The 264,371-nt window shown below is 42.7% G+C and overlaps 22 protein-coding genes, 5 long non-coding RNA genes, 13 other non-coding genes and 8 pseudogenes across 90 annotated transcripts in view, besides 96 other annotated features; 26 read left to right on the plus strand and 22 right to left on the minus strand.

Moving 5' to 3' along the window:
• Window positions 9,243-9,994: an enhancer, noted in NCBI's record as "NANOG-H3K27ac-H3K4me1 hESC enhancer chr6:26156285-26157036 (GRCh37/hg19 assembly coordinates)". NCBI's record gives its function as "activates a minimal SCP1, AML or CMV promoter by ChIP-STARR-seq in primed H9 embryonic stem cells {active_cell/tissue: H9 hESC(primed)}" and the evidence as "EXISTENCE:reporter gene assay evidence [ECO:0000049][PMID:30033119]".
• Window positions 9,243-10,018: a biological region, named in NCBI's record as "NANOG-H3K27ac-H3K4me1 hESC enhancer GRCh37_chr6:26156285-26157036".
• On the plus strand, window positions 9,515-10,301 carry H1-4 (H1.4 linker histone, cluster member). The gene has a single exon (NM_005321.3). It carries the CDS (start codon window positions 9,577-9,579, stop codon window positions 10,234-10,236), a length of 660 nt encoding a protein of 219 aa, NP_005312.1. The 5' UTR covers window positions 9,515-9,576; the 3' UTR covers window positions 10,237-10,301.
• Window positions 9,519-9,678: an enhancer, noted in NCBI's record as "active region_24193". NCBI's record gives its function as "activates an Ori minimal core promoter by ATAC-STARR-seq in GM12878 lymphoblastoid cells {active_cell/tissue: GM12878}" and the evidence as "EXISTENCE:reporter gene assay evidence [ECO:0000049][PMID:35858748]".
• Window positions 9,939-10,018: an enhancer, noted in NCBI's record as "active region_24194". NCBI's record gives its function as "activates an Ori minimal core promoter by ATAC-STARR-seq in GM12878 lymphoblastoid cells {active_cell/tissue: GM12878}" and the evidence as "EXISTENCE:reporter gene assay evidence [ECO:0000049][PMID:35858748]".
• Window positions 10,309-10,358: a silencer, noted in NCBI's record as "silent region_17001". NCBI's record gives its function as "represses an Ori minimal core promoter by ATAC-STARR-seq in GM12878 lymphoblastoid cells {active_cell/tissue: GM12878}" and the evidence as "EXISTENCE:reporter gene assay evidence [ECO:0000049][PMID:35858748]".
• Window positions 10,748-11,499: an enhancer, noted in NCBI's record as "NANOG-H3K27ac-H3K4me1 hESC enhancer chr6:26157790-26158541 (GRCh37/hg19 assembly coordinates)". NCBI's record gives its function as "activates a minimal SCP1, AML or CMV promoter by ChIP-STARR-seq in primed H9 embryonic stem cells {active_cell/tissue: H9 hESC(primed)}" and the evidence as "EXISTENCE:reporter gene assay evidence [ECO:0000049][PMID:30033119]".
• Window positions 11,307-24,535, plus strand: H2BC5 (H2B clustered histone 5). 3 transcript variants are annotated; one of them, NM_138720.2, is made up of 2 exons: window positions 11,307-11,745; window positions 24,161-24,535. In NM_138720.2, exon 1 carries the CDS (start codon window positions 11,356-11,358, stop codon window positions 11,734-11,736), a length of 381 nt encoding a protein of 126 aa, NP_619790.1. In that variant the 5' UTR covers window positions 11,307-11,355; the 3' UTR covers window positions 11,737-11,745; window positions 24,161-24,535. The 3 variants fall into 3 exon arrangements, with proteins under 3 accessions (NP_619790.1, XP_005249096.2, NP_066407.1); XM_005249039.5 differs by lacking the exon at window positions 24,161-24,535 and adding an exon at window positions 12,044-12,253; NM_021063.4 differs by lacking the exon at window positions 24,161-24,535 and having other exon boundaries at window positions 11,308-11,793.
• Window positions 11,639-11,688: an enhancer, noted in NCBI's record as "active region_24195". NCBI's record gives its function as "activates an Ori minimal core promoter by ATAC-STARR-seq in GM12878 lymphoblastoid cells {active_cell/tissue: GM12878}" and the evidence as "EXISTENCE:reporter gene assay evidence [ECO:0000049][PMID:35858748]".
• Window positions 12,687-12,981: a silencer, noted in NCBI's record as "tiled region #13869; K562 Repressive non-DNase unmatched - State 2:TssF". NCBI's record gives its function as "represses a minimal TATA promoter and a strong SV40 promoter by Sharpr-MPRA in K562 cells {active_cell/tissue: K562}" and the evidence as "EXISTENCE:reporter gene assay evidence [ECO:0000049][PMID:27701403]".
• On the minus strand, window positions 13,460-25,959 carry H2BC6-AS1 (H2BC6 antisense RNA 1). The gene is made up of 3 exons (NR_186648.1): window positions 25,221-25,959; window positions 16,494-16,862; window positions 13,460-14,391 (listed from the first exon to the last, which is right to left on the minus strand). It is a non-coding gene; the product is annotated as a H2BC6 antisense RNA 1 (long non-coding RNA).
• Window positions 13,757-14,508: an enhancer, noted in NCBI's record as "H3K27ac hESC enhancer chr6:26160799-26161550 (GRCh37/hg19 assembly coordinates)". NCBI's record gives its function as "activates a minimal SCP1, AML or CMV promoter by ChIP-STARR-seq in naive H9 embryonic stem cells {active_cell/tissue: H9 hESC(naive)}" and the evidence as "EXISTENCE:reporter gene assay evidence [ECO:0000049][PMID:30033119]".
• On the plus strand, window positions 17,219-21,362 carry LARP1P1 (LARP1 pseudogene 1; annotated as a pseudogene).
• Window positions 25,033-25,925: an enhancer, noted in NCBI's record as "H3K27ac hESC enhancer chr6:26172075-26172967 (GRCh37/hg19 assembly coordinates)". NCBI's record gives its function as "activates a minimal SCP1, AML or CMV promoter by ChIP-STARR-seq in primed H9 embryonic stem cells {active_cell/tissue: H9 hESC(primed)}" and the evidence as "EXISTENCE:reporter gene assay evidence [ECO:0000049][PMID:30033119]".
• Window positions 28,906-28,955: an enhancer, noted in NCBI's record as "active region_24196". NCBI's record gives its function as "activates an Ori minimal core promoter by ATAC-STARR-seq in GM12878 lymphoblastoid cells {active_cell/tissue: GM12878}" and the evidence as "EXISTENCE:reporter gene assay evidence [ECO:0000049][PMID:35858748]".
• Window positions 35,981-36,710: an enhancer, noted in NCBI's record as "OCT4-NANOG-H3K27ac-H3K4me1 hESC enhancer chr6:26183023-26183752 (GRCh37/hg19 assembly coordinates)". NCBI's record gives its function as "activates a minimal SCP1, AML or CMV promoter by ChIP-STARR-seq in naive and primed H9 embryonic stem cells {active_cell/tissue: H9 hESC(naive and primed)}" and the evidence as "EXISTENCE:reporter gene assay evidence [ECO:0000049][PMID:30033119]".
• Window positions 35,981-36,759: a biological region, named in NCBI's record as "OCT4-NANOG-H3K27ac-H3K4me1 hESC enhancer GRCh37_chr6:26183023-26183752".
• Window positions 36,570-36,759: an enhancer, noted in NCBI's record as "active region_24197". NCBI's record gives its function as "activates an Ori minimal core promoter by ATAC-STARR-seq in GM12878 lymphoblastoid cells {active_cell/tissue: GM12878}" and the evidence as "EXISTENCE:reporter gene assay evidence [ECO:0000049][PMID:35858748]".
• H2BC6 (H2B clustered histone 6) lies at window positions 36,947-37,416 on the plus strand. The gene has a single exon (NM_003523.3). The coding sequence runs from the start codon at window positions 36,982-36,984 to the stop codon at window positions 37,360-37,362; it is 381 nt and encodes a 126-aa protein (NP_003514.2). The 5' UTR covers window positions 36,947-36,981; the 3' UTR covers window positions 37,363-37,416.
• Window positions 37,210-37,269: an enhancer, noted in NCBI's record as "active region_24198". NCBI's record gives its function as "activates an Ori minimal core promoter by ATAC-STARR-seq in GM12878 lymphoblastoid cells {active_cell/tissue: GM12878}" and the evidence as "EXISTENCE:reporter gene assay evidence [ECO:0000049][PMID:35858748]".
• Window positions 40,899-41,524: an enhancer, noted in NCBI's record as "NANOG-H3K27ac-H3K4me1 hESC enhancer chr6:26187941-26188566 (GRCh37/hg19 assembly coordinates)". NCBI's record gives its function as "activates a minimal SCP1, AML or CMV promoter by ChIP-STARR-seq in naive H9 embryonic stem cells {active_cell/tissue: H9 hESC(naive)}" and the evidence as "EXISTENCE:reporter gene assay evidence [ECO:0000049][PMID:30033119]".
• Window positions 41,896-42,298, minus strand: H4C4 (H4 clustered histone 4). The gene has a single exon (NM_003539.4). The coding sequence runs from the start codon at window positions 42,260-42,262 to the stop codon at window positions 41,951-41,953; it is 312 nt and encodes a 103-aa protein (NP_003530.1). The 5' UTR covers window positions 42,263-42,298; the 3' UTR covers window positions 41,896-41,950.
• Window positions 42,307-42,486: an enhancer, noted in NCBI's record as "active region_24199". NCBI's record gives its function as "activates an Ori minimal core promoter by ATAC-STARR-seq in GM12878 lymphoblastoid cells {active_cell/tissue: GM12878}" and the evidence as "EXISTENCE:reporter gene assay evidence [ECO:0000049][PMID:35858748]".
• H1-12P (H1.12 linker histone, cluster member, pseudogene) lies at window positions 48,752-48,957 on the plus strand (annotated as a pseudogene).
• Window positions 48,803-48,852: an enhancer, noted in NCBI's record as "active region_24200". NCBI's record gives its function as "activates an Ori minimal core promoter by ATAC-STARR-seq in GM12878 lymphoblastoid cells {active_cell/tissue: GM12878}" and the evidence as "EXISTENCE:reporter gene assay evidence [ECO:0000049][PMID:35858748]".
• Window positions 49,599-50,200: an enhancer, noted in NCBI's record as "H3K27ac hESC enhancer chr6:26196641-26197242 (GRCh37/hg19 assembly coordinates)". NCBI's record gives its function as "activates a minimal SCP1, AML or CMV promoter by ChIP-STARR-seq in naive H9 embryonic stem cells {active_cell/tissue: H9 hESC(naive)}" and the evidence as "EXISTENCE:reporter gene assay evidence [ECO:0000049][PMID:30033119]".
• Window positions 49,713-49,822: an enhancer, noted in NCBI's record as "active region_24201". NCBI's record gives its function as "activates an Ori minimal core promoter by ATAC-STARR-seq in GM12878 lymphoblastoid cells {active_cell/tissue: GM12878}" and the evidence as "EXISTENCE:reporter gene assay evidence [ECO:0000049][PMID:35858748]".
• On the minus strand, window positions 49,970-52,479 carry H3C4 (H3 clustered histone 4). 2 transcript variants are annotated; one of them, NM_003530.4, is made up of 2 exons: window positions 52,045-52,479; window positions 49,970-50,455 (listed from the first exon to the last, which is right to left on the minus strand). In NM_003530.4, the coding sequence occupies exon 2, from the start codon at window positions 50,434-50,436 to the stop codon at window positions 50,026-50,028; it is 411 nt and encodes a 136-aa protein (NP_003521.2). In that variant the 5' UTR covers window positions 50,437-50,455; window positions 52,045-52,479; the 3' UTR covers window positions 49,970-50,025. The 2 variants fall into 2 exon arrangements, with proteins under 2 accessions (NP_003521.2, NP_001363866.1); NM_001376937.1 differs by lacking the exon at window positions 52,045-52,479 and having other exon boundaries at window positions 49,970-50,472.
• Window positions 50,201-50,801: an enhancer, noted in NCBI's record as "H3K27ac hESC enhancer chr6:26197243-26197843 (GRCh37/hg19 assembly coordinates)". NCBI's record gives its function as "activates a minimal SCP1, AML or CMV promoter by ChIP-STARR-seq in primed H9 embryonic stem cells {active_cell/tissue: H9 hESC(primed)}" and the evidence as "EXISTENCE:reporter gene assay evidence [ECO:0000049][PMID:30033119]".
• Window positions 51,544-51,603: an enhancer, noted in NCBI's record as "active region_24202". NCBI's record gives its function as "activates an Ori minimal core promoter by ATAC-STARR-seq in GM12878 lymphoblastoid cells {active_cell/tissue: GM12878}" and the evidence as "EXISTENCE:reporter gene assay evidence [ECO:0000049][PMID:35858748]".
• Window positions 51,634-51,693: an enhancer, noted in NCBI's record as "active region_24203". NCBI's record gives its function as "activates an Ori minimal core promoter by ATAC-STARR-seq in GM12878 lymphoblastoid cells {active_cell/tissue: GM12878}" and the evidence as "EXISTENCE:reporter gene assay evidence [ECO:0000049][PMID:35858748]".
• Window positions 51,825-52,442: an enhancer, noted in NCBI's record as "NANOG-H3K27ac-H3K4me1 hESC enhancer chr6:26198867-26199484 (GRCh37/hg19 assembly coordinates)". NCBI's record gives its function as "activates a minimal SCP1, AML or CMV promoter by ChIP-STARR-seq in naive H9 embryonic stem cells {active_cell/tissue: H9 hESC(naive)}" and the evidence as "EXISTENCE:reporter gene assay evidence [ECO:0000049][PMID:30033119]".
• Window positions 51,825-53,170: a biological region, named in NCBI's record as "BRD4-independent group 4 enhancer GRCh37_chr6:26199013-26200212".
• Window positions 51,854-51,923: an enhancer, noted in NCBI's record as "active region_24204". NCBI's record gives its function as "activates an Ori minimal core promoter by ATAC-STARR-seq in GM12878 lymphoblastoid cells {active_cell/tissue: GM12878}" and the evidence as "EXISTENCE:reporter gene assay evidence [ECO:0000049][PMID:35858748]".
• On the minus strand, window positions 51,970-52,479 carry H2AC7 (H2A clustered histone 7). Its single transcript, NM_021065.3, has one exon. The coding sequence runs from the start codon at window positions 52,427-52,429 to the stop codon at window positions 52,037-52,039; it is 393 nt and encodes a 130-aa protein (NP_066409.1). The 5' UTR covers window positions 52,430-52,479; the 3' UTR covers window positions 51,970-52,036.
• Window positions 51,971-53,170: an enhancer, noted in NCBI's record as "BRD4-independent group 4 enhancer chr6:26199013-26200212 (GRCh37/hg19 assembly coordinates)". NCBI's record gives its function as "activates an origin of replication core promoter dependent on BRD2, P300/CBP, MED14 and CDK7 cofactors, and independent of BRD4, by STARR-seq in HCT116 cells {active_cell/tissue: HCT116}" and the evidence as "EXISTENCE:reporter gene assay evidence [ECO:0000049][PMID:35650434]".
• Window positions 52,104-52,283: an enhancer, noted in NCBI's record as "active region_24205". NCBI's record gives its function as "activates an Ori minimal core promoter by ATAC-STARR-seq in GM12878 lymphoblastoid cells {active_cell/tissue: GM12878}" and the evidence as "EXISTENCE:reporter gene assay evidence [ECO:0000049][PMID:35858748]".
• Window positions 52,443-53,062: an enhancer, noted in NCBI's record as "NANOG-H3K27ac-H3K4me1 hESC enhancer chr6:26199485-26200104 (GRCh37/hg19 assembly coordinates)". NCBI's record gives its function as "activates a minimal SCP1, AML or CMV promoter by ChIP-STARR-seq in naive H9 embryonic stem cells {active_cell/tissue: H9 hESC(naive)}" and the evidence as "EXISTENCE:reporter gene assay evidence [ECO:0000049][PMID:30033119]".
• Window positions 52,702-53,174, plus strand: H2BC7 (H2B clustered histone 7). Its single transcript, NM_003522.4, has one exon. It carries the CDS (start codon window positions 52,745-52,747, stop codon window positions 53,123-53,125), a length of 381 nt encoding a protein of 126 aa, NP_003513.1. The 5' UTR covers window positions 52,702-52,744; the 3' UTR covers window positions 53,126-53,174.
• Window positions 53,054-53,143: an enhancer, noted in NCBI's record as "active region_24206". NCBI's record gives its function as "activates an Ori minimal core promoter by ATAC-STARR-seq in GM12878 lymphoblastoid cells {active_cell/tissue: GM12878}" and the evidence as "EXISTENCE:reporter gene assay evidence [ECO:0000049][PMID:35858748]".
• On the plus strand, window positions 55,309-55,891 carry RPS10P1 (ribosomal protein S10 pseudogene 1; annotated as a pseudogene).
• Window positions 57,584-57,833: an enhancer, noted in NCBI's record as "active region_24207". NCBI's record gives its function as "activates an Ori minimal core promoter by ATAC-STARR-seq in GM12878 lymphoblastoid cells {active_cell/tissue: GM12878}" and the evidence as "EXISTENCE:reporter gene assay evidence [ECO:0000049][PMID:35858748]".
• H4C5 (H4 clustered histone 5) lies at window positions 57,796-58,207 on the plus strand. Its single transcript, NM_003545.4, has one exon. It carries the CDS (start codon window positions 57,831-57,833, stop codon window positions 58,140-58,142), a length of 312 nt encoding a protein of 103 aa, NP_003536.1. The 5' UTR covers window positions 57,796-57,830; the 3' UTR covers window positions 58,143-58,207.
• Window positions 57,844-57,983: an enhancer, noted in NCBI's record as "active region_24208". NCBI's record gives its function as "activates an Ori minimal core promoter by ATAC-STARR-seq in GM12878 lymphoblastoid cells {active_cell/tissue: GM12878}" and the evidence as "EXISTENCE:reporter gene assay evidence [ECO:0000049][PMID:35858748]".
• Window positions 59,304-59,383: an enhancer, noted in NCBI's record as "active region_24209". NCBI's record gives its function as "activates an Ori minimal core promoter by ATAC-STARR-seq in GM12878 lymphoblastoid cells {active_cell/tissue: GM12878}" and the evidence as "EXISTENCE:reporter gene assay evidence [ECO:0000049][PMID:35858748]".
• Window positions 59,434-59,533: an enhancer, noted in NCBI's record as "active region_24210". NCBI's record gives its function as "activates an Ori minimal core promoter by ATAC-STARR-seq in GM12878 lymphoblastoid cells {active_cell/tissue: GM12878}" and the evidence as "EXISTENCE:reporter gene assay evidence [ECO:0000049][PMID:35858748]".
• Window positions 68,988-69,117: an enhancer, noted in NCBI's record as "active region_24211". NCBI's record gives its function as "activates an Ori minimal core promoter by ATAC-STARR-seq in GM12878 lymphoblastoid cells {active_cell/tissue: GM12878}" and the evidence as "EXISTENCE:reporter gene assay evidence [ECO:0000049][PMID:35858748]".
• Window positions 69,168-69,257: an enhancer, noted in NCBI's record as "active region_24212". NCBI's record gives its function as "activates an Ori minimal core promoter by ATAC-STARR-seq in GM12878 lymphoblastoid cells {active_cell/tissue: GM12878}" and the evidence as "EXISTENCE:reporter gene assay evidence [ECO:0000049][PMID:35858748]".
• Window positions 69,338-69,687: an enhancer, noted in NCBI's record as "active region_24213". NCBI's record gives its function as "activates an Ori minimal core promoter by ATAC-STARR-seq in GM12878 lymphoblastoid cells {active_cell/tissue: GM12878}" and the evidence as "EXISTENCE:reporter gene assay evidence [ECO:0000049][PMID:35858748]".
• Window positions 69,338-70,927: a biological region, named in NCBI's record as "NANOG-H3K27ac-H3K4me1 hESC enhancers GRCh37_chr6:26216641-26217292 and GRCh37_chr6:26217293-26217944".
• H2BC8 (H2B clustered histone 8) lies at window positions 69,386-69,874 on the minus strand. The gene has a single exon (NM_003518.4). It carries the CDS (start codon window positions 69,827-69,829, stop codon window positions 69,449-69,451), a length of 381 nt encoding a protein of 126 aa, NP_003509.1. The 5' UTR covers window positions 69,830-69,874; the 3' UTR covers window positions 69,386-69,448.
• Window positions 69,599-70,250: an enhancer, noted in NCBI's record as "NANOG-H3K27ac-H3K4me1 hESC enhancer chr6:26216641-26217292 (GRCh37/hg19 assembly coordinates)". NCBI's record gives its function as "activates a minimal SCP1, AML or CMV promoter by ChIP-STARR-seq in naive and primed H9 embryonic stem cells {active_cell/tissue: H9 hESC(naive and primed)}" and the evidence as "EXISTENCE:reporter gene assay evidence [ECO:0000049][PMID:30033119]".
• Window positions 70,107-70,623, plus strand: H2AC8 (H2A clustered histone 8). The gene has a single exon (NM_021052.4). It carries the CDS (start codon window positions 70,161-70,163, stop codon window positions 70,551-70,553), a length of 393 nt encoding a protein of 130 aa, NP_066390.1. The 5' UTR covers window positions 70,107-70,160; the 3' UTR covers window positions 70,554-70,623.
• Window positions 70,118-70,537: an enhancer, noted in NCBI's record as "active region_24214". NCBI's record gives its function as "activates an Ori minimal core promoter by ATAC-STARR-seq in GM12878 lymphoblastoid cells {active_cell/tissue: GM12878}" and the evidence as "EXISTENCE:reporter gene assay evidence [ECO:0000049][PMID:35858748]".
• Window positions 70,251-70,902: an enhancer, noted in NCBI's record as "NANOG-H3K27ac-H3K4me1 hESC enhancer chr6:26217293-26217944 (GRCh37/hg19 assembly coordinates)". NCBI's record gives its function as "activates a minimal SCP1, AML or CMV promoter by ChIP-STARR-seq in primed H9 embryonic stem cells {active_cell/tissue: H9 hESC(primed)}" and the evidence as "EXISTENCE:reporter gene assay evidence [ECO:0000049][PMID:30033119]".
• Window positions 70,818-70,927: an enhancer, noted in NCBI's record as "active region_24215". NCBI's record gives its function as "activates an Ori minimal core promoter by ATAC-STARR-seq in GM12878 lymphoblastoid cells {active_cell/tissue: GM12878}" and the evidence as "EXISTENCE:reporter gene assay evidence [ECO:0000049][PMID:35858748]".
• On the plus strand, window positions 72,231-72,426 carry H3C5P (H3 clustered histone 5, pseudogene; annotated as a pseudogene).
• Window positions 77,364-80,659, plus strand: H3C6 (H3 clustered histone 6). 2 transcript variants are annotated; one of them, NM_001381999.1, is made up of 2 exons: window positions 77,364-77,491; window positions 78,088-80,659. In NM_001381999.1, exon 2 carries the CDS (start codon window positions 78,341-78,343, stop codon window positions 78,749-78,751), a length of 411 nt encoding a protein of 136 aa, NP_001368928.1. In that variant the 5' UTR covers window positions 77,364-77,491; window positions 78,088-78,340; the 3' UTR covers window positions 78,752-80,659. The 2 variants fall into 2 exon arrangements, with proteins under 2 accessions (NP_001368928.1, NP_003523.1); NM_003532.3 differs by lacking the exon at window positions 77,364-77,491 and having other exon boundaries at window positions 78,321-78,802.
• Window positions 78,331-78,947: an enhancer, noted in NCBI's record as "OCT4-NANOG-H3K27ac hESC enhancer chr6:26225373-26225989 (GRCh37/hg19 assembly coordinates)". NCBI's record gives its function as "activates a minimal SCP1, AML or CMV promoter by ChIP-STARR-seq in primed H9 embryonic stem cells {active_cell/tissue: H9 hESC(primed)}" and the evidence as "EXISTENCE:reporter gene assay evidence [ECO:0000049][PMID:30033119]".
• Window positions 78,948-79,563: an enhancer, noted in NCBI's record as "NANOG-H3K27ac hESC enhancer chr6:26225990-26226605 (GRCh37/hg19 assembly coordinates)". NCBI's record gives its function as "activates a minimal SCP1, AML or CMV promoter by ChIP-STARR-seq in primed H9 embryonic stem cells {active_cell/tissue: H9 hESC(primed)}" and the evidence as "EXISTENCE:reporter gene assay evidence [ECO:0000049][PMID:30033119]".
• H2AC9P (H2A clustered histone 9, pseudogene) lies at window positions 86,308-86,441 on the plus strand (annotated as a pseudogene).
• Window positions 86,496-86,545: an enhancer, noted in NCBI's record as "active region_24216". NCBI's record gives its function as "activates an Ori minimal core promoter by ATAC-STARR-seq in GM12878 lymphoblastoid cells {active_cell/tissue: GM12878}" and the evidence as "EXISTENCE:reporter gene assay evidence [ECO:0000049][PMID:35858748]".
• Window positions 87,376-87,785: an enhancer, noted in NCBI's record as "active region_24217". NCBI's record gives its function as "activates an Ori minimal core promoter by ATAC-STARR-seq in GM12878 lymphoblastoid cells {active_cell/tissue: GM12878}" and the evidence as "EXISTENCE:reporter gene assay evidence [ECO:0000049][PMID:35858748]".
• Window positions 87,376-88,686: a biological region, named in NCBI's record as "H3K27ac hESC enhancer GRCh37_chr6:26234741-26235728".
• Window positions 87,398-88,173, minus strand: H1-3 (H1.3 linker histone, cluster member). Its single transcript, NM_005320.3, has one exon. The coding sequence runs from the start codon at window positions 88,117-88,119 to the stop codon at window positions 87,454-87,456; it is 666 nt and encodes a 221-aa protein (NP_005311.1). The 5' UTR covers window positions 88,120-88,173; the 3' UTR covers window positions 87,398-87,453.
• Window positions 87,699-88,686: an enhancer, noted in NCBI's record as "H3K27ac hESC enhancer chr6:26234741-26235728 (GRCh37/hg19 assembly coordinates)". NCBI's record gives its function as "activates a minimal SCP1, AML or CMV promoter by ChIP-STARR-seq in naive H9 embryonic stem cells {active_cell/tissue: H9 hESC(naive)}" and the evidence as "EXISTENCE:reporter gene assay evidence [ECO:0000049][PMID:30033119]".
• Window positions 93,206-93,305: an enhancer, noted in NCBI's record as "active region_24218". NCBI's record gives its function as "activates an Ori minimal core promoter by ATAC-STARR-seq in GM12878 lymphoblastoid cells {active_cell/tissue: GM12878}" and the evidence as "EXISTENCE:reporter gene assay evidence [ECO:0000049][PMID:35858748]".
• Window positions 93,579-93,979, plus strand: H4C6 (H4 clustered histone 6). The gene has a single exon (NM_003540.4). It carries the CDS (start codon window positions 93,612-93,614, stop codon window positions 93,921-93,923), a length of 312 nt encoding a protein of 103 aa, NP_003531.1. The 5' UTR covers window positions 93,579-93,611; the 3' UTR covers window positions 93,924-93,979.
• Window positions 93,766-93,815: an enhancer, noted in NCBI's record as "active region_24219". NCBI's record gives its function as "activates an Ori minimal core promoter by ATAC-STARR-seq in GM12878 lymphoblastoid cells {active_cell/tissue: GM12878}" and the evidence as "EXISTENCE:reporter gene assay evidence [ECO:0000049][PMID:35858748]".
• Window positions 93,980-99,796: 5,817 nt separating the features above from the next.
• Window positions 99,797-100,182, minus strand: H4C7 (H4 clustered histone 7). Its single transcript, NM_003547.3, has one exon. It carries the CDS (start codon window positions 100,161-100,163, stop codon window positions 99,867-99,869), a length of 297 nt encoding a protein of 98 aa, NP_003538.1. The 5' UTR covers window positions 100,164-100,182; the 3' UTR covers window positions 99,797-99,866.
• Window positions 102,654-102,733: an enhancer, noted in NCBI's record as "active region_24220". NCBI's record gives its function as "activates an Ori minimal core promoter by ATAC-STARR-seq in GM12878 lymphoblastoid cells {active_cell/tissue: GM12878}" and the evidence as "EXISTENCE:reporter gene assay evidence [ECO:0000049][PMID:35858748]".
• Window positions 102,874-103,243: an enhancer, noted in NCBI's record as "active region_24221". NCBI's record gives its function as "activates an Ori minimal core promoter by ATAC-STARR-seq in GM12878 lymphoblastoid cells {active_cell/tissue: GM12878}" and the evidence as "EXISTENCE:reporter gene assay evidence [ECO:0000049][PMID:35858748]".
• On the minus strand, window positions 103,328-103,821 carry H3C7 (H3 clustered histone 7). Its single transcript, NM_021018.3, has one exon. It carries the CDS (start codon window positions 103,789-103,791, stop codon window positions 103,381-103,383), a length of 411 nt encoding a protein of 136 aa, NP_066298.1. The 5' UTR covers window positions 103,792-103,821; the 3' UTR covers window positions 103,328-103,380.
• Window positions 103,544-103,703: an enhancer, noted in NCBI's record as "active region_24222". NCBI's record gives its function as "activates an Ori minimal core promoter by ATAC-STARR-seq in GM12878 lymphoblastoid cells {active_cell/tissue: GM12878}" and the evidence as "EXISTENCE:reporter gene assay evidence [ECO:0000049][PMID:35858748]".
• Window positions 104,550-105,280: an enhancer, noted in NCBI's record as "NANOG-H3K27ac hESC enhancer chr6:26251592-26252322 (GRCh37/hg19 assembly coordinates)". NCBI's record gives its function as "activates a minimal SCP1, AML or CMV promoter by ChIP-STARR-seq in naive and primed H9 embryonic stem cells {active_cell/tissue: H9 hESC(naive and primed)}" and the evidence as "EXISTENCE:reporter gene assay evidence [ECO:0000049][PMID:30033119]".
• On the plus strand, window positions 104,800-105,261 carry H2BC9 (H2B clustered histone 9). The gene has a single exon (NM_003524.3). It carries the CDS (start codon window positions 104,837-104,839, stop codon window positions 105,215-105,217), a length of 381 nt encoding a protein of 126 aa, NP_003515.1. The 5' UTR covers window positions 104,800-104,836; the 3' UTR covers window positions 105,218-105,261.
• Window positions 104,856-105,015: an enhancer, noted in NCBI's record as "active region_24223". NCBI's record gives its function as "activates an Ori minimal core promoter by ATAC-STARR-seq in GM12878 lymphoblastoid cells {active_cell/tissue: GM12878}" and the evidence as "EXISTENCE:reporter gene assay evidence [ECO:0000049][PMID:35858748]".
• Window positions 105,366-105,465: an enhancer, noted in NCBI's record as "active region_24224". NCBI's record gives its function as "activates an Ori minimal core promoter by ATAC-STARR-seq in GM12878 lymphoblastoid cells {active_cell/tissue: GM12878}" and the evidence as "EXISTENCE:reporter gene assay evidence [ECO:0000049][PMID:35858748]".
• Window positions 106,466-106,555: an enhancer, noted in NCBI's record as "active region_24225". NCBI's record gives its function as "activates an Ori minimal core promoter by ATAC-STARR-seq in GM12878 lymphoblastoid cells {active_cell/tissue: GM12878}" and the evidence as "EXISTENCE:reporter gene assay evidence [ECO:0000049][PMID:35858748]".
• Window positions 106,789-107,290: an enhancer, noted in NCBI's record as "H3K4me1 hESC enhancer chr6:26253831-26254332 (GRCh37/hg19 assembly coordinates)". NCBI's record gives its function as "activates a minimal SCP1, AML or CMV promoter by ChIP-STARR-seq in primed H9 embryonic stem cells {active_cell/tissue: H9 hESC(primed)}" and the evidence as "EXISTENCE:reporter gene assay evidence [ECO:0000049][PMID:30033119]".
• Window positions 107,291-107,790: an enhancer, noted in NCBI's record as "H3K4me1 hESC enhancer chr6:26254333-26254832 (GRCh37/hg19 assembly coordinates)". NCBI's record gives its function as "activates a minimal SCP1, AML or CMV promoter by ChIP-STARR-seq in primed H9 embryonic stem cells {active_cell/tissue: H9 hESC(primed)}" and the evidence as "EXISTENCE:reporter gene assay evidence [ECO:0000049][PMID:30033119]".
• Window positions 107,853-107,902: an enhancer, noted in NCBI's record as "active region_24226". NCBI's record gives its function as "activates an Ori minimal core promoter by ATAC-STARR-seq in GM12878 lymphoblastoid cells {active_cell/tissue: GM12878}" and the evidence as "EXISTENCE:reporter gene assay evidence [ECO:0000049][PMID:35858748]".
• LOC105374986 (uncharacterized) lies at window positions 110,686-115,114 on the plus strand. Of its 3 annotated transcripts, none has more exons than XR_001744055.2 (3): window positions 110,686-112,769; window positions 113,481-113,593; window positions 114,558-115,114. It is a non-coding gene; the product is annotated as an uncharacterized LOC105374986 (long non-coding RNA). The 3 variants fall into 3 exon arrangements; XR_926613.3 differs by having other exon boundaries at window positions 110,686-110,872; window positions 112,505-113,593; XR_001744053.2 differs by having other exon boundaries at window positions 110,686-113,593.
• Window positions 111,647-111,736: a silencer, noted in NCBI's record as "silent region_17002". NCBI's record gives its function as "represses an Ori minimal core promoter by ATAC-STARR-seq in GM12878 lymphoblastoid cells {active_cell/tissue: GM12878}" and the evidence as "EXISTENCE:reporter gene assay evidence [ECO:0000049][PMID:35858748]".
• Window positions 122,131-122,727: an enhancer, noted in NCBI's record as "OCT4-NANOG-H3K27ac hESC enhancer chr6:26269173-26269769 (GRCh37/hg19 assembly coordinates)". NCBI's record gives its function as "activates a minimal SCP1, AML or CMV promoter by ChIP-STARR-seq in naive H9 embryonic stem cells {active_cell/tissue: H9 hESC(naive)}" and the evidence as "EXISTENCE:reporter gene assay evidence [ECO:0000049][PMID:30033119]".
• Window positions 123,501-123,640: an enhancer, noted in NCBI's record as "active region_24227". NCBI's record gives its function as "activates an Ori minimal core promoter by ATAC-STARR-seq in GM12878 lymphoblastoid cells {active_cell/tissue: GM12878}" and the evidence as "EXISTENCE:reporter gene assay evidence [ECO:0000049][PMID:35858748]".
• Window positions 124,104-124,599, minus strand: H3C8 (H3 clustered histone 8). The gene has a single exon (NM_003534.3). It carries the CDS (start codon window positions 124,568-124,570, stop codon window positions 124,160-124,162), a length of 411 nt encoding a protein of 136 aa, NP_003525.1. The 5' UTR covers window positions 124,571-124,599; the 3' UTR covers window positions 124,104-124,159.
• Window positions 125,368-125,707: an enhancer, noted in NCBI's record as "active region_24228". NCBI's record gives its function as "activates an Ori minimal core promoter by ATAC-STARR-seq in GM12878 lymphoblastoid cells {active_cell/tissue: GM12878}" and the evidence as "EXISTENCE:reporter gene assay evidence [ECO:0000049][PMID:35858748]".
• H2AC10P (H2A clustered histone 10, pseudogene) lies at window positions 125,379-125,726 on the minus strand (annotated as a pseudogene).
• Window positions 126,038-126,377: an enhancer, noted in NCBI's record as "active region_24229". NCBI's record gives its function as "activates an Ori minimal core promoter by ATAC-STARR-seq in GM12878 lymphoblastoid cells {active_cell/tissue: GM12878}" and the evidence as "EXISTENCE:reporter gene assay evidence [ECO:0000049][PMID:35858748]".
• H2BC10 (H2B clustered histone 10) lies at window positions 126,117-126,598 on the plus strand. The gene has a single exon (NM_003525.3). It carries the CDS (start codon window positions 126,162-126,164, stop codon window positions 126,540-126,542), a length of 381 nt encoding a protein of 126 aa, NP_003516.1. The 5' UTR covers window positions 126,117-126,161; the 3' UTR covers window positions 126,543-126,598.
• Window positions 126,448-126,577: an enhancer, noted in NCBI's record as "active region_24230". NCBI's record gives its function as "activates an Ori minimal core promoter by ATAC-STARR-seq in GM12878 lymphoblastoid cells {active_cell/tissue: GM12878}" and the evidence as "EXISTENCE:reporter gene assay evidence [ECO:0000049][PMID:35858748]".
• Window positions 126,588-126,637: an enhancer, noted in NCBI's record as "active region_24231". NCBI's record gives its function as "activates an Ori minimal core promoter by ATAC-STARR-seq in GM12878 lymphoblastoid cells {active_cell/tissue: GM12878}" and the evidence as "EXISTENCE:reporter gene assay evidence [ECO:0000049][PMID:35858748]".
• Window positions 127,048-127,207: an enhancer, noted in NCBI's record as "active region_24232". NCBI's record gives its function as "activates an Ori minimal core promoter by ATAC-STARR-seq in GM12878 lymphoblastoid cells {active_cell/tissue: GM12878}" and the evidence as "EXISTENCE:reporter gene assay evidence [ECO:0000049][PMID:35858748]".
• Window positions 137,561-138,296: an enhancer, noted in NCBI's record as "NANOG-H3K27ac-H3K4me1 hESC enhancer chr6:26284603-26285338 (GRCh37/hg19 assembly coordinates)". NCBI's record gives its function as "activates a minimal SCP1, AML or CMV promoter by ChIP-STARR-seq in naive H9 embryonic stem cells {active_cell/tissue: H9 hESC(naive)}" and the evidence as "EXISTENCE:reporter gene assay evidence [ECO:0000049][PMID:30033119]".
• Window positions 137,561-139,204: a biological region, named in NCBI's record as "BRD4-independent group 4 enhancer GRCh37_chr6:26285047-26286246".
• Window positions 138,005-139,204: an enhancer, noted in NCBI's record as "BRD4-independent group 4 enhancer chr6:26285047-26286246 (GRCh37/hg19 assembly coordinates)". NCBI's record gives its function as "activates an origin of replication core promoter dependent on BRD2, P300/CBP, MED14 and CDK7 cofactors, and independent of BRD4, by STARR-seq in HCT116 cells {active_cell/tissue: HCT116}" and the evidence as "EXISTENCE:reporter gene assay evidence [ECO:0000049][PMID:35650434]".
• Window positions 138,297-139,032: an enhancer, noted in NCBI's record as "NANOG-H3K27ac-H3K4me1 hESC enhancer chr6:26285339-26286074 (GRCh37/hg19 assembly coordinates)". NCBI's record gives its function as "activates a minimal SCP1, AML or CMV promoter by ChIP-STARR-seq in naive H9 embryonic stem cells {active_cell/tissue: H9 hESC(naive)}" and the evidence as "EXISTENCE:reporter gene assay evidence [ECO:0000049][PMID:30033119]".
• H4C8 (H4 clustered histone 8) lies at window positions 138,312-138,720 on the minus strand. The gene has a single exon (NM_003543.4). It carries the CDS (start codon window positions 138,683-138,685, stop codon window positions 138,374-138,376), a length of 312 nt encoding a protein of 103 aa, NP_003534.1. The 5' UTR covers window positions 138,686-138,720; the 3' UTR covers window positions 138,312-138,373.
• Window positions 138,411-138,570: an enhancer, noted in NCBI's record as "active region_24233". NCBI's record gives its function as "activates an Ori minimal core promoter by ATAC-STARR-seq in GM12878 lymphoblastoid cells {active_cell/tissue: GM12878}" and the evidence as "EXISTENCE:reporter gene assay evidence [ECO:0000049][PMID:35858748]".
• Window positions 138,721-139,110: an enhancer, noted in NCBI's record as "active region_24234". NCBI's record gives its function as "activates an Ori minimal core promoter by ATAC-STARR-seq in GM12878 lymphoblastoid cells {active_cell/tissue: GM12878}" and the evidence as "EXISTENCE:reporter gene assay evidence [ECO:0000049][PMID:35858748]".
• On the plus strand, window positions 138,866-152,150 carry LOC124901287 (uncharacterized). Its single transcript, XR_007059520.1, has 2 exons — window positions 138,866-139,239; window positions 149,257-152,150. It is a non-coding gene; the product is annotated as an uncharacterized LOC124901287 (long non-coding RNA).
• Window positions 139,451-139,500: a silencer, noted in NCBI's record as "silent region_17003". NCBI's record gives its function as "represses an Ori minimal core promoter by ATAC-STARR-seq in GM12878 lymphoblastoid cells {active_cell/tissue: GM12878}" and the evidence as "EXISTENCE:reporter gene assay evidence [ECO:0000049][PMID:35858748]".
• TRX-CAT1-2 (tRNA-iMet (anticodon CAT) 1-2) lies at window positions 139,712-139,783 on the plus strand. Its single transcript has one exon. It is a non-coding gene; the product is annotated as a tRNA-Met (tRNA).
• Window positions 148,942-149,601: a transcriptional cis regulatory region, noted in NCBI's record as "candidate enhancer chr6.1129 targeted for multiplex CRISPR interference". NCBI's record gives its function as "positively regulates H4C8 gene expression with high confidence in K562 cells {active_cell/tissue: K562}" and the evidence as "EXISTENCE:mutant phenotype evidence [ECO:0000015][PMID:30612741]".
• Window positions 148,982-149,031: an enhancer, noted in NCBI's record as "active region_24235". NCBI's record gives its function as "activates an Ori minimal core promoter by ATAC-STARR-seq in GM12878 lymphoblastoid cells {active_cell/tissue: GM12878}" and the evidence as "EXISTENCE:reporter gene assay evidence [ECO:0000049][PMID:35858748]".
• Window positions 149,127-149,421: an enhancer, noted in NCBI's record as "tiled region #6564; K562 Activating DNase unmatched - State 5:Enh". NCBI's record gives its function as "activates a minimal TATA promoter and a strong SV40 promoter by Sharpr-MPRA in K562 cells {active_cell/tissue: K562}" and the evidence as "EXISTENCE:reporter gene assay evidence [ECO:0000049][PMID:27701403]".
• Window positions 150,106-150,633: a transcriptional cis regulatory region, noted in NCBI's record as "candidate enhancer chr6.1130 targeted for multiplex CRISPR interference". NCBI's record gives its function as "positively regulates expression of the H4C8 gene with high confidence and the H1-2 gene with lower confidence in K562 cells {active_cell/tissue: K562}" and the evidence as "EXISTENCE:mutant phenotype evidence [ECO:0000015][PMID:30612741]".
• Window positions 152,151-152,862: 712 nt separating the features above from the next.
• TRR-TCG4-1 (tRNA-Arg (anticodon TCG) 4-1) lies at window positions 152,863-152,935 on the plus strand. Its single transcript has one exon. It is a non-coding gene; the product is annotated as a tRNA-Arg (tRNA).
• Window positions 158,182-158,501: an enhancer, noted in NCBI's record as "active region_24236". NCBI's record gives its function as "activates an Ori minimal core promoter by ATAC-STARR-seq in GM12878 lymphoblastoid cells {active_cell/tissue: GM12878}" and the evidence as "EXISTENCE:reporter gene assay evidence [ECO:0000049][PMID:35858748]".
• Window positions 158,582-158,771: a silencer, noted in NCBI's record as "silent region_17004". NCBI's record gives its function as "represses an Ori minimal core promoter by ATAC-STARR-seq in GM12878 lymphoblastoid cells {active_cell/tissue: GM12878}" and the evidence as "EXISTENCE:reporter gene assay evidence [ECO:0000049][PMID:35858748]".
• TRS-GCT6-1 (tRNA-Ser (anticodon GCT) 6-1) lies at window positions 158,676-158,759 on the minus strand. The gene has a single exon. It is a non-coding gene; the product is annotated as a tRNA-Ser (tRNA).
• Window positions 163,042-163,156: a transcriptional cis regulatory region, noted in NCBI's record as "candidate enhancer chr6.1133 targeted for multiplex CRISPR interference". NCBI's record gives its function as "positively regulates H1-4 gene expression with high confidence in K562 cells {active_cell/tissue: K562}" and the evidence as "EXISTENCE:mutant phenotype evidence [ECO:0000015][PMID:30612741]".
• Window positions 164,245-164,464: a transcriptional cis regulatory region, noted in NCBI's record as "candidate enhancer chr6.1134 targeted for multiplex CRISPR interference". NCBI's record gives its function as "positively regulates TRIM38 gene expression with high confidence in K562 cells {active_cell/tissue: K562}" and the evidence as "EXISTENCE:mutant phenotype evidence [ECO:0000015][PMID:30612741]".
• TRQ-TTG3-1 (tRNA-Gln (anticodon TTG) 3-1) lies at window positions 164,382-164,453 on the minus strand. The gene has a single exon. It is a non-coding gene; the product is annotated as a tRNA-Gln (tRNA).
• Window positions 164,451-164,500: a silencer, noted in NCBI's record as "silent region_17005". NCBI's record gives its function as "represses an Ori minimal core promoter by ATAC-STARR-seq in GM12878 lymphoblastoid cells {active_cell/tissue: GM12878}" and the evidence as "EXISTENCE:reporter gene assay evidence [ECO:0000049][PMID:35858748]".
• Window positions 164,931-164,980: a silencer, noted in NCBI's record as "silent region_17006". NCBI's record gives its function as "represses an Ori minimal core promoter by ATAC-STARR-seq in GM12878 lymphoblastoid cells {active_cell/tissue: GM12878}" and the evidence as "EXISTENCE:reporter gene assay evidence [ECO:0000049][PMID:35858748]".
• TRQ-TTG3-2 (tRNA-Gln (anticodon TTG) 3-2) lies at window positions 164,933-165,004 on the minus strand. Its single transcript has one exon. It is a non-coding gene; the product is annotated as a tRNA-Gln (tRNA).
• Window positions 165,682-165,921: a silencer, noted in NCBI's record as "silent region_17007". NCBI's record gives its function as "represses an Ori minimal core promoter by ATAC-STARR-seq in GM12878 lymphoblastoid cells {active_cell/tissue: GM12878}" and the evidence as "EXISTENCE:reporter gene assay evidence [ECO:0000049][PMID:35858748]".
• TRS-TGA3-1 (tRNA-Ser (anticodon TGA) 3-1) lies at window positions 165,782-165,863 on the minus strand. The gene has a single exon. It is a non-coding gene; the product is annotated as a tRNA-Ser (tRNA).
• Window positions 166,310-166,381, minus strand: TRX-CAT1-3 (tRNA-iMet (anticodon CAT) 1-3). Its single transcript has one exon. It is a non-coding gene; the product is annotated as a tRNA-Met (tRNA).
• A 5,906-nt stretch (window positions 166,382-172,287) lies between these two features.
• On the minus strand, window positions 172,288-172,359 carry TRW-CCA3-1 (tRNA-Trp (anticodon CCA) 3-1). The gene has a single exon. It is a non-coding gene; the product is annotated as a tRNA-Trp (tRNA).
• H3C9P (H3 clustered histone 9, pseudogene) lies at window positions 175,062-175,478 on the minus strand (annotated as a pseudogene).
• Window positions 175,434-175,623: an enhancer, noted in NCBI's record as "active region_24237". NCBI's record gives its function as "activates an Ori minimal core promoter by ATAC-STARR-seq in GM12878 lymphoblastoid cells {active_cell/tissue: GM12878}" and the evidence as "EXISTENCE:reporter gene assay evidence [ECO:0000049][PMID:35858748]".
• TRR-TCG2-1 (tRNA-Arg (anticodon TCG) 2-1) lies at window positions 176,004-176,076 on the plus strand. The gene has a single exon. It is a non-coding gene; the product is annotated as a tRNA-Arg (tRNA).
• Window positions 176,077-178,058: 1,982 nt separating this feature from the next.
• Window positions 178,059-185,144, minus strand: LOC101928743 (uncharacterized). Its single transcript, XR_241992.5, has 3 exons — window positions 184,913-185,144; window positions 182,196-182,273; window positions 178,059-178,349 (listed from the first exon to the last, which is right to left on the minus strand). It is a non-coding gene; the product is annotated as an uncharacterized LOC101928743 (long non-coding RNA).
• TRS-AGA2-1 (tRNA-Ser (anticodon AGA) 2-1) lies at window positions 180,775-180,856 on the plus strand. The gene has a single exon. It is a non-coding gene; the product is annotated as a tRNA-Ser (tRNA).
• TRR-ACG1-1 (tRNA-Arg (anticodon ACG) 1-1) lies at window positions 181,326-181,398 on the plus strand. Its single transcript has one exon. It is a non-coding gene; the product is annotated as a tRNA-Arg (tRNA).
• On the minus strand, window positions 183,487-183,558 carry TRX-CAT1-4 (tRNA-iMet (anticodon CAT) 1-4). The gene has a single exon. It is a non-coding gene; the product is annotated as a tRNA-Met (tRNA).
• TRW-CCA3-2 (tRNA-Trp (anticodon CCA) 3-2) lies at window positions 184,630-184,701 on the minus strand. The gene has a single exon. It is a non-coding gene; the product is annotated as a tRNA-Trp (tRNA).
• On the plus strand, window positions 185,004-193,471 carry LOC124901288 (uncharacterized). 2 transcript variants are annotated; one of them, XR_007059521.1, is made up of 3 exons: window positions 185,030-185,093; window positions 187,260-187,322; window positions 192,880-193,471. It is a non-coding gene; the product is annotated as an uncharacterized LOC124901288 (long non-coding RNA). The 2 variants fall into 2 exon arrangements; XR_007059522.1 differs by lacking the exon at window positions 187,260-187,322 and having other exon boundaries at window positions 185,004-185,093.
• Window positions 185,058-185,239: a silencer, noted in NCBI's record as "fragment chr6:26332100-26332281 (GRCh37/hg19 assembly coordinates)". NCBI's record gives its function as "represses an EF-1alpha promoter that drives an FKBP-Casp9 reporter gene in an ReSE screen in HepG2 liver carcinoma cells {active_cell/tissue: HepG2}" and the evidence as "EXISTENCE:reporter gene assay evidence [ECO:0000049][PMID:32094911]".
• Window positions 189,464-190,142: a transcriptional cis regulatory region, noted in NCBI's record as "candidate enhancer chr6.1147 targeted for multiplex CRISPR interference". NCBI's record gives its function as "positively regulates H1-2 and H2BC12 gene expression in K562 cells {active_cell/tissue: K562}" and the evidence as "EXISTENCE:mutant phenotype evidence [ECO:0000015][PMID:30612741]".
• Window positions 189,464-190,342: a biological region, named in NCBI's record as "CRISPRi-validated cis-regulatory element chr6.1147". NCBI's record gives its function as "regulatory_interactions: H1-2 | H2BC12".
• Window positions 195,696-195,835: an enhancer, noted in NCBI's record as "active region_24238". NCBI's record gives its function as "activates an Ori minimal core promoter by ATAC-STARR-seq in GM12878 lymphoblastoid cells {active_cell/tissue: GM12878}" and the evidence as "EXISTENCE:reporter gene assay evidence [ECO:0000049][PMID:35858748]".
• Window positions 206,133-206,218, minus strand: LOC124901520 (uncharacterized; annotated as a pseudogene).
• Window positions 214,212-214,261: an enhancer, noted in NCBI's record as "active region_24239". NCBI's record gives its function as "activates an Ori minimal core promoter by ATAC-STARR-seq in GM12878 lymphoblastoid cells {active_cell/tissue: GM12878}" and the evidence as "EXISTENCE:reporter gene assay evidence [ECO:0000049][PMID:35858748]".
• Window positions 218,342-218,391: an enhancer, noted in NCBI's record as "active region_24240". NCBI's record gives its function as "activates an Ori minimal core promoter by ATAC-STARR-seq in GM12878 lymphoblastoid cells {active_cell/tissue: GM12878}" and the evidence as "EXISTENCE:reporter gene assay evidence [ECO:0000049][PMID:35858748]".
• BTN3A2 (butyrophilin subfamily 3 member A2) lies at window positions 218,355-231,506 on the plus strand. Of its 17 annotated transcripts, none has more exons than XM_047418113.1 (11): window positions 218,355-218,403; window positions 221,176-221,236; window positions 221,364-221,453; window positions 221,751-222,098; window positions 223,508-223,789; window positions 226,068-226,283; window positions 226,462-226,482; window positions 226,573-226,599; window positions 227,513-227,559; window positions 227,957-227,984; window positions 228,701-229,043. In XM_047418113.1, exons 3-9 carry the CDS (start codon window positions 221,369-221,371, stop codon window positions 227,551-227,553), a joined length of 1,020 nt encoding a protein of 339 aa, XP_047274069.1. In that variant the 5' UTR covers window positions 218,355-218,403; window positions 221,176-221,236; window positions 221,364-221,368; the 3' UTR covers window positions 227,554-227,559; window positions 227,957-227,984; window positions 228,701-229,043. The 17 variants fall into 17 exon arrangements, with proteins under 17 accessions (XP_047274069.1, XP_047274070.1, XP_047274075.1 ...); XM_047418114.1 differs by having other exon boundaries at window positions 226,083-226,283; NM_001197247.3 differs by having other exon boundaries at window positions 218,384-218,538; window positions 221,161-221,236; window positions 221,369-221,453; window positions 226,083-226,283; window positions 228,701-231,498.
• Window positions 236,143-236,232: a silencer, noted in NCBI's record as "silent region_17008". NCBI's record gives its function as "represses an Ori minimal core promoter by ATAC-STARR-seq in GM12878 lymphoblastoid cells {active_cell/tissue: GM12878}" and the evidence as "EXISTENCE:reporter gene assay evidence [ECO:0000049][PMID:35858748]".
• On the plus strand, window positions 236,294-248,060 carry BTN2A2 (butyrophilin subfamily 2 member A2). 13 transcript variants are annotated; one of them, NM_001197237.2, is made up of 8 exons: window positions 236,294-236,499; window positions 236,978-237,101; window positions 238,201-238,548; window positions 241,199-241,480; window positions 243,191-243,397; window positions 243,873-243,893; window positions 243,989-244,015; window positions 245,561-248,060. In NM_001197237.2, the coding sequence occupies exons 2-8, from the start codon at window positions 237,008-237,010 to the stop codon at window positions 246,151-246,153; spliced, it is 1,572 nt and encodes a 523-aa protein (NP_001184166.1). In that variant the 5' UTR covers window positions 236,294-236,499; window positions 236,978-237,007; the 3' UTR covers window positions 246,154-248,060. The 13 variants fall into 13 exon arrangements, with proteins under 13 accessions (NP_001184166.1, XP_006715018.1, XP_005248854.1 ...); XM_006714955.4 differs by having other exon boundaries at window positions 236,294-236,485; window positions 245,332-248,060; XM_005248797.4 differs by having other exon boundaries at window positions 236,294-236,485.
• Window positions 251,480-251,569: a silencer, noted in NCBI's record as "silent region_17009". NCBI's record gives its function as "represses an Ori minimal core promoter by ATAC-STARR-seq in GM12878 lymphoblastoid cells {active_cell/tissue: GM12878}" and the evidence as "EXISTENCE:reporter gene assay evidence [ECO:0000049][PMID:35858748]".
• Window positions 255,369-255,428: an enhancer, noted in NCBI's record as "active region_24241". NCBI's record gives its function as "activates an Ori minimal core promoter by ATAC-STARR-seq in GM12878 lymphoblastoid cells {active_cell/tissue: GM12878}" and the evidence as "EXISTENCE:reporter gene assay evidence [ECO:0000049][PMID:35858748]".
• BTN3A1 (butyrophilin subfamily 3 member A1) overlaps window positions 255,461-264,371 on the plus strand; it is a 12,934-nt gene continuing 4,023 nt past the window's right edge. For 3 of the 16 annotated variants that reach the window (NM_001145009.2, XM_005248834.5, NM_007048.6), the window contains exons 1-8: window positions 255,461-255,598; window positions 258,558-258,834; window positions 259,095-259,442; window positions 260,857-261,138; window positions 262,719-262,919; window positions 263,080-263,100; window positions 263,192-263,218; window positions 264,295-264,321. In NM_001145009.2, the coding sequence (NP_001138481.1) occupies window positions 258,750-258,834; window positions 259,095-259,442; window positions 260,857-261,138; window positions 262,719-262,919; window positions 263,080-263,100; window positions 263,192-263,218; window positions 264,295-264,321 (991 nt within the window). In that variant the 5' untranslated portion in view covers window positions 255,461-255,598; window positions 258,558-258,749. The other 13 variants (XM_047418126.1, XM_047418128.1, NM_001145008.2 and 10 more) reach the window with 8 other exon arrangements.

Raw genomic sequence — 264,371 nt, forward strand, 5'->3', positions numbered from 1 at the left:
GTTTCTTAAAGTCACCTAGTAAACAATACAGGATTGAGATTGAAATGGAGTGGTCTGTCTCCATAACTCTGATACCCAGACTCCAAGATGGCTCAGTAAATTCTCACCTTCTAGTATTCACAGACTTGTATATCTTGTGTATCTCACTCCCAAATTGGATAGCTCTGACCTATGAAACTAATAAATATTGTGACTCCCAAGAGGTTAAGTCATAAATGATATCATGACTTCTGTTTTGCTGTCTCTTGAATCACTCTGGAGGAAGCCAGCTGCCATATATTGAACCCTTGTGTAGCCCTACAAAAGATGTCATGTGCCAAGGAACGGAAGTCTTCTGCTAATAGCCAACATCAGCTTTCTAGCCAGGTAAGCCATCTGGGAATTTTCCAGTCCCATTCTTCAGCTTAAGTCTGCAGATGACTAAAGTCCCAGCAAATAGCTTGCCTCCAATCTCATGACAGATCCCGTGTTGAAACTACAGTTCACTCACCCTCAAATTCCTGAATCATGGAAACCATGTGACATAATGAATTTTTCCTATTATTTTAAGCCACTAAATTTTGGGACAACTTGTTATGTAGCAATAGAGTCTATACCAGAGTCAATCTGTTTAAACACTATGCCAAGCTGCCACTCCATATAAATTAGTGATCATGTGTAAACAGATAATCCTTACATTTACAAACCAGCAAATTCATTTAATATAAGGGGGATGGAAAGGAAAAAGTAAAGAGATATTGAGGAAACAATAACAGGAAGTATCATAGATAAAGAGAGAAACTGAAAAACTGAAGATACACAAGAAGGCCAAATGCAATGTGTTCATTAAACCACCTCTTCCAAAGACAGAGGCCAGAACTTTGAATAAATAGATGCTGAAGAGATTCTTTGAAAAAATGATTATAGGTTCAATGTTAAAGTGAATGGAAAGGTTGCCAATATCTCCAAAACCAATGTTTTTCACCCTGCCGCCTATAACATAGTATTTCTTCAGTATTCTGATTGCTATTCATGAAGACAATTTAGTTGGTTGTGATCAGCTTTACTGAAATTAGAGAGGGGAAGGGAGAAGAGGGGAAAGGTGAGGAAGGGAGGAGAGGAATGCCCAAACATGGTCTCCACGTGCATCTTGGCTTTCACAGACCACAGTGGCCTCAGAATCATCAAATTTCTTATGAGATAGTTTAGAGACACAAGCCTGAAGAGTCAACAAAATTAAATAGGCCAGGTTATACAACCATGAGAATGTCCATGAGGAGTAGACTAGATAAGTAAATACATGGAGCCAAATTTATAATATAGAACAGCAATGCAAATCAACAAAATTGAGCTTTCTGCATCAATATAATAAAGAGGAATGGATCCTAGTGAAGGAAAAAAAGAGCAAGGCACACAATAATACACTATGATTTCACATATATGAATTTCAGAAACAGGACAAACTGAATCATACTGTTCATGGATACATATGTACATATACCTATAAAGAAAAAAAACTAGAAAATGATTTTAATAAAAGTTCAGATAATGGAGAGAAGGAGAGTACAAAGGGAATAGTATCTGGATGTCCAGGACACTAAGCAGACATTTTTTAAAAAATAAACTTTATCATATTTTTAAGAAAAACACATTGTTTGTTTTTGTTTTTTGTTTCTTTCTTTGAGACAGAGTCTCACATTGCCACCCAGGCTGGAGTGCAGTGGCAGGATCTTGGCTCACTGCAGCCTCCACCTCCCAGGTTCAAGAGATTCTCCCACCTCAGTCTCCTGAGTAGCTGTAATCCCCACCACCATGCCCAGCTAATTTTTTTGTATTATTAGTAGAGACAGAGTTTCACCATGTTGGCCAGGCTGATCTTGAACTCCTGACCTCAAGTGATCCGCCCACCTCAGCCTCCCAAAGTGCTGGGATTACAGGCGTGAGCCACCGTGCGCAGCTCTAGAAAGATGTTGTTTGTTAAAAAAGAAATCCATGCTGACAGTAGAAATTTTGAAAACACATAAAGGTTTAGATACAATAATAAAAATAATTTGTATTTCCACCACTATGGAGACTCTCTATATCACAGTTTGGTGTTTTGCATTGTTTCTTTTTACCACCTATGAAAAGTATTCTTTTTTTTTTTTTTTTTTTTTTGAGACGGAGTCTTGCTCTGTCACCCAGGCTGCAGTGCAGTGGCGTGATCTCCGCTCACTGCAAGCTCCGACTCCTGGGTTCACGCCATTCTCCTGCCTCAGCCTCCCGAGTAGCTGGGACTACAGGTGCCCGCCACCACGCCCGGCTAATTTTTTGTATTTTTAGTAGAGACGGGGTTTCACCGTGTTAGCCAGGATGGTCTTGATCTCCTGTCCTCGTGATCCGCCCGCCTCGGCCTCCCAAAGTGCTGGGATTACAGGCGTGAGCCACCACGCCCGTCGGAAAGTATTCTAACATGGCAAAATCCTAAGAGAATTATTTTTGCAAAAAATTGTGAAAAAAAGTTGCAAATAGAGTATACAATGTTTCTTATTTTCAGCAACTGTTTTCCTGTAATGTTAATGTTTTACATAACCATATACAATGATCAGAAATAGGAAGTAGACATTGGTAAAATATTAACTAAACTTCTGACCCATTCAAATATCACACATCTTCCCCCTAATGTTCTTTTTCTGTGTCAGAATCCTATTCTGGATCCCCCACTGAATTTAGTCACTGCTTGTTTCTTAGACTCTTTAAGTCTGTATTAGTTCTGCTGTCTGTTCTTATATTTATGATGTTCACACTTCTGAAGAGTGCTGATGAGTTATTTTGAAGAATATCCCTTGATGATTGTCCTTTTTTTTCCACTGGAGTGAGTTTCTGGGTTTTTGACAGGAAATACTACCAAAATGATAAAATGTCCTTCTCAATGCAATGAGTTTATGAAACACATATGCCTTGTTGCTTTGTGATGTTTACTTTACTTAGTTAAGGTGGTGATTGCTAGGATTCTTCAATGTAAACTTACTATCTTTTCCTTTGTAGTTGATAAGGTAACTTGGAGAAACAAATCATGCGTCTTAAAATTTGCCCACTAATTTTAGCATCCATTGATGGATTTTATGTGAAACAAGATCACTATATTCTTTGCCGGCCGGGCGCGGTGGCTCAAGCCTGTAATCCCAGCACTTTGGGAGGCCGAGGCGGGCGGATCACGAGGTCAGGATATCGAGACCATCCTGGCTAACACGGTGAAACCCCGTCTCTACTAAAAATACAAAAAATTAGCCGGGCATGGTGGTGGGCACCTGTAGTCCCAGCTACTCGGGAGGCTGAGGCAGGACAATGGCGTGAAACCGGGAGGCGGAGCTTGCAGTGAGCCAAGATCACATCACTGCACTCCAGCCTGGGCGACAGAGCGAGACTGCGTCTCAAAAAACAAAGAAACAAATATTGTTTGCCTAATGATCATTTTCTGTTTCCCTCCTGCCTACTACATTTACTAATTGGAATTATATTGTAAGGAAGAATTATCCCTTCTTTTTATTTATAAACATAAGTTAAAATCCAATATTTTTAATTTTTTTTTTAAGACAAGGTCTTGCTCTGTTGCCCAGGCTGGAGTGAGCGGTGCAATCACAGCTTACTGAAGCCTCGAAATCCTGGGTTCAAGGGATCCTTCTACCTCAGCCTTCCACGTAGCTAGTACTACAAGTGCAAACTACCACACCTGGCTAATTTTTTTTTTTTTTTTTACAAGGTTCATTTTAGCTAAATATTCTTTTTCCACCAGTGAGAACACTGACTGTCATTATATACAAATAGATAATTTTACTTATTTGCTTAATAGTAATGTGCACATAAAGTAGTTTCAGAATTGATAAACTATATTAATAACAAACACTTTTGCTAAATTATAGTATATACTATACTAATCCATATATATTAGATTACAGTGTGTATGTATATGTATATATGATTGATTTTTTTGTCTTTAGCCTTAAAGTATCCAAGTAAATTTTTTTTTTTTTTTTTTTTTTGAGATGGAGTCTTGCTCTATCACTCAGGCTGGAGTGCAGTGACGTGATCTCGGCTCACTGCAACCTCTGCCTCACGGGTTCAAGTGATTCTCTTGCCTCAGCCTCCCAAGTAGCTGGGATTACAGGTGCATGCCAAAACAGCTGGCTGATTTTTTTATTTTTAGTAGAGACTGAGTTTCACCATGTTGGCCAGGCTGGTCTTGAACTCCTGAACTCAGGTGATCTGCCTGCCTTGGCCTTCCAAAGTGTTGGGATTACAGGTGTAAGCCACCGTGCCTGCCCAGGGAGTATGCAATTAGTATTGTATTCCAATGTTACTTAGGTTAACTTTTATCTTCTTCCCTCCCTTAAATGTTACTATGTTATTAAGTTAATACAGCTTGGTTTATTTGTTTCATTCCTTGTATTCCATTTTGTATCCCCCATTTCTATCAGTTTTAATCGTTTGTTTAATAGTTTATTTTGCTGGCATATGAAACATTACTATAGTTGTAAGGGTCACTTATATGAAAAGGTATAGTCAAAAAAGTGTCATTCCCTTCTTATCCTTACTGTTTTTTCCCATTCCCCCTTCTTTCCACCTGTTTCTTTCTCATCCACCTCCCATAGGTAGTCAATGATTTTTAGTTTTTGGTTTAGTTTTCTATATTTCTTTTGCACAAATGAATAGAAAATTGTCTGTTTTCTTATACTCCCTTCTTTCTCAGCAAAGGTCATTATATTAAGTATATTCTTTTGGACTTTGCCTTATCACTTAAATGTATATCCTGGAATTGATACTAGTTCATAGAGATCTTAGTCATTTTTGTAGCTGCATATTACTGCACTGTGTAAATGCATCCTACTTTATCCAACCACTCTCTTATGTGGGGCATTAAAGTTTTTTGAAATATTTTATAATTCCAAACATTGCTGTGATGAATAACCATGGGTGTGCAAACCACAGTGTTAATTATTGACTTAAGTAAAAAGGAAACAATGTTGAAGATACTATATAGTCCATCTGTCTAGCATAAAGCACCTCTTTTCCAAACTCTATCTTTAATGAAACAATCATGGTAACATCATATTAAAATACAGAAATTCAGAATTAAGCTCTTTGACTGCAGAACTGTGAGGTAAAAGCAACCAAGCACAATCTTCTCTTTTATTTCAACTTTTCTGCAAATCACATTGTTCCCCTTAGTTCATAGTCATATTTGTAGCTGCATATTACTGCTATCATGTCCAAAATAAAAACAATTAGAGTGTCCCCCATTTTCCACCACTCAGGGTACCTTAGAGACTTTAAAAATGTCAATGATATCAAATTACTTTCTTAGCTCATTAAAGAATAACATACTTGATAATATTTTATGACTATAAAAGCTCAAGAAATTGCACAAGGAAGACATACTGTGGACATGTGAACAGGCACAGTAGAAATGTCTTTTACTAAGGGGCCTAACACACCAAGATTTGTGTATATAACTAAAACTACATGCAACGAAAACTGGTATTTTATATTCTATTCTATTTCACTAAAAAGAGAAATATTTTGTCCTTGACAACTAAACTGATTTCACAACTTTTCATGCTTGTTCAGACCTGTAGTTTGAGAAAACACTGTTTAATAAGCATACATGCTTTGAAGTAAAACCAACGTGTGCTGGAATCTGCAATGTACCTCTTACCAACAGTTTTCTCAAGAGAACTTGTTAACCTCTGCATGTCCATTTCCTACTTTGTAAAGTAGAAATACTATCCATAACAGAGGATTGTTACACTGACTAAGTAAGAATGCAGGTAACTCAGGCTGCAGCCCAGTTGTGGGGGAAAAAAAATTTCAGATAGCATGTAGTACAGTAGCCAACAAATGGGAAGGATGACTATCATTAAAAATGATAAAATGGATAAGGAATGTAGATGCTGTACTAGAGGATTCAAGTAGTCCATAAGCAGCCAAGGTTCAGTCTACCTTCTGTGGTTGGAAAATAATGACTCATTGGATGCTTAACTTTAGTTACTCTCCTTTCTCCTTCTTCAGCCCACTATAGTGGCCAGCCAGGTGTGAATCAAAGGAAGTCAAGATTGGACTAATGCTGTCCCCGTCTTTCCAATATATGGTCATATTCAGCATGGATATCTTTTCTAAGATCTCACAGACACGCCCAGAAATCCCTGGGAGAACTCACGTGACAGGAAGCACATTTGCCCTATTGGTCATCTCTAGTGAGTTCAGCAGAGTTGCCAAACTTGGCTCGGCATAAGAGTGGCATGAGAAAACTGATAAATATTCAGATTCTGAGGACCTACTGAAGAGTTATTATGTCAGAATAATCTTGAGCAAGGCCTCAGAATCTATGTTTAAAACACATGCATGACTGGGTGGTTCATACCTGTAATCCCAGCAGTTTGGGAGGCCGAGGCGGGTGGATCACCTGATATCAGGAGTTGGAGACCAGCCTGACCAACATGGTGAAACCCTGTCTCTACTAAAAATACAAAAATTAGCTGGGTGTGGTGGCGGGCACCTGTAATCCCAGCTACTTGGGCGGCTGAGACAGGAGAATCGCTTGAACCCGGGAAGTGGACTTTGCAGTGAGCAGAAATCGCTCCATTGATTGCACTCTAGCCTCGGTGACAAGAGCGAAACTCCATCTCAAAAAAATAATAACAAAATAAAAAATAGAACACATGCATGAACATGTGTGTGTGCACACACGCCTAGTTCTGAGATAGCCAGCCCGCTGACCAATAAGAAAGTAAGGCCTTTTGTTATTGTTCCTATTTCATCACCGACAAGTGTCAAATAGATGCTTGATTTCATAGTGGTCAATCCTCAATCTCTGTCACCAAGGCTCGAGAGCACGTTCACTGCAACCTCCGCCTTCCTGGTTCAAGGGCTTTTCCTGCCTCAGCCTCCCGAGTAGCTGGGATTACACCACCACACCTAACTATTATTATTATTATTATTATTATTATTATTATTATTTTATTTTAGCAGAGATGGGGTTTCACCTTGTTGGTCAGGCTGGCCTCGGACTCCTGATCTCAAGTCATCCATTCGCCTCAGCATCTCAAAGTGCTAGGATTACCGGCGTGAGCCACCTCTCCCAGCCCATGCATTTGGAGGCAGAGGCAGTGGTTGCAGTGAACCAAGATCGCGCCATTGCACTCCAGCCTGGGTGACACAGTGAGACTCTGTCTCAAAAAAAGAAAAGAAAAGTAAAGTAAAGAAAACACACCACACCTTAAGGAGGCAAGCAGTGGAAGTTGAAAGACCACAGAATTTGGAGAGTTTAACTCCTTCCTAGCCATGAGGAATACACTGGATAAAGTGAGGCATGTGAAAGCAAACTTCCATGTGTTGTGTAAGTTTCAGTCATTTACAGGAGTGGTTTTTGTTGTCATTAAATAGGTATAATATTACCATTCTGGAATCAAATGCCCATATAATCAGTTTCCCTAGTCTGTTTTGGAGATTTATCCATCTCCCTTTTTATTTCAATAAATACCAAAGGGCATATTTATTTTTGCACTGATGTGCAATAATTAGATTGAAAATACACATCAAGATATTAAAAACATTGATAATTTACATCACTTTTATAACAAATTCAACATTAAACAGTACTGTTTTGATACATTTCACTCGTGTTATATCAAAATTCTATATTCTCCTTATTTCAGTAGCAGAATTTGTGTCTGGAGATTTTGGGCAATGAAATTAAAATTTAAAATGATATCCAACGCCATATTACAATCAACCACGTCCACAGAACAGTATCATATCACCTTATAGCACTGGGCAAAATTTTATTTTGTTTCCATGATAAGTGGCTTGTAGTTCCACCCATACTGTTCCAGCCATATCGTTTTTCAGAAAAAATTCTTTTTTTTTTTTTTTTTGAGACGGAGTCTTGCTCTTTCGCCTAGGCCTGACTGCAGTGGCACTATCTAGGCTCACTGCAAGCTCCGCCTCCCGGGTTCACGCCATTCTCCTGCCTCAGTCTCCCGAGTAGCTGGGACTGCAGGCGCCCGCCACCGCACCCGGCTAATTTTTTGTACTTTTAGTAGATACAGGGTTTCACCGTGTTAGCCAGGATGGTCTTGATCTCCTGACCTCGTGATCCGCCCGTCTCGGCCTCCCAAAGTGCTGGGATTACAGGCGTGAGCCACCGCGCCCGGACCAGAAATAATTCTTTTGGTTGGGCTTTCATTGCCAGCTTACATACACTCTTCTTGATTGGGCAACTACCTAAAGAAATTCACTCAGACATTGTTCAAAGGATGTTTTCAGAGGGCAATGATTTATAATAGCTTAGATAGACTCTCAAAGCTCTACTTCTGAGATCGAAATTTGAACTTGTCGTTTAATCACTACATGTCACTTATTTTTCTTTCTATTGAGCTCTGGGAAGCATTGGAATACAATCTTCAGGGGGATTGAAACCATACGTGGTGAGTGGACTAGTCATTCCTCAACTATTCAGTAATAATAGGGGCTGGGTTTCACTAATAATGGGAGTAGATGTTTCAATCTACGTTTCTTATTTATTTTGCCTTATCATCAATGCTTGAATTTCAGCTCTAAGCTACTTTATTGCAATTTGGTTCTGAAGCATATGCCAAAAGCACTCAGCAAGGCTGCAGACAAATGCTTTAAAGTAAAGTGCACCTCCACTTCCAGTGACTTTATGAACATCACATTTGAAAATTAATCCTTTTTCATCTCTGTACCCTGAGTACATTTTGGACTTCCCTTCGTTCCCAAATACCCTGAATTCAAGGTATCTCAATCCATGGAGCAATTGTCCAGAGGAAGAGAGAAGCAACAGCCCCGCCCCCAACCCTTGGGAGCAGAAAGGGAAAGAATTATCCAAAGAATTGTTTAAAAACTCAGATGTAGCGGACAGATGTAAAACCATGGCTGTATAGATTGATGTCCCAGGGGTCCAAAACTTAATCTCAAATGGGCAATAATTTGTTTGGCATTAAACTAAACCAGTTTGATGAACTCAAATGCCCTCGGCTCAATAGGCAGGACTCTCCGAGGAGCCTGTGTTACTTCCCTCACTTAAGTGCAGATTTGTAATAAAAATCTTAATGCCAGTGGCATGCTTTTTGGATATATAAGAAGCTAACCACTTGGAGTATCATATTTGAGAGGTCAGAAAAGTCCACAGTTAAAGATCGGTTTATAATTTACGAAGAAAATAGAAAGTTTTGTTTCTCTGAGTTGAAATTTGCCAAGCACGGCGGGAAATATTGCAAGTTTTTGGCACAAGGCTTTGTGCTTCCCTTATAATTTGAGATCTGCGTGAAGCCTGAGGGTTCGGGGATCATTATCTGAGAAAAACCGGGCAGTTCGGTGTAGACAATTTTTATATTTTTGGCTTTTTTTGAGGTGTAACAAACACAACTCGGGATCCGAGAGGACACTCTGCGGCTGCCAGCGAGGCGGGCTGGACAGCGCACCAATCACGGCGCAGCTCCGCCCTATATAAACGGGCGGGCGCAGCGCCGCGGCTCGAGTCCCGGCCAGTGCCTCTGCTTCCGGCTCGAATTGCTCTCGCTCACGCTTGCCTTCAACATGTCCGAGACTGCGCCTGCCGCGCCCGCTGCTCCGGCCCCTGCCGAGAAGACTCCCGTGAAGAAGAAGGCCCGCAAGTCTGCAGGTGCGGCCAAGCGCAAAGCGTCTGGGCCCCCGGTGTCCGAGCTCATTACTAAAGCTGTTGCCGCCTCCAAGGAGCGCAGCGGCGTATCTTTGGCCGCTCTCAAGAAAGCGCTGGCAGCCGCTGGCTATGACGTGGAGAAGAACAACAGCCGCATCAAGCTGGGTCTCAAGAGCCTGGTGAGCAAGGGCACCCTGGTGCAGACCAAGGGCACCGGCGCGTCGGGTTCCTTCAAACTCAACAAGAAGGCGGCCTCTGGGGAAGCCAAGCCTAAGGCTAAAAAGGCAGGCGCGGCCAAGGCCAAGAAGCCAGCAGGAGCGGCGAAGAAGCCCAAGAAGGCGACGGGGGCGGCCACCCCCAAGAAGAGCGCCAAGAAGACCCCAAAGAAGGCGAAGAAGCCGGCTGCAGCTGCTGGAGCCAAAAAAGCGAAAAGCCCGAAAAAGGCGAAAGCAGCCAAGCCAAAAAAGGCGCCCAAGAGCCCAGCGAAGGCCAAAGCAGTTAAACCCAAGGCGGCTAAACCAAAGACCGCCAAGCCCAAGGCAGCCAAGCCAAAGAAGGCGGCAGCCAAGAAAAAGTAGAAAGTTCCTTTGGCCAACTGCTTAGAAGCCCAACACAACCCAAAGGCTCTTTTCAGAGCCACCCACCGCTCTCAGTAAAAGAGCTGTTGCACTATTAGGGGGCGTGGCTCGGGAAAACGCTGCTAAGCAGGGGCGGGTCTCCCGGGAACAAAGTCGGGGAGAGGAGTGGGATTTTGTGTGTCTCCGGAGCTATTTTTGACTAAGGCGTCGCGTCGCCCAAGCCGGAGTGCAGTGGCGTCATCTCGATTTTGCGTTCTCGAGTGTCGGAGTTGAACCCATTTGGGCCTCCCTTGTGCTTTGCACTTTTAGCAGGCCCTGGCCTCCAGATAGCATGGGAAAAAAAATGTTGGGATTTTCCCGGGTTTCTAAGCTGGGTTTTTCCGAGTTCCAAACACGGCACAGTGTATCAGTTTCTGTGCTGGTTACAAGCCTACTGGTTATCCCTATCGAGTATGGCAGGCAGTGAGGGACTTCAGAGGAGTACGTCTTAGGACAAGTGGCATAGTACTGACATTATTTCCGAAGGGCTACATTTCAAGTGCTTGGGGAGACTACTGCCACATAACTGAAAATTAGAAACCGACACTGCAGAAAAATACTTGGTCCTTAAATGTGGCATTTGGATGGATTAAGGACTTGCCGAAACGTAAAACTGACAGACTTGGGGGGGGGGGATGTCCCAATTAGCACGGCTTCTGTATGCAACGAGTCCCATACTTTGTTAAAGGAAGAAAGGAATGTGAGTTCTCCTAATCTGTTAAGTATCTTTCGGTGTAAGTTCTGACACCACAATGTTAAAAAAGTCGGATCTCAAAAACCAACTGCTCCAAGCGAAGTGCACAGCTGTCTTGCCTAAAGAGGCCTATTTATAGTAGCCTCGGGTAGTCTGGTCTGGGCTTTCTCATTGGGTACAAGTAAAGGAACGAAATAGCCAATGAAAAGGTAGACTTTTAAGTGTCGTTTACATTGGCATTTGTGACGACACTCTAAAATTAATCCAATCATAAACGAAATCTGATTAACCTCATTTGAATACCGCATCTATAAATGAACAGGGCCTCGGCGGGAGTGATTATTTTCTCAGGTGTTTGCAACAGTGTTCTAACTATTAACGCTACGATGCCTGAACCTACCAAGTCTGCTCCTGCCCCAAAGAAGGGCTCCAAGAAGGCGGTGACTAAGGCTCAGAAGAAGGACGGGAAGAAGCGCAAGCGCAGCCGCAAGGAGAGCTATTCAGTGTATGTGTACAAGGTGCTGAAGCAGGTCCATCCCGACACCGGCATCTCTTCCAAGGCAATGGGGATCATGAATTCCTTCGTCAACGACATCTTCGAGCGCATCGCAGGCGAGGCTTCCCGCCTGGCGCATTACAACAAGCGCTCGACCATCACCTCCAGGGAGATCCAGACGGCCGTGCGCCTGCTGCTTCCGGGGGAGCTGGCCAAGCACGCCGTGTCGGAGGGCACCAAGGCCGTCACCAAGTACACCAGTTCCAAGTAACTTTGCCAAGTAAGCATCTTTACACCTAATCCCAAAGGCTCTTTTAAGAGCCACGCATGTTTTCAATAAATGAGTTGTAATCATTTCATTCAAAAGGGGGGTTATTGGACTTAGCACCACAGTACCAATCTTTAATGTTACGTTAGTACTGCAGAGGAAATAACTTGGAAGTTACAGGGAATAACAATAGGTACTAGAAATTGAGTGCTATGGGTACGTATTAGATCGTTAGCTCATTTAGTATCACATAACACTAGCATAAACTGAAAGTATTGTAAATGTACAGCTCTTTGGTTTCCGTGTGCAGATTTCCAAGTTGATCGTGATGTTGATCCGGGACTCGGTGTGGTGACGGCCCGCCCTGAGCACGAAAGTGCACGCTCTTGACAACTTCCTTATGTTTGGAGCTTTCTCCACCACCACCCCCGCCCATTTTCTTGTAAAATTTTTACCATGCAGATATGTAATAACTGCAAGTAAAGGCTGAAGACAATGTGAGCTGAACACGGAACTATTACAAAGGTTTCTGATTTGTTTTGTAATTGGGCCAGTTTCTGTCTGAAGCTCTTAAGCGAGTGGGGCAGGGAAAGGCGGATCCTAGGCGCTGAGGTGCAGGAAAAAGAAGCAGCTTCTGAGACACCTTAAAATTCTTTTGCTAAACCGTCTTTTTCTGAAAGTCATTTAATTTATAGGTTTTTTTTTTTTTTTTTTTTTTTTTTTTTGGCAGCTTTCAGGTTAAAAGTCCTCCGGGTAACGGCAGAAACCAAATAGTCAATCATTAAGGTGCCTGACTGCACGTAGGCAATAGTTATCGCAGGACTGAAGCCCCCTTTGCAGTACAATTTATCCTTTCCTAGATGCCCCTGAGTACGGAGGACTGGAGGAGGTAGAAAGGGAAAGAAAACCTCCTTCTGGCAGGATGTAGCTTCTGCTGCACAAGGTAGGATGATGACAAAAGGTTTTCACTGCTGGGGAATGGATGATTGCGGGAGAAAAAGAATCTCGGAAAAGAGTCGGGAGGGAACTAGGAGGGAGTGGCCAGAAGGAAAGGAACAAATACTTGAGACGTGAAAAATGTGAGATGGATGAGGCTAGGTTTGGAGTCAAATGTTGGCTGAGAGGGAGAATTTAAGTGATGGATGGATGATCATTGTCTAAAAGAGGAATGAATTTAGAAGTTTGTCCTCATGCCCTCATAAACAAACACGAAATGATGGATTATGGGATACATTTTCCATAACATGGCAAGCGTGGTACTTGGACGGATAAATAAAAGCCTGAGTAATATTTTCTAAATTCTTAAAAGTAAGAAAGAGGGTCTAAGAAAGTAAACTCAGAGCCAGGGACTTGGCCCATGTTAAACCCCAAGCACTACAGCTGGCTTTTACTCAACCCGTGGAAACTGACCAGGGTATAGAGCCTGATATATCTTCTTAGGTGAAGGTGAGACACCAGACCTAAATCTGTCATCTCAAGAGTAGAAGGATGAACCACACATACAAACCCATCACAGATGAATGCAAATAAAAAAGTCAGCTCCGAAGTTGGGTTCTGAGCAGTGTAGATTCTACTGCTAAGGCTTGGACTACAAGCCATCGATGCTTACTTGTTCCTGGCATTCATACCATAGGGATTCAAACACCCAAGCTGAGAATTTAATTTAGGCATATCCCAGGCTGGTTTTGTGCCCCTGAGCACCCGGTAGAAACAAATACAAGTCATCTCTGGAAAAGAAGCTTCATTTTACACCTCAACAAATTGCCACAGCTAAAATATCCCCCCAAAAATGCACAAGGAGCTTCACAATCTAAATTAAACATCATGAAACTAGAAGTATGACTAATGAAAACAAAAGCAACAGACAATGGGAGCTGGGCGTGGTGGCTAATGCCTGTAATCCCAGCACTTCGGGAGGCTGAGGCTGGAGGATTGCTTGAGGCCAAAAGTTTGAGATCCTGTCTCTGAAAAAAAAAAAAAAAAAAAAAAGCAACAGACAATGGAAATGAAAAGGGAGAATTAACAAGATACAGACTTGAGGCCAGGCACGGTGGTTCATGCCTGTAATCCCAGCACTTTGGGAAGTTGAGGCAGGCGGATCACAAGGTCAGGAGTTCGAGACCAGTCTGGCCAACATAGTGAAACCCCGTCTCTACTAAAAGTACACAAAAAATTAGCCAGTGTGGTGGTGTGCGCCTTTAATCCCAGCTACTCAGGAGGATGAGGCAGGAGAATCGCGTGAACCCGGGAGGTGGAGTTTGCAGTGAGCCAAGATCGTGCCACTGCACTCCACCCTGGGCCACAGAATGAGACTCTGTCTCAAAAAAAAAAAAAAACAGACTCGAATTGACTAGTGTCTTTTTGAAAAAAGAAAAAGAGGCCAGGCACAGTGGCTCACGCCTGTAATCCCAGCACTTTGGGAGGCTGAGGCAGGCGGATCACCTGAGCTCAGGAGTTCGAGACCAGCCTGGCCAATATGGTGAAACCCCATCTCTACTAAAAATACAAAAATCATCCAGGCATGGTGGCATGCACCTGTAATCTCAACTACTCAGGAGGCTGAGGCAGGAGAATCGCTTCAACCCAGGAGGCAGAGGTTGCATTGAGCCAAGATCACGCAATTGTCCTCCAGTCTGGGCAACAAGAGTGAAACTCCATCTGAAGGAAAAAAAAAGAAACAAAAAGTCTTATAAATATATTGAGGGACTAAGGAAATACCAAAAGTGACCACATAGATTTGAAAAAAGAACCTAATAGAAATTCTAGAAAATAAACATGTAATTATAAGACAAATTGAAATGAAAAGCTTACTGCATGTGTTTAACAGCAGCCAATTGGACCTACCGGTAGAAATTTAATAAACTATGTAATCAGATCTTAAGGAATTATCTGAAATGCAGAGATAAAAATGCAAAAGTGAGTTTAAGAAACCTGGAATTAGGGCTGGGCAAGGTGACTCATGCTTGTAATCCCAGCACTTTCAGAGGCCAAGGCAGGAGGATTGCTTGAGCCCAGGAGTTGGAGACCAGCCTGAATAATATGGCAAACCCCCGACTCTACTGAAAATACAAAAAATTAGCCAGGCATGGTGGTGCGTGCTTGTGGTCCCAGCTACTCAGGAGGCTGAGGTGAGAGAATCACTTGAGCTAGGGAAATCAAGGCTGCAGAGAGCCATGATCACACCACTGCACTCCAGCCTGGGCAATGAGAGTGAGACCTTGTCTCAAATAATAAATAAATAAATGAAAAGAGACCTAGAATTAGTAGTAAAATATGATCTGACGTTGACCTAATCACAGTACCAGAAGAAACAATCAGGGAGAATGATGCAAATGTGAGATTTAAAAGATCATGGCCAATAATTTTCTAGAATGGATGGATTACTAATAATTAAAAATAATATAAGAAAATAAAAATTGAAACCTAATGTATTGCTCATCAAAGCAAGCCTAGGTTAACAAAGTAAATATTTAAACAGAAAAATGATACAAAAAAAGGGAGTCACTATGTGTGCTGTGAATTAATTAAGCTCTCCAAATTTTTACAGATGTAATACTGATTTTCAAAAGATTGTGACTTCTGTTACATATTGACATATGACCTCACACTAAAGCACTGTTTGAAATTCTGCATGTAGGAGGATAATTGGATAATTGGTTATTTACATGAATTTTGTGTCTAGCTAACCTTATCAAATTCTATTAATCCTAATCAATAGTCGACTGACTTGATTTTAATTGCATATAGTACTATTAGCAAATAAAAATGTTCGATATTCTCTCCCATAACTATTTATTGTTTGCTTTAATCATCTTACTGTGCTAGCTACCATCACAAACAATATGTCACATTAGACATGCTACCAGGTATTGTCTTTTTCCTCCTGTTCATAGAAATGACTTCGGTGGTTGATGATTTATAATTGCTTTTGTGTGTATGTGCATGGATGTGTATATGTAGTCTTCATTGTGTTAATGTAGTTTTTGGTTTTTGTTTGTTGTTGTTGTTGTTTTGAGACAGAGTTTTATCTGTTGCCCAGGCTGGAGCGCAGTGGCCGGATCTCTGCTCACTGCAGCCTCCACTTCCCAGCCTCCCGCATTCATCTCAGCCACCTGAATACCTGAGATTACAGGCGCACACCACCGCACTCGGCTAATTTTTTTGTATTTTTAGTAGAGACAAGGTTTTGTTATGCTGGCCAGGTTAGTCTCAAACTCCTGACCTCAAGTGATCTGCCCACCATGGGGTCCCAAAGTGCTGGGATTACAGGTGTGAGCCACCGTGCCGAGCCCGGTAGTTTCCTTCTAATCTTCTTTTAAGATTTTTTATTAGGTATGATTTATGAATTTTATTCGATCACTTTGACTTCTGAAGAAATCATATGCTTTTTCTTTTTTAACCTGTTGCCATGAAGTATAGATAGATTTCTTTGTGTTGATTCATGCTTTTATTCCTAGTCCAAATCTTATTTGGTCATGGTATACTATTATTTTAAATAATACCTGGGTAAATTTTGTTAATATTTTTCATGATTTTTTTCCATTTCTATTTGCATAAAATCATTCTATGATTTTTTTTTTCTTTTAGATTTAGTCTCGCTCTGTCACCCAGGCTGGAGTGCAGTGGCACAATCTCGGCTCACTGAAACCTCCACCTCCTGGGTTCAAACGATTCTCCTACCTCAGCCTCCTGTGTAGCTGGGATTACAGGCATGAGGCACCGCACCTGGCCCATTCTATTATGTTCTATTTTGGGCTTACCTTTATCAAGTTTCATTATAAAAATTATGGTAGCTCTATAAGCTTAACTGTGGGGCTCCCCATGTCTATTATGTTATCTATTGCCGTGTAACAAATTATCCCAAAACTAATTTCTGTGAGTCGGGAATCCAGAAGTGATTTAGCTAGGTGGTTATGGCTCCGGGTCTTCCTTGAGGTTGAAGTCAAGCTGTAAACATAGGCTGCAATCATCCGAATCCTTGACTGTAGCTGGAGGATTCCCTTCCAAGGTGGCACACTCGCATATCTGGCAAGTTCAAGCCGACTTTTGGGTGGAGGCCTCAGTTCCTTGCCCGTTAGACCTCTCTAGAGGGGTAACTGATTATCTTCAAAACCAAACAACTGTTTTCTCTTAGCAGGAGAAAAAAGAAAGAGAAAGGGGAAGGAATAAGCCGCAATGCCTTTTGTGAACAAGATTCGAAACTTACACACTTCTGCCACACTTTTTAAACGTTATTTATTTATTTCTTAGAGACAGAGTCTTGCTCCGTCACCCAGGCTGGAATGCAGGGACCTGATCTTAGCTTACTGCACCTTGGAACTCCTGAGCTCAAGCAATCCTGCCTCAGACTCCCAAGTAGCTGAGACTACAGGTGTGAGCCATTTCCTCCGGCACATGTTATTCAATATAAACAAGTCACTGAAATCTGGCACATACCCAGAAGTAGAATTAAGCTACACCCTTTCAGATAAGAATAGTAAAAGAACTTATTGAAATATTCCAAAGCCAAAAATGTGGACATTGACCCCAACTGCAAAAATACCTCAGCAAATTCCAAAGTCTTGAAGACTTCTGAGTAGATCCCCCCGTGGGTGAGGAGGCCAACCACAAGCAACACTCAGTGGTAGCAGGAGGTGGCAGGGGTGAGGGCAGGAAGCAGTGCCCCTCTCAGTCTCCCAGCAGACCTGCCACCATGATCAGCCAGCCCTCTATACCACCCACTGGCCAGCCCATCCTGGAAGATGCCAAGTGGACAAGCCAGCACTCAGACACACAGATTTGGGAAAGTGAAAAACCATTTAGCCCTGGGGCTTGAGGCAGGGAAAGGGATGGGATGGGCAAGAAGTGCATGGCCATGCCCAGTCCCAGGACAGGGAACAAAAAAGGACAAGCCTGGAGTTATTAGGATGGGCCTTTGTACTGAGTAGCAATGTGTACACCATTTGGGCTATCAGAGTTCCCCTGGACAGGAGCCTCAACATCCCCTTCCCTCTCCTCTATGATTCTTTACATCCTAACTTCTTCTGAGAGGGGAGAGCAAGGGAGATTTTATATATATATATATATAATTTTAAATTATTGATAGTTCATCTGGATTACCAAAATCTGCAGCCCTACCATAGCTAGTAGGCTGCAACCCTGGTCCCCACACCTAACATCTTCCTGCTCCCCTTCCAGCCAACTATGCAGCCCACAAGAAGGCTCTGCAGGCCCCATTGCCCAGCACCATCCCATGGAAGGCTCTGGTGGTACCCCTGAGCCCCAGGAGAACCGGCACCTTGATCTTGTAGGGTTTATCATCACCATGTTCTCTCTCTGCTGTCCCTACCATGCCCTTCTGCCATCTTCTGGGAGAAGGAAACCAAAGGATCTAAAACTGGGGCTTGGGGGAAGATTCTAGCCTCTCCTCACTCCCCTCTCCCCACACTCTTTACTCCCCAGCCCAGAGAGATGCTGCTCATATCAGGAAAGACTATATTGAAAGATGATTTATGTTTCTCTGACCTTTCCATCCCTGGGAAAATGGGAAAAAAAATCAACAATTAAAAAACAAGAAATCAGAAATCCCCCAATGAATCCACAGAAAATGATGTCTATCCTCTCCCCTTGGATTTTTGTTTTTGGAAATATTTTTAAGTTGCCTTATTGTGGAGTGGGAATCCGAAATACCCAAATGTCTGTTTTCCACGATGGAGAGCCAACCCAAAGAGCTCCCACCTTCTCTGGATGTGCCTGGTCTTGGACTCCCTAGAATCTTTCTCTGGGCTGCTGCATGTACACAGCCTCTGTCCTGGAGGCAAGAGTTTGTGGTGGCTTGGATCAGAACCATGCCCAAGATATCCTTGCTATTGCATCGTTTGAAGCTGACATCCTGTGTCTGTACACAGCTGCTACCGTTGTGTCCCTGCTCTGCTTGCTATTGCCTCATGTCAGGCCCCGTCCTGCCGTGACGTCCTGCATCCTACCCATGAAACCCCAAGGCCAAGTTTGTTTCAAACTTTTGGAGAACAAACTTGGCCTGCATCTGGAACATACTTGTTCTCAGCTGGAACATGTCCCCTACCCCAGAGAGAAAAGGTGAACACCCACAGCTGAGGCTTGGAAATGTTTCCTGTGTTGACCTGAAAGATCTCTGAGACGTCAAGGAGGCTCTGTCTCTCTTAAAAAGTGGAGAAAGTTGCCATTCTCCTCCTAGGGCCTGGTCTCATCCCCCCTCTGTAAGCCATCTATCTCTGCCCACCCTCCAATTGACCCCACCTGGGAATGAGGGATGAAAAGGAGGTGGGGGCCAGGAGGGAACCCTGCCAGCTGGTGAAGCCCTGTGGCAGGAAAATAGATGTGGACATAGAGTATACCTGACTTCTCTTCTTCAGCCACTGACTGGGTTGGGCTGTGAATGACAATGGAATGGCTGAAGTCTGCTGTCATCAGAAGCTAGGGAGGGTGATGAAGGACTGACCCACACAGACTGGGATGTGTCTTGGATACAGGGATAACTCCTTGTTCACTCTCAGTGGGATCTGGGCAACACAGAGGAGTTTGGTGGTCCTGTTGCTCACTTACTCAGTGTCTTTGACCCTCCTTTTCAACTGGTTCCTCTGTTGAGCCCAAAGGCTGGAAGTAGGAGACAGTACCACAGGCTGACAAAGTCTTGCCTGTTACCTTGGCATCTCATTGCTTTTAGCCTGGGCCCTTCCTTGCCTTTGACCTCCCAGTGGTTAGTATGTGGGAAGCCCATTTCAGTTCCTATGACCCATGTCTCAAACCATGGTCTCTGCTATGACAGTGGAATCTGAGGCCTTTCCCTGCTCAGTCTGGTGCCTGCTCTGCATCATACCAGATACTGGCCTCCTGGACCCCCTCCTCCTTCCCTTTATTCCTTCTTTCCTTCAGGTCACGCAGCCATGTACTGTATCCAGCACCACAGAAACTTCATTGTTTTTCCTATGCTGCTTCTGGGGGCACAAAGAAGCCTTGGGATGTGGGGGAAGGCTGTTCTTATCTGGGGTTTACTCCCAGGCCAGGGGGGCTGCCATCTTCTTCACACACATTCCTCAAAGAGGAAGCCCCTTTGGGGCAGGGAGGTAAGGACTTCATCTCAACATAGATTGGTGGTCGGCACGAGCAGAGGGGGATACTTTTGGCTTTTTTTTTTTTTTTTTTTTTTTTTGACACGGAGTCTTGTTCTGTCACCCAGGCTAAAGTGCAATGGTTTGATCTTGGCTCACTGCAACCTCCGCCTCCTGGGTTCAAGCCATTCTTCTGTCTTAGCCTCCCTGAGTAGCTGGGACTACAGGCATGCACCACCATGTCCAACTAATTTTTATACTTTTAGTAGAGATGGGGTTTCACCATGTTGACGAGGCTGGTCTCGAACTCCTGACCTCAGGTGATCTGCCCGCCTAGCCCTCCCAAAGTGCTGGGATTACAGGCATGAGCCACCGTGCCCGGCCTCTTTTTTTCTTTTCTTCACATTCTTTTCTTTCTTTTTTTTGTTTTCTCTTTTTTTTTTTTTTTTTTTTTTGTAAAATGATAGGAGTTAATGTTGCAAAGAGTAGTTTACATATTCAATTTCTGAAGACACTTGAATTTAGGACCGATGTATCTGTGACAAGCATGCTAGAAGTGGCAGGGGCCATCAGGGCTAGCTACTTCATACCCACTATCCTCCCCTGGGGATCCAAGACCTGAGACACAAAGCAACAGCCTGCCGAGATCTCTCTTTTCATCATATCTCTTTCAAGGTTTGTCCATGCCAACACAACCTTTGGGCATCAAACATCAGAAGGTCTGTGTGTCTCAGCCCTGTTAAGGGGCAGGTTTCTCTTTCACCTGCTCTTGCACCTGGGAACAAATGCACTACCAGTAGAGAAGGGCCATCAGCCCTCCCCCAGCCTAGACCGCTGGGGCTCAGATAGAGGTGCTAAGCCCCTAGGTCAAAGTTGTTAAATATTTTTGTGTTGTTCTATCAGTCCCTTTCCTGGTGATTGATTTTACAAAAGTAAGTAAGCTGCTTAGAAGGCCCTGGAAGTGAGGAGAAGAGCCAAGGAAGATGACTACGGAGGGTGAGGGTTGTTTTTTTCAAAAAAGGCTAGGTAGAGTGATCTGAATTATCTGGTACCCTCCTGAATGGAATCCTCCCATGTTGAAGGGTCCTTGGATTTTCCCCAGCCCCCACCCTCTCCCACTTCAGGCACGTTGATAGTAGAAAAGATAAGAACTCAGAGCTATTTCTCATTGGAGACAAAAACTTGTCATCTGGCTTTGTAGAGAAGGTTGCACCTTACGCTCATAATAGATTATCTTTACTATGGGCTAGGGTATCATATTTATTTATTTATTTATTTTTATTTTTTTATTATTATACTTTAAGTTTTAGGGTACATGTGCACAACGTGCAGGTTTGTTACATATGTGTACAGGGTATCATATTTAAAAGGACAAAAAAAAAGCAACGTCAAATACTTGAATGAGCTTGTATTATAACATTAATATTATTGAAGGTATCTGCTTTCCAGGCCAAATTGATTCATTTATTATTATAGTCCTGCTTTAGTCCTTTGTACTTTGTGGTAATTATGCTTTCCTTTTCAATACCAAAAAAAAAAGTGTATAAAAATAAAAACTTGGGCCAGGCCCAGTGGCTCAAGCCTGTAATACCAGCACTTTGGGAGGCCAAGGCGGGCAGATCACCTGAGGTCGGGAGTTCAAGACCAGCCTGGCCAACATGGAGAAACCCCGTCTCTACTAAAAATACAAAATTAGCCAGGCATGGTGGCACATGCTCGTAATCCTAGCTAGTTGGGAGGCTGAAGTAGGAGAATCGCTTGAACCCGGGAGGCAGAGGTTGTGGTGAGCTGAGATCACGCCATTGCATTCCAGCCTGGGCAACAAGACCAAAACTCCATTTTTTAAAAAAAAAAAATAAATAAATTAGTAAAAATAAAAATTTGATAAGGCAAAAAAATGTAAAAAATTTATGAACATAATTTAAAACCACTTTACCTTTTTTATATTTGAAATGCTTGGATGTAAAAAGCATTTGTGCTTTAAAGACTACATAGAAATCAAATGTACAATCACCTGGCTCTGATACCTTTATAAATGGTAGAACCTTTAAGAATTTCAACAATTCAGACTAAAATTGACCACTACCCACAGAGACAAAGCCCATTAAAATCCCCTCATAATATCCTGATGGACTTTTCCCAGATATTGTAAAGGACAAAGTGGTGCCACTACAGTTTATATAAAACATTATCCCAGCACATAGCAGCTACTTTTTAAAAAATATGCATTGAATGTATTAATTCATTTGAGAAATCTTAAACTGCAGTCTGTAAAGCAATTCTCTAGTGCATGATTGTTGTTAGAATGTCCGAGAAACAGATTGGGCCTTTTTAAAGAAAACAAACTGAAGCAGAAAAATTAATACAATAAAAATTTTAAATCTTAGAAAATATTGCAGAGTATGAAAAAATTTTTAAAAATGGAAAAAACAAATTAATGAAATTTAAATTGGACAAGAAGTTAAAGCTAAGTTAATAATTTAATATATAAAACTTAAGATTAATGATTAGGTAATAGTAAAAAAATGTTCCAAGTGTAAGATTAACAGATTAACACTCAGCAGAGAGAGGTATAAAGAAAAGAAATCAAATAGAAGAAATTAGTCATGAAGGATTTGTAAGGAAATTCATGAAGTACGCAAAACTCCCTAGGCACTGGCTTGGGCGCTGCATATACACAGAGAGATATGGTGGTCCTTGACCTCCTGGAGCCCTCAGTTAAGAAGACTTACAGCTAATGGTTTTCATTTACCTTTGTCTTTCACTAAAGCCTAAAAAAGTGTTTCTCATACTCTGGAAATCTTCAGCAAAGTCAAATGAACGTGGGCTCATACAGGAACTACCAAATTAATTGCATCAAGGCAAACATATGTATTCTAATTTTTGAGTAATAAAATATTGTTTTAAAATTTCAAAATATTCTTTATAAATACAAAACAATATTTTATAAATATTATAGCCAAGTTACAATTACTTTCTAGGAAATTGGGGAGAGCATGAGAAAAAAGGTGAGAGAAATTGAGAAGTACTCAGAAAAGGAATGGAAGAAGCAAACTCCTACTAAAAAAGGGAGGGGCCAGGTGCAGTGGCTCACAGCAATTTGGAAGGCTGAGGCAGGCAGATCATGAGGTCAGGAGTTCCAGACCAGCCTGGCCAATATGGTGAAACCCCGTCTCTACTAAAAATACAAAAATTAGCCAGGCATGGTGGCATGCACCTGTAGTCCTTGAGCCAAGAGGGCGTCACTGCACTCCAGCCTGGGTGGCAGGGCGAGACTCCATCTCAAAAAAAAGAAAAAAAAGAAAAAGAAAAAGGGGGGTGAGGGAAAGAGCTTGGAGAACTAAAAGAAACCCACAGCAGAATGTGGTAGAAAGATAGAGAAAAAACAAAAAGGGGACATGAGTAGATAGACCTTGTCATATACTTGGTGTCTCAGTTGTGTGTAATACCTGTCAAATAATAACTGAGATATTTCTCACATTTCTTGGGTTTTGGATTAAGTGGATTGATGAAAATGTCACCACATCTGAGAGGTTTTCTCTGACCATCAAATGTAAAATGGCACCCTTCTATCCTCATTCTTAACTTGCTGTATGCATTCCTCATTATTCTTAGCACTATCTTACATTTGTTTATTGTTTGCCTCCCCTTCCAATCCTGAAAACTGTAAGGTCCATAAAAACAGGGAGTTCACCTGTTTTGCTGCTTGTTTCCTAATGCCTAAGGCTGTTCCAGGCACATGGCAGACTCTCAAAACGTATTTGCAGCATGACATAATTTCTGACATAATTAAAGTGCACAAATATCTATAACTACAGGAATAGAGGCCACTACTGAGTTGTCACAGTGGTTCAACTGAATGAGTGACTCGGATTTTCTGGGTTTCACTTTCCTCATCTATACAAGGAGGATAATAATAGTAGATTACTTCTTAAAGTTATTTTAAGATAGTTCATGTAAAGCTCTTAAAACAGTGATGGACTTTTAGTAAGCACTTAGCAATATTTAACAGTTATTATATTTTCCTTTTCACTGAGTTAAAATAAAAATCAGAGTGTTCAAATCTTTTCAGGTCAAAAATGAAAGGGAGAGAATATGAGCTTTTGAACTATTTGAATCCCACCCAAGAAGGGTAATTGGAGAATTTGAAACAAAGATCACATTATTCAGTGATATTTCTTGACTAAGCATGACTTATTATGTGTTAATGCTACTAAAGTGTAGCTAGAACTGAAGTAGAGATTCCTAATAGTTCATTATAGAAGCACATGTAGAAAGAATCCTCTTTGTATAGAAAATATTAATGGTGATGGCAAAATGGCACCTAATAACTAAACCCTTCTTATTTCTTCAATCAGGGGAGAGACATGAAGACAGAGGAGAAATGAATGCATAAAATAACTGATAATATGAATCTATACATAGAACTTAGGAAGTCTCATCTGCCTGAAAATGACTGTGTGGATCCCACCCAAATCCAACTCATCCTGGTTTGCTGCACACTGGTTCATCAAAAGAAGGTTACCGAGGGGAAGGAACTAAAGGTGTTTGCACTTCATGTTACTTTTTGAGTTTATAAACATAAAAACAGAATTTACTTCTGTTACAGACCTAGTTACTGGGAATTCATTACTTGCCATGGACTACCTTTGCTAAGAAAAGTCTGAATGAGAAGATGGCAGGACGTCTGAAAAAAAAAGTTATAATTAATAAAATCTGCGGAGAATTGTAAATTCTGCCTTCATTGTTGATCCAAACCTTTCTTCTAAGACCTCCCCTTTCTAGACATCTATCTACCTATTTTCACTTTACTTTCCAGCATCAAGGAGGTCTGAGTGGATAAGGCCTAAGCACTGATGTGGCTTTGGTAATGAACCTGAAGTTAAAAACTGGTTAGCTTATGCTAAGCTGCCATTTGAAAGGTCTCCTCCAGCATCTGAATTAAGGGAAACAATGTTTTGAAGCAGTCACAAAACTTTTCTGATGCATTAGATCTGAGGTAGGACCTGATAATTTGTACTTCTAAATTATGCAGGTGATGCTGATGCTGCTGGTCCGGAGACCACTTTGGAGAGTTTTACTTTAAAGGAAATGAAACTGCCCTAAAATGCTAATACTAAATAGCCACACAAAGCCGGAAAAAAGCAAAGAATTTCAAACCGAAGATGAGAGGTCCTGAAAAATAACAGCGGTCATCCTACTCCCGGTGCGGCTATGCGGCCATGAAAAGGAGTCTTGGGGCCGGTCGTGCCCCTCCACGCAGGCTCCCTCATAGGGTCATCCCATCAACCCTCGCCAAAAACGCCGGCCCCCTCATAGGGCCGTCCGGCCACGCCCCTCCGTGCCCTAACCACAGAGCCACACGTTACGCCGCCGCCCCGTTACGCCCATCCGGCTCCCGCATAGGGCGTCACGTACGTTTAACGTCGGCCCGGCGCGCGCGTCCGGGAGGTTGCCCGTAGGCCGCTAACTGGTGGTTCCCAGTCCCCGCCGACTCGGCCTCTTTCTTCTGCGGCCACCAGATCGCGGGATATCGGAGACTTCGAACAATCCGCTGGAGTCCTTTACAGTTTAAAAACAGAGGACCGGCCGGGCGCGGTGGCTCACGCCTGTAATCCCAGCACTTTGGGAGGCCGAGGCGGGCGGATCACGAGTTCAGGAGATAGAGACCATCCTGGCTAACACCGTGAGACCCCGTCCCTATCAAAAGTACAAAAAAATTAGCCGGGTGTGGTGGCACGCGCCTGTAGTCCCAGCTACTCAGGAGGCTGAGGCAGAAGAATCGCTAGAACCAGGGAGGCGGAGGTTGCAGTGACCGAGATCGCGCCGCTGCACTCCAGCCTAGGCGACAGAGCGAGACTGCGTCTCAAAACAAAAAAAACGGAGGATCGAAAATTTTGAAGACTGAGAGCAAGGCAACAATCTTCCCTTGACCTTTTTGCTCCTCTCACAAGGGTTTTTCAGACGGCTGAAACCAACGAAAAGAGTGAGGAAGCAGGCAGAAAATTTCAGCTTTAGTCTCTCAGCATCCTCCTGCTTTCTTCTCGGGGAGCTGGCACTTCCCCCTTCTCTAGTAGCTGTAAATACGCCTCCCAACTCCAAGGAGACCTTTCTTGCATCTCCCTTACTGTTCTCACGCCTGTAGGGCTCTTCGTGTGAGGATTCAGTGTATGTATGTATGTATATGAATGTGTGCGAATAATTATTTCCTAATTGAGTTTTTTTTTAAAAAAATCATCTTCCGGTACACGCAGTGCCGTACTCCATTAAACAGCAGGCACGGTGTCTAGGGTCCGCAGTTCTTTTGGAGGCTCATGAAAATATTTTAATTTCTTCTAAAGTCAGAAGGAAAAAAATGAACATTTAAGTCGAAGAAGATGTTACATATTAATCTTCATATGACTTTAATTTTTTTTTTTTTTTTTTTGAAACGGAGTCTCGCTCTGTCCCCCAGGCTGGAGTACAGTGGCGCAGTCTCGGCTCACTGCAAGCTCTGCCTCCCGGGTTCACGCCATTCTCCTGCCTCAGCTTCCCGAGTAGCTGGGACTACAGTCACCACGCCCGACTAAGTTTTTTTGTATTTTTTAGTAGAGACGGGGTTTCACCGTGTTAGCCAGGATGGTCTCGATCTCCTGACCTCGTGATCCGCCCGCCTCGGCCTCCCAAAGTGCTGGGATTACAGGCGTGAGCCACAACGCCTGGCCTATGCCCACTAATTCCAATTCTTATTTGATCTAATTGTTTATAGATTCTTGTGAACTTTTACCTTGACAATTATGTTATTTTCAAAGATAATCATCTTTTCCTATTGAATCCTTGCTCTTCTGACTGCCTGTTCCTATCTCATGGTATTGGCCAAACCCTGTGATGCCGTGTTGAATAGGAGTACTTTCTCACCACACTTGTCTTCCTTCCGCCTCTATGGGAATCCTTCCAAAACGGCACCATTAAGTGTTATACTCGCTGTAGCTCCTCCTTATGAAGTTCTCTTCTCATTGTAGTCTGTTAAGTGTTTATGATTAAAGAGTGTTATATTTTGTTAAATGCTTTCGCAGTATCTTTGGAGATGATCATGTTTTTTCTTTATTAATCTCTTTTTTATTTTATTTATTTTATTTTATTTTATTTTATTTTTTATTATTTTAGTTTTTATTTTGAGATGGAATCTCACTCTGTCTCCCAGGCTGGAGTGCAGTGCCCTGATCTAAGCTCATTACAACCTCTACCTCCCAGGTTCAAGCGATTCTTCTGCCTCACTTTCCCAAGTAACAGGGACTACAGGTGCGTGCCACCACATCTGGCTAAGTTTTGTATTATCAGAAGAAGATAGGCCGCCATTGGCCAGGCTGGCCTTGAACTCCTGACATTAAGTGATCCACCTGCCTCAGCCTCCTAAAGTGCTAGGAATACAGGCGTGAGCCACTGCTCTGGGCCTTCCTTTATTAATTTCTTAAACTGGCAGATTTAGAATACTAAACTTCCTTCTATTCTTAGAATAAACCCTATATAATCAGCTATTTATTTAAATAACATGGTCTCTGCAATTTCTCCTGGTTTCCATTTTTTCTCATAATAGGCATTTTTTTCTAAAAAACAAAAATGAATGTTCATTAGTGAGACAAAACTATAATTTTGTTTTTTTCTTCTTTCTCTCTTCCTTCCTTTTTAAAATTTGTATTCTCCAGTTTTGCTAATAATGTTATACAATTTTACAAGAAAAAAGTGAGTAGGAGAGCTGTTTTTCTATAGTAACAGATTCTGTGAAATAGGTATCATGCCAAGTGAGGTGGCACGTCCCTGTAGTCCCAGCTACTCAGGAGGTGAAGCAGAAGGACCACTTGAGCCCAGGAATTGGAGACTGTAGTGTGCTGCCATCATGCCTGTGTATAGCTTCTGCGCTACAGCCTAGGCAACGTAGCGAGAACCATCTCAGAAAAAAAAAAAAAAAAAAAGAGATAATCTATTCCTCATAAATTCACTAAAACTTGGAATATCTGACCGGACTTGGCAGCATTTGGGTGGAAGGACGTAGAAAATATTTTTTAACTGCCTACCTTATTTTCATAATCATAATTTGTTTAGTCAGCTTGTCTATTTTCTTCTTTTTCTTGAAAATTATTTTCCACTGAGTTTAATTTTTTGTAAAAGTTACACAGCATTCTCTTGTCATTCTTTATATCTCCCTTTTTGTAGTTATGTTCCTTAATTTCTGTAACTTTCTGAAACCAGGGTTAATTTGTTTTGAAATTGTCCAACGTGTGCTTTGAAAAAAAGAAGGGATGTTTTCTGTGTCAAATGAAGGTAATCATAGATCAAATTTGCTTATTGTCTTGTTCAAATCCTAGAAAACCATTAGCATTTTTCTTTGCTTGTAATATGAGAATCTAACACTCATACAGAATATTGAAAGGTTACCCTACAATTGTAAATTTGAAATTCTCCTTCTAATTCTGTCAGTTATTTATTGACATAGTAGTGGTTCTGTAGTCAAGTGCATATAAGGTTTTGAATGTTACATCTTATTTTTGGATTTTTATTTTATCATTATGGAGTATAGCAAAGTTCTATTTTGTTCTTTTTCAAATGTACTTGGTTTTGATTATCCCTTGGTCCTTGATTGTTTTATTATTCTATTTTTTATTTCATTAAACTTTCAGTAAATAGTGATTTTTATAGTCTGTATCTAATCATTTCAATATCTGAAATCCTTTGTTTGCCTAGGGATCTAGGAGGAAATAGAAGGCTCTTTGCTTATAAGCCAAACTCTCCATAGTGTCTGTTTTTCTTCGATTTTGTGACATTTGTTATGAACTTATATTTAAACATCCTAAGTTCCTGACAGAGTGTCTGGCATATAATAGGTGTTCAGTAAATGATTGCTCCATAAATAGATAATGTGTGTAGATGTAGAGAACTTGGGTTCAAGATACTTTCTTCCTGTAGGGATTTGTTTTGTCTTCATCAGGCACAAGGGGGCACTATAAGCCCGAGTCAGTTTAATTTCAGGCCTTCTTCACTGGAACTCAAGACTTCATTTATACTTAGGGTTAAATCTTTGGGGCCAATTTTCTCCATCCACCTCCTCAGAGTCAGAGTCCTGTAGAGACAAACAAGGTTTTATCCCAGAGATGTTTACGAGTTTTTTTCTTCTTTTTTCCTTTTTTTTCTCCAGTCTACCCCTTTTTCAAACCATTCTGGCTTTATGCTATGTCTTCACTTTTGTTTAAGAGCCTAGAATTCTATTCCCCAGGGGGCAGACTTTTAATTCCCAGAGCTCATAATCCTGATTAATGGTATTTGCCCCCAGAGAACCAAAGATGTCCTATTTGTCACCCTAGTTTCAGCTTCTAAATTTTATTGTTCTGGATGGTTTCTGGGAATTTCCCTTGTGGGTTTTTTTTTTTTGCTTTTTTTTTCTTTGGGATGTGTGTGTGTTTGAGACAAGAGTCTTGAGCTGTCGCCCAAGCTGGACTGCAGTGGCATGATCTCGGCTCACTGCAACCTCCACTTCCCAGGTTCAAGCGATTCTCCTGCCTCAGCCTCCTGAGTAGCTTGGATTACAGGCGCGCACCACCATGCTCAGCTAATTTTTGTATTTTTAGTAGAGATGGGGTTTCACCATGTTGGCCAAGCTGGTCTCCAACTCCTGACCTTGAGTGATTCACCCGCCTTGACTTCCCAAAGTTCTGGGATTACAGGCATGAGCCACCGAGCCTGGCCCCTTGTGTTTTTTTGTTAATTGAGTAACTAAGTACTAGTTTGTTGGTTGTAGTTTCTCTAGTTCATAGGTGTATTGCTTCAATAGAGTTTTCCAGAATATCTTCTTTTCCACATTGCAGATAAGAGTCCTTACAGTGTCCCTCTCTATCCCTATGAACACCTTTGCTTTAATATTTTCTCTGATATTAATATTGCTAAACTAGCGCTGTCTTGGTAAACATTTATTTTCCAGGGATATTTGTCCCTCATCTTCTTTATTATTATTATTATTATTATTATTATCTTTTTAAATCCACGCATGATTTGTTTTCAGGCCCAAATAACAGGAGTACTCTCTAAGGCACATTATTACATATATTTTTGCTTCAATTAAAAAAAATCATAAAAAGATAAAATACTGTTCATGTTCAAAAACTGACATTTACTTTTTTTTTTGAAAGGCAAAATAAAACTTATAAAATTCCGTGAAATTGCAACCATATAGCAAAATACCTTGGATATATTCCATTTAATTTAATATCTTGCATCATTTTTGAGTTTTGTTGTAGGTAAACATGAAAAAAAATCACTGTTCTTGGAGCTGGAGAGAACTTTTATGGGAAAAATTTCTATCAGAGAAATCTACTTATTTGTAAGCATAGTAGCCAATTTTGTTTTTAAAGTAATGATCCTGTGGTCCAGGTAACACCCTTCAGCTCATCATCAAGTGATTACTACCTCAGAAGAGTTAAGAGCAATTGGGATTCAGGAAATATGACTAGACAGGCAATTTTCATTATATCCAACATATATTGCTTTAAATAATATATGTCAGTAATTTCTGATTACATTAAAATAAAACCAAATGTATTTAATCTTTTACATTTTTATTTTTTTAAACATCGGACCCAGTGAGATTTAAATGATATGTCATTGATTGCAACTGATAATATTGATATTATTTTTCATTTTAATTTTGCCTATTTTTTAGGCAGTGTTCAATGGCCTATTGACCTTTATCTGAGCTCTGTGATAAAAAAAACAGCAATGGTTAGCAAAATCCTCCCCACCTTCTTTTGTTCCAAAAATGGCTTATTGCAAAAACCACCCTTCATCATATGTGATTTAAATAAGACTCATGGGTCAGGCATGGTGGCTCAGGCCTGTAATCCCAGCACTTTGGGAGGCTGAGGCGGGCAGATCACAAGGTCATGAGATCCAGACCATCCTGGCCAATATGATGAAACCCCATCTCTACTAAAACGACTAAAATTAGCCAAGCGTGGTTCAAGCGATTCTCCTGCCTCAGCCTCCCAAGTAGCTGGGACTACAGGCACGCGCCACCATGCCCAGCTAATTTTTGTCTCGATCTCTTGACCTCATGATTTGCCTGCTTCAGTCTCCCAAAGTGCTGGGATTACAGGCATGAGCCACTGCACCCAGCCAGGGAGGACATCTTCTATAGGGAGGTTTTATCTCCTAGGAAGAAAAATGGGAGATCAGAGTGAAGGAAGAGAAAGACCCTCTCATATTATTTTATATTGTTTTATACTCAGTACCTGTTTTAAGAAAAAACAACAAGGAAGTAAAACCAAAGACAGGCAGCCCGGCGCCAGGCCTGAAACCAGGCCTGGGCCTGCCTGGCCTAAACCCAGTAGTTAAAAATCAACTCATAACTTAGAAACCGATGTTATTCATAGATTCCAGACATTGTATAGAAGAACATTGTGAAACTCCCTGCCCTGTTCTGTTTCTCTCTGACCACCAGTACATGCAGCCCCTGTCACGTAACCCCTGCTTGCTCAAATCAATTACGACCCTTTCATGTATAATCTTTAGTGTTGTGAGTCCTTAAAAGGGACAGAAATTGTGCACTCAGAGAGCTCGGATTTTAAGGCAGTAGTTTGCCGATGCTCCCAGCTGAATAAAGCCCTTCCTTTTACAACTCGGTGTCTGAGAGGTTTTGTCTCCGGCTTGTCCTGCTGCAAGAGCATCCTTCTTGCATCTGCTGTTTTTAAGTCCCTTTAGCTCAAAATAATCCTTATGCCACAATGGCATATTGTAATCTGGAATATTCTGCCACCTTTCACATGTTTATGTGAATGTACTATGTGGCAGGCACTATTCTAAGTGCTAGATATACATCAATGGACAAAACAAGCAAAAATTCCAGCCCTCTTCGATCTTAACATTTCTGTAGGGTTGTCATTCATTTTGTTTCTTTAACTTAAACAACCAAATCCTACCTGAATTAACACTGAAAATTTTCATTACTGATGCTTTATCTGTGTGTTGGTTGAATTATTTAAAAAAGAAATTCATGCAATTTATCTTATCAATGAAGGCAACTAATCTAATAAGATTAAAATTCACTAATCCATCTCTACATAATTTCCAGGAAAAAATGAACAGATTTAATTCATAGGATTTTGTTTTTAAAGTTCTTATCATCAATAGCAATCAAAATATCTTTAAAAGATTAATCAGGCCCGACGAAGAGTGGTGGCTCACACCTGTAATCCCAGCACTTTGGGAGGCCAAGGTGGGCGGATCACCTGCGGTGAGCAATTCGAGAGCAGCCTGGCTAGCATGGTGAAACCTCATCTCTACTAAAATATAAAAATTAGCCAGGCATGGTGGCATGTGCATGCAACTCCAGTTACTGAGGAGGCCGAGGCAGAAGAATTGCTTGAATACAGGAGGCAGAGGTTGCAGTGAGCTGAGATCAAGCTACTGCAGGCGTGTGCCACCCACAAACGGAAGGGAAGGGGAAGGGATGGGAGGGCAGGGCAGGGCAGGGCAGGGAAGGGAACTCGGAAGCTGAAAAAAAAATATTACCTAGTGAGAAATAGGAAATGGAAAATGGTTCTCTCCATCCAGATATTTTTATGGTCGGTATTTATGATGGTAAGGGACAATTATTCAAACCTTACAAAGACATTAAGGGTTGAGGGATGGCAGGGTGGCCTGCCATTTTTCTATGCCAGGCTTCAGCCTTGAGCTCTAGATCTGTAGATGTATCTTCACCCTGAGCAGCTCTATGTGAATGTTTCAACCAGCCTCTCACCTTGTTATATATATACTAGAGAAATGTGTGCACATCTACACCAGGAAACATGTGCAAGAAAGTTCACAGAAGTAATGACCTCGATAATCCCAGACAGACACAATATGAAGGTCTGTTATAATAAATTGAGTAAACCAGTGTTACTATATATTTAGCTATTTAAAATAATGAAATGATGGTACTGGAGTAACATATATGAACATGAATGAATCTCAAAAATATTGGTTTGGATAAAAAACATCATAAAATTATATACAGCTTGTGATTCCATTTATGTGAAGATAAAAATAGGCAAAATGAAATGACTTACAATTTATGGATCCATTCTTAGATATTTAAACTAAGAAAAACCAAAAAACAAGCAAAAACAAAAATAAGATTGATAAAGACAAAATGTAGGGCCATGCTTGGTGTCTGACACTTATAATTTCAGTGACTGGGGAGGCTAAGATGGGAGGATGCCTGGGCAATATAGTGAGATCCCCTTCTCTAAAAAAAAATGTTTTTTTTTTTTCTTGAGACAGGGTCTCACTCTGTCTCCCAGGTAGGAGTGCAGAAGCACACAATCTTGGCTCACTGCAACCTCCACCTCCTGGGTTCAAGCAATTCTCCTTCCTCAACCTCCCAAGTGGCTGGGATTGCAGGCATGTGTCACCACGCTGGGCTAATCTTGCTATTTTTAGTAGAGACAGGGTATCACCATATTTGCTAGGCTGTTCTCAAACTCCTGGCCTCAAGCGATCCACCCGCCTTGGCCTCCCAAAGTGCTGCGATTATAGGCGTGAGCCAACGTGTCTGGCCCAAAAAATTTTTAAATAAAAAACATATATATAGGAGAGTTATACAAGGACTGGTTAATTACTAATGACATTCTAGTTTTTTGTTTTTTTTTTTTTTTTGAGACATAGCCTCACTCTGTGGCCCAGGCTGGAGTCCAATGGCACAATCTCAGCTCAATGCAGCTTCCATCTCCCAGGTTCAAGCGATTCTCCCTACCTCAGCCAACCAAGTAGCTGGATTATAGATGTGTGCCACCATGCCCAGCTAATTTTTGTATTTTTAATAGGAACAGGGTTTCACCATGTTGATCAGGCTGGTCTCGAACTCCTGACCTCAGATGATCCACCCGCATTGGCCTCCCAAAGTGCTGGGAATTATAGGCATGAGCCACTGCGCCCAGCCCAACATTCTAGTTCTTAAACTGCCCTTTATTTTGATGATGTATTTGTGTACTCTGTGAAAAGTGAGATATACTGTTCATAAGATTGTGTGAGTGATCGCTGTTCGCCTAGCTCAAAGTTCTTCCTGTCTCTCCCACGGAATTGGGGAGAGTTATATACAGGGCCTACTTAATTACTAATGACATTTTAGTTCTTAAACTGGGTTTTTAAGTACCAACCATTTGTTTTACAATTCTTGTTTATGTTGCATATACCCTTTTGTGCAGATATAATATTTACTATAAAAATGTTTAAAACTCTCCTGAGATCTCAATCAGAGACAGGAAACCTCAATGCCACTCTACAGTTTTTGTCATTTTTTAAATTTCCCCTATCTTTTTCTTACTTATGTGCCACATCACCATTTTTATTCATATAGATATAAAAGTGCAGAAATTTTAGTCTTTAGCAGGAATTTCAAAAATCACAAATGGCAATGTTACCTGCCTCATTAAAATCATTTAAGGGTCTCAATCCAATCTTGTCAGTTGAATATCTGATATGTGTAGTTTGGATGTAGTTAAGGGCCTTCATCTGCACTTTTCTTTCTGTTTCTTCTTGCAGTTGCAGATTGTATCACTGGACTCCTCTCCCTCTGGTTTTCTTTGTGTATGTTCATTTTGTGTCTCTCCAACGTATTAGTTCATCCTCTTTAGGTGAATTTCTTTCTTTTTATCCTACTCTTCACGTCTGTCTCTCTTTCCATTGTGTCTGTTTCTTTTTTCTCTCCCTCTGCCACTTTTCCCTTAATACGGTTTAAATTTTCTCTCATTTGTCTTTCTCCTTTTTCTCTACTGACTAGATATACCATCAGAGGTTTTTTTTTTCATTTCTAACAACCTCTTATAGTCATTAAAGAAATGCTTCATTTTCCATTCTTTTAACATAAGAAGAACAAGAAGCATTTTTCTCTTTTTGCAACACAGCCCACCAAGGTAGGTGAAGATGTTTTCTAACAGACTAGATCCAAGCCAGACTGCCTAAATCATCATTCTGGTTACACCTAGTATAAGCGATGGGGTTTGGGGCAGGATGCCGCAACTTGGGTACTCTAATTTCCCTTTCTGTTAAATGAGAACAAAAGTAATATCACATGTTTTTTTGTTTGTTTGTTTTGTTTTGTTTTTTGAGATGGAGTCTTGCTGTTGCTCTGTCACGTAGGCTGGAGTGCAATGGTGCGGTCTCGGCTCACTGCAACCTCGGCCTCCCGGGATCTCCTTCAGCCTCCCAAGTAGCTGAGACTACAGGCATGCGCCACCACGCCCGGCTAATTTTTGTATTTTTAGCAGCGACAGGGTTCCACTATATTGGCCAGGCTGGTCTCAAACTCCTGATCTCGGGATCCGCATGCCTCGGCCTCCCAAAGTGTTGGGATTACAGGCGTGAGACACCACGCCAGACCTTTTTTTTTTTTTCCTCTCTCCCTCTTTGAGACAGAGTCTCGCTCTGTTGCCCAGGCTGTAGTGCAGTGCCAATCTCGGCACACTGCAAGCTCCGCCTCCCAGGTTCACGCCATTCTCCTGCCTCAGTCTTCCGAGTAGCTGGGACTACAGGCGCTCACCACCACGCCCAGCTAATTTTTTGTATTTTTCGTAGAGACAGGGTTTCACCGTGTTAGCCAGGATGGTCTCGATCTCCTGACCTTGTGATCCGCCCGCCTCAGCCTCCCAAACTGCTGGGATTACAGGCGTGAGCCACCGCGCCCGGCCCTTTTTTTTTTTTTTTTTAAGAAGGAGTTTTGCTCTGGTTGCCCAGGCTGGAGTACAGCGGTGCAGTCTCAGCTCACTGCAACCCCCACCTCCCGTGTTCAAGCGATTCTCCTGCCTCAGCCTCCCAAGTAGTTGGGATGACAGGCGTGTGCCACCCTACTCAGCTAAGTTTTTGTATTTAGTAGAGACGGGGTTTCACCATGTTGGTCAGGCTGGTCTCGAACTCCTGCCCTCAGGTGATCCACCCGCCTCGGCCTCCCAAAGTGCTGGGATTACAGGCTTGCGCCACTGCGCCCGGCCCAAGATTTTTTGATTAAATAAATACAAATAAAGCACATTAGCTATTATTCTGAACACTGCTACATTAGCTACATTGAAAATTAAAAAAGATGTTAAACAGATTTTAAGGTTTTCTCGTCATCACTGAAGTGAGAAAAACAAATTATTTTGTGAAACAAAGATAAGACACAATAAATTCAGAGTACACTTTTGTTAGATGCTAACCCACAGAGCGGAATACTTTTTGCGCAGCACCTTCATTCCTGGAGACTTAGGGCCCGGGAAATGGGAATGGTGGCAGGAGAGGAGAAGGGCTAGGGGGCTGGGGAGCGTGGGGTGAAGGAGTGGGGGCTTAAAAAGGACAGTCAAATTTAGGAAGAACAGTTTCTTAAACTGAAGTTAGCTAAGCAGCGGGCTTCAGCCAAAGATAATAATACTAACTTGAAAGTAAAGCTGTTTGTTAAATAGGCTTTCATTTTAATTTTTTAAAAAATATTTTCACTAGTTAGACGGAATATTTATTTCTGATCCTCGTTGTAGGGCTAAACTAGGTGTGACTTGCTTTTCCATTAAGGACTGTAGCCATTTTGGCTAAGAAAGTCTTTCCTGTCTTAGCTCTCTTCAAGAGATGCTATTTACTTTTTTGTTGTTGTTTTCTCCGGAGCTTTATTGCCTACCCTTTATTTTCACGATGTGTTTGTGCATTCTGTAAAAAGTGGGAAACACTGTTCTCCGGATTGTGTGGGTGATCGCCGGTCGCCTAGCTTGCCGTTCTTCAGGTATCTCCTGCTGCTCCAGAATCTACATCTGAATGTCAAGGCATAGCTTTTCCAGGAGCTTTTAAACCGACCTTTCAATTCGAAGACGTAACTGCGCCAGGAGCTTTGTCTCCCTGGCATATAAAAGCATAGAAGAGAGCAACTTCTGGTTTTTAAAATAAGTAAACTAATCTGAATTGTTTGCAATGGTAGGAACTTGTTATATAAAATGTTAATTAGGTGGCCCGTGCTCGAAAACTGCTCTCAGGATATGACCAATGGGAGAGTAGACCTAAGCTCCTTCATTTGCATGCAGACTTCACGACAAAATAACGAATCAGAGTTGGAGAAACTAAATCTTCATTTACATAACATTGTCTACAAATTCCGAGGATCAGGAGATGTAGATTTCATTTTCTTTCCTAACTGCAGAACAGCAAAGATAGCATGCCTGAGCCAGCGAAATCCGCTCCCGCCCCGAAGAAGGGCTCCAAGAAGGCCGTGACCAAGGCGCAGAAGAAGGACGGCAAGAAGCGCAAGCGCAGCCGCAAGGAGAGCTACTCCGTATACGTGTACAAGGTGCTGAAACAGGTCCACCCCGACACCGGCATCTCCTCTAAAGCCATGGGGATCATGAATTCCTTTGTCAACGACATCTTCGAGCGCATCGCCGGCGAGGCTTCCCGCCTGGCGCATTACAACAAGCGCTCGACCATCACCTCCAGGGAGATCCAGACGGCCGTGCGCCTGCTGCTTCCCGGGGAGCTGGCCAAGCACGCTGTGTCAGAGGGCACCAAGGCCGTTACCAAGTACACCAGCTCCAAGTAAACTTGTCCCTGCAACTGCCTTAGTAAACCCAAAGGCTCTTTTCAGAGCCACTCACCTTTTCACAATTGGAGCTATATACTGACATGTGAAGATACTAGAAACTCCTGCAGCTGAAATAGGCATGTTTTTAAAACTTAAAATGGCACTCACTGTCTGGGCTGGTGGCTTTATGAAACTCTGGTTTCCGTGTTTTATGAGGTATCACTCGATAGTACCTAAGAGGCAATAGTAATTTCATAGTTTTGCTCTACGAAGAGAAACTTCGTTTCTCAAGAGTCCTTAAAAATACGGGTTTTACCAAAGAAGCCCATATTATGGGGGGCTGGAGCGGGGGTGGGGAAGGAGGAGAGGAGACTGCTGCTTTCAAGTAGTTCTTAATGTTGAATTTGCTTTTTTCCTTTCCTCAATTACTTCAAAAAGGTCTTAATTTGGATTTTTATTTTAGGTTCTAAAGGAAAAAATAAAACCCTCTTCCCTCTACCGCCTCACCTGTCTGGTTTCACCAATTAGACTTGAACAATTCTCAGTGTGCAACCACACTCGCGCTCGCACACAAACACATACACACATTGTTCATTGATCGACAATCCCCATCTCATCTTTATCATGTTCTTAGAGAAGTTGGGTCTCCATTGTTAAGGATTCTCCTAATCACAAAAACTGACTATATACCTATCCCCAATCCAATCATTAATAAGGGGCATGTGATCTTTAGGATAGGTGTAGTCAAATTAATCAGATCCCTGAGGCTAGAAGGAACTCTGCCTTCTCTGGAGAACAAGTCAGGGAACAAAGAAAGTTGTATTAGGAAGAAAGGAGGGAAAATGACTTTTGGGGAGGAGGCATCTGCACTGCCTGATACAAGCAGCTTCCAGGCGAAGGTGGATGGAAGGAATATCCAGTAGGTTGAAAATGGATAGTCATTCCTTCATATTCAAGTGCCAAGCAGTGAATTTTGTACTGAGGACTTCTGCACTGAGAATAGTGGTTCTCAGACTTCAGTGTGCATCAGAATCACCTGGAGAGCTTGTTAAAGGAGATTGCTGAGATAAAGAATATGCTAACCAAGCCTCCTGCTCACGTGGAGTTTTCTTGTGATAAAGATGTGGGAGAAGATTGTGAAGAGTCTGAATGTCAAACAATGAAGTTTAGATTTATTTTGCAGACAATAAGGTTATAGAAAGCTTGTGAGCAAGGACTAACAAAATTATAACTAGTTCTAGGAATATGCTTCTGGTGGCAAGAGACTGGATGCAGTGGAGGGAAATGATGTTGAAGGAGGATAAAGTTTCAAGCCAAAGAAATGGCAGGAGTAATGGAGCAGGGGATACAATAAACAAATCAGAGAGTAGTTGAAGGGATTTCATTCAGTATTTCATCAAATATTGATTGCATTCCCTCTGTGCCAGGCATTGAAATACTTCAGTGAGCAAGATAGACAAGAGACTGCCCTTCTGAGGCTCATATCCTAGTGAAGGAAGAGAGATGATAGACTGGGCATGGTGGCTCACGCCTGTAATCCCAGCACTTTCGGAGGCCAAGGAGGGCGGATCATCTGAGGTCGAGATTTCAAGACCAGGTTGTCCAACATGGCAAAACCCTGTCTCTATTAAAAATACAAAAATTAGCTGAGCATAGTATCACAGGCCTGTAGTCCCAGCTACTTGGGAAGCTGAGGCAGAAGAATAGGAGAATTGCTTGAACCCAGGAGGCGGAGACTGCAGTGAGCCAAGATCACACCACTGCACTCCAGCGTGGGTGACAGAGGGAAATTCCATCTCAAAAAAAAAAAAAAAAAGAAGAAGAAGAAGAAGAATATAGGTCTATTTCACTCAGCAAATGGTAACTCACTCCTGTTCAATGTATTATTTAGTATTATGTCTGCGATTCCTCTCTATCTTTAAATTTGGGATCTCTAGATCTCAGACCCTGAAATCCTAGACTTCTGGTTGTTGACAGGAATCCATGGAGCCCTGGGAGTTCCTTGAGTTTCTGAGAATAATGAGCCTCATAAAATGTCTATGTTCATATGTCTATTTTCAACAGATTCTCAAAGGAGTTTTTGATCCATCTATTACTACAAACTACTCTATTTTTTTTTTTTTTTTTTTTTTTTGATACAGAGTTTTGCTCTTGTTGCCCAGGCTGGAGTGCAATGGCACGATCTTGGCTCACCACAACCTCTGCCACCTGGGTTCAAGCGATTTTCCTGCCTCAGCCTCCTGAGTAACTGGGGTTACAGGGATGTGCCACTATGCCCAGCTAGTTTTTTATTTTTAGTAGAGACAGGGTTTCTCCATGTTGGTCAGGGTGTTCTCGAACTCCCAACCTCAGGTGATCCCCCTGCCTTGCCCTCCCAAAGTGCCAGGATTACAGGTGAGAGCCACAGTGCCCAGCAGAACCACTCTTGAAGGGAAGTCAGCCCATTGAAATATACAGGTTACCACTGCTGAAGACATATAGACTATCTAGTCTACCCATTGATAACTTTTTTTTTTTTTGAGATAGAGTCTCACTCTGTGACCCCAAAGTTGCTAGGACTACAAGCATGTGCCAGCATGCCCGGCTAATTTTTGTATTTTTATTAGAGACGAGGTTTCTCCGTGTTGGCCAGGCGGGTCTCAAACTCCTGACCTCAAGTGATCCACACACCTTGGCCTCCCAAAGAGCTGGGATTACAGGCGTGAGCCACGTGCCTTGCCTGATCTCTAACTTGTAATCAGCCCCACTCTGTTCTGTCTATAATGGAACCCAACAGAGGTGATACCAAGTCGACAGGCTCATTTGGCATCAGCTTTTCTGTAAAGAGCTTTCAGGTCAATGGAAGGACATTCCACAATACTAAATAAGTTTAGTAACAAAACTGAATTTTGTGTGATAAAGTTATGCTGCTTACAAAGAGACTCAACAATAAATAAGCTTAAAGACAGATATTTTTGTTTCATGGAACAAATCCATTGTGATTAGTCCAGCTTTGTGAAGCAGCTCTGCTCCTTGTGATCAATCAGGAAATTTCGTTCCTTCCAAGTCAATGTTCTGTCATCTCCTAGGGCCTGATGTTCTCTAATTGCTCAAAATGAAATCAATACCATTATACTTGGGGAAGAAGGTAACATGGAAGTTTCAAAGCCCAGACCTGGTAGTAACTTTTCTATGTGTCTCACCTGTGTTGGAAATAATGTAGCCACATGCTTACATCTGCTCCCAGAAAGACCAGGAAATGTTGTCTCTTGCTAGATAGCCACCTGTCCAGCTTTCTTTTTATTATGATAAAGTGAAAAAACTTTATTGGAAAAATAAGGGTTTACTCAATATTCTCCACAAATTAAAATCCATTTTGAGGACAGCGAATAATACAGTGGCATACTGATAGTCCTGCGATTGTAAGGACTGGAGTAACCCACTAGGGAATGGCTTACTTATTTTTGTCTCATTTCCTGAGGTGTAAAGGGAAAGAAGGTGGGAATTTAATCATGACAACCTCGGTTTTAAACACCCATTCATGCAACCACAGTAACCTGATCTATGATTTAAGGTAAAATGACTTCTGTTAATAATAAAGTCTAAGACTATTTAAGATAAAAGGACAACAAAAAAAGAACTCGTTCAACATACCTTTAAATTGGCCACGGGTACATAAATAAAAAGTCCTTTTAAATTCAACAATAGAAAATCAGTAGATCTGGATGGAAGGCAGCTCAGAGGAACAGAACCAAACAAGTTGGCCTCTCCCCATTCCACTAAAAAATGTTGAATCTTATGTACTTTCATGGTTGTTTCTCCCACGGTAATTACTACTTTCTTCTTTAAAGAATGTATTTGCCAGTCAAGTGCCTCCAACACACCTCCCATCCCCCCACACCAATAACCATCTGAATGCCATTTTGTCTTCCTTTCATATAACAATGCCTTGGTAGGAACTAGTAACTACCTCCATTTTTTTCACTATTCTTCACGGCAGCATCAGCCTTTACCACTTGCCTTCTGAGATACAGGTTTTGCTACCTTGTTTCTCCAGCAGCTACAGTCTTTGCTACCTTGTTTCTCTGATAGCCATGAAGAATGTTAGCAGCAGTTTGCCATGTTTCCTTACAGAAATACAGAAAACACAGGCCAAGCGTGGTGGCTCACGCCTGTAATCCCAGCACTTTCGGAGGCGGAGGAGGGAAATCTCTTTTGAGCTTGAGTTCAAGACCAGCCTGGGAAACATGGCGAAAACCCATCGCTGCAAAAAATACAAAGATTAGCCGGGTGTTGGTGGCGCAAGCCGGTTGCCCCAGCTACGCAAGAGGCTGAGGCACAAGAATCGTTTGAACCCGGGAGGCGGAGACTGCAGATTGCCGAGATCGCGCCATTGATTACTCCAGCATGGGCGACACAGCAAGAGTGAAAATAAACTTTAATACACTATCCTCACCGGCCAGTAAGATATGAAGCCAAGGCGTAATAAGACCATTTAACTTGAAAACCGGAGCTACTAAACACGTGAAACTACACTTTTAGCAGTGACTACTACTCTTTCTCCTGAGTGGATAGGTGGCCCTGAAAAGGGCCGTTGGTTTTGCGGTAGTGTACTGTAGAGGTAAGCTCAGCCGCCGAAGCCATAAAGAGTGCGTCCCTGGCGCTTGAGCGCGTACACCACGTCCATGGCTGTGACTGTCTTGCGTTTGGCGTGTTCCGTGTAGGTGACAGCATCGCGGATTACATTTTCCAGGAAAACTTTCAGCACTCCGCGAGTTTCCTCATAAATGAGGCCAGAAATACGCTTGACGCCGCCGCGGCGAGCCAGGCGGCGGATAGCGGGCTTGGTGATTCCTTGGATATTGTCACGCAATACCTTACGGTGACGCTTGGCGCCACCCTTACCTAGACCCTTTCCGCCCTTACCGCGGCCAGACATCTTGAAACCACAGCTGTTAAATCTGTAACGCAATACGTCTGGCAGAGCCACGCAGCACTTTTATAATAGCATGACGGACCTGTTTGAAAACCTCATGAGAAGGGGCGGGAACCACAGTCAGTTCCCGCCCTTCTGTGCAATTCTCCCTTGCTCAGACTGGAGGAGACCAAGAGGGGCCTGAGGCAACAAAAGAGCCTCAGCTGGGATTTAATAAATACTGCTAGGTATATATATATATATACACACACACTATACTTGCAGCCATTAACTGAGCCATCAGTTCATAAACTTTCGACAAAGAAGCCTGACAATTGTCCCCCACTTTTCCCAGAATATCAAATAATTAGTACTGTTTCCCTCACAGGGTGCTTTTTTTTTTTTTTTTTTTTTTTTTTTTTGAGACGGGTTCTTGCTCTGTTGCCCAGGCTGGAATGCAGTGGCACGATCTAGGCTCACTGCATCCTCTGCCTCCCGGATTCAAGCAATTCTCCTGCCTCAGCCTCCCGAGTAGCTGGGGTTACAGGCGCCCGCCACCATGCCCAGCTAATTTTGGTATTTTTTTAGTAGAGACGGGGTTTCACCATAGGCCAGGATGGTCTCGAACTCCTGACCTTGTGATCCACCTGCCTCGGCCTCCCAAAGTGCTAGGATTACAGGCGTGAGCCACCGCGCCGGGCCATAAGGTGCTTTCAAAGTATTTTAAGTAACTCATATCTTTATTGTCTCTGAGATTATTTTTATTGATTTATGCATTCCTAGTTAACCAAGCAGGGCTCTTTGGCATGCAGGCTAGATAGTGCTACTGAGGGAACTAAAAGTATATGAAAGTTACACATTTAGAGGTCAAATTAGGATAAGATCACCGAGGGCCGATTGAAAACATGACTATGTACACCCGTAAAAGAAAACCTTGTTGGGCTGAAATTTATGAAAATTTATGCTTTGATTGTGCCTTTAATCATGGACAGATTGTAGCTAGCACTGCATCATTCACCATATTCTATTACTCCAGCAAATTGGCATCATAGTATCCCTCCAAACTATCATAGAGACAGCCTGCTTGACATACATGCTGTGGGGGTGACCCTGGGCAAGCTATACTAAGTTTCCTTGTTGTAAATGTATTTTTAAAAATCTAACTTGTAAGTATTTGTTAAGTTGAAACAGATAATCCTATCAAAATGCTTAGAATAGTGTCTAGATTCCAAATAAGCAATGACTAAACATTAATTATGGTATAGTACAATATTGTGGGTGTTTTCAATTCCTATCCTTAAGGTTCACCCTTCTAAAGGGATGAGAGACAGTATTCTAATTTGCTAAAATCTGATTTCGAGAACTCCTCAAAATAATAAATAATTAAAAACTTAACTCATCATTAATCCCCATAAAAAGTTCCAGGTCCTTTGGGTGGAATATTTGGCTTTTCCTTCATGACTTGTGAGAAGAACCAAGTTTATCACAGCTGTTTGCTGTTTATTGAGTTTATGGTACATGGAAAAGATTGCAGAGTAAGGTTCTTAGCCTGGGATACATAGAAAGTCTTCAGGGGATCTGGGAATGAGTATAGAAAAAAAAAAAGTCAAATCTTTTTTTTTTCTTTTTACTATTCTCCAACAGAAACAGCATTTTTTCTGTGTATGAACTCAGGCAACAAACAGTGTAATTGGCAGGACAAGTGCTTCTATTTATATCACATTCTCATTGCCAATATCTCGAAATTTCATTTAAAAATCTCAATCCTAAAGCCGGGTGCAGTGGCTCACGCCTGTAATCCCAGCACTTTGGGAGGCAAAGGCGGGAGGATCACGAGGTCAGGAGATGGAGACAATCCTGGCTAACACAGTGAAACCCCATCTCTACTAAAAATACAAAAAAATTAGCCGGACATGGTGGCGGGCACCTGTAGTCCCAGCTACTCAGGAGGTTGAGACAGGAGAATGGCGTGAACCTGGGAGGTGGAACTTGCAGTGAGCAGAGATCGTGCCACTGCACTCCAGCCTGGGCAAAACAGCAAGACTCCATCTCAAAAAAAAAACAAAAAAACAAAAAAAAACCTCAATCCTTCAAAACTATAATAAGTCTTAGTCATATGGGTAGATTATTATTTAATGTATTAATTTAAAAAGGACATATGCCAGGCCATGGCTTATGCCTGTAACTCCCAGCTCTTTGAAAGGCCCAGATGGGAGGATCACTTGAGGCCAGGAGTTCCAGACCAGTCTAGCCAACATGGCAAAACCATGTCTCTACTAAAAATGCAAAAATTTATCAGGCATGGTGGCGCACAGCTACTTGGGTAGCTAATCGCTTGAACCTGAGAAGCAGAGGATGCACTGAGCCAAGATCGTACCATTGCACTCCAGCCTGGGCAACAGTGAGACTCTGTCTCAAAATCAGTAAGTAAATAAAATAAAAAATTTAAAAGCACATATGTTAATATTTCACCAATTTAGATTTTTTATAATTTGATAATGGCATACTAATATAATTGTTTCACTTTGCATTCCTATATATTATCTAATGCATTTAAAACCACTATTCTGCGCGGGGCATGGTGGCTCATGCCTGTCATCCCAGCACTTTGGGAGGCCGAGGTGGGTGGATCACCTGAGGTCAAGAGGTCGAGACCAGCCTGGCAACGTGGTGAAACCGCGTCTCTACTAAAAATACAAAAATTAGCTGGGAATGGTGGTGCATACCTGTAATCCCAGCTACTTGGGAGACTGAGGCAAGAGAATTGCTTGAACCTGGGAGGCAGAAGTTATAGTGAGACAAGATTAAGTCACTGTAATCCAGCCTGGGTGACGAGTGAAATTCCATCTCAAAAATAAATAAATAAATAAATATTATTCTGGCCGGGTGCGGTGGCTCACGCCTGTAATCCTAGCACTTTGGGAAGCCAAGGCTGGTGGATCACTTGAGCCCAGTTCAAGAGCAGCCTGGGTAACATGGAGAAACCCTGACACTACTAAAAATACAAACATTAGCTGGGCATGGTGGCATGCTCTTGTAATCCCAGCTACATGGGAGGCTGAGGCACAAGAATCACTTGAACCCGGAAGGCAGAGGTTGCAGTGAGCCAAGATTGCACCACTGCACTCCAGCCTGGGCGACAGAGTGAGACTCCATCTCAATAAATAAATAAGTAAATAAATAAAATAAAATCCTTCTTAGAAGGAGAGGCATAGTATGGGCCACTCAGAGCTAAATGGTGAAAACTTGAGCAAGTTACCTATTTTATAATTGATCTGCATCCTCAGTGGTGTATAATGTCTCACCTAGTTATTCAGTTTAAAATGAAAAACAAGAGTCAAGCACTACTATGTCAACAATACTGCACAGGGCATACTGCTGCAGAAAACAATCATTTGGGGAGTAGCCATAAAGGCAAAATAAAGAAATGGAAAGTTAAGGACACTTGAGTTATGTTCTGGTTCCACACAATTCCCTATATGCATTTCTGCAAGTTTTTTTACATAAATATTTGTATGCCGTACTATAATACTAATCTGTACTTTTAGATGTTTGTAAACTACTAGGAAGATTTAAAAGTGGACAAGTATGCAGATAATACGAGACAGATTATAATGGCCTTTTACGAAATCGATGTAGGGGGCCTGGTGCCGTGGCTCATGCCTCTAGTTGCAGCACTGTGGGAGGCGGAGGCGGGCACATCACAGGGTCAGGAGTTAGAGATCAGCCTGGCCAATACAGTGAAACCCTGTCACTAGTGTCTACTAAAAATACAAAAATTAGCTGGGCGTGGTGGCGCGCGCCTGTAGTCCTAGCTACTCAGGAGGCTGAGGCAGAAGAATCGCTTGAACCTGGGAGACGGAGGTTGCAGTGAGCCAAGATCACGCCACTGCACTCCAGGCTGGGCAACGGAGTGAGAGTCCATCTCAAAAAGAGAAAAAAAAGAAAGACATCAATGTAAGAATTCAAAACAGAGAGAGATCTCATCTATTTTGAGAGATGGGGAATGAAAAATATAAAAATTTCAAAGTATGTCATTAGATTAGTTTGAAGTTTAAAACAGGGTGGGGGAGAGAGAAAAAAAGAAGAAAAAAACTGAAAAAAGATACTCTGCAAGGTAATATAATTAGACCAAGATCACATAGCTGCTAAGGGGCAAAACAAGACTGAAATACATGTCATCATGTTTGCAAATTCCATGCTTCTACTAAACCACACTGCCAGATTGTTGATTTAAGGCCATATAAAAGAGTTTGATTGCCATACTAAGATTATTCTTAAATCTAAAGCTATATGAATCCAGCTTTTTCTTCACGGCTTATAAGAATAGAGAAAACCAGTTAAGTGAAGAAAACATAAAGCTACAAGGAGATGGGGCATATAAATTTGAAGCTCATATGAAGAATATTTCACCCAGAGCAATGAAGAGAATGAATGACAGCACAAAGGGATGAGAGAAAGGAGCCACCCATAAGAAGGCTATAAAAATAGCCAGTCCAAAGAAGAGATAGAAGAGCAAGAATTACAACCATGAAAAGGCAAATAAACAAGGAAAGATGAATTTAGGAAGAATTCACCAAACTTAGTAACAGATTGGATTTGGCAACAAAGGAAAGGGAATAATTGAAGTGTCAGTTAACAAAGCAATAGTGTTGTTGTGAACAGAATATATAGGAATGTCACTTGAAAGGTTGCTTCCTAGATGTGGTTGGATATGTTGAGGGTGTGATATACGTAAACAATGAAGCCAATATCCAGCAATCTTAGACAGAAGCTACTTAGATAAGGATGGTCATACTGAGAGTCTGGTATAGAAGATGAACAAGCAGATATCCAGCAACCATCCAGAAATCCAACTTTGATACTTAGGCAAGAGGACAGGCCTGAAGGGAGAGACTTTAGTTACCTGTAAGAAACTAACTCACAAACCCATGAAGGCAAATAGGACAGTACCTCAGAGAATTCCTGCAGTTGGAAGGCTACAAGTCAGTTCTTCCTTTGTTGGTGCTCCAGGAAATCAAATATAAGTATAAAATATAAATATAAAATGGGTCAAAGCCATTTTAAGATTAGAAATACATGGGCTCCATAAAAAGTGAATACACACTCAAAGTAAATGTGATTCATATTTAGCTCATGTCTCATCTCAAACATTTGATTTTAATTTTTATTAACATTTATTAATTTGTTCATGTCCTAGTTTAATTTGCTACATGAAGTCATTTGTATTTTGATGAGATCAAAAAGTGTGAAACCCTCACCTTTTGGGCTTTACTCTGTCTGTTCCCAGCATTTATCTCCTTCATAGTCTTAGTAAAACAGAAATGTATATGCTCCCCAGATCAGCATACGTTCAAGACATTGAGGAGTGAAGAAAATCAGTTAATTCACTTTCTGCCATCACTCCATTTTCTTCTCATATCGAACATAAGCTGTACTTCATCACTATAAGCCTATATCCTTGTTTAAACAAGAAATGTAGTACTGAATATGAAACATGGCTGTTTTTTAAATTTCTCTCTCTAGGGAATTTTGTGTGTGTGTGGTGCTTGTGTGTATATTCTTTGATCCTGGTACTTGAATAGTTTACCAAAGTCTATTTTCCCCGTGTCACCAAGCATGACAGACCCCTGAACCCAAAGACTCATGAATATTTTAATAACAAATTTCCCCCAGTAAAAATTTAAAAAAAAAATTTTTTTTTGACCCTTAAATGAGTCAAACTCTGTCTCTTTTATGTCCTTTCGTGGATCTCTCCTGAGTTCAGCTATGCAAACAGTCCCAATATCAGGAGAATCAGTGATCATTGTATTTCCCATTTTCCCAAGGAAACGTTGAACATTTACTGGAACCCTCCCAAAGTAACTAAACGTCCAAATAGTTACAAGAAGCTATCATGAAATATTTTCAGCCCCAGCTAATTTTATCAGAAAGGGCTGTTGTTCTAAGTATCCGTACTGCTGTTCTTGTGGAGAAATTCAAAAAGAACCTGTTGTTTCTCTTCTCATATAAAACAGATTTCCTCGTTAAATCTCAATGAAAATCAAGTAGTTGTTCAATGTATGAGAAGCCAAAAATGTGTAGGCTATTATTAGAAGACAGCAAACAATTGAAGACACGAATGGAAGAATTTATATTTTAAATGAAAATCAAGAAGTTGTCCCTCTGAACTGTGAATCTCTGAAAGTTGGAACTTTTGATAAAGGCCGAGGCTGCCTTAAGTAAAAACTAGAGAAAGAAAATGTAAAGATCATAACACCGTAGCCGTTCCAGTTCATTGTAGAATAGAATTGGTGTGATTCCTCCTCAGGAAATTTAAACTATTTTGATTTTCTGAATTTCCGCAAACACAACTCAGAAACAGGGTTGAGACTAGGTTGCTGCCAAGCTGAAAGACTGAGCTGGGAACCAATCAGCGCGCAGCGTGTCTGTGTGTGACACACACGTAATCACAGACACACTCGCAGCCTGACTTTTTTTTTTTTTAACTGTTAGATATCCAAACCTACAATCATGTCCGAAACTGTACATGCCGTGACTCCTGGTCTATCTCCCAAGTCAAAGACTGAAGTAAAGAAAAAGGTTGCAAGTCCGAAGTTGCAGTGAAGTGCAAGATGTCCAGGCCCCTCCGGTATGTGAGTTCATCACTAATGACTTAGCCGTCTCCAAGAAGCGCAGCGGCCTTCTCTGTGGCCGCGCTCAAGTAGGTGTTGGCGGCTACGATATGAAGATCGGCCCTTGCCGGTCGCGGTGGCCTACGTTTGTAATCTCAGCATTTTGTGAGGCCAAGGCGGGAGAATCTCTTAAGCTAAGGAGTTGTTTTTGGTGGTTTTGTTTGTCCTTGGGGATTTTTTTTTTTTTTTTGAAGGAGTCTAGCTCTGCTGCCCAGGCTGGAGTGCAGTGGTGTGATCTCGGTTCACTGCAACTTCCGCCTCCCGGGTTCAAGCCCTTCTCCTGCCTCAGCTTTCCATGTAGCTGGGACTGCAGGCGTGTGCCACCACACCCGGCTAATTTTTGTATTCTCAGTAGAGACGAAGTTTCAATGTGTTGGGCAGGCTGGTCTCGAACTCTTGGCATCACGTGATCCGCCCGCCTTGGCATCCTAAAGTGCTGTGATTACAGGCCTGAGCCACCTCGCCTGGCCAAGCTAAGGAGTTTTGAGGCCAGCCTGGGTAACACAGTGAGACCTCGTCCCTAAAAATAAATACAAATTTTTAAAAATTATTTGAATAAAGTTGGGCCTTGAAAACAAACGAGGGCATCTTCGTGCTAAGGAGTGCAGCGCCTCAGGTTCATTCCCGCCAAACCAGGCAGTGTTAGGAAAATCAAGACCGAGGCCAGAAAAGCCGCTGCAGTCATGCCCAAGACAGCTGTCCTGGCAGCCGAGAGGCCCAAGAAAGCTTGGGGCGTCCTTATTCCGAAAAAGAGTACTAAGCGGACCCCAAAAGCTTTTGCTGGTGGAGGCTGCTGGAGAAGGTTGGTTGGTCAAAGGTGGCCAAGAAAGTTCCCAAGCCGGAGGCATCCAAGCCTAAGAAAGCGGCCCCCAAAACAAGGAGATATAAGAGTACCTTAAAGGCTGTTTTAAGAACTCCCCAATTATAATAAAGCTTTTTGCACCAATTCCGTGAGGGGAGGGGGAACGGATAGAGGCAAGAATGCTTACTTACCTTGAGTGAACAGAGGTTCCAGTTTACGGACAGCAACAGTAAACAGCAACTTTTATAGAAAAGGTGGTTGGCTCTGAAAAGAGCCTTTGGGTTTTGGTTAGCACACATTCACAAGACAATTTACGCCCTCTCCCCACGAATGCGGCGAGCAAGCTGGATGTCCTTGGGCATGATAGTCACTCGCTTGGCGTGAATGGCGCATAGGTTGGTGTCCTCAAACAGCCCCACCAGGTAGGCCTCGCAGGCCTCCTGCAGCGCCATCACCGCCGAGCTCTGAAAACGCAGATCAGTCTTGAAGTCCTGCGCGATCTCACGGACTAGACGCTGGAATGGCAGTTTGCGAATCAGCAGCTCGGTCGACTTCTGGTAGCGGCGGATCTCGCGCAGAGCCACCGTGCCGGGCCGGTAACGGTGGGGCTTCTTCACGCCGCCGGTGGCTGGAGCGCTCTTTCGAGCAGCCTTGGTGGCCAGCTGCTTGCGTGGCGCTTTCCCACCCGTGGACTTGCGAGCAGTCTGCTTGGTACGAGCCATTGCGAACTTCTAAACCCTGCTAAATGACGAAAAAACGAAAGTCTAGCCTTTCGTACCCGTATATATAAAGACACCCCTGTTCTGATTGGACAAGGCAGCCTTTCCCCTGCAGCTCGATTGGTGGAGACGCCCACTCCCTGACAGAACATCTCCTGCATGTAGACCAAATATTAAAACTTTCCTCCGTCCATCTTTAACTGCTGGTGTTTTCAACCCTTTCCCCTCTGTGCCATGTTTCTAGCTTTTATTTAAAACGTACTTTGGTTTTCCTTGGCAAAATTGTGTCTAGCTACTAGGATGACGTGTCTTAATTTTTTTTTAAATGTTGGCGCTGAAACTGGCTTTGATCAACGTTTTAAAAAGACGCGCGCTAGTTGTGATTGGCCAAGTGATTTCTTTTTACCCTCTTAAGTTTAGAAAGGTTAATTTCATATCTTGATTTGTCTATTTAAACTTGGAGATATTTTCAATAATTTGTTCCAAATGCACCATGACTATTAACTCATAAGTAACAATATGAAACCTGATGTTAAGCTACATGAACACATTTAATTTCACCACAATATGTCATCCTCATATGAAAGCACTCTTATCTTTTACAAGTTCAACTGGTATTTGTGTAATCTGCTGTAAAAAAAAAAAAAAAAAAAAGCCAAATTTATAAATGGCACAAAAAGACCAGTGTGCCCTTTTAGTCATGCTGAACACTGTGCTAAGAAGCTCCACCTAAGGGCCGTCTGGCTCCAGGGGATGTAGGTTTGTATTCCTATTGATAATTAATTAGGGTTAGCTCAGTAGAGTTGAAAGTGGCTTGCAAAAACAAACCCAAAAAATACTTACAAATTACAGGTTATTTCGTATCATTAAGATGCATACAAAAGACAATAAAACATTTGTTCTGGTTCTGTTGCTTTAAGTCACTAACTATATTTTTATGTAAATGTAAACACTGACAAACATTAACTTCTCTCCTGTATGTCTCAGGCCTTTTAACAGCTTTGCAATCCTAACGAGCCGCTGCATTGATCGATTTAAATTACATGTGACATAAAGTCTCTTTGCATTTTAATTAGTTTGCTTTTTTGGGTTTTTGTTTGTTTTGAGACAGTCTCGCTCTGTCGCCGAAACTGGAGTGCAGTGGCGCGATCTCGACTCACTGCAACCTCCGCCTCCGGGGTTCAACATTTTCTCCTGCCTCAACCTCTTAAATAGCTGAAATTACAGGCGCGCGCCACCACGCCCGACAAATTTTTTTATTTTTAGTAAAGACGGGGCTTCACACCATGTTGGTCAGGCTGTCCTGGAACTCCTGACCCTGTGATCCGCCCACCTTGGCCTTCCAAAGTCCTGGGATTACAGGCGTAAGGAACCGCGCCCCGCCAATTTGCTTATGTATTTTTATGGCATCTTTAAAATGGACGGTTAGTTTCACGATTCAGTGTTAAGAACACCCACTTATAAATGGAAAAATTATTAAAGAAAACTGCAAAATAGCTATTTACACAGAAAATGTGAGCCCTTTTAAGGAATACATGGGTGGCTCTGAAAAGAGCCTTTGTTAAGACTGCTTCCTTAAAAAGCCAATATAAGAGTTCTCGTTTTACTTGCCCTTGGCCTTGTGGTGACTCTCAGTCTTCTTGGGGAGCAGTACAGCCTGGATGTTGGGCAGAACACCGCCCTGAGCAATTGTGACTTTACCCAGCAACTTGTTTAGCTCCTCGTCGTTGCGGATGGCCAGCTGCAGGTGTCGGGGGATGATGCGGGTCTTCTTGTTGTCGCGGGCGGCGTTGCCCGCCAGCTCCAGGATCTCGGCGGTCAGGTACTCCAACACCGCCGCCAGATACACTGGCGCGCCGGCCCCGACTCGCTCGGAGTAGTTGCCCTTGCGGAGCAAGCGGTGTACGCGGCCCACAGGGAACTGGAGTCCGGCCCGCGAAGAGCGGGTCTTAGCCTTAGCTCGGGCCTTTCCGCCTTGCTTGCCGCGTCCGGACATTTTGAATTCTTAAAAACGATGTTAAGCAATGAAGACAAAAATGTAAAAGTGAATTTTGTTAGCAAGTGAGAAACTATTATACTTGGAGGTCGAATTGTAAATAACGCTATTTGATTGGCTAGAACAACCAACCAATTGCAAAGAAACGCTAGAATCACCTAATTTGCATACCACAGGGCACACAGAGACAATTCATCCAATCAATGTGTAAGCTTTTAAATGCCAGTTTACGATAGGAGCTCTACAAATATTACCAGCTGCAGAGTGAGGACACTTGCATTTCTCTTTAGGTTGTGGACGAAGTGTTTATTTATCATGCCTGAACCTGCTAAGTCCGCTCCTGCTCCAAAAAAGGGCTCCAAAAAGGCGGTGACCAAGGCGCAGAAGAAGGATGGTAAGAAGCGCAAGCGTAGCCGCAAGGAGAGCTATTCCGTGTACGTGTACAAGGTGCTAAAGCAGGTCCACCCCGACACCGGCATCTCATCCAAGGCCATGGGCATCATGAACTCCTTCGTCAACGATATCTTCGAGCGCATCGCTGGCGAGGCTTCCCGCCTGGCGCATTACAACAAGCGCTCCACCATCACCTCCAGGGAGATCCAGACGGCCGTACGCCTGCTGCTGCCCGGGGAGCTGGCTAAGCACGCCGTGTCAGAGGGCACCAAGGCCGTCACCAAGTACACCAGCTCTAAGTAATTCTAACGTCTTCATACCCAATCCCAAAGGCTCTTTTAAGAGCCACCCACTTTTTCAGCTATAGAGTTGTAATTACCTGCATATTTTCCGTGTTTACCACCAACAGGTTTGGTTTTATCCTCATTTGAGGGGGTTGCTGCTGTGTAGGTCTAGACCACAGTTCTTTTGACTGGTTGAAGGAAAATGCTATACTTAACCGTAGCATGTTTGTTTTACCCCAAGTGCTGGTTAGAAGGCTAGCCCATTGTGCTGATAAGCACATTTTTCTTATGTTGTGCTGTGATGTGTCCCTTGTCAAATTGGTTTCATAAGAAAAGAACTTTTGAAATATCTCTTTTGCTACTGACATAGTGTGAGGGAAAGGAATGTCTTCCTTAATTCCGGTTTAGTCATCGCAGCATTGGCGAATTTAGCTGGTTAAAATAATGTAATCAAATTCTTTAAAATATAAGGAAAGCAAGACAAGTAATGTGCATGAAAACTGAAAAAATGTGAACACCCGAGCCTGGATGCAGCACTAATAATCAACATTGTTCTTGGTTTAGTTAAAGAAAATTTGGCCACTGGCAAAATACCATTTGGGAGTAATGAGACACACCCCTAATCCTAAAATATTTTCTTGTCACTTCCTCAAAGTTGTTTTTGACTTTTTTTCCTTCAGGGTTGACTTCATATGTGTTCATTTTATTCTAATAAGCAAAAGTTGTAATTTTTAAGTGAAAAAATAATTTATGTCATTCTACTTACAAATACAATTTTTCTATTCTATATACTCATATATAAAGATACTGAAGTTTTACTGTATTCTTGGTAATTACAAGCCTTACTTAAGATCATAAACTGTTATGAATGGCATCCAGTGTAGAATACTTAAAATTTTTACAAAATGTTTTTGTATCTTAAAAATATTTAAAATATTATATATAAAAGATTCTTAGAATTTCAACCCAGTTAAGAAAAAAGGAATAGTATTCTATATTATTACTTTTTTTTTTTTTTTGAGGAGGAGTTTCGCTATTGTTGCTCAGAGTAGAGTGCAATGGCGCAATCTCGGCTCACAGCAACCTCTGGCTCCCGGGTTCAAGCGATTCTCCCGTCTCAGCCTCCCGAGTAGCTGGAACTACAGGCGCGCACCACCATGCCCGGCTATTTTTTGTATTTTTAGTAGAGACGGAGTTTCACCATGTTGGTCAGGCTGGTTTCGAACTCCTGACCTCAGGTGATCCACCATCCTCAGACTCCCAAAATGCTGGGATTACAGGCGTGAGCCACCACACCCGTCCCATAATTATTTTTCAACTTCCCACTCCCTGTCCGGCACATAAATGGACACAGAACACAGCACATGCAAAGCATATATAAACATTCAAATAAACAAAACCCAACTGAAAAAATGAAAGCAACAAGAAAAACCTAGGAAAATGAAAACTAAAAATACTAAATGGCTTCATGTGCCAATTTACATTGGCATAGCAGTCGATTTTTGCTTTCTGTAGTTCCAGAAGTAAATATCTAAACTAAGGTCTACATCAGCTTGAGGGGAATACAACAAGTTTCTGAAATTATATGCAGAAATGTGGCCATATGTGTTTCCCCTTCCCAGAACAAATTATATAGCTTTCTATCAGATTCTAAAAATGTTAAGCAGAATAAGGATACCCCAGTGATGACCACATCCTAATCCCTGGAGTCTGCAAATTCCTGGAGTCTTTGTTAGGTAACATGACAAAGGGCAACTAAGGTTTCCATGGAATTAAGGCTACTAATTGGCTGACCTTAAAGTAAGGAGATTATATTGCATGTTATGAATTAGCCCAATATAATTACAAAGATTCTTAAAAGTGGAAGAGGGAATTGGAATAGAGAACTAGAGATATGGCAGCATGAGAAAAATTTGGCCATAAATTGCAGACTTTGAAAATGAAAGAAAAGGACCATGATCTAAGGAGAGAGTGGCATCTATCAGTTAAAAAGGCAAGGGAAAAGATACAGGCTCTTTATTTCTTTACTTAATATCAAGCCAACACCTTGACACTTTTGCTCAGTAAGATCTGTGACTGAGTCCCAATTTTTAAAACTATATAATTACAAATTTGTATTTTTTAATCATAAAATGTGATAAATTTTCAAACCAGCAATAGGAAACCAATACACCCATGCAAGTTTAAAGACTGAGTAATGTACCAGCCCCAGCCCGGGACCCTACAGCTGCTGAGATGTTGATGCGTAAGAAGAACTGGATTGCCATTTATGAACTCCTTTTTAAGGAGGGAGTCATGGTGGCCAAGAAGGATGTCCATATGCCTAAGCACCTAGAAATGGCAGACAAGAATGTGCCCAACCTTCGTGTCATGAAGGCCATGCAGTCTCTCAAGTCCCAGGGCTACTTGAAGGAACAGTTTGCCTGGAGACATTTCTAGTGGTACCTTACCAATGAGGGCATCCAGTATCTCTGTAATTACCTTCATCTGCCCACAGAGATTGTGCCTGCCACCCTACACCACAGCCGTCCAGAGACTGGCAGGCCTCCGCCTGAAGGTCTGGAGGGTGAGCAACCTGCAAGACTCACAAGAGGGGAAGCCGACAGAGATACCTACAGACGGAGTGCTGTGTCCCCTGGTGCTGACAAGAAAGCCAAGGCTGGGGCTGGGTCAACAACCGAATTCCAGTTTAGAGGCAGATTTGGTCGTGGGCCTGGTCAGCCACCTCAGTAAAACTGGAGAGGATTGTTTTGCATTGAATAAACTTACAGCCGAAAAAACTTAAAAAAAAAAAATTCAGTAATGTATTAACTAATGTTCTATTAAATTACAATTTTATATATATAATACAAATATGTAAATACTATTAAAATTATTATAGAAGCATGTAAATTCTTCCTAAATATCACAGTCTCACAGAGTTTTGATATTGCTGGCATTTTAACAGCAGCAATTTACAGTTCCTTTTTGTTTAGTTTCTACATATTTGATTTCTTTTCACAGTAGAAGTCCTAACATTTGCATGCCTAGCAGGGCATACAAATTAACTAACATGTACCCAGTAGCCTTCGAACTGAAGACTCAAAGATACAGGGGAAATCATACATTTTTATGCTTAGATTCAACAAAGTAGGGACAGCTGTGTAGAAATATGATTGGACACAAAGGGTACGAGCTAATGCTAATAGACTGAGCTAATGATAATAGCCCAGCAAGGCCTGTCTATATTCTTGGACTTTCTTGGGCAGCATTCTCTCCTCCTGGGAATAGGACAAGCCCTCTCTTGAATCGGGGTCTTATGACCTACAATCAAACGAGGTAGGCCAGGCAATTTCTTTACTGCCAGTTTTTACACAAAAAGGCAGAAGGAAAGTTGGATTCATATTTTTTAGGTTTTATGGCTAGCTTTGAGTCTAGCTTTGGTTTATATGTTCCATCTTGGGAAGGAAGCAGTCTAGTTCCTATAGCTAGCTTCGGGGAAGAATGGGAGGGAGAAAGAGGAAGGTAGGAGAAGGAGAAAAAGTTACTACGGAGGCCTTCATTTTGTAGCATTGTTTTCTGAGTCCCAACACCTTTTATTTTAAAAGCCTGTAGGAAGTCGCCTATTTAATAACTTGGCCCATTACACGTTGCCAATTCTCTTGTGATAAAGGCTGCTACCAGCATCAAAGAGAACAGAAAACTAACAATAGAGAAGTAAACATTAACACACCAGTGAGTTTCTAGGTTTAGATGTGCGAGTTGGCTAGATATTTAAATGATAATTATAAATTTTAATAAACAGGGAAGAAAGAAAAATAAGCCAAAAATGTAATACGGGCGTCCACAGCGAGGACCAGAATTCATGGGATCAAAAATTTTTTTTTCTTTTCTTTGAGACGGAGTTCCGCTCTTGTTGCACAGGCTGGAGTGCAATGGTGTGATCCGGGCTCACCGCAACCTCTGCCTCCTGGGTTCAAATGATTCTCCTACCTCAGCCTCCTAAGTAGTTGGGATTACAGGTATGCGCCACCAGGCCCGGCTAATTTTGTATTCTTAGTAGAGATGCGGTTTTTCCGTGTTGGAGACTGGTATTGAACTCCCGACCTCAGGTGATCCGCCCGCCTCAGCCTCCCAAAGTGCTGGGATTACAGGCGTGAGCCACAACGCCCGGCGGGATCACTAATTATCCGTGTTTTTCTCTTCGGGAGGAAAATCCTTTTGGTCAGATTTCCCTTGGCTTGGTGGTGGAGAGGGTGAGATCTTGCAGTTTTCAAACACTTCCTAAGGGGGTTCCGTCCCCAAGAGAGCAAGCAGCAGAAATGCCAGAGGAACCGTGCCTATGGGGACAAAGCTGAACTCCTCATGGAAGGAGATTACTGCAGTTCCGGTCTTGTGAGCCAAAGCTCCTGTTCAATCGTCCTAGAGCATCCCAAGCAGCAAATGATTTTAAACATGTTAATGTATTTAATCTCATTTAGTTGTTAAAATATGCCTAAATTTCCTCTTTGGGAACGCAAGACTTGCAGAGATGACTCCATGGAGAGCGGACTCTGCCGGCGGGAACTGGAGTCGTTGGTGACGTCATCCCAGTCTGATCTGTGAAGGGTAGGGCCAGCAGGCAGCACCAAAGTTCCCGTATGCGCGTTTTCAGTCTTCATTTAGGTCCGAATTCCCGGCATATAAGAATACTACCGTCGCTTGTTTTTCAGATTTTTGCGGCTATTTTCGTTGGTGTGTTGGTCATGTCTGGTCGCGGCAAAGGCGGAAAGGGACTGGGTAAAGGAGGCGCTAAGCGTCACCGTAAGGTCCTGCGAGATAACATCCAGGGCATTACCAAGCCTGCCATCCGGCGCCTTGCTCGTCGCGGGGGTGTCAAGCGCATTTCTGGTCTCATCTACGAGGAGACTCGCGGGGTTCTGAAGGTGTTTCTGGAAAACGTGATTCGTGATGCTGTGACTTACACGGAGCACGCCAAACGCAAGACAGTGACAGCGATGGATGTGGTCTACGCGCTGAAGAGACAGGGACGCACTCTTTACGGCTTCGGCGGCTAATGCTACCGCTTAAACGACTCAGCATCTCGACTTCCCAAATCAAAGGCCCTTTTCAGGGCCGCCCACAGTTTTCCGCAAAAGAGCTCATGACTTGTTAGACGATTGGTTGGTCTCTTTATAAGTTAATTGTTCCTGTCAACAGGTACGTATATTTTTCAGCCGTTTTTTTTTTTTCGTTCCAAATTACATTTGGGGTTTCGGCATACGATTTTTTAGGCTACGATCCTTTTATGTTTATTGTAGTAGGGCCTTAGATTGCACTGAAAAGGCTAGGGTAATAGTGTCTGTTTACCTTACCACTTTTATTTTGAGTACCTAAAAATGCATGGTTTTCGACATAAGTGGGAAAACCGCAAGACACTGCGTAACCGCTCAAAATGGCGGAGAGCGAAGAACAAAGCCGGTGCCTGGCAATGGGCCGGACCCGCGAATTAGCGCAACCAATCATCTTCCTGGAAAGGAGTGTGGGCCTTAAATTCTAGCGGCCTGTTTTCTATTACTTAACCTAACGACCGAGTTTAGGTGTGTAGAAGTTCCTGGGGTAGATAAGCTCACGCAAGGAGAGGTTGCAAGCATTCATTTCGGAATTCTATTAAGCCAACCCAGTTGTCCCTTAGAAGTTATGATATTTGCTGTTTTTTGAATAAAAGAATTTGACTCTCTTTAAACCCTAAAGCTTGAAATTTAGCATTTATCTCACATGAGACAAATGTTTAGGAACTCATGTTTAGGAACTCATGTTCCTGCCTGAGGCAGGAACTGAAACACCAGATCACTTGCATCGAGACCGTGAGACTCCCTATGTTTCATCCATCATGATTGCGTCCTTATCCCTCCCTGATTTCCTGTTTTCTCGCCCTTCTCGCTACATAAGCCCCCCAATTTTGGTCGGGGAGACGGATTTGTGATTTCATCTCCTCCCTCATGAATACTCATAGAATTTTTCCAAACCTACTGAATCTGTATGTAAGGTTGACTCTGTAAGGCATATATATATTCCAGCTCCCCTTCACTGCCACAGAGCGCTCATTCCATCCTGGGATTACTTCTCCCTCTGAAAATAAAGTCTTTGTTACTTCCTGCTTGGATCTCATTGTCTATTGTTCAAAAAAGATATGTCGTCATTCCACAGTTATGCCCCAGATGTCTTGGAGATGTGGTTTGTTTAAAGAAGGATCCAGCCATAACTTCCGTTGTGTCTCCAGTTTTCTTATCTAAAACAGGCTCCTCTCCCCTACTTCCCCATTTTTGAACATTGATTTCTCGGAGACCAGACTTACAGAATGTTTTTGTTTTGCTTTTGTTTTGTATTGGCTTGATTCTTAATCGTTTTACTTGGCTTCTGTACTCCCCATGTCCTGTAAAGTACAAGTGACTTTCATACACTTAATTGAAATCGGGTGAATATGCCTGTCAGGAACAGTTTACAGATGTAATGTACATAGTACACTACATCAGAAACACATGATGTCCGGTTTATGTAAATTCCAAGTGATAGAAAAATCGCAAGTTTGGGCTGGGCACAGTGGCTCATGCCTCTATTCCGAGCACGTTGGGAGGGCAAGGTGGGTCGATCACCTGAGGTCAGGAGTTCAAGACTAGTCTGGCCAACATGGTGAACACCTGACTCTATTAAAAATAAAAAAATTAACTGGGCATGGTGGCAGGCACCTGTAATCCCAATTAATCAGGAGGCTGAAGCAGGAGAATCGCTTGAACCCAGGAGGAAGAGGTTGTAGTGAGCCAAGGTGGTACCACTGCACTCCAGCCTGGGCAACAGAGAAAGACTGCCAAAAAAATTAAAAAAAAAAAAAACCGTTGGTTTAGGGTGATAGTTCCATTGAAAATCAGATTTTTCTTCTAGCCAGCAAGTTGTCCGTAGGCTGATACTTTGAAATCAGGAAAATAAATAGTTACTTTGAATGTCATTTTTAAAAAGTGTGAGCTCGTGCATATATATGAAAAGCATCATGTTATTGGTGCTAAGGCACTAGTTCGAGGAGAAAAAGTTTTATGAGGATGTTAATGTAACAACAGCAACAAAAAGGAGCACATAGCATGTACCAAGCATTGTTCTATGCTCTGGGAATTACAGCAGTGAATGAGAAAGAACAAAACGATATGTGTGCATAGAATTTATATTTATTGGGTGGGGGTACACACACAAAATAAGTGAAACAGTGTGTCAGATGGTGCTGACTGCTATGAAGATCACTGAAGCAGGAAAAGGCATAGCATGTGGAGGGAAGAAGTGATATTTTAAATGATATGGTCTTGAAAAATTTTACTCATAAAGTGATAAAGAAAAAATACATTGAGAAAGTGAGAGAGTATTCTAAATAGAATACCCAGCAGGAAAGCATGGAGGTAAAAAGCAGGTATTATGACTGGAAAAAGGGGCAGAGGTGAGGCAGACAATGGAAGGCAGGACAAGGGACCCCTCCACACTTGTTTACTTGCTGTGCTGACTACAGCAGCACCCAGCTCCATAACCTTGCAGCCACTGAAGCTTCCGCTCATAAAATCAGCCAATCAGACATAAAAGAAATAGAACACTCTAACGACAAACATCCTCGCCATCAGCATAGGGACTTCCAAAAGACCTTCCCCAAATGAACATGTGCTATAGGGACTTTGATTATCCTAACCTAACTTTTGCATCATGTTAATGATAAAATTCATACCCCTGCGTGGAGATTTAAGCTGCCAATGAGACCTGAGACACAGGAAAAAGCATGACAAGGGACTGCAAAGGTGTATCCAACAGACCACCCCAAACATGCCATGATGTCACCTAGACGAAGCTCACAGAAGAATAACAAACTAGACTAGCTTGCTTTCAAGGAGCCAGCTGCAAGTATACCTCTGGTTGCTGTCTCCCTTTCTGCTCAAGCCGAAAGCCCTAATAAACTTCCTTGCTCAAGTCCATCTTAGATTCTTGGTCGATTTCTATTTTCTGAGGGTCAAGAACCCACTGCCAGTATCAGACAGGGTGCAAAGAAAAAGCAAATATGATCTGCGAGGCAAATGGAGACGAGTCTCTATATGGCCTTGCAGACCAGTGTGACTACTGTTTTACTCTGAGTGAGATGGGAGCCACTGCAAGGGTTTGATCGGAGAACTGACATAATCTGATTTATAGACACACACACACACACACACATACACATATATATATATATTTTTTTTTTTTTTTTTTTGAGACAGAGTCTCAGTCTGTCGCCCAGGCTGGAGTGCAGTGGCGCAATCTCGGCTCACTGCAACCTCAGCCTCCCAGGTTCCAGTGATTCTCCTGCCTCAGCCTCCCAAGTAGCTGGGACTACAGGTGTGTGCCACCACGCCCAGCTAATTTTTTGTATGTTTAGTAGAGATGAGGTTTCACCGTTTTAGCCCGGATGGTCTTGATCTCCTGACCTCGTGATTTGCCCACCTCAGCCTCCCAAAGGGCTGGGATTACAGGCGTGAGCCACCACACCGGGCCTGATTTTTATTTTTTTAATGAGCTATCTGGATGCCTGATGAAGAATAAACTATGATGAGACCAGGATAGGAGCAAGGAGACCAGTTCGGAGGGTACCACAGTAATGCAGTTGAGATGGCAGTGGCTTGGACCAGTGTGTTAGTGGTAGAGGCTGTGAAAAGTGGTTGGATTCTATATATATTTTGAAGTAAGGTTCATAGTTCTTTTCTGAGCTACTGAATGTGTAGAGTATGAAAGACAGACCAAAATGTATGGATGATTCCAATGATTTTGCCAAAGCAACTGGAACTGGAGGTATCAATTGCTAAAATGTGGAAAAATAAGGAACAAGTTTTGGAGAGGATTCAAATTCTTAGTTTTGGATATCCAGAGAGAATTTAAGATGCCTGTTACATATCTAAGAGAAAGATATGAAAGATATGAAATAGGCAGTTGGCTATAAAAACCTGCAGGTTAGAAAAGAAACATGGAGATATAATTCACAGTCGTCAAACCATAATTGCCGTAAGAGTGAAAAAGCCACAAGATGGGATTAAATATCTTAAGAAAGAAGGTAGATAATAAAGAGAAAAAGTTTTGGGTCAAAGAAGTAAAGAGTGTTTTTTTGTATACATGACATGTGAATTCCTAACTTACAGTTTTACAATTTCTTTCTCCAGTAATTTTCCTTTTCTCCTGTAATTTTCAGAACAAACAATAAATATTATCCCTATTTTACAAATGTGGAAAAATTCCCTTACTAATAAGAGTATGAAATAACACTGGAATCCTCACTTAAATAATCTATTAAAGTTAGAGCCATGGGGAGATCACTTTGGAGATCCAGTTATAGATATTCACAGTTTTTCCAAAATACACCCACTCTCACCACATATTTGGGGACATTTGAATCCCCTGATGCAATTCTATGTGTTCTCAGGCATCCTGAAGCCTATTCGTGGAAACCAGCTTCAGAGCTCTGTATCTGATGCTGCCTTTTCTCTTCCCTTAGCACTGCCACTTCTGATGGCTCTGAGAAGATGGACCTGGAGAATGAAAATCTCCATCTGATTCTTTTGAACTGATATTTCCTTGTTGCTGTGGAGATACTATATATATATATTTATGTCATGAACACTAAATGACCAGCCTACAGCGTTGTACTCCATACTCAGAGACCCTGTTATTTACTTGAAAGTCCAATTAATATGAACTTCAAATTTCAACAGAATCTCGTTATCTTTGCCAAACAGCTAATCTCATCATCTTGAAATTGGTGAATGGCATTTATACACTTTTAGTTGGAATCATCTCTTTTTCTTTCACATCCTACATAATAATCTATCAGTAAGTTCTATGAGCTCTTCCTTGAAAACACAAACAGAATTCAACCATTTCTCATTCCCACTGCTGCTACTCTGGTCAAGCCCTGCCATCTCCTACCTTTATTATTGCAACACCATCATCACCTGGTTCTCCCAGAGGAATTCCAATAAAGGGCAATTCAGATCAGATGACTCCTCTGCTGAAACCCCCCCAAGTGGTTCTCATGTCACTTAATGAAAAACTCAAGGCCGGGAGCAGTGGCTCACGCCTGTAATCCCAGCACTTTGGGAGGCCGAGGCGGGCAGATCACGAGGTCGGGAGATCCAAACCATCCTGGCTAACACGGTGAAACCCCGTCTCTACCAAACATACAAAAAATTAGCCGGGCGCAGTGGCGGGCGCCTGTAGTCCCCAGCTACTCGGGAGGCTGAGGCAGGAGAATGGCGTGAACCCGGGAGCCGGAGCACGCAGTGAGCCGAGATAGCGTCACTGCACTCTGGCCTGGGCCAAAGAGCGAGACTCCGTCTCAACAACAACAACAAAAAAACACCTCAAGGTCCTTTCAGTGGGTTACAGCGCCACACTGTCTGATCCTTGTTACCTCTTTAGCCTCAAATCCCGCTACTCTTCCTCTCCTTCCTAGCCAACTCGACTAGTTCCTGGAACTTGCTAGAAGTACTCATCACTCTCAGGAAGGACGTACTAATGGTTCCCCTTGAGTGGTCCACTCAGCTTCTAGGTTTCTGCAGGTGTTGTTCACTCACTTCCTTCAGGTTTGTATTCAAATATCATAGTCTTCTTGAGGCTATCCATAACAACACTGTTTAGCATTACAACACCTCCCCACCGCCTCCCTCTATATTTTTTCCTGCCCTTGAGGAGCTTTCAGTCTATTTGGTCAGTCAAAACATGCCCTCATGGGAAGCAGAGCAGGAATTAAATATTATATAGAATGTCAGAAAAGAGGCCAGGCACAGTGGCTCACGCCTGTAAGCCCAGGAATTTGGGAGGCTAAGGTGGGTAGATCACATGAGGTCAGGAGTTCGAGACCAGCCTGACCAACATGGTGAAACACTGTCTCTACTAAAAATACAAGATTAGCCAGGCACAGTGGCTCACGCCTGTAAGCCCAGGAATTTGGGAGGCTAAGGTGGGTAGATCACATGAGGTCAGGAGTTCGAGACCAGCCTGACCAACATGGTGAAACACTGTCTCTACTAAAAATACAAGATTAGCCAGGCATGGTGGCACACGCCTGTAATCCCAGCTACTTGGGAGGCTGAGGCAGGAGAATTGCTTGAACTCAGAAAGTTCAGAAAATAGTATAAATCATGTCGGTATTGGAAGAGATGGTTGATGCTTGGACAAGTGGCTTGTTAGGCCAATGACAGGAATGTAGACTTTCTTCTGAACATCGGGAACCACGCAAAATCCCTTTCCTGACCCCTCAACTGTTCTGATTATGTAAAACAATTCTCATATCTTTTACAAAACTATTTCTTGCACTGAGTATATTGAATTCAAATTATGTGTTTAATTTATCTGAACAAGTGCCTGAATGGATATGAATAAAATAAATACAAATCTAAATGAATTTACAAATGATAAAATGAAATACTTCAGCGTACATGTGAAGTATTTCCTTTCCCTTGCAGAAAAGGAAAATATTTCAAGAAGAATCCCTTACAAAACAAGTCTCACAGGCCGGGCGCAGTGGCTCAAGCTTGTAATCCCAGCACTTTGGGAGGCCAAGGCAGGCAGATCACCTGAGGTCAGGAGTTCAAGATCAGGCTGGCCAACATGGTGAAAGCCCATCTCTACTAAAATACGAAAATTAGCCGGGCATGGTGGCACACATTTGGCCTGTAGTCCCAGCCACTTGGAAGGCTGAGGCAGGAGAATCACTCAAACCCGGGAAGTGGAAGTTGCAGTGAGCTGACATTGCACCACTGCACTCCAGCCTGGGCGACAGAGCGAGACTCCATCTGAAAAAAAAGGGAAAAAGGGAAAAAAAAATCGAGTCTTATATAGTAGCAGAGATTTTTGTTAAGTGCTCACTCTTTTTTCAGCATCTACAGACTTTTGGAGTATAAGGGGAGATTTCCTTTTTCATAACCAAATTTTTGCTATAAGCAATATTTCATAGTTTACAGAAGTTCTTTTTATAGAAGTTGAAGTGACTTTTCCACAAACATGTTTGTACATTATTTTTCTTGTTTCTTGTTTGTACTTCTAGATACATTTAAAATTGTAATAAATCGATATACAAGTTATAAAGAATAATATGATGGCCATGCTTGAACCCAATTGTCAATCAAATATATTTGTTATATCTGTTATATTTGTCATATTACCAAAAACTGCTTTGACCTCTTCTGTCATCTTCCTGCTACTGCCCCCAGAGGTAACCATGACCATAAATTATGTCACTTTCTGGCCTTAATCCTTCTTGTTCCTCTGTTCCTTACAGTCATTTTGTACTTTTTAAATTAGCCTTCCCATTTGATCCTCTTTGAGGTCATTAGGACATTATTTCATAAACATGAACATGTGCTCAGAGTCACACATATTATTAGGTGGTTCACAAATACTTCTTAGTCTATTTTTTCCTGGTTTATTTCCTTTTATGCTAGGATATTCTATTCTCTTGATTTTCGATTTCTTTAGTCAGCGTATCTTAAATTTACTCTATTCATTTGTATATTGCATAGGATAATAGCTGGTATGTAGTTGGTGCTCAATAATTACTTGTGGAATAAATTAATTTTTCTTAACATACAGCAGGGAGACTTGGAGAGGAAAGGGCCTAGGGAGAGTTTCCTATTTCTTTTTTTTTTTTTTTTTTTTTTTTTTTTTGAGACGGAGTCTCACTCTGTCGCCCAGGCTGGAGTGCAGTGGCACGATCTCGGCTCACTGCAAGCTCCGCCTCCCGGGTTCACGCCATTCTCCTGCCTCAGCCTCCCGAGTAGCTGGGACTACAGGCGCCCGCTACAACGCCCGGCTAATTTTTTGTATTTTTAGTAGAGACGGGGTTTCACCGTGTTAGCCAGGATGGTCTCGATCTCCTGACCTCGTGATCCGCCCGCCTCGGCCTCCCAAAGTGCTGGGATTACAGGCGTGAGCCACCGCGCCCGGCCGAGTTTCCTATTTCTTAACCACACCATTGATAGTTTGGGATAGAGACAAATAGAGAAAGTTATCTTTAGAGGAGCTGTCTGTTGCACCAAAAAAAAAAATGTAACAGCACTGTTAACATCTTGGCATTGACCCTTATAGTCACTCTTTTTTCCTAAAACTATATGTGTGTGTGTGTGTGTGTGTGTGTGTGTGTGTGTGACATCATGTAAATAAGAATACACTACTTGGCAACTTGGATTTACCCCATACAATGCCATGAGCATATTTTATGTCGTTTTTTTTAAAGCATTCTTTTTAACAGCTGCATAATATTCCATTAGGGATAAAACCTAGTTTTAGGCAAAGTCCAACTCTTCAACATTAGTATTTCCAGTTGTTAGCCACAGTAAACAAAAATATGGACAATATTAACAAAATTAGAAGTTAAAATCAATGAGTTTGTATATTTTTAAATATTTGCAGAAAAGAAAAGGGAGTAGTCTGGAATGGGGACTAGATTTCAAACTTGGATGAGTAAGTGAAGCCAGGTAGAGTATCATAAGGTCTGTCTTGGTTGTGCTGAGTTTCAGATGCCTGTGAAATACTTATTTCATGTACTATTTAGAAGCCTAATCACCATAATTTTTGATATTGACTGAATTGCCTGACTGAAATCCAAGTCAGCCCACAATTCAAACATTGAAGTCCAATACCAACTACTTGAAAATGTGACTATTTGGAGATAAGGTCTTTAAAGGTGTAAAATGAGGTTTTAAGGGTAGGTCCTAATCTATTCTGACTGCTGTCCTTATAAGATGATATTAAAACACAACCCACACACACACAGGGAAGACCAGAGAGGGGAAAACCCAAGGAGAGTGGCCCCAGAAAAAATCAATCATGCTCACTGGTTTGATCTTGAACTTGTAGCCTTCAGAATTGTGACAAAATTAATTTTTTTAAGCCACACAGTCTTTGGTAGTTTGTTTTGGCAGCCCTAGCGAACACACTTCTCAAACATTTTCATTCTGGGAATACTTTTCTCCACACCTTTTCTATGTTATGCTAGCTTTTGTACTCCACAAAGACAAACACACAGAACACAGATGCACACCCACCCCTACTGTATGTTGTAGGGGAGGAAAGAGCGTTTCCTTTTACCCATCTTATGTTCATTGGCTGGGGCCCTGAAACAAAATACAGATTAACAACAGAAAAATATACACTTTATTTTTATTTTGATTTATTTATTTATTTTTGAGACGGAGTCTTGCTCTGTCGCCCATGCTGGAGTGCAGTTGCCCGATCTTGGCTCACGGCAAGCTCCACCTCCCGGCTTCATGGCATTCTCCTGCCGCAGTCTCCCGAGTAGCTGGGACTACAGGTGCCCGCCACCACACCCGGCTAATTTTTTTCAATTTTCAGTAGAGACGGGGTTTCACCGTGTTAGCCAGGATGGTCTCGATCTCCTGACCTCGTGATCCGCCCGCCTCGGCCTCCCAAAGTGCTGGGATTACAGGCGTGAGCCGGCGTGAGCCACCGCGCCCGGCCAAGAGAAAAACATTCACATTTAATATGAAGTTTTACATGACATAAGGAAATAAGGACCTGAAGAAGGGCTTAAACCTGAGTGTGTTTGCACTAGGTTTGATGAAGAGAGTCATGCAGAAATATAACAAGACAAAAATAATATGAGCTAAGGATAATAAACAAGGAGAAATCTAGCAAGGTTTATTTGTTCAGATTCCTCGCATACTCTGCAAGACTCCCAGGAGGGTCTTAAGACCTGCTTCAGAGGAAGGTCATACGAACATTCTTGTCTATGTTGTTCTACTAATGTCTTAGAATATTTACTATGTCAAGGCGCCATACTTTGGAGTACTATGTTGTCAGAAACCTGAGGTTGCTCATGGAGTACTATGGAGTAGTGACCTTTTTTTTTTTTTTGGTCCCATTTTAGAAATTTGATTAATGAGTATAAACTAATGGTTTCTATGTTTGAGACGGAGTTTCGTTCTTGTTGTCCAGGCTGGAATGAAATGGCGGGATCTTGGCTCACTGCAACCCCCGCCTCCCGGTTTCAAGCGTTTCTCCTGCCTCAGTCTCCGAAGTAGCTGGGGTAACATAGGCATGCGCCACCACGCCCGGCTAATTTTGTTATTTTTAGTAGATACGGGGTTTCACCATGTGGGTCAGGCTGTTTTTGAACTCCTGACCTCAAGTGATCCACCAGCCTCGCCTCCCAAAATGCTGGGATTACAGGCGAGAGCCACTGCGCCCAGCCAGCCAAAACTGTAATTTTTTTTTTTTTTTTTTTTTTTTTTTTTTTATGAGATGGAATCTAGCTCTTTCGCCCAGGATGGAGTGCAGTGGCGCGATCTCTGATCACTGCAACCTCCGCCTCCCGGGTTCAAGTGACTCTCCAGCCTCAGCTTCCAGAGTAGCTGAAACTACAGGTGAGTGCCACCACGCCCGGCTAATTTTGTTTGTATTTTTTTAGTAGAGACAGGGTTTCACAGTGTTAGCCAGGATGGTCTCGACCTCCTGACCTCGTGATCCGCCCGTCTCGGCCTCCCAAAGTGATGGGATTAGAGGCGTGAGCCACCGCGCACGGCGGAAAACGAGATTTTTTAGATCAACTTTACATTGCCAATGCCCATGGTATTCCCTCCACAACAAACTCCACAAGAGTGCTCAGAAAAGTCAAACTTGTTATCAGGTGATCTTTAGGGACCCAAAGACTACTCTTCCTACCCTTTCCAGTGTTGCCCAGGCTGGAATTGCACTAGCGTATTCACATGTTCCTGCAGTCTCTAGCCCGAGAGTTTAAGCTATCCTACCACCTCAGCCTACCGAGTAAATGATAGTACAGACGCAAGCCGTCACACCTGGTTAGCTTCATTTTTTTGCAGAGACGAGTTCTATGTTGCCCAGGCAAATCTGTTAACTCCTGAGCTGAAGAAAGCCTCATGCATCGACCTCCCAAAGTGCTAGGATTACAGGATCTTGCCAACACAGAACAGGAGTATCTCCTGATCAATTTTTTTTGAGACGAAGCCTCGCCTTTGTCGCCCAGGCTAGAATGCAAAAGCGCCATGTCTTTTCACTGCAACCTTTGCTTGCTGGGTTTAAGTGATTCTCCTGCGGCAGCCTCCCGAGTCTCTGGGATGACACGCGACTGCCCCACGCCCGGCTAATATTTGTATTTTTAGTAGAAACGAGATTTAACCACGTTAGCCAAACTGGTCTCGATCCGCACGCCTCGGCCTCCCAAAGTGCTGGGATTACAAAATCGGAAAAATTATTCCCTAGAAAACGGTGAAATTCAATATTAAAGCTCTTTATGTGAGACTTGAGTGGCTCTGAAAAGAGCCTTTGAGTTTTAAAGCACCTAAGCACACATTTACTTGGAGCTTGTATACTTGGTGACAGCCTTGGTACCTTCGGACACTGCGTGCTTGGCCAGCTCTCCGGGAAGCAGCAGACGCACGGCGGTCTGGATCTCCCTGGAGGTAATGGTCGAGCGCTTGTTGTAGTGGGCCAGACGGGAAGCCTCGCCTGCGATGCGTTCGAAGATGTCGTTAACGAAGGAATTCATGATGCCCATGGCCTTGGATGAGATGCCAGTATCGGGGTGAACCTGTTTTAGCACCTTGTACACATACACGGAGTAGCTCTCCTTACGACTGCGCTTGCGCTTCTTGCCATCCTTCTTCTGCGCCTTGGTCACAGCCTTCTTGGAACCCTTCTTCGGAGCAGGAGCTGACTTAGCTGGTTCAGGCATGCTGTCAGAAAACAATAACAGCAGTGAGAATGAACGCACTTAAATAAAAGCTCGTGTCTAGAGTCTCTCCTTTTATAGGCCTTTCATGCAAATAAAGAATTCAAAATATCCAGCTCTGATTGGGCAATGTGTTAGTGACGCATACATGTAAAATAGCCTTCACCTTATTTCCTTTCTAATTGGTTGGCTCGTCAAAGAACAATTTTAACCAATCAAATTGCGCCTTTCACAATTCTACCGATGACTATAACTAGCTTCTTATTCCTCCATCGAGCCCATTCTTTTTCTTTATTCAGTGGATTGTTAGTTCTTCTGCTGTTAGGAAGCCACTATGTCTGGACGTGGAAAGCAAGGCGGCAAAGCTCGGGCAAAAGCTAAAACGCGTTCTTCCAGGGCCGGTCTTCAGTTTCCAGTTGGCCGTGTGCACCGCCTCCTCCGCAAAGGCAACTACTCCGAACGAGTCGGGGCCGGCGCTCCAGTGTACCTGGCAGCGGTGCTGGAATATCTGACGGCCGAGATCTTAGAGCTAGCTGGCAACGCGGCTCGCGACAATAAGAAGACCCGCATCATCCCGCGCCACCTGCAGCTAGCCATCCGCAACGACGAGGAGCTAAATAAGCTTCTAGGTCGCGTGACCATCGCGCAGGGCGGTGTCCTGCCCAACATCCAGGCCGTATTGCTGCCTAAGAAGACGGAGAGCCACCATAAGGCCAAGGGCAAGTGAAATGATTACTAGTCAAATCCGTCAGTGATCCCGAGTCCCAGAAACCAAAGGCTCTTTTCAGAGCCACCCACCTTTTCTGTAAAGTGCTGGAATACACATACGATGCCTGAAATCTCAATGTTCACTGTCCTAATTTTTAACGAACGCTTCTGACGTTACTGGTCAGTTCTTTATTGAAATCCTTGCTCACATTTCATGCACTAATTTATCTTACTGGTGTTTCTTTGCAGTAAAAATGCGTTTATAAAGGTATACAAGAATAGAAACCGAGGTTGTGACACCAAGGTTTCACTGCGTTATTTTGTGTATAGGTCCATGCTGTGTATACAAATTTATCATTAATACACAGGCTGTTTATTCATGTGCACTTGTCAGAAAAGGGTGAAATATTAATACAGAAACGAGAGAACAAAGAAGGATAGCTGCCCATTAGCATTTCAGGGCGGGCTTTTTAAGTTTTAAAGATGACTGCATTCCGGCTGGGCTCAGTGGCTCATGCCTGTAATCCCAACACTTTGGGAGGCCAAGGAGGGCGGATCATAGGGTCAGGAGTTCGAAATCAGCCTGCCCAACATAATGAAAGCCCGTCTCTACTAAACAAATACAAAAAGTAGCCGGGCGTGGTGGTGTGCATCTGTAGTCCCAGCAACTTGGGAGGCTGAGGCAGGAGAATCGCTTGACTCCGGGAGGCAGAGGCTGCAGTGAGCCGAGATCACGCTATTGCACTCCAGCCTGGGTAACAGAGCAAGACTACGTCTCAAAAAAAAAAAAAAAAAAAAAGACTACATTCCTCTAGTGAGAATTGTGTTTGTTGGATTTCTCTTTTCAAAAGGAGCAATTAACACAGTATTCTAAAATAAACACTAAACGAAACTAAGCAGTAACGGCCTGACGCCCTAGGTCAGACCTGTAATCCCAGCAATTTGAAAGACTAAGGCAGAAGAATCGCTTGAGCCCAGGAGATCAAGACCAGCCTGGGCAATAAAGCGAGACAGCCCCCTCACCTCCACAAAAAGTAAAAAGCCTGCCCTGCCCGGTGGCTCATGCCTATAATCCCAGCACTTTGGGAGGCCGAGATGGGCGGATCACTTGAGGTCAGGAGTTCGAGGCCAGCCTGGCCAACGTGGCAAAACCCTGTTTCTACTAAACATACAAAAAAATTAGCCAGGCATGGCGGTGGGCTCCTGAAATCCCAGCTACTCGGGAGGCTGAGGCAGGAGAATCGCTTGAACCCGGGAGGCGGGGGTTGCAGTGAGCCAAGATCATGCCATTGCACTCCAGCCTGGACAATAGAGCGAGACTCCGTCGTCTCAAAAAAAAAAAAGAAAAGAAAAGAAAAAGCCTGGCCTGGTGGCTCAGTCTGAGATCTTAGATACTTGGGAGAATTACGCGGGGAAGGATTGATTGAGCCCAGGAGTTCGAAGCTGCAGCGAGCTATGGGGGGCAAAGCAAGATCCTGTTTAGGAAAGGAAAAAAAAAAAAAAACAAAAAAAACCCAGCAGCAAAAACTTAGTTTTATGACCTAAATTTATAAATGGACTACACTGTAAAGCACAATTAATTATTCAACTTTAGTAGAAATCCAGTCACATTTCTCTGTAAAAAATCTCAAATCTAATTGGATCACACACCAGGCCCTATAAAGAGAAGTGATCTGTAAATCTGATATGAAAGGTCATGGCCTGCACCAAGCCAACCACACGGAAGTCCACTGGTGGCAGACAGCCTCCTAAGCAGCTGGCCACCAAGGCAGCCAGCAAGAGCACTCTGGCCACCAGCAGCTTGAAGGTGTCCCTCAGATATAGGCCCTGAATCATGCTGAAATTCATCGCTACCAGAAGTCACTGAGCTACTTAAGGGAAAAGCTGCCCTTTCTTAAATGTTAGGACAAGGTTGCTGAATGAGATTATTAAAAAAATTAATGCCCCTAGGGTTCTAAATAATTGCAGTTATATGTGTTCCACTGAACAGAAGTTATTGGCATCACAAATAATTTGCATCAAAAATAATTTCTGGTGATACAAATAACAGAAATTATTTGCATCACCAGACAAAAGCCTCCAAGAAGTAACTTCGATAGTTTGATACCTTTAATCAATGGTAAATTGTGAGATGATGTAAGCACATTTCCCTGCAAACTTTGTAAAAACTATAAATTTTTTATAGTGGGATACATTCTTCCCCCTCCCTTTTTTCCTCACAAGTCTTACAATGTTTCTTAAATAAAATTTTCACTAAAACACGATTAAAATATAGCAATTGCAAGATAAATGTCTATGAAGCCCCATAGTATAACTCCCTGACATTCTTTACTCAATCAAATTGGGGCTCAGAAACAATACCCCAAAATGAAGGCCAAAGAAGCAACCTCAGAAGCAAAATTTTTCTGTGACTTTCTCCTGCCCTCTTGTCTCTCAGTCCCATTCTCCCCTGAGGCTAGACATAGAAACTAGAATTCCGGTTTCCCAAGGTGGCTTATGACAACCAGAATCCTTTTTCCCCAAAGCCAACCACAAAAACTAAAAATATTACTCTAACTTCCCTTCCAACTTTTCGTGTAAAAACTGGACACAGAGAAATTATTTGATCCACCTTGTTTAATTGCAGGTCATAAGACCCCATTCCAGAGATGGAGCTGTCCCATACCCAATACCCAGAAGGAAGGAATGCATGTTCAAAGAGGTGAGGGATGAAATGAAAATTCTAAACCCCTTTGACAGAATAATGGACCCTCCTTTGGCTAAAAGACCCCAAAAGTTTAAGTTCCCAGGCATGACAGGATGGAGGCTGCACATCCTGTTTGTTTCTACCCCTCTTCCCCTTTCTAATCACTGCTAGATTTTCTCAAAGTCCGATTTGAGGGAATAATACACCGGAAAGCCCTTTTACTTACTTTATCTGGCCTCTTCCACCCTCCTCCATGGTGGTCCAGACAAGACAGATATTAAGGACCATAGAGTTTCTTGATAAATGACTGCAGGCCCACAACTGGTTGTGACCAGTCTCCTGAGAATGCAGATCATGGACTTCTGCCCTACATTTCAGTTTTATATATAGGACCTAATTATAACTCATTTAAATGTTAAATCTTCACCCCAAAGTGATCATGGGACATATCTTACATACATGTAAACCTAATACACATCTGATTGGGTGTCCTTCATGAATATTCATAGCTCCTCCTATAACCTGTTGAATATGTATATTTCTCCAACCCAATCCTCAAAAATTCCTGTTTTATCCCTCCCTGCTTCCCTCCAAGTGCCTGTCTCTCAGCAAACCAAAGCTACCCTTCCCAGCCTGTCAGAATGGCCACCTTGCAGGCTGCAACTCTTTGAGAAATAAAGCTCCTTTGCAAATGTATGAACCTTCTCATTCTTCAGTTGACAGAGGCCAAGAAGAGTCTAGACAAACAGGCCTTGCTGGGTTTCTCCACTCGGTTTATTAACGTTTCATCATACCCTTTTTATCCAATCAAATTTCTACAAGGTTGTCCATATGTTGTTGAACCTAAGCATAGAATTGGACAATTTTTCCTGTATCTTTGTGTTTTCATCCTAAAGGCTCCCTTGAAGACGTTAATAAATTTGTGTAACTTTTCTCCAATTAATCTGCCTTTTGCAAGCTAATCTTACAGCAAAGCTTCAGAGCTCGCCTTGGCTCCTATATAATAATAAACACTTTAACTTTTTATTCTTTTTAGACTTCAAAGTAATTGACCTGATGTTCTCATCCGAGTTTTTCTTGGAGCTTATGTAGCTTCCAGGAATAGCAAATTATTTTCCGGACTTTCTTCTTTTCATGAAATGGCATTGTGCTTCCACAGTGATTTCTCTTCCCCTTTTTTTAAACACCAGAATTAGCAGTTGTAGAGGCTGTCCCTCAAAAATATATGATCGAGGGGAAAATATTCATATAACATTTCTTTTTTTGTTGTTTTGTTTTGTTTTTTTTTTTTCATTTTTGGGTCATGCTCTGTTGCCCAGACTGGGTTGCAGTCTCACAATTATGACTCACTGCAGCCTCAAATTCCTAGCCTCAAGCAATCCTCCTAACTCAGCCTCCTGGGTCACTGGCATTATCGGACTGAGCCACTGTGCCCGGCTAAAAGAATTTCAAATACTGTCCACTTACTGATATTTTGCTATGGAAAAATTCAAACATCAATAATTTTGCTAGTTGCCCACCTCTTCTTGCGTCATTGAGTAATGGCTTAACAAGCCCCCTTAGCTCTCTAACACAACTGTATAGACATATAGATGTAGATATAAATATAGATATTGATTTATTGTAAATAAAGTCCAGATGCTATAACTGGGTTCATAGAAATATATTGAATGTACTCATTGTTTCAAGGCCTATGCTGTCAAGATATGGTAAAGAATCAAGAAACAGAGAAGAGAAATGAAGAATCCTGGAACAGTGCTATCTACAAAGAATAATGCAAGCCACGGCCAGATGCGGTGGCTCATGCTTGTAATCCCAGCACTTTGGGAGGCCAAGGCAGGTGGATCACCTGAGGTCAGGAGTTCAAGATCAGCCTGGCCAAAATGGTGAAACTCCCCCCATCTCCACTAAAAATACCAAAACTACCTGGGTGTGGTGGCTGGTGCCTGTAATCCCAGCTACTCAGGAGGCTGAGGCAGGAAAATCGCTGGAACCGGAGAGGCAGAGGTTGCAGTAAGCTAAGACGGCAGCACTGCACTGCAGCCTGGGTGACAGAGCAAGACTCTGCCTCAAAAAAAAAATAAAAATAAAAAAGAATAATGCAAGCCACATATGTAATTTTGAATTTTCCAGTAAGCACATTTTAAAAATTAATAAGCAGGTAAAAGAATTTTAATAATTATTGTATTTAAAACAAAATACAAAATAATTATTTCAAAATATAGTCAATATAAAAACATTATTAATGCAATATTTCACATTCTTTTTTAAATCTTAAGTCTTCTAAATATGAGGGACATCCTATTCAATTTGATATTACATTTTTGTTGGAAATAAATGGAATTTCATTTTGATTTCATAAATTTCAGTGCTGAAAAATAAAATTCATATATCTGATTGTTTAAAACATATCTAACATTTTCCAATAACTGAAGTATCAGCCTTTGAATTAAAATAATGAAAAGTAAAATAAAAATTCAGGCCGGGCACAGTGGCTCACGGCTATAATCCCAGCACTTTGGGAGGCCGAGGTGGATGGATTACTTAAGGTCAGGAAATCGAGACCAGCCTAGCCAACATGATGAAACCCCGTTTCTACTAAAAATACCTCCACCCCACCCCCCCCAAAAAAATAAGCCGGGCATGGTGACAAGCACCTGTAACTACAGCTACTCTGGAGACTGAGGCAGGAGAATCGCTTAAACTCGGGAGGTGGAGCTAACAGTGAGCTGAGATCACCCCACTGCACTCCATCCTGAGTGACAGAGCAAGACTCCTTCTCAAAAAAAAAAGAAAGTCAGTCCTCAGCAGCAACAACCACATTTCAAATGCTCAGTAGCCACAACTGGTTTCTGACTGTTTTATCACATAACACAGATCCTATGGGAAATTGTGTTCAGGTATGGAAATAGTGATGGAAATTACTGATTAATACAAGTGAGCTGCTAAGTTCTTATGTAATCATGTAAATTTTGCACTGACTTCTAAAATAAAGCTTTACACATATTTAGAGATGAGGATTATGAAAGGAACTGAAGGTAGGTTCCAATGGCAAAACACCGGATTGACAGATTTAAGAACACTGGGGAGGAAATAGAACTATGGGGCATAAAGATGGAATTTCCTTAATGGTTCTCACTGACTGTGACCTAAAGTTTATCTTTTGATTTTGGAAACATTTTTTAGATGTAGATATTAACATTCTAATAATAGAAATGAAAAAACTAAAATGAAAATGAGAAAACAGAAGATAATATCAATAAACAGGTCTTGGGCCTCAGAAGATGAGATGTAGGGAGTGTGGAGAGGAAAAGCACAGGGGGTGCATAGCTCTCATTAACAAACGGCCCAGCCCACAAATACGTAATCATATTATACAAAAGGATTTCAGTTCTTCCCTTGCTTCCTATGAAACAATTTTGCCAACATACCTAACCGTTTTACCGTGATTTAAAGTGTACAGAATTTTCTTTTTCTGAAAAGGAGAGAAGCAAGGGACTCATATATATTTCAGATGTGAGATTGAAACGCACGACAATGTGTAATTTCAGTCAAGACTTGCCCACGAGTCCTAAGATAATTCAAATTTGCAAAATAGACACTAACTTGAAAGGTGCAATTGTATCAATCCTGTGGTTAGCAGAATTTTGATGAATGCCCTAAAATAGGGCAGGTTTAACAGAATTCAGGGAATGAGCAGGAATGCACAAAGCATCCTTTGTCTCCTCTCCACTCCAGCTTGCAGACATCCGCGGGCATTTGCGGGCAGTGATAAATTTGGTTTAGCCGTTTCCCCTCCCTGGAGGACGGGGGCTCCAGCATATTCATGATGTCAATCGCCTTGGACTACATGCCAGCGTCATTGCGAACCTGCTACACTTTACAAAATAGCTTTCCAATGAGAAAGAAAACCTACTGGGAAAGAAAAACAAAAAGAAACTAGACCTTGCAACGGGCACGCACGCGCACTATCCCTCTCTGAAATATTTATAGTACGCTTACACAAACGCGAACTTGTAAATCAAAACTCTGCCTGAACCAAAGTAGCCAATAGATTAAAAGTATGTAAATTAGGAATTCCCAAACTGCTCTTTTTATTGGCTAGGAAAAGAACACCTTACAGGGAATCCGATAGGTTAATTCACAATAGTGTTAGGCTGTAATGTCATTCTTTAAGAATCTTTTCCAGTAAACATTTGTTACTTTTTCAAAGTAATTGGGAGCTGTTGAGTGTGGAAGCGAAAACCAAGTTAAGAAGTCCTGTTATTTGGGTGAGTCCAGTTCCTATAAAAGTTCTGTTGGATGTGTCTTAAATTGTTCGGTGCACCTCAGCTCTCTCCCGCAGGGATCCGGAGAAACTGCGCCATTGTTGTCTTACAGAGAAACAACCTTCTAACACTCTCTTCGCCGCCATCTTTTTCAAGATTTTAAATTGAAAATACTTTTTTTGACGGCTCTTGCCATTATGTCTGGACGTTTTAATTTCAACAAAACGAAATAATAGTGTTAAGTTCTTTGAGTCAAACCCGATATTACAGAGGTAGGGATTCCAGGATATTAGAATTTTACTATAACACAAATGAAACACAAAGTTCCTTATGCTTAACAGTGTATCTTAGAAAACCTTGTTTGAGTGAATTAGCCTTGTACTCTATAATGAAACGAGGAATCATTGAGAGATACTTAGGCAACGGATTTTAAATGAGTGAATAAGGAAGGGAAAAACTTCAGGAAAATGCAGAAAAAAGCAGCGGAGATTTTGGAAAAAAAATTCTAAAGCACTTTCTAACGCAAACACATTCGATTTTTTATAGCTAAACAGGATAACAGATCAGTCTATTAAGTTAAATGATCAATGTCTTTGCAGGTCATGGTCTACGTGAAACATCAAAGAAACCTGTAACGGAAAACGACTTGTTTGAAAGAGCCAGTTCTCTATCCAAATTTACCAATCAGAATCTTGCACTGAAAAAATAAACCAATCGTGAATCTCTACGGCCACTTCCGGAATTTAGCAACCGATCACTAACAGGGATCGTCCACAATCCAATCAGAGTGATTCTGTTCCTATATAGAGGGGCAAACCAATCTTCCTAACTCATTTACTTTGCAGATGAACTATGGCGCGTACTAAGCAGACGGCTCGTAAATCCACAGGCGGTAAAGCACCGCGCAAACAGCTGGCCACTAAGGCAGCTCGCAAGAGCGCTCCGGCCACGGGCGGCGTGAAGAAGCCCCATCGCTACCGCCCTGGCACCGTGGCTCTGCGCGAGATCCGTCGCTACCAGAAGTCTACCGAGCTTCTAATCCGGAAGCTGCCGTTTCAGCGCCTGGTGCGAGAAATAGCTCAGGACTTCAAGACCGACCTGCGCTTCCAGAGTTCCGCGGTGATGGCGCTGCAGGAGGCCTGCGAGGCCTACTTGGTGGGGCTTTTCGAGGACACCAACCTGTGCGCTATTCATGCCAAACGCGTGACCATCATGCCTAAAGACATCCAGCTTGCCCGCCGCATTCGTGGGGAGAGGGCGTGAATTGTTTTGAGTACAAACCTTAAATCCAAAGGCTCTTCTCAGAGCCAACCACTTTGTCCGTGAAAAGGGCTGTAATCCTTTGAGACGCATTAGACCACTAAACTGCACTGATCCAAATAGACATTTGAAATAGTGGCATTCAGTTCCCTCGATGCTTCATTTAAATTTCCAAATTTAAGCGCTCCCTCAGGTTTTCGCCTAGGGCTGGGCCTCCCTACGCTGTTCTCCATTGGTTTAGCTGGCTTTGTTTTGCTGTTCAGGCCCTCTGCTGCTTTCTTGTACATTGTTCTCGTTTTCTAAACTCCTGGCCACTTAATTGTACCCTGCTTAACCCATCCTCTTGTTTTCTGGCTCAACGCTCTTTCATGTGGTGGCCTGCATTTTAGGTCTTAACTGCATAGGCTTTCAACGCCTTGGTTTTGCCTTTCCTTGATGTTTATTTGACCTTGCCCGAGGGGCCAGCGCTTTTGATCTGCATCAGGCTGCCTTACTCCACTAGTGTTTTGAGACCCAGCTACTTGCCGGCGACGGTCGGTGCCTTGGGTGCGGTCAACGTTACTCTCTGTGCGCCTGATACTGGTCTAAGGCTAAGGTTATTAGCTGGAACACCTAGACCCGTGGCACTAACACACAGCTCTTGCAGACTTGACAGCCTTGCATAGGTTCTAAACTGCAGGAGTCAAAGCAACGAAGGTGCAGATGGGTGTGTCTCAAACCTGAGTGCGAAAGGAAAATGCAGAAATCATGAGCCTTTTCAACTTTCCAGTTGATATCTTTTGTTTGCTTTTTTCTTTTCTTATTTATTTATTTATTTATTTATTTATTTATTTATTTATTTATTTTGAGACGGAGTTTCGCCCTTGTTGCCCAGGCTGGAGTGCATTGGCGCGATCTCGGCTCACCGCAACCTCCGCCTCCCGGGTTCAAGCGATTCTCCTGCCTCAGCCTTCCGAGTAGCTGGGATTACAGGCATGAGCCACCTCGCCCGGCCTTCCGGCTGATATCTTAAAAGAACTTTTCAACTTTAGTAAATACCCTGTCTTAATCAAATCTCATTAAAAGTACCCCATATTTATCAACAAAACATGAAAATCCTTGGACGGCTTCAAAGTTCTTACAGAAAATATTCTGCCTTTCCTTTCCATACAAAGGCACAGCTTCGAAACTGGTAGGTGAAGGGAAGGAAAATAAGGAATTCTGTTACGAAATCATACAGGCTGTTATTTGGAAATACAGAAGGGTGTATGTACTATATGGGATACTGCATGCTATTTGGAAGAATTTTGTTTATTTAAACATTTCAGCAAATTCCTCAGTTTTGATATGGGGTGCAGTATTTTTAACTCATTGAGAAATTTCTACTAACTTTTTTGAATGTGCTCTTTTCCCACTAGTTGCACTAAGGAAAGAGGTTAGTCATGTGGTAAAATTAATAGTGACAAAGCTGTAAATAGCTCTGCAGGCCAAGGTAGCCATAGTAAGAAGTCCTGGAGATTTATGGAAGAAATTTTTGTTCATGGAAGCCTGTCAGACATGAAGATGTGGGTCTTGTGAATTGGAGATTCAGTGCGTGAGGAAAACAGCCTAACTATCCATAATTAAGGTAACTACTGTCAGATATTTGTAACATAGTGAACATCCTATTATGCTAGATAGAAGCATTCTCTATTTGAATGTTGTTTCCTGTATCCTGTACTTTCTTTAAGATTCTAGCTCAACAAGTTTTAACCTGTATTTCTCTTACAGCTACTGGAATTCAGTACGTGAGGACTTGGACTTGGTGGGCACAGAATGCATCTTTTTATATCATTAAATCCACCAGAACATCTAGCATGGTCATTTGCCTAAAACAAAGCCTCTGGAAATTTAGTCAAGTTGAGATGTAAAATAAAAGATTACTGAACAGAATTTAACATTGAGTGCATTCCTATTTACAAAAATAAAAGATTAGATAAAGTTTATATAATTTTAATATATAGTTTTTCTAAATAGGAAAAATCCACACTTATTGAGTGGCTGCAATGGGCCAGAAGTCATGCAGTATTTTATGAAGCCTCCAAAAATGTAAGTTCAATAGTTATCTATTATCAAAAACAAATTTAAAAACTGAAACTAAGAAAATTTCAGATAGTGCTGGAGCCAAAACTTTCCCCACTAGGCATTACTGTTTTAAATAAACAGCCTCAGCAGAATCCTCATCAGTTACTCCTGAGGGCTTTATCACCTGGAAGAGCTACTAACATGTTTAAATTTTTCATACACAATAAAATAAATGGATGTTTTAAAATTTACAGGGTCTTAGGCCAGGCAGGGTGGCTCATGCCTGTAATCCCAGCACTTTGGGAGGCCAAGCCAGGCAGATCACCTAAAATCAGGAGTTCAAGACCAGCTTGGCCAATATGGATAAACCCCGTCTCTACTAAAAAAATACAAAAATTAGCCGGGCATGGTGGCACTTGCCTGTAATCCCAGCTACTTGGGATGCTGAGGCAAGGAGAATCACTTAAACCTAGGAGGCAGAGGCTGCAGTGAACTGAGACTATGCCACTCCACTCTAGGCTGGGTGACAAAGCAACATTCCATCTTAAAAAAATAATAACACCAGCCTGGCCAACATGGTGAAACACCATCTCTACTAAAAATACAAAAATTAGCTGGGCATGGTGGCAGACACCTGTAATCCCAGCTACTCAGGAGGCTGAGGCAGAAGAATCTTTGAACCTAGGAGGCAGAGCTGGCAGTGAGCTGAGATTGCACCACTGCACTGTAGCCTGGGTGACAGGGAGAGACTCCATCTCAAATAACAATACTAATAATAAGAAAATGAACTTTACAGGGTCTTATATGATTGTGAAGTTCTATTATATTATAATTAGTACTGCAAATTGCACAGAAATGTAACTGATGTACATACAGGAAAATATGACATTAACACTGACAAATTTTAGCCTTTCTGCATACTATTCAAATAGTAGCCTTGATTTAACCACACATACACAGGCAACTTTTTTCAAAGGCATACACTGAGATAGTAGTAAATAATACCAGATGTCTTTAAAATAAATTGTGATTTTATTTGGGGAAGATCTCAAATCTGACCCCTGTAAGATCATACTTTCTATGTACTTGTTGGTACACTATATAGTATATATCCATTTCACAGTTACATAGTTGCCTGCAAGTACTTATAATTAAAATAAAACAAGTATGTAATCTCTGAATAACCAATAGCTTCTTCATATTATAAAGATAATAGCTAAAACTCAAGACAATTCAGAAATCCCATTTTATTATTTCTCCATACTCACCCGACTCGACCTGCCAACAGTAAATATTGATATGTAACATTTTGGAGTTTGCAAGGCAACGGTGAAATTTTTTTTCTTTGTTTTTATTTTGTAGTTGCCCCCACTAAAAATTGTATATATATAAAATGGTATACTTCCGAAGATAAGGTAGTCTGTAAATCAGGCCATGGAAACAAGGGTCATGAAAGGGGCAGAGAAATTTGTTACTCTTCTTTTCCCACACAGGAAAACAGAAAATGAAACCACTGAATTTGATGAGTATCTGACAATAATGTAACCCAACTGATGGAATTTTTTAATTCAGACACACACACACACACACACACACGCCCCTAGAGTAGTGGAAAATAAGACAAATGCTCTAGAGTTCAGTTTAGTTAATGGGAGAAAATAATAGATGCATTAAAATTTTTCTATTGATAATAATTGTTCTCAACTATTAAATGTCATGAAAGCACATTTTCAGAGATAAGTTTATGTTTTGAATTAGAGGGATTTTTGCATGGAGATGTAATTTCAGAAGGAATTGGAAGTATTAGAAAGATTCTCACAGGGAATTGTTCCTGAACAAAGTTGTAAAAAATAATAATAATAATAATAATAATAAAGAAGAAGAAGAAGAAGAAGAAATAGAAAGATTACATTGTTATAGTGTCTGTGAGTGCCAGCAGAGAGTATTATGAAAAGGGGCTAAGATGCTACAGGGCTTTCCCTTGAACCTATGAGAAGCCAGTGACTTTTTTCATAAGGCATATTTGGTTTTTGTTTTTGAAAATGGGCCGGGCGTGGTGGCTGACACCTGTAATCCTAGCACTTTGAGAGGCCGAGGTGGACAAATCACCTGAGATCAGGAGTTTGAGACCAGCCTGAACAACATGGTGAAACCCCCTCTCTACTAAAAATACAAAAACAAATTAGCCAGGTATGGTAGCGTGTGACTGTAATCCCAGCTACCCGGGAGAGTGAGGCAAGAGAATCACTGGAACCCAGAAGGCGGAGGCTGCAGTGAGCTGAGATCGAGCCACTGCACTCCAGCCTGGGCGACAGAGCAAGACTCTGTCTCAAAAAATAAAATAAATAAATAAATAAATAAATAAATAAATAAATAAAGAGTTAAGAATTTAGAAATTGGAGGCTAGAGAAATTAGGGAAATAGTAAGCATTGGAATAATCCCAGCTATGAGAGAATGAAGAGAGAATGTAGACGGGAGAATATGTCAGAATTATTGAGGATTCTTTAAAAATCAACCTGATTTAGTGACTGTGTTAACAGGGATGATTGAGGCCTCCCCACAATACCATGAAATTCTGCATCCTCCAGTTAAAGTAGTGACTTCAGGTTGATCCTAAAAATTACCTTTGTGTCAGACCTATGCCATACACGTAAGTACTCTCCAACAGCTAAGATAATATGAAAATGCCCTTCATAACTTCCATGCTAAGACACTGTTAGTTTTCTTTACCAATCTCAAGATATTCATTATAACTGCTACCAAAATTTTAAGATATGGAGAAAGATTTAAACAAGTTCAGATTTCCTTGAAAACAAGTGCATGTCCTCCGTGGCAAATGAATATGAACATGAATTTATATAAATCAGAGCAACTCTGGAAGATCATTGATTGAATCATCACATTTAATTGCTTCTCTTGCATTCCAAACACATTGTGAAATGGATACTTCACAACGGGCCGGAAACAGAAATACATAAATTCTGCTTATTTCTCAATGAGCCTAAAAAGGAACCGGAAAATACCACTCCTTTTCCAGTTGATGTAACAGAATTGAAGCAGCGTTAAGAATGATTCCAGAAATCAAGAAACTTGTTTGAGACCTAGGTCCACCATTTACTGACAGCAAATGGTCATTTCTTGCCATTTCACCTTTCTAAGCCCCAAGTTTCTTAACAGTAAATCAAGCATTTTAGCTATACCTGATATAAATGCATTGTAACTGCCCAAGTGAGGCAGTTAAGTAAGTGCTTTGTAACAGTAAGAAACTAGAGGTATGTTATAGTCATTTGGACTGCTCTTGCGGAATGCCACATTCCCCACCTAATTCTCTTATTCCTTATCACTTTTCATCAAAAGCCTAAATCATGTCATTCTGGGTACTAAAGACCTCCCAGATCTCTTCTCCGCATTGGGAATTGGAAAATAATACCCCAAAACGAAGTCCTTAGAAGCAGAAGTGACCTCCTGCTATCCTTTGGCCTCTCATCCTCCATTGAGGCTACACATAATAACTAGAATCCCTCTTCCCCAAGGTGGTTACTGAAACTAGAACCCCTTTTTCTTCAAAGCCAGCCATAAAACCTAAAAATCTTACTGTAACTTTTCCGTCTCCTTTCTGTGTAAAAGCTAGCCATAAGAAAGTATATGTCTTACGTTGTTTGGCTGTAGGTCATAAGACCCTCCCTCATTCCAGAGAGGGTCCTCTAGAATGAGGAAGGAATACCCAGAAGGAAAGAATCTTGCCAGAGGCCAAGAAGAGTCTAGACACAGAGGCCTTGCTATGTTTCCCCAGTCTATTAGCATTAGATGACACCCTTTTTATCCAATCACAGTTCTACATGGCAGTTGGTACTTTGTTGAACCTAAGCATAAAAATGGACAGTTTCCCCTGTACCTCTGGGCCTTCATTGTGAAGGTTCCCATGTCACATAAACCTATGATGAAGTTTGACTTTTCTATTAATCTGCCTTTTTTCCGTTGATTTTCAGTGAACTTTCGGAGGGTGAAGTTTTGCTCACCCCTACATACCTGTATTTTTCACTCATTTTCAAAAAGATTATTTTGAATAAATATTTCAAATCCTCCCATTTATTCAGATCCCCTTCTCAATCAAGCCACTCTCATACAGGGAGGTATTTTGGCTTTCTCTACAAAGAAGAAATTGTGTGATGTAGCCGTGGTTCCCAAAAAATTAAACTCCTGCTTATAACTAGAAAGATGTCACAGGCTACATCCTTTTCTTTGTGGGGAGGGAGGCAAATAATAATGTAAAATATAATAAAATATTAACTAATAAGCAGAATGTAAACAAAGAAGTAAGATTAAGAGGTATTATAATCATGAGGGATTTATAGTATTTGGTCCCACTGCAAACTTGTTCAAGAGTTCATGACTTGTTTTGTGCTATGTATTCTGGAGATTCTGGAAATCTATAGATGCCTTCTCAAAACCATGTTTTTAAAAAATACTTATACAGGGTAAGAAAGGTAGTGACACTAAATTTTTTTTTCTTAAAGTCTGTATATGTGCTTTAGTTACACATCAAATAATAAGATCTAGCAGCAAGTATAATGTTGGCTTGAAAGGTTCACAATTAGTGTAAACTATTTCAAGACACCTGTAATAAGTACAAAGTGATATGAAAATATCTATGATTATCATTGATGTGAAATCCAGTGATTAGCTGCCTGTACTCACAAAGGAAATAAGCAAATTGCATTTAGGATTTGTGAAAATGTAATTTTTTCCCATCTAGAGTCCCATAACCATCTGTAGAAATCAGATTTTGTCGAGATTTCTCCGTACTGTTAAGTGGGCTTTTCTAAAATCAAAAACAAAACAAACAAAAAATAACCTCAGCCTCCCAAATACAATGTAAACAGTAGTACATCCAAGTCAGCCCAACTTCCTATAGCCCATTTATTTGTCCTGGTAACCCCAATTTCAGGCTTCTTCCTCCCTTCTCCAAGTTTTTTCATTTATTTTTCCCTCTCTATTTCTTATCTAATCACCAAATATGTATTGGATAGCTAACTCTAGCTCCCTGGTTCAGCTCAATCTGTGAGAAAGCAATTTGGGAAAAGAAGCAGATTATAAGCTGACAGAGGTTCCTTTCATACTTTTTACTATCTCTCAGCATCAGGGTGGTAGCAATACTTGTGCAGATTGACGCAGAATGACAAGGTGAGTAGTCTCCAAAAAGAGAATTCCATTTGGAGAATTCCATCTGAGGGGGAGGTGGAAAAAAAAACAGGCTTTTCGACTACGTCCCAGCATACACAACTGTTAATATCGCAACCTGATTGGTGAAAAATTTTCTCTCGGAAAAACCACGCAAATAAAAATCTAAGAATACGTTCTGATTGGTTAATTCAGCAGGCTCTGCAAACCAACAGAAAAAGCAAGTTTTACAAAACTGAGCCAGAGGCTATGATGAACTATCCCTCCGATTGGCTTAATACAAGAATTGCATTTTTTTCTAACATTACCTGGACGTGGGAAGCAAGACCACACTCGCGCCAAAAGCAAGACCTGCTTTGCCACGCGGGCCTACAGTTGCCAGTAGGGCTAATACACCGCGTCCTCCGCAAATACAGCTACTCCGAGCGGGTTGGACCAGCATGCTAGTGTTACCTGGCGGCAGTGCTAGGAGGTTAAGAGTAGGCAGAAATAAATGAACAAGCAAGAGAGCCCCTGGGAAAATAAGTCCTGGAGACGCTGGCCACTGACAGAAAAAGACAATGGGCACACTTTTTATTTTGAGACGGAGTCTCGTTCTATCGCCCAGGCCGGAGTGCAAGTGGCGCGATCTCGGCTTACAACTTCCGCCTCCCGGGTTCAAGTGATTTTCTACCTCAGCCCCCAAGTAGCTGGAATTACAGGCGCGCGGCACCACGCCTGACTAATTTTTGTATTTTTTTTTAGCAGAGATGGGGCTTCACCATGTTCTTCAGGCTGGCCTCGAACTCCTGACCTCGTGATGCCCCCGCCTCGGCCTCCCAAAATGCTGGGATTACAGGAGAGCCACCTCGTCACGCAGTGCAGCCCCCACACTATTTACAAATACAGTACCTGAGGGCCGATATCCCAAAGCTAAGGCTTATCAAAGGCCTGCGAAAAGACAGACACCGGGCACCACCAGCAGTTGGCCATTCTCAACGACCAGCTGCACAAGATCGTGGGCCGGAAGCACCTTGGGCATGCCACGTACTGCTCACAACCAGGACGGGATGTGCTCAGGAAGTCACCTCAACGCTAAAGTAAACTAAAGCATTTACACCACATCCCTGTGTCAGAAATAAAATTTTTTCAGGGCCACTTTTAAGCGCCGCGCTTTAACAGAAATCGGCCGGCCAATCACACACCACCGCGGGAATTTGAAGAAAAAGTAGGACCTGGTGGCTCAAGTAGCCTTAGCTATCCGGTGACTGTGGCTGAGACTGAGACGGAAGGATCCTTGCGCCCAGGCTGCTGGGAGCTGTTAATAACTGACCCCCAACCAGCACGACTAGGATAGACCGTGGCCGCACAACACCGCAGCACCCGCACCCCTCTCCACCCCACTCCCCCCTCCAAAAAGCTTCAGCTCTTTTGACTGAGACCTGTGGGTGGCTCTGAAAAGAGCCGTTTAAAATTTTCAAAGGGGAACGTCCCGCCAGTTTCACTTTTTCTTCGGAGCTGCCTTCTTTGCCTTTGTAACCTTCGGCTTCCCCGACTTAGGCTTGGCCGCCTTGGGCTTAGGGGCTTTGGCCTTAGCTGGACTCTTGGCAGCTTTTTTTGGCTGAGGTGTTTTCACCTTTTTCGCACTCTTGGCCACTTTCTTGGTCCCAGCAGCGGTTGCTGGCTTCTTTACCTTCTTAGGAGTCTTTTTGATGCTTTTCTTCGGGGTAGCGGCGCCAGCCACCTTCTTGGGCTTCTTGGCTGCCCCAGCAGGCTTCCTAGGCTTGGCTGCGCCAGCCTTTTTGGCCTTGGGTTTGCCTTCCCCGGAAGCCGCTTTCTTGTTGAGTTTGAAGGAGCCAGAAGCACCGGTACCTTTGGTCTGCACCAGAGTACCTTTGCTCACCAAGCTCTTGAGGCCAAGCTTGATACGGCTGTTGTTTTTTTCTACATCGTAGCCAGCAGCCGCAAGCGCTTTCTTAAGCGCGGCCAGAGAAACGCCGCTGCGCTCCTTAGAAGCTGCCACTGCCTTGGTGATAAGCTCAGATACTGGGGGTCCGGATGCTTTGCGTTTCCCAGCAGTTGCGCCTGCCTTCTTCGCCTTTTTCTTCACAGGTGTTTTTTCTGCGGGTGCAGGAATGGTAGGAGCAAGTGGAGCAGTCTCCGACATGTTTTTGTCTTCCCAGAAAAGACAATAAGTAATCTCAAACTGTCAGAACAGCATGTCCTCTACGAGGGAGGCTGAGGGTTTATATAGAGAGACGCTGAGTGATGATTGGTTCCTTGCTCCATGCGCGGCGCTGCTGGAAAAGGACTCCTCGTATCTACCGCGCTGCTGTGTTTGTTGCCCCTTAAAAAAGAGTAAAAATATAAGAAATCTGGGCATGAAATAATTAGAGACTTGGGGGAAACTGATCCGAGAGAGTTCGGGCTTCATTCCTGCCTTTGTTTCTATGCATAGTTTTAAAACCGGCATCTTGAAACTTTTCTTATTCCCCCAACTCTCTTTCAAACTTCGGTCAAATCGAGACAACTTTCATGTTTTCCTTAAAAATACTATTTCTCCCTCTTTCATTTGCAAATCTCTCTTCCAGGGCATTGTTCTGTGAATTCTTACCGTCTCAACTTTATATAGATAAACTCATTTTTATCCAAATGTGCAGGGAAATTGGGTTTTTTCGCAGGAACAATAGCACAGGCTCTCTGGCGAGCTGTTTGCATCAACCTCTAGGAATTGGCACTGAGGTAGAAAGTTCTATGTACAAGAGGGGTGATTAGTTTAGAAAAGATAGTTTAAAAAAAAAAATAGTATTTGAGTTACCAGTGTGTAAGCTGGATTTGATCTCCATATTTCAGTGGTTTAAACATTTCCAGAAAGATAAGGGTGAGGCTACATTATTCCTCTTACAGAAAAAAAAGTCCTAAGTAGAGTTACCAACCTTCTCTTAAAAGTTAGGATCATGGATTTTTCCGATCTAGAATGGGCATTAAAGATCAACTACCACATCCCCAAAAAAGAAAACTGAACCAACAAATAATAGAATGGCAGGCCAACATCATTTTGGCAACTGTGAGCATTGAGAGCTTGTGTACATGTTTGTGTCCCATCACTTTATAAATAATTTAATGAAATACACTATTTTTTTGCTAATATTCATCATAGAATTTTGTACATTTTTTATATTTTAAAATCATATTTATAATACAAATTTCCCTTCCTCTTTCTCTGTACAACCTGTTTGAATAACTGGTAAAAGTCACTTTAAAAAAATAAAATACAAATTTTCAACATTGCAAGTGTGGGCATCAAGGGTTAGAAAGAAAAATATCTGATTTAAATCACTGTAAATTTTCATCATTCTACTTGGCTTTTTACACACAAAATATGAACTAAGCTGTCACACCCTAAATTAATTGGTTGAATATGTCCACCTAAGGAGCTGAACAAACATTTCAAAGCAAACATGAGTAACTTCAGTATTCTTTATCTGTTAGTTTGCAATACAGCTGATGGAATTAGGTTATTATTAAATAATTAAGCACAAAATTGATATTCTCCATCAAGTAATCAGATGCTGAAATGAACTCCTATGTTGAAGAAACAAGAGAAGTAGTTTGATGTTATGTTTCTTCTAACAAAAATACTCATTTCAAAAAATCAAGTTATTCTGGCCTACACTCAATAGTGATTAGAGGATTTTTTCATATAAATCCTAGATAAAATAATCAACTTTAAAGATGTCATCTCTCCTCATTCAACTAATTTCATAAAAATTACTTAGCTTGTCTTGGCCAGGCGCAGTGGCTCACGCCTGTAATCCCAGCACTTTGTGAGGCCATGCTGGGCAGACCACCTGAGTCAGGAGTTCAAGACCAGCCTGACCAACATGGTGAAACCCTGTCTATACTAAAAATACAAAAATTAGGCGGGCATGGTGGCACACGCCTGTAATCCCAGCTACTTGGGAGGCTGAGGTAGGAGAATCGCTTGAACCCGGAAGGCGGAGGTTGCAGTGAGCCAAGATAGTGCCATTGCACTCCAGCCTGGGCAACAAGAGTGAAATTCCATCTCAAAAAAAAAAATTACTAAGCTTGTCTTAAGTAATTATTTACTCTCTTGCATGTATTAGAAACAAGTCTCTGGGACTTAAGACCGTGTTATACACCACTGAAATACAAATGTGGTTTATAAAAAAGCTAAACTTATAGAATTGGATTAGTAGGACCCCACAATTCCAGTAGGGAAGCATTTTATAGGTTTCTGGAGGCAGGGGCGGTGCATCATTATGGATATCATTTTCAACAGTGATAGTCACAAGCATACTCTAAGTATTTTTTTTTGGGACCATAGCTTTATATTGCCTAGACGTAAAGGTACAATTAAAATTCAGATTGTTTACTGTTTATTATTTTGATCATTATTGTAGTCTTAATAGTTGTTGAATAATTGTTGGAATTGTTCACCGTGTTAGATATAGTCAATTAACAGATGCCACCATTTCATTCTTGTGCAACACTGACTGGTTCCCATAGCTACTTAGGATCTCAGTAAGTAAAAAGGCATTGGGCTAACTAATCTCTGCTCTTTCTGGAGGGCAATAACTGAGACTCAGTTTCACCAACAAAGTTCGCCAGATGTTCAAAGAGGAAAGGGGCTAGGCTACATAAGTTGGGACCTGGTACTTATCTTCTCTGTAATTGTAGCAAGGACAAGGTTCCTGAAAGCTGGATCACCCCATGGACTGTAAACTTGAAGTCCTGCAAAGTTTCACCTATTACTTTGGTAGCCCTCAAAAAGAGTTCTGTGTTGCTTTGGAATCCTAAATCTGAATATAATCTAAAACAGTAGATTTCCCATTACACTGAGGTTGGAACCATTTATTTTATAGATGCAAAAAGTAGCTAGGAAAAACTAGTTAGATAAGTGATAGCTATCTAACTTAAGGCCCAGTGTTCTCTTCATTTTGTGTTAACTCCCCCATCCCCACCACCACCATAGTAAATGACTATGAGAGTTGTAGGTAGTATTCAATAGATCAATCCAGTGACACTGTGCTTAAGCATCACACAATTCAGATTTTAAAGATTTCCAAAAAAAAAAAAAGAAACTATATAGAATAAATATTAAAAGGGGTGAAAACATATATAGACTATTATAGAAAATAAAGCTTTGTGTTAGAATCAAACGTGTTCAAAAAGTCCATGAGAAATCACATCGATTGTAACCGTCTATGAGGTAGTCTTACCTGAGGACACTGGCTCCTTGAAATTCCTCTTCAAGTACAACAGTATTGTGTTAATTTTATTTCCTAAGAAGGCCACTACTATACTCAAACTTACAGTTTTCTCTTTACATGTCTCAGGCATCCACCAAACTCCCTCCTCCCTTCTAGACTGGATTAGAAGCTCTTCAGAAGAAACCCCCTTATCACAGATACAGCCCAATAAAACTTTCTGCGATGATAAAAATATTCTGTATTAACACTGTCCAATAGGTAGCCACTAACCATATGTGGCTACTGAGTACCGTAATGTGGCTAGAGTAAGTGTGCAAATTAATTTTTAATTTAAATTAATTTAAATAAAAATGAGCACATGTTGCTAGTGGCTAATATAGGACAGCAGAGCTTTAAAACAATTATTCTCAAACTTGGAAGAGCATACCTACCACCCACTTAGAGATCTCATTAAAAATGTAATATCAATTCCATTGATTTGGGGTTGGGCCCGAAATTCTGTATGTCTAACAAGCTTCAGAGTGATGCCAGTATAGCTGGGATATGGCTGCTCCGCCCTTAAATACCTGACAGTAAGTAGAAGTATGCTGGTCTGATATCTGCCCCCTAACCCTGAGTGTACTTTTCCCTTTACTAAACTTTTGAGTTCTTTAAGAGAATAAATGTGATTATCTTTGTAAACCTGGTATTTGTACACTATTCTTGGCATGTAGTGGACATTAAATTGTTGAATGAATGAATGATGCTTGTTTGGTGCCTACCTCAAAAAGGAGAGCACTTGAGATCCTTGTGTCTATTCCTACAGGTAACTGAACCTAAGCCAAAATTTAAGTAGACTCTTAACTCCACAAAATGAATAATCTTCTCACTGCTTTTAGGCACCAGCAGAGACGGGATTTTTAAGTTACCCTTGCAGTATATAGGAGGCAATGAATGTGAAGCAGTAGACTGTAAGAGTTAATGTTGAATTTTTCTACTACACATACCCTATGATCTGTGTGTAGAACACTTCTTCCGGAATCTTTTATTAGGACAGTATTTCACAGAATTTATTAGTATTATTTTTGTTAATTTACAAACCTTTATTCACCATGATTTACCATGTATGCTTTAGTGGCATGAAAGCAGTGGTAGGTAGCAAGGTAGTGAGACTCCAGAATCGAGCCAACAATACAATGCCATTTATTAGAGGATAATGTCTTCAAGCCTGGGATTCCTTATCTTTACACCTCAGATATTGCATTATACATTGAAAAACTAAGAATGAAACTTCAATTAATATTGGTTTCCCTTACTAGAGGTCTTTCTTTATTAGGAATGCCAAAAACGATGTGAATGTATATGTCTCTGCCAAACGCTAAGTCTCATGATTGGCCAAATTTAAGAAGTATTGCTACATTTTAAGAATTAATAAAAATGGCCGGGCGTGGTGGCTCACGCCAGTAATCCCAGCACTTTGTGAGGCCAAGGTGGGTGGATCACCTGAAGTCAGGAGTTCGAGACCACCCTGGCCAACATGGCGAAACCCCGTCTTTACTAAGAAAATACAAAAATTACCCAGGTGTGGCGACGCGTGCCTGAAATCACAGCTACTCGTGAGGCTGAGGCATGAGAATCGCTTGAACCCAGAAGGCGGAGGTTGCAGTGAGCCGAGATAGCGCCACTGCACTCCAGCCTGGGCAACAGAGTGAGACCCCGTATCAAAAAAAAAAAATTAGTAAAAATACATTTTCAAAGAATCTTCACATTTAAAAATTAAAGCTAGGCGCCTGTAATCCCAGAACTTTGGGAGGCCGAGGCGGGTGGATCACCTGAGGTCAGGAGTTCGAGACCAGCCTAGTCAACATGGCGAAACCCCATCTCTACTAAAAATACAAAAATTAGCCGGGCGTGGTGACGCGCGCCTGTAGTTGCAGCTACTGCAGGGGCTGAGGCAGAAGAATCGCTCGAACCCGAGAGGCGGAGGTTGCAGTGAGCCGAGATCACGCCACTGCACTCCAGTCTGGGGCAGAGCAAAACTGTTTCAAAAGAAATAATAATTTTATTCTCTTGTCTATCCATTCGGTAGACAAGTGTAGCGTTACTGCCTCCTTTTTGCAAATAATAAGGATTTTAGGAGACAGACATTATCAGTTCGAGAGCCCACAGGCACTGGACTAGAAGACACAGAAACCTACACTCAAGACCCAAACAAGGAAACAGGAAGGAGTCAAATCAACTTGCATTTCCCCTACCCTCACCGCCCCCTTTCCTTCCCAAGGCAATAGTGTAGGGGACGCCCAGTAAGTTACGGAAAAGGCGGAGACAGAGGTTTCGTTCCCGCCCCTCCAATTCAGTCTCCAAAAAGGTCCGCATAATTGATATATAAGGGGCTTCAGTGTGTAGCAAAGTTGCAAAAGTTAAGAGTTGTTGTTTGTCTTCGATCATGTCTGGTAGAGGCAAAGGTGGTAAAGGTTTAGGAAAGGGAGGCGCCAAGCGCCATCGCAAAGTGCTGCGTGACAACATACAGGGCATCACGAAGCCCGCCATCCGTCGCTTGGCCCGACGCGGCGGCGTGAAACGCATTTCGGGCCTCATTTATGAGGAGACCCGCGGTGTTCTTAAGGTGTTCCTGGAGAATGTGATACGGGACGCCGTAACCTACACGGAGCACGCCAAGCGTAAGACAGTCACTGCAATGGATGTTGTCTACGCGCTCAAGCGCCAGGGACGCACTCTGTACGGCTTTGGTGGCTGAGCCTCACCCCGGCTTTTTATTTAACAGCTCACCCATAAAAGGCCCTTTTCAGGGCCACCTCCTTCGTCACACGAAGGGCTGTAACTGATGACGACTTGGGTTTCGTTTTGTAAATTTGGGATTCTAACTGAGTTAAACCGAGCCGTTTTTAGCGATCTTCCTAAGATGGCGGATGTGCTAAGGAGAAAGGGAAGGCGAAACATTAGAAACTTGTTCAGGTATTTCGATCGCAAACATTCACAGGAAAAGATGGTGGAAATGGTTTGGGAATACCAGCAGCCTTTTATGACGTATGTGATGTGTTTTATTCCCACGTTTCTGAAATTTACTCCTATGTTAGGTGGCTGGGACTTAACTACACTAGCATTACATGTTTAGTTTTTGAGATGGAGTTGCTCTTGTCCAGGCTGTAGTGCAATGACGCAATCTCGGCTCACCGCAACCACCCCCTCCCGGGTTTAAGCGGTTCTCCTGACTCAACCTCCCGAGTAACTGGGGTTACAGGCATGCGCCACCACGCTTGGCTAATTTTTTATTTTTAGTACAGAAGGGGCTTTTCTGTGTTGGTCTGGCTGGTCTCGAACTCCCGACCTCAGGTGATCCGCCCTTCTTGGCCTCCCAAAGTGCAGGGATTGCAGGCGTGAGCCACCGTGCCCGGCCTTAGTGTTATTTATTAGGCATAGAACGTGAGTAATCTTAGGGCGGCTGTGGACAGATCAATTACTGGTAAACTTAATCCACTACTTGTGTCCGGGCGCGGTGCCTCAGGCCTGAATCACAGCACCTTGGGAGACCACGGCGGGCGGATTACTAGAGCTCAGGAGTTCGAGACTAGCCTGGGCAACCAAAATGGTGAAACTCCGTCTCAACTAAAAAAGTTAAATAGGAAAGTTAGCCCGGCGTTGTGGCGGACGCCTGCTGTCGCAGCTAATCTGCAAGGGCTGAGGCAGGAGAATCGCTTGAGCACGGGAGGCGGAGATTTCAGTGAGCTGAGATGGTGCCACTCCACTCCTGCCTGGGCGACAGAGACCATGCCTCAAAAAAAAAAAAAAAAAAGTAAAGTTTGGCCGGGCTCGGTGGCTCATGTCTGCAATCCCATCTGTAATTCCAGCAGCTTGGGAGGCCGAGGTGGGTGGATCACTTGAGCTCAACGAGTTCGAGACCAGCCTGGCTAGCACTGCAAAACCTCGTCTCTACTAAAAATACAAAAATTAGACGTAGACGTGGTGACACGCGCCTGTAGTCCCAGCTACTCGGGAGGCTGAGGCAGGAGAATCACTTGAACCCGGGAGACTGAGGTTGCAGTGAGCCGAGGTCGCGCCACTGCACTCCAGGCCTGGGGCACAGAACAAGGCTCCGTCTCAAAAAGAAAAAAAAAAGCCCAAGTTTTTGTCTTACCCAGTGAATTCTTTGTTGGGGCACTTACTGTGATTTCAGGTCATTGATAATTTTACTGCTTTATTTCTCAAGTACTGGTAATTTATAACCCAAAGTGTTTCTCCTTGTGCTTTGTCAACCTACCCGGTTATCACCCGCGATCCTGACTCCTAACGTTTTCATTTTTTCACCATACCGAAGAAGTGGCTTCTCATCTGTTCTTTTTTTGTCAATGGTAATTCATTACATACACTGTTCCACAAATATTCTTCAACTTGGGGTTTCCTCTTCAAGAAGCCTTTACCTGATTCCTATGGGCAAAATCGGTGTCTGGGGTTTCCTTACAATTCACGAAGCACACTCTACACATGTCCCTAGCCCTACTTCAGAATTCCCTATACGACTTAGGAGCTACTGCACACTTAAATAGTTGGGAGTAATTCTTGCCCTCTTCCCAAGATATTTTCAGGTCTTGAACAATGTCTTTAATTTAGTATCCTCAGGATGTAGTATTTAGTTCATAAATGTTTGTGCAATGACTGAAGGAATCAATGAAATTAAGCTATCTGGGCCATCACCAATATACCGTTATAAAAATCATTCCCCTTTAATTAAGCAATATCTCTACTCCCACAGAACCATCTTCTCTATTCACCTTTACACAAATGTCAATATTCATGGCTGCCAACAATTTATATTACAGACTTTTTAAAATGCAGATTGAGATCCATTCACGGGTAATGAAAATAATTTAGTGGGTCCCAACCAGCATATAAAACGTAAATAGAATCCAATATAACAACTAGAAATTATCAAAGTATCCCATCTAGTAAGTAAAAATATTGTGTCATAAAATTTTAGTTTCAAATAGATGTACTTTTGGTTTTACTTTGGAACTTGAAGGAGAAAAGGTTCAAAAGATACTGGTCCATTTATTTAATGTATATATTTGTCAAATTCTCAGGTTAGGACATTGCCTCACTTCCCTGGGTTTCAGAACTTCAATACTCAGCCTCATTTGCAGCTGGAATGCAGATCTGTAACCTAGGCTTCACCAATGAGTCACAGGTTTAAAAGACTTATCTTCAAAAATGGGACCCAGGAGAGAAGAGACTGCCTAAAGCCTCTGTTTCTGCTGTGACAGATGTCAGATGGGCCAACTTTTGGTAGTAGCAGCAGCCATAGGTTACAGGTGAGTCAAGTTCTGATTCAGAAATAACAGGTGTGACACACCAGCACCTGACTAGTTCTGCAGCACAGCTTTGGAGTTTGTCCCTGGGAGTGTCATCAGGCGTGGTTCTACAGCCCTCCCAAGAATGCTAATATCTATTCAATATCCCTTTAAACATCACAGTTAATGTGCGATTACCAGTCAGCTGGCAACTAAGAATTTAGAGTTTCAAACAAAAAGGGTTTTAACTATTTTCTAATGGACTTTTGTGTATTTTAGGAATTCGGAGTCGTTTTACAACACTATTAAAAGGTTTTATGCCTTACTATACTTCTGGTAGCAATAATGCCTCCCCCCCAGATGCCCGCATCTTAATCCCAAAAGCTGCGAATATGTTTCCTTAAATGGTAAAAGTAACTTTCCAATGTTATTAAATTAAGGCTTTTGAGATTGGATGATTCTGGATTACCTGAGTGGTGCCATTGTAATCACAAGGATCCTTATAAGTAGAAGCGAGGAGAGTCAGAGTCAGAGAAGTGATAAGGGTAATGGAGTGTGATGCCTTTTGTAAACAGAGGAAGGGGCCACACTAGTTGCCCTTTGTTTCCTGAAACACATAAAGCTTTTCTCACCTTGAGATTTTCCACTTGCATGTCCTCTGGCCCAGAACATCCTTGGCGTGGCTCCCAATCTATGTGTGACTTCACACAAGAGCAGTGATATTTAAGCCAGTCATTTTGGCTACAATTCACTGTTTAAACACTATGTCATACTTTACAGGGCCATAGAAAATTATGGCAATTGCTGGAATGTTGTTTGACAGAATAGAGTGGAGAAACCCTGAAAGGTAAAAAGCTTGGCTTTGACAGAAAAAATAAATAACAATGAGAAAATGTGTATCCTAGAAAGGGTTTTTAAATTCTAGATTGACTCTTGCATTAAAATCTATTTTTAAAAAGTTTTGTTGTGTTCTGCTTCATGTGTTTGTTGTTGTTAAACAATGATTATTGTGTCGTTTCATTTACCCCTATGAAAGTGAAATAATACAAATCAAACATACACCATTGTAAGTTAAAAACTCATAGATTGAGAAAGTAAATATTTAATTCTGTGGAATTAAGTATATAAAGTTTTTCTTATATAAGAGTCTGTAGATCCTGTGTGGTTTACAGAAAAATTTAACTTTGACACCGTCTCTACAAGCTGTTTCCAGTGGCAAGGCAAAGGATTGGCCAAAAAAAAAAAAAAAAAAAAAACATATAATAGAAACACAGAACTGTTCACGACGTTTATTTTATGAAACATGGAAGTGGTGTCATTTCCTCATAAAGTGTCTTCCAGTAGGACCTCTAGACTTATTTCCACTTTCTCCTCCAAGCCCTGGGCTTTGGGAGACTAACTGTATGGTTCTGACCAATATGCTACCCAGACCTCCACCTTCTGGAAGGATTCAGCCAGTGGAAACCCCATGCAGGAGACTGGAGGAAAGGAGGAAAATGAGATGGGGTATTTATTCCCCAGTTTCCCTTTCATTGGCTGTTAGCAGCATCTCTCCAGACCAGGGATCCCTCTCTCTGCAGCTATAGCAATTGCTTCCCATGCCCCTTCAGGGTTATAAGTGATCCTTACTAGACCTGGATGGAGGCACTACTTTTTTAGTTTTCTGTATCCTGCCCTTAATTTGCAAATAATTTCTTTAAGAAACCCTCCTCCAATTATCCCATGTGAGTAAGCTACTTGTTTCCTGTCTTGACCTTAGCAGAACCCAATATTTTCACTACACAGCACAAAGTTTATGGCCATAATATCCAAAAGAATTGATGTAACTTAAATGCAAGTTTCTCCATGTCACACCTCATTAACATGCTTCCAACAGCATAAGGTTAATTCTCAGTTTCTCAATTTGCAAGAGGAGGCCCTCCTCAATCAGGCAACTGCCAGGCATGCATCTTTGGTCATATATGTATTCCCAGTCTCCATGGCATCAAACTACTTATTGCCCCTTGTGTCTTCACACTAGTGGAGACCTACCCTCTCCCAACAGTACCTGAACTGCCCTGTTCCCATGTCCCTCCCCTCTGGCTAACAGCTGATCATGATGAGTGAGAGCAAGAGGAATAAATGTGCCTGCATATGACAAGTGTCATGCGGCTCAGTGTCCTGCTACTTGCATCCTCTCTCTGCAGACAGGTCTTTTACACTTACCTGTTCAGAGACCTCTCCCGTGATGGCACCAGAGTTTGTAACAGTTTATTATGTTAATTTTTCCCAAATTTTTATTATAAAAATATTCAGAATAAAACATAACAAAAGATGGGTTTATCAGTCATCCACTACCTACATTCAATAGAGTGGATTTTACCACCATCCGAAAGTAAATGACAGACTCATGAGAATTTACACCTACACACTTCAGCATCTAACCCCTAACAATAAGGGAAATTCCATGTAATCTCAATATATCAAACCTTTCTTTAAAAACTTACTAAAATGACCTGTTATCCAGTTCACGTTCAAGTTTCCTTGATTATCTCCAAAATGCCCTTTAAAACTTTAGAGACAGAATGCAATTAATACATTTAGTTGCTATGTTACTTTAATCTCCTTCAAACTTAAAGTCCTCCAGTTTTTCTCGGTGGCTTTTTGAACAAAGCAATTGTCCCAAATGTTCCACATTCTGGAAGGTTTTTTCCCCCTCTTGAGATGTTTAATTGGCTCTTTGACCCCTGTACTTTCATAAACAGTAAATTGAGACACGAATTATTGCAGTTACACCTTATCAAGGTGTTTCTATATTTACGATGGATCACAAGCAAAGGCACGAAACAGGTAAACTTCTTTTAGTGCTGCTAAATTAGATCATTGAACTAGCAAGGGGGCCAGTCCCTCCACTGCAGACACATTTGTCAGAACGGCACCTGGCAAGTTTGTGCTAATTATTGTGTATTCTCTGGTTATTGAAATTGCTTATTAAGCAGAATATAAAAGTCGGGTTATCTTGGCACTAAAACTACAATTTTAATTACGGAGGGTAATCCTAACAGTAAGGAGAAAAACACACTACCATAACCACATTTTGAGAGCTTTTAAGTGACAATGTAGCCGTTGATGTCCTCAGCCAGCCCACCAGATTTCTAATCTCTGAACACACGATTAACTTACCACCTGTATTCCATGTTGTATGTCAGCCTTGGCGTAAATTTATACTTTACAGCATTATACACCTAACAGCTTTTGGGCACCTACAGCAATAAAACACACAATATTGCTGAGTGCGTTAGTTAAGTTTCCACAATGTCAAACGTGAGCCCTTCGGAAGAAAACGTACGCGGCCCTGAAAAGGGCCATTAACGATATTGCAAGGAAAGGCCTGGCCTCACTTAACCGCCAAAGCCTTACAGGGTTCTTCCCTGGCGTTTGAGCACGTAGACCACGGCCATGGCGGTGACCGTCTTGCGCTTGGCGTGCTCCGTGTTGGTCACGGCGTACCAGATCACATTTTCCAGGAACACCTTGAACACCCGGCGGGTCTCCTCATAAATGAGGCCCAAGATGCGCTTGACACCGCCATGCCGGGCCAAGCGCCGGATAGTGCACTTGGTAATGCCCTGAATATTATCGCTCAGTACCTTGCGATGGCACTTGGCACCGCCTTTCCCAAGGCCTTTTCCGGCCTTGCCCCGAACAGACATGATAAACAAGTCAGAACTATCTCTAAACAAAACGATTACTCGCTTTCCGCAGCCTTTTATATAACGGTAGAGTAGACCTTTTTGAAAACTGAAAGACCAGGAAAGGCGGGAAAACGTATTCAGTCCCCGCTCATCTACTTCTAGTAATAACAAGACATAAGAAATTCTCTTGTAGTAGGGAGATTTGCTGGCATTTAGAGAATAAGGATCTCTAAACGAAAGTGTCAAACATGTACCTAGAGGAAAGTATCTCGATTTTTGATGTCTGTATGTGTTTAAAGATTTACTCCTGGCCGGGCGCGGTGGCTCACGCCTGTAATCCCAGCACTTTTGGAGGCCGAGGCGGGCGGATCACGAGCTCAGGAGATCGAGACCATCCTGGCTAACACGGTGAAACCCTGTCTCTAATAAAAATACAAAAAATTAGCAGGGCGAGGTGGCGGGCGCCTGTAGTCCCAGCTATGCAGGAGGCTGAGGCAGAAGAATGGCATGAACCCCGTGGGGTGGAGCCTGCAGTGAGCCGAGATCACGTCACTGCACTCTAGCCTGGGCAAGGGCGAAGCCCGTCTCAAAAAAGAAAAAAAAAAGATTTACTCCTTCCCTGTATATTAGAGCATTTACCATGCTGAAGTTGAAACAAGCCCAAATTCCAAGACATAAAAGAATTCCTAATCATATTGCCAAGCCGCCCAGCTAAAGAGAAGTAGCCTGGTTTTTGGTTTCGAATCTGTGAGTGACTGCTCTCTCACCGATATTAGACATGTTAATCTGAGTTTCAATGGCCCTATCTGTAAAAAGGGTAAATACTTGTTAATAATTGAGTTACTTTAAGCAAAACACTGGCATATAGTTAGTAAATGATTTTTTTTTAAAATACGGAGTTTCGCTCTTGTTGCCCAGGCTGGAGTGCAATGGCGCAATCTCTGCCCACTGCAACCTCCACCTTCTGGGTTCAAGCTATTCTCCTACCTCGGCCTCCCAAGTAGCTGGAATTACAGGTATGTGCCACCACTCCCGGCTCATTTTTGTATTTTAGTAGAGACCAGATTTCACGTTGGCCAGGCTGGTCTCCAACTCCTGCCCTCAGGTGATCCGCCCGCCTTGGCCTCCCAAAGTGCTGGGATTACAGGCGTGAGCCACCTCACCGGCCAGTTGGTAAACGAATTCTTATTGCCACAGCCTTTTTTTACAGACAAAATAATAATGCAGAGGTAAAGCACACCGAAGGATTTTAAAACATTGCCTTTGCAACACCAATACATTCAGTGTGCTTTCACTTATATTAAGCACTATACAATTAAGCAATGAAGAATTGCCCAGAAAAAAGATAATGTAAATTGCCAGAGGCTCCATGCCCTGTTCTCATGTGGAGGACAGAAGGTACAGGGGGTGACTGTCTTCTGGGGTTGATACAACAGGAAACTCAGGGAAAGCTGTCATAAATGTTAATAGGAGAAAAGGGGAATTTGCTCACAAGCCAAAATAAAGACATAAGCACCACTAAATTTTTACATTACAAAATACTTGCTGAGCTAGTTAAACGAGAGCATTTAAGTGGAAATAAATGATGTCTCTAAAATAGAATGTTCAAAATAACAATGGATTTTTTATTGTGCAGTTACGATGCACCAAACAAACAGTCCTAAAGATCATGGGTTTTTGAAGCAGGGTCAGCAATATCTAAAAAATCATGTAACTGCATAAATGAATTATGGCCTAATGAGCAGGTCACCACAACAAAAAGCCAAGAGTGCAAACAACTATTTGTGGGGAAAACAAACAAACAAACTTGATAAACCATGGAATTCCAAGCAATAAAAGCAGCAATCCCATCACAGCCTATTTCTACATTATTTTGAAATAATTAGATTTTTTTTTTTTTTTTTTTTTTTTTTTTTTGAGGCGGGGTCTCACTCTGTAGCCCAGGCTGGAGTGCAGTGGCACGATCCCGGCTCACTGCAACCTCCACCTCCCAGGTTCAAGTGATTCTTCTGCCTCAGCCTCCCTAGTCGCTGGGATTACAGTTGCCTGCTACCACGTCCGGCTAATTTTTTGTATTTATAGTAGACAGGGTTTCTCCATGTTGGCCAGGCTGATTAAATTACTAGAATAACAAGAAATTGCGCTGGGCACGGTGGATTACGCCTGTAATCCTAGCACTTTGGGAGGCCAAGGAGTCACATCACCTGAGGTCAGGAGTTCCAGACCAATCATAGCCAACATGGTGAAACCCCCGTCTCTACTAAAGCTACAAAATTAGCCGGGCGTGGTGGCACACGCCTGTGATCCCAGCTACTCGGGAGGCTGAGGCAGGAGAATCGCTTGAACCCGGGAGGCGGAGGTCCCAGTGAGCCGGGATCCCGCATTGCGCCACTGCACTCCATCCTGGCTGACAAGAGCGAAACTCCGCCTAAAAAAAAAAAAAAGTTGCAATAATATTTCCTTGAACCCCGTTTTCCCTGAGCATAGTGTACAGCTTCACCTGCACCTCGGGGTTTTAATTGGAAGGCTCCCATGCCAAGTAAAATTTGTATTATATTAACTTGTATCCGTTTCTCCTGTTGATGTCTCAAATGAACTCTCAGGGCAAGCCAAAAAGAATAATAATGATTTAACTCCCCATACTGTCACAAATAAAGCTTTCGTACACTTTTGTCAACAAGTTGTTTCCTTTGTCCCTGTAGTTTTGGTTTTGCCTCAGCACACAACCATTTTCTGTTTTGTTGTTTTGAGACAGGGTTTCGCTGTCACCCATGGAGGAGTGGAGTGGCGCGATCTCGGCTTACTTCAACGGCTGCCTCCCAGGTCCAAGCGATTCTCCTTCCTCAGCCCCCGATATAGCTGGGACTGCAGGAGGGCGCCACCACACCCGTATTTTTGTTTTTTGGTTTTGTACTTTTAGTGAAGACGGGTTTTCACTATGTTAGGCAGACTAGTCTCGAATTCCTGACCTTTGTATAAGTAACCCGCCCTCCTCGGGCTCCCACAGTACTGGGATTACAAGGCGTGAGCCGCCACTATCGGCCATTTTGAAGACAATGGCCAAGACACAAAAGCCTAGTTTAGAAGAGCCACCGGCCCTGCCCCCATCCCCTAACCCTCCACCCTCCTTGTTTTAGGAGACATTACTCCCTAGTGCTACGGCGCTTTCAACTGAAATTGTTGGTGGCTCTGAAAAGAGCCTTTGGTTTAAGTTGGCGCACACCCTCAGTACAACTTATGCCCTCTCTCCGCGAATGCGGCGAGCGAGCTGGATGTCCTTGGGCATGATAGTCACTCGCTTGGCGTGGATAGCACACAGGTTGGTGTCCTCAAAGAGCCCCACCAGGTAAGCCTCGCAGGCCTCCTGCAGCGCCATCACAGCCGAGCTCTGGAAGCGCAGGTCGGTCTTGAAGTCCTGCGCGATCTCACGTACCAGACGCTGGAATGGTAGCTTGCGAATCAGTAGCTCAGTCGATTTCTGATAGCGGCGGATTTCACGGAGGGCGACAGTACCAGGCCTGTAGCGGTGGGGCTTCTTCACGCCACCGGTGGCTGGCGCGCTTTTGCGAGCCGCCTTAGTGGCCAGCTGCTTGCGCGGGGCTTTGCCGCCAGTGGACTTACGAGCTGTTTGCTTCGTGCGTGCCATAGGAATGGGTTTCAAGCAATGGTCACAACTGAACAAACAGTTGTTCTTACTCCTATTTATAAAGGCAAAGTCCTTCTGATTGGTCCGAATCTTCCAGTTTCGCGCCCTGAATTATGTAGTGTGATAGGACTTGTGATCAGCTACTAGGTCTCATTTTAGAAAATCTTAACCTATCTAAATGCTTTTTTCCCCTAGTTCCTTACATTTTATTATGTTTTATGTGCCTACCTGTATTACGTACCTTCATTGATTTTATTTTAATCAGTTTGTTTGGGATTATGTTTGACAGACGGAAATGAACGTTCTGCAGTTCCGGAGCGATTCAAAAATACCGCGTTTGAGAGTGATTGGTCCAGCTCAATGTCTCCTTTATATTTTTTAAAAAACTCTTACTTTGAAGAAATATTTTATTTTTAATATAAGTACCCTATTTCATATATTCTGAACCTTTCAACAAACACTGGTTTCACTTCCAGACACTCCGTTCCTAGGGGATATTAAAATCCCATCGCTCTTGAGATGTGTTCATCCTTTGATTACTGAAAAAGCTTAAATTTTTATGTAAGAATGCTAATGACCTTGATCAGATTATAAAAGAAAGCCAATGGTATAATTCTGGAAACACGTAAATCTTTAGCTAATTTCCATTTTAGAATTAGTTATTCATAGATAATTTTAAATCCGGAAGCTGCAATTTGGTAGGAAACTAGAAACATAATATCCGTCTTTGTTTCTGTTTAAATTCTCACCTAAGGAGACAGAACTTATAGGTAGATGTTACTGGCAAGGCATTAGTTTTTCTAATGTTTTGAATGAAAAACTACGTTTTTTCCCCCGGGAGGTGTAGAAAAGGATTTAGGGTAGGTTTCGCATAAATATCCAATCAAAAAGTAGACTTGAATTTAACTTTTTTATTGGCTGATTTGGTCCAATCAGGGATTGAGAATGATTAAGCACCTATTTGCATAAAAGACCTACAAAAACGGCCAGCTGTGCTGTTGAGCCTTCACTTTGGGGTGTATTCTTACTCCTTTATCTTGTTGCAATGCCTGATCCAGCTAAGTCCGCTCCCGCCCCGAAGAAGGGCTCCAAGAAGGCGGTGACCAAGGCGCAGAAGAAGGATGGCAAGAAGCGTAAACGCAGCCGCAAGGAGAGCTACTCCGTATACGTTTACAAGGTGCTGAAGCAAGTCCACCCCGACACCGGCATCTCCTCCAAAGCCATGGGGATCATGAATTCCTTTGTCAACGATATCTTCGAGCGCATCGCCGGCGAGGCTTCCCGCCTGGCTCATTACAACAAGCGTTCGACCATCACCTCCAGGGAGATCCAGACAGCCGTGCGCCTGCTGCTGCCTGGGGAACTGGCCAAGCACGCCGTGTCCGAGGGCACTAAGGCCGTCACCAAGTACACCAGCTCCAAATAAATGGACGCATGTTCAAACCCAAAGGCTCTTTTCAGAGCCACTTAATGATTTCAATTAAGAGTTTTAATGCTGGGTGCTGCTGTATTCTATGGGAGAAGTGTCGCCAATACAGGTAAAATTTTCCTACATCACCTGTTTATTCTGTGCGTTTGACAAACACTAAGCTTTTAGAGTTTATTTGTCTTTATAAAGGTGGGGTACAACTACATTGTTCAGGCTGGTCTTAAACTCAAGCGCTGGTCTTAAACTCAAGCAAGTTTTCCCACCTCGGCCTTGCCTTGTATTACTGAGCAGATAATTTGACACAGCAGGAAAAGTGGGCATTCTTGTTTAGGAACCAAAAACTAAGTTTGCAACTTAAAATGCAATCAATTTGGAGCAACACGTCCACCAGTCTAGAGCTGGTAAGTTTGAGTATTCAAAATGAGTTGAAAGTACATTTAGTGCCTATAATAACCCACTCTAGATAGCATAATGTGGTCTTTGTAGGAGTCTCGTGGAAGTTAATGTTAACTGGGATATTGTAGTTTACCAAGTACCTGAGAAAAATTTAAATTTCTTAATAGATAAGGATTAGGAGACAAACTTTATGGAAATGAAAACAAAATGCCATGCAATAAACCTTTAGTTATTTGGCAAGTAGTATGAGGGCTTCTAGCTGTCTTTGAAAAACTTAAGATTTGTAAGACAAGGAAGAGCAGAGAATATAAATAGTAAAGGGCCTGGCAACAATGTGTCTTTGTTTTTAGGTAACGTTGGTTGGCAGTCAGCAAAAAGGCCAGGCTCAGGCAGTCTTAACTTGAAAACGCTAACAGGAATCACCAAAACTATGTATACAACTCCTGCTGTGGGTTTTTTAAATATCAAGATTACCGATTTTAATGGTAGGGTAATATAGACTGAAATCCCCACATTCCTCCACCCTCATGGGCATTTCTCTTGGCTCATAAAATATGGGGGTAGCAGGAGGAAAGGGAAGAGTATATTAAGAGCCTATATCTGAGAGGTACGTTCAGTTTTTCCTCAAAAGTATCTGGTGGTTGGACTAGTAATTTATTCATTTATTGAGAACCTATTAAATTACAGAAAATACTTAGTAAAGAGCAGTGAGAAAGATAGAAACTATCCCTGTCCTTTACCTGGATTGAAATCTAAAGTGGATATTTGTACAATAAACTCACAAACTAAAGAAAGAAACGTAAGTCTGAAGGTCACGTTTTTCTTTTAACCGGCTTTTGATGGGACTGAATTTAAATTGCCAAAAGGTGAATTAACATAATCTTGAAAACTTGCAAGTTCCTGGAGGCAGTTCTGGAGGGAGGGTGGAGCAAAAGAGATGGCAGAAGAAGAGGAGCCAGCAGCACTGGAATTCAAAAGTAGACATTCTTGCCTCCTCCCTAGTGGACAGGGAGGAGGGGTGGGGAGAGCACAAGAGAGCCGTGACAGAGGAAGGGAGAGAGCACAGAGTTTAAGTCTATATTGATGGAACTATGGTTACAAATAGGGGCTACCCATTTATATTCTCATCTGGCCATGTCTCATCAGTGATTTACAAGGATTTCATAGAAGTGCTTTAATAAAATGTACAACCTCACTGAAATATAGAAAGTAATACTATAAGACAGCAAATATTGTATATTTATGCAAATAATTTTTTAATAAAAGGTTTTTTTAATGTCCACCTGTGTGAGTTAGTATTTGATACCTCTGGAAGTAACAACTTAAAATAGTTACTAGTTAATAAAAATGAAAGTCTACTTTTCCCTCACACAAAGCTAATACAGCTCAGACATGGGAGTTCGAATATCCTTAGAAATTCCCTCTCACGGCCGGCGCGGTGGCTCACGCCTGTAATCCCAGCACTTTGGGAGGCCGAGGCGGGCGGATCACGAGGTCAGGAGATCGAGACCATCCCGGCTAACACAGTGAAACCCTGTCTCTACTAAAAATACAAAAAAATTAGCCGGGCGTGGTGGCAGGCGCCTGTAGTCCCAGCTATTCGGGAGGCTGAAGCAGGAAAATGGCGTGAACCCGGGAGGCGGAGCTTGCAGTGAGCAGACATCGCGCCACCGCACTCCAGCCTGGGCGACAGAGCCAGACTCCATCTCAAAAAAAAAAAAAAGAAATTCCCTCTCTCACGGCCGGGCGCGGTGGCTCACGCCTGTAATCCCAGCACTTTGAGAGGCCGAGGCGGGCGGATCACGAGGTCACGAGATTGAGACCATCCTGGCTAACACAGTGAAACCCCGTCTCTACTAAAAATACAAAAAATTAGCTGGGCGTGGTGGCAGGCGCCTGTAGTCCCAGCTACTTGGGAGGCTCAGGCAGGAGAATGACGTGACCCCGGAGTTGGGGGTTGCAGTGAGCCAAGATCGTGCCACTGCACTCCAGCCTGGGCGACAGAGCGAGACTCCGTCTCAGAAAAGAAAAAAAAAATTTTTTTCTCTCTCTCTGTATATATATATATATATCATATATACATAAAATGTGTGTTTGTCCTCTATATATAATGTGTTTCTTATTATTTGGAATTCTCTCAAATATATTCTGCTATTGAATTCTCCCATGGAGGACCAACCTAACAAATGGGACAGATGAAATTCACAAGAAGTGTTAAGTATTACCTATACAAGAAGTCTGTGAGATGTAGACAAAATTCAAAACCTATATTCATAATCAGTCATAGATCAGTAGCCTGTGAGACGTGTTAGACATAGAGAAAGTCAGTAGGGCTTGTGTGTGCACTACTCAGAGACAGGAAGAGATGAAAGAACCAAAAACTGCTGGATATTTATGAGACACCACATATTTATAAAGTACTCAATATTTATGGGGTCATAAATTGACCGCCCACTGTTAACATCCATTTTCGCTGGTTTCATTGGCCCTCTACAGACAGCATGCATATAAAAGGCATGGCTGGTCAGTATGCCACTATTGAGCAATATAAGTGGCTGTATACCAATAGAGCAAGCATGTGTTGGCTCCACATAATTTGCATCTGCTGACTCCTTTGCTTATCATGAACTCTGTTTCTCGAAATCACCCTCTCAGTGGGGAAAATATGCAAGGGGGAGAGAGAAACCTCACACATATGACATGCATAACCAAGGATTCAGGTAGTGAGACTGTGTCATTTGCAACCTATCTGAAATGTGTTCACTTGCCAAAGCTCTTTCCGCTTGTTTCTAACTATATGTTTCAAATTGATTCAATAAAATTAAATAAGCCGTGGAGCTCAGGAAACTTACATTGGGCTATGAGACTTTCTATTCATAGCCTCTGGAACAGCCTCCCTGGTAGCGTATTTGGAGGCTATCATTGCATTAAAGTAGTTTTCCGCATGACATTGTAATTTTGTCTTTCTGAATATATCCCTGTTCCAGCTCCAGCTATCATGTTTACATTTAATCCTGAAGGAAGGGAAGGCCTGTGCAGTGGCTCACGCCTGTAATCCCAGCACTATGGGAGGCCGAGGCGGGCGGATCATCTGTCAGGACTTCGAGACCAGCCTTGGCCAACATGGTGAAAGCCCATCTCTACTAAAAATACAAAAATTAGCTGGGCATGATGGCCTGTGCCAGTTATCCCAGCTACTCGGGAAGCTGAGGCAGGAGAATCACTTGAACCTGGGAGGTGGAGGTTGCAGTGAGCCAAAATTGCACCTCTGCACTCCAGCCCGGGTGACAGAGTGAGAGACCCTGTCTCAAAAAAAAAAAAAAAAAAGTAAACATTGGCAAGAATTGCTTCAGTTAGGAAGATAAGAAAACAATGCATCTCTAACTAGAATCAAATGTTCATTTTAACATGAACAGACGGTGCTGACTTCAAATGTAGCTGTTTGCAATCAGCATAGGGCTTAGGAAATCAGAAAAACACCTTGAGAAGTGAAGTCAGGGCTACATGGTCAGACTCAATGCCTAACATGAATGAGATTGGGCTGAGTTTGAAGTCCAATGGCACTCTGTTTTTCTGTTTTGTTTTTTGAGACGCGGTCTCACTCTGTCACCCAGGCTGGAGTACAGTGGTGTGATCACGGCTCACTGTGGCTTCGACATCCCTGGTCTCAGGTGATCCCACCTCAGCTTCCCAAGTAGCTAGGACAGCAGGCACACAACAACATGCCCAGCAAATTTTTTAATATCTTCTTGTAGAGACAGTGTTTTGCCATGTTGCCTAGGCTGGTCTCAAACTCCTGGGCTCAAGTGATCCATCTGCCTTGGCCTCCCAAAGTGCTAGGATTACAGGTGTGAGCTACTGTGTCTGCCTATGCTATTTTAAATATCCATTCTAGCCAGCAATCTGGTGAAGTTCCAATTCTACCTGCCTTAGTCCTGTCCTCTATCTTCCTGGATTTTCTCAACTCAACATTGGAGACATACCTATTGGTGTCAATGTTCTTTATGCATTGACTCCCCCTGACCCTCACCAATAAGATTCAACCTTGCCTTTTGCTTACTTGCTTGCTTGCTTGCTTGATTTATTTATTTAATTATTCTGAGACGGAGTTTCACTCTTGTTGCCCAGGCTGGAGTGCAATGGCTTAACTGAAACCTCTGCCTCCAGGGTTCAAGTGATTATCCTGCCTCAGCCTCCTGAGTAGCTGGGATTACAGGCATGCAACACCACGCCCGGCTGATTTTGTATTTTTAGTAGAGACAGGGTTTCTCCATGTTGGTCGGATGGTCTTGAACTCCCGACCTCAGGTGATCCTCCCGCCTTGGCCTCCCAAAGTGCTGGGATTACAGGCGTGAGCCACCACACCCAGCCACCTTTTGCTTTAAACAGTTCAGCTTTCTCATTTCAAGGTACTCTGCGTTGTTCCTCAAAGCCTTTCACATCTGAAATGCCCACATTACTTGAATCAAACCACAAAGGTGAACCACACATGGTCCTTATTATCTAGGATATGAAACATTGTCCCATGGAGAAAATAATGTCCCATGGAGAAAATATTGTCCCATGGAGAAAACAACTTATCAAACAAAAATAACCAAAAAGGTCAGAATATATTTTTCTTGTTTTTGTTTAAGCCCTTCTTCTTGCACACTGAAGAATATAAAGAATTTATTCAAGCACAAAGCATAAGGATTGAACACCTGGAAATACCAATTCCAAAGTGATAGAGATAGCATTCTGAAATAGGGAAGTTCAGATTTCGTTTATAAAGTTAGAGGAGCTTTTAGCAAGGCTCTGCACAACTTCAGGGGAGAATAGCTGAAGGCAACTGTTCTCTAACCTTGAGGCAGAGGGTAAGGAGCAAGTGCAAGGGAGCAAGGGGAAATTATCTTGATCAGGCTTGTTTGAAGTTATCCTGGAATTGACCTTTGAACATCCGTGTGTGCGTGTGTGCGTGACATTCCCTGAAAGGGGAACAATAAATATTAATTACCCACAGATTGTGTTTGCCCCAGGCTTTCGGCATTCTGCCTGCACTGAATAAAAGCAAGCAGCTCCAGCTTCTCGGGGCTGCACTTTGGCCACTTGAGCCAGGCAGTCTCCTAGCTGCTCTTACACACTGCATAGCTGTGTGTGAGTACTCTTTTCATCCATCAGTCAGCCAGGGTCTGCAGGACAGATCCGGCAAGTGGTGCCCTGTATGAGGAATGCTGCAACGGATCTGGACTGAACCCTCAAAAATAAAGTGACTGCTCAGTAAGTAATTGGTCCCCACTGGGGATTTCTAAGTTCGAGGGGATTTTCAAGCTAGGGTTTCATCATGGGACAACAGTTATAAGCTCAACAGCAACAGTAGATAAAAGTATTGAAACAGCTGCTTAAAGCTAGTGGAGACTTGGTTTCGGAGGCTCAATTAAGGGATGTAATGCAAACTGTTGTATTCCATAACCCATGGTTCCCAGAAGAAGGCACACTAGACCTAGGGCTCTGGGAGCAATTGGGAAGAAATCTTAAACAACATTATGTACAAGGGCAACAGGTCCCAGTAACATCTTTAATGTTATGGGCTTTAGTTAGGGCTGCTTTGGCCCTGCTCTACACAGAAGAGCCTAAAAAAGGAGGGGAGGAAGAACCATCATCTACCTTACTGCCTCCTCCTCCTCCCTCAGCCCCGCCATTACCCGGGTAAAGATACCAAAGAGGAGACGGAGGATTTTCCTAATTCCCCTCCCCCAATAAATCGGGAAGAAGACAAGAGATATACTACAGTTATGGGACCCTGTCTTAGGCAAGCAGCATTAGAAGGGGAGCTCCTGGCTTGTCCTGTGATGGAAGATCAACAGGCCAATTGGGTACATGAGCCTATTACTTTCAACACTTTTAAGGAAATCAGGAAAAGCATTAGAGAAAATGGACCTGCTAGCCCATTCACAAGAGGATTAATTGAGGTCATAGCAGATAACTACCATATTGACTCCATGGGACTGGTCAGTGCTAGCTAAAACAACTTTAGAGGCCCATCAATACCTCCTCTAGAGGGCAGAATATAATGAATTGTGCAAACAACAGGCTAACCAGAATCAATTGGCAGGACAGAACATCAGCTGCTATGCTCCAGGGGAGGGGTCCCTATGTTAATGTACAACAACAATTAAATTTTGTCCCTCAAGCCTATGCGCTACTGTCTTTGTGCACTCACAGGGCCTGGGACCAAATTCCCGAAGGTAGAGTTCAACAGGGATCTTTTATAAATGTTCCACAAGGTCGTTAGGAGCCATTTGTTGAATTTATCTATCAGTTAACCCAGGCAATTAAGAGACAAATTAGTCATGCCAAGACCGCTGATATCTTATTGTTGCAATTGGCCCATGAAAATGTTAATGTGGATTGCCAGCAAGCAATGCAAGCAGTCACAGGGAAAGCAGCTACAGTAGGGGAACTCATACGAGCATGTCAGCTGGTGGGGACTGAAACACACAAAGCCAGAATATTGGCTATGGCATTAAAGCCTCCAAAAGTAAAAAGGGATAAAAATCCAAATTGTTTTCAGTGAGGAAAGCCAGGTCATATGAAGCGGGAATGCCCCAATAGTAAAGACCAAAGTAACTCAGGAAAAGAACCCCTTTCTATATAAGGACAAGCCATAAAACAGAAAAGGGGGAATATGAGTAAGGACCCTGCAACACTACTAGCACAAGGCTTATTTACCCTTAACTTCCTAAATTTAAACGATAAATTTCAATCAGCCATAGAAAAGCACTTTGCAAAAACCTTTCAAAACATAAAACCTTTACTTTTTATGGAAAGATGTAAATAGTAAGCTATGGTGAGGTCCAAATGATTTGTTAACGTGGGGAAGAGGATATGCTTGTGTTCACACCCCCTCAGGTCCTCTTTGGATTTCTGCGCGACATATGAAACCATACCATGGCATGGCTGGAACCCAACCCGGTACCAAAAATAAAGGAAATGACCCTGCAGGACCTGCAGCCCCAAAACGATGCGGCTTCCTCGGACGACACAGGCCCCGGACATTATGCTGAAGAAGACAACTCAGGAAGCTGAGCAAATCCTGCTCCAGACACAAACACCATTCACTCCAGATAATCTGTTCCTTGCTATGCCCTCCGTTGTACATTGCAACACTCGCAGGGTATTGGTTTTTCTTATTCTCTCACTCTGCCTGCAACTCGTACCTGCTACACTCTATTAGGCCCATCTTCTAGATCCACCTTTCTTCCGCCCTGTTACTTGGGCAGACACCCCCTTCCCAGCTTCTACCAATGTGACTGCTTGGGTAGGAGGGATAAACATACCCCTGGTGGGGTTCCTCAGTAACAGCCCTATAGAACAATGTGCAAAATCACCTCTCCTGGATAGACCCCCACTCCTGTGGGTCACTCTTTGATTGGAAATGAATATTACTGATTATACTCACGCTTGTCTTATGTTACCTACTGCTTCTGGGATGCAAAGCTGGAACACAAGCTGTAACCGCTGCACCTGTCAAGCTTGTCACTGCACACATCTGTATTCTTCAATCAACAAAACCTGATGCAAAAACAGAAAAGGGGGAGATGTAGGAGATCAGTCAGAGTGGTGAGAGAAACTGTAAGGAAAGGAGCAGGCCTTCTGAAGGGTCAGAAGGCTCTGCATAGCTTCGGGGAAGAATAGCTAAAGGCAGCTGTTCTCTAACCCTGAAGCAGAGGGTGAGGAGTATGTGCAAGGGGGTGAAGGTGAAATTATCTTGATCAGGTTTGTTCGTTTGAAGTTGTCCAGGAATTGAACTTTGAACATCCGTGTGACTGACGTCCCCTGAAAGGGGAACAATATGTTAATTACCCACAGATTGTGTTTGCTCCAGGCTTTCGGCATTCTGCCTGCACTGAATAAAAGCAAGCAGCTCCAGCTTCTGGGGGCTGCACTTTGGCCACTTGATCCAGGCAGTCCCCTAGCTGCTACACTGCATACCTGTGTGTGAGTACTCCTTTCATCCATCAGTCAGCCAGTGTCTGTGGGGCAGACCCCGCAAAGCAGGACAACAAAGGGGAGGTTAAACAAGGATCATTAATTAAGAAGCCAGGGCCAGGCAAGTTGGCTCACACCAGCATTTTGGGAGGCCGAGGTGGGTGGACCACGAGGTCAGGAGTTCAAGACCAGCCTGGCCAAGATGGTGAAGCCCCATCTCTACTAAAAAATACAAAAATTAGCCGGGTATGGTGGCAGGTGCCTGTAATCCCAGCTACTCGGGAGGCTGAGGCAGGAGAATTGCTTGAACCAAGGGGCAGAGGTTGCAGTGAGCCAAGATCATGCCGCTGCACTCCAGCTTGGCTGATAGAGTGAGACTCCGTCTCAAAAAAAAAAAAAAAAGGCAGGAGACTTTTGTCCCTAATGCCTAATGTTGCTTAATTCTGGACATGACATTGTATATAACAAGAAAAAAGAGAACTCAAGTTATCTCATCTCTCTCAAGCTTAATGTGTTTTGGGAATTCCAACAGCTGGTTTTTTTGTGTGTTTTTTTTTCTTAAGGAAATGAGGTCTCATTTTGTCACCCAGCCTGGAGTGCAGTGGCACAATCATAGCTCACTGCAGCCTCCAGCTCATATCTCTAATGACTCTCCCACCTCAGCCTCCAGAGTAGGACGGGCTACAGGAATGCACCATCACATCATATTTTATTTATTTTCACAAACTATAGCACAGCAGTGGAATATGCTTAACATTAGGAGAGTTTTGAGACCCACTACCCGGGTTGAAATTTGTTACATCATTTTTATTAACTGGATGACTTTAGGCATTATGCAGAAACATTCAGCTTGTTTCCTCATTTACAAAATAGAAACAATGGATTTTCGTAATGATGAGGCGATTGCTCAAGCTTAGTTAGAGTTGGGTCTAACAAAGAATTCTGACTTCTATTTCACTTTTCTTTCTACCAGTATCAAGAACAAAATGGGGGCTTCTGCACAGCAACTTCAGAAGATAAGCAGATTTTCTGGAAATGGATTTAGAGCAAGAGAGGATATCTAAAATCAAAGATATATGACACTGCTGGGGCTCAGAAACTGATATCCCAAAATATTGCACTTTGACATGCTGAACTGAAGAAGCTACAAGGTCTCTCTGACCTTCTCCCCACCCCTCCTGTCTCTCAATCCTTTCCGTCTCCCAAAGCACAGGATGAAGTTGTTTTCAGAAGTTCCTTATCTGCCTAAAGTCCAAACCTGCCAAAGAATACAATTATCTTTAGTCTCTACTCTGAGTTTTCATTAAATGAACTAATATCACAGGGAGAAACACAAGCCTGTCAACAAACCTAGATAGATTTTGTCACAAACCACTGTCTACTCTGCAGCCCTAACAGACATTGTCCCAGGCCCTTGCATGTTCTTCAAGCCCATTGAATTCCCCTACAAATCATTTATTATATCCCTAAAAACACTTCTCAAGCTCCCATTTCCCTAGGAAGTAGAATAAACATCTATGTCCAATTGCAGTATTGGGTGATCACTCTATCCACCCCCCTCTGCAGTGTACACGTTAATAATTTCATATGCCTTTTATTAATTCTGGTCATTAATTTAACCTTTTTCTTCTTTGGGGCCCACGTTGAAACCTCTATTTTCAACTTCTCTTCCAGTTAGGTGTGGCCTTTTAGCTAAGTTCCTGCCAATGGAACATAAACACAAGTAAAGATTGACATTTCCAGGCCTGGGACATAATAACTTTCCACGAAGGATTTTTCCATGTTCTTTCCCCTTGCAGGGCAAATGTAGAAGCCACATTTAGGATGGCTAAGCCACAAAGACAGAGGGCATCTAGGTTCCAGAACCACTGCTAGAAGAAAGAGGGACCTGCTGATCTAGAATACCCTTTTTGAACCTCATATCCGCAGAAAATAAACTTGTATTTATCTTAACTAGTATGCTCTGCACCAAAGAAGGGTCTAGATTCTTAATTTCTAAAAGGAAATGCATTCACTTGTTGCTGGATGAATCTTCAGGTCAAAACACTTCATCTGTAAAAGAAACATAAGATTTCATGGAGAGAAACAAAGCAAAATGTGGACTTCTTAAGAGTTAACCAGAGGAGAGGAAGCTATATTCACATCTATCAGCAGTAGAACTTCTGTCCACAGCCTAGTGATCTTTCAAATGTGGATGTGACCATAAGGATGAGGTAGTTTCATTGGATATGTTGCCTCTTGGGTCCTCCATTAGAAAAGCATAAGGAGGGTTGGATGCGGTGACTCACATCTATAATTGCAGCACTTTGGGATGCTGAGGCAGGAGGATCACTTGAGCCCAGGAGTTCAAGACCAGCCTGGGTAATATAACGAGACCTCATCTCTATATTTAAAGAAAAAAAAATTAAATAAAATCAGTAAGGCGGCCGGGGGTGATGGCTCATGCCTGTAATCCAACACTTTGGGAGAGAGAGGTGGGAAGATTGCTTGAGGCAAGGAGTTTGAGACTTCAGTGAGCTAGGATCATGCCACTGCAGTCCAGCCTGGATAACAGAGCAAGACTGTCTCAAAGAAAAAAAAAAGAAAAAGAAAAGGAAAAGAAAAGAGAAAAGAAAAATAAGAAAAGAAAAGCTCAAGGAGAAAACAGAGACTCTATAATATTGACATTGCTCCCCAAAAGTCTCGTAGAATAATCTGGGTAAATTTTGTAAGACACCAGATATGTCTTTTTTCCTCTAACTGCACTTAACCAAAAAAGTGAAAGTAATTGATAGTCCATTTTTGACAGTTATAATCATAAATAAAATCCCTGGATCTCATATCGGACAATAGTCTCACTCAATATGAAGGATTAAGAAGAAATGTGATCTCTCAATTTTTTGTCAAGGTTTATCTAGGGCTCAAAATCAGTAGCTGGGAACATGTATCATCTTCATCATAATTTAATTTTGTTTTATTATGGATTCGGCCATCACATTATAACCATTATAGAAATTTTAATGTGGAGTTCTGTTGCTAGTAGGAGCAGTTTTCTTTGTACTTTGGAGCTCATCCGTAGATATCTAGTATAATGAAATCTCAGAAAATGTTACAGCATATAAAGCCTTGTAAAGATTACATTGGTTTCTTTCATGTGAAAAGTAAAATGATAGCAATTTTGCAGATCTCTTATTTTTTATTTTAAATAAATTATCATATAATAATACTCTTTCCTTAACTACTGGTATCCTTGAATAAGGCGAGCAGTCTTCCATGGGGTTAGCACTCATTGCTTATCTTTTCCTGCCCCTGCCTCTTGATTCACTGTCTTAACTGAATGTCCTTGGGTATCTGGAGCAACACGTTTGAAAAATTAAAATGTATGAATCAGGCCGGGTTCAGTGGCTCATGCCTGTAATCCCAGCACGTTGGGAGGCCAAGGTGGGGAGATCACCTGAGGTCAGGAGTTCAAGACCAACCTGGCCAACATGGCGAAACCACATCTCTACTAAAAAAAAAAATACAAAACTTAGCCAGGCGTGCAGGCACCTGTATTCCCAGCTACTTGGGAGGCTGAGGCAGGGAGAAGTGCTTGAACCTGGGAGGCGGAGGTTACAGTGAGCCGAGATCCTGCCACTGCACTCCAGCCTGGGCAACAGAGTGAGACTCTGTCTCAAAAAAAAAAAAAAAAAAAAAAGAAGGCAGGGCGCGGTGGCTCACTCCTGTAATCCCAGCACTTTGGGAGGCCAAGGTGGGTGGATCACCTGAGGTCAGGAGTTGGAAACAAGCCTGACTAACATGGCAAAACCCCATCTCTACTAAAGATACAAAAATTAGCTGGACATTGTGGCACATGCCTGTAATCCCAGCTACTCAGGAGGCTGAGGCAGGAGAATCACTTGAACCCGGGAGGCGGAGGTTGCAGAGAGCCGAGATCGTGCCATTGCACTCCAGCCTGGGCAACAAGAACGAAACTCCGTCTCAAAAAAAAAAAGTATAAATCAGTACTGAGTTACCTGGAAATTCCAGCTTAAGAAAAACAAAGGCCCTGGTTTTATGTAGTTGGCTATCAGAACAATGTCCATAGCCCAAATATGCACCCAACTCAGGATCCATGAATCAATGTTTCTTCTCTCTGGTATGATCTTCCTACAGCTGTATAAAGAACTCACTCTCTTCTCTGCTCAGTCTTGTCAGGACCAAGAAAAATCTTCGCCTTCACCCTCTGAAGTTTTTCTCAAAAATCAATTACCAAAAAACAGATTAATAGGAGAGAAAGGCACACAAGTTTATTAACATGCAGGAGGGAGAACCACAGAGTAATTACCCCAACCCCAGCAGGGGGTACAGAAGCTTAAATGCCATCTTTAGGTTAAAGAATGGGGACTCAGAGCATGGCCAAAAACAGGTTAGGGTGGTCAATCATGCAAGACAGGTTATGGGAGGGCTTTGCTAACAAAGGTGGTCTTGTTATGTAGATGAAAACTCATAGGTAACAGCCCTCAAGAAGAATACATATATAGTAAATGTTTCTTTCAGACCTTTAAAGGTGTCAGACTCAGATTTTTTTTTTTTTTTTGAGAGGGAGTCTCGCGCTGTTGCACAGGCTGGAGTGCAATGGCACAATCTCGGCTCACTGCAACCTCCGCCTCCTGGGTTCAAGCAATTCTCCTGCCTCAGCCGCCTGACTAGCGGGGATTACAGACGCCCACCACCATGCCCAGCTAATTTTTGTGTGTTTAGTAGAGACGGGGTTTCGCTACATTGGCCCAGGCTGGTCTCTAACTCCTGACCTCAAATCTGCCTGCCTCGGCCTCCCAAAATGCTGGGATTACAGGCGTGAGCCACTGCGCCCAGCCTGGTGTCAGACACTTAATCTTTCCTAGATTGGACAAGGTAAAGCCTCAGAAAAAAACCCTGGCAGCACCAAAGCAGGTTTTCTCTACAGATGCACATCTCCACAAAAGGCAGCTCTGCAGGGCAACTTCTGTTTGCAGACCCTCCAAAGAGCCATCTCAAAATATGTCAAAGAAGTATACTTGGGGATGAAATAGTTGATTTCCTTCAGCCTTGTTGGCCTAAAAGAAAGATGCAGAGGCACAAATCATAACTTAAAGAATTTATGGCCGGGCGCGGTGGCTAACGCCTGTAATCCCAGCACTTTGGGAGGCCAAGGAGGGTGGATCACGAGGTCAGGAGATGGAGACCATTCTGGCCAACATGGTGAAACCCCGTCTCTACTAAAAATACAAAAATTAGCCAGGTATGGGGGCATGCGCCTGTAGTCCCAGCTACTCAGGAGGCTAAGGCAGGAGAATCACTTGAACCCAGGAGGCAGAGGTGGCAGTGAGCCGAGATCGCACCACTGCACACCAGCCTGGGTGACAGAGCAAGACTCCGTCTCAAAAAAAAAAAAGAATTGGCGCCAGGAACGGTGGCTCATGCCTGTAATCCCAGCACTTTGGGAGGCCGAGGCGGGAGGATCACAAGGTCAGGAGATGGAGACTCATCCTGGCTAACATGGTGAAACCCTGTCTCTACTAAAAATACCAAAAAATTAGCCGGGCATGGTGGCGGGCACTGTAGTCCCAGCTACTGTGGAGGCTGAGGCAGGAGAATGGCGTTAACCCAGTGAGCCAAGATCACACCAGCCTGGGTGACAGAGCAAGACTCTGTCTCAAAAAAAAAAAAAAAAAAAAGAATTTACTTGAGCCAAAGTCAGCACAGCAGCTCAGAAATCTCAGGCCCAAGTAATCTTGGATATGAGCTCCACTGGCCTTTGTTAAAAATAGGTTTTTAAAGGCAAAAAAGGGGGGACAGAAGGTGGGCTGATACAAAATTTTTTGTCAGGAATTTTCCTTGGTTTACAGAAATAGCATTAATTAGTTATTGGCTATACATTGTAAAGCTACAGGGTGTGGGTTACAGTGTGGGATGTGGCATTATTAGATAAACTTATAGCTACTTATAACAATAACAAGCAGTATCTAGAGATGAATACATAGCTCAAAGAGGGGAGTAGGTTGTGATTGCTGTCTCATTTTAATGTTACTGTGGGCCTGATAATTTAAAATGACTCCCATTCCTCAGATGAAAGTTATTTTCTTGGCCTGGTGTGGTAGCTCAGGTCTGGTAGCCCCAGCACTTTTGGAGGCCAAAGTGAGAGGATCCCTTGAGCACAAGAGTTTGAGACTTGCCTGAGCAACATAGTGAAGCCTCGTCTGTACAAAAAAAAAAAAAAGTTATTTTCTTTTCCCAGTCTTATCTCAGTTGTGAGTTCTTCCCCATCCACCATTTTTAAAATTACAGCTGTCTACCACATTCCCTCCTGTCCTCTGGCAGTCATTCCCTTTATCCATTTTAACTTTTCTACGTCTTTTTTATATAAGAATATACTAAACTCTTTTTTTTTTTTTTTTTTGAGACAGAGTCTCACTCTGTCGCCCAGACTGGAGGGCAGTGGTATGATCTCGGCTCACTGCAACCTCCACCTCCCAGGTACAAACGATTCTCATGCCTCAGCCTTCAGAGCAGCTGGGACTACAGGTACGTGCAACCATGCATGGCTAATTTTTTGGTATTTTTTAAGTAGAGATGGAGTTTCGCCATGTTGGCCAAACTGGTCTCGAACTCCTGACCTCAAGTGATCTGCCCACCTGGGCCTCACAGGCCATAGACTTTGTGTAACTTGTGTTTCTTTCTCCTAGATGCATCTTCAACCTTGGCAAAAATAAACCTGTGAATCAGTGGAGATCTGCTCGGTCACTTTTTGGTTTACACTATTGGGGAGAACAAAAGAAGTACAGAAAAGAGCTTTCACTCTTATGGGCCTGGTGATGCACCAGAAGATTCTATAAAGCAAGCTTTACTAACTACCCTTTATCTATGTTTGCTTTCCCCAACATTGCCGCCCCTGGACACTCAAAGTACTTCTCCTTCGTCTTCTAAATTATCTAAAAATTCACTGTTCTTTGTTGAAGACACTACACAAAAGCTGGAATTCAAAGCCACCTCAATGTGTACTCATTCCCTAGGTGTCATTCATGTATATGTAATATATATGTTAATACACTTCTGCTTGTTTTTCATTTGTGAATCTGTCTTTTGTTACATGGGTTTGTTTCAACTAAGAACCTGTGTGAGGTGGGAATTGAAGGGAAAATTATTCTGCCCTTTCTCCACCTTCATTTCCTACTGTCCCCTGCTCATTCCCCATAGTCACCATGGTGCCTCAGGAGTCTCCCTCCTTTTCTCCCTGAACACATCCGCACAGGTTGCTTCCTCACCTTTCAGCTCTTTGCTGAAATATTATCTTCTTAGTGGGGTCTTCATTGGTTGCCTTATCTAAATTTCAGCTTCCCATGACACTCCTTAGTCTTGCTCTATTTTTTTTTCCTTCTCACCATCTAACATATTACATAAACATATCTAGTTTATTTTCTGTCTATTCCAGACTCAAATGTAAATTCCATGAAAGCAAAAATTTTGTGTTTTGTTCTCTGGGTGTATTTCCAATGCACAGACCAGCATCTGGTACATTGTAAATTCTCAACCAGTGTTGTTTGCAGTAAATAAAAATCAATGTTGAAGAAATATGTCAACCAAAATGGATCATATTAAATTTTTAAAAAAGAAATACTATTTGTTATAAAAGTAATGATGGCATCATAATTTATTTTTGTTTTTATTTTTGAGATGGAGTCTCGCTCTGTCACCAGGCTGGAGTGTAGTGGCATGATCTTGGCTCACTACAACCTCCGCCTCCCAGGTTCAAGAGATTTTCCTACCTCAGCCTCCCCAGTAGCTGGGATTACAGGCGTGCACCACCAGGCCCGGTCCAGCTAATTTTTATATTTTTAGTAGAGATGGGGTTTCACCAAGTTGGCCAGGTTTGTCAAGAATTAACCTCATGTGATCCTCCCACATCGGCCTCCCAAAGTGCTGGGATTACAGGAGTGAGCCAAGGCACCTGGTCCATAATAAGGTGTTAAATAGCAGATAACATATATAAAATAGATGAAATGATATTGAAATTGTCATTGCAACATTGTAACTGAGACAAAGAGATCTGACCTAACCAACTCCATCTTGCTTCTAACCTTCAAGCTGTCCTTGTTCACTCCTGGGTGTAGGCTGAACTACCTTTGGGAGGAACTTAGTTTATAGTTTAAAACTAATATGATAACAGCCCTTTCCCAAAACAAACCTCCTTGCCTGGGGACTAGACTGCCTTTGTAGGACTAACAAATTACTCACAAGATTAGAAATTATGGTTTAGGGGTAGGTCGTAATGGCTCACGCCTGTAATCCCAACATTTTGGGAGGCGAAAGCGGGTGGATCACTTGAGGTCCAGAGTTCGAGACCAGCCTGGCCAATATGAGGAAACCTCGTCTCTACTAAAACTACAAAAATTGGCTGGGCATGGTGGCGCGCGCCTGTAATCCCAGCTGCTTGGGAGGCTGAACAGGAGAATCGCTCGAACCTGGGAGGCAGAGTTTACAGTCTCCATCCTGGGCAACGCAGTGAGACTGTCTCAAAGAAAAAAAAAAACACACACATTATGGTTTAGGAGTCCTGCAGCTGGAACCTACAAGATTCTGACCCCACGTAAACTGCTCCTAAGATCAGTGCTTGAGATATTTTGCAGACCTGATGGATCAGTTGGCCCCACCCAGATTGGTAAACTGACTCATCCGATCTTGTGGCCTCCACCCAGAAACTGACTCAGCCCAAGGAGACACCTTCAGCTCCCTATAATGACATCTCTGACCTGACCAATCAGGACTCCTGGTTCATCGGCTTCCCCCCCATCTGGAATGCTGGGGAGACTGATTTGAGTAACAATAAAACTACGGTCTCCCGCACAGCTGGCTCGGCGTGAATTACTTTCTCTATTGCAATTCCCTGCCTAGATAAATCAGCTTTGTCTAGGCAGTGGGCAAGGTGAACCCATTAGGCAGTTTCATTATTTGCTTTACAAAAATCAATAGATAAAACACTTAGCCAATGTTGTTATTGAAGCTGGATGAGAGGAACATAGGTTTTATTAAACTATTATCTCCTTTCCCATATATTCTGGAATGTCAAATAAGTTTTTAAAATAAAAGCAATATGTGAAAAAAAATGACAAGTTGCTAAATTAATAAAGATCATAAAGAAGGATCTGCTGAATACCCAAACAGGGCCTTGTGCTAATCTGTAAAGGAAGGGTTCTATATGAAAACATATCTTGGTTGTATGCCAAGCAGCCCAGGATGGTATGTGTTCCTCCTTGTAACATCCCTAAAAACCTGATACTTCCAATCACTAAAAGGACCTCGGTGGTTCAAAAAAACAAAAAACAAAACAAAACAAAAAAGAAAAAACTTACATTAGTGTTGCCCTAAGAAATTCTTATAAAAGCCAGGTGTTGAAAGATAGTCAAGCAAGCCAGAAAGTCTTTAGAGACCAGTATATTCTCTCTGAAGGCAAACTACAAGGAAACTGATTCAATTAGAAAACTGCTAAGCCTAGAGTCAAACCAGAGCTAATAAGAGTATTAAAATTTATGTAGCAAGGAGTCTCAGCCCCAGCTGTTAGAAGCACCTGAATTTTAATAATTACCATTCCCTGGGCCCACTCTAGATTGCTATTAGTCTCATTGAACCCCAGGTAAAGATTTTTCTAAAGCCTTCCCATGTGACTGTAATGTTACATTGAGAAAACTGATCTGTAAAGAAATCAAACTATTTTAGGGGATTGTTCTGTGCACTTGCTTTAGAGAACATTTCATAGAATATTTCATTCTGTAACATAAATAAACATGCATTTTGCAAAAGCTCACTCCTTGTAAGAGTTCACAGGCAGGATGCCTTTACTGATGAGACCAAAACCAACAACCTAGGCTTCCTAAATCAGTGTTCATGAGAATCATCTGAGGTATATGCAGATTGACTCCAGCCCTAGATGGGGATTGAAACAAGCTCCCATGTAATGCCCTGGGAGCTTCTAACAAGTTCCCACGTAATGCCCATGCTGCCAGTAATGTAGAGGCCAATCTGGCTTTCGTTTCTGCCGCCAATTTCTAATATTGAATTAAAAAATGGATCATTTCACAGAAAAACCAAGAACTGTTTAAAAAAAGGGGGAATTGTGGAAATAGCTGCTTCAGACACGAAAAAGCAGCAACCAAGGATATCCCTACCTACTCTCAACTGCCAATGCTCATACCTGTAAAGTTTTAAAAGGGATTAACCAGAAATACACAACGAAAAAAAATCCCATCTATAATGGGTGTAAGTAGACAACGCGACTAACGCTTGAGACAATGTATATAAACGCCCCCAGGTGGCCCCTTCCACTACCAAATCGAAGCTCCAAACCCCTAAAAGCCAGTTTAGAAAAGGACGCTGACAATCTGGCACTTTCGGGAAAAAGCACGGGAACAAATATAGCAAGCTTACCATTAACTTTAGCCAATCAAATGAGGACTTAAGTACTAAAACCAATGTTTAGTTTCAAAGATTTGATTAGTTAATCACAGCTATTTTCGGGTGAAAGTAGGCGGCTCTTAAAAGAGCCTTTTTAAGTTGGATAGAATTACTGCCCGGAAACCTCTACGCTCTCTCCCCACGAATGCGGCGAGCGAGCTGAATGTCCTTGGGCATGATAGTCACTCGCTTAGCATGGATGGCACACAGGTTGGTATCCTCAAAGAGCCCCACCAAGTAGGCCTCGCAGGCCTCCTGCAGGGCCATCACCGCGGAACTCTGAAAGCGCAGATCTGTCTTGAAGTCCTGAGCGATTTCTCGCACCAGGCGTTGGAAAGGCAACTTGCGGATCAGCAGCTCAGTCGACTTCTGATAGCGGCGAATCTCGCGCAGAGCCACGGTGCCGGGACGGTAGCGATGAGGTTTCTTCACGCCGCCGGTGGCCGGCGCGCTTTTCCGAGCCGCCTTAGTGGCCAGCTGCTTGCGCGGCGCTTTGCCACCGGTGGACTTGCGTGCAGTCTGCTTGGTGCGGGCCATCTCAGACTACCTGAAAGAAAAACTCAGCCACTTGGCAGAGTGGAAACTGCCCTTATATATACTCAGAAACATTCTAATTGGCCTTGTTGATTTTCAAAAGACCCGCGCAACAAAACCATTGGCTGAAGAGTCCAACGATGTGATTGGTGAATTACTGGAAAATCTGATTGGATGAATCACTTCATTTTTGAATCCTCTCTTCTCGGTTAGTCTGCGATCCAAGAACGTTAACTTCTTAAAGTTCTAATTCTGCGCTTCTCAAGCTGTAGTCCGTAAACGACTACTTTAAGACTTGGAAGACGCTAATTCTCATTCAGTAGATGTGTTGTGGGGCCAGATTCGGAGGACCACGTTTTGAGAAGTTTATCTTGTGCCGTTTTCTTGAGTCACCTGGACTGCTGCTAGCTGGAAACCTTTGACCATTATAAGGCAGGATTCCTGGGTGATGTACCTGGGAAATCACGAGCCAAGAAGTCACCGACATACAACAGTGAGCAACAAATGTTAACTGAATTCTATTTTGTCCCAAATGGTGTTTTGCTTCGGTTGAGAATTTTTAAGGCACAGGCTAATTTTAGGTTTTCCAACGACTCTTATCATTTACTTTTCGTTGGGTCCTATTGATGATATTCCAGGATACCACCCCCACTAGCCTCTTCTGCAGGATAACTTGAACACTGCAGTGGCCCTGTCCATCTAAACTTTACAAGGTTTTGTAAACGTTACTGAACTTGCTTCTTCCCGACTACATTAAAGCACTTACTTGAGATATTAAACATTTTCTCATTAGTCCTGTTTGCCTAGTCAGTCACTTGTATAGACAGGGCAACAGCACGGCCTGAATATTGGGCAGGACACCGCCCTGCGCGATAGTAACTTTGCCCAACAGCTTGTTGAGCTTCTCGTCGTGGATGGCGAGCTGCAGGCGTCGGGGGGTGACGCGGGTCTTCTTGTCTCGGGCCGCGTTGCCCGCCAACTCCAGGATCTTGGCGGTCAGGTACTCCAGCACCGCCTCCAGGTACACCGGCGCACCGGCCCGGACCCGCTTGGCGTAGTTGCCCTTGCGGAGGAGGCGGTGCACTCGGCCCACAGAAAACTGGAGACCAGCCCTGGAAGAGTGCGTTTTAGCCTTGGCGCGAGCTTTGCTGCCCTGCATTCCACATCCAGACGCAGTGAAGTATTTAAATACTTGTTTAGAAGAAGGAAAGTGATTGATTCTAGTAAAACGCAAGAGCTAAACTCTTATAATCTATATTCGGCAAAGTAGACTGTGCTATCTCCTGAACACAGATTTCAGCCAATCGAAAAGCAGGTGTTTAAAAAAATTTAAAAAAAAAAAAAAAAAAAAAACCACTTCTGACTTACATACTTATAGTTGAAAGGTCAAATTATGCAAGGTTGAGCTTCTGGGAGAGCCGATGAGATTTAGGAGTTCAGAAATGGCCTATCATATATTCAGACACTAAAAGAACCAATGAGAAACCGAAACTCAGCCAGCCTCATTTGCATATACACGAGGTAAATAATGAGGGCGTTTGGGCTCACCAGCATTTTCCTGTGGTCATTTGACGGTATCACTTCGGCTGCGAACATGCCTGAACCAGCTAAGTCAGCTCCCGCCCCGAAGAAGGGCTCCAAGAAGGCGGTGACCAAGGCACAGAAGAAGGATGGCAAGAAGCGCAAGCGCAGCCGCAAGGAGAGCTATTCCGTGTACGTGTACAAGGTGCTGAAGCAGGTCCACCCCGACACCGGCATCTCGTCCAAGGCTATGGGGATTATGAACTCCTTCGTCAACGACATTTTCGAGCGCATTGCAGGCGAGGCTTCCCGCCTGGCGCATTATAACAAGCGCTCGACCATCACTTCCAGGGAGATCCAAACGGCTGTGCGCCTGCTGCTACCCGGGGAGCTGGCCAAACACGCGGTGTCGGAGGGCACCAAGGCGGTCACCAAGTACACCAGCTCCAAGTAAACTAGTTACCTGGGTAAAAGCGCTAACGACCCAAAGGCTCTTCTAAGAGCCACCCATGTTGTCATTTAAAGATCTGTAATTTTCCAGACTTGGCATTGGCAAGGTAAAATGGCTAAGCAACACATGGGATAGTAAGGGTTTACTGAAACATCCAAGTTCGGCCGGGCGCAGTGGCTCACGCCTGTAATCCCAGCACTTTGGGAGGCCGAGGCGGTCGCGTCACCTGAGGTCAGGAGTTCGAGACCAGCCTCGCCAACATGGTGAAACCCTGTCTCTACTAAAATATACAAAAATTAGCCGGGAGTGGTGGCAGGCAACTTAATCCCAGCTACTTGGGAGGCAGAGGTAGGAGAATCGTTTGAACCCAGGAGGCGGAGGTTGCAGTGAGCCCAGATAGAGCCATTGCACTCAAACCTGGGGTATAAGAGCGAGACATCTCAAAAAAAAATCCAGGTTCGTTGTTTTTTCCCCTATAGATTGTAAGCGTCACCAAGGAGTAAGCTCGTATGCAGCTTAATATGACACATTTCACTCAGCAGCTAAGGAAAAATCGTGTTCTAGATTGATCCCCACTTTTCTTCTCCCCGCACACCACCATCTTAAAATTTTGTTTTCGTTTTTAGTTTCACTTTATCATCCTATTGCCCTTGATTTGGAGTAGCCGGGTGGAAATCAAGTTTGGGGTAGTCTTAAATCTAAAATAAGGTCTGAGAAAGCGAAACTCGTCTTTTAGTTCGTTGTTAGCTTGCAAATGGTTGGAGCGGCATATGATGGAGGAAATCACCTCTGTTGGTTGCATTTCTAAACCATGGCAGATCGCTACCAGACGTTCTCATATCCCCCTTGCAAGTCCACTGATTTCTCTACAAATTTTACTGAGTTTATAATTACTGGATTACTTCACGTAGCTATACATATTACCTCTTGGCAAGATCAGGAACTCTACCATCTTCTTAGCTGAACATATTGAGGTTTAAGACAAAGAACAGGCAACAGGATAGCCTGAAGTTGGAGCAAAGAAATGAAAATTCCCGGTGCTACATTCAGACGCTTTTATCTGTAAGCCTTTTTAAGGCTCCAAGGACTGTGTTCTCCCTAAACCTCCTCCTCCGTGTCCTGGAACGACTTTGTCCACAGCTACTCCCTTTCTTGAAAATTCATTTTAAGAGAGGAGGGTTACAAGGAATTAACATTTGTGTGGTAGTCCTTAGAATGCATTATTTCATTCATTGATTTTTTTTTTCCTACAGTCAGCTGTGAAATGGAAGCTCCTCTTTTACAGGTGAATGACCTCAAGAATTAAGGTTAAGTAACTAGCCCCTTACACATAAATAAAACTGAGATTTGAATCTACTCTGATTCTAAGGATTACTTCCCACTGTTTGTTAGAGACCATCCCAAGCAGGAGCCTAGTTGCTGTCAGAGGAGTCAGGAAATTTAGGCTCAATTGTAATAAAAGAAAACTGGTCAGGAGATACACATATTCTTTGTTGCACAGCAAAGTCCTTACACCAGCAAAAGTTTCTTTTAAAAATAAAATAATATTAATGGTGACCTTTGGGCCCTAAAGATCACCTGGCAGCAAGTTTAACTTTTCTGAGCACTGTATTGTGGTGGGGAAAACATGGGCATTGTCAGTGTAAATGTGAGCTCTAAGATCTTATTTTCTATCTATTACCTACATGTCATTATCTGCAAATACCCACATAGCAGCTTACTGTGAACATTAAGTGACCAAAATTTGCTTTAAATTTTTTGTTTTGAGACAGGGTCTCACTTTGTCATCCAGACTGAGGTGTAGTGACACAACCACAGCTCACTGCATTCAACCTCCCTGGCTAGTGTTCCCACCTGTCTCCCAAGGAGCTGGCACTACAGGCACGCACCATCACACCCACTGAATTTTTTTTTTTTTTTAATGATTTTTGTAGAGCCAGGGTCCCACTGTGTTGCCCAGGCTAGTCTCAAAGTAAATTTGTAATGGAATTTGTGAAGAAAATTCTCTAAGCCCCAAATATAACTAAGGCATTCATTTCTTGCTCCCCAAAGCTAATTTTGAATACATTTTAAATTATATATTCATGAAATATTCAAGCATGGATTAAGGGGGACATCACTCAGGAAGTGATACAGTCCTGACTGATTGTTTCAATCCTAAGTTTGGGCAATTTATCTAATTCTTTTGTAAGCGCTTCCTTACCTGTTTATTCCAAACAGGAATAATAATTAGTAACTACTGCATGACATTGCTGGAGTGACGAATCAAAGAACACAGCTAAAGCACTTAGGACCGTGTCTGCACAGAGAATGACCCCCTAAATATTAGCTGTGGCTAAGCCTCTGGTTGAAGTGATAGGGAAGGTGCCTTTGGTCCTGCCCACATTTAAAGCCCAGAGTCCTAAGGCCTGGAATAATTAGCATTTGATGTGAAATGGGCTTCTTTGTCTGGCAGTGTAAATAATACTCTTTGAACAGTTCAATCCCATCTTTAAAGCCATTGTTTTCCTCTGAAGCATTTTGAAGACATCCTACTGCCTGTGGCTGTTTGATTTCCCTATCGTTGCTTGCCAGTTCAAGCAACGTGTCTCATATTTTCCAGGGACTGTCTCATGCCCTCACTGGAACTAGGAGTGCCCCATTTAATGGTCAGATGTGTTGAGTTGTAAGGAAACCTAGAAATTCACATGAGAAGTGCTTAGTACTTTTTTACTCTTTTTTCTTCCCAAGTTTCCTATTAACTTTGCTAACCTTGCTACATTTATTTTCCATCCATTTGTTGACTAGGTTTCCCTCATATACCTCCAAATCACAGCCCTGTTTTCAGATGAACTTCTGCACCTTGATAAGTATGTTCTTTAATTGGAACATAGGAAATTGGCTGGCTAACGAGGGCCACACTTTCCTGAATCCATTGTATCCCTGAGACATAGGTCACTTCAAAGGAAACTGATTGGTGTAAATTCCTGGCCTGAAAAGCTGAAGAACACCACCTCACCACTAGAGAAGTAACATCATTTTTAGGCTCTGATTTGAGTAGCTGCTACTATTGTATTTGTCACTCCTGCAGTAAATAATTTCTGAAAAGAACCAAGAAGTTACTATCTCCCATCTACCCTCAGCAGTGTGTATCTTGATGGCATTCAGAACATACTATCTCAAAATATGGCCCCTTGACATACTGAATATTTTAAGGTGAAAGAATATGAGAAGCATCGTGGGCAGGAAGGTCTCTCTGATTTTTCCCAACTCTTCTCCCCTGAAACAGGTCATAGGACCCTCATGGGTGAAAGAATATGAGAAGCATCGTGGGCAGGAAGGTCTCTCTGATTTTTCCCAACTCTTCTCCCCTGAAACAGGTCATAGGACCCTCATGAGTCCTAGAGAGTCTGAGAGAAATCTGAACAAAAAGACCTTGCTAGGTTTCTGTTTTACCCTTAGCTGACAGTCTTCTTTTTGTCCTATTATATTTCTGCATGACTCTCCACTCTTCATCAAACCTAGTGTAAAAATACTCAGGTTTACCCCTTCTCCAGGTCTTCATTTCCTTACGAAGCCTCCCATGTCATGTGAAATTTATATTAAATAAATGTTGTATTGTCCATTCTCACACTGCTATAAAGAAATAACTGAGACTGGGTAATTATAAAGAGAAGAGGTTTAATTGGCTCATAAAACCACAGGCTGTACAGGAAGCATAGCAGCTTCTGCTTCTGGGGAGACCTCAGGGAGATTTTACTCATGGCGGAAGGCAAATGGGAAGCAAGGCATCTTACATGGTGGTGCAGAAGCAAGGAGAGAGGTGGAGGTACCATACTCTTTTAAACAACCAGATCACAAAACTCACTATCCCAACAGCTCCAAGGGAGTGGTATTAAACCTTGAGAAACACCCCTGTGATCCAATGACCTCCTACCAGACCCCACCTCCAACACTGGGGATTGCAACTGAATGAGATTTGGGTGGGAACACAGATCCAAACCATATCAAATGTATATGCTTTTCTCTCGTTAATCTGTCTTTTGTTACAGGGCCCCAGCCAATGAATTTCAGATGGGTAGAAGGGAAAGCTGTTTTCTTCCCTACAGCACACAGTAGGTGTGGGCAGGCATCTGTGTTCTGTATGTCTGTCTTGCTAGGGTAGAGAAGCAGACGTAACACTGAAAAAATGCAGAGAAAAATAATCCCAGAATGAAAATGTTTGAGATGTGTATTCGTTTGCTAGGGCTGCCATAACAAAGTACCACAGACTGAGTGGCTTAAACATTTATTTTTTCACAATTCTGGAGGCTACGACTCTTAAGATTAACCCTGTGGGCAAGGTTGATTTCTTCTGAGGTCTCTCTCCATGGTGTGTCGATAACTGTCTTCTCCCTGTGTCTTCACATTATCTTTTCTCTGTGTGTGTGTCCAGTCTTCTTTACTTATAAGGACACCAGTCAGATTGGATTCAGACCCACCTCAATAACTTCATTTTATATCTTTAACGACCCTAACTCTAAATGCAGTCATATTTTCAAGGACTTCAACATATGCAGCAGGGAGGAGGGTAAATCAGTCTATAACAAGAAGTGCAGTAATTAGTCTTCCAAATACTATATGAACTAAGTATTCCACAGGTGGCTCAAACCCAGCAGGACCAAGACTGGCCTCATTATCCTCATAGCTCTGCTTATCCAAGTTTGAAATTTGGTCCTCATCCTAGATTACCACCATTCATTTTCATCATATATTTAATAATATACAAAATCCTATTCTATTGATTCTATTTTAACATATTTTTGTTTATTGTGGCTAAAAATTGGAAATATGTAGAAGAGCAAGAGTTTCACTAAAAATAGGTTTTATCAGGCCCGGCACAGTAGCTCATGCCTATAATCCCAGCACTTTGGGAGGCCGTGGTAGGCAGATCACTTGAGCCCAAGAGTTTAAGACAGCCTGGGTAACATGGTTAAACCCCATCTCTACAGAAAATACAAAAATTACTCCGGTGTGGTGGTGTGCACCTGTAGTCCCAGCTACTCAAGAGACTGAGACAGGAGGATCACTTTAGCCAGGGAGGCAGAGGTTGCAGTGAGCCATGATCCCGTTACGGCACTCCAGCCTGAGCAACAGAGAGAGACACTGTCTTAAGAGAAGAAAAAAGACAAAAATGGTTTATGCATAATGAAATACTGTGCAGCTATTAAAACTAACGTCAAAAAAATAAACATAAAATATGCTTGAAGGATAGTACTTTGGGAAAGGTGCCAAATCATATATTCTCATTTATATTAATATATCATATACATGTGTAGTATAGTTAGTTACAGGAAAAAAAACTGACTAGAAGGCTCAATGCCAAAATGTAAACAATTCTGTTGCATTCTTTGGGATGAAAGGATCAGCTCCTCTGGAGAGAACTTTCTCTATTTGGCTGTCTCTAAAACTCCCAATAGTGTAGTTAGGAAAAAGGAAGTTCTCCATTAAGCCCTTTCCTTTTCCAAGTTTCTCTGTCCTGTGTTAAGAAAAATAAAAGTATTTTTTTCTTTTTTCTACTGCCTCCATATTTGCAGGAAAAAAAATTAATTAATTATTGGACACCAACTATGTATACAGTATTATTCTAGGTTTGGTATATAAAAAATTAATAAGATAATTGTAAGATACAATTGCACACTAAGGAAATTGAAAAACAAGGCAAGAGACAAGTATCCTAACATTACAGGAAAGAATAGAATAAGATTAGTGAACCACTTAATAATCCATGTGACTCTAAGTATATGTTCTTGTTTATAAAATAATGCACTAGTGACCTCAAAGAGGATCAAATGGGAAAGTCAAGCAAAACTTGCAGTATTAGTGTAAGGACCAGAAAAGCATAAGGAATTTTAATGCCAAGCAAGCAACATTTCAAGGCAATGGCTACCTCCAGGGGAAGTAGTGGGAGGATGAGAGATGAGGTCAAAGTTGTTATTTGTAGTATTTGTTATACCTGGTTGGCAACTGGGTTCAAGCATGGTCATCATATTATCCTTTATAACTTGGATGTGGATTTAATACTTTTTTTTTTTTTCAGACGGAGACTTGCTCTGTCATCTAGGCTAGAATGTAGTCGCAATCTCAGTTCACTACAACCTCCACTTCCTGGGTTCAAGCAATTCTCCCACCTCAGCCTCCAGAGTACCTGGGACTACAGGCACGCACCACCATGCCTGGCTAATTTTTGTGTTTTTGGTAGAGATGGGGTTTCACTATGTTGGCTAAGCTAGTCCCGAACTCCTGACCTCAGGTGATCCACCTGCCTCAGCCTCCCAGAGTGCCAGCATTACAGACATGCACTACCATACCTGGCCTTACATTTTTTTTTTTTTTTTGATACGGAGTCTTGCTCTGTCACACAGGCTGGAGTGCAGTGGCACAATCTCAGCTCACTGCAAGCTCCGCCTCCCAGGTTCACACCATTCTCCTGCCTCAGCCTCCCGAGTAGCTGGGACTACAGGCACCCGCCACTACACCTGGCTAATTTTTTGTTTTTAGTAGAGACGGGGTTTCACCATGGTCTCGATCTCCTGACCTTGTGATCCGCCCACCTCGACCTCCCAAAGTGCTGGGATTACAGGCGTAAGCCACTGCGCCCGGCCTACATTCTTTTATATATATCTAGAATTATAAATTTTAAAGCAAATAAAGAAACAATAATGAACAAATGTATTCACGGAAAAGTCATCTCACCTTCCATAAAAATACAGAACCTCCATAAATATTTCTGGTATTAGAAATTTGGTTATACAAAAGGCAATCTCCCCTTATACTCAAAGTCTGTAGATACTCAAAAGACCAGGCACTTTACAAAAATCACTGCTAATATACAAGACTTGCTGTGTAAAGGATAATTCTTGAAATATCTTCCTTTTCTGCCAGAAGGACATAACCTAAAATGTACACTAAAGTATATCATTTTGTCAATTGTAAATTTAGATTTATGTACACTAAAGTATATCATTTTGTCAATTGTAAATTTAGATTTATATTCATTTTATTTATATTCATCTAGGCACTTATTAAGATAAACACATAATTTGAGTCTAATATGCTCAGTGCAAAAACTAGTTTCATGAAAGATGCTAGAATTGTGACATAATCAGAACCAAAGCAGGGAGGGGAGATTTTGTATGGTTCTCTGCTGTCCAGAATAAAGTCTACATTCCTGTCATTGGCCCAACAGGCCTCCAACATCTGGCACCAAGCCAGGAACTATCACTTCTGATACTGACTTGAATTACACTCATCTGACATTCCATATAATATTCCATTCCTGCTTTCCTTTTCATAAGGATATGTTTTCACTCTCCAAATAGACTGCAGGATCCTTAGGAGCAGGGAAAAATATAGTGGGAAGGCCGTGAGGAAGGGAGCAGGATTGTAATGCCAGTGGGGTCACAACCAGCCTCACACAGAGGGTGTTATTTGAAAGAAGTGAGGCAGCAACACTTAAATCTAGAAGCTGAGTTGCCCACACAAAGGGAACTGTCAATATATAGTCCCTGAAAGATACATACTTACAGCAAGTTTGAGGCTAGCGGAGCTGCGCGAGGAAGGAAAGGAGTAGTGGGATTTGAGGCCAAAGAGATAACAAGAGCCAGAGTGTGGGGCCTTGCAAGGTACTGAAAGGACTTTGGGTTTTCTTTTTAGCGAAATGAGAGCCATTGGAGGGTTTTCAGCAGAAGAGTGACCTGATTTTATTCACCTTTTATTGGAAATCTGTGGGACAGAACTAGGCAATGAGGGTGCTACAATAATAAAGGTGAGTGTTGGCAGTGGCTTGACCAGAGCAGAAGTGGGAATGAAACAGTTGGATTCTGTTTGTTTTCAAAGAAGAGCTCATAGAACTTACTGATGGATTGTTATGTAGGATGTGAAAGAAAACCACAGAAATGACTCCAACTAAAACAGTAAAATGCCATTCACTAATTTCAAGATGATGAGAGAAGCTGTTTTGCAGAGATAATGAAAGAAATTCTGTTTGAAGCCTATTAAAGTTTGAAGTGCATATTAATTGGACTTTCAAGTTGAGATGTCAAGTAAGTAGCAGGGTCTCTGAGTATGGAATACAAGGCTGTGGGCTAGTGACTTAACGTCTGCAACATCAACATATAGGCAGCATCTCCATAGCAACAAACATCAGTTCAAAATAATCAGACAGATTTTCATCCTCCACGTCCATCTTCTCAGATCCATCAGGAGCCACAGAACTAAGGGAAGAAAAAAGGCAGCATCAAATACAGAGCTTTCAAGCTGAGATCCACAAATACGTTTCAGGAGGCCTGAGAACTCCTGGAATTGCAAGCAAAATATATGGGGAAAGTGGGCACATTTTGAAAAAGGTGTGAATATCTATCACTGGGTCTCCAAAGTAACCCCTTCATGGCTCTAACTTTAATAGGTTATTTGAATGAAAATTGCAATATTATTGCATACCCTTATTACCAAGGGCATTTTTCCACATTTGTAAAATAGGGATAACTTTTTCTGTTTGTTCCAAAAATTACAGAAACAGAATTACTAAATAAAGCACTTGTAAAACTGTAAGTTAGGAATCCAGATGTCGTATGTACAAAGCAAACATTCCTTACTTCCTTAACCCAGGGCCCAGTCCTTGCACTGCTTCTTCTTCATTATCAATCCTCTTTTCCTAACAGATATCATTTCACCTTCTGGCTTTTTTACCCTCATGGGAGTAAAAACTCAATCTATGTTTTCAGCCCAGACCTCTTTTCTGAAATCCAGATTTATATATCAAACTGTTTACTTTGTATCTTCCTCTTAGATATGTGTAATAAGCATCTGACACTCTCTCTGGATGTCCAAAACTAAGATATGGAATTCTTTCCAAAACTTGTTCCTTCAGTATTCTTCCCCATTTTAGCAATTGATACCTCCATTTCAGTTGCTGTCAATGAAATCACTGGAATCATCCATAAATTTTCTTTCTCTCATACTCTACACATTCAGTGACTCAGAAACGAACTATCAACCTTCTTTCAAAATAAACAAAGAATCCAACAACTTTTCACAGCCTCTACCACTAATACACTGGTCCAAGCCACTGCCATCTAAACTCCTTTATTTTAGTACCCTCCTAACTGGTCTCTGCTCCTATCCAGGTTCCATCACAGTTTATTCTTCATCAGGCATCCAGACAGCTCATTCTAAAATATAAATCAGATCAACTCAGTCCTCTGCTCAAAACCCTGAGTGGCTCCCACCTCACTAGGAATAAAAGCCAAAGTAGTTACACCGCCCATATAGGAACTGCTCGCCTCCATTTGCCTTTCAGACCTCATCTCCTTTCCTCTGCACCCTTCTCGCCTCCATTTGCCTTTCAGACCTCATCTCCATTCCTCTGCACCTCTTCTGCCCTTTTGCCCAGACACAATAACTCTCTGCTATCTCCAGGCTTTGCTACTTGGTCGTCTATTTGGAATATTCTCTCGTCTTTTTTTCTGCAACCATCGCTCTATCAGTAAAGCTTTCCATGACTCTATCATTTAAAATTATCACGTTCTCGACTGGGCGCGGTGGCTCACACCTGTAATCCCAGCACTTTGGGAGGCCGAGGTGGGCGGATCACATGAGGCAGGAATTCAGGACCAGCCTAACCCCATAAGTACTAAAAATACAAAAATTAGCTGCGTGTGGTAGCGCATGCTTGTAATCCCAGCTACTCGGGAGGCTGAGACACTAGAATTGCTTGAACCCAAGCGAGGCGGAGGTGGAATGTGCCGAGATCGCGCCACTGCACTGCAGCCTGGGCAACAGAGCAAGACCCTATCTCAAAAAAAATAACTAATTAAACATCACCTCCTCCCTCCACACGTCTTTAGCCTGTTTCAGTGATAGCACTTAGCACCATCTGATAGTTTCACTTACTTTGCGTGTGAAAGCACACCCAACAGACGCCATGCATACAGAAAATACTGTTTTGTTCACTGTCATTCACTCCTATACTTCTCAGAGCCATGAACAGTACCTGGCATACGTTATGTGCTCAATTTTTGTTGTTAAATTTATATCCTCATACAAACCAGTGCCTTAGCTCTGATAACATCGTTCTTTTCATATTAATGTACAAGTGCATATCTTTAAAAAAGATGAAACCCTAACTCCATTGATTTTCTCGATTTCAAAGTTATAACCCTACAATTTGCTTGCTGACCACAAAGAGGAAAAATCTGATTTTACAATGGAACTATCATCCTAAAGCAGCAATTGTCCTATTATCTTCAACGTAGATAAACCAGACATATGTCTCTGTATAAACTGACAAGCATATTAACCTGATTTCAACTAAGTATATAAAAGTCACTTCTGCTCAGGACAGAGTATAGAAGCCAAGTAAAATGATGCCGTAAGAAAAGCCAATCCAGGCCGGGCGCGGTGGCTCACGCCTGTAATCCCAACACTTTGGGAAGCCGAGGCGGGCGGATCACGAGCTCAAGAGATGGAGACCATTCTGGCCAACATGGTGAAACCCCACCTATACTTAAAAATACCAAAATTAGCTGGGCGTGGTGGCGCGAGCCTGTAGTCACTTGGGAGGCTAAGGCAGTAGAATCGCTTGAACTCGGGAGGCAGAAGTTCCAGTGAGCCGAGATCACGCCACTTCACTCCAGCATGGCGAAGGTGAGACTCCGCCTCAAAAAAGGAAAAAAAAAGCCAATCCAAATCTCCTACAAGTTTGGTCTCTAGCAAATCATTGTCCTGATGCCTGAATGTGTACTTTTTCAAAAGGCGATCATTGCTGGTTAAGAATTTAAGTTTTCGTGGCCGGGCGCAGTGCCTCATGCCTGTAATCCCAACACTTTTGGGAGGTCGAGGCGGGTGGATCACGAGATCAGGAGTTCGAGACCAGCCTGGCCAACATGGTGAAACCCCATCTCTACTAAAAACACAAAAATTAGGCGGGCGGCTGTAATACCAGCTATTCAGGAGGCTGAGGCAGGAGAATCGCTTGAAACTGTAAGGCGGAGGTTGCGGTGAGCCGAAATCGCGCCACTGCACTCCAGCCTGGATGAAAGAGCAAAACTCCGTCTCAACAACAACAAAATAAGTTATGGTGATGTTTCTATATTGCTCACTAAGCGGTACCCTACCTTTTAATATTTTCGTAATATTCAAAAACACATTTTAAGTCTATTGGAAACAATACTTGCAAGCTCTCAAGTGAACATTTATATTGTTACCCCACACTGCCTTTTGTAGACGAGTTTTGTCACCAAGTCAAAAGCAGCAGCGCGCACGCCGCCTGGACTTGGGTCTGCGATCCTACTCACGCAGATGTGTTGCGCTCACGGATTCGCCTTGGTTTAAGGCCCGCCGTCTGGGTGCGAGCTTTCTTTGTTTTTAGCCCTTCCCGCCATTTTGGAAAGGGTAACTTGCAGTCTCTCCGCGAAGTTTCCAACTTCTGTAGTCTTTGAGAACCTTACGAACGCTTCAAGCTTAAACTGAAGGAGGAAGGCCCACGGGAATTATAAACTGTCACAATCCAGCTTACTCACTGATATCTAGTGTTAAAATGCCACAAGAAAGCTAAACATATTCAACATACCAACTTCCCTCAAGCAGAAAACAGTGGCTTTAAGTACTTTATGCCCAAATCCTAAACATGCGAGATTAAGCACGAGTAATTAAACGTTACCTGCAAATCTACACATGTGCACAGTAACTACTTCTCAGCAAAAATCTGGAACAAAGCAGGATAACAAGATGTCTGCTCTTTTATGAAAAAAGTGGGCGGCCCTGAAAAGGGCCTTTGGTTGAAAATGAAAATAAGAGTGCAGCAAGCAGGAGCCTTAGCCACCGAAGCCGTAAAGAGTGCGTCCCTGTCGCTTCAGCGCGTAGACCACATCCATTGCTGTCACGGTCTTGCGTTTGGCGTGCTCTGTGTAAGTGACAGCGTCACGAATCACGTTCTCCAGGAACACCTTCAGAACACCACGAGTCTCCTCATAGATAAGGCCAGAAATTCGCTTGACACCGCCGCGACGAGCAAGGCGCCGGATAGCTGGCTTAGTGATGCCCTGGATGTTATCGCGCAAAACCTTGCGATGACGCTTAGCTCCTCCCTTACCCAAACCTTTTCCACCTTTACCACGGCCAGACATGACTAAGCAACTTCTAAAACCAACTTAAGAAACCTAAACGCCAAGGCAAAGCAACGCCCTTATATGCCGGGAATTCGGACCTAATTGAAGACTGAAAGCGCGCATACCGGAACTTTGGTCCTGCTTCTTGGCCCCACCCCGCATAGCCCAGCCCTGGATGACGTCACCAACGACTCCAGCCTTTGGCATCTGAGCGCCGGCTCCGCGGAGGCGTCTCTTGCAATTGCTGGGAAATAGGAATGAGAGTTTTAAGGCTGTTTTAACAACCAAATCAGATTAAATAAATTAACATGTTTAAATTGTTATCAATTGTTCCTTCAGTTGCTTTAGGACGATTGGAGAGGAGCCTCGGTCCACAAGACCGGAAGCCTGAGGAGTGCAGCTTTGTCCCCAAGGTCACAGTGACTGGCTTTCTGCTGCCGGCTGTAAAGCACATGCGGACCGAAACCCCCCTTCGGAAGTGTTTGAAAACTGCAAGATTTCACCCTCTCCATCACCAAGCCAAGGGAAACATAACCAAAAGGGTTTTCTTCCCGATGGCGAAGGCATGATAGGTTAGTGATTCGTGGTAGAATTATTGCCCTCCGCGCGGAGGCCTGATTCTATTCCCAGTTTGTTCTCTTCTTTCCCTGCTTATTAAAATTTGTAATTGCCATTTAAATATCTAACTGCCCCTCACAACTGCACCCAGTGTGTAGGTTTCGGGGTGGGGGTTTTTTTTTTTCCTTTTTTTAATTTTATTGAGACAGGGTCTCGCTATGTTGCCTGCCTGGGTCTTCCAAAGTGCAGTGACTACAGGCGTGAGCTACCGCGCCTAGCCCACCAGTGTATTGATATTTATTTTTCTATCCCTAGTTTTGTTTTCTGTTTGATTCTGGTGATTCCTTTTTCCAAAGTGAGTTGGCAACCTGTGGTAGCCAAAGAAGTAGGCAACTGCTCGTAGGTTTTTTCTTAAATTACGAGGTAGTCTGAACGCATCTCCTGTAAGTAGTTAAGAGTACTGTGAGACCGTGTGCCTGGCAGAACAGCAGAGTGGCGCAGCGGAAGCGTGCTGGGCCCATAACCCAGAGGTCGATGGATCGAAACCATCCTCTGCTAGGTCCTTTTTTTTTCTCCCCCCCCGTCTATTTTCCTGAGGATCCCTTTTTTTTAAGTTACAGTTTTTTAGGTTAAACAATGACGAAAGAAAACAAAATGAACCCGAGTATTTCTTTAATTCCAGAATTACAAGCATTTCCGGGAAATAATGTGAAACTACAATCTCTGCATGTACAATTTTGATTTTCATGGACACCCAAGTGTCATTAATCAATATGTCATCTGTAAACAAAGCAAATTTCTCTTGTTTAGAGGCTATACCACTGTTGCAGCCAGTTATGACAGTTGTAAGTTAACCTGCCAAGCAAGGAGAATGCTTACATAAACTGAGTGCCAAGGGTGGGGTGGGGTGGGAGCCCAGGAATGGAGTTTTATATCTTTTGATACATAATTCAGAAAGCACTATTTGCCAAGTAGTTAAGGCAATCGACTAGGAATTCCTAAATCCCCACACAGATTCTTTTCACCTACAAGGATCTTAATCTCGGAAAATGAGTTGCATTTTGAGGTGGGTGTGGAGTCTTCATAGCACTGATTGAACTCTGACCTGAGAAAAACATTTTTGCGGACCCTACTGGTAAATGTGTCTCTACTCTCTACCATCCTTTAATATCTCAAATAGAACTATTCGCTGTGCTTATTTTTTAAACATATGTGTGGACTGCTTTATGCTTCTCTCTCTCAGAAAGGATTCCTATTCAGATATTTATGTGTCACATACTGTATTAGGAACTAAGAAAAAAAAAAAACCTTAAGTAGTCTACAGTCTAGATATGCTTTTGTTGTTTTTGTTTTTTGTTTTTTGTTTGTTTATTTGTTTTTGAGATGAAGTCTCACTCTTGTTGCCCAGGCTGGAGTGCAGTGGCACGATCTTGGCTCATTGCAACCTCCACCTCCTGGGCTCAAGAGATTCTCCTGCCTCAGCCTCCCAAGTAGCTGGGATTACAGGTGCCTGCCATCACACTCAGCTAATTTTTGTATTTTTAATAAAGGCAGGGTTTTACCATGTTGGCCAAGCTAGTCTTGAACTCCTAACCTCAGGCAATCCGCCAGCCTTGGCCTCCCAAACTGCTGGGATTACAGGCTTAAGCCAACGCACCTGGCCCATATGCTTTTAAACAAGTAAATATGTAGAGTGCAATACAGTAATTCTGTGAAAGGATTGTACACTAAGTGCACTGGGAATAAGGAAAATAGTGCTTGTAATCCCATGACCACCCACTAATTCAGTAATTCACCAGAAGTAATCACATGACTCAGCATACTCTCAGTTAAGATTTATTATATCTATTGACCATTTTTTGTTTGGGTTAAAGAACATGTTTTAAAAATAAAAACAAAAAAGATTCATTACAGCACAGGATACAATGCAAGAAAAGCAGAAAAAATATGTATATACACAGGTAAATGTGGCTGTTACTATAGGACTGAATGAAGGAGGATGAACACAGAAATGAAGACAAAGACAAAAGGATTTGTTTAAAAGAAGGGGTCAAGGGGCTCCTAGCTTCTAGAGAACAAGGGCCCTGAGCTTCTACAGCCCTTCGTATTTATTAGGTAGAGTGAACAAGGAGGAAGGGGTAACTGTCGGTCAGCTACTGGATTTATCACAGGCTGACGATTGCTTTCTTTGTTCAACAGACTCTAGATATTCCTATAGATAACCTTAAGGAACACGGTGCCTGGGACGTGATTGCTCTCAGCATTCCTTCTAGTGGCAGATGCACTTGTCAGTTTGCCAGCATGCTGCTTTCATGAGAACAGTTTGCTGTTTGCTCATATACCCTCCAGTGGTATATTGAGTTGGTCACGTCCCTCATTCCTTTGGCCTCCAACATCTCCCCCTTTTTGTTTTTGCATTAATTGAATAAAGGCAATTCCAGACTGCAGCTTTCAATTGCCAGTTGGTGGTCCAGCCGATTTTACAGACCATAAACAGAAAACAGAGACACAATAACATTATTCCTATAATTATAAAAGAGACATTGAGGTGCTGTTTAAAGTAGATCCAAGGGTTAAGCTTCTCTAAACCTTGCTGGAATTAGCTCCAAGCTTCTAAAGAGGGCTGATACTCTTAAGTTTGCCTATTCAGATCAAGAATTTTACTCTGTAAATCATTAATATCAAAAGTAACATTGGATGTAAAAGCCCCCTGCAAATGGGCCTTTACAAGTCTCCATGGATATTCACTTTGATTATATTACACAAATTAGTTACACAAATATAAGTATGGTTAAAATGACAATGCAATTGCTGCTGCAACTGCAAACATTGTATTTGTTCTCCTAGCCACAGGACAGTAGTCTTTAACATTGCCACCTCTGTTTGTATTTTGGTGTTAATTTTATTTTGAAGCATCCGTGCCTGGTTGGCCATATGCGTCCAATTTTTCACATATTCAGCTGTTTGAATAGAGCTGTGCAGTGCTACTGAGGACACTACAATAGAGGTTATTAGTGTAACTAGGGAGACTGTACCAAAAATTACCATGCCTAAGGCTCTACAAGCACAGTGAGTGAGCTGAGTAAGAAGGAGTTGTACAAAATATAAAGCCGGGATAGCCACCCAAGGCTCAAACAAATTGACAGGAATCCATAATCTGGGAATGCAACCCGGAATTATTAAGGTGGATATGTTGTGTGTTTGTATCGTGCTATGATTTATGCAGTGATACAGTTGACAGGAGTCACAAGTCAAATGGGAGACGTTTACCTGGAGTTGGTCCTTTTTAGCCGCCAGAAAGATACAGGGATTAAAAACACAAATTGTAAATTGAGTGATAATATTTCTTACAAAGGTAACATTAAAACTGTGTTGAGTCCTATTACTATTATTGGATAGTGTCCTGACCCAGATGCTGCCATTCATAAATGGGAGTGCTAACTTCCATATCGACTGCTGAATTGGGCCCCTCTTTCCTTGATGACGCCGCTGAGGCAAAGGCGGACTAAAGCCTGTTCCGTGCCAAGCCAGTTGCGTGGCAGATTAGGATTGAATCCCAATGCGATATAGCGAAGAAATGTTAAATGTTCACCACCAGTGGCAGCGAAGTTTGTTCCATGAGGTCTGATTCTCATCTCTCCCAAATGACCACAGGGACCCCAGTCAATAATGTCTCCCATTAACATAGACTTGTCTAGCTAAGGGGTCAAGACACTGGATCCAAGGAGGGGGGTGAGAATTATTGAAGGGAGCCCATTCTGTATAATCAATACAATTTGGACGATGGGGCTGGGAGAGATTAGTAAATCCACCAGTAATATTATTAGAGCTAAGGCCTAATAGGTACATAATGTTTCCATGGTGACTCAACCATGCCTGGGATTGGACTGCAAGGCAACTGCCATTGAGCGATGTATCCTTGGTGATGCATAAAGGGAGTCCCTCCAATGGGGCAGTGTAATTGATACTATTGTTCTGACAGTCTAATAGTTCTGTGTCAGGGGGAGTTAGGGGTCCTGGGGTCCATGCTCCCTGATCACGATATACCTCAGGAGGAGTGTCACTCCAGAGTACAGGTCGCACTACTCAGGGGTTAGGAACATATGCCCGACATGTTTTTGCTTCTACACAGGGGAAACATACCACACAGGACACTACAGCTAGTATGGCCAAGAACATTGATTCAGGGGTTTTTGCCTGACCCTGGCACTCCAGCATTTTCTCAGCTTCCTGCATGGTTTTCTTGATCTGTCCCCATGTTATGAGGGTGGATGTCAATGTGACTCCAGTCGGCCCTTGTTCCATCTTTGCATTCAGATTCAACTGGCCTATGGCTTGTACTGGGGGAACCGGGCCCATGGTTGCGATCCACGGATCCCTCCAGTCTCCCGTTCCATGGTTGCACGTACCTGGAGGGCACCTACACAGTTTGTCCATCTCCTGTAAAAACACAAGCATACCCTCATCCCCACATCAGCAAATCCACTGGGCCTTTCCTTTGTCCTTCTTCTGGGGATTTCCATAACACCTTTGGATAAACTTGCCTCTTTCCCTCTAACACTTGCCAATGTTGTTCTGCTAGAGTCTTACCATCCATACCAGGCATCAAAAAATTTAAAGTAAACAAGACTAAATGTAATTTTGTTTAAGGTGGTAGCTGGTCTCCTATTCCCCCTTTTTTTCTCAACATACGCTGTAGTGTTTGATGTGCCCGCTCTATAATGCCTTGTCCTTGGGGATTGTAAGGAATTCCTGTTTTATGAATGATTGCCCATAACTGTAAAAAATTTTGAAAAGCATGACTAACATAAGCAGGTCCATTGTCAGTTTTTAATTGTTTAGAGACCCCCATATGGGCAAATGACGACAAACAATGCCATTGGACATGGCCAGCAGTTTCCCCTGTTTGACATGTGGCATGTAACATATTGGAGTAGGTGTCTATAGTCACATGAACATAGCTAAGTTTGCCAAAGGCTGCTGTATGTGCAACATCCATCTGCCAGATTTCATTTGGAGCCAAGCCTCGTGGGTCGCATCCTTCCACGGGTGCAACACCAGGGACATGCTGACAAGTGGAGCAGGCTTGCACAATAGCTTGAGCTTGACTGCAAGGCAGATGAAACATATGAGTAAGGGCAGAGGTGTTTTGATGCAGTAATGCATGGGAAGCTTGGGCTTGTTGGAATACAGAACCAATTAATTTATCTGCTTTATCATTACCTTGAGATAGTGGTCCAGGAAGTTGCGTATGAGAGCGAATAGGAGCAGCACAAGAGAGAATAGCTTGCTGAAGTCTTAGAAACAAATTAAGCAGCTCTGGTTCTAGGGTGCCCTTAATAGTGGCAGTCTCAATGCAACTAGCTGCATTTACAACATAGGCTGAATCACAAACAATATTAATAGGAGATAAAGCCGTGAGCTCTAAAACCTGAATAACTGCGATTAACTCTGAGCATTGAGCTGAAACTCCAGAGATCTTTATTGTTTGAGTATGTTTAGTTGCATAAATAGCTGTGCGGCCTTTGTAAGAGCCATTGGTAAAATATGTCTTTCCACCTGGAATGGGCTTGTGATGGGTAATTACAGGGAGGATAAAAGGGTGAACTTTATAAAATTGCAAAATCTTGTCTGATGGATAATGGTTATCTATTATTCCCACAAAATCTGCAAAAGCAATTTGCCATGCAGTCGACATTTCCCATGCTGCGGCCTGTTGTTGGGAATCCAAGGGAACAATAATTTTATCAGGATCATATCCCGTAAGCATTTTTTACCTGTGCCTACCTATTGTTATAAGTTGAGTAATTAAAGAAAGATAAACTTGCAAAGATTTCACTGTCAGATTGAATAAAAAAAAAAAAAGCCTTTATATTACCATTACAGATTTGTCTATGAATTGGCCTAAAAATCCTGATGGAGAATGGGGGGTAGGAAGAATAAACAAAAGCAAAGGCTTTTGTGGCTGTAGCCGGGAGGCATGTTGTTGCTGAAGGATCTGTTCTACACGCTGTCACTCAGCTTCTGCCTCGTTAGTAAGTTGCCGAGGAGAATCTAATGAAGAATCTCTTTGGAGGGTTTGATAAAGGTGTGTGAGTTGGTAGATGGCAATACCTAGCATCAGGCACAGCCAATTGATATCCCCTAATAATTGTTGGAAGTCATTCAGAGTTTGTACCCTCTCCCTACAGAGAGTTACTTTCTGAGGCCGAACACTTCTTCCAGTAACAATAGTACCTAAGTACTGGTATGGGGAGGTTGTTTGCACCTTTTCAGGAGCTATTTTGAGATTCCATGCAGTCAAGACTCATTTTATTTCCCTGAATAACTGATGTAACATTTGATCTGTAGGAGCGGCCAAAAGAATATCATCCATATAATGAATGATGTAGGCATTGGGAAATATATTGCGAGGCTCCTTTAAAGCTTTTCCTACAAAATGCTGACATAACATAGGACTGTTGAGCATGCCTTGGGCTAAAACTTTCCACTGAGAGCGAGAGACAGGCTCTCTTTGATTAATAGAAGGCACAGAGAAGGCAAATTGAGGCTTATCCTTTTTGTGTAATGGTATATTAAAAAAAAAACTCTTTAAGACCTATTACTACAAGAGTCCAATCTCTTGGAATGGCTGCTGAGGATGACAGACCTTGCTGTAATGCACCCACTGGTTTAATCTGTGCATTTAATAGCTCTCAAATCATGTAGCAGTTGCCATTTTCCTGACATTTTTGGATCACAAATACAGGTGAATTCCAGGGGCTGACTATTCTGTATGTTCTGCTTCCAGTTGCTCTCTCACTAGCTGATGGAGTTGCATCAGTTTCTCCTGTGATAGGGGCCATTGATCCACCCACACAGGTTTGTCAGTCAGCCACTCTAGCGGCAAAGCAGTGGGTGGAGGAGAAATACCAATGACCCCCACCAAAAATCCTGATGACCTAGCCCTTTTCTGTTTTGTCCAGTTATTGATATTGGATCAGGGTTTCCCTGCAGGGGCTTTCCTAAGCCTTTTCCACTCTGAATCCCATTTTCTTTAACATTTTAAATCCTGGATTATCAATAGTTTCCTTTTTAAGTCTCATGTCCCATGCTGTCAGTAAATCTCGGCCCCATAGATTAACAGCTATATTTGCAACATAAGGTTGAAAAGTACATGACTGTCCATGTGGTCTGAGACAGGATAAAATCTCAGCACTCCACTGAACACTTTGAGCTTTCCTAGTCCCACTAAGGATGTAGAAGTTAATTGCAGGGGTCAAGATGGTGGGCCAATAGTGTTTGGATATTACTAACACATCAGCTCCCGTATCCATAAGCCCATAGAACTTCTTTCCTTTAATTTGCACTGTACAGGTGGGTCGATTAAATGCTATGGGTTGTGATAGATAAATTTACCGCCTAGTTGTACTTCCAAATCCTTGATTCCCTCGTTTTTCCTTTCATGGGGAAGGGTGCAACTTGCAGGGAATAAGCAATAGTTGAGCAGTATATTCTCCCAGTTCAAAAACCCAAAGATCTTGTGACATTACTACTACTTGAATTTCTCCTTCATAATCACAGTGAACAACTCCGGGGACCATGGTAATGCCCTGTAAGTTAAGACGGCTTTTGCCCAAAATTAATCCCATATATCCTGTTGGCAAAGGTCCCCAAATACCAGTGGGAATCTTCGTGGGTTTGTCTCCTCCAACAAATGTAACCCGTTCTCTGACTGGAAGATCTAATCCTGTGCTTCTGGGTGTTCCTGGGGAGAGGGAATCAATGTTCTTCTGGGAACCCATCCCTGAAATGGGGCTGTGGCCTGGATGGGGAATGCCCTCATTGTTTGAGGGGCCCGGATCCAGGCCCCCTTCTCGTTTCCCGACAGGGGGGTGCTATTCTGATGAAATTTTGAGCGGCATTGATTAACCCAATGATTTCCTTTATTACAACGAGTGAAAAGTCCTGGCATTTTTTCTGTCTGGGGGAACTGCATTATAAGATCCTCTCTGCCCAGAGGTCTGATGGCATTCTTTTTTGAAATGTCCAATTTTTCCACAATTATAACATTTTCCTACTTTAGGGCTTGACCCTTGGCCCTTTCTAGATTTGTTACTACTAAATTAGCCATTGCTTGAGCCAACATTGTAGAATGATGGAGTTCAGTTCCCACATCCTGACAGGCTTTGAGAAATTTTCCTAAGATCTTTGCAGACCTCACAGGTGCCAGAGCACGTTTACAATCTGCACTTGCATTTTCAAAAGCTAGAGTCAAAGTAAGCATTTCTGCAGCAGCGGTATGAGGAATCTGATGCCTCACTGCCTCTTGTAATTGTACAACAAAATGTGCATAGGACTCCTGCGACCCTTGCATAACTTGTAGAAAAGATTGTACTGGGACTCCTTGCTCTGGAATGGTGTCCCAGGCGCGTTTAGCAGCCAAGGCAGACTGCTTGTAAGCAGTGCCTGGGAGTGTCAATTGTCGCAGCAGATCTGAATAAGGGCCATTACCCAGTTGCATATCCTCTGTAATGTCCCCGTGTCCAGCAGCACGATTCTGTCTAGTCTGGTCTGCACACAGTTCTAGCCAGTTTAAATTCCATGTCAGATATGCACTACCAGACAAACAAGTGTGAGCCAAATGCTTTATATCAAAGGCTGGAAGGCACATAGCACCGAGTACAGATTCTAGCAATCCTAAAGTAAATGGGCTCTGTATTCCATTATTAACTACACTAGCTTTTAATTCCTTCAACAACTTAAACTCTACCGGGGTGTGTTCATAAGTAAACTGCTGTGGATTATTCAGATTGGGCCTTACGGAAATAGGAAAAGCGCAAGGTCCTAGGGGCTCTCCAGCTATGGCAGCAGCGCAGAGAATTCTTTGTGTTGGGGTCTCTTTCTGCTACTGAAGGAGGCGGTATAGATGTTTCTGCTATTGGGGGGATGGTACAGGCCAATTTTCGTCCTTTCCTGTTTATCATTTTCTTTTCTTTTCTTTTTTTTTTTTTTTTGAGACAGAGTCTCGCTCTGTCACCCAGGTTGGAGTGCAGTGGCACGATCTCAGCTCACTGCAAGCTCCGCCTCCCGGGTTCACGCCATTCTCCTGCCTCAGCCTCCCAAGTAGCTGGGACTACAGGCACCCACCACCACGCCTGGCTAATTTCCTTGCATTTTTAGTAGAGATGGGGTTTCACTGTGTTAGCCAGGATGGTCTCAAATCTCCTGACCTCACGATGCGCCCACCTCGGCCTCCCAAAGTACTGGGATTACAGGCGTGAGCCACTGTGCCTGGCCTCCTGTTTATCATTTTCAATGCATGCTGTGGGTGAGACAAAAGATTCTTTCAATTTTTGAGATTCAGAACATGGCTCCTGTGGTCCAGCAGAATAAGAAGGGGACAATGGCAGAAGGACAGTACAGACTAAACCCCAGAGAAAACAGAAGGATCAACTTTGAGACCTTTTTGATGAGCCCGTTTTAATCTGTCTCCTACTGGGTCCCAATTTTCCACATTGAGGGTGCCTGTCTGTGGAAACCATGGGTTATGCATAATAAACTCCTGCAGAAGCTTAGTTAGTGTTTGAGAGCTAACCTGAGCATTAAGCAACTGCACATAATGTTGCTCCTCCATAGACAAATTCTGCCCCATGTTACCCTGATTCAGAAACTTCCCGCTCCCAGTACCTCCTCAGGGCACTGACTTTATATCCTCCTCTGGCTGACTCGTCCTGGGGTTCCTCGTTCATCTGATCAGTTTCACTTTCTCTGCTCCAGCAGACCTTCTTCATTCAAGTCTCTGTTTGGGTGCCATTGTGGCTGTTACTGTAGGACTAAACGAAGGAGGACAAATGCAGAAATGAAGACAAAGACAAAAGAATTTGTTTAAAAGAAGGGGTCAGAGGGCTCCTTGCTTCTAGAGAACAAGGGCCCTGAGCTTCTACAGCCCTTCATATTTATTACGTGGAGTGAACAGGGAGGAAGGGGTAACTGTTGGTCAGCTACTTGATTTATCACAGGCTCACATGATTGCTTTCTTTGTTCAACAGACTCCAGATGTTCCTATAGATAACCTTAAGGAACACGGTGCCTGGGACGTGGTTGCCCTCAGCATTCCTTCTGGTGACAGATGCAGTTGTCAGTTTGCCAACATCCTGCTTTCATGAGAACAGTTTGCTGTTTGCTCATATACCCTCCAGTGGTATATTGAGTTGGTCACGTCCCTCATTCCTTTGGCCTCCAACAGGTGAAGGCTAAAGAAGGCTTTCTCATCCAACGTCTTCACTGAGGATAGGAAAGCCCTTTCTCTCCAATTGTGAACTGCACGCATGTGTGTAAGCTATGCTTGCATAGCAAAGTCCACTTGGGCATTAGAGTCAAAGTTGTTAAGGGGAGCTAGTCATAGCTACCACGTGGCCAGGCATGTGGAACCAGACACCAGGCACACATCATGAATCATCATATTTACTTTAAATAATGCTGACAACCTAGTTCATAGTGACACACTACTTGAGATATATAGAATAACATTATTACCCAGTAAGTATGTGAACATTCCGATATTTTAGTAAGGGTCATCACCATGGCACTTATCTACAGAGATAAATGAAAACTAAAACAGGGTTGCTGCATTAATTTTGCCCTGGCAATTGTCTGATTCTGAAATGGTGGCAGGTTTTGAGCCAAAACTTGAATGAGTAAGAACTTGCCATATAGCCGAGAAGAGCACTCTAGCAAAAAGAAATAAATATAAGGAAGCATAATAGTTAAAGGTTTTTAAGGAACTACAAATAATTCAGTGTGATGAAGTATGGAGGTGAGGTCATGTGAGGGAGAGGGATTTGGAGAGAAAAGTGGCTGTGTTCCGATCACCTCCTGTGCACCTGTTGAAAGACAATAAATTCTCCTGCCCTAAATAGTAAGAAGGCTGGACACATGACCTCAACACTGAATAAATGAGACTGGCAGAAATTTATTAGTCATATGTACTCACAGCCTGGAAAAAAGAGGGCACTGCATACCGTGCAAGGCCACAGAAGGTTTGCACTCAGGAACAGAATGAACCATTAGGGGCTGTGAGAGGTAGGCTTTGTAGTCATCAGAGGGTTGGGTGACTCCTGGTTCCCTCCAGAGAATGTAGTTGGCTTGCTTTAACAGTTTTAGGGACTGGCAGTGAGACGAAACCCATTAGGTTGAGGCCTGAGTGAGATGCAGCTGGTCTGTCAGATAAGGGAACTGGACAAGTAGGGAACCTTTCCTGCTTGTGGGAGTCATAGCTATCAAGACAGGGGAATTTGTGGATAAGCATTTTTGGGGAGCTCTGTGAGGGTCAAAAATCTCAAGGCAGCAGTTGAAATTTTAGGTCTTACAATACCTAAAATTGGTTTGGAGTTATGGCAGAACAAAAAGGGAAAGAACAGGTCATAAGGGCGTGAGTATACAAGGCAAACACTTGGATTTTATTTTTCAGTGGGCAATAGGAAACCACTGACCAATTGTGAGCAAAGAATATTATTCCAGTTCTCTTCTGAGAAAAAAAAGTCTCTGTCCCATTCCAGGAGGTGCAGCAATCAATCAATCAATCAATAAGGGGGGAAATAAAGGAAAAAAGTCTTTAGAGTTTTCATGTTTATGATCTGGTCCTTGATTGGTTTATTTTTCAGCAAGTCACTTCTTTTCTAACTTGGGAAAGGGAAAGTTTGGGACTGTATATATTTATTTAAATCTGACCACTCCACACTAGTCATCTCCACTTGAATGTTCAATACACAACTTGAAGTAAATGCTGAAACAGATTCTAGATCCCCACCACACACATACACACTCCACTCTCAAAATGCTCTTTCTGAAGTCATTCCTGTCTCAGTAAATGCAAACTGTGTTGTTACAGCAAAAGAAACTGGAGATATATATGACTTTTCTATTTATTTCACACCAATTTAATCACAAACCCTTTAAAACATACCCAGAATTCAACCACTCCTTGATACTTCTACAAACACTACCCATAATGGTTTATGGGTCATCCAGATATTATAATAGCCTTTCAATCAATCTTCTCCAGGAAGGAGAAAGAGAGAGCAACAAAGATTTTTGCAGAATAGAAGAATATTGTTAAATAATTATCACATTGGCCGGGCGTGGTGGCTCACGCCTGTAATCCCAGTACTTTGAGAGGTCAAGGTGGGAGGATCAGCTCAGGTCAGGAGTTCGAGACCAACCTGGCCAACATAGTGAAACCCCGTCTCTACTAAAAATACAAAAATTAGCCAGGCATTGGTGGTGGGCGCCTGTAATCCCAGCTACTTGGGAGGCTGAGGCAGGAGAATCGCTTGAACCTGGAAGGCAGAGGTTTCGGTGAGCTGAGATGGTGCCACTGCACTCCAGCCTAGGCCACAGAGTGAGACTCTGTCTCAAAAATAATAATAATAATAATAATAATAATAATAATAATTCTCACATTGAAGATGATTGCAGAATTCGAAAATAAATGAGAAATTCGGCATATTTTTATTGAGCTCCTACTATTTGTCAGATGTTATTCTATGGATAGGGAAAGAAAGACTATGTAAAAGGCCCAATTTCTATGCACCAGAAGCCGCTATATTTGCTAACCAAGAGAAACCAAGACTTATCACAAATGAGCCAGGAGAGCCATTATTCCCAGTATCTGGGGTTTAGGAAAATTAAGGAAATGTCTTATATGTAGGCTGTTGACATTATCTTCAAATGAAGTACTTGACTTCACAGAGATTCACTGACAGGCTTGAAAGAAGCCACACAAAATAGAACTTTATATGCCATGATGGGGCCAAGAGCGCTACGGAACATTATAAATTCTATAAATATCTTCTCCATAGTATGATGCTAATGCATTACATTTTCGTGTTGATTCATCTATTAAATGTAAAAATTGTTAATAATAAAAATTTTTGCATTTCTATTTCGTGTTCCTTCACTTCTTAATATATGGGAACCTCAAAAACTGGTAATGGCTCTAGTCCGCTCGGCACTCCTGAGAAACCCCAAGGAAAGTATTTTCTTTCCTTTCTAAACAGAACCATACCACGAAAAGTGCTCTGATATCACATTATCACAATCAGAGAAAGTACCAGAACAGCATGGAGAGGGGGTAATTGTCTCCGGGGTCTGCAGATATCCATGCAGGATGGCGAGAAAGACCACGGTACAGATGTTGCCTTGTGGTAAAACTGCCTTCCAGGTACAGTTTTCTTAACAACTATCTGGGCAGACCCTGCAAGAACCTAGTCTGTAAATGGTGAATGTGGATGAGCATCATAGGGAAGAAACCTTGAGTAAGCTTATTTTAACATATCCTTCGATGCAGACAATATGCAGAATTTTAGCATCTTTTAGATGCCATAAACTCCGCTTCTTCTGCCTTGGGAGTCAGAACAAACGACTTTTCTCTCCAAGGAGTAGTTATATTACCACAAGACTAAAATAATTGTCGATACCAACCGTTTATAAATCCCGATTCTGTGGCCCCAAATATCCCACCTAATCTAAAGTTTTCATTTTCTCATTGGCGAAAACACGGGCGCTGTAGATGCCAACACGGGGGGTTGGAGGGGGCGGGTGGGGGGAAGCTCGTTTTATTTTCTAAGTATTGCAGCAACAACGGAACTGCGGGGGACCACGTGGCCTAATGGATAAGGCGTCTGACTTCGGATCAGAAGATTGAGGGTTCGAATCCCTTCGTGGTTAAGTGGGGTTCGTTTTCGGGCATGAAAATTTTATTACCCATTTCATTCCAAGAAAAAAATAAATCATACACTCTCTGGGTTTTCTGAATCCTTTTTTTCTTCCATCTCCTCTCCTTTAAAGGGAAGAAGGAGACATTCTCAAAGGCCTTAGGAGAACAAGTGACAGAGTGAAGAAAGACTGGAAAGTCAAAACTGAAATACAGCCATCTACTACTTTGGAGCTGTCAGGTTCTCCCCAAGTTTGGATTTTAAGCACCTGCGTTTCGGTTTTGTAGGCTTAGATTCAATTCAAGGATTCAATTCCTTGAAAAAAAGAAATTCAGATCTATAAGCCAAGCTGTCTCAAACTGTAGCGTCTCAGACTAATGCCAGGCCCCAGTGGCTAGCACAGTAGGAAACCTGTTGCTTCTTCTGATTTAGCACTAGGCCAAAAACTCTTCACATTTCTTTTTTAGTCTACATCCGCGTGTACCAAGGAGTTTTGGCAGCTGCTGAAGCCTATGTTACTAGTTCTTACTCTCCATTTTAACTTTTTTGTTGTGGGTGTGTTGCCATCAAAAGGATGAGAATACCTAATATTGAATTTTATATTGCAAAGCAAAAATATAAAGGTAATTAAAATAGTCCAACTGGTTACAGTGTGTGTGTGCAAACAGGAAAAGACAGGGAACACAGCTGTGCAAAATATATAAAAAACATTTTGTATTCCTAAATAACATTTTGTGTGCCTGAATTTAATAATAATTTAGGATTAAGGAAAAGTAATTTCCAATTGCTGACATCATGATGAAACATAAGACATTTGACTCCATCCAGATGAGATCATTGATTCAAATCACATGGAGTCCATAAGTGTGTTTCTAGATCAAAGCAAAGAATATTAAAATTAGTAATAATTACCTCTCCCTGTCCCCAGCTTCTTCCATAGCTCTGTTTGATTCTGGTTTCCTCTAGTCATCTGTAGATTCCAAGTTGTATAAAAAATGTGGGGATTGAGCATTGGTTTCCAGACTTTGAAATTTATTGGATTAGAAAGTGTCAATGTCCTAATGTCATGCAAAACCATGTTCTGCCTTGTTAATGGCAAAACCCACCATTTGCACTGAGCATCCTTTTATAAACTAGAAAAAGGATATAACCTCAAAAGAAGAGTAACCTTTTAAAATGAATACAGTGATACTTGAGAATTACATAGCCCACCTTTTTTCTTGATTCTAAGAACAGGAAAAAGCTTCCTCCTCTCTCTCTGATCAGTATGTAACCCTGTGTACCAGAGGATGAACAAGACTTTTTCCAGGGGCCCCACAGCCTCCCTCAAGCATTTAATGAAAGTGGAAATTCTGATGCAAGAATATAAAAATTTGCCTGTCATAACCCTTTCTCTCTTCTTTTTCTTTCTTTCTCTACTGCACTGATAGCAAAGAATGCCAAAAGGAGGAGAGAGACTTTCCAGACTGGGAAGTGCCAAAAGGGAGAAAACTGAAAAAGATAGGGAAATCTGTGGACATCCTGAGTCTTAAATGGTCACCGTGATTTAGGAACTTGTCCCAAATCCACCAAATAAAAATATATGCACCCTTTGATGAATGTGTAAGCCTTTCTGCTTTGAGAGTGGGATTCAGAAAATAAATAAATAAATAACATGAAAAACATCTTTTGGAGCTGGATTAAAAAAAAGCAACTGGAAGAAAATAAATCAAGAAGAAAGATTTCTAGATGTGTATCACAAACACTGGGAGTTGGGTCCAGTTGCACAGGGGATTAAGAGATTCATGAATTTAATAGAGTAGCCCCCCTTATTTACAGGAGTTATGTTCCAAGACCCCAGTGGATGCCTGAAACCTTGGATAGTGCTGAACTCTATATACACCATGTTTTTTCCTATACATACACACATATGATAAAGTTTAATTTATAAATTAGGCATTTTAAGAGATTAACAACAATAACTAATAAAACAATTATAACAATCTACATACAGTAATAAAAGTTATATGAATGTGATCTCTCTGTCTCTCAAAATACTTTATTGTACATTACTCACCTATTTTCAGACCTCAGTTGACTATGGGTAACTGAAACCACACAAAGTGAAACCTCAGATAGAAAGGGGACTACTGTAAATGTTTATGGAGCACCTACCCTGTGCCTGCTTCTCTCCCCAGCCACTGTGCTAGGTACTGGGATTCTAGAATATAGGATCTAGCAATCTAGGAACACAGTAACAAAAGTACACAAAAACCCATGTCCTCAAGAGGTTTGGAGTTGAAGGAAGAGAGGAGGAGACAACACAGAAAACACAAAATGAATAAGTAGATTATATAAGTAAATTATACTTTATATTAGAAGAGATATATTCTGAAGGAGTTAAAAACTATGCCCCTCTGGCATAGTGACTATTTTGAGTTAAAGGCACTTGAAAAATAGCAGATGCAAGAATATCACTCTGACTCTCATTCTGTTTCTTAAAAGCAGAATATTAAATTCCTCTGTGAAATAAGTCCTCCCTAAACTAGAATGACAGTATCATTCATTCTAGTTTCTAAGGTAACTGAGGCTGAGGGAAATCTGTGTAAACAAATCTTGTTAAATGAGAATTTATCCTCTCAGCCACTTCTCTACCCAAGTAACTACCCAAGCCCAAGCCCCTTTGCCTTGTTACATTTACATAGTTTACCACTTTCTGTCTAATTCAGCATGTAAGTGTTCCACTCTCACTGCACTGTAGTATCTTCATTTTCCAATGAAGCCTCTTGTGCCACAGAAAACTATTAAATGAATTTGTATGGTCTTTTTGTATTAATCTGCCTTACATCAATTTAATTCTCAGGTTCAGCTGGAGAAATTGTAGTAAGAATAGAGGTAAAATTTTGCCTCCACTACAGTTCAAAAACATAAAGATTATATTATATATTTTTAAGACATAGGGTCTCACTTTGTCACCCAGGCTGGAATGCAGTGGTGTAATCATGGCTCACTGCAGCCTCAACCACCAATCCTCCTGCCTCAGCCTCCCAAGTAACTAGAACTACAGGTGTGTGCCACCACATCTAGCTGATTTATTTTTTGTAGAGACAGGGTCTCGCTATGTTGCTCAGGCTTATCTTGAACTCTTGGCCTCAAGCAATCCTCCTGCCTCAATTCCCAAAGTACTGGGTTACAGATGTGAGCCACCATGCCCAGCCAAAACCATAAAGATTTTTATTATGACTTGCAAGGAGCAAAGACTATGTGTTTCAGTCAGCTATTGCTCCATTAAAACACACACACACACACACACACACACACAAATGCTTAAAAACATACAATAAGCATCTGTGTGTGTCAGTTGAAGGTCAATAGTTCTAGGCCAAATTATATGAATGGCTGTACCTTAAGATGTAAGTACACTTCAGCTTACCTGCTTTGCGCTTCACAGTAGGAACTCTAGTTAGTTCAAAGCATGTTCTTTCTGGGGCCAAGGGTGAAAAGACAGCAGCTACCCAAGGGAAAATTTTTCTCATGAAGATGGCAGAGGTGCATATGGACACCCAACTATGCAGGCATATTCAAAGGCCCTAATTGACTCATGCCTGCTAACTACACATTGACCAAAGTCATTGTCATGCCCAAGGCCAAAGTCAAAGTGATATGGAAATATACCACATGTCTTTGGGAGGAATTGCAGAGTTGTTAGGCAAAGGGCTTAGATATGGAAAGAAATGAAGAATTTACCAAAACTTACAAATTAACCTATATCTTGAGGAAGAGAAAAACAGCCCCAGTAGCCAGAACATTAACAGCTAGGACTTGGAGTTGCTGGGAGCTGGCCTGGCTCTCACAGCAAAGCTCTGGTCAACTCCTATTGGATATAACCAATCTCAAAAAACACCAACAGGCAAGGACACTTTGTGGCCATTATGACTTGAGATAAAACAACACAATTCATAATCATGGTGAGTAAAAATAAAAAACAAGGACATCGTCAAATAACAAAAGTAACCAAACATCTCCTCCTTTCTGGCTAATATGTCTACTGCTTCTTTACCAGTTATAGTGAGAATCCTGCTTTATCCTCTTGGTTTGTTTGTTTGTTTGTTTTTGAGACAGAATCTCACTCTGTCACCCAGGCCAGAGTGCAGTGACACAATCGAGAGTCACTGCAACTTCCTTGATTCAAGCGATCTAGGCTCACCCACCTCCTAGGTTCAAGCAATTCTTGTGCCTCAGCCTCCTGAGTAGCTGGAATTACAGGCATGTGCCACCAAAACCCAGCTAATTTTTGTATTTTTAGTAGAGACGGAGTTTCACCATGCAGGCTCAAACCCTGACCTCATGTGTCTGCCCGCCTCTGCCTCCCAAAGTGCTGGGATTACAGGCATGAGCCACCACACCCAGCCTATTCTCTCACTTTCTAGATAAAAATTATTAGGATATACAATCACAAAATTACGGTCAGCTAATGGTTCACCATGGCATTTTGTCTCCCTCTTTGCAACAAACCAACAAATCCAATTTTGCTTGTCTACAGGTGTGTCTCTGGTGGTCTTTGTCAGGAATTTACCAACAGTCTTGAATTCTGAAACATTAAACATCACAGACATAGAGGCAGCTAACTTTTATGTAACACCTCCCCTTTGTCCACCACTAAACCAGATTAAGGGGAGATGTGTTAAACGTGGAAGACAACAGAGCCTCTGATAAACCACATGAATAAAAAAAAAAAAAGAAAGATTTTTTTTTAAGTTGAAAAGTTTTGCATGGCATAAGCATAACCAATTTTTCATGTTTTTTGTTTAGATATGGGATGTTTAGATATGGGCCAAATGGCAGTTTCAAATATTTATTTAGCAAGTTTAGCAGTCTTTTTTGTGTGTGATTTTTATATAACATAAATTTTAATGGTCCTGTGGGCTTCATTATTTAGGAATGACATAGCATATGTAACCAATTCCTTTTTTCTTTCTTTCTCTCTCTCTCTTTTGTTTTTGTTTTTGTTTTTGTTTTTGTTTTAATGCGGGGAGGTTGGGGTTGTGGGGGGGTGGCGGTCTTGATATATTGCTCAGGTTGGTCTCGAACTCCTGGACTCAAGTGATCCTCCAGTCTCAACCTTCCAAAGTGCAAGGATTGCAGGCGTGTGCCACTGCGCCAGGCCCAATTCCTTATGATTACACATTCATGATGAAAACTGCCGAAACAGCGAAACCAAAACTAAGAAGGAAGTGAGGACAGTGATGGTTCTTAACCCGGGAGACCCAAGGCACTTGCAAAACGACCACTAGACTCCACCCCTCTAAAGATTTCGATTTAACTGGTTCTAGGGGAGAGGAGGAGACACGAGCATTTTGAGAAATCTCCCCAGTTATGTATAATTAACAACCACCGGATCACAGCTAGATAAGGAGAAATGCTAGGCGCTACTCAGGGGGTTAAGCAAAAAATCAGAGGGTCGGAAATCAGTTTTCAACTACAAGAGTCTTGCGGATCTGGAGCAGCGGTGGATACACCTCTGCCTGCGCGGAGGGAGCGGAGCTAAAATACTGTAATTTTTCGGACCTTTATAAAATAGAATCAGTAATCATGTTACCAACAGAAGGTTGTTAGTGCCAGCACACGTTAGTGTGCTAATACATACTGAAGAATACCTCTCTTAAAGGGAGCTAAAAACACCTAATTCTCAGTGAGCAAACGGGGAGGTATAGCAGACGATACCTTACTGAGGGGAAACCTTTAAAAAAGCCCAGTTAGCAGGGAAAGCCGAGCGACGAGGATGGGATTCGAACCCACGCGTGCAGAGCACAATGGATTAGCAGTCCATCGCCTTAACCACTCGGCCAGGCCTCTCCTGATATGTGTAATGTTTCTCTTCTCAACAGTTTCATTTGGCAATTCCTATTCTTTTGTTAAATGTTTTCAGTGACGGAAATAATGGATAAATGGCCCTCTTACTCTCATAAAGGAAGAAAAACTAAAGAGGAGACTGGGAGGGAGGAATAGACCCTAATAAAGATGACAAAGTACACTTTCTAAGGGAAAAATAAGAGAAATTAAAAAGGAAAAACGAATTAGTGACTGCTCCTGTTTTTTAAATCAAATTGGATTTTGTCTTTTTTCTTAGGTCATGTATATGAACACCATCATTAAACCAGGTATGTCTGTTGTTGCATTCCTGGACACTCCCTGGTAGGATTCCCAGAGGGATGCCTGCCATATGATGGCACTAACGCATCTGAGAAATAACCATTGTCTCTCCTAGAAGCCCAAGTGGGTGACTGGTAAAGTGTTGAAGTGATGGGTTACAGTCAAATTGTGATTGGTTCTGAGTGTCAGACCCTAGAGTTTGGACTGTATCTTAAAGAATCGTGGGGCCATCTGAGGGATTTTTGTTTTGTTTTTGCTTATTTTGCACAAAGAAATGTGATGAAAATGATACTTAGTGTTGTCATTTTTATTATCTGTTTGTATTTCATTTAAATTCTAAATTAAAAAAATAAATTTATTTTTATAGAGACAGGGTCTCACTATGTCACTCTGTTGCACAGGCTAGCCTCAAACTCCTAGGCTCAAGCAATCCACCCACCTTGGTTTACCCAAAGTACTGGGATTACAGGCATGAGCCACCATGTCCAACCTTTCTTTGGTTGTTTCTGACTCATTTCATCACAATCAGAGAAGTCAGTCTGATGCTAATGTTCTGTGAAATTAGGCAAAACAGAAGAACCCCATGACTTAGCAGTGACTGCCTGGCCGATTCCTGACAATATGCAGGCCTAGTGAATACGGTCAGACCAGTTCCTGGATACCAGGGGCTGTTTTCTCACCTATACCCAATAAAATTACAAAAACAATAATATTGTGTATGTGTGTGTTTTGACATGATGTAGCATTAAAAAAATAAGGCCGGGCACAGTGGCTCACACCTGTAATCCCAGCACTTTGGGAGGCCAAGGCTGGAGGATCGCTTAGGCAACATGACGAAACCCCGACTCCACAAAATATACAAAAAATTAACCGAGTGTGGTGGCTGGTGCCTGTAGTCCCAGCTACTTGGAAGGCTGTGTTGAGAGGATCAGCTGAGCCTGGGAGGGCGAGGCTGCATCAAGCCATAATCACACTACTGCACTCCAGCCTGGGTAACAGAGTGACAGAGTAAGACCCTGTCTCAAAAGCAAAGCAAAGCAAAGCAAAGCAATTAAGAATATGATCAAGATTCAAACTGTATCCCCTAGGGAGTTACCAAGGAATTACCTAACAAATATCAGACATATTAGGTATCAAATCACCATCAAAACATAGCAGGCCAGGAAATGTACGAATTTTCATTTTTTTAAAGCTTCAGTTAGCAACAAATTCTAAAGTGTTCTGAAAAGAAAAACTATTGCTTGGTCTTGATTGTGTTTGGATTAGAAATTATAAAGCATGATAAACAAACCTGGACCTGAAGGGTTCATTAGTTCTTTGATTCATTCAATGTTTTGATGAATATTTATTGAGCATTGCGTATGTTCCAGGCATTGTTCTAAGAACAAATGTATATGCCACACACAAAATTCCCTGCCCTGGTGAAACCTAATTATGTAGAAATAAGCAATAAACAACTTATAAAGCAAAATATAGGCCAAGCACAGTGGCTCACACCTATAATCATAGCACTTTGGAAAGCCAAGGCAGGCAGATTCCTTGAACTCAGGAGTTTGAGACCAGCCTAGGCAACATGGTGAAACCTCATCTCTACAAAAAATACCAAAATTAGCTGGGCGTGGCGGTGCACATCTGTAGTCCCAGCTACTCAGGAGGCTGAGGAGGGAGGATCGCTTGAACCCAGGAGGTCGAAGTTCAGTGAGCCAAGATTGCACCACTGCACTCCAGCCTGGATGGCAAAGTGAGACCTTGTCTCACCAAAAAAAAAAAAGCAAAATACACAGTATGTCAGAGGATGGTATATGCATAGGAGTGGTGGCAAGTTAAATAGGGTGGTCAGGGGAAAATTAGCTCAGTGGTTTTCCATGCTGCACATTTGAATCCATAGGGAACTTTTGAGAAGGATTCATGTCAGGGCATTATCCCTATAGATTCTAATTCACTTGTTCAGTCATGATATTAAAAGAGAGTAGCAGTCAAGCTCTTCAATACTGGCTTGATCATAAAGGAAGATACACAATGGAAAACTAGTTTTAAAAAGGTGAGGCAAGAGATAATTTTCCCAATCCAAAAGGTACCAGGAATTGCTCCCAATACAGCACTTCCTGACCAAGCAAAAGAAGGTGTCTGCAAAATATCAGTCATAGCATTAGACCAGCTCCAATTAGGGCTTATTCTGCCCTGAGGTCTTTACAGTGTTTAACAGTGTGGTGGCCACACTTCCTGTGTAAACTCCTCCCTTTGAATGTTGGCTGGATCTAGTGACCTGCTCCTAACCTACAGAATATAAAAAATGTGATAGGATATTACTTTCATGATATCTCATGTGAGATATGTGTCTGTTGTTTTAAGCTGCCAATTTGGGTGCAATTTGTTATACAACAGATAACTAATACATGCAGGAAGGCCTGATCAGCCAGAGAGCAGTGGATCCTATGGCTGAAAGGGAGTATAGTTGAGAATGTAAAAATACAAGACATCATTGCCATAAATTTGCCAAGTCTGAGTTCAGATGCTAATCATTACATCATAGACCCTTTCCATAAGATTCTCCTATTGAAAGACTTGTGTATAAGCTTGGTGTAAATCTATACATTATCTTTTTTAAAAAAGCCATGACCAATAGATTAAATCTAAAGAGCATTAACAAATGCCTGCTATTTATTAATAAAGGGTATGGTAGGCTAAATAATGACCCCCAAAATAGGTCCACAACCAATCACCAGAACCTGTGAATAAGTTACCTTATGTTACCTTAAGTGGTCAAAGGAATTTTGCAGATGGGATTTCATTGAAGATTTTGAGATGGGGAGATTATCTTGGATTATCTAAGTGGGTCCAATGTAATCAAGAGGGTCCTATAAAAGGAAGGCAGGAGGTTCAGAGTCAGGAAAAGAAAATGTGACTACAGAAGCAAGAAGTGATGCAAGGAAGGGGCCACTAGAAGCTGAAAACGCCAGGAAAATGAATTATCTCATGATGTCTCCAGAAGATACACAGCCCTGCTAATACTTTTATTGTAGACTTCTGATATCCAAAACTGCAAAAAAACATTTAATTCACGTTGTCTTAGCCAGGGATGGTGGTGTGCACCTGCAGTCCTAGCTACTTGGGAGGCTGACAGGGAACGATTACTTGAACCCAGGAGTTTGAGGCTGCAATGAGCTATGATTGTGCCACTACAGTCCAGCCTGAGTGATAGTGTAAGACCCTATTTTAAAAAATAAATAGGCCGGATGCGGTGGCTCACGCCTGTAACCCCAGCACTTTGGGAGGTTGAGGCGGTCAGATCAAGGTCAGGAGGTCGAGACAAGCCTGGCCAACATAGTGAAACCCCGTCCCTACTAAAAGTACAAAAAATTAGCCGGGCTTTGTGGCGGGTGCCTGTAATCCCAGCTACTCAGGAGGCTGAGGCAGGAGAATGTCTTGAACCCGGGAGGTGGAGGTTGCAGTGAGATGAGATTGTGCCATTGCACTCCAGCCTGGGCGACAGAGCAAGACTCTGTCTCAAAAACAAATAAATAAATAACAAAAAATAAATTCATATTGTCTTAAACCACCAAATTTGTGGTAAGCAATAGGAAGCTAATAAAAAGCCACTAAGATAGTACCATGAATAGGGCTAAACAGGCAGAAAGAAGTCTACAGGGCTTTTTTCTGGAACAATTTTTAGAGGCCAGAGGAGTTCATGGAGCTCACTTTTGTTGTCATTGAGAGCCCTGGAGGATATGTTTTGAACTGTAGAGAGAGTCAACAGAAGGAATTTAGAGTCCCACCAACAGTTGGGATTTCTGTATTTGGAGTCCAGAGTGTTAACCGTTATACCATGGTATCTTTGTATAACAAAGGTTCTAGGGAAGACTTGTATACTATTGCATCTGGTCAGTTAACCTTTAAAATGGGCATAGATTCAATGTAAGGAACACTAATAGCTTCTCATAGGGAGAAAAATGCAGGTTCTCAGATGACTCAATTTGTGGTTTGCACATATTCATGCCCGAGTCCAGAGATAGCATAGAGAGCATTCGGAGTGAGCTCTGAAGAAGAAAAAAGTCATAGGTGGGGCCTCTGACACATGAACCTTTACTCATCCCAGCAGATGATTAACTTACAGTGGTCTAACTGACTTCAGGCTCCAGCAAAGCAAAGCAAAGCTTTCAAAAGAAGAGCTTCTAGGATACATGAGGGTGATGGGCAGTGGACAACTTTCAGTAGCCAGAGAAAAGAGCAAGAAGCGGGATGTTGCTCCAGAAAAGAAGTGCAAATATGTGAGACTATCTATACATGCCCAAGTGTGCTTCTCCATTTGGGTAAACTCAAGAGCAAGGTCACCAAAACTGAGACAGGTCCACTGAAATTTGAAGCCTAGGTGCTAGCCATTAAGTCACCAGGACATGGAAATTGAATCCCTACTGAAAGACTGATGTGTACTTTTAACATACCAGCTAATCTTTCAAATAATGTGGACAATGCATTAGCTTAAGGAGTTTGGATGGCGCCCCAACTGAGTACAAACGGCAGAGGCTCTAAGATGTGTACAACTGCAGTGCTGTGCAGTCCAAACATTTTAAGGACAGTGTTAGTGCTTAGAAGCAGATGGGACGCTTTAAATAGGCTCTAGAAAAGGAAGAAACTGAGATTGGGGGCTGTAAAACAAACTCTTAATCACTGGGGCCAAGATTCTAACTTACCAGAATCTGAGAAACTCTGGGCAAAAAGGCAAAAAGAGACATCAAGTAAAATAGGAGTAGGGCTAAAATTTCAGAGGTCAGTAGATAGAGACAGTTTTCTCTAGGACAGAGTGCCATGATGATTGGCAGCGCTTGCAGCCAAGTGGGTACACCTCGAAGGTGGGCTAATGATTTAAGAGAACCACAGAGGAACATTGACCAAGATGTTGCTAAAATCCCAAAGAGATTTGGACTCAAATTCCTGGATTCAGCATCCCGAGTGCTAACCGATATACTATGGGACCCTTACATGGGGCACTTGCTACTATAATTCTTATGTAAATCCTTGCATTTTGAGGGGCTTCCAAAGAAGAAAACATTCGCGGGAGGGACCTCTGACACATAAACCATTAAGCACCCTGAGCACTCAAATAACACCCTGGCTGCCTTTGGGAACTCAGGGAAGTGTGGATGCTAAGAGAAAAGACCAAGAATGTACAAGGACATGATACTACTCAGAAGCTAGAAATGACAGTCAGGAGTTACATGACACTTGCTAATCCGAAGAAGAAACCGTGAATGAGAAAGTAAATCCACAGATCGCTGTGTGTTGATGATTTAAGAGACGAACGAAGGATGGGTCACAAAAAGCAGGACAGGTCCCACCGAGATTTGAACTCGGATCGCTGGATTCAAAGTCCAGAGTGCTAACCATTACACCATGGGGCCGCCTTCCGCCACCAATTTCATGAATTTATAAAAATACTGATTACAGAGCATGTCTATTCGATGCAGTATTCTATTAATATTTATTAAATTAATACTATCTGCATCCCATGTAGCAGAAGCTCCAAGAGACTCACATGCACTACAAACCTATCTGGACCAAGTCCGTCTTAGAAACTGAAAAAACTTGAACCCGTTTGAGTATTGTTCAAAAAAGGAAAGAACTGAGGTCTGGTAGGTGAAAGACGTATCCTTAAACTTGCGTATGATAATTTAAATCCGAGGAACTCGCATCCAACAAGAGAGGAGGGGCAAGAGAGAACAGATGTGAAATTCCAGGTGAAAGATTAGAGGATGCTGTTCTGCAGGAAAGCATCGTGCTGCCGACTGGGATGGGATGTTAAGGTGCTTAAGTGATCAGGTGTACGCTCCTCTGGGTACAATGGTAATTTGAGAGAAAGAAAGAGCACTAAAAGTTTGGTAGGTCCCACCGAGATTTGAACTCGGATCGCTGGATTCAAAGTCCAGAGTGCTAACCATTACACCATGGGGCCAACAACACAGTAATCTCCTGACATATTTTTGATAACATGAATGTAGTACGTGGAATTGGTCTATTGAGAGTGCTGTTTACTTTGGCCTCTCAAAATAGGTGCATAGTCCCAGATTCCGAGAAAGTAACAAAACTGCTCCAGCAGGCAGAAAGCAAGAACAGAACTCACCTTTCCAAAAACTTGTTCTGATCTGCCCACGGAGATTATGAATAGGAGCGTTCCTTGATTAATCAGAACTTCGCATTTGCTGAAATTTTAGGTCACGATACTTTTTTCTACGTAAGGGTTTATAAAAGAAAATATCAACACTTAGACATCTCTTAAAACATCTTAGCAACAGTTTTGGAGATTCTCTATCTGGTGTTTCCTCTGCAATTCCGGCCTCTGAAAGTAGGATGACACGAGGGGAACCAGAAAGGATCTGTTTGAGATATTTATTCCATAAGTTAAAGGCAAGCACGGTTTTGGAAGTCAGACGTGAGCTGGATTTCAGATAGGGAGACAGCATTTCAAGAAGACTGAAAGGCAAAACAACTTGAGCGTTTTTCCATCATTTTTATAGCAGTGTCAGAAATTACTTGTGTTTTCAAGTGCTTTCCAATGTAACACTTCAAAAAATCTCTAAGTCTTGTTACACAAAAGAACTAAAATTATCTGGTTCCACTTTTATGGAGAAAGATAATAACAGGAAAATAAAAAGTACTACTCCATGTTATTCTGTGTGATTGCACAGGTAGTGCACCGGATTTCCTCTACCCGAGAGTAAAAAAAGCACGCCGTAGTCGGCAGGATTCGAACCTGCGCGGGGAGACCCCAATGGATTTCAAGTCCATCGCCTTAACCACTCGGCCACGACTACGTACCTCCTTCAACAACCTGGATATATTCCCATGAGGAATATATGTTTCTTTTCACAGACATCTTTAAATTTGTTTATTTTGACAAGGTAACAACTCTGGAATGTCTCTCATCCTGGTTAAAAAACAAAATCAAAATTTTAAAGATTTAGATATTGGCTAAAAGAGATATTGCAAATTGCAAGACTTGTCTGATGTAGGAAGTACGAAAGACTTTACGAGGGGGCCACACGCCAACCCCTAAATGGTCTCCAAACCTACGAAACTGGCTGAAAGCTCTCCACACCTAATTAGTAGGATTACAGATATTGAAGCCTACAAATGCGCATTTCCACCAGGATACCTTGTGGATTCTTACACGGGTCAGGTCCGCTGACGTTTAGCACGCCTACTTTAAAACCTCTTTTCTGTAGGGTCCTAGTCTTCAAGTAAAATATATGCGGCCATATAGCAGAGGATGGTTTCGATCCATCGACCTCTGGGTTATGGGCCCAGCACGCTTCCGCTGCGCCACTCTGCTGTCTCGACAGTCCGCTCCGCCACTCTGCTGTTTCAACATTACTCTTGTCAAGTATGTATTAGAGGCTACAATTTTCGGCATCTTCCTAATTTTAAATGATTTGTTGTCGTTTGCCAAATTATCCTGGAGAATGAGAAGTGCACACTGGCCATCCATATGGGGCTGCACGCCACTTCCAAACACCAGCGGTTTAGAATTCTTCCTCGATAAATTCGAATCAGCTGAGGTTGAAGTTCTCTAAAACGGAAGCATGTTTCGAGTTATGGGAAAACAAAGTGCAGGCTAATTGGCATAATTTATAAAGGTGAAATTATAAATGCTTGGGCAAATTTCAGCCATTCCTGGATACCGGAGGGAGTCGTTATTACTTCCAAACATTTTTTACTTGAGATTTTCATCGAAAATGTTCACAGGAAAAAAAAAATTACAGTTGCAGCGAGGAGGCAACAGAACCTAGAACTCCGCGCGGCAGGTGAGAATTCAACCACTTAACCACCGGTGCTAAACGTAGTTACATGGATTTGTTTTCTTTTACATCTATCATCATATCTCCCTTAAAAAAAGTGACAATGTATGTTCTCTGTCTATAATGTTTTAAAAATCCAGTCAAATATTATGTCTAAATATTCTGAGTAAACGTTTGAACATAGAAGTAAGTAAATACGTAAGAATATTTTTCAGAACGTTTGAACGTAGAAGTAAGCAGAAAGTCTGCTGATACGTGACCCTTGGAGACTTTCAAAGTGAAAAAGACACTCAAGCCTGTAATCCCAGCATTTTGGGAGGCCGAGGCGGGTGGATAGCTTGAAGTCAGGGGTTCGAGACCAGCCTGGCCAACAGGGTGACACCCTGTCTCTACTAAAAATACAAAAATTAGCCGGGCGTGGTGGCACGCGCCTGTAATCCCAGCTACTCGGGAGGCTGAGGCACAAGAATCACTTGAACCCGGGAGGAGAAGGTTGCAGTGAGCCGAGATGGCCCATCAAATGCACTCCAGCCTGGGTGACAAAGGTGGGAGGAGAGGGGAGGGAAGGGAAGGGAGAAAATTTGAGTTTCAGGAAGGAAATTAAGCTCATTCACTTGGCTGTTAACTGGAAGCCTCAGTTATGGCTTTTTTTTTTTTTTTTTTTGACGGAGTCTCGCTCTGTCGCCCAGACTGGAGTGCAGTGGCGCGATCTCTGTTTACTGCAACCTCTGCCTCCCGGGTTCAAGCAATTCTCCTGCCTTAGCCTCCTGAGTAGCTGGAATTACAGGCGCCCACCACCACGCCTGGCTAATTTTTTGTATTTTTAGTAGACACGGGGTTTCACCATGTTGGCCTGACCTCAGATGATCCACACGCCTCGGCCTCCCAAAGTGCTGGGATTACAGGCGTGAGCCACCGCGCCTGGCCATGGCCTTCTATTAAGAAGTTAATATGTGTTTCAAGAACTTCCTGGAATAAACAATAGGGTCCTAGAATAAATAAAATTTATTTGCAACTTTAGCTTCCTGGGCAAAGGTCTCTGGGAATGGTAAAGGTATGTTGATGAAAATAGTGGAATAGTAAAGTCATGTTAATATAGACAGTAAATTGGGCTGTGGCTCATACCTGTAATCCCAGCAGTTTGGGAGGCCGAGGCAGGAGGATCCCTTGAGGCCAGGAGGATCCTCTGAGGCCAGGAGTTCAAGATCAGCTGATGAATTGCCCAAGGTTATTTTTAAAAGGTGACTTCTACGTGTTAACTCTGCATCGTGTTGCAAAAACTCAACAATTACAGTTGAACTATCCAGTGCATCTTTCCTGATACAGAGTAATCTAAGTTTTATCTGTCATATATGAAAACAAACAAAACTACGTCTACCTAGTTTGTAGATCAGTATATAGGTTCTTTTCTCTGTCCTCTCACTCTTTTTTAAAATCATAGATAACTCTTATAATAGTCCAAAATCCTGCTTTGGTGTAGATAGTCTGTGATTTCCCCCCTAAATCCCACATTCTGCACTCTTGGCACTCACATTATCCAGTCAGAGGCCATCACTCTTATATCAATGCACTATATCTGGGTCAAGCATAGGCTTATCCTTGTAAATTTCATCCTTTTTCTTTATTATGAGTTGATATTGTCTGTCTTTTCCACTGGACTACTATTTCCTCCAGAGCAAAAACTCTGTGTGATGTATCTTTCTATGGAGCTGGCACAGAGTATATGTGCAGCAATTTTTTTAACATAATTTGTATATTTTCTTTTTTCAAAGAAAAACTTTTCATCTTAAAATATTTTAAAAATACAAGTCAGCAAAAAGCAAGCAAATTAAAATAATGTCTAATCCCACACCCAGAAATATTTACTCTTATTATTGTAGTATAATCATTAGCCATACGGCTTATACTGTATAATCTGACTAATCTATAATCACACATGGCGATTAATTGCTTAATACATCATTTGTCTATTTCAAGTGTCTTAAGCATCTTTCTATATCAGATATTCTTCAATATCACGTTAAAGGCTACATAATATTCTGCCCTATTATAAATAATAAATTTATTTAACCAATTCTCTCCTGTTAGTGTTCTGAGTTTCTTATTTTTCACTTCTGTAACTGAATAATACTGCTACTATTGCTCCCCGATCAAACCGAGGGTCAGGCTGCTTATTCTTGCGGCCCAATAATGAGATGCAGATGAACTGGGAAATAAGGGAGTTTCTTTTTTCTTTCTTTCTTTCTTTTTTTTTTTTTTTTTGAGACTGAGTCTTGCTCTGTCACCCGGGCTAGAGTGCAGTGGCACGATCTTGTCTCACTGCAACCTCCACCTCCCGGGTTCAAGTGATTCTCATGTCTCAGCCTCCCGAGTAGCTAGGATTACAGGTGCGTGCCACCGCGCCCGGCTAATTTTTATATTTTTAGTAGAAATGGGGTTTCACCACGTTGGCCAGGCTGGTCTCAAACTCCTGACCTCAGGTGATATGACCACCTCGACCTCCCGAAGTGCAGGGATTACAGGCGTGAGCCACCGTGCCTGGCCAGGAGTTTATTTTTGTAACGGGGTACACAAAGAAGGCCTGGAAATTATGGCCAGACTAACTCAAAATCACAAAGTTTTCCAGAGCTTATATACCTTCTAAGCTGCATGTCTACATGTAAGTGTGCATGCATTTAAAGACATACCCTTGGTGGGCTTTGGTTACATTCCAGCCTTTGTATAAGGGCACTGGCTTTTTTTTTTTTTTGCTTTTAATATTTAACTTAACCACTCAGTCAGTGCTAAAACCGTTGTCATGGAGGCCTGCCTGTTCAGCCATTAGGGAGACCTGGCCTGCCGCACTATGTCTGCTATGTCAAATGTAAACGATTCTCTCCTTGACCAAACTCTAGCCAGGCTCCACTGTACATTCTTCTCAACTAGGCCTCAACTTTGACCTTTAAAGACTAAAGACACTAACATAGTTTCTAAGACCACATCCCTAGGATGACTTTAGTCCCCCTTAAAGTGCCTGCCTGAGAAAACTCAAGACTGCCAAAAGAATGCACTGTTGTTCCAAACAACACCTGAAGATAAAGCCCCTGTCTCCCACTTCTGTGGGAAGGTAGGAGCTTAACTTCTGTAAGCACCAGTTAGCAAATATAGATGGGTTTCATATGAACTAATCTCTTTCTGATTTTTGTAATTTTTCACTCCACTGAGCCCTGCTCACCCCCTTTTCTGTTCCTTCATTTTGCCTTTAAAATACTCAGTGACAAGCTGGGCGCGGTGGCTCATGCCTGTAATCAGCACATTGGGAGGCCGAGGTGGGCGGATCACCTGAAGTCAGGAGATCGAGACCAGCCTGGCCAACATGGTGAAAACCCGTCTCTACTAAAAATACAAAAATTAGCCAGGCATGGTAGCAGGTGCCTGTAATCCCAGCTACTCAGGAGGCTGAGGCAGGAGAATCCCTTGAACCTGGGAGGTGGAGGTTGCAATGAGTGGGATTGCGCCATTGCACTCCAGCCTGGGCGATAAGACCAAAATGCTCAGTCACTTCTGCACAAATTTAAGTTGAATTCATTTCATGCTCTACTCTTCTTTATTGGAATATTGTATGGATTAAAATCTGTACTGGGTGCAGGGGTCTCAGGATCAAGTGGCATCTCTTGATCTGCTGAAAAGCTAAATCTCAGAAATGTCTCAAATGCCACGTTTTCGTTTTGTTTTTATTTTTTGAGACGGAGTTTCGCTCTTGTTGCCCAGGCTGAAGTGCAGTGGCGTGGTCTCAGCTCACTGCAACCTCTGCCTCCCAGGTTCAAATGATTCTCCTGCCTCAGGCCTCCCGAGTAGCTGGGATTACAGGCGCTACCATGCCGGGTTAATTTTTTTGTATTTTTAGTAGAGACAGAGTTTCATCATGTTGGCCAGGTTGGTTTTGAACTCCTGACCTTAGGTGATCCACCCACCTCTGCCTCCCAAAGTGCAGGGATTGCAGGCATGAGCCACCGCTCTCCGCCGGAAAGTTATAAATCATGCAACCCCCAGTTAGTGACTGTGGGGCAGTAAAAAACTTACAGAAAAACAAGCTAAGCAGTGGCACGTTATTGTCTATGCTTATTCTTTAGCAAAGTTCAGGACCCTACCATAATTCTTACCTGTTCTTGTGAATGCAGCTTCAATCTCCACAAAAGAAGGTGGAGGTCAGTTTTCCTGCCTCAAAGTTTATCTGTAAACTGAATTCCTCTTGTAATTATCTTGGCCTCTGCTCTAGAATCAGCAAAAAAACAGTTTAGCCTGTGAGGTGAGAAGCAAGACGGAGTCAGTCAGTCATGTTAGATTTCTGTCATTAGCATCAGTGTGAGCAAATAAATTTCTGTCATTTAAGCCTCCCAGTCTATGGTATTTGTTATGGCAACCCTAGCAAACTAATATGATTACTAACAGTGAAATCTGGAGCAAGAAAATAATTACTGTGCAATAACAGTATAGAACTTTAACAGAACTCTAATTATACACCTTTTAGGAATACAGTAAAATAGAAAGTGCTTGCTTGTTAAAAAAAAAAAAAAAAAAAAAATGACAAGTGGGCAGGACATGGTAGCTCACACCTGTAATCCCAGCACTTTGGGAGGCCGAGGCAGGCAGATCACCTGAGGTCAGGAGTTCGAGACCAGCCTGGCCAACATAGAGAAACCCTGTCTCTACTAAAAATACAAAAATTAGCTGGGCGTGGTGGTGCATGCCTGTAGTCCCAGCTACTCGGGAGGCTGAGGCTGGAGGATTGCTTGAACCTGGGAGGCAGAGGTTGCAGTGAGCCAAGATCCCACCACTGCACCCCAAGCCTGGGTGACAAAGTGAGACTCCGTCTCAAAAAAAAAAAAGATTTATGTCAATATCCTTGGCAAGAGAGAAAAGATGGAAGCAAATAGGCCATTGTAATAATTGAGAGAAGTGGATAAACGGGATATGAAATACGAGGAGGTAAAACTCAGCACAACTTGGGACTCCTTTCAGAAGCGAAGAAGAAGTAATGTCCAGGATGGCTCCAAGTTCCTGACTCCAGGTCGAGTGGGGATGAAACTGAGAAGAAGGCATGAAGTGTTGCAGGCAGATAAGCAAAGGAAGAGTCAGGAAGCAAAGAGGGCAGGGCATGAGCATGGAAAAAGCGCCAATGTTTAGGGGTTTATGTGTAGGAAAAGTTATCTAATGCCAAAAGAGAGCGTTTAATCTCCCTTTAAAGAGGTGGCCAAAGATAGACTGTCCACGAGGGGAATTCTTCATTTTAGAGTCATAACAGCAAGCCAAGGGCAAAAGAGACAGATCTCACTTATCTGTGAATGCAGAAAACAAAACACGTCCTTTAATGTCAACGTCTTGAGTTCTTTTTCCCAGGTTGACTGACTAAATATCTCAGTACAGATACTTTTGCCCCCTTCCAAAACGCAACCACCCATGACCCCGACGTGATTTGAACACGCAACCTTCTGATCTGGAGTCAGACGCGCTACCGTTGCGCCACGAGGTCACGGAGACCCTCCATTTTCCTTTTAAGATAAGTATCTAATCTTATCCTCCTCCCAAACAATTTCTTTATTATTTGATTTGATCTCTTTTCACAGTTTTGCTAAGGCTTTTTTGAGAAAAATAAGGGAGTGGCTGGATTAAATATTAACCCCAAACCCAAATAAATGCTCCATATATGAAAAACAGTGGTTTCTCAAGTTCAATCTTTCTATTTCTCGAATTTCTCTGTTTCGAGAAAAAGTGTCTATGTGTTGGGTTTAGATTAGCAGTGAAACAGTAATAAGAACGGTTATGAAGTTTGTACTACTACTTTCTGTAAATGCGCTAGACTACTCCCTCTTCAGGAAGAGAATTCCAGCATTGCACTGCCCCGCAAGACCTGGCCTAGCTAGCACTTACTTCACTCAAACCCATCCGCACACCCGCCCCATCCTCAACCTAATGGGATTCGAAAGCCTAACATAAATAATATCTCTAGCCTAAACGTTCACTTCTCAGTCCAAATTCGCGGGCCCTCTGGTCTCTATTGTGTACACAAGCCATTCAGTTCACAACAATAACCCCAAAGAATCCGTTAACATTTACTGAACTCACCGTTTTCCACTAGCCCCATGGATTAACTTCCTCCAGCCTAGCTATTCTCAAGAAGTGCCTCACGGTCGGAAGCAGCAGGGAACCTAGGAAAAAGGGAACCCCACACCTACGAAAAAGGGAACCCCACACCTACTGAATCAGAAACTGGGCGTGGGGCCCACCAGTCTGTTTTAACTAGCCTTCCAGGAGATTGGGATGTAGGAAAAAGTTTGAGAATCACTGTTCCAGCCAAGAAACCCGATATTTTGCTCTTTCAAGAAAATAAGGCCGGGCGCGTTGGCTCTGGGAGGCCGAGGAGGGCGGATCACCTGAGGTCTGGAGTTCAAGACCAGCCTGACCAATATGGAGAAACCCCGTCTCTACTAAAAATACGAAATTAGCCGGGCTTGGTGGCGCATGCCTGTAATCCCGGCTACTCGGGAGGCTGAGGCAAGAGAATCGCTTGAACCCGGGAGGCAGGGGTTGCGGTGAGCCGAAATCGCACCACTGCACTCCAGCCTGGGCAATAAGAGCGAAACTCCGTCTCAAAAAAAAAAAAAAAAAAAGAAAAGAAAAAGAAAGAGAGAGAGAAAGAAAAAAAAAAAGAAAAGAAAAGTCCAGCCTTCTAAGATGGAGGAAGGACAGTGTATTAGTTAACTGTGCTCCTGTAACAAATACTACAGACTGGGTGGCTTAGACAAAAATCATTTTCTCACAGTTCTGGAGACTAGAAGTCCGAGATCAAAGTACTTGTCTGTTTGATTTTTTTTTCTCCCCTGAGGCCTTTTTTGTTGGCTTGCAGGTGACTATCTTCTCCCTCTGCCTTTAAATGATTTTTTCTCTGTGTGTCCGTGTTCTAATCTCTTCTTATAAGGACACCAGCCCTTATGATTTGGGCCCTACTTTCATGATCTCAAAATACCTTAATTACCCCCTTTAAAGACCCTATCTCCAAATACTGTCACATTCTTTTTCCCTTTATTTATAAACATTATTTCATTCATTTCTCCATTTTGCAGATGAAATACTGTCACATTCTGAAGTACTAGAGATTAGGGCTTCCACATATGAATTTAAGGGGGTTGGAGGAAGGCTAAATTCATTTCACACAGGTAGTTTCCAGACGAAGCTGTACTGACAATATCCGAGCCTGGCATAGGGAAAAGGGATAGGAATGGGGGCTCCATGGTGAACATCTACTGTCTCTTTGCTTTTCCCACTCCTGGTTTAGGATTTAGCTTTCTCAGGGCTCTCAAAATCAGCGACTCCTCAATCAGCTTTCCAGATGACAAAATTTTGTTTCTGTTATCTCCTCTCCCTATTTGGATGTATATTTTAGTGCTGTTTGAGTGAGATCTGCGGAGTATGCAAAAGTAAATTCTTGTGTTTAACCCTCGATCTTTACCTGGAAGCATCGTAAGGCAGCGGTGGTTCCCTGCATGTGGAAAGCAGTCTGGTTCTGCCTTTGCCTCTCCAGCTCTCAACTCAAACATTCCTTTCTCATCGTGGCCTTTCTCTCTGCCAATCAAAAGATAAAGCACTCGATCAGTAGTTATTGAAGTACCATATTCCTGCCCTTGGCAGTTATCTAGTTGAAATTTCACAGTTTTTTTATATAGTTTAATATATTTTAATAGCAAACTTACAGGAACAGCACAGAAGACAGACAACATTAAAAACATGTATTTCCATATAGGACAACTCAGAAAAGTATAGTGAATGGATGAAATCTCAGAAAAGTATAGTGAATGAATGATAAAGATGCTACAACACCATTTAGTTTCCGTCAATAAGAAATTTACTTGTTTAAAAAAAAAACAAATGCTGGCATTGTCCAGAAAAATTTAACAGATTTATTTATAATTATTATAAAGTTGAACCGCTGAAACTTGTTCACTGAAACATTTTAACTTGCATTAAGGCTGTACGTTTCCGCATTTATATTAAAAATTCACACCCAAATGAAAATGGAAAAACTGCCAATACCTGATTTCTGTCCCCTATTTTTCCACTCGCAATCATATACCTAGGTACCTTTTGACCCCATGGGAAAAAAAATAACGTTCAGAACTACCAATAACAGGAAGAAGATAATTTTTTTAATGAAATTTTTCCCATCATGGTGGATTCTTAAGCACGTTCTCCACGTATGCGGCGTGCTAGCTGGATGTCTTTTGGCATAATTGTTACACGTTTGGCATGGATAGCCCACAGGTTGTTGTCTTCAAAAAGGCCAACCAGATAGGCCTCACTTGCAAAGCAACTATAGCTGCTCTCTGGAAGCGCAGATCTGTTTTAAAAGTCCTGAGCAATTTCTCGCACCAGACGCTGGAAGGGAAGTTTGCGAATCAGAAGTTCAGCGGACTTCTGATAACGTCTAATTTCACGGAGTGCCACAGTACCAGGCCTGTAACGATGAGGTTTCTTCACCCCTCCAGTAGTGGGAGCACTCTTGCGAGAGGCTTTTGTAGCCAGTTGCTTCCCGGGTGCTTTGCCACCGGTCGATTTGCCGGTCGATTTGCGGGCAGTCGGCTTTCTACGAGCCGTGGTATAGAGACCTCCTTACTTACCCCGCTTCTCCTTTGGCTGGAGCTCGGCGAGCGAGAGGCGGCGCTGGGCTGGCGTTGGAGAGCGACGGCAGGACGGCTGCGGCTACGAACACAATTGCAGTATTTTTTTTTTTTGACAGAGTCTCGCACTGTAGCCCCGGCTGGAGTCTGGAGTGCAGCGGCACGCAGGCGCCCGCCACCACGCCCAGCTAATTTTTGTATTTTTAGTAGAGACGGGGGTTTCTCTGTTTTGGCCAGACTGGTCTCGAACTCCCGACCTCGTGATTCGCCTGCCTCGGCCTCCCAAAGTGCTGGGATTACAGGCGTGAGCCACCGCGCCCGGCCATTAGATTTTTTTTTACCATTAGATTAAACTTCGTCTTTCCCCAACCAGGCTGTAAGTTTTTTTCAGGGGTTGGAAATTCCTTGGTTTACAACAATGATTTCACTATACTTGGTACATTTACAGCTCATAGGGAGGAGATTATTTTCCATCAAAAAATAGTTCTGATTTGTAACCCGGGACCACGTGGCCTAATGGATAAGGCGTCTGACTTCGGATCAGAAGATTGAGGGTTCGAATCCCTCCGTGGTTATTTGAGATACTGACTAGTCTGGTGTTATTTTCCTTCCTCAAAGCTGGTAATCAGAAATGTACTTCTTTCCATTTACTTCACTAAGTTATCTTCATTGTAGATCCCTTCCTTCACATCCCTTGCCTTTGCTCTGTACTTAGTCTGTTTATCCTCTCTCTCTCCACCATAATGCCATACAGTCCATCTTCTGGGCCTGCGCTACTCAAAATTTGGTCCAGTCCCTGAACCAGTAACATAACCTGGGAGCTTCTTAAAAATGACAACTTTTCGAGGCCGACCTCCCTTGCTAGTCCGCACTACACTTGACCTACCTAGAATCGCTGTGTGTAGGCTCTAGGATTCTGGGTTTTAACCAAGCTATCCAAGTGGTTCGTTTGCACACTCGAATGTGAGAACCATTTACAGACCTTACAGGCTGTAGAATGCACTCTAGACCATAAAGCACGTCAGACCCAATTACAATTTAGCGCCAAGCTACGTGAGTTTTAAGGCTATTACGACAGGGGTAATGTGAAGCTCCCACGGGAACCTCTTGGAAAGACTGGGGTACGAAGGAAGGCAGAAAAGAGGTCCACACGTTTGACAAAAGTATCTTCTAACAAATACAGAAGACTGGTAGAATTAGAAGAATCACCATTTGCAACCCTTAGAAAAATAATAGACCAAAGCAACGAACGAGCTTAACGACCTTAATTAAAACCGTTAGGAAAAGGTGGTTGGGAAATAACATATGCTCATGGTGTTAAGTGCCACCCCAAAACTACTTGTCAATTGCAAAGAGAGAAATAAAGAACCTTGGGGGGCACCACTCGGTCTTCACCATCAACAGGATATCCCTACAAGTGCCTTCTGATGTGAAGTTAGTACAGTGTAAAGAACAGCGTCTGGGCAAAAATGTTTAACCTAAATCTAAGCACTCAAATTAATCACAAAAGCAAATTTATCTTCTAATTTAAAAGGAACAAAAATAAATTAAAAGATGCCATAAGGAAATAATGAGACAAATCCAGAATGTAGGACATTCTATGAGACAATTAGACTTTTTTGCTTATTTTGTTTTGTTTGCTTTGTTTTGAGACAGAGTCTCGCTCTGTCGCCCAGGGCTGGAGTGCAGTGGTGAAATCACGGCTCACTGCAGCCTCGACTTCCGGTGATCAAGTGATCCTCACCTCAGCCTCCCGAGTAGCTGGGACCACAGGCACACACCACCATGCCTGGCTAATTATTTTTCTGTTTTTTGTAGAGACAGGATCTCCCTGTGTTTCCCAGGCTGGGGGAAGGAAGGGAGGAAGGGAGGAAGGGAAGAAGGGAGGGAGGGAGGGGAAGATTAAAAGATGTCATGAGGAAATAACAATAAAAAGAAAAAGCTGGGAAACTGTTCTAATGTGAAAGAATAGGAAACATAAAAACTGACTCTAAAAATATATTAGATAAATAAATACTCAGATGTTTTTAGTCACTTATTTAGAGTTTCTTTCCGTCGCCCAGGCTGGAATGCAGTGGCGCGATCACTGTAACCTTGAACTCCTGAGCTCAAGCCATCCTCCCGCCTAAAATTCCGGAGTAGCTGGGATTACAGGAGCGCGCCACCAGGCCAGGCTGATTTTTTAAAATCTGTTTTGTACAGAGGCACAAGAGAAGGGCTTGTTTTGTTACAGGTGCTCTCAAACCCTGGGGTCACGAAATCCCGCGTCAGCATTCCAAAACGTTACAGGCATGAGCCACTGCACCCAACCAGATATGAGATATTTTTAAAGAATTGCTCGATTGTTTTAGTTTTGTTCATGATATTGTAGTTAAATAAAAGACGCATGTTTAGGCGACACATGTTTATGGATTTTGGTGTTCTATATCACAATGTCTGCAAGTGAGTTTCATATGATTCAGTAGAAATAGGTAGATGAGGCTAAGACGGCAAAATGTTAATTATTGAATGTGGGTGATGAGTATACAGATAATTGCCTATTCTTTCACATTCTTTATATGTTTGAAAGTTTTTACAATAAAAAATTTAATTTTTCAAGAAGGCTTGACAGAGGCTGTGCTATTTTTAAAAAGGCCTTGAAGGATGAGCTCTGGGGCTCCAAGCAAACATGGCAGAGGTCAGGGCGAAGAAACCCGCACCATCTGAGATAGGGCTGGTCCTTTCACTTCTCAGGAGTTCCAGGCCCCCTTGACAGAGTGACCAGAAGAGGAGCTGAAAAGGTCGGACAGATGCAGAAGATGAAGGCCTCCCATGTCATCTGCGATCTTCTCGCTAGGCCACAGGGTACCTTAAAGGCATTAAAGGAGGTAAGGGACACAGTCAGAAACACATTCTGGGTTAGTGCTAACTTAGCTCTACTTACATAATCTGCCCTCAACTACATTTCCGGTGTTATCTCTCATCAATGCCCTTCCCAGTACCCCTCCAAAAAGCAATGTTTCAACTAGAGGGAACTTTCTTCAGTTTCTCCCATATTCCTTGAGGTTTAGGTTTGGAACACTACCCTACCCCGTTTTCTCACCCCACACCAATTTGTCTCATTTTAACACATCCTTCAGATCCAGATCTGAGCTTAAGTATAATTCATTCCAAAAATACTTAATTAAGCACCTATGGAGGACTCAGAGGTAAAGAAGGTAAAACTAGAACCTTTCTTCGTGAAGCTTGGAGTCTAAGTGACCCTCCAGGCAACCACCTAAAACCTTTGTGGTTGAGATCCAGAACTCTTTCTGTGGGCTACTTACTGTGTTAGGGCTGCACTTCTCACTTGCACTCAGTTGTTTTATTGTTAACTTCTGTAATCCTTTAGAAATCTCGCTCTCCATTGAATGAGCAGTACCTAGCAAAGTGCTTGGCTTTTGCTATTTCACATAAAAAGAATTTGAAAAAAATAGGCAATTCTCTGTCTCACTACCCATATACAAAGTGCTTATTTTTATTCTAAAAAAATAAAATTTTTGGAAGAATGAATAAATGAATATATTATTTAAGGGATCAGGAACTGGAGGCCAAAAGACTAAGAAGTTGTTGCAATAACTTAATGAGAAGTTTCTCATGAGTACTTCTAAGTACCTAAACTAAGTACCTCATTTTAAAAAGTGGTCTGAGTAGCTGGGCATGGTGGCACGCGCACCTGTAATCCCAGCTACTAGGGAGGCTGAGGCAAGAGAATTGCTTGAACCCGGGAGGCGGAGGTTGCAGTGAGCCAAGATCGTGCCACTGCACTCCAGCCTGGATGACAGAGCGAGGCTCCGTCAAAAAAAAACAAAAAAAAAAGGTGGTCTGAGGGCTGGGGAAGAAGAGCCAGATTTGAGAGCTAATTAGAAGGTTGAATTGAGGGCCTGCTGGGAAGGGAATCAGAGAGACATAAAAGGACAAGGGTAGTCTTCGGTCTTGGTAGCCAGTCTTCGGTTTTGGTATCTCATCAAAAATTTGGATTGTTGGAGGAAATTTAAGTTTGAGGAAAATGATGGAACATTCCTTTGGGGTTGCATTGCTTTTGAGATGCCCATGGACATGCAAGAAAAAAAAATAGGACAACTGTATATTCTGGAGCCCAGAGGAGAGAGATCTGGAGTAGAGACGATTTTCAATCCATCCGCACATGAGCAGTAGTTCATCAATCATTCCTTACCCTTCTTCTGTTCATAGAGTTGGGCCATTGATGAAATACAGAATCCCTGACTTGCTCACTAATACTCACACACACACACACGCATAGTATTGTGGTAATGGTAGTGCAGTTTTAGAACCTGGGGTTCTGCTCTTCCTTTGGAAGTGGTCTTTGAATATAATTTCAAACTATTCACAGAATATCAGATGCAGTTGTTCTTCCCCTTGTGAGAGAAGGCCCCATAAACGAAAGAGGATTTGACCAGCAAAAATATTTTTTACTTTCTAGTTTCTTTCAGAAATGTTCTTTCAGCTGGTTAAAATATTCTGAGTTTTATGAAAAGACAGAAGCCTATCTTCACTGAAGAACCTTTTGATGAATCTAGATTCTGGGGTTTTACAATGATAGTTACAATTGTACTGACATTTGTTGAGCCGTTAGTATATCGCAGGCACTGGACTTTGTCAGAAAATATAGGGGATCTCTGTGGAACATCAGTGTTATTTACTGAGGATAATTTTCTTTCTTTTTATTTTTTTAATCTATTTTTTATTTTTTTTTTACCCCCGAGACGGAGTCTTGCTCTGTCGCCCTGGCTGGAGTGCAATGGCGCGATCTCGGCTCACTGTAAACTCCGCCTCCTGGGTTCAAGCGATTCTCCTGCCTCAGTCTCCCGAGTAGCTGAGATTACAGGCGTGCACCACCACCTTGGCTAATTTTTTTGTATTTTTAGTACAGACGGGGTTTCGCCATGTTGGGCAGTTTCAAACTCCTGACCTCATGATCTACCCGCCTTGGCCTTCCAAAGTGCTGGGATTACAGGCGTGAGCCACCGCGCCCGGCCTGAGGATAATTTTCTTACTAGGCAAAAATATGAGAATTGTAAAAGTTGTTGAAACATATTCCTGATTTGCATTATAAAAAAGACCCAAAGAACATTCTTAGCGTATCATGTATGTGCCTGAATTTGAAGTTTGTTGATTGCTTCCAAGTTTTATTCTTAAGATACGAATTCAGCTATTATTAAATCCCTAATAAAAGGAGTACAATATGTGATGTATGGAAACATGTAAGACATTTAATAAGGTTTTTGGTATCTGTAGTCGTGGCCGAGTGGTTAAGGCGATGGACTAGAAATCCATTGGGGTCTCCCCGCGCAGGTTCGAATCCTGCCGACTACGGCAGTGGGTTTTTGCATCTTCAAGCAGGTTTCATCCGACCGATCGATATTTCACGTGTAAAAAGGCTTTCGATCTTTTACAAGTTAACATCAAAATGGATTTCTTGGGGATTCAGGGCAGGACAATTTCAATTTATGTCTCAGAGGTCCTCAAAATGGATTTCTCATTGCCCAAAGTAAACCTTATCTCTGATCTTTTACAAGTTACATCATAATGGATATTTCATTGTTCAGGAAGGAATCATTGTGCACAAGGATGGATTTCTCATTACCCACGAAGGAATCATACTTCATGAGTAAAACAAGTCAAAGGAACAAATAAAACTATATTTTGTTTTAATTGGAGGGTTTTGGGTTCAAAATCCTTATGATCAGAAAGAAATAAAATTTCATATATTCATGTATAGGAGGACGCGGTAATCCCAAAACGTTTTTTTCTATAGGTATAACGCCTGTCTTCGTTCGTCAGAGGGCCAGTGGCGCAATGGATAACGCGTCTGACTACGGATCAGAAGATTCCAGGTTCGACTCCTGGCTGGCTCGTTCGACTTTAGTGGAAACTTTGAGGTTTACATAAATGCCCCTTCCCTGGGCACTCATATACATTTTATGTATTTTATCATTTTAATTTTTAAAAGAATTACACAAGATGACAAAAATTTTTATAATATAGACTCCAGCTTCAGTTCACTATTGTTTTACATACATAAGAGTTTTTTTTTTTTAAATCACATCACTAAATTGATAAGTTTCAGAACTGACCAATTTTCACATTGCTTGATAAAACTTAATACAGGGGAATTTTTTTTTCTTTTTTTGAGATGTATCACTGTGTCGCCCAGGCTGCAGAGCAGTGGCGCGATCTCAGCTCACCGCAACCTCTGCTTCCTGAGTTCAAGCGATTCTCCTAGCCTCAGCCTCCAGAGTAGCTGGGATTACAGGCATGTGCCACGACACCCAGCTAATTATTTTTGTATTTTTAATAGAGAGGAGGTTTCGCCATGTTGGCCAGGCTGGTCTGGAACTCCTGATCTCAAGTGATCAGCCCGCCTCGCCCTCCCAAAGTGCTAGATTACAGGCGTGAGCCACCACGTCCGTTTGGGAAAACCTTGTGTCATTCTGTGAGAGTTACGATTGAGAATTCACAAACAGAAAATTTCTAGATAGCAAACAATTTTGGTTTCTTTTCTATCCTTTTCGCATACTCATAATTTCAAGAATCACTTGAAACAAAAATCAAGTCTCTTCTCTGCTCCCTGTCCTCTAGCAATTTTTAAAGTTATTGAAACATATTCCTGATTTGCATTATAGAAAACACCCAAAGAACATTCTCAGCTTACCACATATGCGCCTGAACTTGAAGTTTGTTGATTCCTTCTAAGTTTTGTTGGCAGGACGTGAACTCAGCTATTAAATTCCTGGTAAAGCGAGAGGTACAATATGTGACATATAATAACATGTACGACGTTTAAGAAAACTTTTGGCACCTATAGTCGTGGCTGAGTGGTTAAGCCTACTTTTTAAACATTTAAATAGCTTATTTTAAAATTATTTACCTACATATCTCTAAATAATATGTTTGTATGGACCTTCTGTTGACTTTATATAAGAGGAGTAACTGGTTCACTTTCTTCTTCACACCCCAGGACCCCCGACACACACATGCTCCCTTTCTAAGTCTTCTCATATGGTTATAGCACAATACATGATACTTTAATATTTGTAGCTTAAAATATGACAACTTTATAAACATAATTCAACAAGTGGGCAAAGAAATACATTGTTAAGTTTTCCTTTCCTTGCAATTTTTATTTTTCCCCGGCATTAGTACATAACTGTCTTTTCTTGTTGTTTTACTGCTTAAGCTTCTAGACACTTTTCATTAATTCAACCCCAAGCATTTCGTCAGTTGTCTAAACATTTCTCCAAAAGTTCAAAAGCTTTGCACAGTCTGTAGATTTCATCCTACTTTAAACATGTCTCCTTATGCATCTGTATTAGTTTGAGTAAACAGAAAAATAAGAACAGGAAAAAAAGTGTCACCTACAGCCTGCTCAAATCTGGACATGTTACTATATGTCACATATGGTACCTCTCATTTTACTAGGGATTTAATAATACTAGGTGAGTTCATGTCCTACTAATAAAACTCGGAAGGAATAGCTGAAATAACTTTTGAAGTTTGCTGTAAATATTAGTGTTTGTAATTATGCAGAACGGCGGTTTAGAGTTTTATCTTTGCTCTACCATTTACTAGCTGCATGACTTTGGGCAAGTTAGTTAACCTCTGCAAACCCCAACTTGCAGACAAACCCCAATTTGTCTCATTTGTAAAGTAAGAGTAATAGCAAGTATTTACTTCGTAGAATTGCGAGGAATAAATGATTCAGAACTTGGAATAGTGCATGGTATCTATTAACTGTTCAAACAATCAAAGCTAAAACTACTGCTTTTGTTATTTTTAATCTAATTAGGATAGTAATGTATTGCAACCAGAGATATAGATCTCTGAGAGAGGTGCAAATCAAAATAAGTTCCCTTACGGTGTCCATGACAATTATACCAATTTCCTCCTCCTATGAGGTAGATCTATTTTTGGAAGGGGGAAAAACAAATCCACAAAACGCTCCCTAGCAGAGGATGGTTTCGATCCATCGACCTCTGGGTTATGGGCCCAGCACGCTTCCGCTGCGCCACTCTGCTACGCGAGTCACAGGTCCCAGAGTTAATAGTCACCTTTTTTCTAGCGTGTCAAGTTTCCAAATCTCAAAATTATGTCTTCTCTCTTTTTTTTTTTTCCAGAGCAGTAATCTGTTCGTAATATGGCCATAGGCTTAGACTACTACTAAGAAAAGAGTTAATAAGAAATAGGAAAAAGGTTATTTTAGGTACACTTCTCCGATGTAATGTTTGTCACTGTGTATTGTGTGAATGTGTACAGTAAATACATAAGAGAAAATCTGCTAATATTTCAAATGTCATGTTTTAAAGTCATTGTAAGTTATAAAAATTTAAACACTTCTGAAGAAATAAACGTACTTTTCCTTTTTTCCATGTTGTAATTTGCTAATTCATAATCTGTAGGGGGTCTTGAGCCACATGTGGGGAAAAAAACGGCACATTCATGCACATTTTCAGATAATACTATAAGGGGGTTCACGGAATAGCTAGCCTTCTCTGATGTAATGGTTCATTCCCTGTATGAATTTGAGAAAGTAACTGCATTCAGGTTTTCTGCCTCTGGAAATCAAGTGACTTCTTCCGTGATTTGCAGGGAGGGTTGAGGAAATCGCAGAGATCCAGGGAAGTTCAATGGAATCGCTTTAGCCTGGAACAGCTGATCCAAATATGAAGCAGGTAAGCTTAGGTCATCCACTCAAACCAGACTACGTCTCTGCGAAGATCTGCTAAGCTTCTGAAGGTTGGAGAGACAGACATGGATGAAAAGATAAGGCCGCGGGCGTGGGAGTGAGTATGGAGAGAAGTCCAGGAGGGTTTAACAATAGGGATGAGTTGCTGAAGAGTATAATTCAGAATGTTTGCAATAAAAGAGTGAAAACGTCTCTATAAACCCGGAAATAAGCCCCAAAATACCATAACATATTCCTGTATATATCTTCCTACTAAAAAAAGAGAAGGGGGTAGTTTTGAGGAGGCTAAAGTAACTGAGTATACAAGTGCCTAAGAGAAGCAGGAAAAGCAACTTTTTTCCCCCTGTAATATGTAATGTACTCCCCGCCATACAGTTATCTGAGCCAGCGAGCTAAAAACTGTTGACCCCGACGTGATTTGAACACGCAACCTTCTGATCTGGAGTCAGACGCGCTACCGTTGCGCCACGAGGTCTCCGGGACACCTACGTTTTATTTACCTGTCAATCTGATTCATGAAAATAATTTCGGTACTGGTGAAGACCAGGCAGCTATTAACAGATACAAAATAGTGCCTAGCTGCTTCCCTCTCGGTAAAATTGCTGTCCGCCCAATCACTGATTTTCTCTGCCTCTGAATTGCTTCATTTTCACCTGTTCTTGTTTATATTTCATTCCGTTTCTTACCTAGTTTTCCCTGTATATTCCAAATATAGACGTCTTGGGAGTTTCGTTGTTTTTATCTTTATAGAAATACATTCTGTTGAAGGTCAGTCGCTTTGGAATGGGGTTGTAGAGAGGAGGTAGCGAAGAGGGAATAATGAGGATCCTTCCTCTCCCAACTCCTCATTAAGGAACTCTGATCAAGGTGAGTTTTAAATTCGTTTCCAAAGTTCACTGCAGGTCACAACCAGTGTTTCCGTTAACGAATTCACGCGGGGGCTGGCAGGTTGTTTGTGCTGCATCTTTTCTGAGAGATAACGGCGCCTCCCTGTAGCCTCCGTTCTCAGCTGATGAGAGAGTTGATTTCACACCCCGATAATTCTTCAAAATCAGATCGCTGGACCTGAAACTGACCCTAAAAAGAACAAGAAATCCTGTCATCAGGAGTAAGTGGGTTATTCTGGCACTGTGCTTTGTTTGGCTGGTTAAAGAACCTGCCTTGGGTAACCAGAGATCGGAGTTTTCTAAAGTCAGCGGGGTTTGTCTGGGGACCCCGAATTTACATACAGACGATCTCCGCAAATAGTGCAGGGGCCGCTTTGAACTCTTAGGAAAAGATATTCCAAAAAGTGGTCCACTGCTATAAAACACTCATCTTTCTCTGAAAATTAAGGACCCCCCGCCTCGCCCCACCCCGCCCCACCTTTTCCCCCGCCTTGCTGTGGACTAGAGAAAGGTTTCCCTGTCTTAATTCTGAAAAACTGTCCAAAGCCCAAGGGCTCCAGCTGGCGATTGTTAAGGACCATAAATCCTAAATTGAAGGAGTTTGTGTTTGACCTGTAGATATCAGAGTAGCTTTGGTAGGTTGTGTGCTGTTATTTGGCTGTTAACAAGCTAAGGTCATTCTACGGGGTTGTGGAAAGAGATTAGGGGGCTTGGGTGAGGGGTGCGTTGGGAGTCAGAAGCAGTGGGCAACGAAATGAACGGGCGTTTCAGAATATAAATAACCGAGGGCTTAGGAGGATCTGCAGCAGCTTACAGAATGAAAGGATACTCCAGATTTGGTGTTACCAGAGAATCCTGTGTGATCTGCTGTTGACTGAAAGTTGAAATACATACTTTTCTCATCTATAAAATTGTGATAATAATATCCACCTCATAGGACTGTTGTGAGTTTATTTACGTATTGTGCGCTAAAAGAGTTTATACATGCTTAGAAAGATGCCTGGCACATCAATTGCTCTCAATAAATGTTAGTATCACTATAAAGTTTGGTGAAATTCTTACTTTGTTTTTTGTTTTTGTTTTGTTTTGTTTTTTGTTGTTTTTGTTTTCAGAGACAGGGTCTCTCTCTCTCTCTGTTACCGAGGCTGGAGTGCAGAGGCTCCAACACAGCTCACTGAAGCCTCAACCTTCAGGGTTCAAGCCATTCTCCTGCCTCAGGTTTCCTAGTAGATGGGACTACAGGGCCACCACTCACAGCTAAAGTTTGGTGACATTCTTAAATGCATTTGGTGTAGCCTCATTCAGCAGAGAGTGTAGTAAAATTTACATTTATCAATTCTTGATTTCTTCCATAAATTTACATTTTGGTGTTAGCAAACAATTAAATACATTTGCTCATTTTAGATGTTAGAATTTTTCTGTAATGAGGATAACAAAAAAAAAGTAGTAATAATGGACATCATCCCAGGTTGCAGCTAAAATTGGACAGGACATTGACAGCATCCAGCTGTGGAGAAACCTGGAAATGAACACAAATTCAGATCAGCAACTGGAATGAAAAACTCAGTGAAATACTTTAACTTATAGAAGTTTACTCACTCATTTTAATTGATATTTAAATCTGCTGTGATTCACAGCACAGCAGATTGTCTGGTTATTTATAATGAACTGTTTTTAACACAGAAGCTAGTCTGGGCCCAGCATGGTGGCTCAGCACTTTGGGAGGCTGAGGTGGGTGGATCACTTGAGGTCAGGAGTTCAAGACCAGGCTGGGCAACATGATAAAACCCCATCTCTACTAAAAAATACAAAAATTAGCCGGGTGTGCCTGTGATCCCAGCTACTTGGGTGGCTGGCTGAGACACAAGAATCACTTGAGCCCATGAGGTGGAGCTTGCAGCGAGTCAAGATCATGCAACTGCACTCCTGCCTGGGCGACAGAGTGAGATTCTGTCAAAAAAAAAAAAATATGAAGGTCTGTTTCTTTTCCCATCAGAAACACAGCCAATCTACATTTCCCAGCCTCCCTTGCAATTAGATGTAGCCATGTGGCTGAGATATGGCCAATGAAATGTGGGAAGAAGTCTTGGTTTAGGAAAACTTCTCATGAGTGTTCCTTTCTCTTTCTGTTGGTCAAATGCTGAAGATCCAGTGAAGAACTCCATGATCCTAGAGCCAAAGCCGCTCAATGATCTCTTGGTGATCACTGGTAAGACCAACCAGAAAACCTGCATTAGATGTTGCCTGAGGGGAAAAAAGACATTTATTGAGTTTAAAAACTGAGACTTATGGTTATAGCTGTGTTATAGCAACTCCATTATATAGTAACGCAAGTGTTAAAGCTAATGGTATCACTAGCTATTCATAACTAATATAACAATGCTTTATTTCTCCTTGCTCATTTGTCTCCCATGTTTTAGTGCATAAACTAATCTCATAATTACAGCATTCTCATAAAACACCATGTAATAAGGTAACTAGAATCATTAACACATACATGCTAAACATATGGCAGAAAATAGAATTTTCCAAAATTCTAAAAATTATTACCTCATTTAATAATGCATCATTGTTTCGTAAATTAATTAGGATATCTCCCGCACTTTACTTTCTCACCCTAAAAAACCAAGCTGAGCAGAAATATATAAATAGATAATACTCTTTAGTAAATGCAATACAAGGCTGGGCGTGGTGGCTCACACCTGTAATCCGAGCACTTTGGGAGGCCAAGGCATGCAGATCCCTTGAGCCCAGGAGTTTGAGACCAGCCTGGGCAACTTGGCAAAACCCTATCTTTACAAAAATTAGTAGGGCATGGTGGTGCACACCTGTAGTTCTAGCTACTCAGGAGGCGAGGTAGAAGGATTGCTTGAATCCAGGAGGTCAAGATTGCAGTGAACCAAAATCGTGCCACTGCACTCTAGCCTGGGTGACAAAGTAAGACCCTGTCTCAAAAAGAAAAAGAAAAAAAAGAAAGCTGGGTGCGGTGGCTCATGCCTGTAATCCCAGCACTTTAGGAGACTGAGGTGGGCGGATCATGAGGTCAGGAAATCGAGGCCATCCTGGCTAACATGGTGAAACCCCATCTCTACCAAAAATACAAAAAAAAAAAAATTAACCGGGTGTGGTGGCAAGTGCCTGTAATCCCAGCTACTCAGGAGGCTGAGGCAGGAGAATCACTTGAACCTGGCAGGCGGAGGTTGCAGTGAGCTGAGATCGCGCCATTGCACTCCAGCCTGGGTGACAGAGCGAGACTCCGCCTCAAAAAAAAAAAAAGTAAACGCAATACTACCCTAAAAATGTTATATTAATGTGAACTTCGTTCTAGGTATAATCTTATTTTAGCCTGACTCAGATTTCTTCCCACTCTCATCAAAGCAAAGATGTTTTTTAATTTATTTTTTAAGAAATTAGTAAATTTCAATCCCACATTTATATTTTGTTGAGCTCCTTACTGTCTTGGTCATTCCCAGATGGGTGTGCTGGTAAATGTTTAACAACCAGCTCTTGAGGGAAAGACACTATCTTAGCAAGTAGTGCTTGCAAATTCTCTCACCATAACTGATTCAAACTACAGATGCAGAGTCACTGAATGTGAAGTTGGGAAGAGATGTGCATAACGGGCTCCTGTGAGCCAGTACAAGGGGCTCTATTGTACCACCAAGGTCTAGTCTATAGTTTTCTCAACAGTAATGACACTTAGAAGAAACTAATTGTCTTAGTCTGTTTGTGTTGCTATAAAGGAATAACTGAGGCTGGGTAATCTTAAAGAAAAGAGGTGTATTTGGCTCATGGTTCTGCAGAATGTACAAGAAGTATGGCACCAGCATCTGCTTCTGATGAGGGCCTCAGGAAGCTTCCACTCATGGTGGAAGGTGAAGGGAAGCCAGGATGTGGAGGTCGCATGGTGAGAGAGAGAAAGTGAAAGAGGAGGAGATGCCAGGCTCTTTTTAACAACCAGTTCTGTGAGAACAAAGAGTCAGAACTCACTCCCTCCAGTGAGAATAGCACCAAACTATTCATGAAGCATCTGCCCCCGTGACCCAAACACCTCCCCCAAGGCCCTGCATCCAACATCGGGATCAAATCTCAGCATGAGATTTGGTGGGGTCTAACAAACCATATCCAAACCATAGCACTGACATTTATTAAGCATTTATGTGCCAATAATATTTCTCTGAATTTTTATATGCTGACATATAATATATTCCATCTTTACAATAAGTCTGTGAAGTTGGTGCTGAAAACATAAAAAATTGCCCAACATCTAGAAGCTAAAAGCTAGGACAATTGAACACACACAATTTTTACACACAAAAAAATTGTTTTTGTTTATCTTGTTGCATGGTATAAACAATGATCAGACAAGGCCGTTGTGTTACCTGAGATGGAACAAGATGAAGACAAGATCACTCCGTAACTATGTATGACACAGGAAAGAAATAAGGACACTCTACATCCATAAAAAAAAGTAAACACCCCTTTTGCAGGATAGTAGAGTGACTATGATTTCTTACCAATGACATCCCCAGCCCCACTTGAATTCTTCTCCTGCCTCCTAGATAAAAATTCAAAAAAGTGACTCACACTGTTACTGAATTGCTCCACTTCCTGACCACACCCAGTCCAGAGCTGATATTTGATTCCCTTACACTCTCCTTAGAATAGTAAGCTTCTCCAAACTCCCCCTTACCTAGATGCCTTACTGTTCCACTAGTGTTCATTCTCTCTTGCTGTAGCAAGTTTAATAAACCTAGCTTTGTTTGACCACAGGTGTGTTCCTAGAGGTCTTTGGTAGCAGACTTTAACAGTGTCAGTAGTTTCATTTTACAGAAAAGAAAATTAAAGTTTAAACTGAAGAGTTAGGGAGCCTGTTGTTTGAGATAAGATTTCATATAAGAGATCACTTTACCTTCCTGCAAGGAGCAGATGATCTAGGCTGAACTTATAAGACATTGTCACAAACAGCAAAATGAACTGGCTGCCAAGATAAGGATTCACAGATGGGTAACCCAGAGATTAGCCACAACAGGAAGCTATTATCACCCCTGAGGATGGAGGGGCAGTGGGAAGAGGCCATGTTAGAGCCCAGAGTGGGAGGTAGAAGGGTGACAGTGGTCTGCAGAAAATGACCATCAGGAGCTAGAATTCCAAAGGGAGAATCTCAGACCTTGGAATGGATGCAGCTATTGCAGGCAATGCTACAGGAAGCAGAAAGAAAGAATATCCTGGCCTCAGGGTTCCTCTTGAATTCCAACCTTTTGTCATTCTCCCATTGGCTAATCCTACCCAGAAGCCAGAAGGCAAGGATGTTCAAAGCAGAAGAAGGATGGGGAATGAATCTGACAACAAAAAGTCAACCTGATTTACAAGACAACTTGATTGACACCTCCCAATTATGATCAAAGTATTAAATCTACTGAAAACGTTTTAATGAGGTCGGGAGCATGCCTGTAATCCCTGCACTTCAGGAGGCCAAAGTGGGTGGATAACTTGAGGTCAGGAGTTCAAGACCATCCTGGCCAACATGGTAAAACCCCATCTCTACTAAAAATACAAAAATTAGCCAGACATGGTGGCACGTACCTATAGTCCCAGCTACTTTGGAGGCTGAGGCACAAGAATCACTTGAACCCAGGAGGTGGAGGCTGCAGTGAGCCAAGATCATGCCATTGCTCTGCAGCCTGTGCAACAGAGGGAGACTCAGTCTCAAAAATAATAATAATAATAATAATAAATTCATAGTAATAAAAATGTTTTAATGAATGTATAAATGAGTCTTCTCATTGGAGTTTGCTCTTTGAACTAATTGCTTCTAATATGCAGTTTCTAATCATAAGAACTCCAATATAACATAGGGTTATATTTAATATGTATTTATAGAAGTGCCTAAGTTTTATAGCATAAAAATCACAGGGAACAACAAATTACAAATATTCAATTTTAAAAAGTTTTCTTTTCTTTTCTTTTTTTAGACTGAGTCTTGCTTTGTTGCCCAGGCTGGAGTGCAGTGGCACAATCTCTGCTCACTGCAGCCTCCGCCTCCTGGGTTCAAGCAATTCTCCTGCCTCAGCCTACTGAGTAGCTGGGATTACAGGCGCACACCACCTCGCCCAGATAATTTTTGTATTTTTAGTAAAGATGGGGTTTCACCATGTTGGCCAGGCTGGTCTTAAACTCCTGACCTAGTGATCCACCCACCTCAGCCTCCCAAAGTGCTGGGATTACAGGTGTGAGCCACCATGCCCAACCAAAATGTTTTCTTTTCTAAGACATAATTATCAAGTATATAAAACATTCCATATCCCAGATACAAAAACAGTAGTAATTCACTTATGAAAGAGTGGCATTTTGATAGTAGGACAGTTTGATGGTTTGATAATAGGATTTTTGTTGGTTTGTATTCAATATAAAGCACTTTAACAAAAAAGCCAGGCCATGATAAGTTAAAGGTCAATTCTTTCACTAGATTTCCTTGCTTTGAGCAAAAAACGTTTAAAAACTTTTTTTTGTAGATTTGAAAAACCAGGCCACAGGAAACATCTCAAATGTCCAACAGTCCTTAGGGTAGATCAAGGGTCAGGAAACATGCCTGCAGGCCAAATGTGGCCTGCTACCTGTTTTTGTATTGCCTACAGCTGTTTTTACATTTTTAGATTGCTGAATATAAATTAAAAGCAGAATAATCATCTGTGCCACATCAACATTATATGAAATTCCAATTTCATTGTCCATAAATAAGGTTTTATCGGGACACAGCCATGTCCATTCATCTATGGCTGCACTACAAGAGCAGTTATGAAAGACACAGGAGGACCTGCAAAGCCAAAAATGTAGCAGAAAATATACAGAAAAAAAGAGTTCAGGCCCCTGCACCACAGAAAGGTGTTTTCTTGCAGACAGAGGCAGCTGTTCCCCTCAGCATCAGACGCATCTCCAGAATTTCTTTCTTATGGGGTTAGCACAGGTATCGGTAAGCAGAAAGATTCAGAAACTTCCAACACATACTGTTGCCCAAGGCCACAGCCTGTGGGAGACTTGAACTTGGGGTGGCCCCTAGTTCCAGCTGACTCCTCTGCTTGTCAGCTTCACTCCCTCTGCTCAGGTTCCCAGCTGTGACTGGAGGCCCAGCTGGAGCTCTGTGCTTGGGCTCCACAGTCCCCATTGTATCCTTATAATAGTATGATACATTCCTTTTTTGTTTTCCTTAATTAAGTTTGAGTTGCATTGTTAGAAACCAAGTGTTAGGATATGAAAGCTCAACTCTTGTGTATGTGTATGTGTATGTTACTTTAGAAAAAACATTCTTTCCATTTTGCAGGGAGGGTAGGCCACCATGTTCTTAATCAGCAGGAAAGTAAACAGGCTCTTTTGTGGTTCTAGATGAGTGATCCATCCATCCATTCATTTATTCATTCAACAAATATTTATTGTTGGCCTAATGTGTGTGAAGCACTTTTCTAGACCCAGGGGATACTACAGTTAACAAACCAATTAAAACAAATTCCTCTGTTCGATGTTACTCTGCCTGGATATGATCCTAGGGACAATCGTAGCCATCTTGTGAGCATGAAGGGAGCTAAGCTGATGCATTGCATTAACCTTGCAAAATGTAAAGATGGAAAAAACCTGGGTCCTTAATGAGGATATATTGGAATTGTCCTCTGTGTTGGTCAGGATTAAAATGCAAACACTCAAACACACTTTAGATTGTTTAAACAGGAAAACATTTTTTACAAGAAATGTTGTAACATTTCTATGTTGAGCATTCAGATTGACTTCCAGTGCCACACTGCAGAATTGAACCACCGAGGGATCTGCTGACTCTTCTAAAATCACTACAGTGTCACTACCACAGCACTACAGCATCACTGCCACAACCAAGAAAACCACCACCATCAGAAAGCTCCTGCCTGCTGCCAGCTCCAGAACCATGCAGCACCTGCATCAACACCAGTAAAACAGATGACTTATGGCCTGCCTCTCAAGTCTTAAAAATCCATTATGGGTCACTGGAGACTCTGCTAACAACACTATACAGGAGAACCAAACAACAGTTAAAACTGCAGAAATGTAGCCTCATTTCTAGCCTCCAAATTCCATGTGACTACATCTAATTTGCTAGATATAGTTTGTTTAAGCTACATTTTTTTTTCCAAATCATGACTGCCTGAGAACCTGAGAGATGTAGTGTTTTGTTTTCCTGCCTCTACAGTACAGAAAAGATCACTAGGAGGAGAGAGAATGACTGTGGCATGCCACCTTACTAGAGCCTCTCCATGTCCTACCTGAGAACTTCTTGTTAATTGAGAAAACTCTTCTTTATTGTTTAAGCCAATAAATCAATCTGACACTCCAGGGTGTGGAATCAGTTCATGCCAGAATTTAGGCCTTCTAAGCCCAACCCTGTTCTCCCACACCTACCACCCCTCACTAACTTTGGTTTTCACACCTCTCCCTTCTCTCATGTGTGGTAGTCACAATATTCAACTAAAGAGCTCAGAGATGAGACTTTCCAGAGAAGAGGGTATCACAGCCAAGTTAAATCTATAGAGGTCTTTCTTAACAGATAACTGAAACAGAATTTCTGAGATCTGGTGAACTCAGCAAGAAACATAGGACTGACTTAGTTTCTTTCTCCATGGGTGAAGATAGGAAGACAAGTTTCTCAGAGAGTGAAGAGGGATGCTTTAAGAAAGAAACTAAGACCTTCTCCGTCTGCTGAACTATCCTTGACAATACCCTTATTTTGGGTTCCTTCTTAGTTACTCTTCCAAAGAAAATGACTTCCCCATTTCCATCCCCAAGTAACTAAAATGTCTACATTTCCTATAGAAACAATGGCATATTTCAGCAACTACCATATGCTGATCACTGTTTAGGAATGCAAAAAATATATCATTCTTGTAGAAGATGTTTATTTTCAGTCTTTAAATGAAATCTCTCTTAATAGCAGGCTCAATTCAAAATCATCTTCTAGTTTTTAAAAATTCGTAGATACGTGGACTTTTGGAACATGTTTTCTAAAAGGACCCCAACCACCTTTTTATGGATTCAGTTTTGTGTCCCCCAAAATTCATATGTTGAAATCCTAATCCTAGTACCTCAGAATGTAACCTTATTTGGATATAGCTTTGGGAGGACCTGAGGCAGAGCTGTAGGGTGTAGGGGAAGCTGTGGATGCTTCCTGGTTCCTCTGGGTGTGAATGTGGCTGACGGGTTCAGAGGCTGAGGATACCTCGCCAGGATGCTGAGGAAAGAAGCCAGGATTTTAGTGGTTCTGCACTCAGAAACCAGGGCACAAGAACGCAGAGGCAGATGCCCTAGTGGACAGACGACCAGGGAGGGCCAGCGGTTCTTCTCCATGCGTGGACACAGGAGCGGTCTTCTCTTCATGTCCAAACTGAGATACCATCTGAGGAAAAGGAGAGGCCCAAAATTAATTAATAAAGCCCTGAATTGACTAGGACGAAGACCATTATTGACTCAGGAGTAGCCTGGTTTGACTAAGATGAAGGATATGCCATTAAGCGGGAAGGGGCAGAGGATGGAAATAAAGCTCAGTTTGCATTCATATAAACGTACAGGCGCGCACCATCATGCCCGGCTAATTTTTGTGTTTTTATTGGTCAGGCTGATCTCGAACTCCTGAGCTCGCGATCAGCCCGCCTCGGCCTCCCAAAGTGTTGGGATTACAGGCGTGAGCCACCACGCCTGGCAACGCCTCTAGGAGCAAAACGTGCATTTCAGCTTTTGAGGTTCCCTGCTGTGCACAGCCCTCAGCTTGCCATCTATAGGCCGCTCCATTGACAGGGGTTGAGAGGGTGAGACTTTCTCAGGCCCACGGCACAGGCAGTGATGCATATCCGCCATGAGGGGGCGGCGAAGCCTAGAGAAAGAGAGAGACACCTGAGACGAGTTCGAAGAGGCGGGAGGAGGGAAAAAGCTGGGGCGGGAGGAAAGGGGACGGGCAGGGAGGGATGGAGAGGAAGAGAGAGAAGGAGGGATGGAGAGGAAGAGAGAGAAGGAGGGAGGGAGAGGAAGAGATGATAGAGTGAGGGAACGAGGAGGAGACGAGGAGGACTTGTGGGAGGAAAGAGAGAGCAGAGAAAAGGTGAGGAGTGGGAGGAGGGAGAGGAGAGAGGGAGGAACGGGAAGGAGGAGAAGAGTGGAGTACGAGGGAAAGAAGGAGGAATGAGAGGTGAAAGGAGCAGGGGAGGAGGGAAAGCAAGTTACTGAAGGGGAAAAACAGTTCTCTGGACAGCAGTTAGCGACAGTTGTAGAGTACTTTACATTTTACAGTGTGTCACAGATACTGGCTCATGTTTCCCTCACAGTAACAACCCAATTAAGCGGTAAGCAGTAATTGCTGTCCACGTATTATTTTCAACCTGAAATGTTATTTTTAACAAAACATACTTTATATATGACAAAATAAAGAGAAACATTGGGGCAAGTGTACAGACTAATGAACATTTACTACGTTTTAGTTTAGTGGTTTTTTGTTTTGTTTTGGTTTGGTTTTGACACAGAGTTTCACTCCTGTCACCCAGGCTGAAGTGCAATGGTGCTGTCTTGGCTCACTGTAACCTCTGCCTCCCCAGTTCAAGCGATTCTCGTGCCTCAGCCTCCTAAGTAGCTGGGATTGCAAGCATGCGTCACCATGCCTGGCTAATTTTTTATATTTTTAGTAAAGACAGGGTTTCACCATGTTGGCCAAGTTGGTCTTGAACTCCTGGCCTCAAGTGATCCAGCCACCTCGGTCCCTCAAAGTGCTGGGATTACAGGCATGAGCCACCAAGCCCGGCCTTGTTTTTTGAGACAGAGTCTCAAAAACCAAGGCTCTGTTGCCCAGGCTGGAATGCGGTGACACAATCACAGCTCACTGCAGCTCCAACCTCCCGGGCTCAAGTGGTTCCTCCCACCTCAGCCTCTATAGTAGCTGGGACTACAGGCATGAGCCACCATGTGTGAGCTACATTTCATGGTCTCTTTAAATCCATTTCTATGTTAATTCTCAGATCTCTGAATAGCATGTCACCAAAAAGCATGCTGTCTGAGCATGTCAGAGCTCAGACACAGAGGCAAAGGGACAGAGCAGCACACAAAACTTAACAGAAGTGCGTTCTCAAGGAGTCGGCTTGCTAATGGTACAGAGAGAAAATAAGTAACACGTAATGTCAGATGATGACTTAAATGTTATGGAGAAAAATTAAGCATAGGCATGGAAGTAGGATAAAGAGGGGCAGGGGACAGGGAAGTGGTTAGGGAGGGTTTTAAGCAGCCTTCTCATCTGTCAAATGGGGACAATAGCCCCTACCTGCAGGCAACACACCCTCTTTCCACCAATCATCCTTGGACTCCTCTCAGGGAGTCAGCCGGGACAGTACCCAGGGTAAGTCATCTTACCTCTCCCCTCCAGCAGGTCTCCAATAGGGAAGGAGGGATGGTTACTGTACATGTGCCCTTCACAATTTCAGATCCTTATAACTGGAAGGCTCATTCTAAATGACTAGAAAGAGATCCTGAGGGGGTCTTATTTCCAGCCCCTCCAAACAAATTTCAGATCAGAATACCATGCTAGTCTTCAACTTCTTAGCAGAAAGGGAAGTTATAAGGTCTCCCAGGGAAAAGCACAGATTTATCAGCAGCAGGTTACCTATTTGGGGTCCCTCCTAGAAGGAGAACAACGTTTGTTCCAAGACAGATGGGAGGTAATATGCCAACTATAAGCACCAGGGACCCAGAAGCAACTCTGAGAGTTCCTGGGAATGGCCTGGTTCTGCCACCTCTGGATTCCTAATTTTGGCCTCATTGCCCACCCCTCATATAAACAATCAAAAGGAAAGGACATGGGCCCTTTTAAATGGATGGTAGAATGCAACCAAGCAGTCCAAGTGGTTAAGACCCAGCTTATGAGAGCCCCAGCATCAGCCCTATCAGCTGTAAGCAAACCCTTCCATCCTTATATCCATGAGAAGAGAAGGAATATCCCTAGGGGTATTAAACACTAGCCTCTCTGCCTCGAGTCTACTTTTCTAAGCAACTGGACCTGGTTGCTAAAGGCAAGCCATCTTGCCTCTGGTCAGTGGCAGCTACAGCCCTCCTCCTGAAGGAGACAGAGAAGCTAACCTTTGGACAGCCCTTAACCATCTGGACTCCTCACCATACCCAAACTCTCATAAAAGAAAGGGAGGCAGAATGGCAATCCCCGGGCAGGACCCTCTAGTTACAGGTAATGCTTATTGATAACTCCCATATAATTTTAAAGGTGTGTAATAATTAGAACCCTACCACCCTCTTTCCATCTAAGGATGGGCATTTATTCCACAACTGTCTAGAAGTGATGGAAGAAGTATACTCCAGTAGACTAGCCCATTGAAGATGCAGAAGCCAGCCGGGCGCGGTGGCTCATACCTGTAATCCCAGCACTTTGGGAGGCTGAGGCAGGCGGATCACAAGGTCAGGAGTTCAAGACCAGCCTGGACAATATGGTGAAACCCGATCTCTACTAAAAATACAAAAAAATTCGCTGGGTGTGGTGGTGGGCACCTGTAGTCCCAGCCACTTGGGAGGCTGAGGCAGGAGAATTGCTTGAACCCGAGAGGTGGAGGTTGCAGTGAGCCAAGATCATGCCACTGCGCTCCAGCCTGGGTGACAGAGCGAGACTCCGTCTAAAAAAAAAAAAAAAAAGAAAAGAAAAAAGAAAATGCAGAAGCCGAATGGTTGACTGAAGAGAGTAGCTGTATGCAAGGAGGACAAAGGAGGACAAGTTATGCTATCTCCTATCTCACTAAAGTTATAGAGGCCCATGCCCTCGCTATGGGATGCTCTTCACAAAGCAGAACTTATTGCACTAACCCGGCTGCTGGAGTTGGGGGAAGGAAAAATTATCAGCGTATACACAGATTCCAAGTATGCCTACTGTATGCTACACACATGGAGCTGTTTGGAAGGAAAGGGGCATGTTAACATCTGATAACAAGCAGGTCAGAATGGTGCTGTCATTTTTAAAGCTATTGGACTTTAAATAAGAGAACCAGCCCATAAGAGAACAAGCCAGGTGGCGATTGTTCACTGCAGGGGCCACCAAAAGCAGAAGCACAAATACAATTATTAATGATTGTTTTTCAGGGCATGTCCTCAAATGTTGACCCCAGGATGCATGGGACCCTGAAATAGAACTGGGGTCCATAGGGTTACATGCCTCCCACTTCCATGCCTGGTTACAAGGGCTTACCACTGCAACATCTGTTCTTTCTCCCCTTCCTTCCTTCCTTCCTTCCTTTCTTTTCTTCCGTTTCTCCTCTCTCTCTTTTTCTTTCCTAAGATAGAGATGGAGTCTTACTATGTTGCCCAGGCTGGTCTTTAACTGCTGAGCTCAAGTGATCCTCCTGCCTCGGCCTCCCAAAGTGCTGAGATTACAGGCATGAGCCACCACCCGCAACCTGCAGTGTCTTTAAAAGGAACTGGAAACCTTCGGTCATGTGGCATAACCCTCTTTATTACTATCTCTCGTTGTTAGAAGGGAGTTTGCATCAATACATCTCATCTAGGGTCCTCAGGGAAAGTATTTAACCTTAGGGTATTCCTTTCCACTGCTTTAAATATCACAGGATCCAAGGCTGTGGAGAAAGGAGCCTATATGATCCAGACCAACTCCACTTTGGGCCCTTAGCTACCTCTAATCTAATTATTAGTAGAAGTGGTATAGGGCACTCCCTATAGCATTTTCTGGTGTCTAGGGATAGGTGACCTAAAGAAGTCCATTAAAAACATCTCAATCCTTATTCAACAACCACAGAAAGCTACAGTCAATACTCTGGATGCTCAACAGACAGCCTTGAACTCCCTACTTCAGTGCTGCAAAACCGAACGACCCTAGATGTACTCACAGCAGAGGCAGGGGCACATGTACCATGTTAAGAGAGGAATATTGCTTCTATATAAATACCTCAGGCCAAGTTGAAGAAAACTTAGAAATCTGTTATCAAAATATAGCTATACTGGACAAGACAAAGGGAGACCCCTCTTCACCCATCCTAGGCAGGATAGCTAATGATTAATTAGGGTGGTTGGGACCATGACTAAGCCCCATTGTCTCAGTAATTGTTCACAGCAGTAACCCTTTTAATTTTTGGTCCCTGACTTCTGAACTCTGTCACCAAGTTTGTTGCAAAAAGCCTAAAAGCCATAAACATTCAAATGTTGGGCTACTCAGGGGTACCAACAGCTAAGCCTATAGCCAGGAGAGAATCAAACCTATCTGAAAATGACCAGGAAGAGTTTCACTCCTTTAACAGGATGCTTGCCTATGCCCAAACTCAGCATAAAGAAGCTACAGAAAATAGACTTTGCCCTTCAGCACCCCTCAAGAATGAGGCGTGAACATTTAAAAAGGGAATTTGTTGCCCTTGCAATGCCTACATGACTTAGCTGGACCCCTATTCTGCTTTTGTTGCCCAATGCAAGGCATATGTGATATACGAAGTAAATTCCTACTCAGCTTAACTCTGCTTAATTTTGGGAAACAGGATGTCTGTGATCATAGATTTCTTCTTAGGCAGCTTATTCATCCCCTGAAAAACCTCTAGCTTCATTCTAATCCAGTTTCCATGCTAAATGACATTCGCACTTGCACCATGACAGTTGACAATCACCATGATAATGACTGGAAGAGACTGAAAAAGGACAAAAAAGAGGAGGCTCCTTGATTCCAAGAAAATCTTCGTCCCTTCTCAAGAAAAAGCAGGAATATTCCTTCCCTTGCTCTTAATGCCCACCCCTTTACTAAGTAAGATACCGTACATCTGTGACTTCCCAGTTCTCAGGGGCTGGAAAGTTATTTGCAAGCTATACTCCCACTTCTCCAACTCCACGGTCATTAGATAAAGCCTACACTGCTTGACACTTGGTTTTGTGTATTGGTTTCTGGACACCACACAGAAAAGAGCCCCTTTAGGAGTAACTGGGACCCCCAGTAACAATATAGCAGAAAGGAAGACTAAAGTCTGTCCAGAAATCTGAACAGATTTTTGTCAAAAACCATTGTCCACTCTGCGGGCCCAACAGACTTTGCCCCACACCACTGTATGTTCTTCAAACCCATTGGATTCTCCCTAGAAATTATTTATTGCCCCTCAACAGAATTCCTCTTCATCCTGCTTCCACAACCTGTTTTGCCAGGATCCTAGCCCCCATTCTTTCTGTAACCTCAAGATGATATACAAGTCTCTATACTCATTGAGGGGTTGAGCCTTCATTCTGAAGGCTCCTGTACATACACATTAAGTAAATTTGTATGCCTTTTCTCCAACTAATTTGCCTTTTGTGAGTCACTTTTTCAGTGAAACTTCAGAGGGCCAAAAGAAAAGCCTTGGTCCCCACACTCGCAAATAGCAAGCGGCATAACTCCTTCCAGCATTACTTTCATAAAGTCAAAATGTTTTTCTTCATGAAGTATTTATTTTATAATTTCTATAGTCTGAGAAGTAGTTCACTATTTTCTCTATTATCGTGCACAACACAGCAGTTATGAACAGAAACTTCAGTATGAGACACATCTGGCTTTAAATATCAGCAATCTGTTCATCTCTAAGTGACCTGGGCCGGATACTTAATTTCTCTGAGCCTCATCTGTGGGATAAGTGTAACCCAGGATCCCCAGGTCACTGCAGAAAAACTACCCACTTGTAACTGTTGCACCTTGAGTTTTTGTTATTTCAAAAAGTTTCCAGGAACAACCCCAGCCCCTGCAAAACAAAAACCAATTGGATCCAGAGATGCCTGAGTTGGAGAAGAACTTTTTTGAACTTTCCATATTACCATACTAAAACCAAGACGGGAGCCTATTCGTCATTTTTTGTATATGTGATGTATGAAGAAACATGATCAACGGCTGCACCTGCGCTGACTTTATCCCACTTTTACATACAATGACTCAGCTGAACAGCACAATAAAGGCCCCACTTTCACCTTTGTTCCAGGAGGCACTGCTTTGGGAACTACTCCAATGTTCTCTTTACTTGTTGCAAGTAATCAAATACCTTTGTTAAATCCTCCGTGGTTGCAGTCATTGGACTGACACCTGCCAAGCGATGGAACCTGTCGTGTGGGTAATGTAAGCTCAGCACTAACTGTTTAAAAGTGATGTTCTGAGGATTAAATGAGATCATGCATATATAAAACACAAGTATAGTGGCTGTAAAAAAGCCAATAATTAGCAGTTGATAAAAATTAGTTTCATTCTCATCCCCTACACCGTCTGTTACCTGCATTAAATTGCAATGATCTGCCTGTATTAAGGCCCTCATTTGAACAAATCAATTATAAAAATACATTTTTGAGACAATTGGGGAAACTTGTGTAAGACTGGGTTTAGACGATTTGAAGAAAATGCAGTATTAATTTTACTAAACATGATAAAAGCACTGTGGTTATGAAAAAAAGCTTACCAGAGATTCATTCTAAAATGCTTATGTGTGAGGCTGGGCACAATGGCTCACACCTGTAATCTCAATGTTTCTGGAGGCCAAGGCAGAGGCCTCTTGAGGCCAGGAGTTCAAGACAAGCCTGGGCAAGACCCTGTCTCTACAAAATAAAAATAAAAATTAGCCGGGTTGGTGGTGTGCCTTGTAGTCCCAACTACTTAGGAGGCTGAGAAGATTGCTTGAGCCCAAGAGTTCGGGGCTGCAGTAACCTATGATTGTGCCACTGTACTACAGCCTGGGTGACAGACAGAGCAAGACCCTGTCACAAAAACAAACAACAAACACACACACACACACAAATGCACAGAAAATGCTTAGAGGTGAAAATGTATGGCATGTGGGAAGAAAAGGGAGGTTACAGAGACAGAACACTTTCCATCTGGCAAAATGTTAAAATTGCTGAAGTTGTGAATGGGCACATGAGGGCTTCTTTTGTTTTTTGTTTGTTTGTTTGTTTTGCTTATTTATTTTTCTTTTTGTATTAGGGCTTCTTTATACTGTTTTTTTTTTTTTTTTTTTTTTTGAGATGGAGTCTCACTTTGTCACCCAGGCTGGAGTGCAGTGGCGCGATCTTGGCTCACTACAACCTCAGCCTCTCCGGCTCAAGCAATTCTCCTGCCTCAGCCTCCCAAGTAGCTAGGATTACAGGTGCATGCCACCACACCGGGCTAATTTTTTTATTTTTAGTAGAGACGGGGTTTCGCCATGTTGGCCAGGCTGGTCTCAAACTCCTGAGCTCAGGTGATCCGCCTACCTCCGCCTCCCAAAGTGTTGGGATTACAGGCGTGAGCCACTGCACCACTGAGCCTGGCCTTTTTTTTTTTTTTTTTTTTTTTTTAGATGGAGTCTGACTCTGTTGCCCAGGTGGGAGTGTAGTGGCACGATCTCGGCTCACTGCAACCTCTGCCTCCCGGTTCAAGCAATTCTTCCTGCCTCAGCCTCCTGAGTAGCTGAGATTACAGGCACTCGCAACCACACCCAGCTAATTTTTTTTGTATTTTTAGTAGAGACGGGGTTCCACCATGTTGGCCAAGCTGGTCTTGAACTCCTGACCTCAGGTGATCCGCCTGCCTCGGCCTCCCAAAGTGCTGGGATTACAGGCATGAGCCACCGTGCTCGGCCTGGTCTTTTTTTTTTGAAATAGGGTCTCGCTCTGTTGCCCAGGCTGGAGTGCAGTGATGCCATCTGGGCTCACTGCAACCTCTGCCTCCCAAGTAGTGAGATTACAGGCATGCGCCATCATGCCTAGCTAATTTTTGTATTTTTGGTAGAAATGGGGTTTCACTATCTTGGCCAGGCTGGTCTGGAACTCCTGACCTCAGGTGATCCACCCACCTCAGCCTCCCAAAGTGCTGAGATTACAAGCGTGAGCCACCACACTCGGCCTTATACTATATTCTCTACTTCTGTGTTTCTCGAAAATTTCCATAATATAAAGTTTTAAAATCGAATTTTAAAATGACATGAAAACGCTCTTAGTACATTGTTGAACCATACAAAGACAGGTCACAAAGTATTAAGAATTCATTTAGGAATAAAAGTACATCATTCACAAATCCATTCCACAAGTATTTACCAAATGCCTACTATGTGTCAGGCACTGTTCAAAGAGAACGGTGTTCAGACTGGGTGCAGTGGCTCACATCTGTAATCCTAACACTTTGGGAGGCCGAGGTGGGAGGATCACCTGAGCCCAGGCATTTGAGATCAGCCTGGGCAACACAGTGGGACCCTGTCTCTACAAAAAAGAAAAAAGAAAAAAGGCCAGGGGTTGTGGCGCATGCCTGTAGTCCCAGCTTACTCAGGAAGCTGAGGTGGGAGGATCGCTTGAGCACAGGAGGTCAAGGCTACAGTGAGCCGTGATGGAGCCACAACATTGCAGCCTGGGCAACAGAACAAGACTCTATTTCAAAAAAAATATTGGGGGTTGGGGGAGAAAGACGATTGTTCTGCAGAAATGTCAGTCTCAGCTCCCAGGATGTTAATTTTCAACCGACAGGGAAAGTTAGAGCACTTCTGAAAGCTCATGCATCCATCAAATGTGGAACGTCTTTAAACTCCATTTATATTTGTTTCAAAAATAGACTGTACCTGAGGCCAATTTGTGGAATTTGAGAAGTTTGACTTCACGATATCCAGTCTCCTCTTGGTACTCAGTTTCACATACCCAGGACCTGCTGACTTTTTAACACTATCCCTTATCAGATAAATTCTGCAAGGCAAGGCCCTTATCTGTTTCACATTTGCATACTTGAAGTAATGAAGTTCATGCCTGAAAGACAAGCTGTAGACGACCAAACCATTGGTTGCATAAGGAGAGAAAGAGAGAGAAGAGAGGAAGAAATTATCATTATTGTTTACCTTTGACTTAAAAATTCATTTGCTCTAACTCATTTTACATTGCATCTGATGTCTTTCATTTCTAATTGTGGAATAAAAGGCTATCTCCCTCATTAAATAGACTTCAGGCAATAGCAAGCAGGTTAGAAACATATTTTCGGGTATAAGGGAGTCTCCTCTCTCCTAAACCATGCCTTAGAGTTAATAATGATTTTTAACATTTTCTCTGGGGTGTGGAGAGCAATATCTGTTTCTCTCCATGTCCTTCCCCACCTTCATAGTCAGCAAGATGATTAAGCTGTTCTGATCCACAAAATGCGGAACCTCAGACCTAACTAATAGAGTCCTCCCTCTGATCAGTGGCAAAGAGTAGCCATTATCATTTTTTAATGGTAATAATATTTATTACTTTTTAAACTTATTTTTTAATGGTAATAACATTTATATTATACTGGGTGTCTGTATATTGAGTTGCCATTCCAAAGGACTATATAAAAAATATATATCTAAATGCTTGACAAAAAAAAAATGCAATTTTTTTGGAAAGGAATATATTTGGTGGCTGCCTCATGCAGCTTAAGTGTCCAAAATCTGATAGATTGGTGTATCCCAGTGGTAGTTTTCTGTTGCCACAAACTCCAATCAGCAGGAATGGGGGTTGTAACTCCTGTACAATAGTTCTACCTTATCCACAGTTCTGTTTTCTGCAGTTTGAGTTGCTCCTGGTCAACCTTGGTCTGAAAATATTAAATGAAAAACTTCAGAAATAAACATTTCATATGTTTTAAGTTGCAACTGACTCTGGGTAGGATAATGAAATACCACCCTGTCCAGGATATGAATCATCCCTTTGTCCTGCTTATCCAAGCTGTGTATGCTAACTGCCCATTAGTCATTGACATCATCTGCCCCTGACATCCAACCACAGACGTTATCATGGCTCAGTGATCCAGGATCACCCAGGCAGATGATCCTCCTTCTGATGTATCATGAGGTCAACAGTAGCCTAACGTTCCATCACAGTGCCTACTTCACTCATCTCGCTTCATCTCACCACTTAGGCATTTTATCACCTCATCATCATAAGAAGAAGGGGGAGTACAGCACAAGACGATATTTTGAGAGAGAGACCCCATTCACATAACTTTTATTACAGTGTATTGTTATAATTGTTCTATTTTAAGCTAGTGTTGTTAATCTCTTACTATGCTTAATTTATAAATTCAACTTTACCATAGGTATGTCTGTGATAAACATTGTATATATAGTGTTTGACACATCCATAGTTTCAGGCATCCACTGAGGGTCTTGGAACATGTCCCCCAAGGATAAGTGGGGACTACTCTAGTGCCATCAGGCTAGCAGGCTGTAAAGGTTTTAATGGCAGTCCCTGGACCATGGCTTATTTAATTGCTTCCAAGGCCCACTGCTACAAAGGGCCTCATTCAAAGCTGGTGGCTTTGTTGGTCACCCTGACTTAGGGGACCAAAAGAACACTCAGGTGGGGTACATGTTGCCTCCAATGCCCAAGTACCCAAAGAGGCCTTCCAGCTGTTGGGCCTCCTTTTTATTAGTGGATGTCTCCAAAATTAAATTTTTTTGCTTGGTTGTATCTAGAATACTTTTCTGGCTTACTGCCCATGTGGCCTTCGCATTTAGCCCAGGGACAGTCCACTGTTAGTCTCCACATCCGAAAGCCTTTTTGACTAGCCAAACTGAGCTGTTACATTATGACAGGGTAGTTTGTAGCATTTCCATTTGTAACAATAATTAACACAATAATGTCCTGTTCTTCAGTTAGTATGCAGTACTGTTTTTTTGAATAACCCACTGGGACTTGGGTGGCTTAGGTGGCAGACAGGCATGGATATGCCCCGCCGTAACGGCTGGAATTCTTAGCTGTGAGCGGGCGCACCCCTCAGGCAGTGATGATGTGCTGAGCCCCAAGCAGCCAAAATGTCAATGACTATAAGACATTCAGCCACAGGAACCAAAGTCACCGGCACCTCAAATGGCCAGAGGCACCCCACAGCAGATAAGCACCATAGGTCACTGCTTTTGTCCCCAAGCCTCTTAATGTCACCAGTTTAATTTTTCCCTTAAGGAGACCTGGAAATATTGTCACATGGGTTCCAATATCTAAGAACACCAGAAAAATATGAATTCCTTTTTCCCCCTTTTTATCTTTTAAAGGAATATTATTAATTTTAAAAGCAGGGACCATGCTAATCATCTCTATATCATTCCAATTTCAGTATATGTGCTGCTGAAGCAAGCATGTCTTTTTTTTTTTAATTTTTAAATTTTAAATTTTATGAGCACATAGTAAGTGGATATATTTAATAGGTACGTGAGACATTTTGGTACAGGACGCAATCTGTAATAATCACATCATGGAAAATGGGGTATCCATCCTTTCAAGCATTTATCCTTTGTGTTAAAAACAATCCAATTATACTCTTAGTTATTTTAAAATGTACAATTAAGATATTATTGACTATAGTCTTCCTGTTGTGCTGTCAAACATTAGGTCTTTTTCATTCTTCTGTTTTTTTTTGTTTTTTTTTTTGTTTTTTTCTTTTTTCAGATGGAGTTTTGCTCTTGTTGCCCTGGCTGGAGTGCAATGGCATGGTCTCGGCTCACTGCAACCTGCGCCTCCCGGGTTCAAGTGATTCTCCTGTCTCAGCCTCCTGAGTAGCTGGGATTATAGGCACACACCACCATGCCTGGCTAACTTTTGTATTTTTAGAAGAGACAGGGTTTCACCATGTTGGCCAGGCTGATCTTCAACTACTGACCTCAGGTGATCCACCCGCCTCAGCCTCTCAAAGTATTGGGATTACAGGCACGAGCCACCACATCCGGCCCTTTTTCATTAACCATCCCCACCTCCTCTCCCGCTTCCTCCCACTTCCACTACCCTTCCAAGCCTCTGGTAACCATCCTTATATTCTCTTATCTCCATGAGTTCAATTGTTTTGATTTTTAGATCCTGCAAATAACTGAGAACATCCAAAGTTTGTCTTTCTGTTCCTGGCTTATTATAAGAACTCCTGTTTTATCTTGACAGGAATATAGAGTGACTGACCTCCAGTGGGGAGGAAACCAGAGACCGTGGCCCCATTCCCAACTGGGCCATTCAGCCTGAGACATTTGGATTTGATAGAACCTCTTTGATAGAACCATGGCTTATTGATGAAGTGGAAGGAGTGATACCCGAAGTACCCAGCCCACGGTGTAGACATCAACCTACAGGGGTGCGGAAGCTGGACACACCACCCAGCCTGCACAAGATTTAGCTGGCTATTCTCCATTTTTATTCTTTGGATAATGAGTTTCTGCTCTGTAAATGCCCTTATGAACTGTGTTTGGTTCCCTCTCAGATGCCTCAGGGACCACCAGAGGACCTCTTCCTCTTCCCTCTCAGGGTTCTCAGGGATCAACTGAGTATCCATTTCCTGAGTTCTCTAGCTCTCGGGAATGAACAACCATACAAGTGTCCAACAATCAGAGGGTGGCTTGCCACTGTCCTATTCTATATTTCTTTCTCTCTGCCCCAGTCAGTGCAGCCAGCTCACTCATATCCGCAGGGTTGGGGGTGACCTATGTCCTGTTTACAAAAAGAGTCAAACTGTAAAACATTTGAAGAGATTTATTCTCAGCCAAATATGAGTGACCAATGGCCTGTGACACAGCCCTCAGGAGATCCTGAAAACATGTGCCCAAGGTGATCGGGGCACAGCCAGGTTTTATAGAGTTTAGGGAGGCATGAGACATCAATCAAACACATGTAAAAAATTCATTGGTTGGGTCTGGAAAGGCAGGACAACTCGAAGCTGAGAAAGGGTGGTGGGGTGAGGGTGTGGCTTCCTGGTTATAGGTAGATTTAAAATTTTGTGATTGGCAACTGGTTGAAAGAGTTATTATCAATAGGAAGGAATGTCTGGGTTATAATGATAAGGGGTTGTGGAGAACAAAGCTTTATTATGCAGATGAAGCCTTCAGGTAGCAGGCTTCAGAGAGAATAGATTGTAAATATTTCTTGTCAGACTTGAGGTATGTGTTGATGTTAATGCTGGTCAGCTTTTCCTGAAAGCCAAACTTGAGTGGGGTATAATTGGCCCTTCTTTCCTGTCATGACCTGAACCAGATAATCAGGTAAACTTTGGAATGCCCTGGCCAAGAGGAAAGGTCCATTCAGATGGTGAGAAGGCCTTCAAATTTTATTGTTGGCTTATAATCTCACCTCTCATTCTTCCTTTTATAAATCATCTGGCTGCTTGTCCAGCTCCTGCACACCTCTAGGTTGATGTCTACACCCTGGGCTGGGTACTTCGGGGTATCATTCCTTCCACTTCATCAATAAGCCATGGTTCTATCAAAGAGGGCCCTGCTCACTTCACCAATTTTGTGAACCAGATTCACCATGCACTGGTGAATTTTGTGAACCTGCCTGAGCCTGGTGAGACAGAAGACACTCACATGCAACAAGTTACATGAAGCAAATGTATTACTTACAGATAGGAAGCAAGAGACAACAGAAGACTAGAATTCATTATGTGCCAGTTTCCCAAGGCTTATGAAAGCTGCCTTGGGTGGATGGAGCTTCAATTGCACATGGCCTACTGTTGTTGCAGCTGAGGGGCCCCAAAAGCAGCTTACCCCAGGCTCAGTACCTCAGGGGCCACAGGAATCACTGGGTAAATCTCATCCTACTTTCAGGGAGAGAGGAACAAGGCTCTGGTTGTCCTAGCAGTTCCTCCTTAATTCAATATGTTACATTCTTTAGGAGAGCCAGGAGCCAGGCCCAGGCTGTTTCAGGCAGTTCCTCCCTGCCTCAGGATATGGGCATTCCCACACACTCTACAGTTGTTCTTCAGACTACAAGCAAGAAATGGAGGAGAACTGGGTCAGTGCCTGGCCACTTGGAGAACAGTTCTGCAGAAAGAAGTCACACCTGTGAAAACTGCCTGCCAAGAGGAAACAACTACATTGACATGTATGTGAGCAAGAAATCAATTGCTATTTGGTTAAGCCATTGAAACTTTCTATTTTTCTTTCTTTTTTTTTTTCTTTTTTTTGAGAAAGGGTATCACTGTAGCTCAGGTTGTAGTACAGTGGCATGTTAATGGCTTACTGCAGCCTTGACCTCCCAGATCCAAGCAATCCTTTTGAGTATCTAGAACCACAGGTGCACACTACCATGCCCAGCTAAATTTTAAACTCTCTAAAGAGACAGGGTCTCCCTATGTGGCCCAGGCTTGTCTCAAACTTTTAGGCTCAGGTGATCCTTCCACCTCTCGACATCCCATAGTGCTGGGATTACAGGAGTGAGCCGTCTTCCCTGGCCTGAAACTTTTACATATATTTGTTACAGCAGTTGACACTACTCTAAGCAGGATATATACCTTGCATGTTCAATAAAGAATATATAGAAATAGCAACAGTTTTCAGGGGAACATTGTCTTTGAGGATGAAACTCTGACTTTTTTTCTTATCTTGGCCAAACTCCTCCCTAAGGGACCTTGGGAGTCACCCCTACAAACCATAAAGTTTCATCAGAGGGGTTTTATTTAACCCTATGTGACGTGGTTTGCTTTCCAACCTGGCTCTGGCATGACCTCACATAATAAATAAGGAAAGAAATGAAAATATTTTAGCCCCAAATATATTTCCTTGTCTTGAAATGACCCTGCAAAGTTGTCTCTCTCTTGTGGGAATAAAATCTACATCTTTTTTTTTTTTTTTTTTTTTTTTTTTGAGGCGAAGTTTCGCTGTTGTTGCCCGGGCTGGAGTGCAATGGCGTGATCTCGGCTCACTGCAACCTCTGCCTCCCAGGTTCAAGCGATTCTCCTATCTCAGCCTCCCGAGTAGCTGGGATTACAGGCACATGCCACCACACCTGGCTAATTTTTTTGGTATTTTTAGTAGAGACGGAGTTTCATCATATTGTTCAGGCAGGTCTTGAACTCCTGACCTCAGGTGATCCACCCACCTCAGCCTCTTAAAGTGATGGGATTACAGGCGTGAGCCAACGTGCCCAGCCCGTTCTTTTCCTTTTTTTTTTTTTTTTTTTTTTTTTGAGATAGAGTCTTGCTTTTTTTCCCAGGCTGCACTGCAGTAGCGTGATCTTGGCTCACTACAACTTCTGTCTCCAGGTTCAAGTGATCCTCCTGCCTCAGCTTCCAGAGTAGCTGGCGTGCACCTCCACACGCAGCTAATTTTTCTATCTTTATTTATTTATTTATTCTGAGACGAAGTTTGGTTCTTGTTGCCCAGGCTGCAGTGCAGTAGTGTGGTCTCAGCTCACTGCAAACTCTACCTCCTGAGTTCATGTGATTCTCCTGCCTTAGCCTCCTGAGTAGTTGGGGTTACAGGCATGAGCCACCATACCTAGCTAATTTTTGTGTATTTTTAGTAGAGATGGGGTTTCACCATGTTGGCCAGGCTGGTCTCGAACTCCTGACCTCAGGTTATCCACTCGCCTTGACCTCCCAAAGCACTTGGATTACAGGAATGAGCAACCGCAGCTGGCCAACTTTTGTATTTTTAGTAGAAATGGGGTTTCACCATGTTGGCCAGGCTGGTCTTGAACTCCTGACCTCAAATAATCAGTCTGTCTTGGCCTCCCAAAGTGCTGGGATTACAGACATGAGCCATCTCGCCCGGCCAAAACTTTTTTTTTTTTTTTTTTTGAGACAAAGTCTCACTCTGTCACCCAGGCTAGAGTGTAATGGTATGATTATGGCTCACTGCAGCCTTGAACTCCCAGGCTCCGCTTCCCAAGTAGCTGGGACTACAGGTGCATGCCACCACGCCTGGCTAATTTTTGTATTTTTGTAGAGATTGGGTTTTGCCATGTTGCCTAGGCTGGTGTTGAAATCCTGGGCTCAAGTGATCCACTGTGCTTGGCTTTTTTTTTCTTTTTTTTTTTTGAGACCGAGTCTCGCTCTGTCACCCAGATTGGAGTGCAGTGACTCGATCTTGGCTCACTGCAACCTCCGCTCGGCTGGGTGCGGTGGCTCACGCCTGTAATCTCAGCACTTCAGGAGGCCGAGGCGGGCGGATCACCAGAGGTCAGGAGCTCAAGACCAGCCTGGGCAACATGGTGAAACCCCGTCTCTACAGGAAATACAAAAATTAGCCAAGAGTGGTGGCGGGCGCCTGTAATCCCAGCTACTCAGGAGGCTGAGGCAGGAGAATCATTGGAACTTGGGAGGCGGAGGTTGCAGTGAACTGAGATTGCACCCATGCACTCCATCCTGGGCGACAGAGATAGACTCCCTTTCAAAGAAAATAATAATAATAATAATAATGTTTTCATGATGCTTTGTTGATATCTCCTTCATCTTAACATATCCAGAGGCTGCTGGCCATAGTCACGTGTGAATCTTGGGAATAAAGTAATAGAACCATGGGAAGCACTCGCTATGTCTATTGACTTATGTGCTCACAACTACACAGATAATAATTGGGGGCATATTTAATCCACATCTCTCAACTGAATGACAGTTGTCAGAGGCCAGTGATCTGCTATTGCTGTTCATCGTGCCTTCCAGCTGCCTCCACATTCTAAGGCAACTACAACATGTGAGAAGAAATCGATAGGTCACCAAAGTGTGGTATCATATGTTCTATATTATAGAGCACATATGATTTAATAACAACAAAAAGCTTTCTAGGCCAAATGCAGTGGCTCACACCTGTAATCCCAGCACTTTGGGAGGCCTAGGCAGGAGGATCACTTGAGCCCAGGACCTCGAGACCAGCCTAGGCAACATAGTGAGACTCTGTCTCTATTAAAAAAAAAAAAAAAAAAAAAAAAAAAAAGCTTTCTAAGCACATCCGAGAACTGTAGAAATCACTGTGGTCTAACCACCTCATTTATAAATGAAACCATTGATATTCAGAGAGGAAGTGATTTGCCTATGGCTACCCAGGTTTTGTCCTGGGATGACGATTTAATCCTTAAAATAGTAATCTGTTTATGAGTTTTCTGATTTTAAAAGTAATTTGTTTTTATTCTGGAAAATGAGAAAAATAAGGAACTTTTTTGGAGGTTCTAACAAGGGGGTGAGTGCAGCTACTCATATATCCTTAAATGATCCGGCTGGGCGTGGTGGCTTATGCTTGTAATCCTAGCACTTTGGGAGCCCAAGGTGGGCGGATCACTTGATGTCAGGAGTTCAAGACCAGCCTGGCCAATGTGACGAAACCTCACATTGTGAGGGGGCCTGGGGCTAAGCAATAGAAAAAATTTGCTGCTGAGCATTAGGAAGTTTCTCCCTCTCAAAACTGTGTGCTCAAAGAGGATGACCTTTCCCAATAGAGGAGGCTCATTCTTATTTTTTAATTAATTAATTAATTTATTATTATTATTATTTTGAGATAGAGTCTCACTCTGTCACCCAGGCTGGAGTACACCCAGGCTCACTGCAACCTCCGCCTCCCAGGTTCAAGCAATTCTCCTGCCTCAGCCTCCCAAGTAGCTGGGACTACAGACATGTACCACCACACCCAGCTAATTTTAGTATATTTAGTAGAGACGGGGTTTCACCACATGGGTCAGGCTGGTCTCGAACTCCTGACCTCGTGATCCACCCGCCTTGGCCTCCCAAAGTGCTGGGATTACAGGCATGAGCCACCACGCCCAGCCTCTTTCTTCTTTTATTGCAGACCTCTGGGATTCAGTTTACCATGGCCCTTCTCTCAACAGCAGCCACCAGCAAACCACTTAACCCCTTGGGCTCCTGCTTCCCTTCAACCAAGAGCAACAATCATCCTTTTCTTTTCTTTTTTCTTTTTTGAGACAAGGTCTCACCCTGTCACCTAGGCTAGAGTGTAGTGGCATGATCTCAGCTCACTGCAGCCTCTGCCTACGGGGTTAAAGCGATTCTCCCACCTCAGCCTCCCGAGTAGCTGGGACTACAGGCATGTGCCCCCACGGCCAGTTAATTTTTGTATTTTTTGGTAGAAATGGGGTTTCACCATGTTGGCCAGGCTGGCCTCGAACTCTTGACCTCAAGTGATCCGCCTGCCTCGGCCTCTCGAAGTGCTGGGATTACAGAAATGAGCCACCACGCCTGGACAGAAATGTTAAAATTTTAAAAAATTATTTTAATGCCAATTTAAATCTAAAAATTGTAACCTAAGCAGACTCTATATCATCTGGTTCACATCTTTATAATCAACTGTTGTGGAGTGGTTCCAGTTTCCAAGGAAACTACTGTTTATCATATCAGTGACCAATGACTTCCCTAATAACAAATTTTAACTTTTAATGCTGCATTTTTTAACTAGTTCCCATCTCTTTCAGTAGTTAGAAGACATATTTTCAGATGTATTATAAAAATTAGTTTTTGTCTAAACAAGTTTTTTACATAACTCTGCTGAAGAAACTCTGGCCTGAAAGATGAAGTCCAGCTTTCTTGGACTTTTTTTTTTCTTTTTCTTTTTCTTTTTCTTTTTTTTTTTTCGAAACGGAGTCTCGCTCACTCTGTAGCCCAGGCTGGAGTGCAGTGGTGCGACCTCAGCTCACTGCAACCTCTCCCTCCTGGGTTCAAGCAATTCTCCTGCCTCAGCCTCCCGAGTAGCTGGAGCTACAGGCACCCACCACCACACCTGGCTAATTTTTGTATTTTTAGTAGAGACGGGGTTTCACCATATTGGCCAGGCTGGTCTCGAACTCCTGACCTTGTGATCCGCCCACCTTGGCCTCCCAAAGTGCTCGGATTGCAGGCGTGGGCCACCGCGCCCGGCCTCCTTGGACTTTTTATCTGCATTGCAGGCACTCAGTGGTCCAGGCCACCTACTTCTGCTCTACCTTTGGACATCCTGGCAATGTGCTGCTCCTCAGCCTGACCACAACACCTGCAGTGTCCCAAACATATCATGCAGTTTCATGCCTCTGCACCCATTTCCTCTCCCTGGTCAACACACCTGGGTGACCCCTATTCTACTCACTCAGACAAACCAGGACAGGATCCTTGACCTTTCTGCAACTCTATTTTTCTCACCTAGAAATAGAATTAATGACATCTACTTCTTTAGCAGATGTTTAGGAATGAGATACGGTGTGGAGAGCACCTGGTGCGAACACAGCGCGTATCTGTGATAGTGACCGTTAGCCGTTATCCTCATCACCACATCCTTTCCCCACATCTCAGATGGTGCCACAGTCTACCACCTCAGAGAGAAAATAGAAAAGGGAGGTCCCAAACTTCCTGCTCCACCACCTATACCTGTCCCTCATGATCTGTTTCCTCTGATTTCAACAAGCAGGTGTTCTTTCTCCTGTCTCAGGCTAATTCTGCACCCACATCGGGGAGCCCCCACCCCAGCTTCCCTCAGGCTTCTCTATTTGGTCAATTCATTAATTCATTCATTTGACAAGGATCCATGAACGCTAACTATGTGCCAGTCACTATTCTAGGTGGTGGAGTCACAGAAGTGAACAAAACAGAAAGTTCTCATTCAAAAACAACATAACTTGTGGTAGGAGGCAGACAGGAAATGAAATAATTAGTAATATATATGGTGTGCTGGATGATGATAAGTGCTCAGGAGAGAAATAAACCTGGAATAGCAGAACTTGCATTTCTTTTTGAAGGGGTCTTGCTCTGTTGTTCAGGCTAGAGTACATTGGAGTGATCATAGCTCACTGCAGCCTAATTTTTTTTTTTTTTGAAAGACAGAGATCTTGCTATGCATACTGCCCAGGTTCTTGAACTCCTGGCCTCATGCAATTCTCCTCCCTCGATCTTTCAAGGTCCTGTGATTACACCTGTAAGCCCTCGTTCCCGGTTGGAAGTTACAGTTTAAAATAGGGTGGTTATGAGCAAGGGGAGCGAGGCACAGAATACTTGGGAGAAAAGCATTCCGAGTTGAGAGAACAGCAGTGCCAGAGCACAGAGGCAGAAGCACTGTGGTTTGTGTGAAGAAAAGCAATGAGGCTGGGGTGCGCAGAGCACACAGGGTGATCAGGAGAAGAGGAGGTGACAAGGCCAGAGGGGGTTGAGGGCCAGATCATGTATGGCCTTGAAAGTCATCATGCTGACCTGGGCTTTACCTCTGAGAGGGGAGCCACTGGAAGGTTAGAGCAGAAAAAGGACTGGACTGACTTATGTTTTAAGAAGTTACTTCACATGCTAGACCAAGATGGGCTGTGGGTAGGGGTGGTGGATGGAGGCCTGAAGACCCAGCTGGGAGCTACTGCAGTGATCCAGGGGAAAGATGCAGATGACTTGTACCAGGGAGGAGCCATGAAAATGTTATGATGCTGGATTTATTTTCAAGATAGAATAAAAAGGCTTTGCTGATAAACTTACAGGTGGGGTGTGAAAAAGGAGGGCATCAAGGGTGACCACAAGGTTTTGGTCCTAAGAAACGGTACAGATGGAGTTGCCACTTACTGAGATGGGGAAAATGAGGGAGAAACCGCTTGTGGAGGCCAGAGGAGGAGCCAGCACAGAATCCAAAGGTCAGTTTTGAATATGTTGGGTTTGAGGAGCTTACTAGAGATTCCCGTGGAGATGTAGAGTAGGCAGGTCAATAATAAGCTTGCAGTCCAGGCAACGGGTCAGGGCTGGAAACACAAGTTATTCTCTTTGTCTTCTTTATATTCATGTTTGTTGCCACTGTGTGTTTCACTTACCTAATGCATTCGTGATTTATTGCTGCATAACAAATTACCACAAACTTAGTGGTTTAAAACAGTACACTTTTCCAGCCTGGGCAACATGATGAAACCCCATCTCTACTGAAAACGCAAAAAATAAAAGATAAAAAATTAGCCCAGCGTGGTGGCACACACCTATAATCCCCGCTACTTGGTAGGCTGAGGCACAAGAATTGCTAGAACCCAGGAAGTGGAGGTTGCAGTGAGCCAAGATTGTGCCACTGCACTCCAGCCTGGGCAACACAGCGAGACTCTGCCTCAAAAATAAATAAATAAATAACAGTACACTTTTATCACTTCAGTTTCTGTGGGTCAGAAGTCCAGGCAGAGCTTAGTGGGCTTCTCTGCTCAGAACTTCACAAAGCAAAAGTATTATTCATGCATGTAAACCTCTAAGCACAATACCAACATCACGGTAGGTTCTATGTGAGTATAAGCTATTATTAAGAATAATAATCAATCCTCTTCCCTCTCCTCCATCCCTAAGGCCTCATCATTTCTTGCCTGGAGTGTCACAGTAGCTTTCTTCCTGGTCTCCTTGTCTTCTACCATCTGATTCTCTAATGAGGACTGGCTATATTGTGTAATCATAGCGTCATCATTCCACAGAATACAATGTAAATGGCACTCTTACTTCCCATCTTCCCTGGCACCTTTCACACTATTGTTTCCAATGTACACATTTTCTCATGCCATTTTTAAAAAAGATTTTCTCTTCACCTTCAAACTAAAACTCCAACTCCACAACAGGCACCAGCTGATACCGAACCTTTCATAATGGAAAATAATGACATTCATAAAGAGTTAATATGTGCAGGTGCTGTGCTAGGTTCTCCCCAAACAACTTAAGAAGCAGGTCACATCCCTACCCATAGCTGAAGAAACAAAGACATTGAGTGAGAAATGAACTTAGGGGTCTCATAGTTTGGAAACTACAAAGTTCAGAGATATGAAGAGTTGGGCTCAGAAACTCCTAATCTGAAGCTTAGCACATTGGCTGCTTCTTTGTGTCAAAGTGACTTGGACCCTCCAGGCAAAGGTGGGATGTTCATTCTTACTAATACGATCTCAAGCAGCACAGCTTCTGATAGAGTCTGAATTTAAAAATAAACAAATGAACAAATAAACAAATATTGATGGATGAATAGGGGTGAACAGCAGGATGGATTTATAATAAAGTAAGAAACTAAAATATTAATTATACAATCTACATGGTAGATATATTGGAATTTACTGAAATTCTTTCACCTTTGCTATATGTTTTAGAAGTTTTATAATAAACTGTTGGGGAGGGGGAAGGGGGAGGGAAAAATTGTGTTTTTCTGTTGATAACAGAGACCAGAAGTACCACTGGCTTAAATAAAACAAGGATTTGTTTTCCTTTCATGAAAAACAAACTTATTTGGAAATTTACCCTGAGTACTAATATATAATAAAATATTTTAAAAGAAAAAATTTTTTAAATAAATTTAGATGGTGACAGTCCAGGGCTGATCTGGCACCTCAGATATGTCATTCATGCCCCAGCCTGCTTCTGACTTCATTCTCTGCTGTCCCAGTGTGTGGCTTCCAACCTCAAGGCTGCCTCATGGTCCCAGGGTGGGCTACTGCACCTCCGGGTCCAAAGTCCATGTTCTAGGCAAGAGGAAGAAGGAAGAAGGGAGAGTGTACCCTCACACTCCCAGCTATTTTGGCCTCCCTTTGAAGGATTTCTGGGAGAAGTACAAGCCCACAACTTTCACCTACAAACCGCTGGCTCCAACTTAGTCCCTTGGCCTGCCCTATCTTCAAGGGGGAAGAGCAGGATGCAGTACCCCAGAAAATTAGGCCTTGTCACTAAGAAGAAGGGGGCATGCACGCTGCAGAAGCAACCAGCCATCTCAAGCAGATACCACACAGCCTAAATTCAAACTGTTGCAATATAATCAAATCCCATCAGCTCCAGTCACATATTAGCTCTAGGAGATTTCTGGCTTGCAGCCCAAAAAAGTGTGTTTTGAGGTCGTAAGCCACAGGGAGAACAAGATTGTCCCATAAACTCCTTACAGAGATGGTGTACAGGAAACGAGCCTTACAGAGACCACAGCCTATGGAGTGTCTAGCTTCAGAGAATATGTACTCCACTGGCAGCGTGAGAAACAAATACCCAAGAAAATACAATATAGCACAAACCAGGAGCTGAGGGTGAATGAAGATGCTCAGAAAGATCTGCAGTAAGAATTTCCTGGGAAAGGTAAAACAATGTCAAGCAGCACTGCCTCTGGAAATCAGAAAAATTATATTATTTGATACCATATCCTAAGCCTAAATGCCAGAAGTTCTTAAAGAGGTGCAGTTTGTCTCATTTTCTTTCCATTCATACCTTTATTAGGCTCTGTAAAAAAGATCCTCCTCTTCTACGTACCTATCTACATGCAAGCAAACTGCCACAGAAGCATCTTAATTAGTGCACATCTTCCTCTCTTTGCACATTAAATTTTTTTACTTTCCTACTCCATTCTGCTAATATTTCTATTACCATGTAAAAGACACGAGACAGGTGAATATAAAGAAATACTTATATACATCCACGCACAAGAATGATTCAAATAGATAAACACAGAAACACAAACACTAAGGGAGGTAGGGCTGGAGTTTTTCCTCAACGTGTACAATTCAATGTACTTTCAGTTTTCATTTCAACGTTCCTCAGTGGTTTCTGCCCAGCAACTGATGAGAAACATCACCTCTGAGCCAATCAAAAAACTAATTCTTCCAAAGAGCGACTCTTACTGTTTCTCATGGTGAGAAGACAATATTTGCTTTCTCTTTTTCCTTTCTTCCGGATGAGAGGCTAAGCCATAATAGAAAGAATGGAGAATTATTGATTGACCGTCTTTATTCTGTGGGCTCTGATTCTCCAATGGGAATACCAAGGGGTAAGTGCAGGAAATTGATTAGAGCCTGGGCTACAACGCATGGGAGGAGCGGGGCTGAATCGCTGAGAGTGGTGAGTGGGCATGCAGGGAGAGTACTCTCCCAGAGAAAGGGGTGCAGTGCCTGTGTGTGTGTGTGTGTGTGTGTGTGTGTGTGTGTGTGTGTGTACATGTGTACATGTGCACACTCGCACATGCACATATGGGCACGTGGGAAGACGGGAGAAGTACTGCAAAGTATAAGGAACTGCAGAGGTTGGGATTTAGTGGAAGGAAAGGGAGACAACATGAATGAAGAAATATTCCAACTGCATGTTCTTAACGTATTGTGGTCAGAAAAGGGCAAACAAACAAACAAACAAAAAACCCTTAAAATCTGTTCTGGCCAACTCAAGGCATCTATTCTGAGAAATTCTGAAGAAGAAGAAGAAAAAAGAGATGTGCCTCATAGATTTATATGTAAATGTGTTTATTACAGAAGTATTTATAATATAGTAAAATCTGAACCAACATACATATTCAACAGGTGGGGAATAGACAAACAATGCATGGTTCAGTCATAAAACATGTTCCATGTAACCATTAGGAATCATAATTTTAATTAAGTGAAATTCTTTATAATTTTAATAACACTGGATCCTTATATTAAACCATTTTTGGTATCTTTTAGGGATAGTACTTGGTTTTCTTTCCATTCATCATTTCCCCAAAACCTAAAGCATGATTTCCCATGGTTACAAGCTACTACATTGTATGAATATATAATTATTGGGAGTCTCTGTGAGCCTACTCTGACTCAGAAAGCCGCTCCTAAAGAAGAAAAAAGAACAAACAAACAAATAAAAAACCCGAATTATTTTTAAAACTCTTTATTTTGGATTTTTCAGTTTCTACATTTTGTTACTGTAGATTTTACTAGATTGAACAGCCTTATCCATAAATATTTGCATCAATCTCTAAATTTTTTTCTTCAACACTAACTTTTATAGTTGGAATTTTGGGGGCAAATAATACAACATTTTAAAGGCACTTGCCATGTGTACATGGCCAAATGCTTCCAGAAACATTTCCACTTCCATTAGCAAAGTATATAACTACAGAGTATTTAAGGTTTTATTCCTTTATATTTTTTTCTTTGGCAAAATTGTCTATAGTAGAAAGAATGAATAATAAATAACCTAAAAAATAAAAGTTCTCCCTCTGAGGACAGCAGAGAAATTTTTAGCTTAGCTTAATAATACCTCCTTCTCCTTAGGAGAATAAAGAGCAGTTTCGAGGAGCAGAAGATGTGGTGAAATATAATGTTTAGTCTGATGGTGGATGCAAGATCCAGGCAGGGGTGGAGCATGACCAGCTGCACAGACCTCTGTTCCCTTGCTTCCTCTACATCTCTCCCCACCTCCATCTGCAGACCTTGTTCTCAGAGGCCATTCCCAGACCCACAGCAGCTGGTATGATGGCTGCAGGCCTCATGCTCCTTTGTTTTGGGAGAAACTGTTGAGGAGTTAGTATTTACTGAGCAGCTAATATGTTCCAGTCACTATTATTCCTCATAATAATTAGTTATTAACTAATACATGAAAATTTTAAACTTAAAGCATTCCAATAATTTTAAAAGTAAAGGAAGCAAAAGGCCAAAGCGTCCTTTCACTCACTTAACCTCCAATTTTCAGTTTAGCATCCATCATTTTAGACTTTTTCAGGCATTTACATATATAGTTATGCAGAAATGTATAGCTTTGCTTTTGTTTTTCAATTGAATCATTAGTATAGTTCTGCAAGGTGCTTTTTAATCACTTAGTATATCTCCATTATCCAGGCTAGTGACATTAAATCACTCTTTTTAACTGCTGCATTGAATTTCCTCCTAGGGATGAGCCATCATTCCTCTAACCAGTCTCTTGTGAGTGGCTGGTTCAGTTGGTAACCACTTTTATACTTTAAAAATAGTGCTGCAGTGTCATTCCCACAGAGGCTTCTCTCTGCACCCATGCGAGTACTTCGCTGAAGTAACCATCAGGAAGTGGAATTGCTGGGCCAATTGTGAACATTCTAAGTCTCATACTCGATATTTTTGAGTAACTAAAGTTGAAATGGTTTTGTCCCATGACTGAGATCATCAAGCTTGTGACTTGTAGAGCCTTTACCTATTGTCTACCCTCTTTGTGTTCCTAACTCTACCATAGTGGGTCCAGCCCATTGTGGGTGCTCAGTAAATATTTGTTGAATAACTTTATGAAGGGAAGAAAGAAAAGATGAGTAAAGCCTGGTCTTATTCAAAGCTCTCCTAATCAATATCTTTGTGATTAAACGTGGTGGGTTCAGCCCCTGACTGACTTCAGAGCCTCTGCCAGGCAGTCTGCCTGGATCCCACCAGGAGCCACCAGGCCATAAGTTGACTGTAGTAATGGCCAAGAGTTTGACGCTTGAGGAGTCCATAGTGTTGGACACCCACAGAGCTGAACAAGGGTGGGACCAGGGAATCCAGTGAAGAGGGTCCTTCATGAATCAGAGGGGGATGATGGAAGCTTGGACCTGGCAAGGGAAGTGTGGGGAAGTGATAGGATTATGAATATTTTAATATTTTAATGCAGTAGAGTCAGAGATGTCCTGATCAGATAACAGATATTATTTTTACAGATGGTTTTCCATACTGGAACCCAAAGGTAAAGACACTCAAGGACAGACATTTTTGGCAGAGGTAAGATCTTCTTCGGTCACCATATTTGAGTTAGCCCTGGGGAAGTGGACATTTCCATGCAGAATCCTAAAGCTTCTTCCAGGCCATAGTGTCTGTCCCACACCTTCTGGTATCTCTTGATATGCAGCATAGATGAAAATGGCAAGTTCCCTGGCTTTCCTTCTGCTCAACTTTCATGTCTCCCTCCTCTTGGTCCAGCTGCTCACTCCTTGCTCAGGTAGGGAATGATTCCATGATTCCACATTTATGTTTCTGAAGCAGACAATTATCTCAATTACCTAATTAAGCAGACAATTACCTAAATGCCCTCTTAGAACCTTTAACTCATTCCCATACCTGGAAGTCCATCCCAACCTGAAGGATCACCTGTCACAAAGAGACAAATGGTCCTTCTGTTAGGATTGTGTTCCCCTCTAGGTTCTCTGTATCTCGCCTTCCCTGTCTGAGAAGGACCCTTCCTCTCATGACCCCAACTCCAAAACCCTCTGATGGAGCTTCCCCCTTGTGCTGACAGCTCAGTTTTCTGTGCTTGGACCCTCTGGGCCCATCCTGGCCATGGTGGGTGAAGACGCTGATCTGCCCTGTCACCTGTTCCCGACCATGAGTGCAGAGACCATGGAGCTGAAGTGGGTAAGTTCCAGCCTAAGGCAGGTGGTGAACGTGTATGCAGATGGAAAGGAAGTGGAAGACAGGCAGAGTGCACCGTATCGAGGGAGAACTTCGATTCTGCGGGATGGCATCACTGCAGGGAAGGCTGCTCTCCGAATACACAACGTCACAGCCTCTGACAGTGGAAAGTACTTGTGTTATTTCCAAGATGGTGACTTCTATGAAAAAGCCCTGGTGGAGCTGAAGGTTGCAGGTGAGCCTCCAGGTTTTGTTCTGAGAACATTTCTCTGTAGGATCTAGAGCAGATGCAGAGTCCCTCTTGCAAAAGCACTGCAGACACTCCTGGCTGCTCACTAGCAATTGCCTGCACTGCCTCCCAACTTAGCTTCTCTGAGGCCCTTGAGTAAGACACAGGTTTTCCTTTAGGAAGAATTCCTGCTGTACCCTACATGCTCAAGTAAAGAACTCCTTTCCTCTGGCCACCAGAGATATAAGCGAAGTGAAGGACGAGGGATAGGAAGCATAAGAAACCATCTCTTCAGTGACTGGTACACAGTCATTTTGGTTTAGTTGTGTAACAGATGGCTTCTGTTGTGTCTCCAAGTGCACACTACCATGGGTCCTGGGAGGTGGAATAGTGACTGTATCTGCTGCCAGTGTTCTCCAACTAGCCATCCCCAGGAATACTCCTGTAGTAGAACTAGCTGTATTTCTTACGTGTTGCAGTGAGGAAGAACACACATCATGGGGAGCTGTGGCGGGGTCTCAGTAAGAAGGTGTTAGAGCAGACTTGGTATACAATTTGGGCTTGTGTTAGGGGATTGGGGCCGGGGGAGTTCATAGACTTAGCCCTCTGCTCTGGATGAGATTCCATCAGGAAGGTGTGGGCAGGTTAATTCTGAGTGAGAGCCTTAATCAATCTTATGTAGGAAGAAGGAGACCAGGGTGAGACAAAAGCTGTAATTGATGAAGGGGCAGCAATCCCTCATTGCTGAGGGGGGATGTTTGGTCACTGCTGTGGTTTGGACAATGTTCATGTTTTTCTCTATGCTCACATATGATGTGGGGTGGTATTGTTTTTCCCATGATCCATCATAGTCACAAAGTGCCATTGTCTGTGTTCTGTGAAATTGCTTATGTTCAACAGGATGACACAGAGACCCGGTGTCAGTTTCCATATGTTGGGACAGCTTTTCTCTTTCTCAGTGCAATCCCTTGCCCTGTGGCTGCTGGTTAGGTTTGGTTTAAGGGGATCTCTAGCAGACAATCATAGGAGGAAGAGAAAAGGAAGAAGTCTGGGTGCTTATTCACTGGCTTCCTTACTGCAAGTTACCCTCAGGCTGGCTGCATTGCCTTGCTGAAGGTAACAGCTCCTCTAAAGGAAGTCCTCAATGCATGAATCTCTTCTTTTTTGTGTTCAAAACAGCTTCCTCTCCTCCTCCCTCTGGTAATTGGGGTGGGTGGGAATAGCCCCACTGTTTCTGACCCTGGGATACTGCACTAGCAAATTTAGTTTTCCCCTCATCATGACCACACTTTTGTAAACAGCTCCTGAATGAAATATCTCTTGAATTATCAAATCTGAGCCTGACATTGATTCCCATTGAGACCCTCCCTAATACAGGAGCTATCCAGAATTTAGGCCAAATTATCCTTCCACAGCACTGGGTTCTAATCTTCACGTCGAAGTGAAGGGTTATGAGGATGGAGGGATCCATCTGGAGTGCAGGTCCACCGGCTGGTACCCCCAACCCCAAATACAGTGGAGCAACGCCAAGGGAGAGAACATCCCAGCTGTGGAAGCACCTGTGGTTGCAGATGGAGTGGGCCTATATGAAGTAGCAGCATCTGTGATCATGAGAGGCGGCTCCGGGGAGGGTGTATCCTGCATCATCAGAAATTCCCTCCTCGGCCTGGAAAAGACAGCCAGCATTTCCATCGCAGGTCAGTACCTGCTTGGCCTCAGGTTTTCTGAGCTGAGCTGTGGCAGTTGAATGAAGGGGGATGTGTTAATATCTGTGGTCGACCTGGGTCTCTGCACTGAATATAAGGCCCAAAGCACAGACCTGGAGGCTCCTCTTTGTGCCAGGGGAGCTTCTTTCCTCCATAAAGGTGTTCGTAACACAAACATTTTCTGAACATTTCCTATCTGCCAGAAAGTATGACAGGCAATGGGAATTGGAGGAAAAACATTAAGATAAGCTCCTTATATAATGTGAAATGACAAAATGGTTATATATATATATTTACAAACTCATATCATAGAGAAAGAGCTGATCTCCTTGAATCAGAAGGAGATTCTAAAAACCTAGTAAAAAGTTTTGGCCAGGCATGGTGGCTCACGCCTGTAATCCCAGCACTTTGGGAGGCCGAGGCAGGCAGATCATTGAGGCCAGGAGTTTGAGACCTGCCTGGCCATGGTGAAACTCCATCTCTTCTAAAAATTCAAAAAATTAGCCAGGTGTGGTGGAGTGCACCTCTAATCCCAGCTACTCAGGAGGCTGAGGCACGAGAATCACTTGAACCCAGGAGGCAGACGTTGCAGTGAGTGAGAGCAGACCACTGCACTCCAGCCAGGATTACAGAGCGAGACTCTGTCTCAAAAAATAAATAAAATAAAATAAAATAGAAACCAAGTAAAAAAAATGTTAACAAAGCCCATGAATTATCAATTCACAGAAAAGGAAATAACTCACAAAAGGGTGCTCATTCTCACTCACTGGGTAAACATATGAAATAATTTTTCACTTATGATATTTGCAAAAATCAAAACTGCTTTGGCTTATAATACATGATTCTCATAGGAATGTAGGAAGGCAGTGACTCTCAGTCATTTGCTCATGTAACTTCCTGTATTTTTGATGTGCATTAGGTCAACCTCTGTTGGGGGCTCTATAGCAATATCTATCCAAACTACACACTTATCGATCCAAACTTCCACTTCTAGGAATTTATCTGATAGATAAGCTTGCATTTGTATGAGATGATCCATGTGAAAGGTTTCTGTTTTTCGTTGTGTGTGTGTCTTTTTTTTTTTTAGACAAAGTCTCACTCTATTGCCCAGGCTTGAGTGCAGTGGTGCAATCTCAGCTCGCTGCAGCCTCTGCCTCCCAGGTTCAAGTGATCCTCCTGCCTCAATCTCCCAAGTAGCTGAGATTACAAGCATGTGCCACCACACCCAGCTAATTTTTGTATTTTTAGTAGAGACAAGGTTTTACCATGTTGGCCAGGCTGGTCTCAAACTCCTGACCTCAAGTGATCCACCCGCCTCAGCCTCCTAAAGTGCTGGGATTACAGGCGTGAGCCACTGCAACCGGCCTGTAAAAGGTTTCTTATAGCACTGATTACTATTGCACAAGGTTAGAAACTGTGCAGATGTTCACTGCCAGGGAACTTCCATACAAGGGAATACTGCACAGTTTGTAAAAGGAAAAAGAAGCAATTCTCTCTATACTAATATGGAAAGATCTCCAAGATACACTTTACACAGAAAAAGCAAGATGCAGAGGGACGTGTATAGAATGCTATTTTTAGTTTAAACAAGAGGAAAAATAAGAATATATTTTAATTTACTTTTTTTTAGTTCTCAATTGGGTTAGTTTACATTTTTAAACTTCAACAAGCAATTTTGTAACACTTACTGTACATCAGGCACTTTATAAGTATTAATTCAATTCTTCTAACCTCAGGAAATAGGTATTATCATTACCCTCATTTTACATTAGTAGATTAGGCCACTACAAACAGAGAGGTTATGTAAGTAGTCCAACATCACACTGCTAGTCACATGGGGGAGCCAGCATTGAAACCCATACCCTCTGACTCCACAGGTTATGTTCCTAAGCATCATATTAAGTGGACTAAGAAGTTAATACATGGAGGGAGGGAGGACAGGGTGAATGAGAGAGTTGCGTGACTTTATGTGTATGTAGTTTTGAACGATGTAAATGTGTTACCTATTGAAAAAATATTTAGAAAAAATGTGTATGACTTTGCTCAAGTTACTTTCCATGTGAGAGGCAGACATCTCAAGATAAGTAATAGTAGTAGCTTGTAGTGAGGGTTTACCAAAGTCTTATCTATAGTCCTCTGAGACTTTAGGGAGAGAATCCTTATTTAACCTCATGAGATAGATTCCCCACCCCCGACCTGAGCTGAGCAGCTAAAGCTTGGGGTGCTGCAGGCTGGGGAGGCTGAGCGCACCAGCGCCCATGACCTACAGCTCTCCCCTTCGCAGACCCCTTCTTCAGGAGCGCCCAGCCCTGGATCGCAGCCCTGGCAGGGACCCTGCCTATCTTGCTGCTGCTTCTCGCCGGAGCCAGTTACTTCTTGTGGAGACAACAGAAGGAAATAACTGCTCTGTCCAGTGAGATAGAAAGTGAGCAAGAGATGAAAGAAATGGGATATGCTGCAACAGAGCGGGAAATAAGCCTAAGAGGTATCCAACGCAAGCAGAGAATCTAAGCTCTTGGCTTGCATGCCCCAGCCTGAAAACCTCACCTCTCTCCCCTACCCTGGCACTGCATCATGTTTAAGGTTTATTTCCCGAAACACCAACCTCACCCATAACAGTTCATCTTTTTTTTTTTTTTTTTTTTTTTTTGGTTATTTTCCAGAGAGCCTCCAGGAGGAACTCAGTAAGTTACCATTCCCCCAGAGATCCAGACATGTCTTCCTATCCTCGCTTTGAGCACCTTGATGACTCTTCCCTGTTCATTCCATTGCAGAGAGGAAAAAAATCCAGTACTTGACTCGTGAGTGGCTTTGACATTTTCTCTGAATTCAAATCTGTTACTCTCTCTCTGCTTCATTATTTTCCAGCCCATAAGTCATAGCCCAGGGTTGAAAAGTGGTCTTGGATCCCTTTACCCAGAAAAAGAAAACAAGTGTGGCTCTTTGGAGAAACCACCCAGTGCTTTTTCTCTCTAGAAAAAAAAAAAAAAAAAAAAGAGGTCTTCAATCTCTTTGTACTAGGGGCTACAGACCCTTAAGCTCTAAAAAGCACTGAGGAATATCCAGGGGTACACTTCAAAAGGAAGAGGGAAGAGAAGGATGAGGTGCATTTTCTATGGCAGGAAACTTACTTGTTGTTTCCCATAATCTAGAGGCTGTTGAAAGGAAAACAAGAATGGAAGATTTAAGAAATAAGAAAATCAGAAAAGAGAGAGGGAGGGAGAAAAGTGTGTCTAATAAAGAGGAGTAGCTACAGTGGCTCAGTTGGTACAGATAGATCATAACTGCTTTCAAAAACTAGTCCCTGAAATTGCTCATTAAATTTCCCAAATTCTTTTTAGAGCAAGGTACGAAATGATACAGATTGAGAAGGATGAATCTTGTACTCCTAGGCATACACATATAGACATGGTGACACCTATGCCCAGGTACACATTCAAAACAGATGAGCTGGACCCCATTGGGAAGGAACTCTCACAGTGCCTGCCCTGCCACTAGCGTTCAACCGATGTTCCCAGACTTGATATTAAGAAGAGGTGAAGAAAGAATTGTACCTGAAGATGGAGACCATGGGGAAGGGTGGGATGGTAAAAAAAAAAAAAAAAAAAAAAAAAAAAAAAAAAAAAAAGACTAGATGGATGCAAAAAGAAGGGGAAGGGGCCAACACAGAAAAGGCAGAGTTCTGGTGACACCTCTACCTTTCTTTCATTGTAGGTGGAGAGGAGTCTTCGTCCGATACCAATAAGTCAGCCTGATGCTCTGTAAGTTTGCTGGGTCACATGCCCTGAATATTTCAACTTTTTCTCCACTGTGACCCGTGGATGTTCTCAGCTGGATTAATTAGATCTAATCTAAAGACTCAATTTCTGTGTGGTGGGGGTTCACCTCCGCTTTTCTGGAGCCTCTGAGAAACTCCTGATCCTGCACACCCCCTTGTAAAGCCTGGCCATGCATCCTGCACCCCCCATGACACAGGGAGCCAAGCCTGACATTTTTGAGAAGGTGCCACCTCTGATCCATCAGAGCTGTAGAGGAGGGAAGCTGGACCCTGGAAGAGACTCTAAAGAAAAGGAGAGAAAACATGTAGTGAGAGGAGAATGGAGTGGGAAAAGTACAAAAATACTGACCTTTTTCTTATCTGTGTCTCCTTCCTTTCAGAATGGAAAAATGGCCCTCTTCAAGCCTGGTGAGTAAATCACTGCATGTTCCCTGGACCAACAACCTGAGGGACTATATTCCTTTTTCCTTTTTTCTTCTCCAACTCTTGTGATTTGGAGCAGAAAAGTTCCCTTGACTTCCTTCGTGGGTAGGAAGACGCATAAAGGGTGGAGGTGAAGGGAAGGAGACACACACTGAGTAATACTGCAGGGAGAGTGAGGATGGAAATGCCAAGGAGAGGAGGTGATGCCTGCCCAAAGAACTTTGTCCTTCCCAGGCTTCTCATGCCACCTACTGCCTGTATCTCCTCAAAGGATTTAATGCTTCCAAGCTTTGGCCTCCACATTTTTAGATGATGATTGCAATCTGTTTTTCATGGGGGTTGAGGTGAAGACTGAAGGAATAATGAACATGCTTGGCAGAAACCTAGCAAGAAATAGATGGTGAGCTCAAACTGGGTAGTTGGACAAGGTTTCCAGAAAGAAGGGTTAAGGGAAAGCAACAAGGAAAAGTGCAGTGCCCCCATGGTTCCCAACAGTGGGGAGCTGTCTCCACCCCTAGCCTGGGAGGGCTAAAAAGGGGAGGCAATTACTGGAACCCAGAGAAAGAGGTAGCTTAACGAGGGAGCTTCCTGAGAAGAGTCCTCGGGCCTTGTTAGAGCACCACCAGCTGCTGCTGGCAGGGAGGAAGCAGGAAATTAAACGGTGTGTATCTCCTTTCTTTCTCCTTCTAATCTTCTATCAGGGCCTCCCATTGGCCAAACACAGCAGCAAACCAGAGGACAAGGGAGCCCAGTGGCACTGTCCATAGAGGACAGATTCCTGGGGTCCAGAAGAGGGTGGAGAAAGCTGAAGGCTGGAGAGTGAATCTAGGGCATATAAGGCCCCACACAGAGCCCAGCACAGAGACGGCCTTGCAGCTATCAGGAAGATGAGGAGCTTCCTTCATGGCCTGCTGTGGGCTGAGTAAATAATATGATTGCCTTCTACAGCGCTAGAGATTCATATGTTTATCCCCATTTTTCAGGTGAGGAAATGCTTCAGATGAGGCTCCACCTTGTTAAATAAATTGGATGTATGGAAAAATAGACTGCAGAAAAGGGGAACTCATTTAGCTCACGAGTGGTCGAGTGAAGATTGAAAATTAACCTCTGAGGGCCAGCACAGCAGCTCATGCCTGTAATCCTAGCACTTTGGAAGGCTGAGGAGGGCGGATCACAAGGTCAGGAGATCAAGACCATCCTGGCTAACACGGTGAAACCCCGTCTCTACTAAAAATACAAAAAATAAAAAATTAGCCGGGCATGGTGACGGGCACCTGTAGTCCCAGCTACTCGGGAGGCTGAGGCAGGAGAATGGCATGAACCCGGAAGGCAGAGCTTGCAGTGAGCCGAGATCACGCCACTGCACTCCAGCCTGGGAGACAGAGCGAGACTCTGTCTCAAGAAAAAAAAAAAAAAAAAAAAAGAAAAGAAAATTAACCTCTGAGTATAAAGCATCAGTGGGCAGAATCAATGTGGGGAGGGAAACAACAAAAATGTAGAAAGAGGATCCTTGTTGCTTCTTGGGGCCGCATCAGGGTATTGGGTTAGGCAGATACTGACCTTACTTTCATTTCCCCTCTGGTCACTAGACCCCTGGGGCTTTCACCAATGACATTGATGAGAGAATCACATTCAGGGCAGGCTAGGGACACGGGGTTCTGGAAGGACCTCCTCAGCATGGCCCAAGCCTTGCATGCTGTGGCTCTTAAATCCAGGAAAAATGGCTGACCCCATGGACACCTCCTCAAACTCTCTGCAGCAGATGTAATTCTGTATCCAGACATGGCAAATGCCATCCTCCTTGTTTCTGAGGACCAGAGGAGTGTACAGCGTGCTGAGGAGCCCCATGACCTACCAGACAACCCTGAGAGATTTGAATGGCGTTACTGTGTGCTTGGCTGTGAAAGCTTCATGTCAGAGAGACACTACTGGGAGGTGGAAGTGGGGGACAGAAAAGAGTGGCATATTGGGGTATGTAGTAAGAACGTGGAGAGGAAAAAAGTTTGGGTCAAAATGACACCGGAGAACGGATACTGGACTATGGGCCTGACTGATGGGAATAAGTATCGGGCTCTCACTGAGCCCAGAACCAACCTGAAACTTCCTGAGCCTCCTAGGAAAGTGGGGGTCATCCTGGACTATGAGACTGGACATATCTCGTTCTACAATGCCACGGATGGATCTCATATCTACACATTTCTGCACGCCTCTTCCTCTGAGCCTCTGTATCCTGTATTCAGAATTTTGACCTTGGAGCCCACTGCCCTGACCGTTTGCCCAATACCAAAAGTAGAGAGTTCCCCCGATCCCGACCTAGTGCCTGATCATTCCCTGGAGATACCACTGACCCCAGGCTTAGCTAATGAAAGTGGGGAGCCTCAGGCTGAAGTAACATCTCTGCTTCTCCCTGCCCAGCCTGGAGCTAAGGGTCTCACCCTCCACAACAGCCAGTCAGAACCATAAAGCTACAGGCACACACTGAAGCACTTTACTGATATTCATTCAATTATTCCATAGGACAGTTGTTTGAGTTTGGTGCCACCTTATTGGCCCCTTTATACAGATAAGGAAACTGGGGTGTAGAAAAGTGTATTGACTTTACAAAGCAGACAGGAATAGTGAACAACAGAGCTGGGATCTGAACAACAATGACTAACATTAATGGAGAATTTAAAACGTTCTGAGTGCTGTGTTATGAGCTTTGGTGGGTGTCACTCCTTTAATCCTCACAACACCCTGTCAGGTAGTCTCATTTGGCAAGTATGGAAGCAGAGGCAGGGCAACATTAAGTAGCTTACATAACTCACACGGTAATTTGTGCAGTTGGGAGATGTTCAGCTTCAGTCCCTGGCCAATTGCCCGTTCTTTTCCAGCCTGATTTTTCCTGCATGGGAAGAGCCCACATGTAGCCCTGAGGTTCCCTTCCCAGGACAGCTCCAGGATCGAGATCACTGTGAGTGGTTGTGGAGTTAAGACCCCTATGGACTCCTTCCCAGCTGATTATCAGAGCCTTAGACCCAGCACTCCTTGGATTGGCTCTGCAGAGTGTCTTGGTTGAGAGAATAACGTTGCAGTTCCCACAGGGCATGTGACTTTGAAAGAGACTAGAGGCCACACTCAGTTAATAATGGGGCACAGATGTGTTCCCACCCAACAAATGTGATAAGTGATCGTGCAGCCAGAGCCAGCCTTCCTTCAGTCAAGGTTTCCAGGCAGAGCAAATACCCTAGAGATTCTCTGTAATATTGGTAATTTGGATGAAGGAAGCTAGAAGAATTACAGGGATGTTTTTAATCCCACTATGGACTCAGTCTCCTGGAAAAGGATCTGTCCACTCCTGGTCATTGGTGGATGTTAAACCCATATTCCTTTCAACTGCTGCCTGCTAGGGAAAACTGCTCCTCATTATCATCACTATTATTGCTCACCACTGTATCCCCTCTACTGGGCAAGTGCTTGTCAAGTTCTAGTTGTTCAATAAATTTGTTAATAATGCTGACTCTTCAACTTGGTTTTTTCTAGACTGTGGTGTCTACTCAGCACAGTAGAGTAGTCTACATACCCACTGTACTCCCCACAGTTTCAGTTTGCCTCACTGCAGCATTTTCACAAAACCCTTATTGGATGCCTCTTCTATTGTTGCCATCTGAATTACCAGAAATTCATAGATTTAAAGCAACACAAATCTATTATCTCACTGTTCTGTAGGTGAGAAGTCCCACAGGGATCTCACCAGGCTATAATCAAGGTGTCTGCAGGCTGGATTCCTTTCTGGAGTCTCTAAGGAAGAATCTATTTCCTTGCTTATTCAGATCGTTGGCAGAATCAGTTCCCTTCATTTACAGGAATGAGGTCCCAGTTGTTTCCTGGTTTATAGCCAGGGACTGTACCCACTTCTAGAGGCTGCCACACTCTGACTCTTAGCTCCCTTCCTCCATCTTCAAAGCAGCAACAGTACATTGAGTCTCCTCTCCTAGTTCTTTTTCTCCATTGTATCATTCTGATTCTTTTACCTTCTCCTTTTTTTCCTTCCTTTTATTTATTTATTTATTTATTGTTGACAGGGATTCGCTCTGTCACCCAGGATGAAGTGCAGTGGCGTGATCTCGGCTCACTGCAAACTGTCCCCTGGGCTCAAGCAATCCACCCACTTCCGCTTCCCAAGTAGCTGAGACCACAGGCCCACATCACCATGCCCCGGTATTTTTTTTGTAGAGACAGGGTCTTGCCATGTTGCCCAGGCTGGTCTCAAACTCCTGAGCTCAAGAAATCTGTCCACCTTGGTCTCCCAAAGTGCTGGGATTATAGGCATGAGCCACGGCACTCAGTCTGCCTTTTACTTTTAAAGACTCCTGTGATTTGACTGAGTCCAACAGACAGTTTAGAATAATCTCTCTAATTTAAGGTCCATAATTTTAATTTTGTGTAACATCCATTTCGCCATGTTATACATTCTATTCATAAGTTTCTTAGTGGATATAACTCAAAGGGTGGGCGGGGGGGGGCACTACTCAGCTCACCACACTGATTTGGGAAGTGATCCCAGGAAACACAAGTGCAGAAATAAATTGAGAAATGAAAGAAAGCCAATTACATGAGAAATGAGATAAAGAGTTCATTCATGAGTCAGTTATCATGTGGAAAACTTGGCTTAATCCCTTTTACGACTCTCTAAGAAACCATATGAAATGTGTGATATAGCTCAGAATCTTCCTAAGGACTACAGGGCCTGCGACTTTATCTCCACTTCCCATCCTCCTTTGCTTGAATTGTTTGAAGATTGGCCTGGGAGTGTTAATTCTAATGTACTTTAAGATTGGGCTATGTAACTGCAGAAAAGCAACTATCATGGGTGTGATAAAGCTCACAGGCAAAGGAGAAGGGAGATACTCACTGGAGGTGGGAAGGTTGTCATCTTTGCAGAAAACTGTGCCTCAGCTATTGGCAAACTGTGATAGGCCAAGAGAATAAGGGATGGGGCATCAACAGCATCAGTTATAAGGGCTCACCTCTGAGAATATAGTGAATGCCTTTCAAGGTCTCTCTGCCCTCCCTGCACCACATTTATTTAGCATTAGTGACCTCTTGTCTTCCAATACATGCCCATATCACATGGCCCTGCAGCCTCACCACATGGACTGGGTCTAGGATGGACACTGACCCAGGCTAGGCCAGAGGACTAAGTGACATGTGGCTAGTTACTCCTGTAACAGATGTGCATGGGAGCTGTGGGAAGAAATGTTCCATTCATGCTGTGGACTAAAGGATGGTGGACTGCAGAGAAGACCAAAGCAGATGAGCAGAGAGAAGGCTCCAAATGGAGAGCTTAGGCAATTTTATCATGTTTGTTTCTTTTAGAAGCCCAATATCATTTCTTCTCTTTGAAAAAATTTGTTGTGTTGAGACAAGGTAAATGTACTAGTTAATATTGCGGCAGTTGTAAAATTTGGAAGCTTACATAAGCATTATAATATGCTCATTGATTCTGTGAGTCAGGAAACTAAAATTTGAACAGGACAAAGTAGAAATGGATTTTCTGTGTGCCAAGATGCCTGTGGATCCCCTCGGAGTACTCCATAGCTGGAGATGACACACCCATATTACTTTCAAAGATTGGAGTTTATTGCACAGCAACAGTGAATCATTGCTCACTCCGGGTCCCGGTTCTTCCAGGATTGGCAGGTACACCATGTCCATAAAGAATCTTTCTGAAGTGACCCTTCCTGTCTCTTTTTCCATCCCAGGACACAGTATGATTGGGTTAGATCATTACTATCTAACCTGGCACACCCCAGTAGAACCTGGTTTCTTGCTAAGCTACCCCATGGCCAAATGATCCTCTTCCTTCTCAGAACACACATGTTTCCCTCCTGCTCAGATGAACTTTGGCAGAGGTTGAGGCCTGGCTTAGCTGGATGCTTCTTGCACAAGCTGCTTCAAAGCCCTGGGTCTTATTTCTTCAAATAAAAATATAAAGTCAGGTCTCATCCTGGGTGGCCATGCTCTTAGACACTTGCATCCTTCTCTTCTGTCCTTTCCCAACAGCTGCCCAGTCCTGGTTGGAATATTCTAATACTGACATAATTACCCTCATTAGCCACTCAACCCAGGATCCAATTTTAATTATAATCCAGAAATATCAGGTGATGAGTGAGGCTTCTGTATGAGAATGGGACAGTTCAAGTGTCAATTCAATAGTAAAAACACTTCTTAGGCCTTTCTTTATCTTATTCTCATCAAAGAGCTTTCTCTGCAGAAGGGACCTACTGGTTCATCCTTCCTGGTCCTTGATCTTCTGATCTAGAGTGGCTTAATAGTGCTGCCACCTCTCTCTCGAACTCTGGTGCCGAATGATTCCAGGAACTGGGCCATCCTGTGGTGGGAATGACCTTACCCTGAGCATGTCACTCATGCATTGAACAACAGCTGAGAGCAGAGCTTAGAGTTGGGCCTTGTAAGGAGAGAAGAATCACATCCTGCAGAAGTCTGTCCTGAGGAACAGGTACTCCAGTCACAGCAAAGACACAGTTGATACCTGGATAACAATAATAGAAGACAGGACATGGGAACAGCAAAAGATATGGGTGTTAGAAGAGGCCGAGAGCACTTCAGGCAGGAGCATTCAGAGTTGTTCTTGGAGGAAGTAGGCACGAAGGCTGGGCAGGATTTCAAGGGGCAAAGATGGAGCAAGCAATTCAAGTGAAAGGCATGGCATGGGAAAGGGAGCGCTGGCCACAGGGAGTGCAACGTTGTGATGCAAGGCCACTGTGGAGCCATTGCTAGTGTATTAACTGCAAAGTTTTGAATTGAATCAGAAGGGAATTGGAGGCCTCTAGACTAAGCATTTATTTGTGTATATTTTATTATTTATTTATTTATTTTGAGGCAGGGTCTCACTTTGTCACCCAGGCTGGAGTGCAGTGGCATGATCTCAGCTCACCCTAACCTCCACCTCCCAGGTTCAAGCCATTCTCCTGCCTCAGCCTCCTGAGTAGCTGGGATTACAGGCATGTGCCACCACACCCAGCTAATTTTTTTTTTTTTTTTTTTTTTGGTAGAGACGGGGTTTCATCATGTTGGCCATGCTGGTCTTGAACTCCTGACTTCAAGTGATCTGCCTGCCTCCTCCTCCCAAAGTGTTGGGATTACAGGTGTGAGCCACTGCACCAGTTCCAGACTAAGTATTTAGACATTTGAGGGGATTATTGACAACTGGGCCTTGGGAAGATTATTCTGGAAGATATCTATACAATGACAAGATTGGATTCTGTGGGGGAGGGATTATGTTCATGGGGAGGAGGTTATGTGTGCTGGTGTGTGTGTGTGGTCCTTGGACTTAACCCCACCACCTACTGGCAGAAGGTCAAGGTCAACTGAAAGTCTTTGCTCACTTCCATCTTCTGCCTCCACCAGAATACCACCTCCCCGTGGGAAAGGGTTTTTAATCCTCACTCAGTATTCTCAGCACGTCTTATCCAATAGCTTTGGAGTGAACAACAAGACCTTCATAACAGCCACTGCAACTGCTGTCACCTTTCCTTTGCTACCCCTCCCACTCCAGCCATGCCTGCTTCCCCCAAGGCCTCCCGCGCACCAGGCCCAACCTTCAAAGCCAGCAACATGAACAAGAGTCCTCTGGCTTTGGAAAGACGGCGGCTTATGTTTTCCTCCTCATGTTTCCTCCCCAGCAAAATCACTCTACATAGAGAGCCCTCTCCTCGTCTACACCAGCAAAGCCACTGACACCTTGGGGATCTCAAGGCTTTGTAAAAGAACGGAAGGAAAGAAAGAAAGAGAGAGAGAGAGAAGGAAAGAAAGAAAGAAAGAAAGAAAGAAAGAAAGAAAGAAAGAAAGAAAGAAAGAAAGAAAGAAAGAGAAAGAAAGAAAGGAAGGAGAAGAGAAGGAAGAGAAAGAGAGAAAGGAAGAGAGAGGAAGGAAGGAAGGAAGAAAAAAGAAAGAAAGCGAGAAAGAAAGAAAGAATAAAGTGAGAGAGAGACATATGAAAGAAAGAAAGAAAGAAAAAGAGAATGAGAAAGGAAAGAAGGAAGCAAGGAAGGAAGGAAGAAAGGAAGGAAGAAAGGAAAATAAAGGAAAAAAGTCTTGCTTCCAAAGACAGAAAAAGGAAATAGAAATACCTAATAATCCCAAAAGGTTATTTGCTGCTTGAGATTTTTGGGGGGTTTTTGTGTGTGTATTCTACCTAGTAACAGCTGAGAAATAAGGCTCGAGACACCATTGGTTGGTTCAGCCTCACTCGGCCAATCCTGGGCTCTAAACTGCTCAGTGGAAATCTTGGGACTTTTTGGACACCCAGAGAACAGGTCCCAGATACCGAGTCCGCAACTCCAAACATCGCGATTAATAGGAGGTGAACACAGCTTTTCTCTTCTCTTTGGGATGCTTTGTTGTCTGGTGGTGACTGTGCCCATGGGTGAGTTGTATCGGAAAATCGTCATGTGAGGATCAGAGGGGAAAAGAAAACAGAGGTTAGTTCTAGAAGGTAGGAAAGGGAGAGGAGGCGCTACAGCTCCGGGGTGGGGGCGGTAGCTGGGGGCGGTAGGTGCGGGGAGCGGGATCTGCTCTGGAGAGGAGAGGGGGACCTGGGAGACAGGAAGCCTACTGGTGGGGAGGCGCAGCCTCGCCTGGCTTTACCTCGAGTGTCCCGACCTGGGTCTCGGGGAGGGGGAAGTGGAGGGACGAGGGTGTGAAAGAATCCAGGGACAACTGAAGAAACCGGACTGTGGCCCGAGAAGTGGGAAGAGGAAGGAGGAAAACGGCCCCCTTGATCTCTGCATTGATGGCTTACTTATGGAATGTTTACGGAATCCCTCTTTCGGAGATACCTGAGCCTTGAGATGCAAGCGACTCCCAGAAGTTGGGGCACCGATGAGACCTACTTGAGTGACAGGAGAGGTTGGGCCCGACCAGCACTGAGGTGCCAAGACTCCTAGGCTGATTCTCCTCCTCTGTAACCCTAGGCCTCTGGTCTCTGCCTGCCCTGGGTGCTCATGGAACCAGCTGCTGCTCTGCACTTCTCCCTGCCAGCCTCCCTCCTCCTCCTCCTGCTCCTCCTCCTTCTCAGCCTGTGTGCACTGGTCTCAGGTAGGGATGTGTGTCACTTGCTGCTGTCACCTCTCAGAAAGGAACATCAACCCTGTAGTCTGCAAAGGGAAAGAAGGAAGAACTGTGGGGTTGTTGACTTATCCTTTCATTCTGAACATGTTCACTGAATTTATACCAGCACTGTCCAAAAGAAACACAGTGAAGCACAAAGGTCAAGTGCATATACAAGTGCAAATCTTCAAAAAGATTTTTTTAACTTTTTATTTATTTGTTTATTTATTTAAGAGAGAGTATATTGCTCTGTTGCCAGGCCGGAATGAAGCAGATGGAGAATGAGATCATAACTCACTGTAACCTGAAACTCCTGGGCTCAAGGGATCCTCCCATCTCAGCCTCCCAAGTAGCTGAGAGTACAAGCAAGGGCCACCACACTCGACTAAGTTTTATTTTTTGTAGAGACAGGGTCTCACTATTTTGCCCAGGCTGGTCTCAAACTCCTAGCTGTTAAGGATCCTCCCACTTTGGCCTCCCAAATATCTGCAATTACAGGCGCAAGACCCTGTGCCTATTCTACTTTTTATTTTAAAAGGTAAAAACATACTTGAAATAAATTTTAATAATGTATTTTGTTTCATATAAATAATCACATATCAATATTTAAATGCTTAGTTAATAGAACTATTACCAATGAGATATTTGACATTTTGAAATTTTAAATCTTTATAATCTGTGTGTGTTTTACACTTAGAGTTCATTTTTATTGGAACTGTTAAATAGCTAGTGGATAGATACCCTAATGGACAGTTCAAGTTTACACTACACTCAGGCACAGTGCTAGATTGCAAAATGGAGGAAAATCTCAGGGGCACAGGGTGCCCAGGGCGGGCTCCCCAATGTTTCCTTCGTGAAGCAGGAGCAGCCTCAATAGTTACTGCTCCCAGGGGTTGGTGCTGCCGACCAGCCACAGCTACTGGTCCCCAGAAGGGTTCTCAGCCCAAGAACCCCTGTAGCCTTGGAATATCTGCTTCCTTTCATCCCTGGAGTTTTTTTTGTTTGTTTGTTTTTGTTTTTTGTTTTTTGTTTTGCCTTAGAGTTGTGATAACTGGCATCCTTGTCTGATTCTGCCCTTGTTGAACAGCCCAGTTTACTGTCGTGGGGCCAGCTAATCCCATCCTGGCCATGGTGGGAGAAAACACTACATTACGCTGCCATCTGTCACCCGAGAAAAATGCTGAGGACATGGAGGTGCGGTGGTTCCGGTCTCAGTTCTCCCCCGCAGTGTTTGTGTATAAGGGTGGGAGAGAGAGAACAGAGGAGCAGATGGAGGAGTACCGGGGAAGAATCACCTTTGTGAGCAAAGACATCAACAGGGGCAGCGTGGCCCTGGTCATACATAACGTCACAGCCCAGGAGAATGGGATCTACCGCTGTTACTTCCAAGAAGGCAGGTCCTACGATGAGGCCATCCTACGCCTCGTGGTGGCAGGTGCATCACTTCATTTTGCTTTATTACTTTTGCACAGTGTGACTTTTGGGGAAAGTTTCTCCCTTAACCTCAGGCCCATTGCAGACCAACGGATTTCTATCTGGCGTCCCCTTTCCACAGAGAAAGTGGCTTCCTCTTGCACAAAGGCCACATGAGTGGGTTTGCCCTGCTAAGCTATAGGTTTCACTTCTTTTTTTTTTTTTTTCAAGACAGAGTCTTGCTATGTTGCCCAGGCTGGAGTGCAGTGGTGCGATCTTGGCTCACTGCAACCTCTGCCTCCTGGGTTCAAGCTATTCTCCTGCCTCAGCCTCCTGAGTAGCTGAGATTACAGGCATACACCACCATGCCCGGCTAATTTTTGCATTTTTTTAGTAGAGACGGGGTTTCACCATGTTGGCAGGCTGGTCTCAAACTCCTGACCTTGTGATCCACCTGCCTCAGTCTCCCAAAGTGCTAGGATTACAGGCGTGCGCCACCACGCCCAGCCTGGGCTTCACTTCTTCAGAAGCACACGCATTCCTCAGCTGAGGCCATGAGCAGGGGAAAATAGTTAATCCCGGAAAAGAAAGTCTTATGCCTGCCTTGGCACTGAACTGTGCACGTCTGAGAGTGAAAGGAGACACTGTCAAAAATTGTCCCGGGGCAATCAGAATCAATAAGAACTGCCCAGAGAACTATGACATGAAATCTTATTTTTCGATAAATATTAATCTTGACATTTTCTTCTTTCCTGAAATACTGATTGCAGAGAGAGTGACTTTTATATAAATAGATGATTTTTATTAAAGCACAACTAAATACAGAAACAAAGTTATCTATAATTCCTGCTAACTCCACAGAGAAAGACTAAGAATTTAGCTGGGAAGAAATTGGCAAGGCTTCAGCATAGAAATGCACTTAAACTGGGATTTCTAATAGTTTGTTAAAAGTGACACTAAGTGATTACCTCAGTGTTGCAGTTAGTGTATTTTGCTTTAAAAGGTATATTTCAGGACTGAAAAAAGCCTTTAAGTTGCAGAATAATTCGTGGTGACATTTCAGTCCATCAGACCAGTGGAGGCAAGGACTAGGAAATTGGGTTCTTCCCAGGGGGCCCCAAATCATAACAGGTAGGAGACCCTATCTTTGCTACTCACAAAGGCAACCTTACATCTGATTAAAACAGAATATCGTGGATGGAGGGCTTCTTGACCCATTGTCATGACTGTGTTCACAGCAGCACTGCAATGTTGCCCAGTAATGAATGGTTGTATGTGGCAGGGACCCACTACTCTTTCTCTGTAAAACCAACCCTGTCCTGGCCTTCCCTAGTCTGAATTGGGTTGCTGTAGGACTTTTTGTTTGCTTGCTTATTGTACTCTGTTTGTTGGATTGGTTGGTGGCTGATTTTTCCCTTAAATCTATTGTGTCATGCTTACCCGTATTGAACCCATGGAATGTTTTGTAGGACTTTGTTTTCCAATTTGCTGAGGTATTTTAATTTCTTTTCTAATTCAGGATTTCTGTGTGAGCCTTCAAATGCACAACTAGCTTTTTTCTCCTGACAAAAATTAAACAGAGCAGAAAGCACTAGGCTTAAGTGATTGCTTTAATTTTCTTTCTTTAACATAATTTGTTGGGAGACTTTACAAAGGAATTATTCAGGAGAAGTTTGGATGATCACGCATGGCTGAAGGGTCTCCCAGGACCATGCTTTTGCAGCTCTCTCACTCTGGGTATTCTCTTTCATTGAAGGTTCTAGTAAAGATAGAATATATTTAGGATGAGCCTGAATTATTAGGATTTTTGGTGATGATCTCTGACATTGAGGAGGCAATATGGTTATCTTAAGGATCCCAGGGGCATCCAGATATTTCTAATACATTGATGTTCTTAAAGGACTGTAAGAAAATTCTCTATTGGATGGAACCTCTGGGAGGTAAACAACTGTGAATTAGAATAAGAATTGGCTTTGCCAGCTAGTTCTGTCTATTCTCCTAAAAACCATCACCTCCTATGGAGGTAGATAGCCATGGTGATGTGAGGCCCTGAACTAGACAGAAGTGTCAGTGACTTTGGTTCAAAAAGTTTCTTAAGATTTAGCCAAGGCTGAGCATAGTGGCCCATGCCTGTAATCCCAGCACTTTGGGAGGTCAAGACAGGTGAATTGCCTTAGCTCAGGAGTTTGAGACCAGCCTGGGCAACATGGCAAAACCCCATCTCTACAAAAAAAAAAAAAAAAGAAAGAAAGGAAAAAAAGCTTCTGCCAACCTGATAGGTTTCTGTCATTAGTGTATTATTTTAGAGCTTCAGGAAATTGAGGTCTGCAGAGAAGTCATCCCAGGAGCAGAAAGTGAAATTCTCAACCTGCCTGTTGAGAATTTGGACACACCCTCCTGGAAGTGAGAAAATTAGTCTTTGCCAGAATAAATTGCACAGCAAGCATTTATAGCAGACAGATAGATGCTTGGTGCTGTGATGGGGCCTTCAGGTGGAGCATAAAGAAAAGTGTGCAATGTGATCCTTTCTCTTTGAGATCTCACAATTTATTTTGCATATTGGTTTCCTGATGTTCTCCAAAACCAAGGGTCTTTCTAGCAACCATCCATCAAGGTGCAGTAGGGGCTAAGATACCACTGCCTTTTGGCTGAGCCCTGGTCTCCCTTTCCAGGCCTTGGGTCTAAGCCCCTCATTGAAATCAAGGCCCAAGAGGATGGGAGCATCTGGCTGGAGTGCATATCTGGAGGGTGGTACCCAGAGCCCCTCACAGTGTGGAGGGACCCCTACGGTGAGGTTGTGCCCGCCCTGAAGGAGGTTTCCATCGCTGATGCTGACGGCCTCTTCATGGTCACCACAGCTGTGATCATCAGAGACAAGTATGTGAGGAATGTGTCCTGCTCTGTCAACAACACCCTGCTCGGCCAGGAGAAGGAAACTGTCATTTTTATTCCAGGTTAGTTCTCTGCCCTCTGAGACCTATCAAGTGTATGCAGGATCCTCAGCACCCAGATGGAGCCCAGAGCGGGAATGGGGGCAGCAGTGTGGGTGGAATGGTCCTGGGCCCTGAGGAGCTGGAGGCTGCAGCTGAGTTGAGACGTCTCCCCTCCTCACAAAGGGAGATTCAAAGAGTCCCAAAACACAAGAGTAGGAGCCTCTTCTCTGAGGGTAAACCTGGTCTTTTTTTTCTTGATTAGGTCTTTATGCTGCAACAGTTGTAAAATATTAAGGACAACCATCAAACCTGGAGAGTAGTGTGGGTGGGTGACTGTCTATGCTTGGCATTCCTGTATGTTGCAGCCATCCCTTCCTGTCTATGGGACTTCCCAAAGGACAGAGCTGGGGAAATTCCCTATCAAGAGACATTCATAAATGTATTCAACAAATGTTCAACAAGCATTTCTTATGTTTAAGACTGTACAGGAAACCAAGGGTCAATAATTGAACAAAATATATCAAAATTTCTCTCCTCAAGGAGTTCATATTCTAGAGAGAGACAGCGGCCGGGCACGGTGGCTCACACCTGCAATCCCAGCACTTTGGGAGGCCAAGGTGGTTGGATCATGAGTTCGGGAGTTCAGGACCAGCCTGGCCAAGATGGTGAAACACCATCTCTACCAAAACTACAAAAATTAGCCGAGTGCGGTAGCAGGCGCCTGTAATCCCCGCTGCTTGGGAGGCTGAGGCAGGAGAATTGCTTGAACCCAGGCGGCAGAGCTTGCGTCAAGATCGTGCCACTGCACTCCAGCCTGGGCAACAGAGTGAGACTCTGTCTTAAAAAAGAAAAAGAAAAAAAGGGAGCGCGAGAGAGAGACAGCAATATATGAAATAATTGAAACAAGTGATTAAATAAATAATAATCTATATATTCTATCACATGGTGACGAGCATGTAGGAAAAATTAAGCAAAGAGAAAATAGAGAGTTCCAGGGGTGTGAGGCATCAGAATTATTAACAAGGTGGTCAGGGAAGACTTCACTGTAAAGATGGAAATTGAGCAATCAAGACAAGGAACCATCAGATGCTTAAGGACTGAGCAGCCAAGGTACAGGAAGAGCATATGCAAAAGGCCTGAGGAAGGAGCTTGTCTGGCAGTTTCCAGGACTCCCAGGAGGTGATGCTGGTGTGGCTGAAATGGAGTGAGTTCAGGAAGTAGGGGGAGATGAATTCACAGAGTGATGCAACTACGTTATATATGGCAGCACAGGCCACAAACAGGCTTTGGCTTTTAGAGTGAGTGAGTGGGAAGCATTGGAAGGTTTTGAGCAAATAATTAACATGATCTCACTTGGGCTGCTCTGCTGAGAGTAGATTACAGAATAGAGCAGAACAAGAAGGAGGGCACTCTAGTATTCCAGGCGTGAGTGATGGTGGTTTGAGGCAGGGTGATGGCTGTGCTGACTCAGCATGGCTGGTTAGTTTTATGCACTCTGGTCCTTTCCATGGTGACTCCAGATGTTTCTGCTTTGCCCCCTTCTGGGCCCGGCCCTGGCAGTCACTGAGGTGTCAGCCAGTGTTGAGCCAGCATCGCTTTCTCCATCTAAGGTTTCTGAGGGAGAAGCCAACAGAACAGGTGGCTGAGGAGCTCTTCAGATGTGCTCTTAGGGGCACTCTCATCCAGATGTTCTATTTCAAACTAAATGGACTTTTCTGGCTGCCTTTTCAGAATCCTTTATGCCCAGCGCATCTCCCTGGATGGTGGCCCTAGCTGTCATCCTGACCGCATCTCCCTGGATGGTGTCCATGACTGTCATCCTGGCTGTTTTCATCATCTTCATGGCTGTCAGCATCTGTTGCATCAAGAAACTTCAAAGGGAAAAAAAGATTCTGTCAGGGGAAAAGAAAGTTGAACAAGAGGAAAAAGAAATTGCACGTAAGGAATTTGTAAAGAAAGTGTGGAAAAATAGAAAGAAATTCAAAAAGAAAAGTTAAATGAGTAGGAGGACAATTGACTGTCATAGAAAGGCCACAGCTCTCACAGGTACCGGCTTAGGGAAGAGAGAGAGGAAATGCACAGCAGCAGCCACAAGGGCTTGGAACTCTCATGTCATAAGAAGTAATCATTCAGAGCTTTCTTTCTTCCATGCTGCACACATTACATTCATTCACCTGGCTATATGCAGCACTACATGGCTGAACGAAAGTTCAGACAAAAGTCTAACAATGTACTGATACTACCCAGCCATCTGATCATACATCATTGCTGGTTTCTGACTGTTCCTTAGGCATAAACGAAGGGTGATGTTGGTGTTCATAGAAAGGATGGTTCCTACGTTGTTTAATACAAGCTCAATTTCTCTTAGTTCTTCTGTTGAAGACATGATTTTGTTTCTGTATTTTGTTTTCAGAGCAACTTCAAGAAGAATTGCGTAAGTTTAGCCTTTCCTGAACTACTCCGTGTACAATTTGTGTTCTGCTTACTTAGCAGTGTCTCGTGACATTCACCTCTGTCTGTCCCTTGCAGGATGGAGAAGAACATTCTTACATGCTGGTGAGTGCCTCTGATGTTCTCTCAGATCTCAGCTTTCTCCCCACTAGCCAGCTAACAGGACTCCTTAGAGGAGATGAGCAAGGGGCCCAGGGCTACACAGGGACCATAGGGAACTGGGGTCAGTTCATCAACGGTGTCCCAGCAATGATGCATCATGGCTCTTCTGTCAGGGAACCCCAGCAGCTCTTAATGAACCCTGCAGTTTACATCCCCAGGACCCTTTCTCTTTTGGAATAATTTAATGCATGATTATCAAAGGTTTCCCATGCATAGTAGCCTCCTAAGAGTTACATTTCAGAAGTCATTGCTCTTTGATTCTGGATCAATTTGAAATAAGATAATGCTGTCTTAGCAATTCATATCCTGGGAATGGTATAGACTGTGCACAGTTGAAGACCTATGTGAGGAAAAGGCCATAAGGGTCCCCAGTAAGCCTGATGCAATGGTGTACAAATAGGTGGCCAGAAATACCTTTCTGCCTCTAAGAGAGCACTGATATTCTGCATGTAGTCTGCCAGGGGAAGGGGTTTGGGTGAGTGGGAGGGTGAGTGGGAGAGCACAGAGAAACCAATCGCCCACTTCCAGTGAGTTCTCATCTTGTGATTCGGCACCTCTGCCTGTCAGCACCAAAGAATCCAAACTTTACCAGATACCAGGGCCCATGGACCTTTCCTCTTTGGCGAGTTTCAAAATTGCCACTGTCATTTTGGGACACAATCACAACTTGTCACAATCAGACATATCAACTTGTGGAAAAGAGAAAATCATTTTAATGCAATAGAAAGGTAGACTGAATAAGTAAGAATACATGCAGAAGGTAGAGGTTTGCAGAATGCTCAGCTCCTGGGGCTTTTCCTGTATGGGAGAAGTAATCCTGGTAGATGTCAGACTCATATTGTTAAAGCAAAACTGGATTGAAGTATTTCTTCCCTAACTTTGCCCACACATCCCTCAGGCACCAGGTTTTCTTTTGCACACATTTATTCTCCTTCTTTATCCTTTGAAGTGTGCCCTTGTCAGCCACTTAAATCAGTTGTCACCTATTAAAACAACCTATAGGACCAACGAAGAGGTCCTTCACCACCTAGGACAGTGTGTAATGATAGACTCACTTAATTGATCCATTGAGAGGTATGTGGGGGAACAATAGGAGATAAAGCTTCTGTGATGGTTTAAGCCAAGTTGGAAAGTTTCTAACTAAAGAAAGTCCCAGAGATCATATATCTTGAATAGAAAAGGGATCAGATCTTAGAATGCTGAGAAAAACTGGGAACCATTAATTTTGGCTCATTTCCTAAACTCTCTGGATTTCATAGAGCCACAATTCTTCTCAACCTGGGGGCACTGCTTCTGTCTCTGGAGAGATAGAAGTGCAGCTTCCGTAATTCTCAGGGTATGAGCTGCCTGGGATCAGGGGACCTTCATGGAAACGGCCACTACATGGGGAACCCCCTTCAGCTTTCTGAGACTTCTCTGGGGACCAGGAACCACACAATCCCCAGGGTTCCTGAGACCCCAGGCATAAACCTGAGACTTCCTCTGCAGCTGATGTGGTCCTGGATCCAGACACCGCTCATCCCGAGCTCTTCCTGTCAGAGGACCGGAGAAGTGTGAGGCGGGGCCCCTACAGGCAGAGAGTGCCTGACAACCCAGAGAGATTCGACAGTCAGCCTTGTGTCCTGGGATGGGAGAGCTTCGCCTCAGGGAAACATTACTGGGAGGTGGAGGTGGAAAACGTGATGGTGTGGACTGTGGGGGTCTGCAGACACAGTGTTGAGAGGAAAGGGGAGGTCCTGCTGATTCCTCAGAATGGCTTCTGGACCCTGGAGATGTTTGGAAACCAATACCGGGCCCTGTCCTCCCCTGAGAGGATTCTCCCTTTGAAGGAGTCCCTTTGCCGGGTGGGCGTCTTCCTGGACTATGAAGCTGGAGATGTCTCCTTCTACAACATGAGGGACAGATCGCACATCTACACATGTCCCCGTTCAGCCTTTACTGTGCCTGTGAGGCCCTTCTTCAGGTTAGGGTCTGATGACAGCCCCATCTTCATCTGCCCTGCACTCACAGGAGCCAGTGGGGTCATGGTGCCTGAAGAGGGCCTGAAACTTCACAGAGTGGGGACCCACCAGAGCCTATAGAATCAATTCCTTGGACTCACAGCCATGCAGATAAGCCCTGGCCATCTCAGCAGCCACCGCACAACCCCCCTAATGAAAGACACGCCCTCCTCCCCTCTGGTCACGTAAGAGAACATCTTCCAGCTGCCTTTTTCACACCCACTCCAGCCCTCTGCCCCAGTTTTCTCCTCCTCACTAGTCTGTGGCTTTAGTAGTTCCTTTGCTTGTAATTATGGGATGGGATCCAGGCATAGGGAACTAGTTGTTTCATAGCTCCCAGTCAAAAAGAAAGTGAGAGAAGCTGTTGGGCAGCGAACCTACTGTTTAAAATCAGGATAACCACATTAAGCCCAATATGCCAGTTGGCACCAGATGCTGTGGACTTGGAATGAGGCCAACAGGGTTCACCAGGATGAGAGAGGAGAGAGGAATCCACAGGACCACCAGAAGGGAGAGGGAACCAGATATGCAGATCAGAGATAGAGGAAGTGGAACCAGAGAGCTGGGAGGGACCAAGGTTGTAAGGATGGCTAAGTCCCACCATAAGAGCTAAAGGGTCCTGGGAGATGATGGCTCATTTCCACCCAACCCCAGGATTTCCACAGCACACACCCACAGGCCTGGACCTGGGATGAAGATGAATGAAGAACATGGACTCATGTGGATGTGGTTTGGCTCAGATGTCCCTGCAATAAACAAGGGGTCAGTACTTAGTCCCTGAGTGTGGTTGAGGTTTGAGGTCCTGGTCGAGCAGGGCAGTACTGGACCAGGTCTACGTCAGCATTCAGGTTCAATGGGGACACCAGTGGCTTCAAACTTCCTGATCTAATTATGTTTTTAGACACTTAGAAGTTATTGAGGACTTTAAAGAGCTTTTGTTTATTTGGGTTAATATTTATGACATTTGACATTGAAACAAAAATTTAAAATGTTATCTTTTAATTTATGTTAAAATAGCATTAATAAATCAGTTATAGGTTAATGTAGATAGGATGTTTTGTGAAAAAGCAATCTATTGTGTCCAAATAAAAAAACAAAAAGTGTGACACTGGTTAACTTTTTCCAGATCTCATGTCTGGCTTAATAAGAGATATTTGTATTATCATATCTGCCTTTGTATTAAACCTATTGGTATATCATAGGTCATGTTAGCTCAAAAAAACTTTACTGCACACTACTGAGAGAATGAGATGAAAAACGATTAATGTTTCATTATTATTATTGTGAAAATATTATTAACACTGGGGACTCCTTAAGAGTACATCAGAGTTCTCTCTAGGAATCCCAAAACCACATTTTGAAACTAGAATAGTGGATCCTGGAAGTTAATCCATGTGCTGGTTAATTTTAGATGTCAACCTGACTGGATTAAGGAATACCTAGACAGCTGGTACAACATTATTTCTGGGTGTGTCTGTGAGTGTGTTTCCAGAAGAGATTGGCAAGTGAGTCAGTGGGAAATTCTCTCCTTCTGTTGGCTGGGTGCCCAATACAACAAAAAGGCAGAGGAAAGGCAAATTCTTCTCTCCTCTGGAGCTGAGACACTCTTCTTCTTCTGCCCTTGGACATCAGAACTCCTGGCTCTCCGGCCTTTGAACTTCAGGACTTGTACCAGGAGGCCCTGGGTTCTCAGGCCTTTGGCTTTGGACTGAGAGTTACACAATCAGCTTCCCTGGTTCTGAGGCTTTCAGACTTAAACTGAGCCATGCTACCAGCATCCCAGGGTCTCCAGCCTACAGATGAGCTGTTGTGCGATTTCTTAGCCTCCATAATCACATGAGCCAATCTCCTTAATAAATGCCTGCTCATAGATCTGTATCTACATCTATATCTGTATGTGCATCTATATCTATGCCTATATCTATATCTATATCATATTGATTTTGTCTCTCTGGAGAACCCTGACTAATAAAATGAGGCATCTAAAATTCTAGCTTGAATGGTAGTATTTTAGGTTTTAGACAATTCAGTAATCCAGTTGGACTGAAAAAATTTAAGTAATCAAAAATTTTATTACTGCAGTTACAAATAGACACAATATTGAAAGAATCAGGAGTGATTTTTTCAATACCTGATTTGTAAAGATGGAAAGCAAGGTTGTTTGTGTTAATGTGTATGTCTTAGTCTATGTGGGCAGCTATAACAAAAATATCACCAAGACTGAATGGTTTGTAAACAACAGAAATTTATTTCTTGCAATTCTGCAGGCTGGGAAATCTAAGATCAACACCCCAGCATAATGGTGTGTGGTGAGGGCCCATAGACTTGTTCACATGCCAAAGGATAAAGATAGATCTGTAGGGTCTCTTTTGGAAGGACACTAATGACATTCATTAGGGCTCCCTCAACCTCAGAGAGAAAATAGAAGGAGGAGATTCCAAACTTCCTGCTGCTGCCCTGACCTGCTCCTGCCCCTCCTCATCTATTTTCTCTGATTTAAGAAGCAGGTATCCTTTCCCCTGTGTCAGGCTAATTCTCCATCCACACCCTGGACTCTCACTCTCCAGTTTCCCTTAGGACTTCTGTGTTCAGTTCATTCATTCATTCAACAAAAATCAATGAGTACTAACTACATGCCAATCAGTGTTCTTGGTACTGGGGGCAGAGAAGTGCACAAAGTGTAAAGTCCCATTCCTTATCATTGTAGAAGACAGAAAACAAAATAAGTAGTAACAGATATGGTGTGTTGGATGATGATAACTGCTCAGGAGATAAATAAATCAGGGGAAGGAATATAGGAAATCACAATTTCTAAAAGAGTGGTAATGAGCAATGGGAGTGAGGCACAGAATACCTGGGAGAAAAGCATTCTAAGTTGAGAGAACAGCAGTGCCAGAGCACAGAGGCAGAAGCACTGTGGTTTGTGTGAAGAACAGCAATGAGGCTGGGGTGGGCAGAGCACACAGGGTGATCAGGAGATTAGGAGGTGACAAGGCCAGAGGGGGTTGAGGGCCAGATCATATATGGCCTTGAAAGTCATCATGCTGACCTGGGCTTTACCTCTCAGAGGGGAGCCACAGGAAGGTTAAAGCAGAAAAAGGACTGGACTTACTTACATTTTAAGAAGTTACTTCACATGCTAGACTGAGATGGGCTGTGGGTAGGGGTGGTGGATGGAGGCCTGAAGACCCAGCTGGGAGCTACTGCAGTGATCCAGGGGAAAGATGCAGATGACTTGTACCAGGGAGGAGCCATGAAAATGTTATGATGCTGGATTTATTTTCAAGACAGAGTAAAAAGGCTTTGCTGATAAACTTACAGGTGGGGTATGAAAAAGGAGGGCATCAAGGGTGACCACAAGGTTTTGGTCCTAAGAAATGGTACAAATGGAGTTGCCACTTACTGAGATGAGGAAACTGAGGGAGAAGCAGGTTTTGGAGGCCAGGGGAGGAGCCAGCATAGAATCCAAGGTCAGTTTTGGATACGTTCAGGTTGAGGAGCTTACTAGAGATCCCCGTGGAGATGCAGAGTAGGCAGGTCAGTAATAAATGTGTAGTCCAGGCAACGGGTCAGGGCTGGAAACACAAGTTTTTCTCTTTATCTTCTTTATCTGCATGTTTGTTGTCATGCCTGTTTCACTTTAATGCATTAGTGATCTATTGCTGCATAACAAATTACCACAAACTTAGTGGTTTAAAACAGCACACATTTATCATTTCAGTTTCTGTGGGTCAGAAGTCCAGGCAGAACTTAGTGAGCTCCTCTGCTCAGAACTTCACAGAGCAAAAGTCAAGGTGTTGGCCAGGCTGTAGCCTCATCTAGAGTCTCGACTGTGGGAGAGTCCTCTTTTCAGATCACTCAGGTTGTTAACAGAGTTCATTTCTTTACAGTTGTAGGACTGAGGGCCCCAACTCCTTGCAGGCTGAAGCTGGAGGTTGCTCTCAGCTCCTACAGGCCTCCTCAGCTCCCTGCTGTGTGGATCCCCATGATGACTACTTTCCTCTTCATAGCCAACTAGGAAGACAGAGCCTCTAGAGTGGGTCAGCTAGCAAGAGAGAGTCTTACACTACATAGTGTAGTCATGGAAGGGACATCCCATCAGTTTTACCATATTTTATTGGTTAGCAGCAAGCCACAGGTTCAGCTCACACTCAGGGAAAGTACAGGCTGCAAACTGCAAGAGGAGTAATCATAAGGGGTCCACTCCAGACTCTATCGGCTACATCATATAAGAAGCTCAATGTTCTCCCATTGTAACTGCCCTGCTTCCTCTTTCCCTGGGCAATACAAACATGCTAACCTCTCTCTAGGTCTCTACTTTCATACAAGCAAAGTCTCAGAAAGAGAACACATACATGGCCATCAGGGACTGTCTGCCATCATGATGGCCACTGCTGTACCACACCATAAACATTGTTTGTTTTTTTCTTTCTTTCTTTCTTTCTTTTTTTTTTGAGATAGACTCTTGCTCTGTTGTCCAGGCTGGAGTGCAGCAGCATGATGTCGGCTCACTGCAACTTCTGCCTCCTAGATTCAAGCAATTCCCCTGACTCAGCCTCCCAAGTAGCTGGGATTACAGGCCTGTGCCACCATGCCCAGCTAATTTTTGTACTTTTAGTAAAGCGGGGTTTCACCACGTTGGCCTGACTGGTCTCTAACTCCTGACCTTAGGTGAACTGCCCGCCTCAGCCTCCTAAAGTGCTACATTACAGGCAAGAGCCACTACTCTCAGCCCATAAGCATTGTTTCTATCAGTTACTAATGGTTTCCCAACCATTAAATCCGTTACACATTTCTATTTTCCCCTCCCACCCCCGTGCTTTCCTTTTTAGAGAGACAGGATCTTGCTCTGTCACACAGGCTAGAGTTCAGTGGTGTGATCATCGCTGACTGCTGCCTTGATCTCCTGGGCTCAAGCGATCCTCCTGCCTTAGCCTCCCACAGTGCTGGGATTATAGCTGTGAGACACTGGGCCTCGCTTGTCATTATACACTTCTGTCCTTCCTTTATGGACAACACTGAGTTCTTCATAGACCTGCCTGAGTAGGTGTTCCTGCCTATGTGGCGTCTGCCTCATCAATCCCCAGGGCCCTCTTCTTGGCCTTTCCCTGCTCCTAGGGAGATCTTTCTCAGAATTCTTGCTTCACTTGCTCCAGAACTGCTGATATTCCTTAGGCTTTCGTCTTGGCCTCTCTTTTCACACCACATATGCTCTTGTGGGGTCCAATCCGTTTTCAAAGCTCTATCCCATAAGCAGACTCCCACCAGCACTTGCATTTCTGTCTCCAGCCCCACGCATTCCCTGAATGCCCACTAGACATCTCACAATGAGTGTGTCCAAAACTAAATTCCCATCAACCCTGCCTACCCATCATTAACTGAATGAGTGACACCACCTAAGAGTCATTTCAGCCTTCTCATGCTCTCTTTTACCTACCACTTCTGACTGATAGCCAGGCCCTGCTATTTATACTTCCTTTCAATAGTCTAGCTCAGTGGTTTCATCACAGACTCTGGAGTGAGACAGCCTGGACTCAAAGCCCAGCTTAGAAAGAAACTACTCATGTGGCCTTGGGGAGTTATTTAACCTCTCTGGACCTCAGATTTTATATCTATTAAATGTGCGAAATAAGGTTTCTACCTCTTAGGGTTGTCATGAGTCGTATTAATACATGTAAATCTCTTAGCACAATACCAGCATGGTAGCAGGTTCTATGTAAGTATTTCCTAGTATTAAAGTTAGTAATCAATAAAGTCTCCTATCCCCCATTGCCAAGCCACCATAATTTCTTGCCTAGACTGTCACAGTAGCTTCCTTCCTGGTCTCCCTATCTCCTAACATCTGGCCCACCGGATGAGGATGGGATATATTGTGCAACCCCAGCAGACATCATCCCATAGAATACAATGTAAATGGCACCTCCTTCCTCCCATCTTCCCTGCACCTACCTCACTTCTATTTTAAACATACACATTTCCTCATGTCAAACTTTTCAGATATTTTCCCTTCACCTTCCCACTAAAACTCCAACTCCACAGCAGACATCTGTTGATGTTGTCTCCAGGGGAAGTGGATTTAGGACTCATCAATGCAGGGATCAGAATTGAGCCTTTCAGAATGGAAGACAATGAAATTCATTGAGGGTTACTACTTGCAGGGCCTGTGCTAACTGCTCCTTAAATAACTTATGGAACAGATCTCATTTCTGCCCTACAGATGAATAAACAGAGACCTTGAGTAATTAGTTAACCGGCTTTGGGTTCCAGGGCTAATGAGTTGTGAATGAGAACAGATGAACATAGAAAAAAAAAATCTCGAGACAGTAGATAGTAAGGCAGTGTGCCTTGGATGTGCTGACAGATATCTAGATACAGCATAAAGAAAATGTGTGTTCATGAGAGTTCTTAATGGCAACAAGAGGTAGCATGATATCCATGAGAAATGGACATTTGTTGATGAGACTAACTAAACAAAGGAGACGGATTTCTGGGCATTTTTCAACACCTATTGCATGCAGGACACTGCACTAGGTCTTGTAAAAGACAAAGAGAAGATAGCATCAAGGGCCTAGGTCTTGAAGGAGGGCTGAGTACACTTTCACTAAGTGTACATTCTTGTGACATTTTTTTTTGATACACTGTTGTAAGCAAACTGCATGCATTATCTCATTCCATCCTCACAACAGCAACCCAAGAAGTCAAGTACTATCACTGTCCTTATTTTACAGATAGGGAAACTGGGCACAGAGATGTTAGGTAACTGGCTCAAGGTCACGCAGGCCACCTAGCTTGAGAATTAGTGCTCTTATCCACTCCATTATGCAACTTCTACTCACTAATTTTGAACTTCAGTGCCTGAGAACTACTAGATGATAGGTTCTCAATAAAAATTTGTTGAATCACTGAATTCATTTCTGCCCCATTTCACATCCATTTCTTTCCCAAGATTTCTTTCCCAGAGTTCTGTGTGAAGGACTGCATGAGAAATGGAGCAAGGGGCCTGATACTTTGGAAACTACAAACTTGAGAGATATGAATTATTGGGCCCAGAAACTCCTAATCTGAAGCTTAGCACCTCAGCTGCTTCTTTGTGTCAAAGTGATTTGGATCCTTCAGGCAAGGGTGGGTGATCACTCTTACTGATATAATTTCAAGCAACACAGCTTCTGATAGACTATGAATTTAAAAATAAGCAAATGAGGTGCAGTAGCTCACGCCTGAAATCCCAGCACTTTGGGAGGCCGACGTGGGCAGATCACCTGAGGTCAGGAGTTTGAGACTAGCCTGGGCAACATGGCAAAACCCCATCTACTAAAAATACAAAAATTAGCTGGGTGTGGTGGCAGGTGCCTGTGATCCCGGCTACTCGGGAGGCTGAGGTAGGAGAATTGCTTGAAACTGTGAGGTGGAGGTTGCAGTGAGCCGACAGCATGCCACTGCACTCTAGTCTGGGAGACACAGCGAGACTCCATCTCAAAAAAAAAAAAAAGAGAAAGAAAAGAAGCAAATGAACAAATAAATAAGGATGATGGATGGATAGGGAATGAATAGTGATATGGATTATAATAAAGTAAGAAAGTTTAGTAAAATATTAACTCTATCAATACAATTTACATGGTAGGTAATTGGTATTCACTGAAAATTCTTTCACCTTTGCTTTATGTTTTAGAAGTTTTATGACAAACTGCTGGGGAGGAAAAAGGGAGAGGGAAAAATTTTGTACTTCTGCTGATAACAGAGACCAGAAATACCACTGGCTTAAACAAAACAAGGGTTTTCTTGTTTTTTTTGTTTTGTTTTGTTTTGTTTTCATGTAAAATCAATTCAGGTGGTTGCAGTCCAGGGCTGATCTGGCACCTCAGAGGTGTCATTCATGCCCCAGACTGCTTCTGACTTCATTCTCTGCTGTCTCTGCATGTGGCTTCCAATGTCAAGGTTGCCTCATGGTCCCAGGAGGGCCGCTGCACCTCCAGGTCAAAAGCCTACATCGCAGGCAAGAGGAAGAGGAAGTACAGAGAGTGTACCCTCACACTCCCAGCTCTTTTGGCCCCTCCTTTGAAGGATCTCTTGGAGAAGCATAAGCCCACAGCTGTCACCTACAAAACACTGGTTCCAACTTTGTCCCTTGGTCTCTGCTATCTACCAGATGGAAAAGAACGTTGTAGTACCTAAGAAAATTAGGCCTTATCACCAAGAAGAAAGGGGGAATGCATGATGCAGAAGGGACCAGCCATCTCAATCAGATACTACACAGTCTAAATTCAAACATTTACAATATAATTAAATTGCATCAGCCCCAGTCACATCTTAGCCTTAGGAACTTCGATCATTGACTTGCAATCCCAGAAAGTCTGTTTTGAGGTCCTAGGCCACAGGAAGAACCAATTTGTTTTATAGACATCTTACAGAGACAGCATTCACAGTTTATCTAGAGTCTGGCCTCAGAGAATATGTACTCCACTGGCAGCAGGAGAAACAAATACACAGGAAAATACAGTGTAGCACAGAACAGGAGCTGAGGGTGAATGGAGATGCTCAGAAACACCTGCACTAAAAATTTGCTGAAAAAGGTAAAACGTGTCAAGCAGCACTGCCTCTGGAAGCCAGAAAAATTACATTTTTTGATAACAGATCCTAAGCCTGGATGCTGGAGGTGCTTAAAAATGTGCATTGTGGGCCGGGTGCAGTGGCTTAAGCCTGTAATCCTAGCACTTTGGGATCTGAGGAGGGAGGATCACTTGAGCTCAGGAGTTTGAGACCAGCCTGGCCAATATGGCAAAACCCTGTCTCTACTAAAAATACAAAAAGTAGCCGGGCATGGGGCGAGCACCTGTAATCCCAGTTATTCAGGAGCTGAGGCAGGAAAATCACTTGAACCTGGGAGGCGAAGGTTGCAGTGAGCCAAGATCCTGCAACTGCACTCCAACCTGGGTGACAGAGTGAAACTCCGTTTCAAAAAAAAAGTGCATTGTGTCTGGTTTTCTTTCCATTCATACGTTTATTTGACTCTGTAGTAAAATCTCCTCCTCCTCCATGTACCCATATTCATGCAAGCAAATGTTAGCAAACTGCCACAGTAGCATTTTAATTAGTGCTCATCTTTCTCTCTTCACCACATTAAAATCTTTTCCCATTGTGTTCTGCTGATATTTCTATTATGATAAAAGACTTAAGACAAGTGACTATATAGAAATACGTATATACACACAAGAATGAAAGAGATAAACAGTAAGGGAGGTAGGGCAGGAATTTTTCTTCAACGTGTACAATTCAATGTACTTTCAGTTTTCATTTCAGCCTTCCTCAGTGGTTTCTGCCCAGCAACTGATGAGAAACATCACCTCTGAGCCAATCAAAAAACTTATTCTTCCAAAGAGAGATTGTTATTATTCCTCACGATGACCCGACAGTCTCTGCTTTCTTTTTCCTTTCTTCCAGAAGGAGATTTAACCATAGTAGAAAGAATGGAGAACTATTAACTGCCTTTCTTCTGTGGGCTGTGATTTTCAGAGGGGAATGCTAAGAGGTGAGTGGGGGAAGTCGATTAGAGCCTGGTTCACAATGCCTGGGAGGACAGGGGCTGAATCGCTGAGAGTGGTGAGTGGGCATGCAGGGAGAGTACTCACCCAGAGAAAGGGGTGTGTGCCTGAGGGGGTGCGCACGCACACATGTGGACACATGGAAAGGGGAGAAGTAGTGCAAAGAATAAAGACCTGCAGAGTTTGGGATTTGGTGAAGAAATAGTCTAATTGCATGTTCTTAAGAACGTATTGTAGTCAGAAAAGGGCAAACAATCTTTAAAATCTGTTCTGGACAACTCAAGGCATCTATTCTAAGAGATTCTAAAAAGAGGTGTCCTTTATAGATTCATATGTAAATTTGTTCATTACAGAAGTATTAAAAATGTAGAAAAACCTGAACCAGCATACATATACAACAGGCGGGGGATAGACAAACAATGCATGGTTCAATCATAAAAGAGATTTCCATGCAGCCTTTAGGAATCGTGTTTTTAATGAAGGGCAATTATTTATAATTTTAGCAATGTTAGATCCATACATTAAACCTTGTTTTAAAATCTTTTAGGAACAGTATGTGTTTTTCCTTTTATTCATCATTTCCCCCAAACCTAACGAATGCTATCCAATGGATACAATCTATTTCATTGTATGAATATACAATTTTTTTGTTTGTTTTGAGATGCAGTCTTGCTCTATCACCCAGGCTGGAGTGCAGTGGCATGTTCTCGGCTTACTGCAGCCTCTGCTTCCTGGGTTCCAGTGATTCTCCTGCCTCAGTCTCCTGGGTAGCTGAGATTACAGGTGCACGCCACCACACCCAGCTAGTTTTTGTATTTTTAGTAGATTCGGAGTTTCGCCATATTGTCTAGGCTGGTCTCAAACTCCTGACCTCAGGTGATCTGCCCACCTCAGCCTCCCAAAGAGCTGGGATTACAGGCGTGAGCCACCACACCCAGCCTTTAAAATTATTTTTAAACACTTCCCTAGTTTGGACTATTTCTCTTTTCTGCATTTGGCTATTGTAGATTTTACTGTATTGAGCAGCCTAAAACATAAATTTTTGTCTTAGTTCCTGATTTTCTTTTTTCTGCAACACTAATTCCTACAAGTGGAACATTTGGGTCAAAGCACACACCTTTTTTTTTTCTTTTAATAGCCATTCCTTAGCAAAGCATATAACTTTTTTTAAGGCCCTTTATATATATATGGTCAAAATACTTCCAGAAATATTTACCTTTTCACTACCAAAGTATATGACTACTACTATAGATATTTTATTTTATTTATTGATTGATTTGTAGAGATGGGGTTTCATTATGTTGACCAGGCTGGTCTTGAATTCCTGGGCTCCAGGGATCCTCCCATCTCAACTTCCCAAATTGCAAGGATTACAGGCATGAACCACTACTTAAACTTGTATTCCTTTATGCTTTTTTTCATTTGCAATATTGACTATAATCAGGAAAAAAAATATATCCTTTATGAAGAAGAAAAACTTATGTCTCATTCTAAGGACAGCAGAGAAATTGTTAACTCAGGGAAAATGATAATAAAAATGATACCCCCTCTATAGCAACATAAAGAGCAGTTTCGAGGAGCAAAAGATGTGGTGAAATGCATTGTTTACTCTGGGTGGGTGCAAGATCCAGGCAGGGGTGAAGCATGGCCGGCTGCACAGATCTCTGTTCTCTTGTTTCCTTTACATCCCTCCCCACCTCCCTCTGCAGATCTTGTTCTCAGAGGCCATTCCCAGACCCACAGCAAGAGGGATTATGGCTGCAGGCCTCATGCTCCTTTGTTTTGGAAGAAACTGTTGAGGAGTTAGTATTTACTGAGCAGCTAATATGTTCCCGTCACTATTGTAACTCATAATAATTATTGTTAAGTAATACACGAAAAGTTTTAAATTTAAAGCATTCCAATATTTTAAAAGTAAAGGGAACAAAAGGCCAAGTGTCCCTTCACTCACTAACCTCTGATCTTCAGATTAGCATGCGTCTTTTTTGAGTTTTTCAGGCATTTACATAAATAGTTATGCAGAAATGGATAGCTTTGCTTCTGTTCTTCAATTGAATCTTTAGTATAGTTGTGCAAGGTGTTTTTTGATCACTTAGTGTGTCTCCGTTATCTAGGTTCATGACAACAAATCAACTCTTTTTACCTGCTGCATTGAATTCCCTCCGAGGGATGAGCCGTCATTCCTCTAAGCAGTCTCCTGATGGGTGGCTGGTTCAGTTGGTTACCATTTTTATACTTTAAAAATAGTGCTGCAGTGTCATTCTCACAGAGGCTTCTGTCTGCACCCATGCAAGTACTTTGCTCGACTTGACATCAGGAAGTGGAACTGCTGGGCCAACTGTGCAATTCTAAATTTCACACTTCATGATATTGTATAAGTAAATAAAGTTGCAATGGTTTTGTCCCATGTCTGAGACCAAAGAGCTTGTGAATCTTAGAGCCTTTACTTATTGCTTACCCTCTTTGTGTCCCTAACCCTTATATCATGGGCCTGGCCCCTTGTGGGTGCTTGGTAAATATTTGTTGAATGACTTTATGAAGGGAAGAAAGAAAAGGTAAGTAAGGCCTGGTCTTATTTGCAGCTCTGTGATCACTAGCCTTGGATTAAATGTGGTGGGTTCAGCCCCTGACTGACTTCAGGTCCCCCACCAAGCAGTCTTCCTTAATCCTACCAGGAGTCCACTAGGCCATGAGTTGACCATGGTGATGGCCAAGAGTTGGGGCTTTGAGGAGTCCACAGTGTGGGACACCCACAGCGGTCGACCCCGGTGGAACCAGGGAGCCCAGTGAAGAGTGTCCTGCATGAATCAGAGGGGGATTGTGGTGGGTTGGACTTGGCAGGGGAAGTTTGGGGAAGTCATAGGATTCTGAATATTGTTAAACAGTACAGTGAGGATTTTCTGATCGAATAACAGATGTGCATTTCACATAGACATGTTTTTACAGGTGATTTTCAATGTTGGGACTCAAAGGTGAAGACACTGAAGGACAGAATTTTTGGCAGAGGAAAGATCTTCTTCGGTCACCATACTTGAGTTAGCTCTAGGGAAGTGGAGGTTTCCATTTGGAATTCTATAGCTTCTTCCAGGTCATAGTGTCTGCCCCCCACCTTCCAGTATCTCCTGATATGCAGCATGAATGAAAATGGCAAGTTTCCTGGCCTTCCTTCTGCTCAACTTTCGTGTCTGCCTCCTTTTGCTTCAGCTGCTCATGCCTCACTCAGGTAGGGAACAATTCCACGCTTGTTTCTGAAGCAGACAATTACCTAATTATGTCCTCATAGGACTTTTGACTCCTTCCCAAACCTGAAGTCCATCCCGATCTGAAGGTTCACCCGTCACTAAGAGACAAATGGTGCTTCTGTTAAGATCAGTTTCCCCCACCAGTTTCTTTGTATCTCGCCTTCCCTGTCTGAGAAGCACCCTTCCTCTCATGACCCCAACTCCAAAACCCTCTGACAGATCCTCCCCCTTGTGCCTACAGCTCAGTTTTCTGTGCTTGGACCCTCTGGGCCCATCCTGGCCATGGTGGGTGAAGACGCTGATCTGCCCTGTCACCTGTTCCCGACCATGAGTGCAGAGACCATGGAGCTGAAGTGGGTGAGTTCCAGCCTAAGGCAGGTGGTGAACGTGTATGCAGATGGAAAGGAAGTGGAAGACAGGCAGAGTGCACCGTATCGAGGGAGAACTTCGATTCTGCGGGATGGCATCACTGCAGGGAAGGCTGCTCTCCGAATACACAACGTCACAGCCTCTGACAGTGGAAAGTACTTGTGTTATTTCCAAGATGGTGACTTCTATGAAAAAGCCCTGGTGGAGCTGAAGGTTGCAGGTGAGCCTCCAGGTTTTGTTCTGAGAACATTTCTCTGTAGGATCTAGAGCAGATGCAGAGTCCCTCTTGCAAAAGCACTGCAGACACTCCTGGCTGCTCACTAGCAATTGCCTGCACTGCCTCCCAACTTAGCTTCTCTGAGGCCCTTGAGTAAGACACAGGTTTTCCTTTAGGAAGAATTCCTGCTGTACCCTACATGCTCAAGTAAAGAACTCCTTTCCTCTGGCCACCAGAGATATAAGGGAAGTGAAGGACAAGGGATAGAAAGCATAAGAAATCATCTCTTCAGTGACTAGTACACAGTCATTCGTGTTTAGTTCTGTACTGGATGGCTTCTGTGGCTCCACTAGGTACATGCTATTGTGGGCCCTAGAAGACTGGGCTATCTGGACTGTATCTGCTGCCAATGTTCTTGAGCCAATGACCCTAGAATACACCTGTAGTCATGGGAGCTGTGTTTCTTACTTGTTGCAGTGAGGAAGAACACATATCATGGGGAGCTGTGGTGGAGTCTCAGTAAGAAGCTGTTAGAGCAGACTTAGTATATAATTTGGGCTTGTGTTAGGGGATTTGGGAGGAGGGTTTATAGACTTTGGCCTCTGCTCTGGATGAGACACTGCTAGGAAGGTGTGGGCAGGTTAATTCTATGAGTGAGAACCTTAATCAATCTTATCTAGGAAGAAAGAGACCAGGGTGAGACTAAAGCTGTAATTGATGAAGGGACAGCAATCCCTCATTGCTGATGGGGGTTGTTTGGTCACTGCTGTGGTTTGGACAATGTTCATGTTTTTCTCTGTGCTCACACATGATGTGGGGTGGTCTTGTTTTTCCCATGATCCATCATAGTCACAAAGTGCCATCATCTGATGCTGGTGTTCTGTGAAATTGCTTTTGTTCAACAGGAGGACACTGAGTCCTGTTGCTGCTTCCAGATAAAGGGACTGCTCTTTTCTTTCTTAGTGCAATGCTTTTCCCTGTGGCTTCTGTTTAAGGGTTTGGTCAGCAGGGATCTGTAGCAGACGATGAAGGGAGGGAGAGAAAAGAGAGATCTGGGTGCTTAGTCCCTGGCTTCCTTCCTGCAAGTTACCCTCAGGCTGGCTGCATTGCCTTGCTGAAGGTCATTGCCCCTCTCAAGAAAGTCCTTAATGCATAAATCTCTTCTTTTGTGTCTTCAAAACAGCTCCCTCTCCTCCTCCCTCTGGTAACTGTGGTGGGTGGGAATAGCCCCACTGTTACTGACCCTGGGATACTGCACTCATTCATGTAGCTTTCTCCTCACTAGGACCACACTTTTGTAAGCAGCTCTAAAATGAAATTGTTCTTGAATTATGGAATGTGAGTGTGCCATGATTCCTTTTGAGACCCTCTCTGATACAGGCCTCTCAAGAATTTAGGCTAATTCATCCTTCCACAGCACTGGGTTCTGATCTTCACGTTGATGTGAAGGGTTACAAGGATGGAGGGATCCATCTGGAGTGCAGGTCCACTGGCTGGTACCCCCAACCCCAAATACAGTGGAGCAACAACAAGGGAGAGAACATCCCGACTGTGGAAGCACCTGTGGTTGCAGACGGAGTGGGCCTGTATGCAGTAGCAGCATCTGTGATCATGAGAGGCAGCTCTGGGGAGGGTGTATCCTGTACCATCAGAAGTTCCCTCCTCGGCCTGGAAAAGACAGCCAGCATTTCCATCGCAGGTCAGTACCTGCTTGGCCTCAGGTTTTCTGAGCTGGGCTGTGGCAGTTGAATGAAGGGGGAGGTGTTAGTGTCTGCAGTCAACCTGGGTCTCTGCACTGAATATAAGGCCCAAAGCACAGACCTGGAGGCTCCTCCTTGCACCGGGGGAGCTTCTCTTCTCCATAAAGCTGTTCATGACGCAAACATTTACTGAACATTTCCTGTCTGCCAGAAGTATAACAGTAATTGGAATTAGGGGATAATTGTTAAGATAAGCTGCGTATGTAAAGTCAAATGACAAAAGGGGAAAGCATATATATATATATACAAACTCATAGAGAAAGAGCCAATCTCCTTGAGACAGAAGATTTTAAAAACTGAGTAAAAAATTTTAACAAAGGTCATAAATTATTTAATTTACAGAAAAGGAAATAACTCACAAAAGAGTGTTCGTTCTCATTCATTAGAGAAACATACTGAATCATTTTTCACTTATGGTATTGGCAAAAATCAAAACAAACATCTGTTGGTTGATAACACATGGTTATGGCAGGAATGTAGGAAGGCTGTGACTCCTAGGCATCTGCTGGGATGACTTGTATTTTTGGTGTGCATTAGCACAACCTCTGTTGGGGGCTATATAACAATATCTATCCAAACTACATCTTTAGTGATCCAAAATTCCGCTTCTGGGAATTTATTTGGTAGATAAGCTTGCATTTGTATGAGATGATCCATGTAAAAAGTTATTTTTTATAGCACTGATTATGACTGCACAAGGTTGGAAACTATGCAGATGTTCACTGCTGGAGAACTTTCATGCAATGGATACCACTCAACTGTGAAAGAAAAAAGAGATAATTCTCTCTATAGTGAAGTGGAAAAACCTCCAAGATTAACTTTGCACAGAAAGAGCAAAATGCAGAGTGGTGTGTATGGAATGCTATCTTTAGTGCAAATAAGAGGAAAAACAAGAATATATTTTTATTTACATTTTTTTAAGTTAACAAGTAATGTCATAACACTCACTAGGTGTCAGGCACTTTATAAGTATTAATTTAATCCTTCTAACTTCAGGAGAAGGGCAGTAGGAACAGAGAGGTTAAGTAATTAGTCTAAAGTCACACTGCAAGTCACCTAAAGGAGCCAGCATTGACACCCAGGGCCTCCAGCTCCAAAGTTCCTGTTCTTAAGCATCATATTAAGCAGACTAATTTGAAGTTAAGAAAGGGAGGGTGGGAGGGAGGACTGGGTGGATGGGAGACTTACGTGACTTTTTATACATGTATTTTAGAACCATGTACATGTGTTACCTATTAAAAAGTTGAATTAGAAAAAAATATGTTTGATATCCTCAAGTCACTCACTTTCCACATGAGAGGCAGACGTCTCAAGAGAAGTAATAGTAGCAGCCTCTAGTGGGGGTTTATCAAAGTCTTACCCACTGTCCTCTGAGATTTTAGCATGAGAAAGATTATTTAACCTCATGAGATAGATTCCGTGCCCTGTGACCTGGGGTGAGCAGCTAACACTTGGGGCGCTGCAGTCTGGGGAGGCTGAGTGCACCGGCCCCCATGACCCACAGCCGTTGCCTTCACAGACCCCTTCTTCAGGAGCGCCCAGAGGTGGATCGCCGCCCTGGCAGGGACCCTGCCTGTCTTGCTGCTGCTTCTTGGGGGAGCCGGTTACTTCCTGTGGCAACAGCAGGAGGAAAAAAAGACTCAGTTCAGAAAGAAAAAGAGAGAGCAAGAGTTGAGAGAAATGGCATGGAGCACAATGAAGCAAGAACAAAGCACAAGAGGTAGCTGACCTTGGGAGTTTATCTGAGCCCCTGGCTTACGGGCCAAAGCCCAAAGACCTCACGCCCATCCCCACCGCAGAGCTCAGTTGCTTTTAAGGTTAATTTTTTAGAAAACCCCCTCACCTGTAACAGTTCATTATTATTTCTGCTTATTTTCCAGTGAAGCTCCTGGAGGAACTCAGTAAGTTCCCATTCCCCCAGAGACCCAGGCATGTCTTCCTGTCCCTGCTTTATGCGCCTTGATGCATCTTCCCCTGTTCCTTCCGTTGCAGGATGGAGAAGTATCCAGTATGCATCTCGTAAGTGCCTCTGACATTTTCTCTGAATTTGAATCTATAACTGTCTGTGCTTGAATAGTTTCCACTCTTAACTCTTTCCCCAAGGTTGGGAAGTGGTCTTAGATCCCTTTGACTAAGGAAAGAAAATAGATGTGCCAATTCCTAGTCATTGCCAAAAAGAAAAAAAAAAAAAGGAAAGAGAAGAAAGGAAAAAAGAAAGAGTGTGGCTGATTGGAGTAACACCCAGGAGGAGTGTTTCTTTCTCCCTCTCTTTCTCTTTCTCAGCTGGTCTCGAAGAAAAGATGCCTTCAATTTATCTCTACCAGGGGCCACAGACTCTATAGCCCTGCAAAGCACTGAGGAATATCCAGGGGCACATTTGTAAAGGAAGGGGGAAGAGGTAGATGAAGTGCATTCTCTATGGCAGGAACTTCACTAGTCATTTTACATAATCTATAGGCTCCAGAGAAGAAAAAGAATAAAAGATAATAAAGAACAAGAAAATCTGAAAAGAGAGAGGGAGAAAAGTGTGTCTAATAAACAAAAGTGGCCTGAACAGTCGCTCAGTTGGTACCAATTTATTCTAACTGACTTCAAACACTAGTCCCTGAAATTGCTCATTAAATTTCCCAAATTCTTTTCAGAGTAAGGTACGAAATTAGATTGATATAGAAGGATCTTGCAAACACACACACACACATACACACATTTAAATATATATATACACATATATACATATATACACATATATATGTGCATATATATGTATATATATATGTGTATATATATATGTGCATATAGACATGGAGACACCTATGCCCAGGTACAGGTATATAGATACATTCCAAATAGATCAGCTGAACACCATCAGGAAGGAACTCTCGCAATGTCTGCCATGTCACTAGCATTCGACTGATGTTCCTGGATTTGATACTAAGAACAACACAATAGAAAGAATTGAACCTGCAGAGGAGGAAGATACAGGTGGTAAAAAAAAAAAAAAAAAAAAAAAGATTAGATGGATGTAAAGTTAAGGGAATGGGGCCAAATCAAAAATGGCAAGTTCAGGTGACATCTCTATCTTTTTTTCATTGTAGGGGGAGAGAGACATTCAGCCTATAATGGTGAGTGAACCTGATGCTCTCTGAGTTTGCTGGGACACGTGCCATGAACA

The sequence above is a fragment of the Homo sapiens genome, chromosome 6 (assembly GCF_000001405.40).
Source record: "Homo sapiens chromosome 6, GRCh38.p14 Primary Assembly".
NCBI classification, from domain to species: Eukaryota; Metazoa; Chordata; class Mammalia; order Primates; family Hominidae; genus Homo; species Homo sapiens.

What these genes read in the sequence shown, in the direction of transcription:
- H4C6 (NM_003540.4), top strand. Translation starts at nt 93,612, where the DNA reads ATGTCTGGTAGAGGCAAAGGTGGTAAAGGTTTAGGAAAGGGAGGCGCC.
- H2BC6 (NM_003523.3), top strand. Translation starts at nt 36,982, where the DNA reads ATGCCTGAGCCAGCGAAATCCGCTCCCGCCCCGAAGAAGGGCTCCAAG.
- H2BC9 (NM_003524.3), top strand. Translation starts at nt 104,837, where the DNA reads ATGCCTGATCCAGCTAAGTCCGCTCCCGCCCCGAAGAAGGGCTCCAAG.
- H1-3 (NM_005320.3), bottom strand. Translation starts at nt 88,119, where the DNA reads ATGTCGGAGACTGCTCCACTTGCTCCTACCATTCCTGCACCCGCAGAA.
- H4C7 (NM_003547.3), bottom strand. Translation starts at nt 100,163, where the DNA reads ATGTCTGTTCGGGGCAAGGCCGGAAAAGGCCTTGGGAAAGGCGGTGCC.
- H3C8 (NM_003534.3), bottom strand. Translation starts at nt 124,570, where the DNA reads ATGGCCCGCACCAAGCAGACTGCACGCAAGTCCACCGGTGGCAAAGCG.
- H4C5 (NM_003545.4), top strand. Translation starts at nt 57,831, where the DNA reads ATGTCTGGTCGCGGCAAAGGCGGAAAGGGACTGGGTAAAGGAGGCGCT.
- H2AC8 (NM_021052.4), top strand. Translation starts at nt 70,161, where the DNA reads ATGTCTGGACGTGGAAAGCAAGGCGGCAAAGCTCGGGCAAAAGCTAAA.
- H3C4 (NM_003530.4), bottom strand. Translation starts at nt 50,436, where the DNA reads ATGGCTCGTACCAAGCAGACTGCTCGCAAGTCCACGGGTGGGAAAGCG.
- H3C7 (NM_021018.3), bottom strand. Translation starts at nt 103,791, where the DNA reads ATGGCACGCACGAAGCAAACAGCTCGTAAGTCCACTGGCGGCAAAGCC.
- H1-4 (NM_005321.3), top strand. Translation starts at nt 9,577, where the DNA reads ATGTCCGAGACTGCGCCTGCCGCGCCCGCTGCTCCGGCCCCTGCCGAG.
- H4C8 (NM_003543.4), bottom strand. Translation starts at nt 138,685, where the DNA reads ATGTCTGGCCGTGGTAAAGGTGGAAAAGGTTTGGGTAAGGGAGGAGCT.
- H4C4 (NM_003539.4), bottom strand. Translation starts at nt 42,262, where the DNA reads ATGTCTGGCCGCGGTAAGGGCGGAAAGGGTCTAGGTAAGGGTGGCGCC.
- BTN2A2 (NM_001197237.2), top strand. Translation starts at nt 237,008, where the DNA reads ATGGAACCAGCTGCTGCTCTGCACTTCTCCCTGCCAGCCTCCCTCCTC. An exon ending in CCTGTGTGCACTGGTCTCAG is followed by an intron (nt 237,102 to 238,200) that starts GTAGGGATGTGT and finishes CTTGTTGAACAG; the next exon opens with CCCAGTTTACTGTCGTGGGG. An exon ending in AGAGGAAAAAGAAATTGCAC is followed by an intron (nt 243,398 to 243,872) that starts GTAAGGAATTTG and finishes TTTTGTTTTCAG; the next exon opens with AGCAACTTCAAGAAGAATTG.
- BTN3A2 (XM_047418113.1), top strand. Translation starts at nt 221,369, where the DNA reads ATGAAAATGGCAAGTTCCCTGGCTTTCCTTCTGCTCAACTTTCATGTC. An exon ending in AGCCAGCATTTCCATCGCAG is followed by an intron (nt 223,790 to 226,067) that starts GTCAGTACCTGC and finishes CATGACCTACAG; the next exon opens with CTCTCCCCTTCGCAGACCCC. An exon ending in GAGCCTCCAGGAGGAACTCA is followed by an intron (nt 226,483 to 226,572) that starts GTAAGTTACCAT and finishes ATTCCATTGCAG; the next exon opens with AGAGGAAAAAAATCCAGTAC.
- H2BC7 (NM_003522.4), top strand. Translation starts at nt 52,745, where the DNA reads ATGCCTGAACCTGCTAAGTCCGCTCCTGCTCCAAAAAAGGGCTCCAAA.
- H2AC7 (NM_021065.3), bottom strand. Translation starts at nt 52,429, where the DNA reads ATGTCCGGACGCGGCAAGCAAGGCGGAAAGGCCCGAGCTAAGGCTAAG.
- H2BC5 (NM_138720.2), top strand. Translation starts at nt 11,356, where the DNA reads ATGCCTGAACCTACCAAGTCTGCTCCTGCCCCAAAGAAGGGCTCCAAG.
- H3C6 (NM_001381999.1), top strand. Translation starts at nt 78,341, where the DNA reads ATGGCGCGTACTAAGCAGACGGCTCGTAAATCCACAGGCGGTAAAGCA.
- H2BC10 (NM_003525.3), top strand. Translation starts at nt 126,162, where the DNA reads ATGCCTGAACCAGCTAAGTCAGCTCCCGCCCCGAAGAAGGGCTCCAAG.
- H2BC8 (NM_003518.4), bottom strand. Translation starts at nt 69,829, where the DNA reads ATGCCTGAACCAGCTAAGTCAGCTCCTGCTCCGAAGAAGGGTTCCAAG.